Source organism: Mesocricetus auratus, unplaced genomic scaffold (assembly GCF_017639785.1).
Source record: "Mesocricetus auratus isolate SY011 unplaced genomic scaffold, BCM_Maur_2.0 Super-Scaffold_100018, whole genome shotgun sequence".
NCBI classification, from domain to species: Eukaryota; Metazoa; Chordata; class Mammalia; order Rodentia; family Cricetidae; genus Mesocricetus; species Mesocricetus auratus.
Window position 1 is genome coordinate 12,914,529 of NW_024429199.1, and position 288,358 is coordinate 13,202,886.

At 39.7% G+C, this 288,358-nt stretch overlaps 3 protein-coding genes and 1 long non-coding RNA gene across 5 annotated transcripts; 3 read left to right on the forward strand and 1 right to left on the reverse strand.

Moving 5' to 3' along the window:
- Positions 1–16,196: 16,196 nt before the first annotated feature.
- On the reverse strand, positions 16,197–218,613 carry Tbc1d32 (TBC1 domain family member 32). Its single transcript, XM_005073305.4, has 33 exons — positions 218,181–218,613; positions 215,155–215,316; positions 198,373–198,550; positions 187,728–187,796; positions 185,448–185,573; positions 183,781–183,859; positions 183,555–183,658; positions 183,404–183,465; positions 182,347–182,491; positions 179,716–179,775; positions 176,397–176,487; positions 159,147–159,287; positions 153,711–153,803; positions 147,432–147,574; positions 144,634–144,761; positions 137,443–137,644; positions 136,516–136,598; positions 130,472–130,610; positions 125,344–125,431; positions 122,595–122,713; positions 116,696–116,812; positions 106,814–106,902; positions 84,444–84,566; positions 83,345–83,453; positions 82,470–82,563; positions 68,191–68,316; positions 61,610–61,693; positions 47,439–47,508; positions 45,768–45,883; positions 45,285–45,439; positions 35,824–35,964; positions 30,711–30,899; positions 16,197–19,385 (listed from the first exon to the last, which is right to left on the reverse strand). The coding sequence occupies exons 1-33, from the start codon at positions 218,333–218,335 to the stop codon at positions 19,266–19,268; spliced, it is 3,900 nt and encodes a 1,299-aa protein (XP_005073362.1). The 5' UTR covers positions 218,336–218,613; the 3' UTR covers positions 16,197–19,265.
- LOC101824436 (male-specific lethal 3 homolog) lies at positions 95,355–100,711 on the forward strand. Of its 2 annotated transcripts, none has more exons than XM_040758317.1 (2): positions 95,355–95,505; positions 98,666–100,711. In XM_040758317.1, exon 2 carries the CDS (start codon positions 99,023–99,025, stop codon positions 100,136–100,138), a length of 1,116 nt encoding a protein of 371 aa, XP_040614251.1. In that variant the 5' UTR covers positions 95,355–95,505; positions 98,666–99,022; the 3' UTR covers positions 100,139–100,711. The 2 variants fall into 2 exon arrangements, with proteins under 2 accessions (XP_040614251.1, XP_040614252.1); XM_040758318.1 differs by having other exon boundaries at positions 95,362–95,505; positions 98,721–100,711.
- Positions 218,614–242,258: 23,645 nt separating the features above from the next.
- On the forward strand, positions 242,259–254,202 carry LOC121144461. The gene is made up of 3 exons (XR_005881817.1): positions 242,259–242,416; positions 253,272–253,562; positions 253,962–254,202. It is a non-coding gene; the product is annotated as an uncharacterized LOC121144461 (long non-coding RNA).
- A 30,395-nt stretch (positions 254,203–284,597) lies between these two features.
- Positions 284,598–285,821, forward strand: LOC101825141 (GTP-binding nuclear protein Ran-like). The gene has a single exon (XM_005073307.4). The coding sequence runs from the start codon at positions 284,679–284,681 to the stop codon at positions 285,426–285,428; it is 750 nt and encodes a 249-aa protein (XP_005073364.2). The 5' UTR covers positions 284,598–284,678; the 3' UTR covers positions 285,429–285,821.
- The last annotated feature ends 2,537 nt before the right edge of the window (positions 285,822–288,358 follow it).

Consider the following 288,358-nt stretch of genomic DNA (forward strand, 5'->3'; position numbering starts at 1 on the left):
TCTTGTGAATCTTCCTATGATCATCATCCTTCTTAAACTCTGGTGCTGGGAAACAAACATAGATCCTCAGGCATGCCCTGCAAATTCCTACCGAGTCCACCCACAGGCTCATAGTCGCCCTTGATAACGCTCAAGGTTTGCAAGTTCCAACTTGTACCCTTGGTTTCTGAGTCACATAAAATTGTATGATTTAAGAGCATATTATAAACTCTTTGGTGGTAGAGACCATCATATATTTGCTGCCTTATGTAACTAGATTTTTAAATACTCACTGGCCAATTAAAACTTGATTGTCATGGGATTCTACTATGCGTAAAGAGCATGTATCAAAAACTTTAAAATCCTGCTTCTAGAGTGTTTGTTCAGGATTCAAAAAAAAAAGGAACTACAAATAAGCAAAGGAAGTAAGATCTGAGGGAGGAAAAGGAATTGACTCACACACAATTGCTCTTCTGCATGATTTTTCTTCTTCTTCCTTTTCTCTGTCTGTTTCTTCTGTTTCCTCCCAGTTCTTGGGGGTACAAGTATATATAAGTATGCACTGTAATTATTTTACAGTACAATATGCAGCTTGAGTTTCTCAGGGTCAGCAGTGCAGATTAGAGCAATACAGACGGCAATAAACTAAAACTTGCTAGGAGAAAATTTTAGCATCAATGGCTTAGGGCTGTAGGTCAAAGAGAGGGTCTAAGTTTAATTTGCACAAGAAACAAGACCTGGTACCTTCCAGTGCTCTGGCCTCAGTGGTGACACAGGCCTTCAGGAAAGTTTGCTTTTACCTGAGGATGAGCAAATGGGCTGATTACCTTTGTAATCTTATCAGGCGAAACAGGAGGAAGCAGTAAATCTCTGAGCTAAAATCTTGAGTTAAGCCGGAGGTGGTGGCGCAAGCCTTTAATCCCAGCACTCGGGAGGCAGAGGCAGGCGGATCTCTGTGAGTTCGAGGCCAGGCTGGACCAACAGCCTCCAAAACAATACAGAGAAACCCTGTCTCATAAAAACCAAAAAAAAAATCTTGAGTTAATACAAGAAGTTTGAGAATCTCTTAGTGTGGGGTTAGTTTAGGTTATTGCTTCTCTATCTGCCAGTCAGGTAAAGCCAAGGGCATGCCTATATTTTTCTATCCATCTAGGCAGCTGTGAATCAACAACTTTGGACATGTAGTAATTCTATGTTCTTGGATATTTGGGGATGTCTTAGATTGGATGCTTTTATCTAAATACTGACCAAACGCCTGCCAATAAGGATAACTGCAGGAAGGCAGATGCCTGCAATTACAATGGAGAGGGGAACAAGGACCTGATAGTGGGAAACAGGCCTCACACACAGCTAAGGAACATAATCAGTAAACTAGGACCTGCTAATGGAGAACAGGTATTCACACACAGCTAGGGAGTGTAATCAGTGAAACTCCAAATGCATGGGAGAAATTTGTTCCCAGTAAATGATCAGATGGTGCTGAACTGTTGGAAGTAAATCCCAAGTTTGTTACAGAAAGGAATAAGCTACAGGAAGAATCTACAGCAAGAAATAGTCAGTTCATTCACAAGATTATAACTCCAAGTACAACTTTCACACTGGCTTAATACATCAGGAGAATTCTTAATTCTTCTGAGTAATCTAATGATATAATGGCTGTATAATTACTATGTGACCTTGTAGCTTGTAGCAAACATGCAGTTCTTATTAATAGCATATTTATAACTTTAAATGTTGATCAGTGTGTATTATAATATTAATGAAAAATAAGCAGAGAATTTAAAGCTATCTACAGAACAATTTGTCCTAACAAAACGATTAAATTTCAGTTTGTAAGGAATATTGGGTTGAATTTTTAAATGACCACTTCTGTGAGACTTGTGATTATAAAATGTACTTGCAGGTATACCCTGTGAGAACACTGTAAAATGCAGAGAATTTCTGATGAATTTTTCTAAATGATGCATCTTTTCAGTATCTCCAAGTTAAGATGCAGGCTATGCACTCGGCAGCTCCCCTTCCTCTCCTCCCTCTCACTTCTTTTATATATCCTCTGGGAAGAATCGAGGAGTTTTCAAGTACTGGTAAATTCAGGACTGAGCTTGCTTTCTTCATGCCCAGGTTTCCTCACCAGGACAACCTCAGTGATACGGCCGGAAATCCCCGAAAGTCTGTAATTGCTTCTTTAACTAGAGAACTATGAATGGCTTGAGCATGCTCTTTCTGATAATGATTGATGTCACAATAATACGTTAGTGGCAGTGAAAGCCACTGAGCTTTTATGAATCTTGGGTCATAGTTTGGGGAACAGCTGGCCAATCAGTTCCCATTGTTTTTGAGTTAGTGATGAGTAGAGAATATACAAAATGTGCTCCGGGTAATATGGCCATGTTGCTCCTGGTAAATAACTCTATCCTTGGATGAATAAACCAGGGTTCCTAGGTTTATTTCACATGTGCAAATGGAGGTGCCGGCGTGGTAATCCTTAGCCGAACTGAAATATTCCTTTTCTATTTGTGCATCAAAGTTTTTTCTAATTCACATGGAGTGTGTGTGTGTGTGTGTGTGTGTTTGTTTGTTTGTTACTAAGAATTGAATTAGGAGACTGCAGACATGGCTCAGAGGTTAAGAGCACTGACTGCTCTTCCAATGGTCCTGAGTCCAATTCTCAGCAACCTCTTGATGGTTTGTAACCATCTGTAATGGGATCTGTCACCCTCTTCTGGCTGGCAGGCATACATGCAGACAGAATACTGTACACATAGTAAATAAATCTTTAAAAATAAGAATTAAATTAGGACATCTCACTATAGGCAAAGAACTTCTAGCACTAGCCACATCTTTACCTCTCTTTGTTTTTTTGTTTTGTTTTGTTTGTTTTGAGAATAGTTCTTACTAAATTTCGTAGGCCAGCTTTTCTGTAGTTCAGGAAGGCTTTGGATTTGTAACCCTCCTGACTCAGCCTCATAAGTAGCTGAGATTACAGGCCTGCACCACTAGACTAACAATATTTTCTTTCCATATAAAATACTGGGGAGTTCTTTTTATAGTATACAAGTGAACCTTAGTGTTCAAATTTTAAAAGACAGAGAAGTTTTGTATTGTATAGGACATGTGAAATACAATATTGTGACCAATACGAGTTCTAGTAGGGACAAGTCAACGTGGGCTAGCCAGGGGGGAGACAAATGGGAGACAGGAGACACAAGGAATGGGAGGAAGACAACATGGCTGATCAAGCTCTGTTTTTTGAGGATTTCGTACAAGCTTATATACGGCAATGAGGTAGGGGGATGGGGCAGAGGAATGCAGGATATTGTTAAAGGCAGGAAGCTTTAAGAGATGAGTTATCTTGGTGCATAGCTTGACTGCAGGGGGTCACCTAAGAAATGGCTTTAGGCTGAGAAATGGAAACTTACTGAGACCTGGTAAAAGGGAATTTATTAAGGCCAGTACTTGTGCTTTGGCCTAAAGACTCAAGGTCCCCAACATATGAGTTTACTGGTACCATTAGAACATTAGCATAGTGTTTGCTCAGCTTTGATCTACAGGCACAGACTTCCTGACAGCACATGAATTTGTACTCAAAAAATGCTATCACACTCATAAAATTACTAATGGGTAAATATACCAATGAGACTTTCTGAGTTGAATTTGTACCTGATGGCCTTGTCTCACCCATGTACTTTTGAAACATCCATATGAAATTTAGTAAACACCATAAAATTAAAACCTTCGCTATTTGGACTCATGCAAGGCTACTTAGAAAAACAACAAGAGAAATAGGACAAAGTCAATGCTTAAGATCATAGTCACATTATGTAAAGCTTCTTTCTGGGCCTTTCATAAACTCAAGGACCCAGGTTCCAAGGGTACCCAGGAATAAGAAAAAAACTTACACACAGCTATCTCGGCTTGGCCCACCTCTTACCTTAGTGGAGTGGATTACCTGTGATATTCTTAACCTAGAAAGAGAAAACCACTTGATGACCAGGCTTTGCCACACCCATCATCTATTTCAGTGAAGGGTTTTGAGAATCAAAATGATTTCTTCTTACTAGCCAAAATATTAATCTGATGAATCTACTCAGAGGAAAACTGTTGGGAGCCCTGTGGCCTAGTTGTGGATCAGCATATGAATGTCTGTCCAAGGAGTGTCTGGAAACAAGACTCATAGAAATGGTCTCTCACTCAGTAAGAACCAGTGGACCCCAGGATACTGCAGAATAATGCTGGGACCAAGGGCCTGTGTGCTGTCTTCTTTCTCGGCAGTTTATAATTTCACTTTGTCAGTCATGCATGGGACAGGTATGATCATTCCAACAAACCCATTTTTTTTTCTCAAATATCTTCCCCTAAAATTCTTTGGGAACTGATGCCTCTCAGGTTTCTTATCTGGAAATACCAAATGTCATTCCAGACCCTGGGAAATTTTCTGATTCAGTGCTGACAGGATCAGAGGCAATAAAGATTAATGGGCACATTTAAGGGATCCCCTATGGAAGGCATCACCCTCCCTTGGGAACAGAGAGGGGATAGAATGGGGTATTGGTGGGTGGCATAGGAGGAGGGGAGGGAGAGGGAACTGGAATTGACATGCAAAACAAGCTTGTTTCTGATTTAAATTTTTAAAAAGAAAAAAATAAAAGAAAAAGAAAGCAACACAGGGAACATTAACTAAGTCTCCTAATCCTGAGGAAAAAACATTAAGATGGGAAAAGGAGTACCTTATCCAAGTTTTCCCTTTCTACAGAGGGTTGGACATGCAGCACCCTGTAGGACAAGGGAACAGTTGGAGAAATACAAGCTAACTGCATGCAAGCAGTTTATGGAAAATCACCCTATTTCTACAATTATGCTTTATTAAGTTTTAAATGATATCGTTGTTCTTGAGAATGTTTCTATGTTTATCACCTTCTAGTTTTGTAAGGACAGGATATGCCTGGCTCGATCCTTAGCCAAGCTAACAAAATGCTGAGCATTGGTTTTGATGTAAAAGTTGGGGGAAAAACATGTTTTATCCAGAGGTTAATGCTGGGGAAAACATGCTGTTTTTGAAGTATAAATAAAGATGGCTCAAGCTATTGGCGGTGGGGGGGGGGGGGGGGGCGGCCGATTCTGTGAAACTCATCTGGTGGTTGGACACCTCTTTCTTCATACCCCTTCCTGTCTCTGGACCTGAACACAGTTGCAGCAGGACTTCAGCAGAAAATGAGAAACTTGGGAAGTTAGGAAGGTATTTTGAACAAATATGATTTGGGTGATTATTATATGATTTATTTCCAATGAAACTACACTTAATTACATCTGCTGCTGTAAAATGAAGATTATAATTGAAAGACACTTGAAAAATGAACTTTGGCATTTTAGGAAAGGACTAAATATAAATGTGTTATTCAATTTAAAAAAAACAGCCTAGATGTATCCTAATAATAAATCCATTTTTAAATACTGGACTGGATGATCCAACTTTAACAGTCAACATTTTAATAACTGTCTCCCCCAATGTACCTCAAATATACTCTATTAGCAAACATGACAGTCCAATTATCTCCATGGCGCTTAACATTTCATGGTGGCCTATTGCCAACAACAGGATATAGGGTGGGAAACATGCCAAAGAAGCTAACTGATTTTAAAAGCTAAAATACTGCTAGTGCTGAAAATTCAGGGTTTATGTAATGCTACCTCCCTTGACCCTGTTTAAATTTATCACATAAACACATTAAATAAATAAGCACCTACTAAACAAATAACTCTCCTTTTATATTCTGCAAGGGGAAAATGGAACCCAATAGTTCAATTTTATTACAAAGAATACATTAGCAAAATTTATGTCACATACAAAAAAAATACTCATTCTCTTTATCAGTGGAGAGTATAAAACAATTAAAATGCCTTGATAATCCATTATGTATTGATCTAGTCTCTATCATTAAAGCTAGAATACAAATAAATTAGCAATATAAGAAGACAAACATGGGAAACAGGGAGGACCCTAAGAGAGATATGCATAGTACCCAGGAGAAGGGAAATGGGACAGGATCTCCTGAGCAGATTGGGAGCATGAGGGGAAGGGAAGGGAGAGGGAGCTGGGAGAAAGAGAGGGGGAGAAGAGGAGGGGAGAGGAAGACATGGGGGAGCAGAAAGGTTGAGTCAGAGAAAGAATAGAGGAGAGTAGGATGACAGATACCATAATAGATGGAGCCATGACAGGATTGAGGAGAAATCTAGCACTAGTGAGATTTCCAGAGATCTACAAGGATGACACTAACTGACAAACTAAGCAATAGTGGAAAGACTTCCTTAAATGCCCTTCCATGGCCGGGCGGTGGTGGCGCACACCTTTAATCCCAGCACGTGGGAGGCAGAGGCAAGCGGATCTCTGTGAGTTCGAGGCCGGGCTGGACCGACAGCCTCCAAAACAATACAGAGAAACCCTGTCTCGTAAAACCAAAAAAAAAAATGCCCTTCCACGATAATGAGATTGATGAGTACCTTATCTGTCATCCTAGAGCCTTCATCCAGTGGCTGATGGAAGCATGGAAGCAGAGACAGACACCCACAGATAAACACTGAACTGAACTGGAACCCAGTTGCAGAGAGGGAGGAATGATGAGCAAAGGAGTCAAGAACGGGCTGGTGAAATCCACCAGAAACTGTTGACCTGAACAAGGGGGAGTTCATTGACCCCAGACTGATGGCTGAGAGGTCAGCATGGAACTTATCCAGACTCCCTAAATCTGGGTGTCAGTGAGAAGGCCTCTGCAAACTATGGGGCCTCAGGTAGTAGATCAGTATTTATCCCTAGTGTACAAGTGGACTTTGACTCCCTAAATCTGGGTGTCAGTGAGAAGGCCTCTGCAAACTATGGGGCCTCAGGTAGTAGATCAGTATTTATCCCTAGTGTATAAGTGGACTTTGGGAGCCTATTCTACATGGAAGGATGCTCTCTCAGTCTGGACACATGGGGGAGGGCCTAGGCCCTGCCAGGGATGATATGACAGACTCTGGAGATTCCCCCATGGGAAAGGGAGCAAGAGATGGCGTGGGGGTTGAGGAGGCTGGTTGGCAGGGGTGGGGGAGGAGGGGAGGGAGAGGGAGCTGGGATTGACATGTGAAGCAAACTTGCTTCTTTTTTTCAAAATGAATGTGTTGTTTTTACTTAGTAATTGGAATTTTCAGAGATAAATATCCATAAATACAAATTGAAAAGTGAGTATTTCTGGGTACAGTGGTGGACACATGGAATCCTAACTCTCAGAAAGCTGAAGGAAGGGAAACATAGCTTTGTTTTCTATTAAATGCAATCTTGTTTCTAATTTCAATAAAAAAAGGGGGGGGGAAGAAGGATATGAGTAAATTGAATATCTACAAAAATAGGTGTCCAACCACAGGTCACACAGTAATTTATTTTGTGTCAGTTGAGAGCAAGAAAAAAAATCAGTTACTCCTGTAAAATTCAAAATGAGTTTAAACATTAGTGCAAATCTAACAATGTCCCATCGGTAGTAAGGACCTGATGAAAGTGAGTGTCTATATAAATGAATGAATGATATAAAAAGAAGAGGACTGAACTCAAAATCAGAAGAACTGAGTTTCAGGCTTTGTTATCCCCATCCCAGCACACAAGTTAGAATAAGCTATTCTTGATAATGCGCCTCCCAAAAGATGTTACCACTGTATCTACTAATGTTGTGCCCATTTTATACACAAGAAAACCAGCTCTTACTAACTTGCTGATGGCAGAGCTGAAACTCAAATTCAGATAAAGCTGGTTCCTTCAGGCTGCCCAGCACATTAGATATCATATATGTCTATGTGTGCATGTGTGCGTGTACGTGCGTGCGCGTGCGTGCGTGTGTGTGTGTGTGTGTGTGTGTGTGTGTGTGTGTGTGTAGTCTTGAGGTTTATTCTTCACTTCTGAATAGTATCTTCGACATTATAAAAATAGTGAGCTTGGACTGAATGTCCTATTTAGTCCCCTCTATTTCTATAGCTGTCATTAATTCTACATGAATTTGGATTTAAATATAAAATTAGTATTCTAAACCACATTGACCAATTTTCCTGTAAAGGACCAAGTGATGAATATTTTAATATTGGAAGCTGTCACAAATATTCAAATCAACTCTGCCATTGCCCAACAAAAGCAGACATGTTGAATATATAAACACTGGGTATCATGTTCAAATAAGACATTGACTTAGTCAGTGATTGTGTACCTTCGTACCATGTGGAAGCAACGCATAACACCACAATGAAAGCCATCCTTGGAGGAAAAAATAACAGTATCATCAAGAAAAGTTGTGCTGGGGCTTAAATGTTAGGCTGTAGTAAGTCCATTGTGTCCCAGTAATCACATATAATAACGGATACTTGGGCTAGCAAGAACAAATTTAAGAATCTGTAAAAATATTATGTTAGCAAAAATATCGAAACAATAGATGATCAAGTTTTCCATCATCACAACCAGTTCCTTTAGAATCTATGATTGGTTCTTTGGCACCCCATATGGGAAGAGTCTACACATATTCAAATCCTATATTGATCTCTGTCAGTTTCCATACAAGAGAAACACACATTTGCACACTTGCTGTATATCAAGAAGTCATATGATTTCCAAATCATGACTGGGTTTCCAGGCTAGACTGCAGTTTGTCGGATGCATGGTATACTCCAGATAATGTCAACATATGTGACACATACATACTACTCTTATACATGTTGTAGTTAATAAATGTGACTACATAGAATTGAATGTGCTGTTATTTATATTAGCAACATTTCTCATAATAAGTGAGTAAAAATATATTTGTCAAGAACATAGGTCAGTTCTTAAGGGACATTTATTTTTATTTATGTGTAGGTATACCACATGTGTACAGGGGTACCCCAGAAGAGGGCATGAAATCCCCTGGAGCTGGAGTTACAGATGGGTTTAAACCATTTCACATGAGTGTTGGGAACAGATCTCAGGTACTCTGCAAGAACATTAAGTCTCTGAACTGTTGAGTCATCCATTACAGACTGGTCTAATAGCTTAATACTTAATATTCCAATTGTGTTCGTTTTATAATTCAAAACTGTGTTGATGTTTTACTCATCATACTGTTGGAACCTCTGTGCATACTACTAAGCTAAAATTTTTGGAAAATAGGATTGAATAATTTTTGCTTGTGCTTGTAAATACTTATTTCAAGTATTTGTAAATTTACAAGTATTACAAAAATTAACTAAATTTTTGAGACATGATTTTTAAAAAGTGTTTACTAATAGCATACGTGAATAAACATTAAATAGCAATGTATACATTAAAACTACTAAAAGATAAATTTTAAAGCACAATCAACTTTCAATAAATTTGAACATTATTTTTTAAATGCAAAGAACATTATTTTTTAAAGATTATATTTACTTATTAATTTGTATGTATATGTGTATACAGGTGTCTGTGGAAGCCAAAAGAATGCCTTGGGGCTCATATAGTTGAAATTACAGGTGGCTATAGGCTGCCCAATGTTGGTGCTGGGAACTGAACTCAGGAAGGGCAACCACTCTTAACCACTGAGTTACCTATCACTGCTTTCTACAATTATACTAGAAAACAACTACAAAAATATTTCTGAGAAGTTAAAAATTATTTTGAAAACTAGATACCATGCTTTTAAATAACCTGTGGATCAATGAAAATATAAAAGGGTATGACAGAGTTTTAACCAAATGAGAAAGAAAGGTTTTTCTAAAGATGATTACCTGCATTTTATCTTACAATAAAACTTCTGAGTAAATTAAAACATTTTATTAAAATTCCAAGTCAAATTCATGCTTTGGGTTTGAATTTAACAAAGTTAAGAGTTAAAGAACTCAAGAAACAAGTCTCCAAAACACCAAAGGATCCAATTAAAAGGTGGGGTACAGAGCTAAATAGACAATTCTCAGTAGAGGAGGCTAAAATGGCCAAGAGACACTTAAGAAAGTGCTCAACATCTTTAGCCATCAGGGAAATGCAAATCAAGACAACTCTGAGATACCATCTTACTCCTGTCAGAATGGCTAGAATCAAAAACACCGAAGACAATTTATGCTGGAGAGGATGTGGAGAGAGAGGAACACTCCTCCACTGCTGGTGGGAATGCCGACTTATACAGCCTCTTTGGAAATCAGTATGGAGATTCCTCAGGAAAATGGGAATTAATCTACCACTAGACCCAGCAATTCCACTCTTAGGCATATATCCAAAAGAGGCAAATTCATACAACAAGGGCATCTGCTCCACTATGTTCATAGCAGCATTATTTGTAATAGCCAGAACCTGGAAGCAACCTAGATGCCCCTCAACTGGAGAGTGGATAGAGAAAATGTGGTACATTTACACAATGGAGTATTACTCAGCAGAAAAAAACAATGGAATCTTGAAATTCGCAGGGAAATGGATAGCACTGGAAGAAACCATCCTGAGTGAGATAACCCAGTCGCAAAAAGACAAACATGGTATGTACTCACTCATATATGGATTTTAGATATGGATCAGGATAGTGCCAGTCTGCACTTCCATGGATAGAGAGTCTGGGAAACAGGAAAGAACCTAAAAGATATGCATATATGCATAGTACCCAAGAGAAGAGCATGGAGACAAGATCCCCTGAATGGATGGGGAACACGGTGAGGGGTGGGGGGGGAGTGGGACCTGGGAAGAATAGAGGGGGTAAAGAGGAAAGGAGTTGGTCATGGGGGAACAGGAAGTTGAGGGGGTGGGGGTAGAATAGGGGGAAGAGGGAATCATAGGATCGAAGACAGATCAGGCACCAACCAGAGTGATCTCGAGTGATCTAAAGGTATAACATCAATTGGCAAGCTAAGCAATAGTGGAGGGACCACCTCGAATGCCCATTCCTGATAATGAACTTGATGTCTATAACCATCCGGGAGCCTTCATCCTGTGACTGATGGAAGCAGAGGCAAACACACAACTAATCACTGAACTGAACCCAAAGAACCCAGTGACAGAGAGAGAGGAGTGATGAGCAAATTGGCAAAGAATGGGCTGGCAAAACCAGCAGAGACAGCTGATCTGAACAGGGGAGTGCTCTTGGACCCCAGACCGACAGTGGGGAGGCCAGCATGGGACTGATCTGGATCCCCCAAATGTGAGTGTCAGTGAGAAGGCCTGGGCAACCTATGGGGCCCTGAGCTGTGGATCAGTGTCTATCCCTGGTATACAAACTGTCTTCATGTGCCTATAGCACAAAGAGAGATGCTCTCTCTGCCTGGACTCTTAGGGGAGTGCCTTGACCCTACCAAGAGTAAAATGACAGACTCTAGATATCCCCTATGTGGAAGGATTTGGCAATAGGGTGGGAGGGAGGGGGGGAAGGGGAGTGTGGGAAGAGGGGAGGGAGAGGGAACTGGGATTGACATGTAAAACAAGCTATTTAAAATTAAAATAAAAAAAAAAGAAATTCCAAATCTGTGGATGCAGCTAAGGCAAAAAACACAAGGAATTTCACAGCCTGAAATGCCTATGCTAGAAGAGAAAGACTTTAAATACATAAATTAAAGAACAAATTAAATGAATTGAAAATTTAAAGGAAACACCCAAGATCCCAATGTAGATCAATGGAACTGAAAGTAGGGAAATAAATAAAAGGTGGCCGACTAAAATCATCAAAATATCATAAACATCAGGCAAGCAAATTAGACAAAAGTAGTGACACCACTAAGTGGAATAATAAAGAACTCTCCTAAAATACCTGGTGCCAATAACTTGGGGCAATTTATTTATTTATGTTTTAATTAAAATTTTTGAGTTAAATTAAAATTATAAAACTTCCCCCTTCCTTTTACTCCCTCAAACCCCTCTCATGTTCCCCCGACTGCCTCTCAAATTGATGGCCTATTTTCCATTTTCAGTCATATATATGCAACCTGCTAAGTTGGTTAGCGTGGCTTTATATAGGGATGACCACTTTCCATTAGGTAACCAGATACAGGCAACATCTCTAGGTGAAGCTATTTCTCCCTCTCTCAGCAGTGATTTATTCTTTGTCTAGGAGTGGGACCTGGTGAATTTCCCTTTCCACATTAGCACTGAAAATTAATATGAAGTGGGCAAAACTCAGTGAAAGAACAGCTTACCAAAGTTCACTTTAAAAAAATCATTTGAATAGCCCTAAAGCTATTATACAAATTAAATTTTTAGTTAAAAACTTATAATAAAAATTATAGGCTTCTATGAAGAATTCTATTAATCATCTAGGGAAAATCATATTACTTCTATACAAGCTCTTAGAAAAAAAGGAGACTGGAACACTGCCCTACATATTACTCAAATATCCAAACCACAAAACTACAGATAAATATTCCTCATGCACATAGAAAATTATTCTAATTTAACATATCAGTCCTGGCAATACCTGAAACTAATAAAATATCATGATTAACTGATTCTAATCTCAAGAACACATCATTTAAAAATCCACAGACATTAATATATTCAGATGAAAAGCAAGGAGTTAAAGTCCTACATTCGTTCTCATTTAAAAGAGAGGGGAAAACTCCTTTGTGTGTGTGTGTGTGTGTGTGTGTGTGTGTGTGTGTGTGTGTGTGTGTAAGTGCATAATGTGTGCACAAGTACCTGTGGAGAACAGAAGAGGGTGTCAGAGCCCTTGGAACTGGAATTACAGTTTCCAGCTGCCTGAAGTGAAGTGTATGCTAGGAACCAAATCCAGGCCCTTTGCAGGAGTAATAAGTGTTGTCTCTCTAGCTCCAAGAACCATCTTCATAAGAAGCAATTGATTAAATCACTTTTCAATGCAGACAAGTGCTGACAAAAGTGGAGTAAACTGGAAGGAATCTGATGTGTCCATGGAAACCCTCAACTAAAGCGATAATGTTGAGATTCCATCATGTGACATTTTTGTCAGATTCTCTTTATAGTATGTTATTTTGATATAGTCAACTTTATTAAGGTGAAGTTTACTTGTTTTATGTATACATTTCAGTTTCTTTAAAAACACGTAGAGTATGCTAAAGTCTTTATGATAAAGGACCCCCGCAAGTTTCCATATAGCCTGTTCCCGCTCTTAATCTTCCACCCCAGTCCTTGAAAGCCACTAGCATCCATCCAGTCACTCCAGATCTCCTCTAGAGTTCATGAGTGGGATCACATGGCATGTTTTCTTCTGGCCTGTCTTTCTTTATTCACCATAATGGAGCTAGCTTTCTTCTTGAATTGTGTGGAAACCAAATAATGTCATCCATATCCTGAGTTAAAATTCAAATGACCATTTATCCATTCATTATGTGAAAGAAATCTGGGGTAATTTCCATCTTGTAACTATATGAGTAACACTGCTGCTGATGTGTACGTGTTTGCATTTCTTTTGGGGAACACCTGGAGGGGATATGACCTATCGCATCATTAGATACATGTTTAACTTCATTAAAGACAACAACATTTCAAAGGATAATTTCCAGTTATTGCAGCTTCCCAACAACAACAACAACAAAAAATCTGAGTTCCAGAGTTCCAGTTGCCACACAAGGTTCATAAACCTTGCAAGTCATTTTTTGTTGACATTCATGTTATGCATTTTGTTGTAGAAACTTCAGGGACTATGCAGTGCTTGTCTCTTGGATCTCAGGAACAGTTCCATTAAATTAATGATCATGAATATTTGAGTGTTACTTAAATATGTATTTTTGGTAATGTGTCTGTTCAAACGTATTTTATATCCGGATGGAGATATAGTTCAGTGGCAGAGAGCTTATCTAGCAGAAGTGGATTCCATTTCTAGCACTGAAAAATGTGTACAACACATTTATGTATGTATTTCCACTGCTTAGAATGGATATGTATATATGTGCACACACGGTTGTCTTATTTCTGTGTGGTAGTAGAAGCTCTATATAAGCTGATCAAAAAGGCTTTTACTAGAAATGCTTTGACCATCTATTTTCTTGATACTGAACTTTCATTAGAACTTTCATTAGAGAATGTCTTTTGCAATAGTTCATATTTTCCTAGTCAGAATGATCTATAGGGAAAACAAATAAAATAACAACAAGCCAATGCTGCTGAGTATGTGGGGAAAGGGAGTAAGTTTGCACTGCTCATGGGAATACACACTGGTACAGCCACTATGAAAATCAGTAGAAGCTTCCTTAAAAAGCTGAACATGTATCTACTGAGAGATCTATCTATGCCACTTTTGGGCATATACCTAAGGTCTCTATGCCTTACCACAGGGATATTGGCTTTTCCCTGTTCATTGTTGCTTTATTCATAATAGTCAGGAAATGGAAAAACAGAGATGGCCATCAACTGATGAATCATTAATTAAATTTGGTACAGTTATATAATGAAATAGTATTAGGGTGGTAGAGAAACGAAAAATCATAATATTTTCAAGTAAATGAGTGAACCTAGACATGATTATGCTGAATGAGGTAACCAGGCTCCAGAAAGACAGAAATGACATGTCTTCTCACATGTAAATGTTAGATTTCTCTTAAGTTTTAGTGAGAGCATTTTATTTGGAATACCCACACAGCTTAGGCAACTAGGAAAGGGCCATAGGGAAGAGGGGATCATTCAAGGAAGGGGAAATAAAATGCAGTGTTTTAAAGGGAGAAAGTAGAAAAACAGAATGGGAAGAATTAAATCCCCCCTTCCCCATCTTCACCCACTCCCTTCTTCATTTAATCCTGATTACTACCTATTCCTGGCACACTCCTACACAGAAAAGGGGAGGGGGACACACAGTTTTGCTAACTCATCTTTCAGCCATGGATTCCTAATTATGCTATTTTCCCCAGTTCACTTACTGTCCTTAACATTCATATCACATACGTTCATCATCTAACAATCCTGTATGGTATTTTCCACCCCAAATTGTTTCCTCTATGACTGTGAGAACAACAGCTTCTGAAAATGCCCACTACTGTGTTTGCTTACTGGCTTATGCTATTTGGAATAAAATGTCCAGCTCTCAGCAGATGCCAGCACTCCATACGTGCCCTAAGACTCATGGCATTCTCTTGTGCCTAAACACAGGACTCATTTTAGTTCATCCTGGGCCAAAATCATTAAGTCCTTTCTCCACTTCATGACCCTTACCTCAACATGAATGTACTTCTCCTACTATAAAAATAGAATGAAATTAAGCCGGGCGTTGGTGGTGCACGCCTTTAATCCCAGCACTTGGGAGGCAGAGGCAGGCAGATCTCTGTGAGTTCGAGGCCAGCCTGGTCTACAAGAGCTAGTTCCAGGACAGCCTCCAAAGCCACAGAGAAACCCTGTCTCGAAAAACCAAAAAAAAAAAAAAAAAAAAAGAATGAAATTAAAATAACTATGATTGAGACCATGTCTGTGATAACTACTACCTGTTTTCTTTTAGAGTAGTAATCCTGGAAAGAGCAGTTTCAAAATCTATTCTATGAAACCCAAGCCAATCATGCTGTATCTCTTATTACTTCATCAAACCTTCTTCTAAGTCCAGAGGGGAGAAATGCTCTTGTCATTTTTATATTTCCATGGTCTAAAATTAATTTATCTCATGAAGATGTTAAACTCTTAGTAGTGTCATAACTCACTTGTTTTACAAATTAAAACTTTTAGACTTATTTTCAAATTTTTATTATGTATGTGTGTTTTGTGTACATGTATGTATGTATGAGCACTGTGTGTATGCCTTCTGCCTGTGGTGGTCAGAATGTTCGGATCCTATAGAACTGGAGTTATAGATGGTTACAAGATACCAGATGGGTACTTGGAAATGAACCTGGGTCCTCTACAAGACCAAGTTCTCTTAATTGCTAATCTATTTCTCCCCTATCTTGGGCTTTTTTATTGTCACATATATTCATGTGCAGTGCTTAAGCTGCCTATGTCAACAAAAAATAAAACAGACTTCTTTAACACCTGGGAAACAGAGAATGGGTATGACTCAGGATGACTCACTTAGACTATTCTAATGAAGTGTAAATACTTCCTTGAGAGTTACTGTGTAATACCTTGACAGATAATTTAGATACGTATCACAAGACTCCTAACTACAAATGTTGTGTTTTGAAGTTCTGGAGATGGAGCCCATAGCCTTGTGTACACTGCAAAGCATTTAATCACTGAGCTATTATGTGTCTATGTACTAAACATAAAAATTTGGAAACAGATGGTCAAAGATTTACATACTAATAAAGTCCTTACAAGATAGTTTATATCATAAAATTTTATTTATAATTAAATACTGCAAAATATATGAGTTGGTTCTTCACAAATAAGAGACAAAGTCTGTCCCAAGAGCTCACACTTACTTACACAGTGGATGCAAGATAGTATTCATTCAGGCTATTATTCTTAAAATAAAGAGAAGCATGAATCACAAGGGTAGCCACACAAAATATATCTTATGTTTTCTTCCATGAAACTAATGTAAGTCATTCTAAGACATGTCTTACTTAATCTTAATCTTGTATTGTTTTTTTTTTTTGGTTTCTTGTTTTTTATTTTTTTTAATTACATTGTTTTGGTGGGGACAGGTGTGGAGGGCAGGGGGTAACTCGTGGGAGTTGGTGCTCTTCTGCTACCATGTAGGTCGTGGGGATCTAACTTGGGCTATTAGGTTTGACCTCAAGCACCTTTATCTGTTGAGACATCTTGCCCAACCTTATCATTTTTTAAACTTACTTATTTTATTTATTTATCTTAAGTTTTTGAGGTAGGATTTCAGAACGTGGGTCTAGTTGGTCTGAAAGTTGCATTGACAGTCTGCATCTTGTTTCTTGAGAAACAAGGGATCACAGGTGTGGACAACCTTCTGTTTCTACTTTGTCAAAGAAAAATCAAAACCACCTGGTTCCAGATGACATCACTGTTTGCCAAATGTAACTGTCATAATTTAGATATTACCTAAATTTCCAATAAGTTATCCATCGCCAATGATGTAATGATTTCTATCTGCAATGCAAGAGCTTTCCCATGAAAAGGGGTTCCAGCCTCTCAACCGTCAGAGCATCACCCAGGAACACACAGCAGCTGGAACCTTCAGCTTGCGTGCTGGCTCCACACAGGCCTTCAGCAGACAAAGCACGCCTTGGGGTCATCTTCTACTCTCCTCACTCACTCGGCGGGAGCCAAATGTGCAATGTTTCTAATTAACTTGCTCAATTTACCTGCCTCCAATTTACAATGCCCTTTAACAACACCATTACTGGAAAGCTACTGTTGGCATGGATGGTACAAAACCTGGTTTGGGAAGAAGCATATTTTAAAGGTCTAAATGTCCCTAGATTAAAAACTGTACAGCACCTGTTGCCTCAAATGCTGATGAAAATAAATTCGTGCATGACTGGTTTTGGTAGAAAATAGAAAATAGTAGTATTAGTTTAAAATGTATGGTCATGTAAGCAAAAAACACACTATAACCTATGTGATTTTTTAAAAAACTGAAATTGGTAAACTAGTAAAATACTTGAGCACTGGCTTTCAAACAGTAAATGGACAGTCATAAAAAAAAACCAGATCCTCACATCTTAATCCTACGTGCACAGAGACTTCTGTTTAAATAAAATGTAGTGTGAATCATTTCAACTTAGAAATCTATTCTTAATGTTTTCAAGTTCAGTACAAATCAAATCTATCACCAAGAAATAATAGCAAAATGCTTATCAGCATGAGGGAGACGATCTGTCTTCTAAATGTGCCATGTGAACGCTGTATTTCCAAGGAAAAGCTAGAAATTAATATCAGTATAACAAGCGCCTCCTAGAAAGACAATTGTGTCTGAGAACAATGTCCTGGTAGAACAATGTCCTTTGTGCCTCCACAGGGGAAATAAGCAACTGCACTGTTGTCTGTGTTTTTCCATATGTGTAGTAATAAAAAGGAAGAAAATAGGCTTTTGCCCATCTCTATGGACTCTTTACAGTACATGAACCTTTTGTCCATCCTTCCTTCTTTCCTTCCTTCCTTCCTCCCTCCCTCCTTCGTAAACAAAATTGCTTTTTTTCCCCTAAGATTAGTAGAAAGAATATTACCCCACAGTAGAGATGATGTAGGTTGGGACATTTCACTCTGTGCCACTCTGACTCTCCCAACAGACATGTGATACACTTTGACTCTATTTGTCTCACATGCATTTCTTTTCCTATTTTTGGCATATTTTACAGTTCCTGGCGCATCTACAGTGTGCACGTGGAGGTCAGAGCCTAGCTCCTGAGAGTCAGTTCTGTTCTTTCACAATGTGGGTATGAGGGGTTGAAATCAGGTGTCAGGCTTAGAGTTTTTCGTCACTGAGCCATGTCGGCGGCTCCTCATCCTGACACTAGTTTCTTATAATCCCCACGCCTTTCACCCTGCACATCCTCTTATTTTCATGCCCTACCCCCCAGCTTCCACAGAGGAGACAAAACATGTGATGCCTGTCTTTAGGGTCTGGCTTTTATCACCTAACATACTCTCCAATCCCAAAGTCCTGCAAATGCTTAATTTCACTCTTTATGGATGAGTAAAACTGTTGTGCACATATACTATGACTACCTTGACTGATTCCATAACCTGCTTATTTTGGATAGTGCATGATAAACATAGATGTGCCGGGATCTCCATGGTAATCTGACATACATTTATTTATTTATATTAGGTACATTGTATGGCTAAGTTAACCTAGGTAACCTGACATAAAGTTGTCTGGATGGACATTTTCCTGATGGATAAAGGCAGTGAGTTTTTATTGATCCATTCTCAGTTTTCATGTCTGCTCACTTCCTTGCCCCTTTGTTGACCAAAGTCTTTTTGTTCTTTTATTATTTCGTAGTTTATTTGGTTCAACATGTATTCTAAATATTAGCCCCTTATCATGTGAATAATTGGGACTATTTTCCCCGATTTGTATCCTGTCTTCCTTTTCTTTTACTTTACAAGTATGTGGTGCAATTTGTCTCTGCTTACCTATTGCAGATCAAATGTTTTCTGCTAGTAGTTTCAGATTCTTAGGTTTTACATTGAGGTCTTTGATCCTTTCGTAAGTCAAACATAAATAAAAACTAAAATCTAGGACTGCTCCTGAAAATGTAAAGAACACGGAACTTGCAAACATGAACTCACTTCATTGCACGAACTGCGCCAACAGCAACACGAATATATTCTGCTCAAAACCTCTCAGTACTGATTTACAATGCATGGACACAAAAAGCACATGTTATCGATGTAGACAGAACACAATCAAGTCGCCCTGTCTACCTTAAAAATGAATAAAACATTAAGTTGGAGCACCTCTCGTGGTCTATGTGCTCTGCACTCTGATGCTGCGCATGTCTCTTAGCAGCACTGGTCGGTAGTTTTGCTCCAAGGTCTCCATGTATTCAAAGTAGCTGCTCACTCGAAACCCACGCAGTGCTTCTTCCTGCCCGGGAAATATGAAGGGAGGTTCATTTACTTACAGAAAGATGCACAACTCCCAGTGAATAATGTTTAAGTAACTGAAGTATCATTTGTTTTCAGCTCTGGATGCTGGAGCAGTGTACATGGCTAGTAAATGTGGAATTGCTTTTCATTTGGGGAGCTGTGTCTGTATCTGTCAGCAATGAATCATGACCTTGTGGAGCAAGGTGATTTTAAAAAACAAGAATGCTTTACAGCTAGCAGTAGAAACTCTTCCTAAAATTTTACATCCAGTTAAATAGTTTAAATAGGCAACTAGTAAAGTCCCTGAATTCTATCTACCTAAGGATGCTGCTCACAAAGACCTCCATCAGCCTGTGGTTCACAATGCTGGCACTAGGCACACGAACAGTCATTTTTTTCTTTAATGGTTAATGTCCCAAATGAGACAGTCAAGAATAAATGCACGAATATCTATCCATTATTTTAATGCCTTTAGGGGAAGCAGTTGACTATGCTTTTCAGCACTCTCAAATATCATCTAACGTAGTATCTACCTGGAAGGTTTCTTAAAAATCTTCAGAATAGTTGTTCTCAACTCAACACAACTACAATAGCTTTGGAGGACTTAAAATTTTGGACAATTCATGCCTTTTACAAGTTTATAGTTTAAAGTTAAAAAATGAGTAACAAGGCCGGGTGGTGGTGGCGCACGCCTTTAATCCCAGCACTCGGGAGGCAGAGGCAGGCGGATCTCTGTGTGTTCAAGGCCGGGCTGGACCGATAACCTCCGAAACAATACAGAGAAACCCTGTCTCGTAAAACCAAAAAAAAAAAAAAAGAAAAAGAAAAAAAAAGAGTAACAAACACGACAGCAATCCAAAGGAATGAAAGGCCATGCATATTACATGCTAGTTTGTTAGTAGTGACAAAAGAGAGGTATCAACGTGAGGTAGCTAAAATGACATGCAAATTTTCACATAAACGATGATTTTTAAAGCTTTACACGTACTCATAGATATAATATATAACCTCATATATACTCATTTATGAGTAATAATTCATATCATGCAAATAGTTATGTAGAACTTTACTGTTAGTGTGCCATGTGTCAGTTAAAGTCCACAAAATTTGAAGGAAAGATGCAACCTAAAGTATATTACTGATCGCTAAGGTTGACAGATGCTGAAGAAGCTAAATGGTGTGTACTGATGGCATCCACCATTATCCCATCCACACAAACTCCCACACGACTTCCGCTTTTCACTTTAAGGGAAAAGACTCTGTCATCCACTCTCTCCCCGTTCACTCTTATGTTCTATTAGCACATGGTAAGTTCTTGGCTGTTCACACAAGACACAACAGTGACTGAGGTAAGGATTGCATCCTAGACTGTTAATAGCCAAGGTAAACCATGTCCTCCCATTAATAAACATGAAGCTTCTCTTAGAGATAGTATGCTGCAATGAAATACCACAACCAAAGCAACCTGAGGAAGAAAGTGTTTATTTGGCTTATTCTTCTCCTAAGTGAAGACAATCAGGACAGGAACTCAAACAGAGCAGAGGTAGGAGCTGATACCAGAGGTAGGAGCTGATACAGAGGCTATGGAGGAGAGCTGTTTATTGACTTGCTTCACATGGCTTGCTCTACAGAGTGAGTTCCAGGACAGCCTCCAAAACAATACAGAGAAACCCTGTCTCAAAAAAAAAAGAAGAAAATGCCTTGCATCTGGCATTTTCTCAACTGATGCTCCTTCCTCTTATGACTCTACCTAGTGCTAAACTGACATAAAACTATTCAGCACATAACTGAACCCAAGAGAAAATGTTCACATGGGTTCACTTTTGTTTTTATTTTTTGTTTTTTGTTTTTTGGTTTTACGAGACAGGGTTTCTCTGTATTGTTTTGGAGGCTGTCGGTCCAGCCCGGCCTCGAACTCACAGAGATCCGCCTGCCTCTGCCTCTGCCTCCCGAGTGCTGGGATTAAAGGCGTGTGCCACCACCGCCCGGCTGTTGCACCCACTTGTAATCCTTGTCCTTTATAGACTGTGGTAAAGGATAGTAGATTCCGTGCCACCTGGGGAACATAAAGAAGCCCTGTCTCAACAAAGAAAACAAAACAAATAGGTGTTCACTTGATTAATGGTAAAATATTGGGTCTTCATAAGTTTCTGTCTATCTAAAATATTTGTTTACAAGGGGGGAAAGGAACAAAGTGAAACCAGACTTACCGGACACCAATTCACTGTAAATAGTTATTGTTGCAATTATAGAACTCTTAAGAACTTATCCTTTTTCTTTAAATTTATATGTGACTTGGCTTTGATCATTTCCACTCTAAAAGTATCCCTAAGCTGGAAGGTAATTATAGTAACATCTTTCCTAACAGAGAAATTCCAGTGCTGTGAGAGCTGCTTCAGGATGCATGCATTCACGATTTTCAAAGAAAAGCTTATTATTCATTAAATGCAAATTACAATGAGACATAGCAGAACTTGAACAATAGGTCTAATTATACTTTCCTCGCCAAAAAATCATCAAAATCTATTTAACATCTTTTAATTATTGTTCTACTTTCACTTAAACATAAAAGTACATAGGGAAGTCACAGTTAATACTTGGCTTAAATATATTTCTTTTAAAAATATAGTATTTTCAAAAACTGGTTCCTCTTTTAGATATTAAGGTTAAATATTCTTGTACCTACACTGAAGAGATATCATAACACTAGTATAAAAGGGTACTGAGGTTGCATGTTATAAGGAAAAGACATAACTATACATTTTAAATTCAATTGTAAATGGTATTGTTCACTTTAAAATTTTGGCAGGCAATTTTATTTCTGAATAAAAAAATTTAAATTACCCAAGCTTCACTTTTAATCTTTCAAGTAGAATATTTTTCATCTCATCCTAGACATTCTCTAACCCTCTCCTCAGGGGATAGATAGTCTTACTTGTGATTATGACCATTTAGATTGTTAGGCTATCATTCAAGTTGTAACTAGCCATTTCCTCAGAGTATGGTTTCACTATAGTCTCATTTGCATATCTAAGTCTGTTTCAATCTCCCTGTCTATGAATATGGAAGCATGTGTATAGTTTTTTTTTAAACAGTTTTAACATTTTTTGTAACAATAGTGAAATAGTTGCTCAAGAAAACACTTTAATACTGCAATAATTTAAATTGGGTTACAATGTTCACTGAGAGAATGCTACATTTTGTATTATGTCTAGTTGCTATTCAGCTTGCTTTCAATGATTACTTTTCTCATTAACTATGGGTTTTAGCATTAGAATTTCACATTCCTAACCACAGAGCTGTGTGTGTTATTCCATGATACGACGCAAACACAGCTTCCTTCTTTCCTTTAGATAGAAATGTTAAATTCTAAGGGTTTTTTTTTTTTTTTTTGGAGAACATTTGATCAGGGTCCAGGGAATTTAGAATATTATTTAAAAGGTAACTATATTAGTTAACCAGGGACAATTTTAGTTAATAGGATTTTGATTCAGCCAAGAAAGGCTCAAACCTCTCCACACTAATTCTTAGCTTATGAACTTAGGTAAGCTTACTGACTGTAAATTTTGATTTTTCATGTGTCAATGGGGACCACAATACTGGGGCTGTTCTGTGGACTACATATTCTAAAATTTGAAGTCTTACCACAGACACTTCTATGGTCTCTGTCCCATCTCTTCCCACCCTTATATGCTCAACCTCTTCTGTCCACAATACTTCTCCTGATGCTGTAGGGCAGTGGTGTTTCAACCTGAGGGTCACAACCCCTTTGGGGTTGAATGACCCTTTCATGGGTTACCTATCAGATATCCTGCATATCAGATATTTACATTAGGATTTATAACAGTAGCAAAATTACATTTATAAGTGTCAACAAAAATAATTTAAAGGACGGGGGTCACCATTGCATGAGGAACTGCATTAGGAAGATTGAGAACCAGCTCTATGGGGATTCTTGCCTCTGAGCTTTGCAGCTGCCTCTCTATGCTTTTATGAAGGCTTTTCCCCCAGAGATGTTTATAATGCATTTCTTTTAAAGCGTTCATTGCCATTCTTATCCTTTTGAGTGGCCCAAACAATTTCTCTGGCTCCCTCACCATGTCACGGTGTCTTTCAGTCAGACATATAATGTCAGAAATATTATCTATTTGTACTGTTTCTCTCAGCAGAACTTAAGGACCATGTGGGGCACGGACATTCTATCATGCCACTACAACAGTGCTTGGGATACAGCTGTTACACAATAAGTACTGGAATAAGTCAGAGTGAGTAGACAATGCCTCTACAATCCTTTGTCCATGGCCTTGCATTCAGCAAACACTTAAAGTGTTAATGGTGGCTATAACAACATCAACAGACAGTCTTTATAAAGGCCGGGATACCCTCTTCTGAGCACACATCAGACACAGACAGGGAAAAGTGAGGGTGATACATCAAGGATTATTGACTTCAGCTTTTGCTCCTTAACTCCTTGTCAGGAATATAAGTTACTACCCACCACGGATACTCAGACATCACTGGCTTTTCTTACAAATCATCTGGGATAAGCCTATGAGAAAAGGCAAGTTATGTCTCCATTTCTAAAAATGTATGGGTTATGGTTTTCAAAGATACTAGAGACTTATGTGTCAAAAATGTTTTTCAGCACCCAAAAGTCCATTACGCTTAATATTTTGCTTTAGTTAAGTAGACACAAGGTATAGAAAGATCAGTGTGCTGACATGGCCACCCTCCTGGTTTTATGATTTTATGACTGAGTCTATTCAGTCCCAAACATCTGACTATTAATGTGTTTGCAAGATTATGGTAACTTTTCAAAAATTAATTTATAGAGAAAAAAATCTTGGGTGGGTTAAAATGGAAGAGAGGTAATTTACTAAAACTGTAAAATTTAGCAAAGACTACTTAAATGATTTGCATTAGTGTCAAATCTCATAAAAAGCACTCAAGAAGTGTTTTATTTGGTATAAATACTTATTATTAAAAATATACACCATGGGGCTAGGGAGATGGATCAGTGGGCAAAGGCACTTGCCACACAAATCTGGTGACCCAAGTTCAACCCCTGGAACCCATATAAACTGTGGGTATAGTGCCACACCTACAGTCCTAGTACTCCTACAACCACATGGGAGCCAGAGGCAAGAGAATCTGCAAAACGCTATCATCTGAGCACCCATGCCTGTGTTGTGTGTATTTCTTACAGGTCTATGTGGACAGGTCCAAACATATTGGCAAGCATATAACCCGATCCCTATGACCAGGTAGGTGAGGCAGTGTGTGGTTCTGGAGAGAATACAACACTATTAAAGGTTTAGGATAGGGCATGTGCTTCCTGGATATCTGAACTCATGATAAGAGAGATGTCCGTTCTAGGTGGGTCAATGAGGGAATCGCTCTGACTTGTTGAAACCTTAGAGTGTTTCTGACCAAGATGGGAAGATCATATCCACCTCAGGCAGTATTACTGTGATGTCATATGCTAAGATGACTCAAAATAAACAGGTAAAAAAATATCCATGGGACAAAAAGTAGATTAAAGGTTACCACAGACTTCAAAAAGTATTGTCTTCTTTATGGTAGATCTTCCTTAAACATCGTTTCAATAACAGACAAGCAGGTGGTGTAGAGATATAGAAATCTAATCATTAGTAATTCTTTCTGTGTGGGGAGCCGCCCCCACATTCTCCGTTACAAGATGGCGCCGACATTCGTTGTCAGTTGGAGTAAACAACCTTGGTGCGCACGTGCCTGCTACTTTTCCATCCCTTACTCTCTGCCTCTCCCGTGGGGTCATATGGGCTGACAAGCAGGAGCCAGTCAGGAGATGACACATCCAAGGCGGGGACTGCTGAGCTATATAAGGGTTGGACTTTTCGCTCCCGGGGTCTCCACTCTGTAAGCTTATGCTCTCCCTCTCAAGACGCATTAAAGCTGTTCTGCAGAAGGATCCTAAGTGTGCCGTGTCATTCTTGCTGGCGAGACGGTAGCACGGGACATTTCTGGAGTACTTGCTATGTCAATCAATGTTCTAGAAGTATTTTTGAGGTGTCTCTTTTAATTGCTCAATAACCCATGCACTAGTTACTGCCTCATCCCCAACTGCACAGATGAGGAACCTGAAGTATAAAAAGATTAAACAATGAGCACCCGCTAACACAATGAGGGAGGGGCAAAGCTAAGTCTTCAAGTGGCATAAGGCAATGCAGACAACATCTAAAAACACAGGTGATGCTGGATGAGGCACGCTTTACTTCTTCTCTGGGATAAGCTCCGATAATAATATGTACACTTTTGTCTCTTAAAGCTTAGTATTTAATCAGGTTTTCTCTGTCTAATCTCCATTTTTTACTCTGTCATTATGTTCCAATAACAGCAGCTGCAACAGCCATCAACAAAAATTCCTCTCAACAATTTACTGATTGGGTTGAAATCAATCTGATTTTTCTCATAATTATAAATTAATTTTCTGTAATATGCAGAATTCAGTGGAGGAATTTCAATTAAGCATTCTGAGTATTCACAGCCTGATTTCCAATGGATGACAGTCTTCCCCTTGCCTTGGCATTTTGGTGAAGTTTGCCCCTAGGGTGCACGGACAGATGAATGCTAACAATTCTTTCTAGCCTATGAGCATGTGAGGTGGGACAACATGTACAGCCAATTCCTGGCACACTCATCTTCTCCCAGGACCCTATAAACAAGGCTTCTAACAAATATATGTGTGTAGATATGCTTTTTAAAACACTCTTATTATATAGAAGTCCACTAATCAAAATTTTCTGAAAAGAGAAAATGGTCTACATTTTCTAGTTAGCTAAGAAATTTCAGAACATTAATTTTGTTAGATGTTTTTCTCCCTGGAATTGTAGAAGCCACATAATTTCAGTGGCTGTTGCAGATAAAAATATTTGAAATCCCTAGCATTCTCAAAGATAAAAATTAATAATGAATTAATAAATACATGAATAAATAAATATATAAGGAACACTGGGTTTCAGAACTAAGCTTGGGTGCTTCCTCATAGCTTCAAAAGGTGTCCCACTAAAGTGTGACAATAACACAATTGACTATTCTATTATCCAGCCCACATTTTGTTGTTATCTACAAGGATATTGTGAAAAACAAGAAGCCAGGTATGGTGGTGGCATGCTTTTAATCCCAGTGCTCAAGACCAGCCTGGTCTATATAGCCAGTTTGAGTTAGCCAGGACTAAGGAGTAATGCACTGTCTTAAAAACAGGAGTGATAAGCAAAGGGGTCATGACCATGCTGTAGAAACCCACAGAAACAGCTGACATGAGCAAATGGGAGCTCACAGACTTCATTCTGACAGCTTAGGAACCTGCATAAGACTGAACCAGGCTCCCTGAATGTGGGTGTCAGTTGGGGGACTTGGGAAGTCTGTGGGGCTGCTGGTAGTGGAACCAGTTTTTATCCAAAGTACACAAATGGGCTTTGGGAGCCCATTCCCTATGGAGGGATACTCTCTTAGCCTAGATACATGGAGGAGGGCCTAGGTCCTGCCCCAAATGATGTGACAGACTTTGATGATCCCCCATTGGAGACCTCACTCTCCCTGAGGAATGGATAGAGGGAGGGAGGAATGGGGAGATGGTAGGAGGGATGGGAAGACAAGAAAGAGAGGGAACTTGGATTGGTATGTAAAATAAGATTGTTTTTAATTTAAATAAAAATTCATTAAAAATAAATTATAAAACAAAATAAAATAACATAAAAAGCTAAAATCAAAACAAGAACAAAAACAGACTTCTATCAGTCCATATCCATGACATTTACTGACTCTGACAGCTTAGTGATATAATGAGAACTGGAAAATCCAACTCCATTCAACTGCACTCACCATCCAACCCCAGTGCTCCCACAGTGAACTAGGACTGACAATTAGTGGTGCTCCCCACTGTCTGGTCTGAGCCACCCCTCCTTGTTTTTTCAGTTTAGTGACTTAGAATCACTAAGAACTCTCCAGTGGGCTGTTAGATATGTGCAAGAAGTCTTGACTCTCAATGATCTGATTTAAAATTTTCAGCCTAATCTTTAAGGAATATGGATGGGCTATTATTTTCTCCATAGAACATATTTCACAGTTTCATTTAGCAAGGCTTTGTCATGCCATGTTCTTAGTTTCAATCAATATGAGAAACTTAAGTTGAGGAAAGAAGCACATATTTTCAACATTCAAGAGTCATCTACTTTTCTAGAGGTCTTGGGATAGATGGTAATAATTGAAGGATTAGTAAACATATCTGAGGTTCTCAGGGTTCTAAACACTAATTCACTTGTGCCTTAGTAACTGAAACTCTTACATTTTGAGCAGTCAAATGCTTGTTCTATTTATTTTTACACAGTTGAATCATCATCCTTTTATTCACTAAATTACATCTCTCTGTGTGTGTGTGTGTGTGTGTGTGTGTGTGTGTGTGTGTTTCTGGGTGCATGTGTACAACAGCACCTATGCAGAGGTCAGAGGACAATTGCTAAGAGTCAGTTCTCTCCTTATACCATCTGTGTTTCCTGGGATTGAACTTAGCATTTTGGGTGCCTTTACATACTGAGTCATTTCTTGGCTCCCTTATTATCTTTTAGAGATAAAATATGGTTTATTCACAAAATAAAACTTTAAAGTTGCTTTAGTTCCGCTTCTTTCCCCTGCCAACATGCTCTTAGTTGGGATTTAACCAACTCAATTCAAATTCTAGTAACTTAAATCAGAATTAGAAGATAACCTTTGTGACGACATTTCAAATCCTTTAGGTTAACCTGATATCACTGTGCCCAGCACACATTGATATCTGGCACACCCTTAAAATGGTCATCACTTTTTTCTTCTTTTTTTTATTTAAGATTTTTTTAATTTTAAATAGCTTGTTTTACATGTCAATCCCAGTTCCCTCTCCCTCCCCTCCTCACGCACCCCCCCCGCCATCCCCCCCATCCTCCCACCCTATTGCCAATTCCTTCCACATAGGGGATATCTAGAGTCTATCATTTCATTCAGGGTAGGGTCCAGGCACTTCCCTAAGAGTCCAGGCAGAGAGAGCAACCCTCTTTGTGTTATGGACACATGATGTCTGTTAGTATTCCAGGGATAAACACTGATCCACTACGCAGGACCCCATAGGTTGTCCAGGCCTCCTCACTGACTCTCACATTCAGGGGGTCTGGATCAGTCCCATGCTGGCCTCCCAGCTGTCGGTCTGTGGTCCAAGGGCTCTCCCCTGTTCGGATCAGCTACCCTACTGCAACTGTGCAGGGAAATATGACACTGCAGTAGGATCCAGCATTCACCAGACAAGGACATAAAGACATTCTTCCACTGAGGGTGACAGCAGGAAACATTTCAAAAATTAAACATTGTTGCTGCTCAATATAAATAAAGCTAGTCTGCTCACCTTTTATATTTACTTTCGCAACAAACACTTATTGAGAAAGGGTTGAAAATCTTTCACTATACTAGGTAGACCACAGCACAGTTCTTTGAAAGCTAAGATATAAATGGAAGAGGATGTACATAGAGTGATGCTCTCTCAGCCTAGACACACGGGAGAGGGCCTAGGCCCTGCCCAAACTGATGTGACAGACTCTGAAGATCCCCCATGGAAGGCCTCACCCTCCCTGGGGAGCAGAAAGAAAGGGGATGGGATAGGGAGTTAGTGGGGGGCAGGGGAGGAGAAGAGGGAGAGGGAACTCGGATGGACATTTAAATCAAGCTTGTTTCAAGCCAGGCCTTGCAGCATATGCCTTTAACCCCAGTACTCAAAACAAGTTTGTTTCTAATTTAAATTTTTTAAAAAAGTAGGCTAATAAGAACATAAAAAAAGGATGAACAGAAACGTCTTAGAAATGTATATAATCAACTAAACTCAAAGGAGTTTAGAGAATTATGTGTTAAGGGAAATTCAGGTGTTAAGAGTATAGACAAACAATATATCCTAAAATTCCAGTACCTGATCACCACAGCTGAAGAAATGTCCCAAATTGAGCATGTGAGCCCGAATTGTGTTCATCTTAATCCCTGTGTTTAAATGGCCTATTTACTGGATCACTTCAGACCATTCATTATTTGGGTTTCTGCTCAGTGTTCCTTCTAGATATGTACAACCATTTCTCTGTCAAGCATTTTCATTAATAATGACCCTAAGATTATAATTACAATAATGTTCATAGTTTAAGATATTCTGAATTCAAAATGTTTTAAACAGGAAATGATTGACTGGCCATCTTAAGTGATTAATGGCTTTATTTTAGAAATAACACTAAATGGAAACCTAATAGCAAAGAAAAAAACTAATTTACAAAAGCAATCCTTCACCTAGTAGAAGATACATTCACATTTTGGTAAGTGAATGTGTTTTGTGACTGTGAAATGAATGGTAGGATGAAAAGCAGGAAAATGCCAAATTCAATTGTGATTTCAGCATTAAACAGACAGTTGGATTCTTGCAATTCCAAGAGGAACTACGTATAGCAATGCATTTACCTTTCGTACCTGTTAATCTCCCAACCTTTAAATATATTACACTGTGATTCAGAAAGTAAACAATTTTTTAAAGATACTATCAAATATTCTACTCTTGTGAGTGTTATTAAAGAACAATATTTTATGTAAACATTTTATAAGAATGGAAAAGCTAGAAAAATATTCTGAAACACTAATTTTTTTTGTAAGTACCAACCTTTTGAACTAACAAAATAAACTGAAGATTCACTGATCAAATATGATGCAGCAATACCCTGGTTAACCTAACCCTTTGCATCCATCTCTACTCTAACTGTAAAGAATTTAGGCGACTTAAGTCCATGCCTCACTCTTCTCACTTCAAAAATAAAAACAATCAGATCTTCCACTCAGAGTTGATTTGGTGGTCAGAGTCTAGATAAGTATTTGACAGTTGTGGCGGTTTGAGTGAGAATGACTTGCATAGGCTCATACATTTAGATGGCTGGTCCCTAGTTGGCAGAAATGTTCGGGGAGGATTAGGGGGTGTGGCCTTGTTGATGGAGGTGTGTCATCATTCATTTCCAGTAGTTCTCTCTGCTTCCTGCTTGTTGATAAAGATGTAGGCTCTCAGCTACTGCCCTAGCACCAAGCCTGCCTGCCTGCTGCCATGCTCCCTGCCATGACAATCATGGACTCTAACCCTCCAGAAATGTGAACCCAAATTAAATACTTTCTTTTATAAGTTGTCTTGGTTATGGCATCTTATTGCAGCAGTGGAAAAAATGGCTAAGACAACAATAAAATGCCCCAAATTAGTGATTAATTTTAAACGACTTTTCCTCTTAGACATGGACATACTTACTTTGAGAAAGACTTGCAGATCTTGAGTCTGGGTGTGCTGGAGAATGTCTCGCTGCAGATGTTTGAGAATAGCTATGCAGACATACACTTGATAGTCAGGACCAAGGACAACACAAGTAGCAATATAATGGCATATTTCTGTCCAATCTAAGTAATTCCAAAAGCACTGAGTTATCCACTGTAGGCAAATCTTAAAGGAAAGAAAAAAAGGAAAAAGTTTATTTGGAAGGAGTAAAAAGCTGCACTTCGCACTTGCCTATTAAGAGGTAGTAACCAGTACCACAAGAAATTCATATTTTTTTTAAAAAAGCATTCTATCCAGTGGCCTTAAAATTCTGCTTGTTTAGCTAGTGGCCAAAAACATTCCTGTGTAAGAAAATTCATAGTCTCTGGATTCAGGAGCTAAGTACCTGATGATGTCTGCACTGCTCCCGCTCCTGCTAATTGCCTTTGTCTGACATATTGTCTTCATCTTACCCCAAAATGCCAGTGTACTCTGCTAACAAATTGGAAGAGAACACCTGGGTTCAGAGAAGTTCTTTTCCATCCCACCTGTAAACACAGGTGTATAATTATGCAAATGACAGATTGGAAAACCTTAAATGCAAATGGACTCTCCTTGAATCCGAGAACAATGGAAAGCAAACAGAATCAAGAACAGATAAACTGGGAGCTAACACAGAGAATAATTCAAAAATGAGGCTTTGGAAAAGGGCTTCCTTTTTTGCCGCTTTAATTGACATACTATTATTACGTATTAACCACCCCAACCTCCCCTCAAAAAAAGAAAATCAGCAAAGGCACCACCTCAGAATTTGACCTTTCTTGGGGGTAAGGTCATCATGAAGGAAGTCAAGTTCAAATGAGTATCAGGGTGAGCCCTGACCCAGTGTGCCTAATATTCTTATAGAAAGGGAATGTGTAAAAACCACAGACACGGCCCAAGGGAAGACGACACACACGCACAGAGAACAGCATGGTTGGATATAGGAAGGATCTGAGAGATTTGAGCTCCTCGGATGACCAGGGTTAAAAGAGGAAAAGGGAGCAGAAATGGTAGCTTATCTTAACTTCACATAGGTATTAAGGATACGGATATACTCATTCTTTTTGTTCTTTCCATTTGTCCTTCAAAACCTTTATTCTAAACCTAAAAGGTGCTTTTCTACCTCTTAGTCCACCTTTTAGCATGCTGAATTTGCTTTCCTATGGCCACCATGTATTAGCTTGCTAGGTTTTCCATAACAAAGAAGCAGAAACTAGGCAGTGGAAAGCAATTCAATTTCTTACTGTTCTAGAGAAGCAGACTTCTACTAACAGTGTTAGTGGGGCTAGTGTCTTCAGAGCCTTCTCTTCCACTGTGTAAATGCACAAGAGTCTTCTCCCTGTAACATGTATGGTCACCCTCTGGAGATATCTGGTCCACATCTCCCCTTACGAGTCACGCTGAACTAGGGTCCACTCTGATAATATGATTTTAACTTAGATACTTCTCAGGCACCTTATGGATAGTACAGGTGTTCTGTGAGGCAAAGAAGGTTCAGGCTCTATTTTGTCATTACTGGGGACACAAGTGCTTGACACCAGACCGCATTACTGAATTTTTGCTTTCTATGTATTATGATGTCAACTTCTGAACTTTGAATTCCAGTCATTAAGAGCACATTTTAAAAAATCTCATCCTATGATCATAATGCCTTTTTAAGTAATGCTAACCATATGGTATATGAAATTTTAAGTCTGTAATTATATTACCAGGTAGTCACATGTTTAAGTATCATTCAGGAGCATAAAGAGGTAAGATCACTCATATAATGTGCAAACTGTATTATAGTTTTCTAAAATTTTTGATTCAACCACACTTAAGTTTATGCCAAATGGCATTAACATGCAATACAATATTATTTTATATGAAGTCAATTATCTCTTCTGGTATCTAGATTGTAAGAAAAATAAAGGAATCAAAAACATTGAAGTCAAATCAATTGATTGCAGGTATCTATTGAAGTGAAAATAAGTATGATTTCTAAATGATCGGCTATTTTATTCAAAGACATTATGTTCTAGCAACTCTTCAGGCCTTGCATTATTTGTTTTCACTACACACAACAAAATTAGTAAAAAGGAAAAAATAGCTGAAGAATCAAAGTGGTCTTAAAGACAGACATGGTAACATCAAGCTAAAAATCTCAGCTGAGGTGGGAGGATTGCTTCAAGTTTAAGACTAGTCTGGATTACATAGGTAGACCTTCAATACAGTGAGCGCATTCATTCCAGCACTCCTGCATTACTCCATTAGTCACATGATGAAAGTTACACACACGTCCTCAAGCACAAACAATGACTACAAATATTACATGATTTTTGTTGTACATCTAAAGATCTGGTTTCACTGCACAATTTTACATTTCCAAAAAGTACTGTGTCATAAAACATGAGAGAGTTTTCTGGAGTCTTGTTTCCATAATGAAATTGGAAAGGAGCAAATGATGATGATGATGATGATGATGATTATGATGATGATGATGATGATAAACACCAAATGGAGTTTCATGCACTCTATGCAGTCAAGTTAGCCTGCTTTCTGACACAGTCCTGTGTAAAAAAATCAATGCTAAGCAGGATGGTGTCCCCAAGGAGTAAGAGATGCATCATGAAAGATACATGGTGCTTTATATACCCAAATGGGCAGAAAATGCAGTAAGATAAGTTTGGTAGCAAAGGGTAACCTGCTGGAGAGTTAACTGAAATGTGATTTTACATTGTTTGCTTAAAGAGAGAACGTAAATTCGCCTTTCTGTTTTCTTTCCAGTTGAAGTTACTCTTAAAAGAAATTCCGATCAGCAAATGCGCTTTTCTAACCCCATTTAGTTTGGTGTACTCTAGCTGAGTCTATTATATTTACTCTGGAGAACTGTGTGTTTCATTTAGCAACCTTCCCACAAATCCTTCACTAACTAGTCAACCCCCTTGTGCCTAAAAATACACAGCTTCAAACAGCACTGCTCCTAATTAGATCAAAATGAGTAAGCTTTGAAATACAAAATTGATACCCAAATAACGACTTAATCATGAATACCTATTAAGTTACTTACACCTGTTTTTATGTTTTATAATTAGCAATAAAGTGGTAAATAATCAGCAAACCAGTGATGGGCACTTAATTAGCTCCTATCCAGGGCTGCAGAAAAGCTTTCTATATTATTAAAAAGAATAATATCACTGATTAGAAATAATACCTTATTAAATAAATACTTCTTTTCTGGTTTTGTTTTGATTGCTTGTTTATTTCTGAGACAGGGTCTCAGATTGTAACCCAGACTGGCCTGGAGCTCACTATGTATCCCACAGGCTGATCTCAAACTCATGGCAACCCTGCTGCCTCACACTCTCAAAGGACTAGGATTGTGAATGTGAGCTTCCATGCTAGGGTGTTTGTAGTTTTATTCTGATGCACATATATCAGACTTAATAAATGATGAATGAATATTTTTCTTTTAAACATTAAATTGATAAATAGGGCCTGAGATATTATAAATGCCCTCACAATCTTAGGTTATTCATTTCTAAACTGAAGTACATATATTAGGGACTAAAAATGGTCAGATGCATTGAATAAACCCAGCCTACCAGTCAATAGTAGGTCAGTAACTCTTAGGAACATTGCCCTCAGCACAGACTTTTAGAAGATATGAAAGCATCAACTTATAAGTTATAGTAAATATATTGTGCTTTTTAGGCAACTTCCTACAAACAGAACTAAAATTACTGTAATTCAAAGTTAAAGCAAATGGTTACAAAGAATAATTCCTTCCCACTTATAGAAGTTTGGGTTATATTTAAATTTCTTAAGAACTTCACAAAACCTAACAGCAAGCAGAGTATCTCACATAAGTACATGAAATGAATGATGTGATTCTTCATCAAGGTTAAGTACAAAAGCATATATCACATCAAGAAGAGCTACTGTCAGCAGAAGCAGACACCCACAGCTAAACACTGATGGAAGCAGAGGCAGACACAGACACCACAGCTAAACACTGAACTGAACTCCTGGAATCCAGTTGCAGAGAGGGAAGAGTGATGAGCAAAGGGGTCAAGACCAGGCTAGAGAAATCCACAGAAACAGCTGACCTAAACAAGGTGGAGCTCATGGGTCGCAGACTGATAGCTGGGAAACCAGCATAGGACCACCTAGACCCCCTGAATGTCAGTTAGGAGGCCTGGGCAGTCTATGGGGCCTCTAGTAGTGGATCAGTATTTATCCCTAGTATATGCTTGGACTTTGGGAGCCCATTCCACATAGAGGGATACTCTCTCAGCCTAGACACATGGGAGAGGGTCTTGGCCCTGATCCAAATGATGTGGCAGACTTTAAAAATCCCCCATGGAAGGCCCCACCCTTCCTGGGGAGCAAAATGGGGATGGGGTGGGGGGGGCAGGGAAGGAGGGGAGGAAGAGGGAACTGGGATTGACATGTAAAACAAGCTTGTTTCTAATTTAAATAAAAAAAGAAAAGTGAAAAAAAAGAAGAGCTACTATCTAGTAAACACAAGGGAATGAAAGTGCAGTTTACAATGATAGAAGCTACCCATTTGCCAGAAGAAGGATCCAAATAAACCACTGATTAAGTTAATGCTTACCAAAAAGAAAGCTGGCATAATTTTACTTGGTTAACTTCAAATATGAGTCAAGAAATGAAAGTAAAGATAAGCCAAGAATAGAAAACTTTTTCAAAAGTGATAATGGTTAATCTTTGGCAATTATTACCTGATAAAATGTCTGAGCATTTTTTAAATATAAAATAATTCATAAAATACTAAAAACATATATATATGTATAATATATAATATAAAACAATTGCAATTTAGATTTAATATAATTAAATTATAATATAGACTTAGAATAACTGGATAATTTAATAAAAATGAAGAGATATAGAAGGTTAATTAAAAGTTGGGGAAAAGATTAATGTATATAAGTAAATATAATCTAATTAGTATAAGTAAATGACTTTATAAAATTTTAATATATTTCCTATATTCTAGGGGAAGTAATTTTCTGTAAAGTCAGAGATCTGGGAGTTGAAGAATTGGTGCTCCCCATTGGATTACCTGTGATGGAGCAAAACCAGACATGTGGAAAGCTGAAAACACAAGTGGCACCTCGGCCTTCAGTAGCATTTCAACGTAGTGTGCGCTGCAAAAATATACAGGATGGATGCCGGTCTCAATGGTATCAACAGGAAGGTACTTCTGCATGAAAGCAAAGTGGAAAACAGTAAACACATGGATGGTTTATAATAATCAAACATATCACTTAGCTGAGTCTTTCTGCTTAAGCCATGTTTTGCTGCTTTCAAATTTATATGACAGATACAAGTCAGCTGACAGCATGCTTGCCTCAAATGCACAAAACCCAGAGTTTGATAGCCAGCACAACATAAACCAGGTGAGAGGGATTCAAACCTGTAAATCAACAAGTATCAGAACTTTAAGGTTATCCTAGGATACACAGAGAGTTTGAAGTTAACCAAGGCTACATGAGACCCTGCCTCAAGAAAATGATTAATATTTGAAAACCAAATTTATGTGGTGATGTCACATACTACAACAATTACTATAAATATGTAATGTCAGAAAGTTTAACATTGTAGAGTAATAAACCTCAATAAGAGTAAGGTTATATATCTTTCCAAAACAGAGGAATAAGGAATAGCTTGTAATTCAGGAAACTTCAAAGCTTGTGGTTGCAAAGGGTTGCGTGAAAAAAATGAATAATACACATGTGAGTAGTAAGTTTCGCATATTAGCCATGCTAATATTCAGAATACATAATTAATAGTGCTGGTCTCCATCAATAAGCCCATGTTAAAAAGATTTAGTCAGCTCTTAAGATTGCTTGCCTAGTTTTATTTCCTTTGTTGACTTTAACTCATAGCTGGACTTGGATTAATTAGAACACAAACTGAGAATTCCACAATAAACTTACTTCTAAGCTCATTGAAGGGTATAATGTTTACACAAAGGTTTTCTATCACCAATTCTCATGAAATCATATATATATATATATACAAAATTGTGCATGAATATGTATATGTATATACATACACATACACACATTTCCATATATACACAAACAGGTTTTCAGCAGTGTGCTTACAAAGTTGAACATTCTACAAGTCTAGTTCTTAGGCTTGGGAATGTAATACAGAGTAGATCTCTGACCTAACACACAGAAAGAGTGAAGCTCAATTCTCAGCTTCGACTTAAAAAAATTAATTCTCAGGTGCAATTTATATTTATGAATGGTTGAGGATATTTCATTTGTTAAGATTATAAATTTAATATCAGCAAAGAATCATCATTTGTAGCAAAGAATACAAAACTCAAAGATGTAATGGTGCCAGGAAAACTATTTTCATAACAATTAGACCAAGTTGACACTCAGCCTAGAAGACTACATAATTAACAGCTAGTCCAAAAGTTATTTATTGTCTTAATTTTACCTTATATTTCAACTCTTTTTTCACAAAATCTTATCTAAATATTTAAAAATAAAATTCTTGCTTTTATAAAAAACTTCTAAGGATTTGGCAATATGGTGGGAGGGTGGGGGGGAAGGGGAGTGCGGGAGGAGGGGAGGGGGAGGGAACTGGGATTGACATGTAAAACAAGCTATTTAAAATTAAAATAAAAAATGATAAAAAAAACCTCCTAAAATTACATAAGGGTTAAAATATGTTGACACCACTTTGGACTTGTTATGATGTGAGCATTTAGTTAGGTTTATGTAATGAAGTTTCTGAAATCACTACATGGGTTTAACAGTGATTTTCATTTTTTATCACTTACCAGTCAAATTGCAGAAATTTATAGTTTCAGGGATAAATCAGTGTAAATATTGTGTGTTTTATCACAGGTTCTCTAGGAGATACTGTACATAAAAATGCTTAAATATTGATGAAGACATTATACTTTAAGTGGACAACTTAGGTCACTTTTATATAGAGAACAAGGAGAACGCTTTCTATTAGGTACTTCAATATAATGCACAGTATGAATTAATAGCCACTGATTTACTGCTTGTCAAACACAAAATGTGGTTCACTCACTATTTATATAATGAATAAATCTGGCAAACATTAAAAGCAAAAATTAACTTACACATTTATTTTTTCAATGTGAATCTACTAATGTTCTACAGTATGTACAGAGGCAATTTAAGAATAGAATGTACTGAACCTAATTTTTAAACAGCACTATTCTATGCTGTGGCAGAAATACCTTTAGAACAAGTCTATGAAGAGATAAAGACAGTAGACATTAATTATGCTGTCAAAGAAAACAAGCCATTATCATGTAATGGAATCCCAAAGATAAGGCAAGAGTTCCCCTATTCTCATAAATCAAAAGAACTTTTTCAAGTCACACTTTTGATGACCAATCAGTTCCTGAAACCAAACTTGCCACATGTAATATGAACAAAATAGCAAGAGTCTAATGACTATAGTTGTTATTACAGTAAACTCACTTTCCTTACAATTAACATCTTCTAGCTTGTCTGTTATTTGCATATCATCACTCTAATCTATAGTAAATGGTACTCATAAAGCCGAAGCAACAACAAACTATAATTTACACTTTTAGAATTTTATATATTTTGTTCAACTATAACACCCTGAAATAATATCAACACATTCATATTCAGAGCACACAAAGATTAATGTCATTTAATGTCATATAAGTATAGGAACTAGGCTAATTAACAAAATAAAGTCAGCAAACCAATGGCTTAGAAGATACTAGAATATGATAGGATATGAAACAAAGACCTTATAAAATAACTTTAGAATATTATATGCTGATGGGGGAAGTCCTGTGTATATGTCAATAAAGCACTGTTGGCCAATAGAGAAGCAAGATAGGTGGGACTAGGAGTCGAGGAGGACTCTGGGTAGGAGAAACACAAGTAAAGTCAAGATGTAGCCCGCCAGAGAAATAAGATGTCCGGAACTTTGCTCTGGTAAGAGAAATACTTAGATTAACAAATTATGGGGTAAATACTTAATTCAGAGCTAGCCAGTAAGAAGCAATCAAGGCCAACAGCTTCATAATTAATATAGCCTCCTGTGTGTTCATTTGGGACTGATGCGGCTTTGGAACAGGCTAGCCGGAAGGCTTCCCTTTACAATATGCTAGTGGTTAAAACAAAAGATAGACAATTAAAACTGGAGAGGAGCAGTCTGAGTTTTTGACTTTCACCTTAAGTATTTCTCATGAATCAATTTACTCCTGGAACTATGAAAAATTGAGTTTTGTGTTGCAATGGGAAGTACAAAGGCTGTACTAAAAGGGTTTGAAGCTTTCCAACCCAACACAGACTAATCCAATGCAGTTCCTTCCACTCCTTACCTGAGTCTCCACAGGTAGAGGTCAGCCAGGCTTTGCTGCAATACTGTCTGTTAATTTGCACGAAGTGGAAAATTTAAGGATTCCTCAAAACTTTGATGATATGATATCATAAAAAATAAACATGTCTCCTCTTAGGAGAATAGGAAGTGGAATCTTCAATTATGTAGAATATTGACATTAATATACATGCAAATGTGTTTTGTATGGCTTACTTTGGCAGTTGCCCCACAAATGGCTTATAGGTACATTCTCACAATATGCTTGGCATTGTAGATGTGTTTACGTTACATTAGCATTTTAACTTAACTTTTTTTCAACACTAAGTATTTAACAGGAACAAACGAAGCCCGTGTATAGTATACAGCTGCTGCCTACCACCTTCTGCTTGGACCGTACCACTTTATCTGAGGTAATGTTATATTATATAGCAGCTGTGCAGTATGTTCCTGCTGAACTGTACCACTTCATCTAAGTACTGCTTTAACATCAGTGGAGTTATGTTTGTAAATGCACATAAGTTAATACTTCTGATTCAGTTGATTTGTTGTCCTTCTCATAACTTCTATTAACAGAAGCAGCATGAATAATATTTAGCTTGTTTCCTAAGAAATTCCCCTAAGAATTATTTTATTATGATTTAAAGTTTTTCTTTTTTAAATTTTTTTTTACATATCAGTCCCCCCATCCCCTCACCCTCCCACCCTCCAATGTTCCCCACCAATTCCCCAACCCACCCACTCCCCTGGGATAGTGAGGCCCTCCACGGGGGATCATCAAAGTCCATCACATTATTTGGGGGAGGCGCCCAGGCCCTCCTTCCAGTATCTGGGATGCAATAGTATCCCTCCATAGGGAATGGGCTCCCAAAGTCCATTTGTGCACTAGGGATAATCACTGGCTCTACTGTCAGAGGTCCCATAGACTGCCTCGGCCTCCTAGCTGGCACCCACATTCAGAGGGCTTGGTTCAGTCCAATGCTAGTTCCCCAGCTTTACAACTAGGGTCTCCGTGCTCTAACTAGGTAAGGTCAACTGTTTCTGCTGGTTTCTCCAGCACTGTCTTGGCTTATAACACTGGAAGATAATTTAATCAATTAAAGGATTCTTCTAGTCTAAATAAGATCAAAGGCTAAAATTTTTAAAGTACTTTAAACTAATAACTAGTATAGTTACTCTTTATAAAATTCTGAGCGTTTACTAATGTTTTCATTGACAATTAAGTTTCATTTTTTATTTTGCTTATATTAGGCTTATTTTTTTAAAAACTTTTTTGTTTATAACATTTTTGTTTGTTTTTTTTTTCAGGGGGATTGAGATAGGTTTTCTCTGTGTAGCTCTGGCTGTCTTGGAACTTGGTTTGTAGACCAGGCTAGCCTGGAACTCACAGAGATTCACCTACCCCTGCCTTTCAAGTGCTGGAATTAAAGGTGTGTATCACCAAGCCTGGCTGTAACATTCTTAAGAAGGCAAGAAATCAGGAGGCAGAGGCAGGCGGATCTCTGTGAGTTTGAGGCCGGGCTGGACCGACAGCCTCCAAAACTACAGAGAAACCCTGTCTCGTAAAACCAAAAAAAAAAAAAAAAAAAAAAAAAAGAAGGCAAGAAATCAAACTTTTTATTCAGTAACTTTTTTTCAAAGTAACAAAAGCCCACTGTTCCAAACATGTTCCAATTTAAATATTAATTCACAATATGTTTATGGAGTAGTTTTCAAAGGCTCTAGTTTATGAACAATGGGGGCTATATCAGTGAACAAAACAGAAAACTGTCTTCCTAGGGCTAGTAACAAAGTATACAGATGAGGGATATAACATGAAGTAAATAATGTATTAGCAGGTGATAAACACTGTGGGAAAAAGTAAAAACTGGAATGTAGCAATGAGAGCAAAAGTGCAATTGGTGGAACAGGATGACAATTCTTTAGATCACAATATTTATTAAATAATTTCCTTGATGGTGTTATATGTACTGTGTGTGTTACTCTCGCCTTACATCCTTTCCTGTCTCCTCTCATAACTGTCAGCCCTGTTTTTCCTGTGAGTCCCTTTTCTATATTCACAACCTCATTTTGGTTTGTGACATACTGAATTTAAAACCAGGGCAGTCTGCGTGACCATGAGTTTGGAACCTGTGGACCTAATAATGCGCAAGCAACTGAAGACCATGATTGCCCCTTCCTTAGAATCCGTTCATAGCCAATAGCTTAGCTGGGAGAAGTAGTGGCCCGGAGAACTCCTCCCTGATCCACGGTTGACTGACCATCAGTCCATTCTTGTGCAGGCCCGGTAGAAAACAGCGCCATCTGTTGTGAGATCTGGCATCAATTACTGTCCTGGACAGAAGACTGTATGCCCTTCTTTTTGTCTCTTGGCTCTTCTGTTATTTCTACCTGCTGTAACATGAACTTTCCCAAGCCTCAGAGGGAAGTAGCACCAATGTCCTGCTTGGGGTTAACCACTCAGCCATCATTTATTCTCTGCACGATAAGCAGCCATGAGTCTCTTCACTAACCACCATTTATTGCAAAAAGGTGCACATACATGCAAACAGATACACACAGGTGAACACAATTTGAAATAAATAAAACGAAAAAAACAGTGATAGTTAGATGTAGCAAATAAAATGCAATTATTACTTTAAAATATGTGGTATAAAATACTGGAAGATGGCACAGCAGGCAAAATACTAGCCACATAAGCCTGTTGATACCCAGTCTGAGCCCTAGAATCCATGTTTCAAAAGCCAGATAATTGCATCCTAGTTCTAGCACTATTGAAATGAAAGAGGCAGACACTGAAAAATATCCCAGAACATCACAGGTGCTAGCCTGAAGTACTGAAGTATGCAGACAACAGTAGAAACAAGAGACCCTGCTTCAACAAGGTGGGAGACAAGAATTGACCTCTAAGAGCTGTCCGCTGTGTGCCCATGCACAGGTGTGTTCACACACAGGCTTGCTGGTCTCTCCTGCTCCCCCCAACTCTCTCTCCTCTCTCCCTTTCTCTCTCTCTCTCTCTCTCTCTCTCTCTCTCTCTCTCTCTCTCTCTCTCTCTCTCTCTCTCTCTCTGTGTCTCTGTCTCTCTGTCTCTCTCTCTCACACACACAGGTAAACATTTAAAATGTTTGACAAGAAAATAAATTATTGAATTCAAAAACCATTAACAGAATATTTTGGAAATTATATTTTGAAATAGAAGAGTAGAAATGTAAGATTTTAAAAATTTTCAATTATAATTTACAGGGACAGAGTTGCTCTAATAAATAGCAACAGTAAGAAAAGAGTTTCATAGACTGCAGTAAAAAAAGTAGATATTTATTATTTCCTACTGCTGTTGATGTGAATAAATTCTTATCATTGTGTAGAATACTAACTGCCTGACAATGTCTCAAGCAAACAAAATTTAAATTTCAGTATTCATTTCATAAGACTCTGATTTTATTTTCATTATTACACAGTGCATATATATGTGAGATCTGTATAGAGATGTACATAAATGAATACATAATTTACACATGTACATATGTAAAATACACGTACTCACACATAGTAAAAGACAATTAGTAAGTGCTTCCATCTAACTTCATAAGGATACCTCTTAGCTTGCCCTTGCTTGCATATTATTTCTTTATCACGATGTCATGAGAAATTACCAGGAAGTTTATCAGAATTGATGCCTATTTATTTTCTCCCAGTTGAAGATCTTAACAAAACACAATAAATAAACAAAAAACAGAGTAATGTGCTTCTCTAATGTAATCTCTGAGATCTCATAAGAATAGCAAGTTCTTTCAAAATGTAATACTTCAAAGGCCTGGGGATATTAATAGCTCAGTGGCAGAGTACTTTCCTGGTTTGCACATATCTAGAGTTAAAGCCCCAGTACCATAAAAAACGAATGACAATAATAATTATAATAATAACACTAAACATATCAGTAAGTCCTCAGTGTAGATTTCTAAAATGTATACATACAGGTTTTCTCTTCTACAAAATATGATTGTAATTTCTATTTAGGAAATGATTTTCTTATACTATAGCCTAACAATCAAGATCGTCTTACAAAGCAACACTAAAACATATTCAAAACCTTTATGTCCATTATTTATCACTAAACAATGAATAATAATTACTTAATTATTAGACTTAACTCACTGTCTTATTTCTATTTCATGAAAATTCTTCTATGATTAAATATCTCTCACTCTGTTACCATTTTGTAAGAGAAAAGGTCAAGTCTATACTTTCAAAAAGAAGCCATAGAAAAGCATTCAGGCCATCCATCCCAGGACTCTGTGGGCTCTTCCCCAGTATAGGCCTCCGACTCTGAACTACAACCCTCCTCTACCTATGCAGGGTCTCCATGTCCATATGTGGAAGCTCCACAACCCTCACATTTTGTTGGTAAGGCCTCTCATTCCTCCTCCTCCTTTGAGCAACCAAACTACACTACCTCCCGCACTGTCAATCAAGCCTTCTGCTTTCTCCTCATAGGGCATTCCAATCCCACCATCTGAAGACCTGCATCAATTACCTACTAGCTCTGCGGGGACAATTTAAGATCCCCTCAAATCATCAGCTTTCCCTCAGCCCCATCTCCATTTAGAGATATGTATTGGAGCATCTGCTTGCACCACATGAAGTGACTTTATAGATTTACTTATTGGTGCCTTAATCCTGCTCAATCAGGATACTTGCTGATTACCTACTCACCCCCAGGAGAACCTGCTGGTGACGTTGGAAGCGATGATCTTGCTGGATGAGAGTCACATTAGTAATTCCACACATGAGTCAGCACCAAGTGGCTATAAGTAGTTCCTAACTGTTCTAAAACCTTCCAAGACACAGTAACAGTCAATACAGATCAAATGCTTACTCCCCACAGGTGAGCCAGAAACTCATATCAAAAATACAACCAATAACCTAACTCCAGGCACAGGTCTCACGAAAACACAAACAGCATGAAGGCCAAGAGAGTGTATCCTTTCAAAATGTTACACCGTAAAGATGGTTCAAAATAAGAACAACTTAGTTGACATTTAAAACATAAAATTCAAAAGAACTAATAACACAAGAATGCTCAAGGACGTTGCTTTTCATATTCCGGGAAAGTGTTACGTGGGCTGCTGGAGGATAAAAGACATCTAGTCTTACCCATGCAGAAACTCTACAAAACCTAATACTAACCTGTCAGGCAAGATGTGCCCAAAGGGCCATAGTGGCACAACTGTTACAAGGGTAGCCAGTGATTCCCTGAGTGTGTTCAAGGCCTGCTCCGCTTGAGAGTATTCAAACCCGGTACTATCCCTAAGAGTAATTTACAACTACCGTTTAGTCAAATTTGTGCCAAACTGATTTCTAAATATTTATGTTTATGCCCATAAAAATATTATTGTTAATAGTATTTCAGCCTTAACCTGAGAATCTCTTCTTTGCAGTGGATGGTTAATAGAGATTTTATAGCTACTTACCACATAGAGAATTAAGTGATGACTGAGTGGTTAACGCTAAGAGAACACTTATCCTGTCCTCTCTAAAGTTCAGGCAGTATTACCGAAGACGGGGCTTAAAGAGCCAGAAACAGAGATGATGGCTGTAAAATGCTATTTTCTGTGTATGACACAGACACTGACATCAACATCTCACAGAATCTGTGATTGCCTTCATTAGGCCCATACAACACCAGGCCTATCAAAACTCAATCAAGGATAGGGAAGGGACTTACAGGCCCCTACCTGCCCATGCTGGACTACTGACTACTAATGGGTTCTAGGGAAAGACGGTTATTTTCCAATTGTATGAGCAATGAATAACTTCAAACCCATGGGCACACAGATGCCCCTAGCTAAACTAGCATGTCACAAAACAAAACAAGACTATGAATCTGGGGGAGGAACTTAAAGGAAAGAAGGGATGAGTTTACAGGGATGGAAGGAAGACATGAGATGGGAGGAGTTGAGAGCACTCATAATACATTATATACATGTGTGAGACTGTCAAAGAACAGAGCTGATAAAAGTCATATAATTATATTTAGGTAGGAAAGTGAATAAGAATTATTAAGGATATATATATACATATATATATAAGATAATACTCTAATAAAGTTAAATAAGGTGTTTCTTAAGTTCAAATCTCCTTTAAAAACAGATTTTTAAGTCTTACAGAAATGTGCAGCCTTGGTACCCAAAGGAAAGCAGAGGTCAGGAGCCTGGAGAAATGCTGGAGAAACTGGAACGTCTTCTCTCTATCCCCCAGCATTATGAGGAACAGAGAAGACACAAACCAGTCGTGGCCTGTGTAGTTCCCTTGCAGGCACACTGCAGAAGAGTTAAGGAACGTTCACATTATCTTAGAAGATAAACAGTTTCATAAATACTCACTTTTAGGGTCTCTATCTGGAAAGAGATATTAATTGTATATAGTAAATCACTTCACTCAGTATAAGATTGTCTGAGTACAACTGAGTCTAAGGATTATTTAATAAAATGTGTGTTCAAAACAAAGAATAAAATCCTATAGAGATACACTGTGAGAACTCACACACTAGCTATTGCTTATTGCAGATATGTTAACACTCTTACAGACAAACTATGGGAAATATAGGAAGGCAATTCAGTTCTGCATGAATCCACTCAGAAAGGATATGAAGAGAAGAAGTTACTGGTGACTGCTGTTGTTTCAGGAATCTTTCGCAGTGTTTTAAGACCAAGGCGAGATCATTTTCTGCACCATCTTTTAACAAGTTGAGAAACTTGCCATACCTATGTTGAAGGCCAAAACAAAAAACGACAACAACAAAACGCAGAGAATAAAAACTATCAGGATCTTCACTGCACATTCATCTTTACACATCCATCAAACTGTATTTCTCTTGAGATCTCAAGGTCTGATGCTTTCAAGACTCTACTTCTAGGATGACGACCCTAAGCAAGGCACTCAATATTCACTCTTGAGAGTTACAACACGTTTGCACCAGCAACATTAACTGTTAACGCTCTAGGATGGTGAAACAGTAATGAGATGAGAAGAAGAATGTAAGAAATTTGTCTGAAATTAATCAAAAACACAGATTACTGAGCTTAGGTTTATGGAATATTAAGTCAAGAAGTACCTGTGGAGGTCATCTACAAATACTGGATATCGAGAAGGGTTTGGACATTTGGGATTGTGACTAGGACACACCTGGACCATAACTTAAAATGGCTTGGCATTTACATGGATCAAACAGCTATTTCTAGTTAGGTGAAACTAATTTAGCTTTATCTAAGTTCCTATATTGTAGACACACTGAATATGTGTGTTGTAATCAAGGGAAAACAGTGCATTTGTTCAATTTCCTAAGACCTTACTTGGTCTAAGACTTAGGAAGTCTCCTGGTTAGTGGCAACCCTGCTAACGCATTTAGTGTTTTTGTTGCTGCTGCTATCTCAATGACTCAACAGGAGGGTAGCTGCACCATACCACAGTCTATCCAAACTCTACAGTATGAAGTATTTTCCATTTGCTTTCTATGAATAAGAAATTATATCAAGTTAAAATGTGTGACCAGACTGCATATGTACTCTATAGGTTCCATTTCATTGAAAATGGAGCATTACAGCATACTTTTATTAAAACATGAATACAGAGTCACATACCATAATCAGTACAGTTATTCTGGTAGAGGTGGATGATCTAGAATCTATGCCACAATTTTTATCACAATGGGCATTTTTATAAGACTCAAGTGTTTAATAGATCTCACATGTGCCTTCCTAGATATGATTCAAACGATGACCCTCTAATTAAAATGGGACTATTAAGAACCTCATATTGAAAGAAGTCTGTTAAGAACACAAAAAGAAGGTTATTATCCAGTTCATGATCTAGTGTACTCACTTCTTTTGAAAATTAATATATGAGTTCTAAAAACTCAAACTATGATAATTTTGGTTTATTAATATGAACTTCTCAATCTATCCTTAAGGTATATTTGTCTTTACTGGAATTTGACAACTAGAAAAAATCATGTTTTAGAATATGTACAATTATGCCATAACATACTGATTTTTGCAAAGCTGATTTTTGGGGTGGGGTGGGGAAAACCTGATAGTCATAGAGGAACACACTAATAAGCTTTTGGAATAATAATGAACTGTAACTGATTTATAGCCAGAGATAATTTAATCATGTGCCAATATCCTCAAAGATAATGTTATTATTTTCTGAGTGGTGAACTCTGCATTTAAAGTACACAAAATAGTTGTTAAATATTATTAAGCACACAGCAGGTAGATGAATTCAAGGAATGCATAGGAGAGACATTTTTCTACATACCTAACAGTCATTTTAATGCCAAGTTGCTGTACAGATGAGAGACTTTCATTCTTCACATTTGCATCATTAGCTAACAACAATAGAAAAGGGAGTTATAAAAATGTATAAAATCTGCATAATAATCACATGTTAATTGAAAATTGATGAAAGCAATATTTTTACATATTTTAATGTGAATTTTGAAAACACTGATGAATTTATTCTTTTAGGAGCTGTCACTTACATTTTCAAAGAAACTAACAGAAAACTTTTTACAGAAACTTTGATCCTATAAGAATTATTTAAAACCTGAGAGTGGTGGGGCACATACATAGCAGTATCAGGAAGGCAGAGGCAGGAGGATTAGGACTTGTTGTTTTTTTTGTTTTTGTTTTGTTTTGTTTTGTTTTGTTTTTTGAGACAGAGTTTCACTGTATTGCTTTGGAGTCTGTCCTGGAACCCACTCTGTAGATCAGGTTGGCCTCAAACTCACAGAGATCTGCCTGCCTCTGCCTCCCGAGTGCTGGGATTAAAGGTGGGTGCCAGCAATGCCCGGTCAAGGATTAGGATATCAAATTCATCTATGGATATAAATATCAAGTTCAAGGCCAGCCTAAGCTACATAAGATCCTGTCTCTGAAAGAAAATGAAACCAAGGAGTACACAAAATGATTCATTCTTTAGTGCAAAACAAGAAAAATGAACAAAACATAAAAAGCTATAAATCATTAAAACGTGTTCTAAAATATGATGTTTCATCATGCGATGCTTATATAAAATTCTAAATGATAAGTATATGTAATTATACTCTGTATTCCTTCCTGACATGCATGTTGAAATCTTTTGGTAAGCCCTGTATTATGTGCTGACTTCCAGACAGCATGGTTATTTATACACCATTTCACAGCAGCTGTGATTACTTGCACAAGACCTTCCCAAGATCAAAATTACAGCATGGATGGGGGAAGAAGCCCATCCTTAGTGGAGGAACTATTGACAGTAGATGGCTTCTGAGGAACAGTCACTCTTTTGTGGAAACATGGTGGCTGGTAGAGGGTCTCTATGCCTGAGCAGATACCCTCACACCCATGCACACACAGGCAGCACTGACTCGACTCAAGGGGTTATTGTTTGCAATAATAAAAAGAAGACATGATGTTGAGAAGGATAGGGGCACTTGAGAAAATTGGAGGGAGGAAGTGTAGATGGATAAGATGAAAATACATTCTATAGATGTATGAAGTTTTCAATTAATAAAGTTTTAAAGTCTTTAAGGGCTAAAATATAAATATCTCAGTGGTAGAATACTTGCTTCTGGGTCCAGTACTCAGTAACATACTTACAATCTTTCAGCAGACCATACTCAGCTTTTTACTGAATAACAGTACATTAGGGTTGAATGAATTGGTTTCCCTTTTTTCATAATTTATTTATTCTTCTAAATTTCATTTTACATTCCAACCACAGTTCTCCCTCCCAACCCTCCTCCCACCCCTCAGTCTACCCCCAGTTCACTTCTCCTCACAGGTAAGGGCTCCCATGAGGAGTCAACAAAGTCTGGAACAATAGGTTGGGGTAAGGCCAAGCCCATCCCCCACGCATTAAGACTGAGCATGGCATCCCACCATAGGGAGTGGGCTCCAAAAAGCCAGTTCACGTACCAGGTTTGTACTGTGATTCTACTGCCAGGGACCCCTCTGATAGTCCAAGCTTCACAACTATCTCCCACATACAGAGGGCCAAGTTTGTTCCCCTAGAGACTCCACAGCTATCAACAAAAGAGTTATCTTAATAGAGAGAGCCACTATGGGGTTAGGAAGAAACTTGCTATAGAGTAATTCCCAAGAATCCACAAGGATGATCCCAGCTAAGACTCCTAGCAATAGGAAAGGATGCCTGAACACACCTACCCTTGTAAAAAGGTTGGTGAATACCCCAACTATCATCATAGTGCCTTCATCCAGTTATTGATAGAACCAGATGCAGAGAACCACAACCAAGCACCAGGCCAAGCTCCAGGAATCCAGATGAAGAGAGGGAGGAGGCAACATGTGAGCAAGGCATGTTGAGATCATGATGGAGAAGTCTATAGAGACAGCTGAACAAAGCTTGTGGGAACTCATGGGTTTCCCTTTTCAGCTCAGATTTCCTTTGTGAAGTAAGAACTGTGAGTACCAGCCAAAAACAGAAAATGGGTCGCAAGGTATAGCAGACAAGAGAAAAGAAAAGTTTGAACTGGTTCTTAGACACACTGTATGAGAAAGTTAATGTGAATAAAAGCATAGTTAGGTACCACTTGGAAGTTAGCTGAAATTCTCTACTTCTACCTTAAGGAAGTATAGCATCCATACACAGAAATGAACACTATGAAAGGAATCATTCACAAATCACACAGTGGCAGAGAGGAAGAAAAGCTAGACTTTCTGAGTCCTATTATTAGTGTTTTCCAGGCATCGCATATTGGTATATCTCGTACTACTGATATAATCTGTTTCAACTGAAGATTCACAATCCCTTGTAATAAATCATCTCTGATAAAGTGAGGAAAACTATGAAGAAGTCATGGGAATAAATGATAAAATGAAATAGCATACACTGAAAGAACTTCCCATGTAATGTCAGAGATAAAATGTGTACACAGATAACAGATAAAGGTGTTTCAAAGCTCAAAGCGAAAGAAGAATGGTACAGATAAAACACTGTATGAGCCCTCCAAAAAGGAAGAGATCATGTCTCACTGCTTAAGAAGTGGCATTTAAGCTGAATCTTGAAATATGAGTAGACTTTAGATCTTCAGAGATGGGCAAGAACAAATGAAATGTCACTGACTGCTAGAGTACAGACTCAGTAGACCAGCAACAATTGATCTTCATTGTTCGCAGTGAAGGCAGCCAATACCCCCTGGTTTGTCTGTGCACTTCATGTGCTGAATCCCTGAAAGTTGCATGATACAGGAACCACTCTGCCCCTTGAAAACTAGACTGGATGTTCACCATGCCTGGATTGGCAATTTTCTTAGAGGGAAAAAAAAAGTATTATACTTAAAGGGGGGAAGCTGAGTTGAGACGGTTCAGCGGGTTACGGAACTCACAACACAAGCCAGAAAATCTGAGCTTGGAATCCCCAAGTCAGGAGAAGAAGGGAGAGCCCACTCCACAAAACTGTCTCCTGACCTCCATACATGTGCAGGAGAACATGTGCCCTCCATACCATAGTAACAGATACCACTTTTAAAATAAAATCACCTTTTCTAAGATGCTGGGTTAATTTCTTATAAACTATATCTGAGTCGTATCTATACTGGGATCCAGTCAGTCACACCAGTTTATTTTGTCTCTAATGACAGCAATTAGGCTTAGCATTTCTTGTTATTGACAATTCTCACTGAGTTGACTGATGCACTTTCTTTCACTGACAGAAAAGATGAGTTCTGCCCTTCCAGTAACAGATGACCAATCTGTGGCAACAACAACTCACAGCAAGGGAGCTATTCAATGTCATCTCCAAACCTTTCAAGCTGCTATATGTCATGAAACTGTAGGGTACCCTCAGGTCTCTGGGAGAAGGAAATGTACCTACTGTAAAAGGAAACAGTGCTAGGCTCAGCTCTGCTCTACTTGTAAGCTTATGTTTTGGTTCCTTTTCTGGCTTATTTGATACCAAGCACATACACACGCACACACACACACACACACACACACACACACGCACGCACGCACGCACGCACGCACGCACGCATGCACACACGAGTATCTACAGAAAGTTCAGCTTCAGATGTCAAGCTGGGCCAAAGAGCCATAGTCCCAGCACCTATGCTGGGCAGATCACAACTCCTGTACCTTCAGCGCCAGGAAATCCAATGCCCTCTTCTAGCCTATGTGGGAATATATTCATTCCGCATACATTCATACAGACATACTCACACACATGTAAGTAAAAATAACAAAAAGCTTGGAAAAAAACTAGAGAAGGAAACACACTGGCTTAGAAATATTTTCTGAAACCAAGAAATAGAAACTAAAACTCTCAAACCTACCTGAATCATATAGAGAAGGGATTGGCCAATGATGTTATGCTTAAGGACTTTTAGTTAACAATGAGTCAAACTCATGTCTTAGCTTCATATGAAAATTATTTAAAACATCCAACTGTTTTAATTATAAATATACTCTGAAAATAGAATAACTTGACAAAATGTACTTACTATGGACTGCAGTCTCTCATTATGGGAGTCATTCTCTTCTATTTTGGGTTTATGAAGCAATCACTTAGAGCTGGGGTAAAACAAAGGAAATCTCTTCTGCCTGGTACTTGGCTAACAGTGTGGAAATAAATAAATTTTCAGAAGAGTAAAGACTTTCTGCACTGAAGGACAAACCCAGGGTTGGAGGAACATTTACTGCATGGCTGCTTACTGAAGCCCTGCAGTATATAACCTAAAGTCCAAAAACTCACCACCCAAAGAGAGCAGCTCACAGCATGCCCTCTGCTCTCTCCTTCCTTCTCAGTTAGCCTGCAGGTTCGTTTGCTTCTTGTTCAAAATGCAGTTGAGCTTACTTCTCAGCCTACAATAAATACAGGACCTTGTGACCAAGCTACCACAAGCACCTTTAGTCCAAGCTTTTTAAAATAAAGGGTGTTACTGTTTCCACATGTTGCTTATACAATTACCCTTTTCTTTCAGCTCTGTTGCCTCAAGAACAGCTCACTCCTAGCCCTCTACCTGTTTCCTCTTTTCATCTTCCATGACAGCAGTCACCACCAGCTGTTCGCATGTCACTTTTACAACTTCTCAGTGATAACAACACATTTCAAATGTTAGTTTTAAAGGTGCTAGCATGGCACCTTAAATACAGGAGCAATACCCGGAAAATGTGAATTTCCATTACTTTTCACCTCACTGTGTGCTACAATTTATTTCATCATTTTAGGTGTGTGCTATAGAGCTTTCTATGAATGTAGCTTCATATGATATACATCCTTGAAAGTAGCAAACATTCCACAAGCATTAGGCAAAAGAAAAAGGTGTTGGCCTAAAGTTCAAACAAATATAAAAGACATGTATATGTATATATAAAATTAAAAGTGACATTTTGGGTGCTAGAAAGATGGTTCAGAAATTAAGATCACTGACTGCTGTTCTAGATGACCTGGATTCAATTCCAAGCACCCATGTGGTTGCTCACAATCATCTGCAACTCCAGTCACAGGGAATCCAATGTCTTCTCCTGGCCTCTGTGGGCACTACACACACATGGTGCACATGAATGATGCATGCAAACATACATACAGGCAAAATACCAATACACATTAAAATGTAGTAATAAAAACAAAAAAGACCCACATTTTAGGGGCTGGAGAGATGGTTCAGAGGTTAAGAGCACCAACTGCTCTTCTAGAGGACCTAGATTAGGATTCTCGGTACCCAAATGGCAGCTCCCAACGGCCTCATGCTCACTTCTGGCCTCTGTGAGTGCCAGGCATGCATGGGGTGCATATACACAGCACCTGTATCTATAAGATAAAATAAAAATAATTTTAAAGTTATATTTTAATAGTCAAAACTGGAGCCATGGGATCTTTCCGGTCTATAGATAAAATTGTACCAGTTTATCTATAGAGATTTTTATGAATCCACTCCTTTGTAAGGTATGTTTAGTATAACATTGCAAAGAAGCAATTAGAATACAAAAATATTTTGTTTGAGAGATGAGCTGACAAGAAATGAACATCTGTTAAGATTTGCAAAGATACCTGTATGCATTTAGCACTGACTGCATGTGTGCAGAACTTTTATCTGTTTGTCCGTTCTTCTTTCTTTGAGGGGATAAACAGCCAAACTAATTCGATTTCTCCAGATTTGCAGATTTTCCAGTGAGTTGAGATCCCAAGGGAACTAACAACAGATGGATAGTTGTGTTGTCCTAATTTCAGCTACCTTGGGGCTTAGAAAGCTGTCTTTTTTTAAAGACAATTGATTTTTCACTTTAAGAAACACAGAAAGGCATTGAATATGTCCTGAATTTGTTTTGAAGCATCTTTTATACTAAAGCAAAAGTCTTGAAAACTTGCAGTAATCAGAGGGAGATTTCACAAAAGCAAACACTGTCCTACCATCTCAAAACCACATGAGGATGAGGACCCATAGCAGCTCTCAAAGAAACCAGCACTAACTCACTGTATCACAATAATAAATAATCAACCACCAGTCAAAAGGATACCACTTTATTTTTGGCTTTACTATAAATCTGGTAAATAGCTGTTCAGCTGAACCCTTTAAGCTAAACTCACATTCAGGGCTTCTTTGCCTACAAAATACATTCAATGAATCCAACATCTGAGATCTCACTCAGCACGATTCAGAACTGTAAAAGATGATGGTAAACACACGCACATTAAGTAATCAATCTTGTTAGATATTTTGGTAAGAAAAACACATCATCTTGTTTTCATATTATTTGTAGAAAATATGACCCAGAAGAACAACATACCATAAAGAAGTGATGAGAATGGAGATTACCACCCGAGAGTGGAAGGTCTGTCCACTCTAGTCATAGGAGTCTACATGTTTAGAATCTGCTACTTACTTCCTGCTATGGGTGTCACTGCTAAACCCTGTGATGTTCTCAGGCAAGTTTTAAGGTGTATTCATAAAATTCTAATTTCCTTCCCAAATGTATTTCTTCAAAAATCTTCCAAATGTATGATTTCTCTCCTTTATGTCTCAGTTTCCTTGCTTTAAACATTAACAGTTTTCCCACTCAGAGAGCTGATAGAGGATGGTCCTGTGACACGATGCTCAGCACACATCTAGGCTAACTGGGAGCTCAGTGACTGTCAGCTCCCTGTATCTAACTTAATCTTTGCAGATCTCTATTCATTCTCTTATAGCTTCTTTTTACCTTTTTCTCTGTCATTAGATATAAGTAATCACTACAGAGTCATGTGTGTGTATATAAATAGCACTCTTTGGACTTGCTATGGAATTAAATTCATGAGACTAGAGACACTATTGTGTTGACTAGTTTTATGTCAACTTGAAACAAGCTACAGTCATCTGAGGGGAGGAACCTCAATTGAGAAATACTTCCATGAGACTGAGCCGTAGGCAAGTATGTAGGGTGTTTACTTAATGAATTGGGAGGGCCCAGCCAGTTTGGGTTGGGGACATCTTGGGCTGGTGGTCCTGGATGTTACATGAAAGCATGCTAAGAAAGCATTAAGTACAAGTCAGTCATTCCTCTAAGCATGCTGAGAAAGCCTTAAGTACAAGTCAGTCATTCCTCTAAGGCCTCTGCACCAGCTCCTGTCTCCAGGCTTCTTCTTGGTTTGGGTTCCTGCCTAAGGTTCCCTCAATAGACTGAGATTCAGGATATGTAAGCCAAATAAACTCTTCCTACCTCAAGTCGCTTTTTTGGTCATGGTATTTCATCATACCAGTAGAAACCCTAAGATACTTATATAACATCAAATACATTTAATCAAGTAATACCTGAGAGGTACAAAGGAGTGTGAGACCTAGAGAGAGATTTCATCTGAGGCAATAAAATAACCACCAAAACAGTAGTTTGAAGAACACACTGTAGCAGAGAGGAGGAACTTTTACTTAGGATTAAAGATAAAGTTAATACTTCACCCAAATTTAACAGGTGAGTTGGGCATTATCATGTAGGTGTTACTGTGTGGGAAATGTGCGTCCAGTAGAAATCATGAGGTGAAGGCAAGGATGTGTGGTATAGATGGGTAGTAATATGTAACATTTACATATTTTTTATGAAAAAGAACATTATTCTAGAATCAAAGGATACAATGACAGTAAAACACAGGAACTATGCATAGGAGACTGAAGAATCAGACACTGAGTCAGAACATGAGAAAGAAATGACAGTGAGCTGGGTTACTGATTTTAATGCCAAATTGGTGGCTTAATAATTTAGTCATTTTCTAGCATATCTTTCCTCTAAACTCCAGATTCCCAGTTTCAGTGTGTACAGAGTTGCTTATCTGCTTGAATATTAGTGAGTACCCAAGTCACAGTGTTGGGGAAGTCCTGTGTATATGTCAATAAAGCACTGTCTGGCCAATAGGAATCTAGATAGGTGGGACTAGGAGTCCAGGAGGACTCTGGGAAGGAGAAACACAGAGAGTCGAGATGTAACGCCATGGGGTAGGAAGCCCGGAAACTTCTCCAGTAAGAGACATACTTAGATTAACAATTGTGGGGTAATTACTTAAGTCAGAGCTAGCCAGTAAGAAACAAGCAAGGCCAACAGCTTCATAATTAATATAGCCTCCTGTGTGTTTATTTGGGACTGATGCGGCTCTGGAACCAGGCTGGCAGGAAGGCTTCTCTCAAGAAAAAAAGCTTCCCTTTACATAATGGTTGTCAGAAGCGGGATTGAATTTCCACACAAAATAACAAAAGCTTTAAAGGAATTTTAGAAACAGAAGAATGGAGAGAAGCACAGATTTTCCGTAGCAGCATTTTCTCAGGTGGGCTCTGTTTTGCTAGCGGCAAGCACAGACTCGCAGTTTGCTTAAGGCAGTCATCCTGACTCGGCATAAAAAAAAAAAAAAAAAACAGCAAGGTTCTTTTAAGAGGCTTTGCTAACGATTTAAAAGTTGTAAGTACAGCTGGAAGTGGTAGTGAACATGTCTCCAAGCCGGCAGCTGGAGTCACGCTTATGCCCGCCATCTTGAAAAAAACGTCAGTTTAAAACAGCCGCGGTTTTAACAGATAAGACACGTGGTCAGAAAAACGTAAAGATTTACAGTAAAGTCAGACTTGGATAAAGAAAAACCTCTAAAGGTTTACAGTGTATTTAAAAATATACGTGAGATTGAGAGACAAAATGAAACGGCCAAGTGTTAAATAAGTAGAGAAGCCGGCTGTTGTGGTGCACGCCCGTAGGATTTGCTGCAGAGGCAGAGGCAGGTGGATTTCCAAAGAGAAACCCTCAGAGAAAAATAAATATATCAAAGTAAAAGAAATAGAGTAATAATAACAGATAAATAAATAAGCCACATAAAGATGGAAAATACACAGAAAGTCTGGATACTGTACGCTATTGTGTTTTTCAGTTTTTTGATTGCTCAGGAAGGAACAACTGCTAAAATACACTTGATTATAAATGCTGCTGAATTAATCCAACTTCTATCTTTTGAAAATGCCTTGACTTCAAAATTTAAGTATAAGGATATGTTACTTGGGAAAGGAGATTCTGTTTATATTTCCACAGAAAATGAAAAGCTGAGGATTCCTTCCAGGCTTCTGTGGTTTGATAAACCAAGACCCCCGGAAGCAGTGGGCCAGGTGTTCCAACAATTGAGACAGCTAAGATGATGGAGCTTTACAGACCCTGAAACTAAGGACTTATACAGGTTTCTGAGTTTTGTCATGATCCCCATGGTATGAACAGCGCCCCCTTCCAGCACGAAGCAGTTTGGAATGAGCGACATCCCATCTTGTTTATAAACCTTTGTTTTCATTTAAATGGGTTGTTTATAATTGGCTAATGATCACAGCCAATCTCTTTTTAATGGTAAAAAGGGGAATTACGGTATGGGTATGGTTTTTCATTTATTGATACAAATTCAAGGTCAACTTTGTGATATGTATATTTCTCCTCTTGATTAAGTATTGTGCTTATACTGATCTTTTAAAACGCAATGCATAATTGAATACAGACTATAGATAGTTACTTATAATAGAATTTATAGTTAGGTAAGTTAGGTTTCTACATATACAGAAATATATTTGAGATAGATAAACAGTCTTCAAACCTCTCAAAGACCTTCAGAAAATGGCATTTAAAATGGTTTAGGGTTTTTCTTGACAATGAGAAATATCTGTTCCTGGCAGCACCAATTACGTCTGAGAGGAAGATGGGCATCGAAGAAACTTGTTATGGAGTTTGCTTTCAACATGGCAAGATTAGCCATTTGGGCAAGAAACTGCTCTTGCCTAGACTGTTTGACTGTTGCTGTATAAACTGGACATGCAGGACCCACAGGAAAGTGACAGCTGAACTCAAATAGTCCTTCAGGGTTCCTGATTCATGGAAGAGTCTAAGAGACTTTCTGCAGGACACAGAAAAATGGCTGACAGACTGCTGATGCAGATGGACAGTTTGAAATTTCCTGCTTTGCTGAGAAATCTTCTGGACACACTGTGGCCTATGGGCTGAAGATGGATGCCCCAACGTTACAAAAGAACTTCAGGTGACTGTCCAGGTAGCGAGATGTGTCTGTCAATCCTAGTATTTATATATTATCCTTCTGTGGTCTTTGATGGAGTTGAAGACAGATAGTTATAATTACAGTTTTCCTTAGTTATGATAAAAGATAAGCTACATATAGGACTTTGGACTCCCAAGAATGGGATGGATGATATTTTCTTTAAATCTTGCTAAATGTTGACAAAATATTGTAACTGTGTTCTTACTTGATAACGGTTCTGTTATATACAATTTGACCATGTTAAAGCTAAGACCTTTCTTTTTGTTTAGACAGAAAAGAGGAGATGTTGGGGAAGTCCTGTGTATATGTCATTAAAGAACTGCTGGCCAATAGGAATCTAGATAGGTGGGACTAGAAGTCCAGGAGGACTCTGAGAAGGAGAAACACAGAGAGTCAAGATGTAACACCATGGGGTAGGAAGCCAGGAAACTTCTCCGGTAAGAGACATACTTAGATTAACAATTATGGGGTAATTACTTAAGTCAGAGCTAGCCAGTAAGAAACAAGCAAGGCCAAAAACTTCATAATTAATACAGCGTCTTATGTGTTATTTGGGGACTATAATGCAGCAGAGCCCAGGCAACTGGCGGGTGATAAACCAAAGTGGCTAGCAAGGAAAAGCCTCTCTTTACAACACAGCATGAAAGGAGTGCTACTACAAATCTTCCCCTCACCTCAAACCTATTCCTACCATAGTCTTCATTTAAAAATATTTTTATTTCTTTGAAAATTTCATACAATGTATCATATTCACTTTCCCATACCTCCTCCAAGATCCACACTTACCACCCTATCATCCTTCAACTTTCTAGTTTTTTTTTATATTCAAAAACCCATCTGTTAAGAGAAGCTTTTTCTTTGCTAGCCGCTTTGGTTTATCCCCCGCCAGCCGCCTAGGCTCTGCCTCATTGCAGTCCCCAAATAAACACACAAGACGCTGTATTAATTACAAAGCTGTTGGCCTTGCTTGTCTCTTACTGGCTAGCCCTGACTTAAGTAATTACCCCATAATTGTTAATCTAAGTATGTCTCTTACCGGAGAATAGTTCCGGGCTCCTACCCCAATGGCGTTACATGTTGACTCTCTCTGTTTCTCCTTCCCAGAATCCTCCTGGACTCCTAGCCCCACCTATCTAGATTCCTATAGGCTCAACAGTACTTTATTGACAAATAACAGGCAAATAACAGGACTTCCCCAACATCCATCCACTCCAATTAAAGTTGTCCATTATTGTCTAACTATGGGACCATTCACTAGAATATGGTTCACCTACCAGGAGTCACACCCTTAAATAGAACTGACTGTACCTTATCTGGAAACCACCAACTGTCCATAGCTCCTCAATTAGGAAAGCAATTTCATGAGCACCTTCCTACTGGCTCGATCTTGTACAGGTCTTGTGAGGCACCCATAGTTGCTATAAGCACCCATACCTGCTATAAGCACAAGACAGAAGATCTTCTTCATTTTACTGTATAATCAGCTCATCCTCTCAACAGCTCAGAACAATGGAGAAAGTCCTCCTCTCTCTGACATCCTGCAGTCAACCTATTACTTGGTCTTGTTAGCCATATATTCACCATGTACTCAGAATCCAAATGCTTTTCCTACCTTCACTACTGGTGCCCTCATACGAGTCATTTTAATTTTTCATCTGGATCCTTCTGCTTTATCCCATTTTCCTCCATCAGTAGAAATCATAGTAAGCTTATAAAAATACAAACCATAATAAGGAATAACTAGAAAAGTGTTAATATACCTATATAACACGTGCTTGTTGAAAAATGAATATGCAGTTATGTGGAACAGGAGAAAGTTGGCAGTGGTGTTAACAGTGGTATTCAATTAAAAAAAGTGAGTCGTAGAGAGGAAGGGGTTATATAAGAGAAAATAAAAGAAGCAAAACAATGTAAGTGTATAGGTATCATAGGAAGTTTAGACTCTACTCAGTGATCAGGGGAAGGAGTAGAGAAATGAAAACATATAGATTTTCATGCCAAGGATCACTCTTACTGTGTGTAAAGAATATCATTTTGCTGGGTGTGCAGGTACAAAGCTCTTATGACTATAGTAGAGAAGCTGAGACAGGAGGAGAGCAAGTACAAAGCCAGCTTAAGTTGCATTGTGAAGTTCTGTCTCAAACAAATATAACCTCAGAAACAACAAGAATATATGTGTTAAACAACCAGGCTGAAAACTGAAAAGCATGCAAAGGCTCTTTGATACCCTAGGCAAGAGGCAATGCAGGCTTTAATAAACATAAAAAGAATAATGAGGGACAGAATGAAATAAGTCTTGAGATGTAGCAGAGGTACAGTAAGAACATAGGAGTAATATTGCAAGGCAAATATCAGTGCTGACTCCTCAGTTTTCCACTTAGATGCACCTCCTAAGACAGGACACCTAGAAAGACGGTGTATGTCAACAGGAGTAAAGCAGTCATTGCTGACACTTTGCAGTTAAAGAATGTCATGGTATCCAAGAATCTAGATAACTATTTAGTAACTAGAATTACGAAAATGAAGGTGACAAAAAAACAACAAAACTATGACTAGAAGATGCAAATTTTAAAATCATTAATTCATATGAGGTAGGTAAATGCTATTGTTTAATCTCATCTGGAACAAAGCTTGATGATTAATCCCTCATGAGAGCTTTAAAAAGCAGAAACTTAGAAGAGGTGGAAAGTTTATAGTGATGATGACAAGAAAACAGTGCTTTCCTAAAACACAGGGGAAATGGACATATGAGTTCAGACTGTGACAGCATACATGAGACCTGTACATGCTCAAGGCAGAGACAATCCCATCACAGAGGGAGGGTGATAAGCATAAAGCCCTACTCTTAGCTATGAAGCTATTGCCATTGGATAGCTGCTGAAAAAGAAAGGGTCGGACTCCTTTAGGGGTATGAACCCTTGTAGCTCAGTTCTTTTGGGAAGGCCCCCAACCCGAGTGTTTGGACAACACAAATTGGACTCAATGTATTAAAAAGGAGGGGTATGTGTATCTGGGAGTAGTCATGACTGAATATAATCAAAATATATTGTAGGAAATTCTCAAAGAATTAGAGTATTATTTTTAAAAGGGAAACTGAAGGGCTGGAGAAATGGCTCAGTGGTTAAGGGTTCTTCCTGTTCTTGCAGTGGGCTTGGATTGGTTCCTAGCACTCACATGGTGGCTTACACACATCCTTAACTCCAACTCCAGAGGACCTGGTGCCTCCTTCTGGTCTGTGTGGGCACCAGACAGACAGACAGACAGACAGACAGACAGACAGACAGACAAATAGACAGACAGACAGACACACACACACACACACTGCATACATGCATACATATATGCATGCATGCAGGAAGACAGGCAAATACACACATATGAAATAAAAATAATAATTATTTTTTAAAAGAAGCAAAAAGTTAATGTCACTGTGCCACTTTCAAGGTAGGGTCTGCAGAAGGCTATTAGGATTAGATGAGAGAAAGAACACACACACACACACACACACACACACACACACACACACACACACACACACACTGATTGGTGTTGACCAAATAATGTCATAGAGGGATACAGAAGCAAGAAGGCATCACCAGTTACATTTCTTTGATGTTGGGGAAGAATAATGAGTCAAAATAAACTTTCACTATAACTTTCCCAGTCTTATAGCCATGCAGCAGAAAGCAGACAAACATAATAGGATAGTTATGAGCTGATGAGACCAGGAAGAGGCATATGGCAAAATCAGAAGAGCAGGCAATGCTACCTAAGAAAAAAGTTTCTACTAGAGCCCAGGAACAAATGAAGGTCACAGCAACACAAGGTATGAAGTGAGAGAATTTTCAGATGGGAAAACTTGCACACATCAGTTCTCTAGAAACCTGGCACTATGAATTAGCACCTATTTACAAACCGACACGTTTCCAACATGACAATATTTTAAAATATACCTGTGTATTCCACTGAAGGGAAGCAGCATTCAGAGGGATTTTCGGTGAGATGAAGTACAAATTTTTCAAGTAGTTCTCCTAAAGCTGTAACAAACACAAGAGTAATTAGAATTTTAAAAGTCAAGAAGGGACAATGCGTGACAATGCATTTTAAGTCATAGACCAGCACATGAAAATTACCTGAGAAGGACTTGAGGGAGGAAAGGCTGCAGTCAGGATGTATTACATGAGAGAAGTTTTTTTTTAAAGGTCACCTGAACTCCACAGTTCTAAGGAGTTCAATTCGAAATGCAGACTTTTATTAATATTCACAATGTTTCTGATTTCAATTAAATTTTAATAACTTCTCTGTGAACTTATTCAGTATATAACTAATAAAGAATTATTTACTATATTTAGGTAACCTAATGATTACTTCAGAATTTGCCAAATGTTTTCAATGTACTCATTAGGTTATCATATTTTGTCATTTGTATACAGAAAAATAGTGAACTCTAAGACTCAGATTAATGCACAGCACATGTCACTTTCATTCTGTGACATATTATGCCTTTTATACTTTGTAGATGATGATATCTGTTCAAGGACCAGGTCAAACAAAGCATGCACTATCTGACTTAGAAGTGATAAAATGGTTCCTTTCTAGGCTGGTGTAATAACATCCCAGTGTTTGAATATATCCCACAAATGGATGCTCCGGGGATTATAATTAATATGCAACCCAGAGGAATTTCTTTATTTCTCTAAATAATTCTATCTGTACAGCAGCTGATTGCTTAACAACGAAGCAAGTAATCTTGAGCCACATTTTAAAATTGTGCCCTTCTCACATTTAGAATAGCAACCATGACCTTTATTAACTACATGGGTCCTACTTTACAGCCAAGTATATTTTAAGCATAAATTTCTTCAAAGAAAAATTAGTATTCAACATGTAAAAATCATATAATAAAAAAAGAATGGCGTGGCTTTCAGTAACTCTGGAGAACAAGCTATATAATATAGCATTTTGATGGCTAGAGATGAAAATGAAATGTTTTTATTCATTGAACTCTATTCGTTATATGATTTCAAAGTGAAATAAGCATTTAAAAACATGAAAATTCAATAGTCATGGCTTAAGAAATACCTGTGTGTACAGATCTGAGTTTGCAATTGCTTGGGCTGGTTCTATACTTTCAAACATTGGCACAAATTTATCAGATTTCTAAAATTGTTTCAAATGTCTTTCTTTTACGAATCCATATATAATATTCTCAGGTGACAAGTTTTAACAACTATGTCTATGAACTTTTTAGATAGATTTTGTAGAAGGACAATGTGATGAAGTTCACATATAATTATTCTTAATTTCATGGTTAAGACTAATAATCTAGCTGGATGGTGGTGGCGAATGCCTTTAATCCCAGCACTCAGGAGGTATAGGTAGGTGGATCTCTGTGAGTTCGTGGCCAGCCTGGTCTACAGAGCGAGTGCCAGGCAGGATAGGCTCCAAAGTTACACAGAGAAACCCTGTCTGGAACCCCCCCCCAAAAAAAGACTAATAATCTAAAGTGCAAGATACATAGTAACAAATATTATTCAGAAACATCATTTTAATGGAGATGTCCATTTAAACCTTCAATTATAATGTAGTTATCTTCATTGAGCTCAAGAATATTTGCTATGTGTCATTATTTAAGTATAACATTTGAAATAATGGGACAAATCAAAGCATATTGCTAAGCAATTACTGAGGTGAATTCTCTATTCAAACAAAGCATATTTTCTTCAAACACTAGGGGTTTGTTGCTGTTTTCGCACACAGGCTCATACTTCAATCTGCATGTTGCTGTGAACCTCACACCAGAAAACACAATACTTACCTATATGCGAGATACTGATACCTGCATGGGAGTTACTAGATTTGCTACTGACAGATGAGACTTGAGTAGGGACAGGATGGTTAAAGGGAGAGCTAGAGAAAAGCACAAGCCCATATCTCTTGCTACAGTGGAAACAAAGGGAGGGGTGGGGATTCTAATTTCTAATCCTCCAGCTACTAGGGAGCAATTGAAAAAATCTTATTTTGTTTTTTTGTATTTGTTTTTAGAGGCAACAAACTCAAAAAACCAGGAACATCTCCCAAAACCAAAAATGTATCAAAGGCCACCAACATCCTAGCCTTTTGGTGAAAGATTCTAAAACTTAGGGTGCAAGAAGCAATTCTTTTTTTTTTTTTAATATTTTTTTTATTTTCCATTTTAAATTTAGATAAGAAACAAGGTTGCTTCACAAGTCAGTACGAGGTCCCTCTCCCTTTCCCTCCCCTCCTCCCGTGCCCTCCCCCCCATCCCCCCCCCGTTATCCCCTCATTCCCCCAGGGAGGGTGAGGCCCTCCATGGGGGTGTCCATAGTCTGTCATTTCATATAGGGCAGGGCCTAGACCCTTCCCCAAGAGTTCAGGGTGAGAGTGCACCTCACATTGTTCTATGGGAGTCCAGAGACCGTGTGTATACTTGGGATGGGTACTGATCTGCTGTCCAAGGCTCAATAGATTACCTAGGCCTCCTCACTGACACCCATATTCAGGGAGTCTTGATCAGTCCCATGCTGGATTCCCAGGCTGATGCCTGGGATTCAAGAGTTAACCTTTGTCTGGTCAGCTGTTTCTGGGGGTTCAACCAGCCCAGTCTTAATCCCTTTGATCATCAGTCCTCCCTCTCTGTTACTGGCTTTCTTGAGTTCAGCTCAGTACTTAACCAGCCAGTAAATGAAGTTTCTGTTTCCCAGACTCTCTGGCAATAGGATTGTAGGCTGGCACTCCCCAGATCTATGTCTAAAATCCATATATGAGAGAGTACATGCCATGTTTCTCTTTTTGTGACTGGGTTACCTCACTCAGGATGGTTTCTTCTAGTGTCATCCATTTGGCTGCGAATCTCATGATTCCATTATTTTTTTCTGCTGAATAGTACTCCATTGTGTAGATGTACCACACTTTCTCTATCCATTCTTCGGGGGAGGGACATCTAGGTTGCTTCCAAGTTCTGGCTATTACAAATAAAGCTGCTATGAACATAGTGGAACAGACATCTTTGTTATATGAATGGGCATCTTTTGGATATATGCCTAAGAGTGCAGTTGCTGGGTCTTGTGGTAGGTTTATTCCCATTTTTCTGAGGAATCTCCATACTGCTTTCCAAAGTGGCTGAACCAGTTGGCACTCCCACCAGCAATGGAGGAGTGTCCCCCTTTCACCACATCCTCTCCAGCATAAATTGTCCTTGGTGTTTTTGATTTTAGCCATTCTGACAGGAGTGAGATGGTATCTCAGAGTTGCTTTGATTTGCATTTCCCGGATGGCTAAGGATGTTGAGCACTTTCTCAAGTGCCTCTCAGCCATTTTAGACTCCTCTATTGAAAACTCTCTATTTAGTTCTGCAGCCCACTTCTTAATTGGGTCCTTTGCTGTTTTGGAGACTTGCTTCTTGAGTTCTTTGTAAATTTTGGAGATCAACCCTCTGTCAGATGTGGGATTAGTGAATTTTTTTCCCATTCTGTGGGCTGCCTTTTTGTCTTGCTGACTGTGTCCTTTGCCTTACAGAAGCTTCTCAGTTTCAGTAGGTCCCATTTATTAATTGTTGATCTCACTGTCTGTGCTACTGGTGTTATGTTCAGGAAGCTGTCTCCTGTACCAATTCGTTCAAGGGTACCACCCACTTTCTCTTCTAAGAGGTTCAGTGTGGCTGGATTTATGTTGAGGTCTTTGATCCATTTGGACTTAAGTTTTGTGCATGGCGATAAACATGGATCGATCCGCATTCTTCTACATGCCAGTCTCCAGTTATGCCAGCACCATTTGTTGAAGATGCTTTCTTTATTCCATTGTATATTTTTAGCTTCTTTGTCAAAGATCAGATGTTCGTACGTGTGTGGGTTAATACCCGGATTTTCAATTCGATTCCATTGGTCTGCCTGTCTATTTTTGTGCCAATACCAAGCTGTTTTCAGGACTATAGCTCTATAATAGAGCTTGAGGTCAGGGATAGTGATGCCTCCGGACGTTGCCTTGTTGAACAGGGTTGTTTTGGCTATCCTGGGTCTTTTGTTTTTCCATACAAAATTGATTATTGTTCTTTCAAGGTCTGTGAAGAATTGTGCTGGGATTTTAATGGGGATAGCATTGAATCTGTAGATTGCTTTTGGCAGGATTGCCATTTTTACTACATTGATCCTACCTATCCAAGAGCATGGGAGATCTTTCCATTTTCTGAGGGCTTCTTTAATTTCTTTCTTTAAAGATTCAAAGTTCTTACGATACAGGTCTTTCACTTGTTTGGTTAGCGTTACCCCAAGGTATTTTATGTTGTTTGTGGCAATTGTAAAGGGTGATGTTTCTCTGATTTCTCTTTCAGCCCTTTTATCATCTGTATATAGTAGGGCTACTGACTTTCTTGAGTTGATCTTGTAACCTGCCACTTTGCTGAAGGTGTTAATCAGCTGTAAGAGTTCCCTGGTAGAGTTCTTTGGGTCATTGATGTAAACTATCATATCGTCTGCAAACAGTGAAAGTTTGACTTCTTCCTTCCCAATTTGTATCCCCTTGATCCCCCTTTGTTGTCGTATGGCTATAGCTAGAACTTCAAGTACCATGTTGAAAAGGTATGGAGAGAGTGGACAGCCTTGTTTTGTTCCTGATTTTAGAGGAATTGCGTTGAGTTTCTGTCCATTTAGTTTGATGTTGGCTGTTCGTTTACTGTATATGGCTTTTATTATGTTTAAGTATGTCCCTGTTATCCCAGATCTCTCCAAGACCTTTGTCATGAAGGGGTGTAGGATTTTGTCAAAGGCTTTTTCAGCATCTAGTGAGATGATCATGTGATTTTTGTTTTTCAGCTTGTTTATATGGTGGATTACGTTGATGGATTTTCGTATGTTGAACCATCCCTGCATCCCTGGGATGAAACCTACTTGATCGTGGTGAATGATTGTTTTGATGTGTTCTTGGATCCGATTTGCCAGTATTTTATTGAGTATTTTTGCATCAATGTTCATGAGGGATATTGGTCTTAAGTTCTCTTTCTTGGTTGTATCTTTGTGTGGCTTGGGGATCAAGGTTATTGAAGCCTCATAGAAAGAGTTTGGCAAAGACCCTTCTGCTTCTATTGTGTGGAACACTTTGAGAAGAATTGGTATAAGCTGTTCTTTGAATTTGTGGTAGAATTCTGCACTGAGGCCATCTGGACCTGGACTTTTTTTGGTTGGGAGACTTTTGATGACAGCTTCTATTTCCATAGGGGTTATAGGTCTATTTAAATTGCTTATCTGTTCTTGATTTAGTTTTGGCAAATGATAGCTGTCCAGGAAGTCATCCATTTCCTTTAAATTTTCGAATTTTGTGGAGTACAGGTTTTCAAAGTATGACCTAATGATTCTCTGGATTTCCTCAGAGTCTGTTGTTATGTCCCCCTTTTCATTTCTGATTTTGTTAATTTGCGTGTTCACTCTCTGCTGTTTGGTAAGTTTGGACAAAGGTTTGTCTATCTTGTTGATTTTCTCAAAGAACCAACTCTTCGTTGCATTGATTCTTTGTATTGTTTTCCTGGTTTCTACTTTGTTGATTTCAGCCCTCAATTTGATTATTTCCTGGCGTCTACTCCTCCTGGGGGAGTTTGCTTCTTTGTGTTCTAGAGCTTTTAGCTGTGATGTTAAATCTCTGGTATAACTGTTTTCCTGTTTCTTCATGTGAGCACTTAGTGCTATGAACTTCCCCCGTAGCACTGCTTTCAAAGTGTCCCATAGGTTTGGGTATGTTGTGTCTTCATTCTCATTGAATTCGAGGAAAAGAAGCAATTCTTAATGTTAAAAACAAATTAACTATAGAATACTGCCCTGAGATGTCTTTGAAGGATTTTAAATTATGGTTTTTCTACCTTTAATTATGCCTGGTCTCTGGGGTTGGAACACAGTTAAGAGACTAAGGTTATATTTATAGGTCTAAAAGAGCTCATGAGTTTTCTGTAGATGAAAAACTGAAGGCAGAAATTGAAAAAAAAGTGCCGTCTTCACTCATCTCTTGACCCACCTCAACCCTGATCCTACCATAATGTTAATACTTCCCCAATCTCATAAAAGATAATTACTCCCCACTGTTGTGGAATAATCTTTCTGTGCACTGTGAAGATGTGTCTTTGCCAAGGAGCCTTCTGATAGGTTTAAAAGAGCTGAATAGCCAGATAGGTAAGCAGACAACAAGCCTACACCAGTCACAGAATCTGCCTGAACCCCATCTGTCTTCCCAGCTTTCAAAACTGTGAGAAACAAATTCATATTTTAAAATTGTAACAAACCAGGTAAACTGTAGCCCCAGGAAAGGCAGGGGACCCTCCAAGCTGCTTGCCACAGACAGCTCAGTCCATAAAAAGGCTTAGGAGTGCTTTGACTACTGGTTCGCTCAGAATTACAAGTCTCTTGGGGGGCAGTGAACTTTTCCAGTTATCATTATGTTTCCTGCACACACAGGTGGAGATCTTCAGGAGCCACCGCTTCTGTTAAAATAACTGTATGCAGGCATTCCCAGTAGAAGACGCCACACTCACCACCTCCACTGACTGCATCGGGCCGGGACTTCATTGTCTTACAAAACTGTCTTCGGCAGTTTTCTATCCACTCAGTTTGTTTATCAGACATTTTGAAGCATGATAAAAGCTTTCCAATATCACTGTCTAGAAAGAAAAATAACATGTCAGAATATTACAAACTAGGTAGAGTCAAACATCCGTACTGAAGCTAACGGGGTTAAGGATAACACTAATAACAAAATAGAGCAATGATAATTTTTTACAAGAAAATAACAGCACTCAACTCTGCATATTAGAGCCATAAAATAATTGAGGGTTAACTGAACATTAGTACACCAAAATTGACAATTATCAGAGTGGCACTCAAGGACCAATGGGCAAACCACAAGCACAGCACATAAGTAGACAGGGAATGTTTCTCATCTAAGACAGGAAAAGTTGAGCCGGCAACAAAGAACCTCATCAGATTGCCTACAACATGTACAATTTTCAAATTATTATTTAGATTTGAGATTTCCTACTTAATAGTTTCAGACTTTGGTTGGCACTGGGTAACTGACCATGGAAGGTGAAGCTACAGGTAAGGATAAACTACTGCCTTCCTGTACATGTTCACACAGAGAGCACACACAGAGAGAGCAGTCTGACTGAGGTGCAGAAGGTTCATGATCTAAATTACAGTTTTAATTAGTCTTACAAGGCTGACACATATCATCCATCATCCCACAGTTATCACAGCCAGAATTGCGTTTGTATGCATAACTAATGATGGATAAGGATAGTGGAGTTACAAGGAAAGCTTCTTATGATCCCACTGTGGCACAGACTTTGTACTTGACATGTTCCTGCCTCAGACTCCAAAGTACTGGGATTTTAGGTGTGTGCCGCCATGCCCAGCTCCAAACAAGAATGACAGCCTTAGAAAATCAAGATGATGCACAAGTAACTCCCTGCCAAAAAGTACCCACTGTCATTTTAAAAAATTAAAAAACAAACTGCAATAATCATAAAATTAAAAATGTGTTCAATACCAAACAATATGAAAAAAGAACACTGTGATTTATAACTAGTAAATGAAGCAATTAATGAAAAAAGGTTCTCAAAAGGCTAAGATAAACATTAAACACAACTGGAGATTTAGAGAAACACAAAAAGGAAATGGTTAAACAGAGTATAGTTTATTATTAAATACTGTCCTCCCACTCAGTAAGAAAAAATGCAAATAGCACTTGTATAACCACATTTATAAGTCTTGAGTCATTACAATGAGCAAAAGGAAATATGTACAGAGGATGTATCCTATATGTTTCTGTTTGTGTGAAATGCTAGCACTGGAAGAATGATCTTACAGCAAGCAGTGGTTCTCAGGTGCATGCAGTCTTGTTCCCAAAGGCGCATTTGGCAATAGGAAGTGGATGAAGAGTTCTACTTGCATCTGAAGGGCGGAGGCCCAGAGATGTTGCTGAAAATCCCTACATGTCAAAGAGCACTCTGGCTCCCCGAAAAACCCAACTTTCCAAAATACTAATGGTGCTCAGGTTGAGTGGAGGTTGAGAAGCATTAATTCACAGGAATAAAAAAGACCAGAGACTACCTGTGACTAAGGAAGAAGAAAAGATGATGCTGAGTAAGAGAGGCTTGCTGTGAGGTCATGAGAAAACATTGTATTTCATTACGATGGTTATATGTCTAGAGATATTTGTCAAATTTCAAAATACTTTCTTTAAATGACAGTATTTTATTATATATAAAAACTATGTATCATGTGTATGTGAATGTTTATAGATAATTGAAAACCAATGACTAAGCAAATTAGAATGCCACTCAAACATGAGTAGTTCTAGGTCACAATTTGATGTAACATTTATATTGGACCTAACTAAACTTTTATTAAAGGAATGTGCTTATATATAAAGTTTTTGCTTATGAGAGTCCTAAGGGATTTGGAAGTGAAGCTCATGTTGATAATCCCAGTGTTACAGGGATGAGTAGCTTAGAAGCCACCGAGGAGGTACCTTTCCCCATTCTGACAACTGATATTATTTCCTTTCTGTTACAGTGAAGAGACAAATTTTTCATTTTTAGTAATTGGGGATATTAAATAATTTACCAAAATATATAATTAAAGGGTTATATTTATAAGATATAAACAATGGAGAAAACAGACTATATAATACAAAAAACCTTTAATTTAAAAAAGTAATAATGTAAGTTTAATATAAATACAAAGAAACCCTACTATTCACTTGAGAAATCAGCCTTCTTTTAGTTTCAGTATGTAATCATGAATCTCTATGTACAAAAATATTAAGAGATGCTATGGAAGGAAAAGATATATCAAGGTAACTATCAAGAGACTTACAGTCCACTTCATCTAGCCAGAACTGAAGCATAAACTTACTTGTAGAATTATTGATTTCCATTTGTATTTGTATTCCTTTCTTTCCAGTCATATTAACATGGTCATCATTTCATATTACCCTTGTTATCATAAGCAAGAGAAAGCACTAGAAGAGTCTTCCAGAAGCAAAGGGGATAAAGACAGACACCCAACTCTAAGTTTGGAAGAAATATATAATATTTCTTCTTTCAACATCATATAATTATTCAAGCAGCTTTTATCACAACATTTTCATATAACATACTGTGGAGTTTGAATAAGAATGTCCCCATACGCTCACAGATTTGAATGGCCACCAAGGAGTGGCATTATTAGGAGATGTGACCTTTTTGGAGGGAGTGTGTCACTGGGGGAGGGGTTTGACATTTCAGAAGTTCAAGCCAGGCCGAGTCTCTCTTGTTTCCTATGTGGTTGTAGAACTCTTAGCTACCTCTCCAGCACCATGTCTGCCTACGCTCTGTTCTGCCACACTTCTTGCCATGATGATACTGTAAACCAACCCCAATCAAATGTTTTCTTTTGAGTTGCCATGGTCACACTGTCACTTCACAGCAATAGAACACTGTTTAGAGCACGTACTTCGCTTATATTCACCTCCATTACCTTCCCTGGCCCCGACAGTTTCCTGTCTCTTCCAAATTTATCTCCTTCTTACTTTATTTTCCTTTTAATATAGAGTCCATATAGGAGAGATTTGTGACATTTGTCACAATGTGGCAAATATGTGACATTTATCATTTTTTAATCTAGCTTAGTTCACTTAACTTGATCTGCAGCTCCATCTGTTTCATTGTAAACAACCTAGCATCTAAAGTCTTCCTAGTCTTTGTTAAAGCAACTGCATTTCCTGAAGATAGGACAAGTTTAAAACAGAGTCCTCTTCTTCAATTTATCACTTCATTTTTCTATACTTGTTGGCTAAACATTTACTGAAGGAAATACCAACAAAGTTTTTAAAGATGGAGAATCTATTTGTTTTTATCATTTTACTCAACAAAAATAAGATATTAGCTATTTTAAGTAGATAAATTCATGGAAATAAAACCTCATTCTTCAAAAGAAAATGAGTATTTTTAAACTGGGTATTTTAACATCTGCAGCCCAGAAGAGAAATCATGATCTTAGTGGTACTAAGTTACCAGTCGCTTCACTTAATGAGTTGATGTCAAATAAGAGTCAGCTACTTTTATCTATTAGTAATAAATCAGAATTACAAGAATAAAAGTAATAAAGAAATAAAAAGAGAATGAAAACATGTATTATTTGACAAAAAGGACTAGGTAAGTATTTGAGATAAGGGACAGTTTATTGCTAAATATATTTATATATTTATATGTGTAAGATAGACTTCAAAGGACTTTTCTAACAAGAAAACTAATTTTCACCATCATGTTGCATGGCATTGTATTTGTACTATATTGTTCCTGAGTACTCATGTTTATTGCCCATAGGATTGCCAATTTCATTGTTGTTGTTGCTCTTAGGGTTGTAACCCGATATTTCGTATAAGTCATCAGAATGACTATATGGCAAAGCAATCTAGTCATTTGTTATTTAGGTACTTTCCATTCCTCTACTGAAATATTACTGCAAAGTTGGACATGGTAGTGTGCACTTGTAATTCCAACACTGGGGAGAATGAGGCAAGACCTTTAATTCAAGATCAGCCTGGGATACACAGTAGGACACTGAAACTAAGAAAGAAATAAAGAAAGCAAAAGAAAACAAGAGCTGCACCTACCATGCAACTCTTTCTCCTTCCCTTCCTTAAGAAAGCTTATTTCTACCCATTCTATCAGTGATAGTCTAATGCTGGACATATACTATTAGGATTGCTCAGTGCACTGTAATCCATTTGTAAATAAAAAAAAATTGGCAAAATACAACCCTATGGGAAAGGAGTTAAATATAGTAAGACATGACAGTTTGTTAAAGAAAATCAGTAGATAAATGAATACTGTCTTGTTAAATTAGCATCAAGTTTTATTGAGAAAATGGCAGGTATCTGTGATTCCACAGACTGAATTTCAACATTTTTCATGCAAATAAGTTAAATTACTAGCAAATCTTCAGCTATGAGGTATGGAGTTAGCCAAGGCAGGGGAAATGCTGTCATCATACACTAGCCTTAATACCTAGAAATTCCATGACTCCATAACATTAAGAGATATTAGTGAGTGACATAGAATGTCATGCTCTTATTTTAGCTCCATCTCTGCTTTAGAAATGTTATGTACTTTTACTATTTGTTTCCATTGTGACCCAAGAGAATGCAATAATGCTTAATTATTCCATCAATAGTATTCCACATTCTAAAATACTCAAACAATACAAACAAGAACTTTTTCCTCTAGTAACAACCTGTTATTTTACAGAATTAATATATGTTAATTGTGGCAAGGACCAGAAATCCCAGCACTTTGGAGGTGAAAGCAGAAGAATCAGGAGTTCAAAGTCATCCTCAGCCACATAATAAGTTTTGAGCCAGTGAGAGCTACATGCAACCCTATCTCAAAAGAATTCTTTTTTAGAAAAAAATCCTTTTCTTTCCCATAATATATAATTCACGATGTCTGCAGACTTATACTTCTCCTAATATTCTTGTCATAATGTCCCAAAACAATTTAGATAACATACATGTAGCATGGCAGAAAACTCATGTATTCACCTAAGACATGATATGGCTCCTGCATACAGAAATACATAGAAATTAAAGGTTCAAGCATTTATACTGAATTTATTCAGACCTCAAAACTTACATGCCAACAAGTTTGACATGAAATTCACTTTTATTTTGTATTATGCACTTTGTCCTTATCTCACTGAATTTGTAAAAAAAAAATCTCCATAGGCAAACTTAAGAGATATTGCCATTTATAGTTATGGGTTATAACTTAAGTCATTTTTTCATATGGGAAGACATCAGAAGGATTTATCTGTGCTTTAATATTGTAAGGCACATTGCATTAAGGAGTGATTATCAGTGAGGAAAGTGAGGAACTTGTTCTTTATATAGTAGTAAGAGGATGTTTTGCTAGGCAGAATATCAATGTTCCATCAGATAAGTAGAAATATGATGGAAGAAGCAGAAAAATAGAATACTGACACTATAAAAGGCTAAATTTGAAATAACTGTACAATGAAAGGTTGTTCATTTGGGGATTTTTTCTAATTATGGAAAAATGGGATAAAGCATTCAAAATGAATACTTTTATGTGTCATTAAAAATGACAGTGACATTTTGTAGATGACAGAGTAAGTATAATAAGAGTACCTAACTCTAGAAAGAGGTATACGGATGTCTACTGCAAGGAGCTGTCACCCACAAAGTATTGTGGGTGTTTAGTCAGATCTGAGGTTATTGCAGCTGAGAGTGAGAATTTCTAAAGTTACATTAATTTGTAAATAATTTCCAGTGTCCAATGATAAAAATCAGAAAGACAGCATTTTATGATGGGAAAATAAAAGGGGAAGAAACCTATTGTTGACTCCTCTAGACATTGACTGTGTGTGTATTTATTGCATACTACCTGTCTTACTTAGATGTTTGATGCTGTGACAAAACATCAAAAGGAATACAGATTTATTTGGCTCACAGTTTCAGACGCGTTAGTCCAAGATTGCTGATTTTATCACTTTGAAGCTTTGAATGAATATGTTCATGAATATACTAAAAATCAATAAATTATCTTCTTTAAATGGGTACATTAGTCCAGGCGTTGGTGGCACATGCATTTAATCCCAGCACTAGGGAGGCAGAGACAGGCGGATCTCTGTGAGTTTGAGACAAGCCTGGTCTACTGAGTTCCAGGACAGCCTCCAAAACAAAAAAGGTACTTGACATGGTATATTAATTATATCTCAACACAGCTACTAATGGTAGTGAAAATCAGTATTTATCCCGAGTATACACATGGACTTTGGACTCCCATCCAACAATGTGATATGCACTCTCACCCTGGACTCTCGGGAGAGGGTCTAGGCCCTGCCCTGGATGAAATGACAGACTATGGACACCCCCAAAGAGGGCCTCACCCTCCCTGGGGAAATGAGGGGATATTGGGGAGGGGGGTTGGGGGAGAGCACGGGAGGAGGGGAGGGAAACGGAAAGGGACCTGGAACTGACTTGTGAAGCAACCTTGTTTTTAATCTAAATTTAAATTTAAAAAGAAAAATAATAAAATAAATACATAAAAAAAGAAAAATACCTGTATGATTGGTCCAGAATGCAAAGGATAATTACTACAGGAAGAACAGAGGAAAGGGCAGGGGAGAAGTGTCCTTGTTTACACAGGTGGCTCACACTAGTTGTCACTCTATTTAGACACAAGAAAGTAAACCTTCTGGAAAGCCCTCTAGAAGAATTGACTAGCAAGGAGTGATTACCAAAGAGTTCCTGGGAGCATTAAAAACTTCCCTTCTGTGAGGAGTTACCAGGACACTTGTAGCTCTCCACAAATGGCCCACACACATTTCTAAGACCAAAGAAAGCTACCCTAAGGGTCTTGTTAATGGATTTAACAATATATAAGAAAAAGACGAACAGTATACTCTCTCTTTGAGGATGCCAGCACCCACTAAGTGAAATCCACATCAAAATAATATCACAATAAAAAAATAATTCCACCGTGTGATGATGTCCTGAGTGAATGTGTACTGTTTGTTGTGGCAGGTTTGCAGAACCCCAGAGACTAACCCAAGGAGTTGACACTTCTGATGCAAAAGCAAAAGGTTTCTTTAATTAAGCTGCAAGCTCGGATCTCACCCCGTGGCAGGGAGATGAGATGCCCACCAGCCAAAAAGAGAAGCTTTTAAAGGGAAAGGGGGGAGGGGGAGTCCTGAGTTTCACTTTCCAAGGTTACAGAGATTACTTAGCATACCAAAGGTTATCATGAGACAAGGGCCTTGAGAAGAGGGGAGTAGTAGTCCTGAGGTTGCAAGTCTCAGTAGGGTTCCCATAGTTACTGAGATTACTTAGCATAGCAAGTTTTTTATACAAAGTTATCGTAAGATGATAAGACAATGACTGCATTTGGTTATGTAGAATTAATCGACACATCTGTGCTCTGGGATTCCACGGTCGGAGCACATCCTGAGATTGTGGGCTAAGGGAGTAGCTGCTGGTGCTGTTGCAACTGCTTGTGGGTCTGAGCTTCTGATCATGTAACCCCCCTCACTTAGTTGGGGACTTTTTTTTTAAATTACGTTTCATCAGTTGACATGGGCATGGCCATGCCAAGGACCCTAAAGCTTCAGACCCAAGGGGAAATAGCCTTTTCCCCCAGAGTAAGGTTCACAGAGAAGGCAAAGTCTTCTTCCTGTCCATGGATGTTGATGGTGTAAGCAGAAAATGTCCACTATAGATTTCACTGCCTGGACATTTACATCCTGAAGACCAATCCCCTACAGAGATTGCTGTGGGGATACCTTGCTTGTACAAATAAAGCTTGTCTGAAGATCAGAGGATGGAGCTTGCCACTAGCTAGCCATAGAGGTCTGACGGTCTGTACAGACAGACAGGACAGAGAGAAGAAGTGAGATGGCTGGGGAGAGACAGGAAGTGAGATGACTGGGCAGAGAGAGGATGTAAGTGGGAAGAAACAGGAACTCACCCTCTTTTCTGTTGGGAAGCTAATGAGGTAAAAGTGACTTTGGCTTGTTCCTTCTTCTCTCTGATCTCTCAGCATTTTCCTCAACATCTGACTCCAGGTTTGTATTATTTAGACCAACTAAGAACTCCATTTAGAGATTGCTTCTACTCAGATTGGCTAAACCTGTCTCCTTGATCCAGTTGTATATCATAAGCCCTGCCTCCTTGTTTGTCTGTCTCTACTACCACTGCCTCTTTATCTAGCAGTATGCAATAATCTGCCTCTCTGATCAACAGTATATAGTAAACCTGCTGGAACTTCTCTGTAAGAGTCCAGATTACCCAATCCCAGCCTTGTCTGTACATCTGTCTGTCTGTGTGTTTGTCATCTCACTTCCTGTCTCTCCCCAGCCATCTCACTTCTTCTCTCTGTCCTGTCTGTGTGTACAGACCGTCAGACCTCTATGGTTAGCTAGTGGCAAGCTCCATCCTCTGATCTTCAGACAAGCTTTATTTGTACAAGCAAGGTATCCCCACAGCAAGCATCCCTTGCTGTCCAAGACAGGTCTGTCCCTGGAACCATGCTAGATGTGATGCCACAAAATCAAGATATGTAGGACATGAATATAATAGTTTGCTTATGTTGGTCATATAAAGGCAATGTATGTGTGTGTTGTCCCTCTGTGTGGCATATTGGTTGGTATGTACCTATGTGTCCAGGTGTGCTCAGATATGTGTGGCCAGATGTTGGTGTTTCAATGTCTTTTATTGTTTTTCCACTTTCTATTTAAGATGTGGTCTCTCACAGAACCTGGATCTTGTCATTTAGGCTAGACTGCCTGGCAAGTGAATCCATGGCATCTGGTTGTCTGTCTCCTCCAGCATGTGTGCCATTACACCAGCTGTAAGTGGTGGCTAAGGATCTGAACTGAAATCCCATACTTGCTTGGCACGTCCATTACTCACTAAGCTCTCTCCCCAGCTGGGATAAAAGTAATTTTAAAAAATAATAAAAGATTCCTGATACAGAAAAACAGAACATTTCTTGTTTTTCTGAGATATTTCTCTCTAACGCCTTCAGTGTCTGGAGTATGTTACTCAGTTCCTCAGACTATTTTTCAGTTTCAGCATGGGAAGTCTACATTTCCCTCACCTCTTACAAAAGAATAAGTTTTCATCCCAAACATGAGAAGAGAATAAAGCAGAGCAGACTGGCGAATAGGTCATACCAACTCCTCAGAGAATCTAGCTTACAGAATAAAAACAAGCAAGTCAGAATACCATCTTACAAGCATCCTGTGGCAAGCAGGAAGGGCACTATGAACTAGCTTCCAGCAGTTCCAGCTATGAGCTAGCCTCCAGCAGTTCCGGCTCAGCAATTCCAGCTGGCAGCTCCTAGCATGCTAACCTGCTCCTGCTTTGTGGCTATCACACAATCCCATTTGTGTCCTGCAAAGTGAGCAATATAAATTACACTAGAATAGTTCAGGAATATTCCAAGTATTAATTAGTGCTAACATATGCAATGTAATGCTTGCATTTGATGCTCTGTGCTCATATATAAGTAGTGTATACACAACATATACATGTGTACATGTACACATGGAAGTCATTCGTCAATAGCTTTTAAAAGGCCACTTAAATTTTAATAATGTTGCATGGAAATGTTTATAAAGAGAACTAGCTGAACTAGATAATGTCTCCAGACTTATATTTATAGAGATGAATCATCTTACAGCTCATACTGATGCCAAGGAACTAACAGGAGACAATTTAACCTATGAGGAGATGCTAACTGTAGCAAGGGGATAAATCTAGAAGCTGGGAGATAAATCAGGATCATTTTATCACATGCACATAACTGAAATGAATTTTTTTCAACAATGAAATCCTAAAAGTCTGTGTGCAAAAGATGACTAACATAACACCTGTCAGAATCAATGTATCATGCCTTCTGAATCAAAAAGCAAAGTACAAAATAAAGACTACTGCTATTAAAATAATGCCCATGTCTCAAAGTATTATTAGCTTGAGCAAACATTGCACAGTTAATGTTTACTTAATTGTTTCAACCACACTAGTTCTAACTTAAACCCTTTTGAACATGAACTTTGTTCCATTTTTCTCATTAAGTTCACAGAACTACAGTCATGTCTGAGAAAAACACCAGACATAATTTTCAGTTCCTCTGGCATTTTCTGTGTCCCTTCCTATAATCATGGCACAGACATTAGGAGTATTAGAATGATATAGAGAAATTATGAAGTTAATATATTTTTGCAAAACCTCTTTCTAAAGTATCTTCACATGATCACTGTTGCTTAGATCATTTTCTTCTTAATGAGAAGCATGATGAGCTCAGGATCAGTCTTCTTAGGATGGTATGCCAGCTACCATAGTTAAATTAGGACTAATGTCTGGTTCAAACATTTGTGGTTATTCACGACTGGGAACACAATACAAACAAGTTCCAATCATGTGGGAAGATAAGAGACTAACTAATGCTAGAATTGTACCACACTTCCTAAAACAAAGCATGTGCCAGCCAGGAGTGCTATGACAAAGGCACTATCCTTGTAAGCTATAAGAGGACTTTGCTTACAGGAGTAACCTGATCCAATGAGAGCTTCAGAAGCATCATTCTAGCTGCTGTGTGAGAACAGACTGAGTACAGCCAGTCTGGTGAGGCAGGAGAGGTTTATTTTAGATCTGTAGAGTCAAGAGGACTTCCTGTCAGATTACTTTCAGGGCTAAAGGAAGGGAAAACTCCAAAACAGCCTTTAGACTTATTGCCTGAAGAAATGGAGACACAAAAGTTGCCATTTCTGAAATGGGGAAGAATATCAAAGCAATAGATTTTCAGAGAGTGTCAGAAATTGATCGCAGTCGGGTTAAGTCTGACTCACTTACTAACCTTCCTAGAGAGATGTCACAAAAACAGATACAGGAGCCCAGAACTCAAAGTACAGATGAGAGCTGCAGATGTCATTCTGACAGCCACTGGCATACTGGGTTCAGTGACAAGCTAAGAATGTCACAACCGTAAATGGCCAGGAAAAGTGAAGGCTACTAAAGACTGAGCCACACTCCAAAGTTTTAGAGTTGGAGATTTGAAAGATAAATTAAAAAAAAAAAAGATACAAAGACATATTTACCATAAATTCAAGAGGAAAACTGAAGAACTGAATTTTCCAGAAGACAAGACAAGCAGAAAATGTTTCAAAAGAAGAAGGGGTGGGGGGCGTCGGTAGTGGAGGGAACAGAAGGGGGAAGGCTGCTCTTGCTAGGTCTAAATAGAACAAGGATTAGAATGAGGCTGACCCATCTACTGAGCTGGAGTGTTGGCAGAAAGCCTAATGATCAGCTCACAGGTGGGTTTAGCAGAAAACAGCATGAGATATAGACACAGATATGCACTGTCTGCAAAAAAAAAAAAAAAAAAAAAATGAAGGGTGGAAATGGAACTGCAAATTTAAATTTAAGAATGGGAGAATCGGGGTTTGGGGAAAAGCTCACTCAGTAAGACAATAACAAAGACCTGAGTGCAATCTGAAGAATCTACATTTCAAAAGCTGGGCATGGTGGCACACTTGTAATTCCAGCAACTAGGAGGCAAAGACAGTAGGATGCCTGGAGCTTTTAGGCTAGAGAGTGTAACCTACTCGGCAAGTCCCAGGCCTCATTGAGACCCTGCCTCCTTACCCCGCCCATGCACACACATACAGGGGCACACACAAGAATAGGAACACATGCCTGGGTGGTGGTGGCGCACGCCTATACTCCCAGCACTCAGGAGACAGAAGCAGGCAGATCTCTGTGAGTTTAAGGACAGCCTGGACTACAGAGTGAGTTTCAGGATAGCCAGGGCTGTTACACAAAGAAACCCTGTCTCAAAACAAACAAATAAACAACAACAATAGAATAGGAACACACACATACTAATTTAAACAAACAAACAAATAAATAAATAAATAGTATCCCTTTTGGCTTATGGGAAGGATGCAGTAGGGAGTTTAGGCTTTAAAAAGACCCATGTTCTGCCACTGTGACAACATGGGTCAGCCTCTAGGACTTATCTACTCTATGAAAGATAGCTACTGCCTGACCTCATTAATTTGTAAAATTTAAAGATTGGACTCTTAGAAGTAAACTGACAAATGATAGTTATGGAGACCTAAAAGACAAGCTCTGGAGATGTTGGTCAAGAGATACAAAATTTGAGTTACAGCAAAGATGCCCAAGAGATCTGTCTGTGACTTGGAAATCAGTAACAAAGGTGTATCCATGGAAGCAATCACCACTACAGCCAGGTAAGCAGATAAGGAATTTTCCCTCTCCCTCCCATCCTCCAATTCCAATCCCTCAGTCCTATCGCTAGCTTGGTAGCAGAGCACCTGCTGCATTCGCTCCTTCCTGTCTGGCCCCATTCCAAAGCAACTACACAGATCGTCTCCTACAGCTTTCCCTTTGTCCTACAAGCCTTCCTGTTTTACAAATTTGTCTCACCTGCTAACACTCACGGCAGTCTCTCTCCCTGGTAACCCACTTCCATGAGGACTGATTCATGGGTGTTAATGAATTATTTTCATCCTTGGGAAATCTCCACTTATAGCTTATTTTTAAATTTTCATTTCCCTTGTTCAAGTTTTCAAAATAGTTTGATGAAACAAATTAATGAAGACAGAAGTTAGCCAACAAAACTGACAATGAATCTGTTCTTCAGAAACATAGTAAAGAAACGCTTTTCTCCAAATGAAACTTAGCAACGGAAACAGTGTTGTAGTATGTCAAGGAAGACTGACCAAGAAAAGGGTTGAGGGGCTGGGAAAAAAAAAACAGACCTTGATATGTTATTTATAATTGATGTGTTATTTATAATTCCCAGGGAAGGTTCCTCTACTCAAGACTCATGAAACATGCATTAGGGAAGCAAGCATACAGGTTAACAAATGTTGAAATCTAAAGGATGAAAAAGATGAGAGACACATTGTCCACAGTCTGACAGAAAGACTCAGAGCAGACTAGGAAGATGAGAGCAAACACTTGAAAATGGCCTGGGTTCACTGAAGGGTGGGAGTGAGGACGAAAACATCCAAAGGGCACCATCACAAGAAGCTCCTCCTGAAAAATGTGTGATATTACTCCCAAGTCTCTGAAAAAGTAATAGACTTTGTCATGCAAGAGCGAAACCCAAAGCCACAATTTTAAAGTGCATTAAGTGAATGTGAGATAAATCTTTTACAGATGATTTCTTTTGGATGTCTGTTTGATGGCATTATAAAGGACAGGATGCTGATGAAAGAACTGACTTCTAAACCCAGTGAAAAGTTTGATCGTGGGCCCTCATAATTCACGTAGGAATTCCTTGTCTCAGGGACTCTTAGCGTAACCCTGGCAGTGTGTGGTGCTGTCCTGTGTCGAACGTGGCTCCTTTGTACCAGCCACACCTTCTCTCACTGTTGCTTTCACCTTCAAAATTCACACTGAGTTCAAACTCACAGTTCCCTGAATTGTAATTTGTTCCTTCCAGTTTTTGGGTGGCTTGAACATTGAATGTTCAAGTACTCAGAAGATGAATACCAAAGCCATATTTTTTACACAGGGTTTTGTTTGGTAAGGTAGTTTGATTATATACTATCCATTTCACTCACGTTACACTGAAGAGCTACACAACTATCTATTCATGATAATTCCTCCAAAGATGGATAAAATACTTCCCAGTATAAGTCAAATTTTAACTACATGGGGTTTATGTAAACACAACAGTCATTTAAAAACACTCTAATGAATAAAGAAAACTTCTACATAGGCAGAATTTAACTAATCAGGAGCTGCTGATTAAGTTTCCTAAAACAAAAAATTTTAAAGATGTATGTATTTCATGTGTATGGGTGTTTTGTGTTCATGTACTCTGGAAGCCAGCAGTGGGCGCCAGAGACCACAGAACTGTAATTACAGATGGTTGTGAACCACCATGTGGGTGCTGGAAATGGAACGAGGTTCCTCGGCAAGAGCAACAAATGCTCTTAACTTCTTTGCCATCTATACAGTCCCTACTAATTCAGGCTTTACCCCAAACATCTATTGCTACTGAACCTACTTGTTATACATTTGCTGTAAGTAATACTTGTTTGGCATCATACAAATACTAATTAGACAAACAACAGGAGTGAAATATAAAAACTAAGAGGGCAGCAATGAATTCCTGCACACATACTGAGTGGAAATCAACATTAAACTTCCTTATAGTTTCTTTCTCAAATTATAACAAGAACACTCGAATATCGTTTTGTACAAATGATTTACCTTGCTTTATATCAGTACTTCGTAGAACTTCTGAAAGGTAGCAATGTGGCAACGGATATGATGAAAACATTGGCCAAGGATATGGGTCATCCCCCTAAAGCACAGAACACAGGTAACTTTAGGGATGGGGTAGGATACTGAACTTCACACTTCCTAAAGTATCAGACATTTAAATTGACTTTTTTGTTCATGAAATTTTTGTTCAATTATCGAGTTATTTGCTACCATAATCCACTATCCCTAAAAGGCAATAAGGAAAATAACAGAAAATTTAAATAAGTTGGACTATGATAACTTATTCTTGTGACTTGAACTGATAATGATTAATTTTTTTCATGAAAGGGAAAACATAATCTTCAAAAGGTCTTAGATTCCCTCATTCCAAAGTTATTTTTATTTTGCCAATCATTTCTAGCTGATCTTTTCCAGGATGAAAGTCACAAAAAGGAAGTTCTTAACCACCCTCCATAAGGACCATACACTCCATACTGTAAAACATGAATAAATACAACAATTAGGAGTCATGAACAACCACCCTACATAAGAACCACACACACTCCATACTGCTAAATGTGAATAAATACAACAGTTAGAAGTCACAAAAGAGAAAGACTTCAAAATTCAAATACTTAAGGATACTCAGAAGAATGACAAGAATGTAATAAAACAATAATCTACTACTCTTGGACACTCATCAGTAACTCATGAGCTCTTGGAGACAACACTACTATTTTATTTTGAATGTGTTTACCTGTTTTGTGAAGTTTGTTAAGCAACAAAAATTGAACATTGGTATGCAGAAACGTGGAAAATGTTGCTCAGTGCCACTTCAGTTGGATACTTCACTTTAAAACCTGTCAAAATAATGCACTCACCTTCTCAAGCATCCTTGGAGGCAAAATCCGCTCCAAGGGCCCACCAATGAGATTAATCCTTACAAGAACATGATTTCTCTCTACCGACAGGCCGTCAATTATAAAGTCCCTGAAAGAGAGTACACATCTATTTTGCTGCCTCCTTACCTGAATATGGTTTGATTTTTAAATCACATCACTAAATTGCAAAGAGAAAAAAAAAAGACAACAAAACAAACAGAAACAAAAGGTATCTGCAAAACACACTGGTCATCACAATATTTACAATACAGAAGGCTGCATTCATTTTCTGTATAATTACTTCATTGCTATCAAAAAACATTATGACAAAGAGTATTTTCTTTATGAATGATCCTATATTTACAGAAATGAGACAGGACACTGTTTTATTTCTGAAGTAACTTAACCATCTTTAGGAAAACTACTCCTGGTCTTGGCCACTGAAGGCTAGGTTTACAGCCAAGGAGACACAGGTTCTCCAGGTTCTAGGGTCAGTGCCCAAGCCTTTCCCTTCTGTATATGAAAGTTTAGCATCAAATGAAATATCCTACGACTATCCATGGCCTGCAGAGGAGGGAGGCATGCGGCTGTGTTCTGAATTACAGACACGAGAGCAATGACAGCTGTTGAATGTGTATTCTATAAATGTCAGCCAAGCTGAGGTAATGGCAAGTGTGATTTATTAGCAGGAAAATAAAAATGATCAAAACCTCACTTGGAAAATCATCAGAATACATGATTACAAGCTGACATAATTAGGAAACCAGGGACAGAACAGCTCCAAGAGGGATGTAAAATCAAGCGTTTTACTCACGGGGTCATTGTACAAAGTGAATATAAAAGTGGTCTGACTTTGGGAAAACTAAGGAAAAAATACTAAGACAAAAGGACCAATGTTAAATATAGCACTCTCCAAAAACATGTATCATTATCTTCCCTTGATATTCATGCTTAAACAGCTTTTTATTCCATCATTTAAATGCAGTAATTCAGACAGTATAAAAATTATACAAATTTAGTTTCAAATCATTTGTAAGGCAAACTGCTAACAGTATTACCCGAATGCCACCATTTGTTTTGTTTTGTTTTGTTTCCTGACCTGTGGTTCTCAGAGGACTCGAAGGTATTTTCTTCCTGAGCATGTAGTAACATGTTGGATACTTGATACTGAGCCTCCAATAAGAGAAGAGCATTGAGATCACAGCATACCACACTTAATAACCTACATGAGAAGAAAAGTAACAGTCACGTGAAGTGCAGGGGGAACATTCTTAAGATTTTAAAGTAATACCTGAGCCTTGTAAGAATGTCTACATAGTTATTTCCAGCTTGTTTTTATTTCAGGCAGTCTCACTCCACAGCCCAGGTCAGCCTGGAACTCACTCTGCAGCATAAGCTGGTCTCAGACTTGCAGCAATCCTGCTTCAGCTTTGCAAGTGCTGGAATTATAGGCATGAGCTCCCACCCTGAACTCTCAGACTTATTTTTAAATATTCAGATTTGTAATAGCTGTTTCAGAAGTTATCCTTAATTTTTAATCCAGACTTTCCAAACGTTATCTGTAACATCATGAATATGAGAACATTTTTCTTAGTCAGGCTCATGGTGGGCACCTGTAATCCTAGCACTTGGGAGGCTGAGACAGGAAGACTGCCACAAATTCAAGGTCAGTTTGGAATATAGAAGATCCTGTCTCAAAAAAATAAAATAGCAATAACCACAAATACAGTTCATTCTTCTCAACTGTTACTTGAAGATTCATCAGGGAATATTAACAAATCCATTCAAACTACAAATTACCATAAGTTTCTTTTAATAATTAATTACAGAAGGAATGATGAAATAGTAACTTCGTCTCTAATCTAAGACACGCTCACTAAATAAAATCACAGTATTAAAGTGGCAGTATCAAATGGATTTTCTGGAAATGGAAAGCTTAGGGTAGGAAATGGAAACTTCAGAAATCGGTGCCTCGCGCAACCCCCATCAGAGAAGGATGCTCTTTCAGCAGATGGGAATTCACACAGAGACCCACAACTCAACCATGTGCAGAGAATGAAAGACTACCGAGTACTCAATTATAAATGGGATGTCTTCATCAAAGTCTTCCCTTCAAGGCCCAGGGATCTATGGAAAACAGGGGGCAGAAATACTGTAAGAGCCAGTGGTGATGGATGACTCCAAGGGAGCAGTGTCTTCTAGACACAACAGGACTGATGACAACACGTGAACTCAACAGAGACTGTGGCAGCATCCATAAAACCTATACAGATTCAAGCCAGACAGGGTTCCAGCACTGAGAGGGGGAAGTAGACATGGACTCCCACCCCAACCAAGTTATGTGCAATTGATACCCACTGGTAAATGGGCAATCAGTTTTCTTTGACGATGTGTCATTGGCTTTATCAACCACACTTCAAGGTAGGCCTCACACCCAGGAATAGTTGGCCAACACAAAATGCAATTGGACCCCATGTTTTCTTGTATGCTTTTTGTTTATTTGTTTTGTTTTGAGGTAGGAGTTGGGGTCTTGTGCTTTGGTTCATCTTTTTGTTTGTTTGCTTTGTCTTATTGGTTGTTTGTAGTTTAATTATTTTGGATCTTTGGATTTTTTTTTGAAAGAGAGGAAGAGATGGAGCATGTTGTGTAGAGAGGTAGAGGAGAGCTGGAAGGAGGTGGGAAGAAGGAAAAAATATATACCAGACTCCCATGAGCTTTTGGCCAGGCAGATCACCAAAGGCTCCCAAAATAATACAGAATACTGATGTATTATGACAGTATGGGGAGGTTCACTACACTGTCACTACCTTTTCATGTCTTTAGAAATCAAATGAATTTCAGATTCTGGCACAACTACATGTTTTTAACCTGTTCAAAGCATACATAAATAAATATTTTTATTAAAGATAGCCATTTGATGACATTGTCTTGAACCTGGCTACAACTATTCAGAGATATAAAACCAAAGCAAGATCCAACCCAACGATTTAGAAAAAATATTCCACCCAACTTACAGAAACCAAGAGATGAACTGCTGCTACTGTTGAGGCTCAATACAGATGAAGCAAAGGGAAGATGAGACATCTAGTCCAAAAACCAAAACCAAAACCGCAGAGAAAGGAGAAAAAGAGTACACAAAAGACAGTTTTAAACACAAAGCAAGCTCAAGATCAGCCAAAGGACATTAGAAAAAATAGTACCTAAACGGGTTAAAGAGATGTGCAATGGGGAAAAGGCTCTTCTCATGAGGACGTGAGTTGAACCCCCAGAGCCTACATAAAAACCAAAAACAAACAGAAAACAAAACACAAAAAAGACAGTTCAGTGTCGGTGTGACTACAACATGGTGAAGCCTGGAGAGAAAGAACTAGAATGGCATCCCTATAAAAACCTTGTGAGGAGCTCTATTAGGAGAGACAGTGCAAAGGGAGAGCTGCCATGGATAACACGACAGGAGGCCTGAAGATGATAGAGAACCTTTAGTGAACTCCCTCAAACTGTTTCCATAAGATGGTGGTAAGTTCTCCACCACGTGATTTGATCTGTCAGTCTTTGTGCCAAAAAGCTAGCTGCAGGCTAAGACCATAAATGTATCTTACACATGAAGGGGTTGGGGGAGGCTGGGTTTGTGTTCCCATCCCATCCATAAGCACTCACCTTCCCAGCAGAGGCCTGTCAACTGCAGAGGGGTGTGGTTAAGAGGCAGGGAGAAGAGGGTCTATAATCTAACATGGGAATTCCTACTGGATTGAAGATGCGGTGGAAAAGGAAGCATCAAGGATGATGGAAGATGCTTAGGTCAAACAAGCAAGAGAAACTTGTAACCAACACACACATGCGCGTGCACACACACACACACACACACACACACACACACACACCAAAATAAGAAGACTTGGGCAGAAACTAACCAACCTTTTTCTTCTTCCAGCATACTAAATCACTGACTTGATGATAAAAATGACTATCAATGGATCTCTAAATTAATATGGTGTGATTCATGTGAACTGGAGCAACTCTATTTATGAACAAATTCATAACTCTATAGATAATGGAGAATTAAGACAAACAGATGACATAAGATTTTCAAAATCATACAAACACCAGTAGTAGTTCAAAGTTTAAAAAATTAACTACACAATAAATCAAAAGGAAGTCATACCCGACCAAATACAGTTCATTATGAGGAGAAATGGCAAGTGTATTATTAAAGTCTGTCTTGATGTAATTCATGACACGAATACGTAACCGAGCAAAATCATGTCATCATTTGATAAGCTTCCCATTAGGGTCTCAAGAAGAGAAAACAATCCACCCTCTCCAATTTTTAAGAAAAGGAGGGACTTTAATCTTTTCAAAGGTCTCAGAATTTACAAGCAAGTACCTTTTGCTGTGAAACGTAGATGAGGTAATACTGGTGACCTAAGGCTCTAGTGCAGGCTCTGATAAACCAGACTACCTCAGTTCTGGCAAGATCTATCAACCTTCTGGCAAGTTCAGCTAATGGTGGAGAGGAAAATCTTGGGGAAGCCAAATGGGTATGAATATTCCCCACCATTTCCATTTAACACTAAAAAGTGGGAACATGCATTCACAAGACAGAAAATAAGGTTAAATGCAAATAAACTCAGGTCAGTGCATAGTTGCCCCTGTCCTTCCACCTACTACAAGGAACCTCATGGCTGGCTTCTAAAAAAAAGAAAAAACAGAGGCCATGTCTGATGCGCCCGTGGTGCTTTATTTTACTAATTCTATCTGACAGATAAATATCTAGAGAAGGGGCACAGGGTAGCTATGATGACCCAAGGACAAAATCGTAAGCTCCCTACGACATAAGTGTCTCATTGTGTCTATAATGTCTTTACTAAATTTCTGAGCATGAATTTTATAGATTCAAGTTCATGTCTAAGTATCATGTAAAGTAACCATCTGTATGTTCTGATTATTTGTGTGTGTGTGTGTATACACACATATATATATTTCTTGCTACACACACACACACACACACACACACACACATATATATAGTTTCAATTTTATAGTGGTGAGTGGTTTTCACTTGTGTGTTATCTTCCAGAACAAACGGACAAACTGACATCATCAGATGTTACATGTGCTTATGGTAATTTGGCAAATGAAACACAGAGATTATTAGTAATGTTTTAACTTCCCTACATAAACAATAGACATTTAATGTTATTTAGAAAAGACATAAGGATTCTTATGTGATTATAAAATTAAAGTAATGTAAGAAACTGCAACTCTAAGATACAGATAACTTTGGTTACAATTACAGAATATTCTGAAATTAGGCAGGGGCAGATGTATACAAATAACTTAGGATTGTATTATCATATTTAGATAAGAGTGGTTTAAAGTAGGATACTGAAAGGCTTAACTTAATGAAAGAGTATCTTTGTGGAAGACATACACAGGTCTCATGAATCCCATGCCACTCTTCAATTGAGTGCAGACTGTACCTTTAATCTTCCTCTATCCAGCTGAGTATGTTAGAGAGAGTTGGCTAGTGGTTCTGCATGGTATGTTGAGGTGCAGTGTTACATGACTTAGGACTTGTCCCCTGCACATGCTACCTGCCCATTAGTCATGCAGTAACTGCCCTGGTTGTTAGATCAATTGTTGGATATCACAGCGCCTGTCCTGAAGCAACATTTACGGAGTAGCTTAGCTGAGGTCATTCCCATTTCATCTCAGCAGATACGTATGATATCTAATCTTAAATTATTACAAGAAGAATGGTCAGGGAGGCACAATGGAGTACTTTCGATGAAAGATAATATTCAAATAAATCTTAGAGCATACAATCAGTACTCAATCTAACTACTATTAATCTCTTACACTTAATTTATAAATAAAATATTTATCATAGCATAGAAAAAGTATAACATATATAAGCTTTAGTATTATACAAAACTTAATGTATTCACTGCACATCCTGGCATGGAGTTTCTACGGTAAGAGGGAGGGAACCACAGTAGAAACCCCAAGGTCAATACATAAGCAACTAAAATATGATCCTGTCGTTCAGTTGATAAAAAGAAAGTAACTAGAAATTACAGGGGAAATGTTACACATACACATGGGTATGTGTGTACTTACATGTACATAAATGAGAATTATGTAGGGAAGCCAATAAGATAATACTTTGAAAATCCAATACATTTACTTATACTAGCAATGACCAATTGACCATTGCTATGAAAAAGAAAGCTTTCTAATAATAGTAAAGCATGTAATATCTTTTGAAATATGAATAGCATAGGATTTTTATGAAGATAGCTATTAGAATAAGATTGAAGAATGTAAGTATTAGAGTAAGTGGGCACAGATTCTACCTACATTCTAAATTTAGCAAAAATTTGAATTCAATTTAAATATAATCAAAACTACTTTCAATATAGCAATAGTTAATTAAAATAATTGAAAATAATTAATCAAATAATTTACATATTTTTGTAATTTAATAGATAATTCTCCCAATCAAGTGCTTACTACTTTCCAATACTGGGAGAGGTGTTAACACACTTCACTTAGTAGTTAACTCCACAAACACAGTCACTGTCAACATGTCACCCATCAGGAACCAGGAGCAAAGAGGTTGAAGATCCAGCATGTCACTTTTGCAATCAGTCACTGGTGGATGCAGTCACACACTGTAATATATATGCTACACAAAACACTGTAGGAAGAAAACAAGTCCCCCAAAGCTGCAAATCTTCTAAAAACCATAAAAATTTAATGTAAATAATTAAACAATATTTAATTAAATGGGGATATATCGTTTATAGATTAGAAAATTTGGTATTATAAAATTGTCAATTCATTCATTATTGATTACAGAATGAACACAATGATAATTATAATAACAGTAGTGAGGTTGGTATGACAAGCTGATTTTAAATTTTATGTGGCAAGAGAAGATCAGAAAGTAAACAGGATATTTTTTGAATAAACAAAGGTCTTTCTTTATCACTACTTGTAACTCAGTACAGAGGTACAACTCAAAAAGCTTGATACTTATACAAAGATAAACAAAAATGTCATTGAATAAAATAGGAAGTTTTAAAAGACCTTTGACTTGTCTGAGAATTATGTGACCACAGACAGACAGACACACACACATATGCATGCATACATGAATTAACAAGAGCTAAAATAGGAAAAATGTTAAATATACTTTTAATGAAAAAATATACAGCCAAAATATGGCACACTCACATAGTGGAATAGTATATGATAATTAAACTATAAATACATGTAATGTTAATTTTAATAACATAATGCTACACAGAAAAAGCCAGATATGACAGGGTATATAGTCTATGTTATCATTTACATAAAGTTCATAAAGCAACAAATTAAGATGTTCTTTAGGAATACATGTCTACATAATAAAATATTAAAAATATTTAAGTGTCATAAAAATCAAAATAATAGAATCATTGGGGGAATATAAGTAGCCATGAAAAAACAAAGTTTAATAGTACTAGCAAATCTTGCTTGATTAGTATTGCATGGGTAAGCTGTCTATAACAATTTGTTAAACTGCATTTTTAAATTTTATTTAATAATTATATTTTAATATTTCATTAAAAACAAGTGTTATGCTACAGTGGCTAATGAGGAAGAATATATCATTATAGCCATATGAAGCATAAATGCATATGTGACTTGTAAACAGATGCTGAATACTAATAGGGGAGTACATTTTAATAATGATGCATACAGATTCTTGCCAGACTTGATATCAGTTAATGCCATTTGCTCCTTAATTATGCATTCATCTAATAAACAAATCTTAATGGCTCACTAATTATACCAGCATATTTGTATAAAACAGCAGCTAGACTAAACATAGAAGGAAATAGCACTTGAGTAAAATAATATTATTTTTGTCAATGTGATATTAAATCTAAATTAACAAAGCAAATAAAATATGCATTATTTTAGTACTCTCTCCATTTAGCAAACCAGAAAAATGGCTAGTAAATACATTTCAAATCTTACATATGAGATTTATAAACAACAAACCATCAGGTTTGATTTTTGTCCAAACCAATTCAAATGGGGCAGGGTGCTTCCTTTACATTTAAAGCAACAAGGTTATATTCAGAAATATACTTTCAAGAATGAGATCCTTTCAAAACAACAACAAAACTATTACAAAGAAAATCACCTTTCTTAAATCCACAGTCACTGGTAAATCATAAAAATTTTCAGAACTTCTTAGAATTTCAGAAATAACACAAAAAAATAAAGTAAGTTTGCATAATGTTATCAACAGCGAATTAGACTTAAGTCTTAGGAGAGCGTACTTATGTGAGTAGTCCTGATATGACTAGAAAGAGGAATGGGAAGGGGAAGAAAGATGAAGGCCTAGGGATGAATAAGGTCAGAGCACATGACACACTTAAATCAAAACATCTTCATAAAACTCTTCAACAGGCCTGGTGGTGGTGGTGCACACTTTTAGGAGGCAGAGGCAGGTGGGTTTCTGAGAGTTCAAAGCCAGACTGGTCTACAGAGCAAGTTTCAGGATAACTAGAGCAGTTACATTGAGAAACCCTGTCTTGAAAAAAAAACAACAACAAAAAAACCAACTCATTAATAAATATGACAAATACACAAAGAAAAATTGGATTATTCTCAGGGAACCTGCTATTTACTTTTCCATTGATCTTCTTTTGTTTTTCATTTACTCTGTTATTTGACAATTTCTTATAGGTACATGATGTAATCCCATTACTTGCTCCGCAATATCCCCTCTTGCCTCACTCTCTTCCCTGCCAGTCCCTTTCCTAGACTCATGGCTTTTGTTTTGTGAATCATTGAGTATAGGCAGGTCCATCAGTGAATGAGTAGATACCGTACTTTAAGATTCCCCTCTTTGGAAATGCTCAACATCCTTAGTCATCAGGGAAATGCAAATCAAAACAACTCTGAGATACCATCTTAAACAGATCAAAATGGCTGAAATCAAAAATACCAATGACAGCTTATGCTGGAGAGGATGTGGAGTAAGGGGAACACTCCTTCATTGCTGGTGGGAGTACAAACTTGTATAGCTGCTGTGGAAATCAGTATGGTGATTTCTCAGAAAATTAGGACTTAACCTACTTTAAGACCCTGTAATACTACTTTTGGGCACATACTCAAAGGAGTCTCACTCATACCACAAGCATATTTGTTCAACTGTATTCATAACAACATTATTTTGTAATAGCCAGATCTTGGAAACAACCTAGATGCCCCTCAACCGAAGAATGGATAAGGAAATGTGATTCATTTACATAATGGAGTACTACTCAGTAGTAACAATGACATCCTAAAATCTGCAGGCAAATGGACAGAACTAGAAAAAAAACATCATGAGTGAGGTAACCCAGAACTAGAAAGACAAATGGAGTATGTACTCACTCATAAGTGGATACCAGACATAAAGCAAAAGATAACCAACCTACACTCCACAACCCCAGAGAAGCTAGAACTCTCTTCCAGAAAGAGACAGAAGCAGACACAGAAATCAATAACTAACCATTGGGCCAACCTCCTGGAGTACAATCAAAGTGAGGGAAGAGTGACAACATGAAGAAAGGAATCAAGACCATGAATGGGAAACCCACAGAATCAGCTAACCCAAGCTAGGGGGGATGTCACTGACTCCAGTCTGACAACTGGGGAACCTGCATACGACTGAACTAGACTCCCTGAATATAAGTGACAATGGTGTAGCTGGGACAATATATGAGGCCACTGGCAGTGGGTTCAAGATCTAATTCTAATGCACAAACTGACTTAGTGGCAGCCATTCTAAATGGAGAGATACCTTGCTTAGCCTAAACATGGGGGGGCGGGGTGTTGCCTTGGTCTTGTCTCAATGAGATGGTGGGACAGACTTAGAAGACCTGCTGGGGGAGGCCTTACCCTCTCCAAGGAGCAGATGGGGGGTGGAGTGGGGATAAGTAGGGGGAGTGGGAGAAGAGGAGGGAGGAGGAGTGGGGAATTGGAATGTAAAAAATAAATAGTTTAAAAATATATTAAAAACAAGGTTATCACCAAAAAAAAAAAAAAAAAAGAGACATTTCCCTCTTTGGTCAAAAGAGCAGCAGTTACAGTTGCAGGTGTAGCACACAGTACCATCTATGAGCCAGACTCAATTTTTTTTCTCTTGTAACTACAGAAAATTTCCCACAAACCACAGATTATGCTACACATGTAATTCATATATTCATAAAATCTACTGTGTTCTTAGGGTCAGTTTAACTTTATCCTTCAAAAGTGCCACTTTCTTTTGATAGCAGAGTTAATGTGTACAAATAATTGAAGACCTGATTATGCTTCTGGCAGGTTCTTTTTTTGTGCCAGCCTTCTCCGAGAAGAGAGTGGGCAGACAGCAAAGAGTATAAATAAGAAGTACTCTGTAAGCTCGGAATTAACAACCTTTAAATGGGATAAAGCCACTTAAAAAGGATCACCGTGAAAGATTGAACTAAAGAGGTTTGAACTCTCAGTAGCAGTGGGATGCTTGTTGAGAGCCATTACAGGGAGAAGTGTTAGAGCTCTAGAAGGGTCTATAGCTCAAAGTTCTCAGGAGGAGGAGGTGTCAGCTGAGAGCAACCCCTTGAAGAGCAAGTCTGCAAATCAGGGGTAGCAAAACACCTTGAAGCCTTGAGCTGTGGGATGAATCCAGGGGTGGGGCCATGGGTCTTGGAGGCTGGTAGCAGCTACAGAGACAAATGTCCTGCTATAGCTATGCTGGAAACCCCCATTGTGAAAATGTCTTCAGTAGACTGGTCTGAGGGCAAGCCTGCCAGGCATTTTTTTTATTGATGTTTGATGTGGGAGGGCCAAGGAGAACAACCCAGTAAGCAAGACCCCCCCCACCCCCGCCATGCTTCAGTTCCTGCCTCAGAGACTTTGATGTGGGAGTGTAAGGTAAATAAACCCTCTTCCCCAAGTTACTTTATGGTGGGGGGGGGGTTTATCACAGCTAATCAAGCTAACAGTCAGGAAGAGCCTGGAGATCAAGAATGAAACAGAAATTAGTCTCTCTATAGGATGGGTACTGGAGGCTAACTCCTAGTCCTCCCTGATGGAGGCAGAGACTTGAGTGTTAAGAGCTTTTCTTGAGTCTGTGCCTTGTGAGTGTTAAAGACAACCTTCGCTCTGTGATGAGCAATCTGGCCAGGATCAAGGTTCTGCAGGCTTCATTCAGGTCCCTCTGGGGCCCAGATCCCTGATGGAGCCAGGAGCTAACTCTGAAACCTTCCCTTCTCTTCTTCCATTGGCTCATGCAACAACTGACCCTGAGGCCCCAGTTCATCAAATTGATAGGGCTGCCAGGGTGCTAGCTTGCCTTGACTGGCTGACGTAAGTATGCAAATAAAATGAAGGGGGAAAAAAAAAAGAATTGATCTAGGCAGAGCTATCAAATGGTAGGGGGAGGGAAAGAACCCCAAGCCAGTCCTCCCCCCAACTAAAAGTGGCCAATCAGGTTCACCAGTCTCTGTCTCCCCGCAGGTACGAAAGAGCCTAAGAAAGTCACTGTCTGTTCTTGGTTGCTATGGTGACCTTGGCAGCCACCTGCTGCTTCTCCCACCCACCCACCAACACTGCTTTGTTCAGCCAGGGATTCAGTGCTGCAGACTCTTTTGTTTCTTTTTGTTTCTTTTTTTCTGAGGCTGATGCTGTACTGCAGCCTACCAGGAGAGGGCTCTGTGGCTCCTTTGCCCCTAAGGTTTGAGCCTCCTGGTCAGGAAGCTCCCTGGAGATTGGGGGTGACAATTCTCCCAACATAATTATGTTTTAATAAAATAATAACGCACAGGATCCTTCTACTAAAAATGGAACTCATTCTTTTCCTTGGCTGTCTGGCCCTTCGGGGGAGGATTTGATGAAGCAGTCCTGTAGCCAGCCATTTCCACCAAATTGAAACATTGCCTCCGTGGGGCGGGGTGGAGCGCTAGAGATTCAGGAAGTAAACCAGACAAATCCGGTGAAAACTGAAACTAAGATTTGCAAGGTCCCCACCCCACCTCCAAGGTCGCAAAAGCAGTCTGGTGAGAAGGGACTCCGATTGGCCAGGAGTGCTATGGGGAGCCGCTGAGGTGCAGATTTCCAGAATCCTCCTACAAATTGAGGTAGGCTTTTCAGAGAAGCAGCTGCCTTTGATCTTGGGTACTCCACTAATCATGCACTCCACAGGGTTCCTGCATTTACCTAGTTGGACTCTGGTGGACTTGAATGCTGCTCTGGTGTCAGTAGTCGATGTCAGCTAAAGTTTTCTAGAAAAGCTCACAGGACAGTCCTGAAGGGTATTCTAGAGTACCTCTCCCATATAGAGAAATGCAAAAGTTCTCCTTGTAACACTGAACCAACAGACCATATGGTAACTGTTTGCTGTAAGGAGAGACCACAGTTATCTAGGCCTTAAAGGGTAAAGGAGGAAAATGGCTAGGCTCTAGAGAACCCCTTAGCTACAGACACATTTAATGCGATTCAAACCACAAAACCCAGCTTTAAACACAGGACTGAAGGTTAAACAGAGGACCTAAACAGCCAAGTCTCTCTGAATAGGAAGCAAAAAGTAGATATAATGTAGGAAAGTAAAAAATACCAGATAAAACTTCAGAGTCCAAATCAGCTGTGACAACTGTACTAGTCATGCTTATCTCTGTAAAGTATTTCTACAGTAACCATCATCACAGGATGAGAAAATTAATGCAGTGTTGTGAGTGCTCATACATTCGTGTCTGCGTGCGTGCATGCATGCGTGTGTGCGTGTCTAGGATAATGTTAATGGGAACCTCAGCAATGCATGGGTTGGGCATTACAATCTCTGGAAGCAGTAAACTTAGACTCAAATTCCAGCTGTACAAATTAGTAATATCATCTGAATAGTTTACTTTCTCTGTGCCCTATTTGTGTCAACTATTTCTTAAAGGAGCTTGAAAATAACTACCTAAGGGAATTGTTCCAAAATGAAGTGACTTAAATTAGAACCAATGGCACGCGCCTAGGACTTTATGGCTTTGTGCAAGTGTGATAGTGTCAGGGAAGGAATGTTTCATATTTTGGGATAGTCTCAACATTCCTTCGTAGAAGATACATACAAAATAAGGCGAAATCATACAGGCATTAAAGAATAATACAGGTTGTATTATGCAGGGAGAATAATACACCCATATTGTACTGTTACTTAATCCATTGAGGAGTAATAGTTAGATAGCCATGGTAACATTAGGTGTCAAGGATGATGCAATCAAGAATGTAATAAAAACTATAGTGAGGGGAGCAGAGCAGAGGAAATCTAAATTCCAAGATCTGAGTTCCTAAGAAAGACTGAGGGCCTCAGATGCAAAAGGAGCCTACTAAACCAACAGGAACAGAGGAGATGTAAAACTACCACACATCACTCACTTAGCTCTCTCTTCTTGTAAAATAGTACCCACCACTAAGAGGAGGAGCCTACTAAACCAACAGGGACAGAGGAGATGTAAAACTACCACACATCACTCACTTAGCTCTCTCTTCTTGTAAAATAGTACCCACCACTAGGAGGAGGAGCCTACTAAACCAACAGGGACAGAGGAGATGTAAAACTACCACACATCACTCACTTAGCTCTCTCTTCTTGTAAAATAGTACCCACCACTAGGAGGAGGAGGCAGGTGCTTGTCTAGGGTAACAGGAGTGGTTCTGTGTGGTTTGGCCTTGCGTATCAATCACGTCCTCGACTTGGGCATGTTCCAAACACATTCTTAGTTCATCCCACCCCACAGTCACAAGCCCCTTCTCTCTCTGCTGCTTCCAACTGCTACAAATTCAGTGCTTTCAGGAAAGAAGTGCGCTTTATTTCTGGCAATAATTTACATATTTGCACACCACCATAATTTTTATATTCCTTTACAAATATAGAATGTATACATCACATAAAATATACGTTAGTATATTATGTGTACTTGGGTGTACGCATGTAGCTTACATTTCCTTGATACAGAAGTTTTCATCCCACAGCACTGGAGAAAACTTCCTACCTGCCTGACAATCAAAATCAAAACTGAGACAAGATTTGCGCAAACGGTAGCCACGCACACCAGCCACACACCCAAGTCTGAAGATCTGTAAAGAAGGGAGCAGAGTGGGTTTGTCAGTACTTCATTGGCATGGGAATGGGAATGTTGGGGTCTTTTCACCTACCTCTACTCACCAGATGCAGATCTGAATCACAGAACGGCTCTGGGATCTCCTGCAGCTGCACTTTAGTTTGGGCTTTTGTAAATATATAGCTTTAATAGATAGACAGATAATCTGAATGCTCAAAAGAAGCTGTGTTTGTGCTCAAAGAAATGCTCGAGCCTGGGTACAAGGACACAGGGTTATAAAGCACTGGTCATTAGCAGAAGTGGCACACATCTGTAATACCCAGCACTTGACAGTGAAGGCACAAGGTGGATAGCCTGGGCTAGGCTACTAGCAAGACTGCTATATCAGAAAAGAAACAAACATAAAAACAACAATTTTTTTTAAAGAAGCCTAAAACTGATCATTGAGATCACTGTAGAGAGAACTGATAGAGGACTAAAGATCTAACCTTACAGAAAAAAAAATCAGCAAATCAAAAGAAGACAAAAGACAGAGAGAGAGAGAGAGAGAGAGAGAGAGAAAGAGAGAGAGAGAGAGAGAGACTCTCCAATAATGATTGGTGGAAACTTAAATATTTCCTGAGCCAGTGTAAGAAATAAATTTCATTAAGACACACAAAGCTAAGAGGGTAAATAGAAATGTATGGACTGAAAGTGTGCCAACCCTTTGACATTGCCAACACCAGTTCTAAGTTTGTTATAAAGCAATTTGTCCATAAATTTATCTATGGCTTTAAAGTTTCCCAAATTCAAATTTTATACTGAAGAATCTACCTATACAATAAAACACTTACCCACTGATTAATCAATTAGCAACAGATGATTATTTAAATCAATATAAACAACAAAATGTACTGGATGTGTATATAAGGGTATGTGTGAATGTGTGCGGTACATAAATTTTTTAAATGAGGAATTTGCATTCAAGATTATATTCTAATTTCTGATACTAAAAATATGTTGCATAAGTTAATTTGGACTCTTTCTCATTACTAACGTAATGAGATTTAACTTTAGCAACTGGGTTACTGGGAATACATAATTAGGTGATTTGCTCTGATGGAATAGTAAATACTCAACCATGTTTATTATGTTAAAATAACCAATTGCTAGCTAAATGTATTTCTAAATTAGTATTTTGCTTCTTCTTCTAAAGACATATAGAGAGGTTGGTCTTTAAGATAAACCAACTGAATTTCAATTCCACCCAGAAAGTGCCTTCGCTTCCTGCTTGACCCCCGCCCGCCCGGACGCAAGTGCCGCGCCGCTCTAAGAACGTCATGTTGTTGCTGGGGAAAGACAAAACTGGCAGAAAGTTCCAGACTATCTGATCGTGTGCATGGCTGAGACAGGAGGTGGCAGTCTAAAAGCCCCGACTTGGTGGTACAGATGAAGTCTCAGGTTACAGTGTGAAGCAGCCAGAAAAGCCGCAGCCCGCCCGAGGAGCCCAGGCAGAAGGGGAAAGCGCCGCGGGTTGCCTGTCGGTGGGGACTGTCCCGGAAACGTGAGAAGGATGAGCACGCTCGGCGGTGGTCCTAAGGACGATGGTGAGGAGAAGGATGAGGAAGTGGGTGAGCACGCTGATACCGAGCAAAAGCCTAAAGGCAAAAAAGAATCGGAGCAGCACGCGAAAAGGGAACCGGACGAAAGGGCCGTCCGCATCCCCATCCCGGAAGTGCTCCAGCAGCGGCTGGCGGACGACTGTTACTACATCAACCGCAGGCGGCGGTTGGTGAGGCTGCCGTGCCAGACCAACGTGGGGGCCATCCTGGAGTGCTACGTGCGCCACTTCTGGGCGAGCGCGCTGGTCTCGGGGGATCGCCGGCCGCAGCCCCAGCGAGCGGCGCCCGAGAGGAGCGTGGGCCTCTGCAGGGAGATGGCGGACGGGCTGCGCATCACCTTCGACCACGCGCTCCCCTTGGTGCTGCTCTACCCGCAGGAACAGGCACAGTATGAAATGGTGACCTCCTCCACCTTTTTCTTTCCGACGGAGGAAAAAGCCACCGATACGGGCAGGAGCCAGGAGGCGCCCTGGCCGGGCCCATCCACCCCGCCGCCCTCCGAGAGCCAGCCCGTGGCGGGGCCCGCCGCCCCCAAGAGGCGCAAAGCGGAGGCGGAAACCCCGCGGGCTCCCAGGCGGTCCATGCGACACACCGCCCACGGCCACTGGCAGCCTGAGGACCGGGCCTCGCCTCAGGCCAAGCGCAGTGTGCCCAAGCTGTTCCCGCACTTGCAAAAGACACCTGTGCACGGCACCTCCCCCTCCCCCATTTCTCTGACCCCAGGGAAGGAAGGGAGTGCTATGTTTGCAGGTTTTGAAGGGTCCACTGAGGAAATGAATGAGGTCCTCTCCTGGAAGCTTGTGCCTGACAATTACCCGCCGGGACACCAGCCACCTCCCCCCTCATACATTTATGGCGCACAACATTTACTGCGATTGTTTGTAAAACTTCCTGAGATTCTTGGGAAGATGTCCTTTTCTGAGAAGAACCTGAAAGCGTTACTGAAGCACTTGGATCTCTTTCTGAGGTTTTTGGCAGAATACCAGGCTGACTTCTTCCTGGAGTCGGCTTATGTGTCAGCCTGTGAGGCCCACTATAGCAGCAAGAACCCCAGGACAATCTGTTAAGTTTTGATAGCTCTGTAAGCACAGCTGCCCCACCTGGCTAGGTGTTTTCCTTTCTAGGTGGGCCCATCCTGGGGGAGGAGGGGCTCAAGAGAGAGGGTTAGGCTTGGGTATTTGAGTTGTTCACATACTGTTGTAGAGGTTTTTTTGTTAAGAATTACTTCCTGAGCTATGTGGTTGTCATGCCTGTAGAGACATAAAGTTGCCTAATTAGTTAATTTAAAACAATACATGCTATTGCACAGGCTATTGTGTTCAGAGGGGACATTCATGAAAGTACATACTTTAGGCTGTTCTGATAGATATCACAGTAGGTTGTTGACAAGAACCACATTGTTTAGATATTAGCCCTAAAATGTGTTTGAAGACTCTTCTAATGTGATGAGACTAGAGAACTCTGTTCAGCACATGTGAGTTCATATTTGGACATACGATCATCTCAAAATAGTTTGGGGAAAAATCAACACTGACAGCAAAGGAGAACTTGCAACAACAGAATTTGTAACTGTTCCCTTTCTGTGAAACATTATTCTTGGTGATCTAAATAAAGCAATTTTTGTCTTGTTTGAAAAAAAAGTTATTCATAAAACTTCACTATTCTCATACAAAATTTACTATTGGTGGATAAGTGTAAAATCAAAAGAGAAAGCTGTTGCACAAAGTAGGTTCCTTAGTTTTGAAGAAAACTGACAATACAGTCTCAATGAGTGCAAAGGAAACAGAAGGCTTTGGAGAATTACATTTACATTTTAAACTATACTAAGTTTATATATTTAAGAATTACTATAGACGATGTAAACTCTCAAAAGCATACAGATTAAAACAATTTGTAATCTGATATAATGAACAGAGTTAATACTGAATGATGCTGTATTTTTGTTGTTGTTTGTTTTTTCAGACAGGGTTTCTCTGTGTAGCCCTGGCTATTCTGGAACTCACTCAGATCCACCTGCCTCTCTCCCTCTAGAGTGCTGGGATTAAAGGCATGTGTGTGGCCACTGCAAACAGATGCTGTAATTTTTTTTAATCCATGAAATAAGCAGTTTTTACGTTGAAATAAAACATCCTAAGAAAAATACATTTCTCTAAATACTTAGATGGCTAGGAAAACTAAACTGCTAAACTTTTGGAATGATTAAAGTATTCAAATAATTCTTTAAATTAACCAGTAGATTGTGCAAATAAATGTTAAATGCTTGACAATGGAGTAGACAAGAAAACTTGAGAATTACTCAGTGTGGGGAGCAACCATAAAGATAGAGGTCACAGGAAAGGTGCTCGGAAGCTGATGTGCATAAATGCCCAAGCTTTACCCTTCAGGACGGCCACACTATGTGTGTAGGGAAAGGATGACAGTGCTCAAAGCATTAGAAACCAGCACAGAGCCTGTAAGGAGCACTGTGCTTCCCAGAGATAAGGAGTGTGCCTTCCCCAGAGTCTTATAGCTCAACAAACATGAAATGATTGGCATACACAGGAAAAGGGGGTACAGACTGTAGGAAGCCCTCCAAAGGTGTCCAGCTCTGGTTTTCAACATGAGAAAAGGGAAGGGAGGCTTAATATCAATATTTCTTTTCTGAAATAATTATCTCACTATTTTCGTAACGTAAGAACCCTCCTCGGAAGACACTAGGGTTGGAGAGAGTAATTGCCACATCATAATTCCTCGTCAGTGGTTACCCTCTTGTGTCACACAGCTCTTAGGAATTGAATAACCTGGAGCAGGGTACACAAAGTGGTAGTTTTTTGACTATCTTATGTGTATGGATGTTTTGCCTGTATGTATGTCTCCGTACCATGTGCATGCCTGGTGCCCAAGACAGCATTGGGTTCCCAGGACCCAGAGATACAAATGGTTGTGATCTGTAATCTGCCATGTTGGTGCTGGGTACTGAACCCTGGTCCTACGGAAGGAAGAACAGCAAGTGCTCTTAACCAATTAGCTATATCTCTCCAGCCTCCAAAATGGAAATTTTGAAATTACAAATATTCACTCAGGAGACTGAGGCAGGTGGATCCCTGGTGAGTTTGGGACTAACTAGCCTGGTCTACATAGAGACACTCTGTCTCACCTTAACATATATAAAAGGCACTATACTGAGAAACTCAAAATCAGCTTATTGTCTCTCTTGGGGTAAAGAGGAGAGGATGGTGTCTGATTCATGATGACAGGTTCAGAATTAGGCAAAGCAGCTAACTTCTAACATAGACGTAGGCTAGAGGCTCACAGTAGGTGTGGTTTGAGTGCATTGCTCCAGAATTCATTTTGTAGACAGTCGATAAGTGGTAGAGCTTTTAACAGGTGGAGCCCAGAGTAAGGTGAAGAGGTCAATGGGATGTCACCTTCAAATCTGGGTTCCCTATGGGCCCATTTCAGTTCCCAATAAGGCCCTAGTTAGTTTTATTACAAGACCCTAACTGTAATAAGAAGAGGAAAACTGATTCAGGACCCACCCCCGCCCAGCTTCCCACCCTGCCAAATGAGCTCTGCCTTCTGGGCACAATGGGTCCTTTTCTGTTTCTCCTTCATCTTATAGCACGGTGAGGAGCTGTGGCTTGGACACCAACACCATACGGTTCAGACCTTCCAGCCATAAGAGTTATGAAGCAAATAGAGCACTTCATAATTACCCTGCCTCGGGGATTTTGTTATAACAACATAAAACAGACTAAGACCGACAGGGACAAGAGATGTGGGAGGCCAAAGGCAGCATTAATGTCTTCATCATTCACAGTAGAGTCAATCAAATCTGCCTGAAAATGAAATAGAATGCTCAAATCTCTTGAAGGGTTTTTACATAATTTTCCTTCTTAACCTTACAGGGATCCTGAGGAAAGTACTTACTGAAGTGAAAAAAAGAAAAGTTATTTGAAATTCAGCAATTCCTTCCATCTCACTAGGGTGTCTTTTCCTTCCTGTAGAATTCATTTAGAATTTAAAGTGGCACTCTTGACTCCATCTTCATAACTGAATTTATTTGTGTGTATGCATCCTACTGTCTGCACATACACAGTGATGTCTAGACTAATTTTCTTCAATGTTAATAATGACACTGTGAATTAAGAATAATTTCACTTAATTTATTATACTTAATTTCCCATCTTGCTTAATTTAGTCATAATAAGATAAATTACTGTTTGAAAAACAATGAAAAGATAAAATGACTTTCAGACATAAGCAACTAAGGAGATGGATGAGGCCCTTAACGAGACTGAAACCAGATTCGCTTTGTTTGTTTTTATGGGGGGAAGAAGGGATCCCAGAGTTCAATTTTGATATACTGAAGTTTTTGACACCTGAGAAATTGTGAAATGAGACTTCAAAGGGCCAAATGTGATACCAACTAAAAACAGAGTATCTGGGGTGGGGGTGGCAGTGGCATGGCCCAGGACCAAATCCACAGTATTACATTCAGAGAGTCTTCTCTGTGAAAGATGCTGAAGTTACAACTAAACAAGCATGCAGTGTCACAGAAACAAAATATATTCTTTGGTTTTGTTTTGTTTTGATTTTTGAGACAGAGTCTGAGATAGGTCACTCTAGCCTGGAACTCACTATGTAGCCAAGGATAACCTTAAACAACTCTTGATTCTCCTGCTACCCCTTCTCAAATGCTGAAGTTACAGACCTGAGTCAGCATGCCCAGCCACAAAGACAATTTTTTTCTACAGAAAGGAAAAGATATCCCACTGTTTCAAATGCTAATGAAAGTTACAACAGGATGAGACTCAGGCAAAAAAGGATACACTAGAATCATTAACACGGGAATTATCTTGGTCTTGAAACATGGGATACACAGCTCTGAGAGGCTGCAAACGCAAAGCCAACTAGAAGCTGACCAAAAAGAAAACAGAGTGCAGTGAGGTGGGGGATGAGAGAGCACGGCTTCAGGGAGAAGGGAGGGCCAGGGCAGCAGCTTTGACTGTTCAGTGTTGTCTCGGTGTGAGGTGGCATGTTTGGAGACATTTCCACTCTACTAAGAATGGTCCAGGATGACACAGTAGGCTGGAAGGAGCACCGACCGGGGCTAATCAAAGAAGCAATCTTCTTGAGTAAGAGAGAATTACAGTGTGAGATCTCTTAGGCTATCTTAGCAAATTAGACTTCAGAGTTCCAAGCAGCATTCGATGCTGTGGAAATGTGATAAGCCATAAGCCACATTTCACTAAGCCTCTTATTAGCCTCATGGAAGTGTTTAGACCCAAGTTCTTTCAAAATTACCAGTAATGCTATTCATAGAGTTCTCAAGCAGAGAAAAATAAAGGCACAGATAAGCAACACAAGTCAGACACACGTACGAGGCTGTATCCTGAAGAGGATGGCATGCCCTGATTGTAAGAAGGAAAGACCCAGGTAAAGTTCCAAAACCACCCAATGCGATGCTAGGATCTATTGCCGTGAGACCTCCTGAACAATAAATAGCAGACTGAAATGACTTCAATATTTCCATCAAAAGTTCAACAGAGTGAGGCAATGAGGAAACTTCAAAATACAATAAAAATTATTACTATGATGGTTAACATTCATTGTCAACTTGGCAGGCTCTAGAATCACTCAAGAGATGAGCCTCTGAGCATGTCTGGGAAGGGATTTCCTGACGAGGTTCATTGAGCTAGGAAGACTCCTCCTCAACGTGGGCAGCACCTTCCCATAGGCTGGAGGCCTTGGACTCCTTGGCTGTTTAGTTACACCCAAGGAGAAAACTAATGAGTAGAATTATGAGAAAACAAAACAAAACGAAACGGAAAACAGTGTCAAAAAGAGCTGGAGAGACGGCACAGTGCTGGAGAGCACTCAGTACCCTTGCAGAGGACCCACTCCCGGGTGCTCACATCACCTGAAGTGCCGGTTCCTAGGAATGTGACACTGTCACTTAGCCTCTGTAAGCAACTGCTCACGTGTGGTATACATAAATTCATGCAGGTGTGTGCACACAGGCACACACACAAATAATTTTAATGTTTAAAAAAGCGAAACACTAATCTTAAAAAAAACTGTCAAAAAGCCCAAAGTTAACATGCAGACTTTACTACGGAAAGTACTTTCCTCTGCAGTACGCAGAGTGATGTAAGTAGGAATGCAGCTCCACCACCTACAAGTACACAGTCCCAAGGGCCCAGGGTGCAAACTGTGAGAGGGTACCAACATACCTGTCAGCAGTGGGATGATAGTATAGCAAGATAGATAATTTTCTTTCTACAAGACAGATACTTCCATTTGTACAGTGTAAGAAATGACACAGAAAATACTTATTGTAGGCTTTTTTATATATTATTTTATATAACTTAACAAAATTATAGTCATTTTCCCTTAAGAACAGTTGAAAAAAATAAAATGCAAAAGAAATGTAAGGTGGCAGGAGAGGGAATGAGGAAAGACTGGGGGTATAGTTTAGCAGATGAAGTCTCTTGCCACCAAGCCTGATTATCTGAGTTCCATCCCCCAGAATCCATATGGTGAAAGAGAGCCAACTTATAGACATTGTACCCTGACCTGTACACATATGTTATAGTGTGTACGTGCACATACTAAATAAATAAATGTAAAAATTAAAAGGAATATACAAGGGAGAATTTACTTGTATATAACAATAAGAAAAAATCTACTTTCATTTATTCAAAAGTCAAAAGAAGAGAATTCTATTGAATTTTTTAAATCTATAATCCCCTGATGCTTCTTGCTATGTGGTATCTCTAATGTCATAAACTGATGATTGAAATTTAACGTGAAAGCACGTTTTGAGATAAAGGATATAATATCCAAAAAACTGTAATACTGACAGCTTAATCCAGTTGCCTTTCAAACCAGTGGTCTCTAGGTGGGAAAGCAAGCTACAAACGTTTCTACAGATGAGCAAAATCCTGAGAATTCCCTGCCAAACCTGCATTGTTCCCTATTTCAGCACACTAACTAAAATATCAAGGAACATGAACTCAACCAATCTTAAAACCCAAGAAAAGTAGGACAATTAATGATCAGTACCAAGAAGCAAAATCTAGGCTTTGAGATCAACCATCCATGTCTGGTCCTATTTCAAGGCTTTATAGGGTCTAATTATAAACCAGCCCAGAGAATCTTCATGAGACTTCAATGAAAGTAGTCCTCACTGTGCCCCTACACACTGAGCAAAGGAGACAGCTGCTACCCATGCAGAACATACATTCAAAGGCTACAGTATCACAACTTAAGCATCATAATTTTCTTTACTATAATGCTATAGAGTGACAGACTATCTTTAAATATTATTTTCACGTTAACCCATTTAAGCACTTTTTGGAAGTGTATAAGATAGGGCTGCACAGGCAACTCAGTGGACAGAGTACAAACATGAGGACTTGAGCGTGCTCCCAAGTACACACGTAAAAGTTACACACTCTTCTGTAACCGCAGTGCAGGCAGGCAGAGCTAGGCAGATTCCTCTGTGCTCACTGACCAAGCAGTATATCTCAACCTGTGAGCTCCTGGTTCACTGACATGCCCTGTCTCAAAACAATGAGAAAGCAACCGAGGAAGAAATCTGACATCAAACTCTGGCCTCCATGTGCACACATATTACCTTCCACACATGTGTGTGTATGTATGTATATATGTATATATTATATATTCACAGAAAATGTATATAGAACAATGCTTAATCTCAGTAGTTTGTAAAATATGCTTAAAACTTGGTAGCTTACCTTAGACCAAAGATGTGTGATTGCTCATAATTCAGTAAAGAACGAATCTTAGCTTCAGAGTTCAAAATGATAAGCCTATCGATTACATCCTAAAAATAACAAAGAAACAACTGAGACTCAACAGAAGCTATTACAATAAATTAGATAAATATTTATCTAAATGAGCCTAAGATTTGGATTCAGACTGGAATTGCTGGAAGCCATAAGATGTTGGGGGCAAAGATGTCTAGACCCACCCTAGAGTTTGTGAACTTACTGGTCTAGGTGAGGCCAGAGCGTTATGATTTGGGACGGTTTCTAAACTCAGTTCAATGTTCATCCCAAGTGGAGAACCAGAATATACACCTAACTGTCGGAAGCAGCAAGCAGGTTGTATGTACAATAAAATAAAGATAAAAGTGCCCAAGGTACAAACTACTCTTAAAAGCAAATATAAAATCTACAAATGTGAAGCAATAACAGTTGATATGAATATTTTTATCTAGTAACTACTTAAGGCTATGTTAATAGCCTTTCTAGTTTGTATGAATAAGTGGTTTAGAATCCTGGAAAAAATATTATCATCATCTAGGAAACGAAGACAGATGACTGACAAATACATGATTGATAGACAAAAGAGCAGACAAATAGACAAATTGCTCCACTTAAAAGCAATTAAGACAGTGTCAGGGTCCTCTGGCCATCAACCAGATACGGCTGCCTCATGTACTCATAAGAGAAGACATGACTCAACCCTCATACTGAGTATGTGACTCTGGACCACCCTGCTACCTCTGCTAAATTCCAGAAACAGACCTGTAGCTTAATTAGCAGTTAAAGATTAGCTCAACAGAAAGCCCCCAATTCCATTAGGGGAGGACATCGGAAAGATTGAGCTAGATAAGTAAGAACCTTTGGTCAGGTTACCTAGCAACATAGGATGTTCGACCCCCGACCTTTGCCCTGCGAATTAGGTTTCCAGGCAGCACAGAGGGTTACCTCTCCAACTGACCTTTGCTCCACCAGGCTCACTGCAGCTGCAGCACACCCCCATTCCCTCTCCTCCTCCCTTCACCTATATAAATCCCTTTGGGATGAAATACAGTTGTCGCCTTGATCAGACTCCTCCTATCTTGGTGTCCATTCTTGTATCCTCTGTCCTCCATCTTTCTCCTAGGTATCTACCAGATCCTCGTTGAATGTCCTTTGGGTCGGGACAAGACAATATGTCTACAGGTGAGATTCCAGCATTAATATTCTTCAAGTTCCTTTAGATTTCCCATTATGTAGTCATCTCTCACACTGGGAGCAACAAGCAGTCTCACGCACTGACAGCATTAGTTCACCACACAATTTTCTCTGTGTCAATAGAGCCATGTCTAAAAGCTTTTCTTTAAAGCCCTGCTTTTTGCCTGATGGCATGACCTATACTGCATAATCCTAGGACTCAAGAGGTAAAGGTTGAAAGGCTGCCTTGAGTTTGAGACCAATCTGGGCTACTGTGTGAGACTATATCTCAAAAAAAAAAACAAAAAAGAGCAAATAAGTGAAATGATTAAAAACAAAACAGAAAGCCCTGTTTTTTGTGTATAACTTGAGTACAAATCTAAAAACTTTCTTTCTATATAAATTCATCAATGGATTTCAAAAGAACATATTACTGTGGCGAATAGGGCAAAAGGTTTAGGTGAGGAACAAAGTCAAATAAAATATATTGATACTTTATGAATGATGACAAGAAACCAATTCCACCACATGAATAAGAGGTAAGGGAATGGATTTATAAGAGGAAGAAGTAATAAATAATTCAAAGTACATTTGAGAAATACTACTATGAACACAATAAAAATGGACAGAGTAAACTTATCCTAGACTGCATACACTGAGCTAGGGATGTAGCACAGTTGGTAGAGCATCTGCCTAGCATGCACATGGCCCTGGTTTGATTCTTAGCACAACAAAATCTAGGTATGGTGGCTCGTGCCTGTAATCCCTGCACTAAGGAGGTGGAGGTAAGAGGATCAGAAGTTCAAGGACATCCATGGCAAGTTGGAGACCAGTCTGGACTACATGAGAACCTACCTCATATATATGTCTATGTATATTATCTCATATATACTATATATATAAAACAAATATTCTATAGGAATGTGTAGTAACTAATACATAAGTTTAAATCAGAAATATGAATGAATAATACAGAGCAAAAAGACTCATTGTGATAAAGCTCTGTCACTGTAGTCATTTTAGCTGGGCACTCTGTTCCAATCATCATGTAAGTGTCTTCATCACTTAGCACAAATTTGCGCAGTGATCTAAATACAAAGCTAAGCATATTGATGGCTGGTGACACCTGGGAGATCTGAAGTTCTGGATCTGAATCTAAGAAGTAGGCTACATCGAATAAAATGATGGCAGGATATGGTATTGCCAACAGGCTGGTGGAAAGAGAGACTGAAATAATCCATCAGTGATAACATATTTTCAGAGAACAAATGCTGTAGCATCACGCAGGGAAGAAAGCAGAGCTCCCAGGACACCTGCTTCATGGAGGGAGAGCTCTGGTTTCTAAGCACCACAGTGCCTCCAGAAAGGAATCAACCTCTTAAAGCAGACTAAGCCAGCAACCAGCTGGGGAAGGGCTGGAGCTAGCAAACAGTCTGCAGAAATCCCATTTCAAAACAGACTGTCCGTGTTGAGAATATGTTCAGAAAGCTAGTGGTCAGCCTAAAGCCAGGGCTAGGTAACCAAAGAGAAATTCAGTATAAGTACTGTTGTAAAGTATCTTTTTAACTAGACATTTGTTTATGCTGCAGAATATTACTTTAACTGTGTAAAGGTGTGTTACATTTGTTTATGCTGTATTTGTTTAATGATGTAAGGATGTGTGTTTAATTATAAAAAGGTCTGTTGCATCTGTTTCGCCTTCCCTGTCTAAGGCACCTGATTGGTCTAAAAGGAGCTGAAAGGCCAGTGGTTAGGAAAGAGACGTATACGTGGAACTGCCAGACAAGAGACAGTAAATAGAAGAACTCTGGGCTCAGGAAGAATGAGAGGAGGAGGAAGAGAGACTGAGTGACACTCCTGGGGCAAGAAGCCAGCCAGCCAGCCATTGAAGCAGTAAAAGTAGAATATACAGAAGTAAGAAAGTTAATAAGCCCTAAGGCAAAAGGTAGATAAAGAGAAACAGGCTAATTCTAAGGCCAAGCATTCAAAACTAATAATAAGTCTCTGTGTCATGATTTGGGAGCTAATTGGTGGCCCAGAAGAAAAAGCATGGTAAAAAGTAGACACTCATCTGAGGGCCCACTCTATTCAAGTAGTTCAGTAGTCATACACATGCTATCTTGCTGCTTTTAGGAAATGAGAAGATACAGGGTAAGGAATATGTCAATAAACCCCTACAACTGTACCTTGCAAGAGTAAATTGCCTTCGTTAGCCTATGATGAAAATGAATCCAGTCAAGGTCCTTCCTTGGGACTTTTCATTAGGGGAACTAGAGAAAAAGGTCACTACCCTATACAATGAGTTAAATACCAACTTTCTAAAAGTCTTTCTGTGTCGTAATCCCCAGAACTTGGATGTCACCCTGTTTGAAAAAGGGGCCTTTAAAGCACGAAATAAATTAAAAATCTTAATCATCTTAGGTCATCCAGAAGGATCTTTTTTTTTTTTTTTTTTTTTTTTTTGGTTTTTCGAGACAGGGTTTCTCTGTGGCTTTGGAGGCTGTCCTGGAACTCGCTTTGTAGTCCAGGCTGGTCTCGAACTCACAGAGATCCGCCTGCCTCTGCCTCTCGAGTGCTGGGATTAAAGGCGTGCGCCACCAACGCCCGGCTCATCCAGAAGGATCTTTACAATCCAAGACAAATATCCTTACAAGAGAAACAGAGGAAGATTTCAGTCAGGAAGAGTTGATGGTCATGTAAAGATGATTAGGCATGTCAAGAATTGGAGTCAGACTGCAACCAGGCATGAAATACCTAAAATATATTTATATGATAGAGAGATGATAGACAGAAGATTAATAGATGACAGATACAGAGAGATGGATAGATAACAGTTAGATAGATGATGGAGGATAGATAAGTAGAAGATAGACAAATGTATAGATAATTTCAATAGAATTATGATACACGGGGTGATAATGTTTCTCCCCAAAGCCACTGACTATGTGACAAAACCCTAGTGCCAGGCACTGTAAACCATTCCTTTAGGTTGTTGGTCAGGTAGTCCAAGAGATCCCAAGAACAATGTAGGCTTTTGTAGTTGTCCTTAGTTGCCTCCCAGAATTTTAAGGTTAAGACCCTGACCACATGACATTCTTTGGACACGGGAGAGGGAGGAACTGAGCTGCCACTGATTTGTAAGTCTGTACCCTAAGGACATATATCGGAAAGAGCTATGCAAGCTGCCACGAGAGAAAAGAACCCCACAGTTCTCATTAGCTGTGTAGCCGATGAGCCACAACAAGGACTAGCCTGGCAAAAAATCCTCATTGGTGCAACAGTGGCACTTCTATCTTGTGAGTGGCCAACAACTGCCTAACTTGATGTAAGGCCTGCTTAACAGGGTGATATTCATGCCTGATACTGCAAATCTACCCAACTACTCTTGGCTGGAAATATCATAGACTGCATAAGAGAATCTGTAATTGTCAGTTTCCTATGCTAATATAATTTCTAACTGTATTCTAAATACTTGTCCTTATACCCACAGACAACTGTAGCTCTCACTCCATACTGAAGAAGCTTCTTTCTGAGCAGATGGTGACTATGGCAGAGTTCCATGACAGATCAAAATGCAGAGAACAATGCGAACCCTAGACCTAGGGCTCAAGGAAAAAGGCAGGAGAGGGGACAAAGATATTTCATAACCAGAGACCAAGGCTATCTTCTGGCCTCGATAGAGAAGTTGCACCCATGAAACTTCAACAATATGGTTGTGGAAACAAAACCTGAACAATGACACCACCAGTCAACAGGACAAAGTGGATGAGAAAAAATTTACAAGGACCCACTCCTAGGTGAAGAGTACTACAATCAATGGCTGCTGAAAGGGAGAGAGTCGGATTTCTCCAGGGAAATCTCCCTAATACATTATTGTGCTGGACAGTTTTAGGTCAACTTGCAAGTCCTCTGTGAGGAGGGAACCTCAATTAAGAAAATGCTTCCATAAGGCAGGGGTGTAGGCAAGCATGCAGGGCATTTTCTTAATTAGTGATTGATGAGGGAGGGGCCACCCATTGTGGGTGTGCCTCGGGTGGGGTTGTGATCCTGTAGCTTGTGCTATAAGAAAGCAGGCTGAGCAAACCACACAGAATGAGCAGCACCCATCCACGGCCTCTGAGCAGCTCCTGCAATACTAAATAGTCTCAGTGGTGTGTGTGTGTGTGTGTGTGTGTGTGTGTGTGTAACAGTAATAAAAAAGAGAGGGAGTGGGGGACATAGGAAAAGTCTAAAGAAGGAATAAGGTAAAAATAATGTGCATTTAGTAATGCTCAAATAAAAAAAAAACCCTAAATTAAAAAGTGCAAAAGTAAAAAAGTCAATGGCCGTCCTGCCTAGATCACTGAGAAGGGAGTTTGGTTTTGATGACACCTTTAGTTACTTCTGTCCACAAACCTCAAGTTTCTTCTTACCTTCTTTCTGAGTCTGAAAAAGACATTTAGCACACATTTGCTCTACTAAGAAATTTTAAGTATATAATACAGTATTATTCATTATAAGCATTATGTTATACAATAAATCTTTAGGATATTTTCCTGTGTAATCAAAACCTTGTCCATGTAACTAGGAGTTGGTTCTTTTGCCTTCTTGTCCCACCTCTGTCCTGATGACTAAAACCTTACTCTCTGATTCTAAACTACTAGGACTATTTTAGAGTCACCACATTAGTGTGTCACATAGTATTTGTGCTTCAGTATCTGTATAACCCTTAGCACAGTGCCCTCTTTTGGTAGACAAAATCAGTATCTAACCCATTCAAAGTCACTCACTAGTCAAGCAGCAGAATAAGAAAGCTAACTAACTATAAAGCACATAAGCAATGAGATAAAACTGAGCACAAGAAGATGGGATTGGAATAATTTAAGAAAATAAATGACTCCAGATTCTTCTTTTTTCAGTTGAGAAAGCTTTTATTTTTTTTAATTTAAAAATGCTTTTGAAAGCCAGGCAGTGGTGGTGCACACACCTTTAATCAGGCGGCAGAGGCAAGTGATCTCTGTGAGTTCGAGGCCAGCCTGGTTTAAAAGAATCAGTTCCAGGACAGCTAGGACTACACAGAGAAAACCTGCCTTGAAAAACAAAACAACAACAACAAAAAAAATGTTTTTGAAATAAGTTCTTGTTATGGAGCCTAGTCTGGCATCAAATTCTAGAACAGATTTTTTTTAATTTAATTTAAATTAGAAACAAGTTTGCTTCACATGTCAATCCTAGCTCCCTCTCCCTCCCCTCCTGACCCCCTTCAACCCTCTCCCCACCCCTCCCTAAGTCCCCACTCCACTCTCCAAGGAGGGTGAGGCCCTTCTTGGGGGATCTAGAAAGTCTGTCATATGATCTGGGGCAGGCCCTAGGCCCTCCCCCGATGTGTCCAGGCGAAGACAGCAAGCCTTCACAAGGAATGGACTCCCAAAGTCCATCTAGATGACAGGGCTAAATGCTGATTTATTGCCTGAGGCCCCAAAGGATGCTGAGGCCTCCTCACTGACCCCCACGTTCAGGGGGTCTAGATCAGTCTCATGCTGGCCTCTCAGCTATCAGTCTGGGGTCTATGGGCTCTCCCTTGTTCAGGTCAGCTGATTCTGTGGGTTTCACCCGCCAAGTCGTAACCCCTCTGCTCATCATTCCTCACTCTCTGCAACTGGGTTCCAGGGGTTCAGTTCAGTGTTTAGCTGTGGGTATCTGCCTCTGCTTCCTTCAGCCACTGGATGAAGGCTCTAGGATGGCACACAAGGAAGTCGTCAATCACGTTATAGGGAAGGGCATTTAAGGTGGCCTCTCCACTATTGGTTAGATTACTAGTTGGTGTCATCCTTATAGGCCTCTGGACATCTCACTAGTACCAGATCTCTCTTCAAACCTATAATGGCTCCTCCTATTATGGTATCTCTCATCCTTCTCTCCTCTATTCTTCCCCCTACTCAACTTAAGGGTTTAATGAGAGACATATCTATCTTTACATTTTACTTCAAAATAGTTCCCAAAACTTTCCCATGATAGAAAACAATTTTAAAATTCCAATGTTTGGAATTAACAAAGGTGAAAAGAATGCAAAAAGGACAAAGCCATTTCTAAAAACCAGTAATACCTAAGACAGACAGACAAGGAAAAATTAATGTTTAGAAATAGAATTTCGCTGGGTGTTGATGGCATATGCCTTTAATCCCAGGACTCGAGAGACAGAGGTAGGCAGATCTCTGTGAGTTCGAGACCAGCCTGGTCTATAAGAGCTAGTTACAGGACAGCCTCCAAAGTCACAGAAAAACCCTGTCTCGAAAAACCAAAAGAAAGAAAGAAATAGAATTTCAGTATTAAGTAATTCTTTATTAATCCTTGTGTATGTGTGTTCATGCACACATGTATATATTTGTGTTTAATACACTCAAAGATAATGAACTACATCCCCTTTAATTGTTAAATCAAATTAATAATATGAGCAATTTTGAATATAAATTAAGTTTCAAATTAAATAAATATGCAAATTCTGGCCTCATGGACATAATACATAATTCATCAGAACATAGGTTGAAAAAATACTGGATGCTTTAGATATAATTTATTCTTAATTATCCTAGTGTCCTGGAATATTAGTTTGGGGTGTGTTACATTTGTTTATACCACGGAACATTTGTTTAGTTGTCGGGCTCCAGTTCATATTGGCTCAAGGTCAGAGAGTTCAAAACTGTGCTTAGTTAAGTCATAAGACCTAAAGGTCTAAGGTATGGCTACTGTAGGATGTTTTAATCTTGGTAGAGGATGTCTTATCTAAATAACAACAAACTTGATCTGAGGTGTGGTTACTATTGAGTCTAAGGTGTGGTCAAATGTTTGGAGGATTAAGGGAAGAAAGTCTGTTTGTTTCATATAAATGATAATGGAAGTCTTCTGCCTTGTCCCCCTTTTGGTTGGGGTACTTAAGAAACGTTGGAGAAACTTGGGGGAATTCAGTATTCACTGGATTGCTCTCTGACTCTATCCTGTGTCTCTGTCTTTTTCCCAGCAGTTTAACCTGTCATTTCACAATCCACACTCCCCCTCTCAGGCACAAACACAGGTTAATACAGACTGGTGCCACAAAGACGGGTTAAGGCATTAATGATGTAAAAATGTGTTGCATTCTTTTATGTTGCATTTGTTTAACTCTGTGAAGCTGTGATACTTTGCCTGTCTAAAAACACCTGAATAAAGAGCTGAATGGTCAATAATGAGGCAGGATAGGCAGGGCTGGCAGGCAGGGAGAATAACTAGAAAAAAAAATTGGAGAAGGGAGAACAAGGAATGAAAAAGACGAAGGAGCAAGAGAAAAAGGAGGAGGACTCAAGGGGCCAGCCACACACCCAGACACAGAATAAGAAGGAAAGAAAAGATATACAGAAACAGAGAAAGACAAAAGCCCAGAGGCAAAAGATAGATGTGATAATTTAAGAAAAGATGGCTAACCGAACTCTTAGAATCCAGTTGTAGAGATGGAGGAGTGATGAGCAAAGGGGTCAAGAGCAGGTTGAGGAAACCCACAGAAACATCTGACTTGAACAAGGGGAGCAAATGGTCCCCAGATTGACAGCTGGGAAGCCAGCATAGGACAAAACCAGGCCCCCTGAATATGGGTGTCAGTTAGGAGGTCTGGGCAGTCTATGGGGCCTCTGGTAGTGGATCAGTATTTACCCCTTATGTACAAATGGACTTTGGGAGCCCATTCCACGTAGAGGGATACTCTCTCAGCCTACACACATGGGAGTGGACCTACCTCCCCAAATGATGTGACAGACTTTGATGATCCCCCATGGAGGGCCTCACTCCTCCCTGGGGAGCAGAAGGGGGATGGGTTGGGGAGGTTAGTAGGGGACATGGGAGGATGGGAGGGAGAGGGAACTGGGATCGATATGTAAAATAGGATTGTTTTTAATTTAAATTATAATTTAATTTAAATTAAAAAATATAGGGGAAAAAAGAACAGCAATGGAGCAAAAAAAAAAAAAAGAGATGGCAAATATTGATGGTGCACAACTTTAATCGCAGCACTTGGGAGACAGAGGCAGGAAGATCTCTGTGAGTTTGAGGACAGCCTGGTCTACAGAGCAAGTTCCAGGACATGCTCCAAAGCTACAGTGAAACCCTATCTAGAAAAAAAAAACAGAAAGAAAGGAAGAAAGAGGGAGGAAGGGAAAGAGGGAGGGGGAGGGAGAGAGACAGAGAAAGAAAGAAAGAAAGAAAGAAAGAAAGAAAGAAAGAAAGAAAGAAAGAAAGAAAGAAAGACAGAAAGACAGAAAGAAAGAAAGAGACAGAAAGAAAGAGGCTAAAAACAAGCCAAACTAAGGCAGGGTATTTATAAGTAATAAGACTCCATTCTATTTTGGAGCTGGGCAGCATATCCCCAAAACAATAAAAATCAACAAGTAATTAGTCATCTAGAACTAATTTATATAGAAGCTTCTTTACATGACAAATTGCTTTCCTGGTTGCACAGGGATTGCTTTGCATTCTGTTAGATAATGGTTGCATGACCTAGATAAAAGTTTCCATTCATAGATTACTCAAAATTTGCTAATTCAGGGATAAGTAATCAATCTTGACCTTACCAAGCATGGGGATTTTTGTGTATTGTTGTCAAATTATGTTTTTGCTACCATCTTAAACAGTAGACAACAAGTAAAAAGAATAATCAAGAAAGTAACTTACAATAATACATGTTGGAACCTCACGAAGAGAATATTCTGCCTTGTTGGGAAGTTCTTGATTGCCTGTTAGCTCATACACAGCAGGGTAGGACAGCAGGTTCACCAGCGCGAGGAAAGACTAGGGGAGAGGATGAGACATTGAAATAGCTTGTTTTTACTTTTAATGTTACACAGAGTCATTCATGTAAATGCTACAGCCCTCATGAATGTCTATGAGGGCTAGTTTCTTTAAACAATCTATTGTCGCTGGGCGGTGGTGGCGCACGCCTTTAATCCCAGCACTTGGGAGGCAGAGGCAGGCGGATCTCTGTGAGTTCGAGGCAGGGCTGGACCGACAGCCTCCAAAACAATACAGAGAAACCCTGTCTCGAAAAACCAAAAAACAAACAAACAAACAAAAAAACCAATCTATTGTCAGCATGAAATATCTACCATAATAGGTTTTAAAATGGCAGTGCTCTAAGAGTACTAATATAACAACTATTAAGCAGCACATGTAAGAGTTAGAAAACATTTCAAAATACTATGCAATTATGATGTTAGATTCTGATGATAAACGAAACAGTGCCCACTTTCTCATTCCTTACACTACTGCAACTAAGAAAAATCCAAGAAAGTAATACTCTAAGGCAAAATAATAAAATCTATATATTCTCAAGCTTAGTTGCAGATGGAAGTTACTATTCCGCCTAGTCCTGCCACCATTTAGACCCAAATAAACACACAGAGGCTTAGATTAATTATAAATTGTTTGGCCAATGGCTCAGGCTTCTTATTGGCTAACTCTTAATTGTTAACCCATAACTATTAATCTATATATTTCTATATAGCCTTATCTTACCCTAGAATTCCGGGTGTCCTGTTTTGCCAGCAGCTACATGGTGTCTCTCTGGCCATTCCTCTCTGTACTCCCACCCCAGAATTCTCATCTGGTAGCCCCACCTATACTTCCTGCCTGGCTACTAGCCAATCAGTATTTTATTAATCAGCCAATAAAAGAAACATATATAACTGCATATAGAAGGACATCTCCATCACTTAGTCCATAAGATTATCTTTTAATATTCTCAATGAAAATCAAAGAAACCTAGTTAATTTTCAATAGCCATGACCTTCCTAGGAAAATAGTTCCTTTGTCCTGGTCTGATCATACCAAGTTCACCTTTCCATGGCATTTGTAAGCCAAGTCCATCCTTTAGCTTCATCTACTTAACAGCAATTGGATATATTTCCCACACAACTCCATTCTTGCTCCTAGCTAAAAGGCATTCCATGGATATCCATCACTGGACAGCAAGGAAGTATAAATTTTTTAGATGACTCTCAGGGCACTTCACTCTCTTCTGCTGCATCTCCAAAGTCTCATTTCTCACCATTCTCCCATATGAAGTCATGTGGTCTCTTTCAACTGACTGCCACCTACAAACTTCTCTCGTCCTATTAATGGACCCCACCTGCCTTCACCTGCACTAACTTCAAAAGTTTGTCACATTCTTTTCAGTCGACTCTGTCTTCTTCCAGAAGTTCCACAACTTATTAGTTTATATAATATTTGTAGTTGTTTGTAAGCATTGTGTTCTGCTTAATAGTTTGATATTTTAAAAATTCAGTAGACTGAAAATTCATGAATCAGATTCTTCACTATGAGAAAAATAAAAATTTGAAAAAAGTAAAAAACTACTTGATTTGATTTTTCATTAATAGATAAGGAGACTTGAGGGCATGATAAAGACCTTGACTAATAGCATATTTGTATAAGAACTAAAATACATTTTCTTTTTCTAGCTAAGGTTTCTCTCTGCAAATGAAAAAATGGCTGTCAGGTACTATTTAACAGGAATAGCCACTGTCCAATCCTTGTTTGTGAACAGGAAGTAGAGTCCACTTCCCATGTCCTCCTTTTATACTCAATGGAGTGATACTTCACAAATTACAGTGGTCATATGGTGAACATATACAACATACGGTGTTTTCTGGATAAAAAAAATGAACATACATTAAGTTTAAGGTGTCTATATTCCCCCACCACATACAACCTCCTAAAAAAAGGATGAAATTTCTTACCAATCCTAACAATATAATCCAGAATTTAAACCTAATGTATATTAACATAACAGTAAAATTACCAAATAATAAGTGTAAAGGTTTAGTTAAAATTTACAGAGCATGCTTTGTTAAGAGAATACTAGTGAGGAGGCCTAGGTAATCTATGGGGCCTTGGGTAGTATTTATGCCTAGTGTACAAATAAACTTTGAGTGCCCATGCCACAATATGGGAGGCTCTCTCAGCCAGGACTCTTGGGGGAGGGCCTAGGCCCTGCGCTGGATGAAATGACAGTCACTGGAGAGCCACCATGGAGGGCCTCACACTCCCTGGGGATCAGAGTGGAGATTGGGTGGTGGACTGGGGGATCTGGTAGAGAGGGTGGGGGAGGAGGGGAGGGAGAGGGAGCTGGAATTGACATGTGAAACAAGATTGTTTCTAACCTAAATAAAAAAATTAATGATTATAAAAAAAAGAGAATAGTACGAAGGAATACTGTCACTCTAGATGAGTGTAGGAAGGAGTAGCGGGAAAAGACTGGTTATCAAGGAAAGCATGATAGAGGAAGGTGTCTCTAAATTACTACGAAAAGAACTATAAGGAACTAGAGGGTTCGTGACTACCAGCAAAACAATTACATAAACAAATTCATCACACAGGTATTAAGTAGAAGGATGATTTACAGATTTCAATATAACTTTCAAAAATTCATTATACTATCCAGAGAATATACCAAAGGTACAATAGAACTTCAAATGTTTTAAACATTTCATTATGTTAATCCAGTATTATTTTGATATAATAAGTGAATCTCTGCTTAATAGTAATGGATTACAAATGAAATTTATAAATTGAAGAGATGTCTACTTTCATAGGAAATAGATTTCTTTATCAAACATATAGCAATGTACTGAGGGTTTCTTACTATTTACACACAATAGCTCCACTCATGTTTATGGAATCTCCTGTCTAAGAAATAAAATAATTCTGTTGGAATATAACTGTAATAATTTCTGATATGCTACCTTCCCTAAGCAAATTAAGTAGCAATTCAGATGAAAATAATCCAATGATTGTATTTGAAAACAAATAACCTGCATGTAATTTTAAAGAGACTTGAAAAGATTTCAGTAGATTGCCACAAGAACAAACAAACCCATTTCTCACTCACTAGACATTTTTTAAAGGCACTTAGCATATTATAAAACTGTGATGGAACTGAAAATAGTTTCAATGCAATCATTAGCTCCCACAAAAGCACATTAAATGTGTTTGTGGTATCAGATATCATCCTAAAACTGAAACACCACAAAATATCTATTTACTCATCAGTGTTTGGGAATAACAAGGTTTTATGTAATAGTGCTAATGAAACTAGAAGGTTTAGTGGTTAATGAATTTTAATATTGGCATTTCAAGCTTAGAATTACTTAAAGTAACCAACTTCTTATGAACTAAAACTTACAGGTTCATAATGACTATTCACTCAAAATGTTTTAATGCCAGGTGCCAGAGCCAACTAAAACATGAATGAAACAATAGTCCCTACCCTGTAGGACAGGACAAACACTGTGAGATCATTCCATTCAGTAGATAGCCTGATGGTACTGTGCTCTGAAGAAAGGTTAGTGGTGATAAGGAGGATTACACTACAAGGAAGAATGAAGGGATATGGGGGTGTGGTTCAGAGAGAGCTGGCCTGAAAGGATGCAGTGAAGTGCTACCATAATAAGAACCATCCCCGGCCAGGCGTTGGTGGCGCATGCCTTTAATCCCAGCACTTGGGAGGCAGAGGCAGGTGGATCTCTGTGAGTTCGAGGCCGGGCTGGACCGATAGCCTCCAAAACAATACAGAGAAACCCTGTCTTGTAAAAAACAAAACAAAACAAACAAACAAAAAAAAACCATCCCCTACTTCAGGAAATGGGGGACAGTGCTTTCAGAAAATGAGTACAAATTATCCTTTATACTTCAGAAAGAAGGAAATAATTTGGAAAATAATTTGGGTGGTAGGCAGTATTAGGAAGTATGAAATTAATTTTGATTTTGAAGTTTCAAGAGACAGAGTTAGTTCTATTTTATCAGGACTCTTGGGAACAAATCAGAAAGTGACTCAAGAGGTAATAACATATGTGGAAATGTTGAGTCATAGTAGAGAAGACGCTTTTATGAACAACACCTTCTTCCAATGTCTCTCAACAGTCTCCTTCCTGTGAGTAGTACACAGGAGCCACATAAACCTTTCCCTCCCAGAGTTGCTGCTGGCCATGGTGCTTATCACAGCAATGGAAAAAAGCACTAACATGCTAACTAGGGCCATGCCACTCTTCTGATCTCTATAGTGTTCCTGCATGCCTTTTTCCAATCCTTTACACAAAATGTATCTGTCGACACCTTTACATAAGAGTGAATTTCACCAAGACAGCATATAGTTGGAACTTATTATTTTTACAGTTGCTTTTTTCATTTATTTTCTCAGTGTGTGTGTGTGTGTAGGGGGGTGTCCTTTTAATGGAATGCAATTGTAGTACCATGAATGCTCCAGGCTACTCTTGTCTTATCTGTTTTCCCTTACTGACCTTCAGTTCCTTTGGATCTTACTTCTCACCTCTTTCAGAATTTTTTGTTTTGCTAGGCTTTTATAGTTTTTAACATTATAGGCTATATCTCTCTGTACTGTTTTTTAAAGTTATTTCGTTATTTCTTTCTTTTCTTTTTTTTTTTTTTTGGTTTTTTTGGTTTTTCTAGACAGGGTTTCTCTGTATTGTTTTGGAAGCTGTCCTGGAACTCAACCAAGCTGGCCTCGAACTCACAGAGATCCTCCTGCCTCTTCCTCCCGAGTGCTGGGATTAACAGTGTGCGCCACCAACACCCAGCCATTTTTAAGTTATTTCCAATGTCCATGTTTTGTATGAGAGTGAATTAGCCTAATACCCCAGAGAAAAGGAACTTCTGAAATTGTAGGTAGAGGGGAGTACTTTTACATAATTTTGTGGCATTATTGTAATAAAAATTGTTCAGGCTTTCACTGCAGGGAATCATTACTTCAACTAAAAGAAGTTAGGAGACTACGTTACACATAGGAAAAGCCATTGCATTACAACAGGACACAGGGTAAGCACTTCTATAAAATGTTTGTTGCACTCCCCTAGCAACACCTTCTATCTGCCTGCTCTACTGTTCACTTCATCAGATTCAAATCCGAGGGCAAAAGCTTCCGGAACTTCTGTGGTGTCGGTTTCTCTTTGCTACAGGACACATTGTTTTTCATAACTTCCTAGTGTGTTATCACCCTTTACTAAGAAAGAAAAATACATAACAATCATAACATGAAAGAAAAGTATCCTTCCAATATATTTTCTAACAAGTATTGGTATGTTACAGCTCACTAAGTTTACTTTAATGAAAAATATTTTTAGGCATGAAATGAAAAAAGGTCCACATAAGAAAGTTAGTCAGAGCTGGGCTATGGTGGCACAAGCCTTTAATCCCAGCACTTGGGAGGAAGAGGCAGGCGGATCTCTGTGAGTTCGAGGCCAGCCTGGTCTACAGAGTGAGTTCCAAGACAGCCTCCAAAATACAAGAAACCCTGTCTCAGAAAACCAAAAAAGAAAAAAGAAAAAAGAAAGCCAGGAGGTGGTGGTGCATACCTTTATCCCAGCACTTGAGAGGCAGAGGCAGGAAGATCTGTGAACACAAGGCCAGTGTGGTCTACAGAGTGAGTTCCTGGATAGCAGGGCTACACAGAGAAAAATCCCAGTTGCTGCTTGTAAGTGACATGGGTCGGGTTTCCATGGAGTCATCTCTCTGCAATACACTGCAAATCTGTGCATTATTACATCACACATCTTCTTACCTTTTGACAGCTTCGGTCAATAGGATCCACTGGAGTAGCTCTGGGATGGGTTACCCTTACATCATCTCTTCCACACTCAAGATTGGACCATAACTCAGTTATAAGTGCACTAATGAAGCCTAGGAAGAAGTGTTACTATGTCATATTTATAGCATAATTTATGTTATAACATAAAATAGTATAGTCTGGTTTATGGAAAATAGGATTATTCTTATGAAAAGACTTATTTACTCTCATAGAGGAAAAATGCTTGCATCTTACAGAAACAATAGAGTAATATCTACTCTTGTTAGAAATGGTACTTGCCATTGTTACAAAATGTTTATGATATCCCATCACCCTGTAATGTTAAATAAATCATGGGAAAGTATTTCCCTGGAGACTGTAAAGAATATATTCAGGAGCTCGAGGAAGAGATAGGAGGCACCACCAAGTCAGGCAGGCATCAAAGGAATATGTTCACTTAATCTAGTATTCATAATTCCATATTGAAAACCATTCTGAACTTTGCCTCAATGCAGCCTTTAAATTCTCTTGAGTCATATACAATATGGCTAAATGAAAATGAATATTAAAGCTGATTATTAAATTCTTCAAATCATACACCACTTATAAAAATTTAACATCTAATCATAAAGAGCCTCAATTCCTGACCACATTCTAAATATCTCTCCTTATACCCACAGATAAGTGTGGTCTTCATTCCTGTATCAAAGAAACTTCTCTTTCCAATAGGTGTAGACTTTTTTGTTGTTGTTTTTTTGTTTGTTTGTTTTTTGTTTTTGTTTTTTTTCTAGACAGGGTTTCTCTGTATAGCTTTGGAGCCTATCTTGGTGCTTGCTCTGCAGACCAGGCTGGCCTCAAACTCACAGAGCTCTGCCTGCCTCTGCCTCCCAAGTCCTGGGATTAAAGGTATGCACCACCAACGCCTGGTCAGGTGGAGACTGTTACAGAAAGTCACAATCAATCAAAATGCCGAGTGGTGAAGCCCCATCCCAATAGATACATATACAACACAAATCCCACACCTAAGGCTCAGGAAACAGCAGAAGATGGGGTGCTGAGACTGTAAGAACCTGAGGTCAGGGAGTTCGCTGTTAGATTGTGTCTCCTAGTAACACCAGGAGTTATACCCATAAATATACCAACACAACTTCGTAAGCATGAGCGGAACAAGGACAATAAAAAATGACAAAGTGGACACTTGAGAAAGCTTATGGAAGCCTCAACCCTACAGGATACCAAGGAATGCTGAGAGCAGGAGAAATATTCTTCCTCAGAGAGGAGCACACCAACTTGTTACCCAATACCAAATGGTCAGCACTAAAAATATACAAGTAACATTATAGAGACTGAGCTGAGTGTATTTATATTTCTAGGGATTTATATGAATATACATATATGTATAGGAAGCAATGACAAAAACAGAGGCCATGAATTTTAAACAGAGCAAGGGGTATTTGAGAGGGCTTTCGGGAAGGAAAGGGAAGTGGGGATAGTGTAATTTTATTAAAATCTCAAAAAAACAAAATAAATTCAAGAAAAACCAATATGCTTATAACAAAATGAGAGAAGTGTTTTTCTGGCACAACTAAAAAAGTGTAGGCTCTATAACTAAGGATATTGGTGTCTAATTTAAGAGTTTATTAATTAGTTTGCATTCACAGGTGGAAGGTGATTCCTCATCTTCAGAGACCAGGGAATTTTGGTATCTGAGAATGGAAACTCCAGAGTTTCCACAGCATACAAATGGGACACTGCATGTATAGTGGCCAAGCAGTACCTGTAATGTAAGTTCAGGGATCGGTAGTCATCTGTAACCGGTGTAGGATTTCATTTAACCATCTCAAGAAGAGTTTGAGAGGATGAGGTTCAAAGGTTTAACTACTCAATGACAAGCAAATCTGGGATGAAATCTAATCTTCAAACGAATCTATTAATATATTCCTGTCTACAGTGCTACATATATTTAGCCAAAGTAGAAGAAAATGTGATTCAGTTTAGGGCTGGCTTTGTCAAGGCACATATGCAAAGAACCAAAATTGGTTAAGCATAATAATAATAATAAAATAAAATATTTTGGTTTAAGTAGTAAGCCAATAGTGATCACTGATACTGCTATGACAATCCAACATCTCCAACTGGAATTTCCTCTTATTTACCACAAATTATGTGTTGCTCAGTGCTTGACAAACTAATCATGGAGTATATTACAATCACGGTGGCTTACTTTCCTACCAATAAACCCAATTGATATAGGAGAATATATACAGATGGCAAACTTCAAAGAGTGTGTGAAGGCTACAGAGTGAGGGAAATGCTTTCTAGAGGAAAGAGGAATGATGGAAATAAGAAACTGGTACAGATATGAGACAACTGTGATACAGATGCATATCTACTAAACACTGGGCCATTCTGTCCAGGACAATTAATTATCCCAAGACAAATGACATTCTTTAGGTTTATAAGGTACAGAGGGATTCTTTAATGATTGAATAAGTTTTAGCACAGATCATCAGGTACCACTGTTCTAAAAACAAAAAGGTAAAATAAGAGTCTCTATATCTCATGGGATTAAATAATCACCAGTGTAATTTCATGGAAAGCAAAAATAATACTGAACACTTTCTTTTTCATGGTCACAAACTGGAAAGAAGAATTTTAGAGTTGAAATTATTCTGGGACATTATCAGGCTATTATTCATTTTACTAACAGTGATCTCATTTTATTTCTGAGGAAAAAACTTGCCTGAATTTTGTAGAGCTACTGCCCCGGCTGCTGTGGATGCCACCTGTACAACCAAAACTTCATAGTCAAACTTCTTTTGCCTGTTTATCTAACATAAAGAACCAAATGAGAAGAGAAGAACACACTGTGTTATTATAAGCAATACAAACTTACATGCACAGCTGCTTACCAGTCTAACAAATACAAGACTAGACATTTCTTTCAGGTGATAACAGCAGAAAAGCAAACAAACAACAGCAAATTAGTGAATTAGAACAAATGTGGTATTTTTAAGCATTTTATTTCTGATCTGAGTTTAGTCCTAGCTTTGACAAGTCATTTAGTAAGGTGCTGAAGTGATGAGTCCACAGTTAAAAGCACAAACTGCTTTTGCAGAGAACCCAAGTTCACTTCCCAGAATTCAGTTCGGTTCCCAGCATTCATATGTAGAAGCTCACAACCACCTATAACTCTAGCTCCATATGATCCAACACATTGGCCTCTGTGGACAGTTGAACTCACACACATAAATACACATAGTTAAAAATAAATATTTTTGAAAAGTCGCTTATTACTCCTGACCTACATTTTCTCATAAATATAGGGGCTTATTTCTCATAAAAGGGAACCTTAGGTCAAGTAAAACTAGGACAGCTTCTAGTTCTAAATTCTATCAAACCATCGTTACTAAGTTGTATCATCCTATTATTTCTATTGGGGCCACTTCTTCATTTATAAACTTTCATTGCCAGATTCTTAAATGGGTTTTTAAAAAATCAAAACAAAACGAAAACTCAAAAAACTACTTTCTCCTTAAGATAGCTACTTCTAGAGGATACATTTTCCCCCTAAACCTCAATATATCAGTTTCTGTGTAAAAGTCCTTCAGTATTTGACACTTTGTAAAGAATAAACCTTCACAGGGTGAGTACAGAAATGAGCCTATCACATCACATTGATCAGAATAAGGAGGTAAAGCGACATTATAACATCAGACCTTGCTAGTCTGTAAGATGCCCAACATCTGAACAGAGTTAACCATTCAGAATTGTTACTTAAGAACTTTTATTTAAAAACATCTGGTTTAATTTCAAGCTCTTCAAACATAAAGTGTAGCCTCAGTTCTAAGGAAAGAAAAAAACAACAACAAATACCTTTTAGCTAAAAAGGAGCTAAATGACCATGCTGAAAATTAGATTTATTCATCAACTTTTGATTGCTTATGTCTTTATAATTAGCCTTCCTTTTCAATCTTGTTAGTCTTATCTCTCATTTTCCTTGAGTTACACTCCACTGTTCTGCAGTGACACAGAAGTCCAGGAAGATAAACGCCTATCCTCCTTTCCCTGCTTCTTCCTGCCAAAGAGCACCACACTCTAAGGCCCGCCCACCAGACCTGAAAACTGGAGTATGGGCAGCCACATGGTTTGTCCAATTTCCACTTATTCTAAAAAGGACTAAAGTTATCATAAGTTGGACACTTTATTCAACAAGGTACGTCTTCATGCACATGATCAAACACTAAAAAAGAAGAAATCTGAGTTTCAGTCTGACCATCATAACTAGCCAGCTAACAGACACATAAAATGCATTTCATAACTAACCCGGGCTCCCACTCTCTCTTACACAAAATTAAGAAAACAGCCTAGCCTCCAGGCTTTCTTTTTTTTGAAAACTATCTGAGGATGTAACTGATGAAAATATCTGGAACTCAGGGCACATTAAAGTATTATGAATATGCTAATGAAGAACGACCATTGTAAATTTCCAGTGTCAAAGGGACAGTCTCTTCTAGGCAAGCTACTGGTAGGATGCAAAAACTATTAGGTTTTGAAATTTGCAAACATAAGAATGACATCTAATTCTAGATGTATTATGTAAAGCTATGCCTGCCTGATCTGAAGTGCCTGAATGAAAAAGAAAATGTGCCAATTTTCATAATGATAAACAGTATAAACAAAGCCTGAGCAGTTAATTAGTATACAAGGACAGCTCTAAACTCTGCTATGGGGGAACGCAAAATAAACGGAACATTTGTAAAAAGTGTGAGTGAGTGTGTGTGTGTGTGTGTGTGTGTGTGTGTGTGTGTGTAAGGATATTACATATAGTAAAATCCTAAATATGGGGTTGAGAAATGCACACAGGATGAAATGGAGCTAGCAATCTGGCATGACACTAGAATAAAATAAATAAAACAGAAGAGGAGCCTCACACAGATGGACAAGGCAAGCATGCCATAAAACGAGGAAGGGGAGAAACTATGTTTTCTGCACTTAGGGTCCACCTTCAATAAAGCAAGACAAAAAAATGTATCAGCACATATACACCTAACCTCACAAACTCATGAAAAAACAGAGACACATTTTCCTCATGCAAAGAATGTTAGGGGCCTGCCTCAGAAACTATTCTTCACAGGCAGAGGCAAGAAGAAAGCATTGTTTATTTTCTTATAGTTTTAAACAAAGGTAGGGGATTAGAATTTAAGAGCGTAAAAAGATTACGACTTGCCATGAGGCAACACAAAAACATCAAAGACAACAGATAACAGATGCTAGAGATTGGGGGGGGGCAAAAAACCACTGTGAAAGAACTGATACCAGGGACTGGGGACCTGGCTGTATCTGCAAGGTGCTTGCTGCATAAGCAGGAGGTCAATCTGCCTAAGCCAGCCTTTGGGGATGGAGGGAGGTAAGGGAGGCTGGGCTTGGTGGCACACACCTACAATTTCAGCACTTAGGGTGAAGAGACAACATTGCTGGCCATCCTTGGGGTCTGCTGGCCATCTAGCCTAGCCCTAAGTTACTAAGTTCCCAGCTAAGATCCTTTATCAAAAAATAAGATGGAGCTCTTTGCCATCTTGCAAGATGGTGGCAAAGAATGCTGATGAGCCTGACACAAAGGAGAAGAAACCTGCAGTCAAGAGGGCTGAGGTGTTGATCAAAGGGTAATGACAAGGCTAAGAAGCCAAAAGGGGAAGCTCCTCTGCAGCCTGGAGCCCGACCTGTTGGAGAACTGGGAACACTCCCTATCTGTTGTGGTCCCAGAAGGGTGCTGCAGAGGATAAGCACTCAGCTGCTAAACCCAAGGTTGAAGGAAAACCAAAAATTTAAAGCCATGGAAGGATCCTGCCACTGTCACAAAGCCAGTCAGTGGTGACAAGAACGGAGGTAACCACATAGTTAAGCTTTGCAAGACACCTAGGTGTTATCCTGCCGAAGTGCCACCAGGGAAGGGGCAAACTCAGGGCATGAAAGTCTTCCACGTCATGTGGGAAGCTGAGTATCACACCATGCCCAGTCTTGACCATCCTCAATGGACAGCCACGAAACAAGAGAGCTCTCCTGAAACAGCTTGGGCATTTGGTGCTTTGCTGCATGTGGCTGGACCTACTTCCCTCAATCTTCTCTGCACAGAACACACCAGAAACCAGCCACTGCCACCTCCACAAAAACTGCTATCAGTGATACTAAAGTCTCCAAACACCTCGCCGATGCCAACTTCAAGAACTGTAAACTGGGCAAGTGCAGGTGCCAGGGAGGCGGATCTCTGACAGAGAATAGAGGAAATACAAGATTACTGTGCAGGGCAAGGCTGATCAGAATGCTGTGGACTTGACAGTCTGCAAAAGGTCAAGCTATTCCTTAGCTCCAGGGACATGTGCAGTCCTTTTGGGCTCTAACAAATGGAATTTATCCTCACAAACCTGTGGTCTAAATTTCTTGACAAAAATCTAATTAAACAACTATATTAAGTATATAAAATATAACTACATATTTAAAAAAGAAAGTGGAGAGCAATTTAGGAAGACAGCTAACACTGACCTCTACATATACCCAAGTGCATGACCATGTACACACACACAGCACACACACACACGCACACACAGCACACCATACACACATATATATACACACAGCACACCACACACATACACACACACACACACGCATACACATACACACACCACACACATACACATACACACACATCACACACACGCACGCCACACACATACACATACACACATCACACACACACACACACAGCACACCACACATATACACATACACACATCACACACATACACACACACACAGCACACCACACATATACACATACACACACACATCACACACACACACGCACATACACACACACGCGCGCGCACATACACACACACAGCACACCACACATATACACATACACACATCACACACACACGCATACACACACACAGCCACCACACACACAGCACACCACACATATACACATACACACATCACACACACACACACATCACACACACACAGCACACCACCATATACACATACACACACATCACACACACACACATCACACACACACACAGCACATACACACCACCCCCACACACAGAGCATACACACCAAACACACACAGCACATACATACCATACCCCCAGAAATACACACATACATACAGCATGTACACGCAGCACACACACACACACACACACACACACACACATCACATAGCATGTACAGGCATGCCTTGATCCTGGTCAAAAGACCAAGGAGAGAGTGAGAGGGAGAGGGAGGGAGCGGGAGGGAGGGGGAGGGGAAGAGGGGAGAGAGAGAGAGAGAGATGAAAACCCTCAGAAACATACTTAAGATCTGAAAAATCCCAGGAATGCAAGGATCTTTCTTATTACAGGAAAAACACAAAGCTGATTATGAGTCATTTACTTCAGACTGCCTGACTAAATAAATTACCTTGTAAGTTTTATTTAACAGTAAAATATAATCTCTCTAAAGGGAAGTTTGTATCTTTTAAAACGCCCGAGGGCAAAGCCTTCATTGATACATACATTTAGCTTTAACAGGATTTTTTCCCCAGAAGTTCTTCCCAGCCTTGATACATATGGATGTATTATATCATGCTTATAAAACATCTGGAAAATCAACTGAAAATTCCAATTCCATCTGGCTGCTTGCAATTTCAAAATAACAGCCACAGATACCAATATCAACTTTCCTTTAAAAAAACAATCAAGTGGTACCACGTAACACGGTATTTTAAATGAATCTTAATAGTCCCATCACACACAAAGAGCAGACGGATGGTTTTACGACAACAAGTCCTTTTGCTTGGAACAGACGGTAACTCATACCTGTAGTTTCTTTGCATACTGGTTGAACATAAACGTCACACATTCGTTGATGGCACCTGTTCTCTGAAGAAGTAGTAACCCTTTGGGAGTGGCAGCAAAGTTGAGTAAGTCATCCAGCAAATTGTCTTCCCAAGCCACACTGGAACAGGGAGAGGGACTTTTAATATCCCCAAAACTGACAATACTTAAGGTCGGCATGGGTAAGAACTACAGTGACCGAGTATACCCTGACTGCAGGTTGTTCGGGACATGTTCTGAAATGAGATGGAAACGGTGAGCATTTTTCTCGCTTCCACTGACAGCTCCCACTGCTGAGCGAGTGGCCTTTTCATCTCAGGTGCAGCACCCCACGCCCTGATTTTCTCATCCACGCTCTAACTTACCAGGATAATTCTACTGCACTTGCATTCCCCGAACCTCAACTCTCCATTGTTTTCATGCATTCTTTTTATTAAAATATTTGTTTTCTCATGTTCTCCAGCATAGTATCCATATTTTCTCCTCTATTTTCATATGTTTTTATTTTATTTGGAAGTGAGTGACAACATTTTTCTCAAAACACATTTTTAAGACTGATAGCTTGGTCCAGAGGTTAAAAAAATTATAGAAACTGTTGTGCAACATTACTTCCATTATTTAATGATATGTTACATTTATCTATCCTGCATTTGCTGAGTTACATAAAGATATGATGTTTTTGTTTAATTATGTAAAATGTGTTGCTGTTTTACCTTGCCTGCCTAAGATACCTGATTGAGCTAATAAAAAGCTGAATGGTCAATAGGTAGGTCTCAGCATTTATATATAATTAAACTACCTAAGAACATATACATCAAACCCATATTGTATTTTAAAACACAAAAATACCTAATGAGTTTATACTACCTTTTTAAAGGACACTGTTAGAGCTGGGAGGCAGCCACGGAGCCCAGTGCATAGAGCATTGCACTTCTAGCTAGAGCCGGATATGGTGGCACATGCCTGTAATTCCAGCACCCAGAGGTGGAGCCAGAGGAATGCTGTGAGTTTGGGACAAACCTGGGCTAGAAAGAACTAGTGCTCCACAACCAAACCTTGTCTCAGAACAAAGAGAATAACGGACAGCTAACTAAACACACAAAATGTTCTTAAGGATAATGGTTCTCAAAGAGCAAACTGAGAAACAGCATAGGAAGGGGCTGGGGAGATGGCTCTCTGGGTAAGAGTATTTGCTGTGCAAGCATGAACTCCTACCATCCTGCCATGCAAAGGGGAGGATACTATGAAGTCTGTAGTATTATCTTTTTCTGAAAATAGCTCTTGCCTTTGGGGAGACTGAATTGTGGCCAGTCCTTGCATTCCAGTTAGCAGTATGCTCTGAGGTCTAGAGCTGGATACTCAGCCTCCTCCCTCAAGTTGAAAGTACCTTTAAAATAACAATGTAACCTATCTACTAGGACTTGCAGCTCCCAGTTAATTAGCTTTCACACTCTAAGCTAAATGCACAGCTTTAATCTTAAACTGGGTATTCTTTCACAGCCCTGACCCAGAAGTGTGTTTGTATGCTGTGGTAATCATTTGCTGAAAATAGCTAAGACACTGAAAAGAACCTTGAGGAAAACAAATATCCCGTAAATGTTAGAAGCAACATGGATATAGGATGATAATATCTGTGTGTGGTTTCAACTGCTCTTCTGAGTCTGCTGGAGTCAGTAAAGGAACTTCTTGTAAAAGTGTGGGAGGTTTCTATAAAAATGCATTCCGCATCCCTTTCTCATTCTGTTTTCTGTGATGTTAAATAAACTGAGAGCAAGCCCTTTGCTAGGGAGAAACACAGGTCCAGATCAGACACACACAACAGAGAATGTAGACTGTGATCAAAAACTACATACATGTGGCAGACAGGAAGAGAAGTGGAGAACTAAGTCTGGGCTTACTTCAGACCTAAACTTCTCTTTTTATAAAGTCTCTTTCTTATTTCTTAATGTGACGTTGATGCAAAGGCTTACCCCCGCCTGGAGGTTTATAGGCAGCTAATTGTGGTAGTAGTGGAAAAGACATTCTTTTCAATGGTGTAACCTCCAGTCAAGTGTCCATGCTCCAAACCCTCATCCTTGTTCCCATAAACAACCCTAATGCTCCTGACTGGGTTACCACCCAACCTTGAAAGCAGAAGGGAATTAGTTGAGGACAGAAGAGAATTAGCAGGATTGGAGTAGAAAAGGAATGAGAGAAGGTCAATATTATAGAAATACATTATATATTCATGAAAATGTCATAATTAAGACCAATGTTATGTACAACTAATATATTCTAATAAAACATTAAAAAATTTTAGAAAACTTAAACCAAGTCATTCAAACAGGAATATACATATGAAGTATTAGTCCTTAAAGAAGATAAAAATCAATTTTAAAAAGTTTCTACATTTAACACAAATGAAACAGAAAAAAAAATCATGTGAATGGCCCCATTACATGATGTAAGAATATAAGCCATTCTGGAAAGTAAGTGATGACATGCTTTAATAGTTCTTCTCTGGAACTATTTAACTGTCCTGTAAATTTTAATAAGGGGGACAGAAGATCTGGGCCATTGAGTTTTATTGCCCTTTCCCTTTGGAGAGGGGCAATGGCAAATGAAGTGACCTGCTCTCCAGTAGTGCTGTGGTATGAATAAGAATGGCCCCACAGGCTCAGGAATTGAATGCTTTGTCATCAGGGAACAGCACTACTTGAGGGCAATGAGGAGGGATGGTCCTACTGAAGCAGCCTTGCCTTTAAGGCTAGAGGAAGCCTGTCACTGGAAGTGGGCTTTGTGGTTTCAAAAGTCCATGCCATTCCCAGTGTCTCTCTCTCTCTCCTGCTGCCTGTGTATTTGGATGTAGAACCCTTAGCTACTTCTCCAGAACCACGTCTGCCTGTGTGCCACCATGTTTTCACCGTTATTATGCACTAAACCTCACAAACTGTGAGTGAGACCCAATTAGATACTTTCTTTTATGATAGTTGCCATGGTCACCATGTCTCTTCACAGCAAAAGAATACTGACTAAGACAAGTAGCAAGATACTGTCAATGGAAATACAGTCCCTGGTGATGAATTCCATGGTATCATGGCTGAGCTTTGCAGATCAAAGAATCCCTCTGTAATTTTGGCCTCCAATTTTGTAGTTTCCTTTGATGGCTGGATGGGGCCAATTTGACATCTTTTCTTTTTCTCTGTGATTATATTTTCTCTAAAATCACACAGTGGTAATTTCACATAGTGTGACAATACTTAGATCAGCCTATTAGAAATTTGGTGTTGTGAGGCAATGCCTAGATTAGAAAGAAGGACATGAATAGTCCACCACTGCTGAGCATCAGCTTCTCCATTCTCTAGCACTATAGGCACCACTGAATGGGAAGCTGGAGCAGGATCCTATGTTCCAAAAAAGTGAAAATAAATAAGCAAATAAATCAATAAAATGTAATTGCAAAATGCTTAACTTCAAGGCAAAAATGATTAATTTTTACAGATTGCTATTATTTTACTGTTTTCTAATTAAGCTAACTCTTACTCACAGTAACTTGAACTACAGAAAGACCCATTCACTAATCCCATCCTTCATTCACTCAAGAAATCAGGTACTGCTCCATCCTCTGGGCTCCACATCCTGGCCTACAACATCTGAAAAAGACGTCCGCTTTACCAGAGACCAGGGCAAATCTGGGGACCCCAGTTAAGACACAGACCACCACCCCATAATACTCCTTAAAGCCCGACCAACAGCCCCAGACTGCACCCTCCACTCTGCTACCCTGGCTCCATATCCCAGCCTACTATCTGGAAGAAGTGTTTGACTTCACCAGAGGCCAGGCAGGATCTAAGAATTACAGGTAAGAACAGCCCATTACCAGAAAACACTTGCTAAAGCCTGTCCAACAACCCCAGACCACACCCCCTCCCCTGGGCTCCACACTAGGGCCTACAGCTTTACTAGAGGCCAGAGTAGTCCCAGGGACTTCAGGGAAGACACCACCCACCAGTCCTTAAAAGAAACCAAAATTATACAGTGGAAAAAAAGAAAGCATCTGCATCAGATAGTGCTTGCATATCTGGATGCTGGCATGTAGAGGAATGCAAATTGATCCATATCTATCACCCTGTATAAAACTTAAATCAAAGTGGATCAAAGACCGCAACATAAAGCAGGATACACTGAACCTGACAGAAGAGAAAGTAGGAAGCAGCCTTGAGTTTATTGCCACAGGAAACAACTTCCTGGCCAGGACAAAAATAGCACAGGCACCAAGATTAACACTTAATAAATGGGATGTCAGGAAACTGAAAAATTTTTGTAAGGCAAAGGACACCATCAATAGAAAAAAACAGCAGTCTACAGAATGAGAAAAGATCTTCACCAACTCCATAGCTGAAGAGGACTGATTTCCAGAATATATAAACAGCTCAAGAAACCAGACATCAAGCCGGATGTTGGTGGAGCACGCCTTTAATCCCAGCATTTGGGAGGCAGAGGCAGGCGGATCTCTGTGAGTTCGAGGCCAGCCTGGTCTACAAGAGCTAGTTCAAGGACAGCCTTCAAAGCCATAGAGAAACCCTGTCTCGAAAAACCAAAAAAAAAAAAAAAAAAAAAAGAAACCAGATATCAATAAGTCAAATAATCCAACTAGAAAATGGGGTACAGATCTAAACAGAATTCTCAAATGGCCAAATGGCCAAGAAACACTTAAGGAGATGTTCAACATTCTTGGCTATCAGGGCAGAGCAAATCAAGATGACTCTGAGATTCCACCTAAGAGCTGTCAGAATGGCTAAAATCAACACAAGTGGCAGGTAATGCTGGAGAGGATATGGAACAAGGGGAACACCTCTCCATTGCTGGTGGGAGTGCAAACTTGCACGGCCACTTTGGAAGTAAATGTGGCAGTTTCTCAGAAAAGTGGGAATAAATCTACCACAAGACCCAGTAGTATCACTTTGGGGCATATACCCACAGGATGCTCAATCATACCACAAGGACACTTACTCAACTATGTTAATAGCAGCTTTATTCATAATAACCAGAACCTGGAAACAACCTAAATGTCCCTCAACCAAGGAATGAATAAAGAAAATGCAGTACATTTACAAATGAGTACTACTCAGCTGTTAAAAACAATGACATCAGGAAATTTGAAGGCAAATGGACGGTACTAGGAAAAATCATCTTGAGTAAGGTAACACATACAAAGAAAGACAAATATTCATAAGTGGATATTAGACATAAAGCAAAGGATAAGCAGACTACAGGCCACAACCCCAGAGAACCTAGGTAACAAAGAGGATCCTAAGAGAGACATATATGGATCCACATAGGAAGGGGAAAAAAGACAAGATCTCCTCAGTAAATTCTGAGTGTGGAAGGCAGAGGTGGAGGGCAAAAGGGGAGAGGGGAGGAGAGAATGGGAATGGGGAAAAAACGTACAGTACAATTTAAAAAATGGGAAAAAAGACTATCCCTACTATGTTTCATATTGTGCCAACACTCAACCATAAAACTAAAATAAAAACATGAGATCATGAAACTGTAGTTTAATATGTTCCTTGTTAACCTACCATCATATAGATTAATATTTATGTAAAAGCATAACTACACAGAAATATTAATTTACTTAGTTAATTAGTGCCAAACCTAATTACACTGCACTCTTACAATATTTTGAAAAGCAAGTAAAATGGATTTCACCAGCATTTGAAATCATTTTACCTCTACATGCAAATTAGTTTTCCAATTTTAGTATTTGATAATTTTCCAATTTTTCTATAAACTTTACAATACATCAAGCTTCCTAACACGAACTATAAATAAACAAGAGTAAAACCTATTTAATATTTCTATATTTGTTAATGGCTACAAGTATCACATAATCTATAAATAATAAAAAGTATAATTTTCCTCAAACCTATATGCATATAGTTTAACTTCCTGACAAATGTTTTACCAGAGTATTCAAATGATTTTCAGTTATGTCTAAATTATTCCAACAAACACAATAGAGAGATACTGAACATTATACTTACATGTTGGGAGATTCCTGGCTCAATAAGGAAACTGAGTCAGAGCCCTCTACTGGAGTGGGGATCCTTTCTGATAGCAAGCTTGTCTGAAAAAAAGAAAAAAGAAAAAACAGACTAGTTTGTTTCCCTGCTTTTCTAACTTACAGCACTATTCACAAGATCTCTAATACTGTAGTTTTACTTTTTTTTTTATCCTTAATGCATTTTAACACAATTGCTTTCAAAATTAAATTATCTGGCTCAATGAAGTTAAAAGGCTAAGCAATCCCCTGGACTACACATGGCTCCTGCTCTATTATGTTCTTGAAATCATAACCTCCACAGAAGACTGTGAATCTGTGCACAGAGAAACTCAGCTAAAGCTAGACCTACTAAAAGAGTAGGGTTTGAAGTCGTTCTGTGTCAAGATAAGAAGCAGGAATAGCTAATACAAATCCAAAAGAAGTCATCCTTAGCCTGGCATGGTGGCACACACCTTTAACACCGGCACTCGGGTGGCAGAGGAAGGTAGACCTCTGAAAATTCAAGGCCAGCATTGTCTATATAGTAAGTTCCAGACCAGTTAGAGCTAAATAGTGAGACCCTGTTTCAAATAAGAAAAGAAAGAGAGAGGGGGGGAGGAGGGAGGGAGGGAGGGAGGGAGGGAGGGAGGGAGAGAAAAAGAGAGAGATACATGTCCTATTAAAATATCCTGTCCATACCAGGTGGTGGTAGCATACACCTTTAATCACAGCACTAGGAAGGTAGAGGCAGGCAGATCTCTGAGTTCTGAGTTTGAGGCCAGCCTGGTTGACAAAGCAACACACAGAAAAACCAGTCTTGAAAAAACAAAACAAAACAAAACAAAATCCTGTGCACATTAAGGTATTATACAGTGATGCCAGTAACTGAAATAAAGACCTGCAGGGAGGAAAGGTTTATTATACCTACCTTCCTCCATGCCCTTGCTATAGATTCGTGTAGACCATAAGGAAGCAGCGCCTGCAAGCCTTCACATGTGCCATATATTTGGCGACACACAGAAATAAAAGCTCCTTTAACTATAGGCAACAGTTCCGATCCAGAGAAAACAGAAATATCTTCATCAAGAAGTTTCTTTGAAAACTTGGCTATTATATGAGCACCTGTAGGGCTAAGAAAGAGATCACAGATGTGATTACAAAGCCAAGCAGCCCTAGCTTCATGGAGCACCAGCAAAACAGCCCGTCTCAACGCAGCTCACTTGCTAGTTCTCTTTTAGATATCGCATAGATTTCTGAAAACAAGTCAATATGCCTGATGCACCAATGTGAGCATGACCGTTTCAGCGGATCACGAGAAAAGGTAATCAGACAGGGAGACAGCAAATCTGCACACACTTAGGAGAGACAGATGCCATGCATCCAGGGTCACACATGACTGTTCTTGCTTTTCCAGTGAGCACCTCTTATCGTTGCTACCTCCCTCGTCACAATAACAACACAGCCACCTTACCTCAAAGCTCAAGATTGCTTTCCTGGAAATAATAATGGCACAGACAAAATGCTCCCAATGAGCCAGGAGCTGGTGGTGCAGACCCTTAATCCCAGCACTCAGGAGGCAGGGACAGGTGGATCTCAGTGAGTCTGAGGCCACCCTGGTCTACAAAGCAAGTTCCAAGACAGGTTCCAAAGGCAGAGAGAAACCCTGTCTCAAAACACAAAACAAAAAAATGCTTCCAATGTGAAAGTTATTGTTTTAAGTATTTTAATGTGCTTATGTAGATTTTTCTATAATCCTTTGAAGTTTACAGTTCAGAAAATACATGCACGGTTACAAAAGTAACTTGCACAATATTACATATAATATTAAGAAAAAAACAAGATAACCTAGCCTAACTCCAGAGAAAAGCAATGTTAATACTTTTTCTAGGCTTGAAAAACAGATGGCAAAACAGAAACAAGCATTAAACTTAGAGAACACTCAAGTCTCCAGGTACCTTTGTCCAGTGGCATTACCAACATTTTACCATCCTTGTTCTGTACATGTAACCCAGTGTATGTCTCTAAATAACAAAATTTCCATTTCAAATGAATATATCCACATAAAAACTGTAATTTTTAGTGAGACAGCCCACATCAAACTTCTCTTTATTGTCTTAAAGATGCCATTTTATTTAGATAGCTTTGTGTAAATTATATTTCATACAAGTCCTATAGGTTGTGCTGGGTGATTGAAACTCCCTGCGTGGTTTTTTTTTTGTTTGTTTGTTTGTTTTTTTTTTGGGCCAGGTCATGATTCAGATAATTTTATATTTGTATGACCATTATCCCATAGTATCTTCCAACCCATTTTCTAGTTCCCCAAATGTTCTATAAGATTGTTAGATCTCAATGTTTACTATTTAGTTCTTTATCCCTCCTTGACAAAATAACTTCATTGATGGTGTGTGCCTCCTTCATGAAGCACTTATCTGATGACCCCAATTTAGGTTATACTAAAAATTCGTTTGGCAGATGGCACCAGTCTGACATTTCTAGTAAGAAAGGTTTTTCACCTGATGATTTCAGCCACTATTATGATGATTACCAAGATTTTATGAAGAAATACTACATGCATCTTTTCTGATTCGAGAATTTTGTATGTATTTACTAACTAGCGTTCTTCCACAAAGAACTTTTCCTGTGTAACTTGCTAAAAATACAATGTGGAAAGGAAAGTTGGAAAAATGATCTAATATTTATCAATTTGCAAAATAATAAATGTACTTGGTGTCACAGCAACCTCATTAAGAAACTATTCAGTCCATTTGTGCTTTACTTTTACCATTTTTATATTTTATTATTTTAATACTTCTTAAATCCATGTTTATAGACCTAATATTTTATACCTTATTGCACCCATTATTGTTTGATCCTCATCATCTTTAAAACATTAGAATATCCCTTGAGATACTTTTAGCCCTATCCTGATAGTTTTAAATAGTTTGATTTCTAGAAACAAAATTAGGCAAGGATGATTCTGTATACTTCTTATCCCTGACACAGAAACAGTCATTTCTTCAAGGCTTCATGTCTCCTCTTAGGAAAACAAACAAACAGACAAAAACAAAACAAAACAAAACAACCCACAGGATACAGAGATACCACAATGCAAGGTATCTGCTCACTGTCAATAATATCATTGCTTCTAAGCCTTTTCCATGGTGGTGATCTCAAAAAAAAAAAGTGTAGCTTTTTAAAAGAAAAAGTAAGTTCATAACTGCATTTCCAGTATGAACTGAATAGTCAAGATTTTACTTGTTCCTTTAATTTTATGCTTTTATATCTTACACTAAAAAAAATCTTAGTTAGCAATGCTATTAACTATTCATTCATTATCCATAACAATTTCAAAATAACGTCAATAATGCTTCTAAACATACCAAATGCAGTTGATATTGAAGATTAGCTCACTTACATTACACTCCACTACAAGTTCAATAATGAAGAAGTTACTTGAAGTAATTTTCTTTCTTCATGAATTTGTCACTAACATGACTGTTAAAGTTTACTTACTTGCTTTGTAGGTTTTAAAATTTCTGAGTTTTTTCTTTTTAATTTGTTTAACATTTAGAGCCTAAGCAGTTACTTAATTATAAAGTAAAACCTAAGTATGACCAGTGTATTGATCATTTGTCCACATACACTTTTGTTCTTATCTTCTGTTCCCTAGAAATAACTGTTTTCATTGCCTTTCAGGATGTCATCAATAATTCCCCCCCTAAGCAATAAACAAATGGATGACCCAACTGCCCTGTCTCTGCTTTCTCTTTCTCACTTAATAATATGTCATAAAGCCAACAGCATAAGCAGTCTATAAAAATGCACGCACACACACACACCAGACACACAACAACCTGGAGATCAGAGGACAATTGTAGGAATCAGCTGTCTGGGGTTCTGTCATGTGAGTGTATGAGTCCTTTGGGAAATAAACACAGGTCATCAGGCTTGGCAAGTGGCACGTTTCCCTGCTAAGCCATTTCTGGTCCCCCAATTCCCTTCTACAGCTAGCTAACTGCTCACTCCATTGTTGTAGGAGAAAGCCTGTATGCCGCCATTAACCATGTGACTTACTAGAGGCGCATATGGATGAGGTAATAAAAGGGCGGTTTACCACACCACTAACCACACCCATTTTAGGCATGACTAAAGACGTATATGGCCGGACGTAAAGACGTATACGTACATAGGCGGTGAACTACGTCACTAGCCAGGCCCACTTGTGGGCATGGCTAGGGGGTGTTACGGGGGAAGGCATAAAAGACAGCACACAGGAAGTCTTGGTCTCTTTTCCGGGAGTTCGGCTTCCGGTTCGGCAGCGGGAAAACTACTTGGCTCATCTGGGTTACTTGTTTGGTATCTTGTGAGTAATTTCTACAATAAATACTTAGTTTTACTTTCAGTAAGTGTGTCGCTTATCGTTACAGCATCCTTTGGAGCCTCACATTGTGAAGAAAAAAAAAGAGCCAGACTCTTGTTAATTGCATTTGCAAATATTCCAGTCTTTCTCCTAAGGAAACAATGGGTAAGAACTTTACATAGTGATGATTCGGGGTCACTTCTATTAATTATATCGTGTTTGTCTAACTTCAAAGAGAAAGCCTTTCTTTAAAACAAAACCACTCCCAACACTCAGGAGGGAAGTAGAGAGACATGAGTATCTCTGTGAATTCGAGGCCAGCCTGGTCTACAACGCAAGTTCCAGGACAGAATCCAAAGCTACACAGAGAAATCCTGTCTGAAAAAACAAAAAACAAAAAACCCACATTATACATCAAAACCCTGATTTCATCCAAGTTAACAATATTCATATAGAAACAGAAAAACTAAGTTTTTATATTATTAGTGCCAAGCATACTCACATTCATTTTGTTTTTCTAGTAACTTTATTTTTTTAATTTATAAAAGTATAAAACTTTATTACAAAAACATGCAAATAAATAAAAACATTACACAACAAGATTAACCAGGCTCAAGTCCATTCGTGTTAATGGATTTACTACATGCAGTTACAACTGACTAGCTGAGGGGATCAAGGCTGCTTTCTGGTATCAGTAAGATCTTATTTTTAAAAATGAAAAAAACTACATTTCTAAAGGATTAAGTAATAGATTAAGGAGATCTTAGAATTCATGACAAAATAAAAATCTTCCTCATTAAAAAAAATCATTATGTACTCAGCATCTCCAGCTAAAAAGGACAAATTGAATGCATAACAACTATCTGTTACCTCCATAAACACTAAAATGCATGAGTAAATGTGTAGGAATCCTCAAGGACAAAGAAAAGGGAAAGGATAAAGAGGAAACTTTGGAACCTGGAATACAGAAGAGCACAGTAAACCAGGACTTAGAAAACATCAATCACCAGCCATATACAAAAGTCAGAAATCATCTAATTAACTTCTAAAACATTAGTGGGGGGGGGACAGTAATGATGACTTAAATATCTCTGGAAAAAAAACCAGGACTGAAAGTAAGACCTGCTTGGAAGTAAGTTTAAGGAAAAGCGTTATCCTTCAGATTCCACTTAAAATCGCTAGCCCAGGTACTTCTTGGAAGGCACAGAGAGCAAGTAACACAGGAGGACCTGGTGGAGGTGGCATACTTTTAATCTCAGCACTCAAGAGGCAGAGGCAGGTAGATCTCTGAGGCCAGCATGGTCTACAGAGCTAATTCTAGAATAGCCAGGGATTTATAAAGAAACCCTGTCTTGGGAAAGAAAAAAAAAAGGAAGAGAGGGGGAGGGAAGGAGAGGGGGAGGGGAGGAGAAGGGAAGAGGGGGAGAAAGAAAGAGAGAGGGGAGAGAGAGGTAGGGAAGAAGAGAGGATAGAGGGATAGAGAGAAGGAAGGAAGAGAGAGAGAGAGAGAGAGAGAGAGAGAGAGAGAGAGAGAGAGAGAGAGAGAAGGAAAGACAGACAAACAGGAGGGAAGATGACATCAAAATGGACACACTGATGTTTGAGATCCAGCACAGCTTCCACTCCATCTCTGCTGAGGTGGTTGTGTTTTTCAGGCAGGTAATTGCAAAAGGCTTCATTAGGGCATTCCCAGAAAAATGCTAAGGCACTTTCAATACAATATAAAGACCACAAGTGACAACTGCCCTTGTAACAGTTACAACAGCGTTTTGAAACATCTAAGGAGTAATAAAAGAAACCAAAGGAACAAATAAAGAATAAATGGAAGAACTGAGAAAATACAGGATGACAACTTCATTATCCATGGAAGTGAAAAAAATTTACTGTGCTCCAATAGGAATAAGATGTTCTGCTTAAGCACACACACACACATACACACACACACACACACACACACACACACACACACACACACACACACACACAGAGGCCAGCAAGATTCCTCAGCATGTAAAAGCAATTGCAATAGCCTGAGTTTGATTCCCTGAAACCTATATCAACGCATAAGAACAAAACAAACTCCACAGTGTTGTCCTTTGATACCCACATGTATCTACACATGTATATGCCTATGAACACATGTATGTGCACACACAATCAACAAGATCAAGAACTGACCTTCTGGAAAAAGCCATAAACTTGGTAAGTTTCAAGTTAGCCCTAATAATAATAACAACGAAGTAAAAATGACTAGTACCAGAATGAGAGCAGAGATTTTTCACTGCTGATACCACAGCACTAACAAGATACCCAGAACACATTACTGGCAACTCTTAACCATTAATAAATAACGGCAACATTTCTTTGACAGACACAACCTGCTAAATTTCACACCAAATGAAGTAATTCTGAACAGGTCTATACACCTAACAAAGAAATTAAGTAATTAAACAAACGCCACTTATTGTCTCACTGATGAATTCTGCCAAATACTTACAGAAGTTATAACAGTTCTCTACAATTCCTTTCAAAAGACAGAAACAGGAGGTATCATTTCTAACTTACGAAACCAGCTTTGTATTAATATCAAACAACAAAGATATTCTGGGTTTCAGCGGCTGATATTATGTGTCAGCATGGCAAAGATCCTCTGTACCCACAAGAAACTCAACGCCACAGTGGGGAAGAGGAATATTCCCAACCAAGCATGATTTACTCCCTGAGTAAGACTGCTTGGCACTTAAAAAACCAATTAATGTCAGGCCTGGAAAGATGGCTCAGTGGCTGCTCTTCTAGAGGTCCTGAGTTCAATTCTCAGCAATTACATGGTGGCTCACAACCATCTATAATAGTATCTGATGCACTCTTCTGTCATGCAGGCATACATGCCAATAGGGCACTCATATACAAAGATGAATAAATCTTTAAAGAAAATAAAGCAGAATTCTCCAAAAACTTAACATAATTCATCATATCAATAGGCTAAAGAGAACGGAGACTGCCTGTGGCAATGTCATTTATAGAGACAGGAACTAGAGCACAACTAGCTATCTACCAACAAGGGGGAGGGGCAGTCTGAATAAATCACAGCAAAGTAAGTAAGAATATACAGCTACAATACAATGATGCTTCATTCTGTACAACCACAAGAAAACATCCATGTGGTAGTTAAGAACTGAGATTTAGGGTAAAGGATATGGTGTCATTTTTACAAACCAGAGTAGACACATTTATAGGTTCACAGGTTTGCCCAAGTATCACACCATCAGAAGTGCAGACCCCTGGGCTACCAGTGGCAAAGGAGGAGCTAGGACTGAGTGACAGCAGAGGAGGGAAGGGGGGTGTGGCTTCTCCTCTGAATCTGTCTGACTGACACCACAGATCTGAGGCTTCAAAAGTCTGTAAGAGGGTCTTGGGGAGCAGGTAAGAAAGTGTGGATTCCCATCCGGAAAGCTGCCTGCTACATAATAGTGAGCTAAGATTGTGTAGTAATCCTTGCAATTACTATAAGTAACTACTACAGTAATTACCATAAGTAACTCTACTTTCAGGGTACCCAACACCCTCTTCTGCCCTCCAGGGGATGTGCATGCACATGGCGCACCCAAACTCATGCAGGCACTCACACCTGTATACTCATAAAAACAATAGATAAATATTTTAAAAGATTATATCAACGCTGACTTAATATGTCACTAGTACCGGCTTGGGAAACCTAACCATACATAAATAGTTACACAGATTAACATGTCCACGCACCTTACTTCTTCAGAAGAGTTCATATTTTCTCCGTAAAGAAGTAAAATAAGTCCTTCTTCCACAGAAGCAATTCTTGCCAAAATATCAGCTATGTGAATTAAAGCTGTTTCGGAATAATCTGGAGCAGCCTGCACATTAAAAAAAAAAAAAAAAAGACAAGACAAGTCATATAGTTTTATGATGCGGCAGGGGAGGTACATAGTCTAATAAAGTTATACGGTTGCCACAACAACAGAGACCTTAATGACTTCTGCTTGTGAAACAATATGTCTGAGTCAAATGTGTCATTAGACTCTATGTTTTTACCAGCGGAGCTGATGAGGCAAATAAATCCATGATTTTCACCTAAGCCAGCTACTGTGAATCACTGCCTCTATTACAGCTTCATGGATCATCCTGGATACCAAATGCTATGGCTCCCTTCCCACCTGCAGTGTCTTTTCTTTTCAGTTAGGACATTCCTAAAGATTTATCATGATACATATGGTGTCTAATGCACTATGATTTTGTCATATTGGTATAATCCCCTTATATAACTAACTAGGTAAAGATTGACTACTCAGCATAGACTGTATATGGAAACTCTGTCCCAAGGGGGAAAAATCATATGTATGTGAGTATGTGTGTGTATGTGTGTGTGTGTGTACACGTGTGTGTTTGTATATACATATGTATGTATGCATGTATGTGTGTATATGAGTGTGTTTATGGATGTATATATGTGTGTGTATTGTGTGTATATATGCACACAGAAAATATAGAGATGTAGACACACACACACACACACACATACACACACACACACACACACACACACACCGGACTACCCAGCCAACTGTTATAGGTAATCTATTTTCATATAAACTACTTTTCTTTAAACTTCTACATAGAACGTGTTCCTTCTCTCATATATATTAATGTAATGTTATATCTGTGCCCAAATATTCTGTCATGCATACAGTTTTGCTTTAGAAGTTTCTGTTGCTCATGTTAAATATCTGCTGTTTAGACAGTGATGAGAGCAGTCTTCTTACAGGCATGCCTTACTGTCTTCTGGATTGGTAATAACCAAAACTTAGCACTGCCAGAGCAGGGGCTCAATGTCTTAACTTAGGTACTAGATGTCTAACTTTGTATCAGTGGCCTAGTCTACACTCAAGAAAGACAACTCAAAACCAGCAAGATGGCACACAGGGTAAGAGCGTTTGCCATCGAGCCTGATGACCTGAGATCAAATCCCTGGGTCCCATGTAGTGGAAAAAGAAAAGGGTTGCACAAGTGGTCACCTGATCTCTACATGTGAACATAGCATGTGAATTCACTCCCAAATGAACAGACGGAAGGACGGATGGATGCATGGATAAATGTAGTACCAAAAAATGCAAATAATCATTTCAACACAAGGACAACTATAGAAGAACATAACACAGGAATGCAGAGAAGAGAAGAAAACACCTTAGTCTGCACAGGAGGCATGTATTCAAGCACAGCAGGTTTCATTCAGGGAGGGGACACTTGAAAAAACAGAATGAGCATACCATAACTTTGTTTAGAAAATGTAAACAATATACATACACAGACAATTTGGTAAATGCAAAGTTAAAACCAGTGACATTTATACAGCAAGCAACAATCAATGAAGTATTTTATAACCCAATGAAGTGTGGCCCAGGAGGGCAAAGAAACAGGTAAAGATCCTGCAAAGCAGATAATAGACATGAACCTCCTCGTGTACTCTAAGTCACCGACAAGAAGTCTAAGTCAGAGAAGTGTAGAGCTTTGTTGGACACAGGGCTATCCTGGTGAGGACACCAGCTTCACCAGGTATTGGGTGTCCGGCATGGGCAGGTGCTTCCCACAGCCTCAGTTTACTCTTTGGTGAAATTCTCTAGCATAAGGAAGTACACAGTGTGAGCTGTGAAGACAGCGTGGTTGTTCTCATCAGCTCTGAGAGCACACAGTGTGAGCTGTGAAGACAGCGTGAGGAGCACACAGTGTGACTGTGAAGACAGTGTGGCTGTTCTCATCAGCTCTGAGAGCTCACAGTGTGACTGTGAAGACAGCGTGAGAGCACACAGTGTGAGCTGTGAAGACAGCGTGGCTGTTCTCATCAGCTCTCAGAGCACACAGTGTGAACCATGAAGACAGCGTGGCTGTGGCTGTTCTCATCATCTCTGAGAGCACACAGTGTGACTGTGAAGACAGCGTGAGAGCACACAGTGTGACTGTGAAGACAGCGTGAGAGCACACAGTGTGACCGTGAAGACAGTGTGAACTGTTCTCATCAGCTCTGAGAGCACACAGTGTGACTGTGAAGACAGCGTGAGAGCACACAGTGTGAACCGTGAAGACAGTGTGAACTGTTTAGCCCTTGGGCTACACACGCCTTCTTTCTCACACTAGTTCTTCCTACTTTGCAGACTTGGCTCTTCGGGAAAATAATCATATTTCCAAAAGCTATAAAACTGTCGTTAAAATACTTAAGACATTCACAAGATTTATTACAGTCACAAGGCAAATAGCTTCTTAATAGAATAACTTTTTCCTAAGTTTTTCACATCAACAGATCTAAGTTTGATTGGAAAAAAAAATAAGATGTAGTAGTATGTGCAATCCCGCCTCCTGTCATAACTAATACATCAAATAACTGTACAAACTATGATTTAACAAATAAGGATCCATATGAGCAAAACAATTCATATAATAAAACATCTCCACCACGTCAGAAATAAAGATCCACCGAATATGAACCTATACTAGTCATTGAAGAGGTTCCTTTCCTTGTTGGTGACACCCACCGCAGTTCCTTTCATCAAGTTGTGAATGGGCTGGAGAAGTGCCTCTGTCACTGTGCTGTTGTATAAGCACTCAACAGCACACTCTTTCTGGTCACAGAGGATCCGCAAGATGTCAGTCACCATACTTGCAGGAGAATAATTCTCTGAGAAACAGAAAAAAAAAAAAAAGGTGAACGTCAAAACACTGCCTTAGAACTGCTTTTCACTGTGTATGATCTACCATTCCACAAAGTTCACAGGAAATCTAGTTGACCTAAAAATCATACATGGAAAGCTCAGAAGATGACAACTACAGCCTGAAACTTAAACTTACCATCTCAATCAGCTTACTATCTCTTCAGTCTAATACAAAAAAAGATGACAAAAGACAATATAACATTCTTCAGTTAGACACTAAATGAAACATTGATACTGAAGAAGATATGGCTGAAAGAAGAATCAACTTTTTGCTTCCAAGAAAACAAATTCACTATATTCACTTTTGTTCATTTTTGTGATGCACTCAGGTATATGAGCTTAGCAGGAAATTAAAGCATGTAGATAAAACTATGAGCAGAAAGAAGCCAAACAGAACTGACACTTCCAGAAGGCACTATTCCAAAGGGCAGGGAAAACAGGGAGTTCCTCCTTGAAAACCGACCTAGAAAGCCAAAAGTGTGCAAACTGTGACATGGTTGGAATGGCCACTGAAATAAATGGGATGTTTTAATATTAGAGGGTTAATCAAACCTCCTCACATGAATGTGATATGAGTGGCCTAGAAAGAAACAGTACAAAACTATCAGGGTTTTTAATTCATGTTACAGTAGTCTTCATTCCATAAGCATGCTAAGTTCATAAGTGAACCTCAACAAAAAGGATTTAGCAATTTCTTTTTAAATCAGTTCCAGATGAGAAACCCTGTTTCCAATGGCAAACACTATCTACTAGCACATAGCTTATTCACATGATCAAGTAAATGCCTACTGAACAACGCACCAAGCATTGCAGTGTGAGAAGACAGATAGTCAACTAAACACTAAGCCAAACTACTGATTGTTTTTTAACAAGGAAAGATCATTTTGATTATAAGTGATGCTGTGCAAGCATATAGCAGGGGACTTCAGCTAGCATACCATTTGTGTAGATGCTGTAAAAACAAAAGAGGGTCTTGGAGCCCAATTAAGAGCAGTAAACTATGATAACCACACAGACAGAAAATACCTACTGGCTAATACAAATATTCTCTGACTAATATGTAGGCCAACCCATTTTTTGTCTTACTTACTCCAGTTGTTCTCAGAATTTGTTCTAGCATTTCCAACCTATTTCCCAATTTTAGAAGACCATGGTCTAGATTTTTATTTCTGCTATTGTGTTTCACCTTGAAGATTTTTATTGATATACAAAGGAAAGTAGAAGTTATTTTAAATAGTAATAATTTGACCATTTTTACAAGTTGGTCAATATACAATTTTGCAATATACAATATTGTAAATGGCAATTTACAATAAAACATGAAGGGTTTTTCTTTTTCTTTACATTTAACAAAAAAAATCCTGGAATGACTTAAATTTAGATTTGAGCCATGTGATTGTGCCTTAATTCTTCCCTCATGAAGTAAGAAAGCATTTCATTTATTTTTGACTTGAAAGGAGTCCATAGTTGAGTGACTCGGAATTTTGAAAGATTTGGGATTTTAAAAGACATCCACTATATTAAGACTGAATATTTTAAATTTTTAAACTTTCTTTGTATTTATTCTTTGTGTCTTCACATCATTCATCTCAATCCCATTCATTCCCCATCCCTTTGTACCTACCCTCTGCCCTTGCAAGCCCCCAAAAATAAAATAAAGTTTAAGATGAAAAAAGAAGAACAAAGGGGGAAATATCTCATCACAGACAGTGCAGCATGACATAAATGAGTCACACAGTAAACCCTTTTATCCATGTATCTTAAAGTGCAAGCATTCATTGCAAACAGTCATTGGTCTGCTTCCAGGACTCTGGTTTCTCCTACACTATAGATGTTGAGCACCCAATGGGGTTCCTCTCGGATATTCTACTGTTGCCCTGTGTCATGGACATCCTGCAGCTTTGGGTCTGTAGGACAAGACATTCTGCATGCTCCAGCAGATTGTAGATGAGGTGGATGTTGGGGTGGATCAACTCATAACCCTGGTTCTGGGCCAAGATAGTTACAGTGTTGTTCAGTCTGCCAGATCCCCCCCCCAACCCACCCAATCATCCCCCAAAACTACCGGGTGAGTTCTCCAGCACTACCCTGGCTAGTTCACCCTTGCAGGGATGAGCAAGATGTGGGGCGAGTTTTCCTTTTTCATGTCCTCAGGGTTGGCTTTCCCACACCTACATCTTTAGGGCTACCTCTACTGTGTTGCCCAGGCCAGGTGTAGGGGCCACTCTCCCAAGTGCTGCATGATGAGGGAAGCGACTGAATTTTTAAGTGTCTGAATTTTTAAAGACAGTGGGACTTTTAAAATTTGGAATATTATATACTGTGATATTCCTACTAATGTTAGATCTTGGGGATGAATGAGAAAGGAAAGGTTGTAGTTTAATAGTGATGTGTTTGTGTGTCAAGTAGACAAAGGGTCAGTTGTGCTAGCTGGGTTTATATCAACTTGACACAAGCTAGAGTTACTTGAGAAGAGGGAACCTTAACTGGGGAAATGCTTCAAGAAGATCAGCCTATAGAGAGGACTATAGACCATTTTCTAATTCAATTGATGTGGGAAGGTCCAGGCAATTGTGGGTGGGGCCAGCACTGGGCAGATGGTTCTGGGTTCTATAAGAAAGTAGGCTGTCTGAGACCCCACCTTCTGGAATGCCCAGCTTCAGGTGAGCTCCAGTCCTTCTGGGACCCCTCCCACACCCATCTCATACTCCCTCAATCTTCCAGGCTGGCCTGCACCTGGCATGGAGAGCACCCACCCACACAGGAAAGGCATCAGTCCTTCCACACCCTACCCCCAGAAAGCCCAACTTCAGGTGAACTTAGGTCCTCTTAGGGACCCCTTCCCTGTCCATCACCCACTCCCACAATCTTCCAGAGGCTTCTCCAGGCATTGAGAAGACCTGCCCACACAAGAAAGACATCAGTCCTCAAGGACCCAACCCGCAGCTCTCCCCACACCTGCACGCCCAGTCCCAGGAGACCTTGGGTCCTCCTGGGACTCCTCCCTGGACCACCACCCACTCCTTCAATCTTCTGGGCTGCTCCTGGCATCAAGAAGACCCGCCCACACAGGAAAGTCATAAGCCATTCCAGACCCTACCCTCCAACGTGCCCAGCTTCAGGATAGATGTCAGTCCTTCCAGACCCCACCCTCCAGTTTGCACAGCTTCAGCTTCGGGAAAGGAGACCAGAGAAGAAGGAAAGACCCCACCTGCACAACCTGGAAGAAGAGACGGGAAGAAGACTGAATAGGATTAAGAACTCATTCAGCAATAGAAAGACTAACATGAATCCACCAGAATCTAGAGACCCCACACCAGCAAGACCTGAAAAGCACAACTTAGATGAAGCAGAAGAGACAGACCTTAAAAATTATTTTCTGAAGATGATAGAGAGCCTCAAAGAGGAAATGAGGAAATTCCTTAAAGAAATGGAAAAAAAAATACATGAAATGGAGGAAAAGACGAACCAAAAAATTCAAGAAATGAACAAATCTCTTAAAGAATCTAAAGAGTACCAAGAAAAAACGACCAAACAAATGAAGGAAACAACTCAAACAGTTGAAGCTAAAATAGAAACAATAAAGAAAATACAGGATGAGGGGATGCTGGAAACAAAAAAGCTAGGTAAACGATCAGGAACTACAAATGCAAGCAGCACCAACAGAATACAAGAGATGGAAGAGAGAATCTCAGGTGTTGAAGAGAAGCTTCTGTAAGGCAAAGGACACAGTCAACAAGACAAAAAGGCAGTCCACAGAATGGGAAAAAATATTCACTAACCCCACATCTGACAGAGGGCTAATCTCCAAAATTTACAAACAACTCAAGAAGCAAGTCTCCAAAACACCAAATGATGCAATTAAAAAGTGGGGTACAGAACTAAATAGAGAATTCTCAATAGTGAAGTCTAAAATGACTGAGAGACACTTGAGAAAGAGCTCAACATCCTTAGCCATCAAGGAAATGCAAATCAAAACAAGTCTGAGATACCATCTTACTCCTGTCAGAATGGCTAAAATAAACAACACCAATGACAGTTTATGCTGGAGAGGATGTGGAGAAAGGGGAACACTACTCCACTGCCGGTGGGAGTGGCAACTCTTACAGCCACTTAGGAAATCAGTATCGAGATTCTTCAGCAAAATGGGAATCAATCTACCACAAGATTCAGCAATTCCACTCTTAGGCATATATCCAAAAGATGCAAATTCATACAACAAGGATGTCTGTTCCACTATGTTCATAGCAGCATTATTTGTAATAGCCAGAACCTGGAAGCAACCTAGATGCCCCTCAGGTAAAGAGTGGATAAAGGAAAGGTGGTACATTTACACAATGGAGTACTACTCAGTGGAAAAAAACACTGGAATCTTGAAATTTGCAGGCAAATGGATGGCACTAGAAGAAACCATCCTGAGTGAGGTAACCCAGTCACAAAAAGACAAACATGGTATACTCACTCATATATGGATTTTAGACATGGATCAGGGGAGTACCAGTCTGTAATTCCACTGACAGAAATTCCATTGCAATTCTACTGGGAAACAGGAAAGAACCTAAGAGAGATATGCATAGTACCCCAGAGAAGAAGAATGAGGCAGGATCTCCTGAACAATTTGGGAACATGGCAGGGGGTGGGGAAAAGTTGGAGCTGGGAAGAAGAGAGAAGAGGAGATAGTAGGTCATGGGGGAACAGGAAGGTTGAGTTGGGGGTAGAATAGGGGGAGAGCAGGATGAGAAATACCATAATAGAAGGAGTCACAGGTTTTAAGAGAGATCTGGCACCAGTGAGACCTCTAGTGATCTACAAGGATGACCCAACTGGGAAGCTAAGCAATAGTGGAGAGACTACCATAAATGCCCATTCCTGATAATTAACTTGACCCTATATGTCATCCTAGAACCTTCATCCAGTGACTGATGGAAGCAGAGGCGAATACCCACAACTAAACACTGAACTGAACCCCTGGGACCCAGTGACAGAGAGAGAGGAGCGATGAGCAAATGAGCTAAGAATGGGCTGGCGAAACCAGCAGAGACAGCTGACCTGAATAAGCGGGAGCTCTTGGATCCCATACCGACAGCTGGTGGGCCAGCATGAGACTGATCCAGACCCCTGAGTGTGAGAATCAGTAAGGAGACCTGGGCAACCTATGGGGCCCTGGGCAGTAGATCAGTATTTATCCCTGGCATACAAATGGACTTTGTGTGACCATAACACAAAGAGGCATGCTCTCTCAGCCTGGATGTTTGGGGGAGGATCTGGACCCTGCCCTGAGCGAAATGACAGACTCTGGATATCCCCTATGCGGAAGGAAGTGGGAATAGGGTGGGAGGCTGAGCGGGTGGTAGGGGAGTGCAGGAGGAGGGGAGAGAGAGGGAACTGGGATTGACATGTGAAGCAAGATCTTTTCTAAAAAAAAAGTAATAAAAATATTTTTAAAATTTAAAAAAATAATGAAAGGAGAAAAAAAAAAGACAGCAGGCTGAGCAAGCCAGTAAGCAGCACCCCTCCACGGCCTCTGCATCAGCTCCTGCCTCCAGGTTCCTGTTTGAGTTCCTGTCCTGACTTCCTTTGATGATGAACATTGACATGAAAGTGTAAGCCAAACAAACTCTTCCCGCCACAAATTGCTTTGGTCATAGTGTTTCATCACCAAAAAAGCAACCTGAAGTAAGACAAACCAAAACAGACAAGGCAAAGAAAACATCTTGAAAGCACAAAGAGCATAAAATAACAAAATGGGAATACATCTATCAATCAAATTTCTCTTGATATCACTTTGAGAATATTGATATTAAGAAAACAATAAAATTCTCAGTCAAACCGACTCTAAATTAAAACATTAACACATTATAACTATCTTAAAACATCTATGAAGAAAATCAAATTCCACGGCTTACTTCAGAACCAATGCAATGTCTTACATGTGTAAGGAATCTTAATAAACCTATTTACCAAAATTGATAAGTAACTCAAAAAGAGAACTTTCTAATGTTTTGAATGTTTCTTTCCCTCTATTTAAAAGAGATGCATCATTTCCAGTACTAATTAATCAATCAGTCAATCTGATTGATTTAGGGAGGGGGGGGCATTTACCTGAATATGCAACTGATGTCATCTTTGGACAGCTTGGTGAATAATAGATGAGTTGAGTAAACAAAACCAGCAGATTTGTGACAGACACGGACTCTTTACAAAAGAAAAAAAGAAGTGATTTGTAAAATGCTTACAACCTAAAAAACATTTACCTACATCCACTCTCCTGAAAGATTGCATCACAGTTTCTATGTGAACCCAGGCAGAAGAGAGCTATGATCCCACACACATTACTCCAGAATAGAATGCAGTCAGAAGAGCTCCTGCCCCACTGTCTTGCTTTGCTAAACACAGTTCTGACATCTGTTTGGAGATGATCATTGAAATCCACAACAGATGCACGAGTCTCACCATTGGCTATTTGAGTTAATTCAACTATGATAAGTAAAATTCAGCTTAATATGTTGGTTCAGCTAACTTTTTTAGCACAGTAGAACAAGGTCAGCATTTTTTTCCATGAAATTCTTCCTTGAAGTTGTTACAACAACTTCAGCTTTGTGTCCAAATCCTCTCAATCACAAGCACTCAAGTTGACTACTGTAGCATGCGGTGGCCATACACAATCAACAAATAAATGAATAGTGTAAGCCATGAGTACTGAGAATTCATATTTTCCACAAGCCACAAAATAGTCTATTTTTTAATAGTTAAAAGACATTCCTGGCTCACAAGCATGCAGAGCAGATGGCAGGCCAGGTTTGGCCCACAGGCTACAGTTTACCGAGACCTGCTATAGAAGCTTTCATTAAAACATTCTGGGAAAAAAAAAACTATGTAATTTAAAGTTGATTGCTGGTCTCTGTTATTCTCAAACTCAGTTTTGAAATGAGCTGGGATTCTTGATAGAGAGAAATATAATCATTAAAAGAACATAAACTGCTAAATTTATAATAGTTGAGAAGCATGTAAAGCTAAGTTGAATACCTACAAAAATATCAAGGATAGTCACTAGTTTTTCTAGTTCTGTAAAAGCCAGCAATATCATATGAAATACTCCTTCTGTAATTTAAGAGCTCATATTGTCCCCACACTATTTTAAACTATATGACATAGCCTTGAACATTGTATGAGAAGTACATAATGCCCTGTCTGTTCTCAAAGAGCTCAAATAGATTAGGGCAAATAAAACAACTGGACAAGAGGTTTCATGACAAATAGACTCTGTAACAGCATCAATAAACTAGAGTTCGCATGACCAGATTCTGTAAGGTTAACAAGCTAAGGATGGATTTTCCACTATTAAAATGCGTCAGGGGTCCCAAAAACCACATTCAGATTTGATTGAGTTGTTAGACCCACAGACCCCAAACAATCATGTTCACATGACACATTACAATAAAACTATGCAAAGCAAAATCAAAAAGAAATTCAGAGCAAACCAGGCACAACCTTGTGAGGGTCTCTCCCAGGGGAACCATGCAGAATGCATTTAATCCCTCCAGAAAACCTCACTAGGGATGCAGTGATGCAGGTTCTTATGGGGAGGAGGGTGAGCACATATACACCCTCTGCCTGTACATGTCAATAATTCAAACTCCCAAAAGCAAACCTGGTGTTCAGCATAAACAGCAATGCTGTACAAAGAGTTTAGGTGCCGGGGGTAGTATACAAACAATTTAAGCACCCTCACCAGTGCTGGGTGGGACTAGCATGAGTCCAACTCCCCATATGCCTTGCATGCCTTGCAAACAAGCCATTCTAAGGAAAGCAGTCAGGGGCATACTGTGCTAACTTTCTTGCATGACCAGAAACACACCATATTATCCACCAAGGCCATAATATTTACTGTCACTTTTCAGAAGGTTAGCTGAACTCTGCTCTATACTGTGTTCCTAATACAGACAGAATGTCTTAGAGGAATTGAAGATAACTGATCTCAATTTGCTAAATTAAACGAGACAGAGTAAAAACAATATAATAATATATGATATGCTACTCTCCCCAACACCATCTTATGTTCTGGCTGTTCTGTGTCAATTTGATACAAGCTAGAAAATCATTTGAGAGGACAGAAACGTGGGTGAGAAAATGCCCTTCATATGATCAGGCTGTAGGCAAGAGTATAAGGCATTTTCTTAATTAGTGATCAATGCAGGAGGGCCCAACCCATTGCGAGTGGGGCCATCCCTGAATTGGTGATCCTGGGTTCCCTAAGAAAGCAGGTTGAGCAAGCCAGGAGAGCAAGCCAGTAAGCAGCATCCCTCCATGGCCTCTGCATCAGCTCCTGCCTCCAGGATGCTGCCCTGAGTTCCTGCCATGGTTTCCTCAGTGATGGACTTAGACGCTGTAAAATGAAATAAACCCTTTCCTCCCTAAGTTGCTTTTGGTCATGGTATTTTATCACAGCAACAGAAAACTGAACTAAGTCAGAAATTCCCAAGTTGTCATATTAATATCTCAGTATAAAGCTTAATGTAACTTTTAGAGTTCCACAGATTTTAAAAATTCAAAAAGTTTAAAAGTTTAGTCTCTTTAAGATATGCAACATTCCTAAAATATCCAGTCTCTCTATAATATCTGCTGTCCCTCTAAAATGTCCAATATCTCTGTAAAATTCCTAAGTCTAAAATTCAAAAGTCTCTCTACTGTAGACTCCTATTGTAAGGATTCAGGCATTATGCTGGCCTGCCCCTGTCACCTGGCAGAATACACTCAGGCAGTACCCTGGTCAGTCCAGGTGCAAAGGACCCCTACAAAAAAAAAGACCCCCGCCCACTTATGCTCTCTTTCCCGCTGTTCTCCTGGGGAAGACAGGACTTTTCCTGTCTCCCTCTTCTCTTCTGTCCTCTCTCTGTCTCTGTGTCTCTTTACCTCTTTTCTCTTTCCTTCCCCCTCCCTCCCCTTTCTAATAAAACTTCTCACAAAGCTCTGTCTGGCATGTTTGTTCCCCTGCCTCGGTCACCCTCGCCTGCCATGGAATCCGCCGAGGTTCCCCTTGAGCTTTATCATACCACCTATAAAATGTGTCATACTTTCTTACTGAGGACACAGTGACAGTCAAATCAAAGCACAACAAACGTTCAGTGGTGTAAAAATTTCGGTGTTTGATGCAGGGGACCCAGTCACAGTCCTCTGACTCCAAGGGGCTCCATTTGGCCAGCTCTGCTATGCACATCACAAAAAGCTTGTCTTGGAGGCTCAGAATGGCTCACTCCACAGCTGCTGCTATCCTTGGTGGTAGCACCCTGGTACTAGTCTCTCAAAATACTAGTCTCTCCTGCGACTTTGACCCTGCCATTTGGTGATACCCACCATCTTAGGGCTTCTACTATAATTAACGCGCATCTTCACCAATGGCTTCTCCTATACTCTCACATGCCAAGCCTTGCTTGCTCTCCATGACCTGGTCTTGCCCTGAAAACCTGTCAGTACCCAGCTAACTCCTCCTCATTACCAAGTTCGGCTGCCAGCACACGGAACAGCTTTGGCCACGTCTGGACCACAGCTTCTGTGTGCTGACCCTGAGGAAACACTTCCTCAGAAGATTTTGCCTCACTGCTTCTGTTGTCTTCTAAATGCAGCTGATTCTTCAGTCCTAGGTGACCAGCAGAGCAAAGGTTTCTCTTTAATGATTGTTAATTCACGCTATCAGTCAAACTGCCCCAGTAGAATCATTAAGGAATTCTGCAACATCCCTCTGAAACTTTACAAGCTAGGCCTCCATTATCTGTTCTCAACATTCTTAACATCTAAATACCCACAGAAGAGCCCACAGAGCTTTGAGCATTCAATGGCCTTTCAAGCCCAAAGTCAGTCCACAATCCTCATGCAAACAATATGGCCAGGTCTGTCACAGCAATACTCCACAATCTAGTACCAATTTCTGGCTCAGTCTGGTTTTCTGTTGCTGTAATGAAACACCATAAATCAAAAGCAACTTGGGGAGGAAAGGGTTTATTTCATTTTAAAGCGTCTAAGTCCATCACTGAGGAAACCATGGCAGGAACTCAGGGCAGCATCCTGGAGGCAGGAGCTGATGCAGAGGCCATGGAGGGATGCTGCTTACTGGCTTGCTCTCCTGGCTGGCTCAACCTGCTTTCTTACAGACAAGAGCACCAGGCTTGCTCCTCACACAACCATCACTAATTAAGAAAATGCCTTACAGGCTTGTCTGCAGTCTGCTCTTACAGAGGCATTCGCTCAGCTGAGGTTCTCTCCTCTCAGATGACTCTATCTTGTGTCAAGGTGACACGAGAGAAGGGGGGGAGGAAAGAGAGAAACTATTGAGCACATTCACGTCCTAGCATCACAAAATTTCATCATCATTGATATAATGACTCAATTTTTACAAGCTGAAAAAAAAGCACAAGATGAGAGGTTTCCCCAAAATGTCACAATCTGTAGGCTAGCCAGAATTTTTTAAAAGACCTTCTAGTTTTATATTCAGAATTGAATTACCAAGTATGTCTAGCCTAGGGTTCTCAAAAGAGAAATATGAAAATAATTAAATACATATACAGTAATAAGCATACACTGAAACTGAAAAAACAAATAAAGACAGAAAGAAAAAATTCTCAACAGTACATATGGCTAAAAGGTATGTAGCTAACTGCCTATGCTGGTGAGTTTCTTTTGTAGACATAATACAATCTAGAACCACCTGGGAGTCTCTGCCAGATTGCCTATGTGAAAGCCTATAGCATATTTTATTACTTAATGATTGATGGGGGAGGACACAGGCCACTGTGGGTGGTGCCACTCCTGGGGAAGCAGTCCTGGGGTGTATAAGAAAGCAGAATGAACAAGCCACGGGACACAAAGCCAGTTAAGTGGCACTCCTCCGTGGCCTCTGCTTTAGGTTTCCTTATTGAATTCTCCAGGTCTCTATACTGAACTCCTTGTCTAATTTCCCTTCGTCGTAGAGTATAAAAGGTAAGATGAAATAAAGCCTCTCCCCCTCACGCTGCTTTTGGTCACAGTTATTTTATCACATCAATGAAGAGCCATATGATGCCAAGCAGGTACTAGGGTGGTTTGAATAAGCATCGCCCCATGGTCTCATAGATCTAATGCCTAGTCATCAAGGAATGAATGGCTCTACTTGAGAAAGATTAGGAGGTGTGGCCTTGTTGGAATGGGTGTGGCCTTGTGGGAGGAAGGGTGTCACCAGGGCTGGGTTTTGAGATTTTAAAAGTCTGATCCAGCCAAGCCCGTTGTCTCTCTCTTCCTGCTGCCTATTTGGATGCTTCTCCAGCATGATGTCTGGCTGCATGTCACCATGCCCCCAGCCATGATGATAATGAACTAAACCTCTGAAACTTTAGCAATCTCCAATTAAATGCTTTCTTGTATAAGAGTTGCTGTGGCCATGGTGTCTCTCTTCACAGCAATAGAACAATGACTATGACAAATACTAAGTCAAATTTATAAATAGGAATCTGTGTACTGTAAATTGTATTATACCTTTACCTACTCATTTATCCTAATCACACTTACCTTTTCTACTCTTCAGCTTTATGGGAAATAATTTTCTGCCTTGTGTATAGATCAACAATCTCCCCAAAAGGCACAGTGAGTGAATGAAATAAATATATTGCAGCTCTTGTCCTGAGTAGTAGAAATTTTTTTGCTTGTTTCCTTAAAAGAGAAGCAAAAAAAATTATCACTTATTTTAATAACATTTTATTTTACAATACTTGTCTTCAACCCCTCCTGACATGGTATCATCTATATTGGAGAAACTGTTGATATAAACTTGTAATATTTATTTCCTTAATATTTGAAATAGCCTTTTACAGTAGATCTGAGGGGGAGTAGTCATTATAAAATTAGTAACCACTGTTGCTGGTGTTCAATCTAAAAATACCATCATACTGCCAAAGTTACTCATCACCAAAGACAGACTTTAAAAATAAAGAGGGATGGAAAAAGAAGTCAATAAAAAATTACTTAATTTTTACCACTATTTTGGTCTTAACTGTCAACTTAACACAACCTAGAAACCCTTAGGCAGAGAGTCTTAATGAGAAATATCTAGATCAGGTTGGCATGCGGGCATGTCCGTGGGAAATCATTTGGATTGCTAATTGATATACAAAAACTCTAGTCATAGTAGGTGGTAGGATTCTCTAGGCAGGGGTCCAGAACAATAGAAAAAGAGTGAGCTGAGAGCAAGTGAGCATAGATATGTTTTTATTCTATCTCTGTTATTAACTGTGGATGTGATGTTTTAAGTTCTTGCCTTGATGTACCCCATAATTGTGGACTGCAAGCTGGACTTGTCAGCCAAATAAACTTTCTTCCCATCTGCTGCTTTTCATCCCAGTTACAGAAATAAAACTGGTGCAACCACATAAAAAGGCAACACAGATAAAGTCTATGGACATGTTCCAATATTCAATAAACACTAAAGTTCATTTAGCATAGTTCGGGTTCCAAGCATTTTGGATAAGGGATATTCAGCTTGTACTATATACAGTAGGCCATACTGATTACAACCATGTTTGCAGTTAAAATTAGAATATCTAAAATAGCCATTCATTCATTTATCCATCACTCATGTTCAAGGTATATTGAGAAGCAATTTTACAAGATCCTAATCCATTCACTGATATTTAGAACTGTTCAGAAGGGGTAGGGAGATAGCTTAGTCAATGACTGCTTACCTTGAAAGAACAAGGACTTGAATTTCATCCCCAGAATACATTAAAAACATATCAAAAAGCATAGTGGCACATGCTTATAATCCAAGCTCAGAGAAAGTGAAGACAGTATGCTCTTGAGGCTCTTGGTCCAGCAAGTTGCAAATTAGTAAGAGGCCCTGCCATAAGAAAGGCAGGTAGTGCCGGGCAGTGGTGGCGCACGCCTTTAATCCCAGCACTCGGGAGGCAGAGGCAGGCGGATCTCTGTGAGTTGGAGGCCAGGCTGGACCGATAGCCTCCAAAACAACACAGAGAAACCCTGTCTCATAAAAACCAAAAAAAAAAAAAAAAAAAAAAGGCAGGTAGTTTCCAAGGAATGACACATGCACATCACCCTCACACATGTATACCCACACCAAGTCACATAAACATGCATACATGTACACATATATACATATATGCATATACATATATATGTGTGTGTGTATATATATATACACAAACCAAACAGACTCTTGATGGGTAATAGTCTTCTGTGTATATGTTTGTCTTATTGGTTGATGAATAAAGCACTGTTGACAAATAGGGAAGCAAGACAGGTGGGACTAGGAGAGGTGGAGGATTCTGGGAAACGAAGACACAGTCAGTCACCATGTAGGATGCAAGAGGAGTAAGAGGTCTGGCTCCTTTCTCCGGTAAGAGAAGACCACGTGGAAACACTCAGCAGTTACGTGTTGATTATTAAGTGAGAGCTAGCCAACAAGAAACCATAGTGAATGACCAACAGCTTCATAATTAATATAGCATCCCGAGTGTTCATTTGGCACTGACGCAGCTCTGGGATGAGGCTGGCGGGAAGAATGCTCATTACAGACACATACACAGACACACATACACACCTACATACAAACACCCTGTAAACTACTGTACGTAGAATGAAACTTGCTTTTCCATTCAGTGTTTGATAACAGCAGTGTACAATAAGAGCACCAGAGGACAAGTGGGAGAGCTATGAAGATAAAAGTAATAGTTCATAGCGGAGTTAGGCTCAGAAGGAATTTTAACTCTATGACAGAGGCCATGAGGAAGGTATTAGAAAGATTTTAGGAAGACAGATGCAATCAAGCATGAATTGTCAAGAATGGACTTTGATGACAGTACGGGCAAAGTTGCTGAAACAAGGTCAACTCTGACATAAGAAACTCCATTTCAAACTTATGAACTAGAGGCTAAAGAAATGACTCAGTGGTTAAGGGCACATATTATTCTTACAAGTTCAGTTGCCAGCACCCATGTTAGGAGACTCACAACCGCCTGTATTCCAGGCCCACAGGACCAGATGACCTCTTCTGGCCTCCACAGGCAACTGCACTAACATGCACATACCCCCATAAAAACACATAAGGGTTCTCTCTAGGAGCTCCTGGCCTGGGGACTGCAGTCAGGGCAAATGGCCCCAGATGACCAAGCAACCAGGAGCCTGCAGAGAGAGCCAGTCTATTCTGGCCCACACTAAGGGCAGAGGGCATAGGTGAGCTTCAGCCCCCATCTTAGATCCGAATTCCTCCCACTCACCCTCTCACGAATCTCCTGGCCTATGGACTCCAGCCAGGTCTTCTCTCCACCCCCCACCGACTACCAAGTGACCAGGAACCTGCAGAGAGAAGAGATCTGGTCTACTCCTGCACCCACTCAGGGAAAAGAGCAGAAGACAGAGAGCAGAGGATAGAGAATATTGGAGTTACTTATACCCACGGAAAGGGAGCACTGGTCACCTACCCACCAGGAGAGGAAGAGGCTCTTTCTACATACACTGGAAGAAGAGATGGGAAAGAGACAATATAATAACACACTCAGCAAAAGAAAAACAAATATGATACCACCAGAGTCTAGAGATTCAACACCAGCAAGACCTGAAAACCCCAATGCAGACAAAGCAGAAGGGAATGACCTTAAAAACACCGTCATGAAAATGATGGAAGCCCTCAAAAAGGATATGAGAAAAATCCCTTAAAGAAAAGGAAGAAAAAAAAAACCAAACAACCCAACAACTGCAAGAAATGGAGGAAAACACAGAGCAAAAATTACAAGTAACAATTCAAACAAAGCAAGGGTTGAAAGCTGAAATAGAGACAATAAAAAAACCACAGTCTAAAGAAAAACTGTGGAAATGGTCAGGTACTACAGATACAAGCATAACCAACAGAATACAAGAGATGGAAGACAGAATCTCAGGTGTTGAAGACACACTAGGAGGAAGAGATTCATTGACCAAAGAAAATATTGAGTCCAAAAAATCCCTAACACAAAATATCCAGAAAATATGGGACACCATGAAAAGACCAAACCTAAGAGTAATAGGTATAGAAGAAGGTAAAGAAACCCATCTCAAGGATGCAGAAAACATATTCAACAAAATCATAGAAGAAAACTTTCCTAACCTAAAGAAAGACATGCCAATGAAAGTACAGGAAGCTTGCAGAACACCAAATAGAGTGAACCACAAAAAAAGTCCCCTTGCTGCATAATAATCAAGACCCCAAGCATACAGAATAAAGAAAGAATACTTAGAGCAGCTAAGATAGAAGGTCAAATAACATATAAGGGCAAAACTATCAGAATTATACCTGACTTCTACATGAAAACTCTGAAAGCCAGAAGGTCCTGGATAGATATTCTATCATCACTAAGAGACCACAGATGCCAGTCCAGACAACTATACCCAGAAAAGCTTTCAATCAATATAGATGGAGAAAACAACATATTCCATGACAAACCCAGATTTAAACAATACATATCCACTAACCCATCCCTACAAAAAGTTTTGGAAGCAAAACACCAATCCAAGGAAGTTAACAACAACCAGAAAAACATAGGCAGTAGATAATCCCACATTGCCAACAGCCAAAAGAGAAAAGGGGTGGAAAACCACATACAATTCCACCAACAATAACCATTCCAAAACAAACAAGAATGAGCAATGAATGGCCATTAATATCCCTCAATATTAATGGTCTTAACTCACCCATAACAAGGCACAGGCTAACAGAATGGATGAGAAGACAGATTCCATCCTTCTGCTGCATAGAAGAAAAGCAACTCAGCTTCAAAGATAGACATTACCTCAGAGTTAAGGGTTGGGAAAAGATTTTCCAATCAAATGGAGCCAAGAAACAAGCAGGAGTAGCAATCCTAATATCTAACAAACTACACTTTAAACTGAAATCAATCAAAAGAAATGAAGGAGGTGATCTCATACTCATCACAGGAGAAATTCACCAAGATGAAGTCTCGATTCTGAACATCTATGCCCCAAACACAAAGGCATCTACATTCGTAAAAGAAACATTACTAAAACTCAAACCACACATAAAACCTCACACACTTATAATGGGAGACTTCAACACCCTCCTCTCACCACTAGACAGGACTACCACACAGAAACGTAACAAAGTAACAAAGAAACTGGGCTGGAGAGACAGCTCAGAAGTTAAGAACACTGACTGTTCTTCCAGAGGTCCTGAGTTCAATTCCCGGCAGACACATGGTGGCTCACAACCACCTTGAATGAGATCTGGTGCCCTCTGCTGGCATGCAGGCAGAAGGCTGTATACACAATAAATAAATAAAATATTAAAAAAAAGTAGTGGTATTGTTTAAAGAAAAAAAGAAATTGTTTAAAAAAAACAAATAAACTAATAGAAGTTATAACCCAACTGTGTTTGACAGACATCTACAGAACATTCCATCCAAACACAAAAGAATATACCTTCTTCTCAGTGCCACATGGAACCTTCCCAAAAATCTACCACATTCTTCGCAACATAGCAAACCTCAACAGGTACAAAAAAATTGGAATGACTCCATGTATCTTATCAGAGCACCATTCTTTAAAGTTATAATTCAACAACAACACAATTTGCAGAAACCCTACAAACTCATGGAAATTGAACAATGCGCAACTGCACGCACCACTGCTGGATCAAAGAATAAATAAAAAAAATTAAAGACTTCCTAGAATTCAATGAGAATGAAGACACAACATACTCAAACTTGTGGGACACTCTGAAAGCAGTGCTAAGAGGAAAGTGCATAGCACTAAGCACCCACATGAAGAAACTGGAGAATAGCCACACTAGAGAATTAACAGCACAACTGAAAGCTCTAGAACAAAAAGAAACAAACTCCCCCAGGAGCAGTAGATGCCTGGAAATAATCAAATTGAAGGCTGAACTCAATAAAGTAGAAACTAGGAAAACAATACAAAGAATGAATGTAATGAAGAGTTGGTTCTTGAGAAAATCAACAAGATAGACAAACCTTTATCCAAACTTACCAAAAGGCAGAATGTGAACATGCAAATTAACAAAATCAGAAATGAAAAAGGGGGGACATAACAACGGACACTGAGGAAATCCAAAGAAACATTAGGTCATACTTTGAAAATCTGTACTCCACAAAATTTGAAGATTTAAAGGAAATGGACAATTTTCTGGATAGATATAACATGCCAAAATTAAATCAAGAAAACATAAGCAATTAAAAATAAACCTGTAACCCTTAAGGAAATAGAAACAGTCATCAAAAGTCTCCCAACCAAAAAAGCCCAGGTCCAGATGACCTCAGTGCAGAATTCTACCAGAAATTCAAAGATCAGCTTATACCAATTCTCCTCAAAGTATTCCATGCAATAGAATCAGAAGGGTCTTTGCCAAACTCTCTCTATGAGGCTTCAATAACATTGATACCCAAGCCACACAAAGTCACAACTAAGAAAGAGAAATTCAGACCATTATCACTCATGAATATTGATGCAAAAATACTCAATAAAATACTGGCAAATCGGATCCAAGAAAACATCAGAAACATCATCCACCATGATAAAGTAGGTTTCGTCCCAGGGACACGAGGGGTGGGTCAACATAGAAAAATCCATCAGTGTAATCCACCATATAAACAAGTTGAGAAACAAAAATCACATGATCATCTCACTAGATGCTGAAAGAGCCTTTGACAAAAATCCAACACCCCTTCATGATAAAGGTCTTGGAGAGATCTGGGATAACAGGAACATACCTAAACATAATAAAAGCTATATACAGCAAACCAACAGCCAACATCAAACTAAATGGAGAGAAACTCAAAGCAATTCCTCTAAAATCAGGGACAAGACAAGGCTGTCCACTCTTTCCATACCTCTTCAATATTGTCCTTGAAGTTCTAGCCAGAGCATTAAGGCAACAAAAGGAGATCAAGGGGATAGAAATTGGAAAGGAATAGGTTAAACTTTCACTATTTGCAGATGATATGATAGTTTACATAAGTGACCCAAAAAACTCTACTAGGAATCTCCTAAAGCTGATAAATACCTTCAGCAAAGTGTCAGGATAAAAGATCAACTCAAGAAAATATAGCCCTATTATATACAGATGACAAAAGCGCTGAGAAATAAATCAGAAACATACCCTTTACAATTGCCACAAACAACATAAAATACCTTGGGGTAACCCTAACCAAACAAGGGAAAGACCTGTATCGCAAAAACTTTGAGTCTTTTTTTTTTTTTTTTTTTGGTTTTACGAGACAGGGTTTCTCTGTTTTGGAGGCTGTCGGTCCAGCCTGGCCTCGAACTCACAGAGATCCGCCTGCCTCTGCCTCCCGAGTGCTGGGATTAAAGGCGTGCGCCACCAACGCCCGGCAACTTTGAGTCTTTAAAGAAACAAATTTAAAAAGACACCAGAAAATGGAAAGATCTCCCATGCTCTTGGGTAGATAGGATCAACATAGTAAAAATGGCAGTCTTGCCAAAAGCAATCTACAGATTCAATACAATCCCCATCAAAATCTCAACACAATTCTTCACAGACCTTGAAAGAACAATTCTCAACTTTATATGGAAAAACAAAAGACCCAGGATAGCCAAAACAGCCCTGTTCAACAAAGCAAAGTCCGGAGGCATCACCATCCCTGATTTTAAGCTCTATGATAGAGATATCATCCGGAAAATAGCTTGGCATTAACACAAAAATAGACAGGTAGACCAATGGAATCAAATTGAAATCCCTGATATTAACCCACACACATATGAACACTTGGTTTTTGACAAAGATTCTAAGATTATAGAAAAAAGAAGGCATCTTCAACAAATAGTGCTGGCATACCTGGATGCTGACATGTAGAAGACTGTAGATAAACCCATGCCTATCACCATGCACAAAACTTAAGTCCAACAAGGATGTCTGTTCCACTATGTTTATAGCAGCACTATTTGCAATAGGCAGAACCTGGAAGCAACCTACATGTCCCCCAACTGAAGAGTAGATAGAGAAAATGTGTTGCACTTACACAATGTAGTACTATACAGCAGGGGGAAAAAACAATGGAATCTTGAAATTTGCAACCATATGGATAGCACTAGAAGAAACCATCCTGAGTGAGGTAACCCAGTCGCAAAAAGACAAACAAGGTATGTACTCACTCATATATGGATTTTAGACATGAATCAGGGGAGCACCAGCCTACAATCCCACTGCCAGAGAGTCTGGGAAAAAGGAAGGACCCTAACAGAGATATGCATGGTTCTCCAGATAAGGTGGAATGAGGCAAGATCTCCTGAGCAGATTGGGAGCATGGGGGGATGAGGGGAGAGGGAGCCAGGAAAAAGAGAGGGGGAGAAGAGGAGGGGAGAAGAGGACATGGGGGAGCAGGAAGGTTGAGTTGGGGGAAGAAAGAGGAGAGCAGGATGAGAGATACCATAATAGAGGGAATCATTTTAGGTTTGAGGGGCGATCTGGCACTAGTGAGATTTCCAGAGATCTTCAAGGATGACACCAACTGGCAAACTAAGCAATAGTGGAGAAACTTTAAATGCCCCTCCCTAATAATGATTTTTGACGACTATCTTACATACCATCCTAGAACCTCCATCCAGTGATAGACGGAAGCAGAGGCAGACACCCACAGCTAAACACTGAACTGAACTCCTGGAACCCAGTGACAGAGAGGGAGGACTGATGAGCAAAGGGGTCAAGGCTGGGCTGGTGAAACCCAGAGAAACAGCTGACCTGAACAAGGAGGAGATCTTGGATCCCAGACTGATGGCTGAGTAGCCAGCATGGGACTGATGCAGACTCCCTGAATCTGGGTGTCAGTGAGGAGGCCTAGGCAATCTATGGCGCTTTGGGTAGTAGATCAGTAATTATCCCTGGCACACAAATGGACTTTGGGCACTCATCCCACAATGAGGGATGCTCTCTCAGTCTGAACATTTTGGGGCGGGTCTAGGCCCTCCCAGCAACAAAATGACAGATTCTAGAGATCCCCCCACAGAGGGCTTTACCTTCACTGGAAAATGGAGTAGGGATTGGGTTGGGGGGGCTGGGAGGCCTGGTGGGGGGGAGTGGACGTGCAGGGGAGGGAGAGGGAGCTAGGACTGACATGGGAAGCAAGGTTGTTTCTAATTTAAATATATAATTAAAAAAATTGTGTCAAAAAACACATAAGGATGCAGTGCACATAACTAAAAATAAAAATAGATCCTTTACAAATATATAAACAAAGGCATTAGCAAAATAAAGAGGAAACAGACAAAAATACATGTTTAAGAAAATTAAATCAATACAACTTAGCAGTAATTACACAATGACATCAAAAGAATGACAAAAGTTCCCCAGACTGATAGCTGGGAAGCCAGCATAGGACTGACCCAAACCTCCTGAACGTGAGTGTCAGTTAGGAGGCCTGGGCAATCTATAGGTCCTCTGGTAGTGGATCAGTATTTTTCCCTAGTATCCGAATGAACTTTAGGGGCCCACTCCACATAGAGGGATTCTCTCTCAGCCTAGACACACAGGGGAGGGTCTAGGCCCTGTTCCAAATGATATGACTTTGAAGATCCCCCTTGGAAGGCCTCAGCCTCCCTGAAGAACAGAAAGAGATGGGATAAGGGGTCTGTGGGGGGCAGGGAAGGTGGGAAGAGAATGGGAACTGGGAGTGACATGTAAAACAAGACCGTTTCTAATTTATATTAAAAAGAGAAAGGAGCCAGTTGTGCATGCCTTTAATCCCAGCACTCAGGAGGCAGAGGCAGGCGGATTTCTGTGAGTTCAAAGCCAGCCTGGTCTACAGAGCTAGTTCCAGAACAGCTTCCAAAACAATACAGAGAAACCCTGTCTCAAAAAAAAAAAAAAAAAAAAAAAAAAAGAGAAAGGAAAGAAATGGAAACACAGCATACCAAAACCAAAACCTACGGAATGCAATTAAATCAGTTATAAGAGGATGTAATGTGCCTACATTAAAAAAAATAGCAAAAGTTGAGAAAATTCAAGTTGTTAGCTTTGTGATGAATTTCTTCTTATACTTTTAAGTAATTCATATAAAGAAAACAATAGGTATAGTGAACAGGAAGAGAAATTTGGGTCTTTGGTGTTATAGCTTCACAAGTGCCAATGTAACATCCCAGCAGTGACATTAAGTAAGATACAGTGTGAAGTTCAGGAAAACTATGTGCACTTGAAGATTTCAGTTAACATTTACATTGCATAAAAATACATAATACATAAAATCATGAAAGTCGATGGGCTCTCCCAAGAGAACACGCAGAGTGTGTGTGGCGGGGCTCGCGGGAAAGCAACAGGCAGAGTGTCTCAAAATGAATAAAGAAAAGAGAAGCACGTCTCAGGTGAACAGGAACAGCATGTCCCATGAGGAGGAAGCAATCCACAAAAGAGGGACAGTGCCATGTAAAGGGAGAAGAATCACAGGGGTTTAACCTGTGAAGGGGGCAGGTAAGCGAAGACTTGGTAATGGGGGCTCTTAGTGTACTAAAGGAGGAAGCCTCATCTCTGCAGATGAAAATGGACATCAAATGGCGAGCTGGAACCTGAAGTGAACAGAACACTTATATTAGAGTCCTTCCAGATTAGAAGGCAAGCAGAGAAGTCACTGATACATGCAGCACAACACTGGCTTTGTTTTGGTTTGGATTTTCATGAAAACTTCACAGGCAGGGGAGTGATGCAGAGAAAGGTAGCAAAAGATAGTCAACATGGCAGCCCCTGGGGTATAACTCAATGGGAGAGATGGTACATGGACAATGCTCTGGGTTTCATTCTGAGGGTTAGGGGCCACAGCGGAGCAACTGCGGATTCTGTTTGTCAAATCACTCACAGAGACTGTAAGAGGATCAAGAGGACTATCTAAAATACAATACTTGTCCTGGTTAGCTTTTTTATCAACTGGACACAAGTTAGAGATACCTGAGAAGAGGGCACTGGGATTGAGAAAACACTTCCCTGTTAGGCAAGCCTGGGGAGCATTTTCCTGACTGATGTGGGAGGTCCCAGCCTACTGTGAGAGGTACCACCCCTGGGCAGTCAGTCTTGGGTTTAAAACAAAGCCAGTTGGGCGAGCCACAAGGAGCAAGCCAGGGAGCAGCATTCTTCTATGGCCTCTGCTTCAGCTCCTGCTTCCAGCATCCTGTGGTGAGTTCATGCCCTGTCGATGAACTGTGGTGTGGAATTGCAAACTGAAATAAACCCTTTCCTCAACAAGTTGCTGGTAGTCATGGTGTCTTACCACACCAATTGAAATCCAACTACAACACGTGTGTATTACAGGCTGGAGAAAAGGAATGCTGGCATAGGCATACTAACATGCATCTGTACACACAGACAGATGCAGGGTATTTGGAGGGTTCATATATGTAACCTTCATTTTCCTAGCAAGGACTCTTCTTGAGACAAAATAGGCAAGAACAAGGAAAAGAAGTTGATGAGACTGGCAAGGATCAGCAACTGCTAGGGGACATGAGACAAAGAAACATCTGTATTAGTCACCTTCCTCATCACTGTGACATAGCTGACAGACGTAACTTCAGCGAGCCGCAGAATTTATTGCAGCTCACAGTTTGATAGGGTGCAGTCTATCATAGCAGAGCAAATAAAACGAAGTCCATGGGGTTCCATGTGCCTCACATCTCAAGCAGAAAGTAGAAAGTACTCAGGTCAGAACTGAGATCAGGCTATAGCCCTCAAGACCCAGCCCCTGGTCACCTAGCCCTCCAGCCAAGATGGCATTTCTTACAGGTTCCACAAACTCTAAAAATAGCACCAACAGATGGGAACCAAGTCTTAAAACACACGAGTCTCTGTGGGGACACCAGACCTTGTTCAGAGACCCACTTCCCCATCAGCCTGGGAGTAGGCAGCTGTAAGACAGACAATGTTTACTAAAAACATGTTTACTAAAAACAATACAATGCCCGGGGCAATAAGTTCCTGAAAATGGCTGCCAATGGGAACCACTCTGACCTCGACCTTGTCCAAAGACTAACCACCTCTTCTGACACACCCAGATCAGTTTTTGGTGTCAGAGCAGAACCAGCCAGGGGTAGAGAGAGAGAACAGAAGCTTTTCTGGAGGGAGACCTTTCTTGGGAAGTTTTCTTGAGCCTTTTTGGGGCCTGCTTAAAGTTTTATTTACACCGTTGAACGAGTCTCTGTGTTGTCAATCCCCGACACCCTCCGCACATTCTCGGACACAGGCTGCACAGCTGACGCGGCAAGTCTAGGGGTTGGGGGGTATTTTATATCCAAACCATAAATTCACCACCTGCCCCACAGCAGCTTGCTGCCACCTCAGAATGCAAAATGCGCCCACTATTCAGTGCAATTTAAAAAACTTCCAGTCTTTAATAATTTCAGCATTGTTCAAAAGATCAAGGTCTCTTCAACCCCAAGAAAAAAAAAACCACAGCTGTGGTGGCACACACCTTTGATCACAGGACTCAACAGGACTCAAGAGGCAGAGACAGGCAGATCTCTGTGAACTGGGCCTCAAAAAGAAAAAAAAAAGATTACAGACTTCCAATAAATAATATACAGAGTGAACACACCCTTTCCAAGCAGTAGACTATGATGGCAAGAAGGAAAGGCCTAGCTACACAAGACCAAAACTCCTCAGAGCAAGGGCTGGTTCTTGCATTGCAATTCCATACTGGAAATCGCAGCTCATGGTGGCAACTTCTGTGCTCCAGTAGGCTTGGGTAGCCTCGCATGACCCTGCTGATTGCATCACAAGTGGCCTCTCACTTGAGCTGGCTCCACTTGGTGCCTAAAGCTTTCCTAGACATATGTCCCCCATTCCTGGCATCTTCAACATACTGAGCTCTCCCACAATATATGTCTTCACAATATATATCTTCACTTTTACTTCACAGATCGGCCTCTTAGGGCCACTTGCTAGACCTTTCTCTACACACTACATGGTCTCCACAACTTTCTAGAATCTTGCAACATACTTCCAAGACCCCAAAACACTTGCAATCCTGCAAGCCTGATTAAGCAACACCACACAGATACACACAGATGCAAAATTCTGCTGTAAACTCAAGATGCAACTGGATCCCTCTGAACCCTGGCTAGCATGGCTACCTTGGCTATCTTCCCTGGTAGCTAAACCTAGGGAAACATTTCACTAAGCAAATCTATTGGAGCAGGGTGCCACGGAGGTGCTATCTTTTCAAGCACTCGATTTTCACACACTTGCTTTTCAAATACATTTGCACTGCTACACCCTAGAGTTTTTAATGGGCAGTATCTTGCCCTCTAGCAAACATTCACATCATTCAAATACAAAGTGTAAGGTTTCTCGTTCATGACACTAGTCCCTAAGATTCACCACTCCATGGTCTGTAGCTGCTATGTCAATTCTCCATAAGGACACAGCTTCTTTCCTTAGCACACTGCACATTTTTCACGTCTTTCCATTCTATTCTATCTTCTGGTCTCTCACTCTGACTGTAGCCAGAAGGAGTTAGTAATAACCATGTATAGCCTGAACATGACTCTCACTTCCTTGTACGATGGATGTGCTCTTCTGAGGCTCTCCTTTGAGTACCAGTGCTTTGTTTGTTTATTTCTCCAATGGTCGCCTTACCCACAACGACTGCAGTAGTGGATATTGGTTATAAAGTAGTGAACTTTATCTTAGATGGTCAACAATTTACTGTGCATCATCTGTTTTTCAGATGTTAGTTGATGGTAGAGGGAAAAGGACAATACATTATTACAGTTAGAACATTACAATCAAATATATAGTGAAGAGATGCACAGAACAAGTATGGCTACATATTCATTTCAAAGAAAATACATATGTTTCTAAAAGTCACTGTAGCACATGGTTTAGATTTAATTTATCTTCCCATGATACCAGCAATAAACAAATAAGTCATTACTAAAACATAAGAATGTAATAGCTACAGTGCACAACAAGTGTAGGGAACGTAGAGCTATAGATGCCAACATTAGCAAGCCAGACAGACATCAGACAAATAATGACACAGCTTAGTAAAAACAAGAACAGGTAAAATTAAAAATCGGTAAGCAAAAAGGAAAAATTATGATCAGCACAGAAACTAATGACATGGAAGTGAAAAACAAATACAATTCAACAAGACATAGAGTAATAAGTTGATTCTTATTTTACTTTTTAAATTTTATTTGTGTGTGTGTGTGTGTGTGTGTGTGTGTGTGTGTGTGTGTGTGTGTGTGTGTGTTAAGCAAAAATGCCGGCACATCACTTGTGCAGAGGTCTGAAAACTACAACTTACAAGAGTGGGTCCTCTCCTTTCACCAGGTCACTGTGGTTTGCATGAGCAGTAATTTTATCCCTCTGAGCCATTTCATCAGCCCCAAGTTAATATTTGAAAAAGATAAACAAGATTGGCAAAGACATAGCCAAGTTAATCAAAAGACTGAGAAAAGCCAAGTTAATAAAAACAAGGATTAAAGAGAAAATATTGTAATACAACAGATACCAAGAAAATTCGAAATATCATTTAAAAACAAACACAATCTAAAAGAAACAAATGAATTTCAAGACAGATATGACTTACCAAAATTAAACTAATAGAAGATACACAAATTTAAAGATGTATTTTTTTACATGTATGGGTGTTTTGCCTGCACATCTGTTTAGTGACTACCTGGTGCTCTTGGATGCTATAAGGGCATCAAATTCCCTAAAACTGGAAGAACAAATGGCTGGGAACTACCATGTGGGTTCTGGGAATTAAACCAGGGTCCTCTGAAGATCATCCGGTGCTCTTACTCTGACTAAGAGTAAGAGACCTAGAGCAAGCAATGAGTTTGAAGCAGAGGAAAACAAAATCTCCCAGCTAAAACAAGTCCATGCTACATGAATTCACTATTGGCTCTCCCAGATCTTTATAGAGGAGCTAACACCTGGACTTTTCTAACTACTCTATACAGTAGAAAAAGAAGGAAACTCTTTGTACAAAGTTACTATTACCCTGCTGCCCAGGTCAAATAAAGACACAACAATAAAAAAAAAGAATTATGGACCAATCACCCTGATGAACACTACATGTAAACATTCTCAATTAAATGCTTCCAAACTGAACTCAAAAACACAAATTGATCATTAATCATGACAAAGCTGACTCCCTCCAGAGATACAGGAATGGTTTAACACATATAACCCAAAAATTACACTCCACTACATAAATGAACTTGAGAGAAATCACAAAATCATCTCAGAGAAACCACAAAATCAACTCAATAAATATATCTGAGGCTTTTGACAAATTCCACCATCCTTTCATGACAAAAGTCCTCAAGAGACTAGGAATAGAAGGAGCATATCTCAACATAACAAAGACCTTGAGCCATCAACTATACTAAGTGGGATAAAATACAAAAGTATTTCCACCAAGATTGGGAACAAAGACAAGGGTGTCACCCAGTTTCCCCAACTGCTACATAGTAGACTATTAGCTACAATAACAAGACAAGAGAAATAAAAAAGTCAATGCATCTTTCTATACAAAAATTATTCTACATATAAAATACTCTAATGACATCATAAGAAAACTCTTAACTCTGATGAACACTTTCAGCAGTGTGACAGGACACAAAATTAACATACAAAAACCAACATAAAAAATCAGCAACCTTCATATTTAAGAGAAACAAGCATGCTAAGAATAAAACCAGGAAAACAATTTCACTCCTAACGGTCTCAAAAAAATTCCTTGTTATAAATTGAACCAAAGAAGTGACTGACCTCTACAAAGAAAATTTAGATACTGAAGCTATTAAATACAAAATGAAAATGATTGTACTACCAAAAGCAACCTACAGGTTCAATCCAATTTCCATCAAAATTTTAGTGTCATTTGTCACAAAAACATTTAAAGCAATCTCAAAATTCACATGGAAGTACTACAGACTCTAGGGAGTCAAAGAAACCCTTACCAAAGAGGGTTAGTCTAGAGGACCTGATTTCAGCTTATCTAGTAAAGTCACAGTAACAGAACCTCACGGTACCAACACAATTCAAATAAAAACTCTCACCTCATTTTTTACACAGGGGTCAAAAATACACACTAGAGAAGATAGCCCCTTCACTACATAGTGCAGGGACAATTTGTATCTCCATATAGAGTGTGAAACTATATCTTTATATTTCAACCTGAACAAATAATCTCAAAATGGATGCAAAACCTCAAAATGGTACCCAAAGCTTGAAAATTTCCAGATCCAAAATTAGGAAGACACTTCAAGATAGTTTTCACTAAAACTTTGTTGCTTAGAAAATAAAGCCAACAATCAACAAATGGAACTTTACATCAAAAACATCTGTACAACAAAGCGAGCAGTGATTTGGATGCTAACAGTGGAAAATCTGTGCTAGCCACACATCAGAGAGAAAATTAATATCTAGAATATACAAGTAACTCCAAAAACAAAAGATCAGGAGATCAAACACCCCAATCAACAAGTGAATTAAATGAATGACAGTTCTCAAAAGATGAAATTGAACTGATAGAACAATGTATGAAAATTCAGCCTCGCTAGTCATCATTGAAATGCAAACTAAAATACACCAGGATTCCATCTCACACCAATCAGAATAGCAGTCATTAAGGAAACAAGCTATGAATAGTCTAGAGATGGCTCAGTAGTTAAGAGCACTTGCTCTTCCAGATGACCTGGGCTCAATTCCCACCACTCCATATGGTAGCTCACAACCATCTGTAACTCTAATTCCAGGGAATCCAGTGCCTTTTCATGCCTCCACAAATGTGGTGCAGACATATATACAAGCAAACACACATAACATAAAACTAACAAAAAGATAACAAGTAGTAAAAGTACTACCTCAGATGAGGATGTGAATAAAAGGGAACCTTAAGATTGTTGCTAGAAATGTATATTAGCCTAGTGGAAATCAGTACGGAGGTTTCTCAGGAAATTCAAAACAAGAATATCATATGATCCAGATACATTCCTAGGTGTTTGCACAAAGAACTCTCAGTCAGTGTATCACAAACATGTCTACACAACAATGTTATCACAACAGCTAAATTACAGAACCAACCAAGGTATCTAACAACAAGGGAATGGAGATATACTATATTTGAATTGGGGATGGTAATGAATAGTGTTTTCAGACACAAAGAAAAAGGAAGTTATGTCACTTTCAGGAAAATAGATTCAACTAGAGATTAAGAAATTAAGTCAGGCCGGGTGTTGGTGGTGCATGCCTTTAATCCCAGCACTCGGGAGGCAGAGGTGGGCAGATCTCTGTGAGTTCGAGGCCAGCCTGGTTTACAGCTTGAGTTCCAGGATGGCCTCCAAAGCTACAGAGAAACCATGTCTTGTAAAAAAAAAAAAAAAAAAAAGAACAAAAGAAAAGAAAAAGAAATTAAGTCTTAGACAAATACATTTTCTCTCATTTTAGTTCCTACATTTCATACACATAAAATTATATATACACATTACTTATAAATCATGTATATACAAATACACACATAGACATACACACACACCATATTAGAGCAGAGAGCAAACTGTCTAGGAGAATAAAGGGGACTGGGGACAGGAAGTAAGAAAGGGGAAGGTAGAGGGATATGGCAGGGGTGAAATGCACTCACCACATATATTAAAAGCAATATAGTACCGCATACAATGAATACAATAATTTTTAAAATAAGACTTTTAAGAAATGTAAGCCATTACTGAACTGTTTTTAATAATAAAGTTAGCCATTTTAGTATACAAAATAAAGAAAACAATACTTACCACAATGCTTTGAATGTCCCAAAATTCCATCAGCTTTCATGGCCTCACACAATTCCAAGTACTGAACACACTGATGAACTGCTGTAGTTATCTAATTAAAATCATCATAATAATAATAGTCATAAATTGGTTTCAGAAATACATAGCCACTGTGTCCAAAAATTCAATTGCAGAAAATTAATCTAAAAAATTCAAATTTCAGAGAACAAAGATACAATAAAAAATGATGTGCACTCCTGTTGTCCCCAAAAGTCTTGATTATCATATCTCGATTCTCCATGGCAGAAATTTCCAACCTTCTTCTTCACAGACATACTGTTATTTTTATTTTATTTATTTCTATTACTTATGTGTATGTGCCTGTGTGAGTTTCTGTGCACCAAGAGCATGCATCTGCCCTGAGAGGTCAGGAGAGAAGTTACAATGGAGTTATAGGATTGTGAGCTGTCATGTGGGTGCTGGGAAGCGATCCTGGGTCTTCTGCGGGAGCAAAAAATGCCTTTAACCGCTGAGCCATTTCTCCTGTACCACAGACATATTACTTACAGATGACTTTTAATTCTAATTTCTGGTAAGATAAGAACTGGTGAGAGTTGGCTTAGGTGATATAAAACTTCTGGAGACCAGTCTCAAGAGAGGGTGGGGGAAGCTAGAGTATAATAAAGGATAAGAACTGAAAATGCAAAGGTACCTAGTCAAAGTGCGATGTCTTTCTGTGTGCTGCGAATATGTGTTGCTTTTATTGGTTGATGAATAAAGCTGTTTTGGCCAGGGGCCAGGCAGAACATAACTAGGTGGGAAATGCAAGCAAAGATGTGGCGAGAGAGACATAAGCTGGCCTGGGGGAACTCACTGGGGAGAAGACGGGTAGAAACTTACCCTTCCATTAGGCATCTCAATATATCTTTTCTTTTTATTTTGCTCCTTTTCCTTTTAAAACATGGCAGCCTAGGTTTTGAGAATCCTCCCAGAAAATCATCAAATCCACAGCTTTCTTAAGAATCTTTCTCCACTTCCAGCTTACCTAAACCAAACTTCAGAGGTCTAGATCTACGCCTGGTGAGGTCTGCGTTTCAAACTCATTACATCCAAACCTACTACATCTAAGCATCATCATCTTTCTCAGAAAATGTCCTACTATGTTACTTACCTCGGCTAAAGGCATTAATCATTCATTCCTTTATCCAAGGCTTCACGAATTGCCCCTTCAAAAGCCAGTCTCTAAATCCTACCTCCTAAATATGGCATTCCTGAATCTTCTTTTTATACAAATCATCTGTCACAGATTCAAGTCATACTTCCATCACCTGTTTCTTATCTTACTGCTCAGTCTTTTAATTGTCACTCTTTAACACTCATCTATAGTACTCACAACCCATTTTCCAAAAATGTGTCTACCACCTAGAGTAACTTACAATAAGTTGCTTGAAATCATGAAATCCATGGCTAAATGGGTAGAACTAGAAAACAAATCATCCTGAATGAGGTAACCCAGACCCCAGAATACAAATTAAGTATTTGTTCACTTAAATGTGGATGTTATTCAATCTGTATTACCTGTTAAGGCTACAAATTGTATAACCACAGAGCATAAAGTTAGGTACTGGGGTGGGGGTGGGGAGATCTCCCTAGGAGAGGGAAATAGAATACCTATGGATGGATGGGGGAAAGGGGACTGGAATGGGAGAATCAGATAAGAAAGGGGAGAGAAGAAACTAAGGGAAGAAATATTGGGAGGGGGAATCATAAGGAAACTCACTACAGTAGAAACTTCTTAAACTATATACAAAGATGATGGGGCTGGAGAGATGGCTCAGCTGTTCAGAGCACTGACTACTCTTCCAGAAGACCTGGTTCAATTCCCAGAACTCACATAACAGTTTACAACTGCCTGTAATTCTACCTCCAGGATATCTGACACCCTCATACAGACAGATATGTAGGCAAAACACCAATTGTATGTATGTATGTATTTATGTATGTATGTATGTGATATACATATATATGTATATATACACAGAGAGAGAGACACATACACAGAGAAGAAATCTAAATGGAATAACCACATATCATGAGAGACAAAGCCTTAAATATTTCTCAGCACCAAGTGAAACTCCTGGTGGCAGGAATGGTTACATCTAATTGAATCATTGGTCAAAGGAGTGCTATGGAAAACGACCCAAGATATTGCCAAGACTATTGATTGCTCTCTACAAACTGATGGTAAGGATTGCTAAAGAAAACATCTACATAACTCACCGAACATGGAGAAGTCAAACTGGTACCTACCTAGAGCCTTCACCCCAACTGACTAGTATTCCTAGTACTACTGGAAGGTATTCTGCACATGACCAAAGGAGGAGGTAAACACCAGGCCAGCTACAGATCCCTTGATCTACAATAGTGACCTGCCTACGAGAGATGTATTTATGTATTTATGGCAACAAATCTCCCTTTCAATGGAAATTGCATAGAGACAATATATAAAAGAATCAATTTCAATTGTTCTACACATTTTCTAGGACCACTGGCCTCAACAAATAAATTTCCCTGCCATTAGTCAATGTTCCTCTCTCCTTCTCCTTCCAGGTTTCTGTGTCAAACACAAAACCAAGTTTTCCCTTGTCCACTTTTTGCTCCATTACTCAAATCCAAAAATCCACAATTCCAATAATCCTACCTATAGCTTCTAGACTCAAGGTTCTGCCTGTTTTTTTTTAATTACATGTTTTCATGTTTGTCAATTATTATCTATTTTACTGATTTCTTTTCAATTTCTTTCCATATCGTTTTCATGTTTGTCAGTCATTATCAGTTTTATTGATTTCTTTTCAATTATACATTGCTACATAATAGCAATGAACATGGGTATTTTGGGTAAGACATTAATGGTATCTAGCTATATTTAATATAATTCAAATTAATTTTTGAAAACACAAAAGCATTTCTCACTGAGTCTTTTTAATACCACTTTCATGCAGTGTGTCAGTAGATTTTATAGAAGTAATTCCTTTGTTAACAGCTAACCTGAGCCAAATTACATGTGAATACTTAAAAATATGGCTTCTCTCCAGCCAGTCTATCATTTATGGCAGCCCAATTTGCCACATACTTGCCTATTTCCTGTTTCCCTTATTGTACTTTAAGACTCAACTTTTATCTTTTTACGTTTCATAAAAGAGGAGTTTAAGGTCACATTAAAAGGGAGTGCTTCATTACCCAATATTAATCACTGCCACTCAACTTTGCATACTTAAGGCACTATATCACATCCCTTTTGTGATATTACTTCTCAGCATAAAAACAGACATGTGCTTACCAGAGATTTATATTTCTTTTCAAGCAGTCTTAACACTGTAGTTCTGCTGTAATACGCATGCTAAAATTAAAGAGAAAAGCATTTAATGTTAAAGGTATGTCATTTAAAATCCATTTCCTCCATCGTTTACAATATCAAAAACTACACCATAACTAAGGTTTAAAATATTATAATCAATGTCAAGCTGGTTTTACCTATGTGCAATGAACTACAAGTATAGTAATCACAAGAATGCAAATTACATAAAAATAGTGTAGATAATTTAGTGACAGATTAGAGATGAAGGCAACAATTCATTAGTTACGTCCATTTTCTATGCTAACCTAGTTTTTAAAAAAAATACCTCCAAAGTAGTATGCCCAGCTACCAGCGTATGATCCAAAGTGGGAAACGTGTAAATCAGAGGGAAACAGGACCACTAATTGTACACTGACCACATGCACAGAAATTTGCAAAGGTGAGATACTCCAACAAGATAACATTTTTGTCACTTTATACCAATATTATTTTTAAATAAATGGCTATGCCCAAAATGGCTTTATTTCCTTAGGACAAATATTAGATGGAATTAAAGCACATACATATATAACATAGTAGGAAGTCAAAGAAAATTATAAGTATTTTAGCTAAAATTATAATAGTTTAAATATCTTTAATGTTTAAATTTGTTCCTTCAATTTATTAAACACAATAACATAATTAAAACATCACTAAAAACTTCATCAGAATTCTGATGGTAGAATTTTTAATTCATTAGACAGTACTTTTATTCAAAGTTCACCAAAACCCTGTATGATTTAGCCCTCTGGCTAAAATGTTTTAAAAAACTATTAATGCCTCTCAGTATTACTAAAGAAAATATGCTGGTATATAAATGAAACTACTTTTAGCATTATCCTGTTCCTCCAGGCATGGTTACTGACATCTATAATCCCCAGCACTTAGGAGATGGAGACATGAGAATCAGGAGTTCAAGTCCATTTCAACTACATAGTGAGTTCAAGATCAACCTGGTTTAGAAACAGAAAGTTCTGAAAAAGAAACCTTACTACATCTTTATCAGAAAGGTCAGCAAACTATGTCCCTAAAGCTAGACATACCTATTATGCATTTGTGTAATTTTATTAGAGCACTCTGGAGCAGTTATCATTTAGACTGAAAAGCTGCAAAAACTATCCAGTGCCCAAAGTTAGAAACACTTACTGCCTGGCCCTTTAAATTAAATGTCTGCTAATCCTTACCTTAGACAAAGGGATAATAACTAATTTAATAATTTTCTCATGTTTAATTTTTGTGATCTGCCTCAGTCACTTATCAAAAATGTTAAATAAAAAGGCTTTACAAGCAGTTATCAGAATATAATTTAATTTTTGTTTGAAACAGAATTAGCCATATTAATAAATGTTATGTAAATATGAATCTATATACACATGACTTAATGGTTATCCCTGTATTATATAGGGTTTCCTTTAATGCGCTTTTATATTTTTTGCATATTGTCTTCAATAAACTAGTTTCATCTTTGAGAAAACAAAGAAAAAGTATCAGATGTAGGGTACAAAAGATTCAGGCTAATTAAGTAAATTGGTGTAATTATAATAATGAACTTAAAAGACTATCAAGCACATAGGCCATGTAAGGACTGGCACTACAGAGTTGAGTTCTAATAAACTGGGCATACATATATTCTAGGCTTCCAACATCTAAAAACAAAGTCAGTAGGCAGCAGGCAAACTGCTCTACTGAGTAAGTGCTGAGTGGCAAGGTCATTGCTTGCGTGGCAAGTCCCTGTCTGTCCCCTGACTCTGCTCCAGCAGGATAAATACCTAGTGCTGGGTAGACAGGGTGAGAAAGACAAAGACATAAGCACAGAAGTCAGTGTTGCCGCTCCTACTGTTCTGCTACAAGATAGGGCTCTGTTACTCCACATCGGCTGACAGGTGACAGTATAAGGATTGCTTTAACATGACTTGCAGTATGGGGCTGTCATAAGCTTCGCTGGAAACTGCCAGATTCTGGCATCAAACATATCCCCAAATGCAGGTGCGGGAAGCAACAAGCAAAACAGATTCTAGGCATTAAACTCTAAACCAGTAGTTCTCAATGTGTGGGTTGAGTCCCCTTTAGGAGCCACATATCAGATATTTACTTTATGACTCATAACAATAGCAAAATTACAGTTATGAGGCATCAGTAAAAACAACTGTATGGTTGGGGGTCACCACAGCATAAGGAACTGTATTAATGGGTCTCGGCATTAGGAAGATTGAGAAACAATGCTCTAAACCCAACAAAAATGAGCCCTGAATCCTTATGCTCTACCATGGCTATTTAAATTTTTCAAAGGTTTAGATGGATAAAAATTAAGATCCTTGACAGATCATTCATCTTAAACAGACTCAAATGGATTGACACTTAAATTCCTGCCCTGACTTTCACTAGGCAAAGCAGCTTCCCCATACCTTAGATCTGACAGTCCCCAAACAGGGCACCGGCACCTGCCACCACATCCGTGTACAGGTTAAAGGCATTAACATGTGCAAAAAACAATTAGAACTCAGCATACACCGAGCACATAAAACTGGCTAGTCTCTAAAATGATAGAGAAAAAAAAAAGCAACTTTTCCTTACCATCCATTTTTTGAACCACACAGCTTTAGTATCAACTAATGCAAAAAAATAGATGGGATCCAAAATCTTCTGTGAGACAAGATGGCTTTGATCATGTTTGACTGATAACAGGGACAAAGTACTCTCCACAATTTCTTCCATATACCTTAGATTTTGGGAAAGAAGTAATTTTAAAAAATAAACAAACAGTGGTTAGTGGGTGTGAGATCAGTGATGTCCTTGTCCTTATAGAATAACAATATGGGATGTAATCTTCAGAATTTCTTTTGTGTTTTCTATAAAAGGTAGACGTTAAGAGCCACAGTCAGTTTTTCTGTTCTAAAAACCTAGGTTGTTTCTACTTTAACACTCAAGTCTCCAAATGTAACTTTTACTTTTAGACACACAGATGCTCTTATAATCGTATCCGAATTTTTTAAGACTTCTCCAAAGTAGCAAACATCACTAAGAACCCAAGACCTCAACATCCTACTTTCACAGAGTTGTGGGGGACATGAAACAATACTTGGGTGGAGCTATTTCCACATCTAGGTACACACACATAGCAAAGAGAAACTATCAATACTCTCTCTCCTAGTGTGCTTCTATGTTGCTGTGATAAACACCATGACCACAAAGCAACTTGAAGAGGAAAGGGTCACTTTGTTTATAAGTTACACTCCATCATCAAGGGAGGCCAGGACAGGACTCTAAGACAGAGCTTCAGGCAGAAACCATGGAGGCGCTGTACTCGCTTGCCTCCTCAAGCCTGCTTCCTGTTTCTCACTAAACCCTTTTCTCACTCAGCCCAGGCCATGCGCCTACAGAAGGCACCGTCCACAGGCGGCCCTGATGCATCAATGTGAAGTTAAGAAAATGCCCCCAAAGGCCAGTGTGATGAAGGCAATTCCTCCATCGAGGACTTCCTTTCCTGGGTGATTCTATTTTGTGTCGAGCTGACAAAACCTAAGCAGCACATTGAACCATATAAGTCCCCAAAGACCACTGTTTCCTTCTCTGTTGGAAATATCTGAAGGGCATAGCCCATGCCTTATATCACCTGAGTTGAGAGACTTACTTCTCTGGGTGACGAATCCAAAAAGATGGAACCTCTTTCTGATATTCATTCAGAAGGCGAACCTGTAAGCAGCGTACAAAATCTCTCAAGACAGTGTAATTCTGAAATAACAGACCTACTTTACATAATGTACATTGCAGTAAATGGATACCTTTTTCAGTAAGCGGATCACATTAGGACTGGTTATATCTACTCCAGCTGAAAGAGTAGGAATGTGATTTTCTCTAGAAAGAAAGTATAACTCCAGATATTTAGCTGAAAGCAAAAATGAAAATATATAACCATTATACTACACAATGCTTCTGGAAAAAGTCATTTCTTATGCATTTTTAAGTACATATAAAAGAAAAACATTTGAAGTGATAGAATAAACATACCTAGACTTGTATAAATTTCCTTGGTCATGTGTAACGGTGACAGTGTAAAAGTCTGTGCATAGAACTTTAAAATCCGGTCCTACAGAAAAGAGACAGAACATCCTCATCTAAGCTTCTCACAATAGCACAAAGGAAACACTTTACACATTTAAACAGAAAGTAAATACAAAATACACTATCCAAAACCAGATGAAGGGTATGTCTTCTTTAAAAGGCATATTCTTGCCCAGGCAAAAGTAAAATTGCCCACAACTAATAGTAAAACAGATGACAAAAGGCATTGCTGTGGAATCTTGTAAGAGCAGGTAATGGGAGCAGAAAACACAGGAAAGGAGGGTCAGGGGTGCTGTGCAATGAGGCTGGAGGCTTGCATGGAGGGTCTACAGTCCTTATTTAAAGGCGTCATTCAGCAGTGGACCCACAGGCAACACTGTATTTCAAGACCTCTCCTTCCCAAGTCCAGAATTCTTTCCTATATTTAACTTAAGCAAAAACACTTGGGGGTCTTTCTCGGGACGGTGCCTATTCACTAGAAAAAAAATACTACATAAAAGTTTTAATTTTAAATTTATCAAAACTTACAGAGCAAATATCACAAAGTAAACTGAATAAGAACTAAATGTAGTTAAAATGTGCCTGACACTAGTAAGACTTAAAATGGTGCCTGTCCCTTTATTTTCTTTCAAACCACCTGAATATTGTGAGAAGAGTAATTCTACTAGTGAAATACAAGTTGCCATTAAATAAAACCAATTTTGCCTCACATTTTCTAATCTACAGGAACAAAATTAAGAACCTTGTTTATATCACCTAGGCTAATATCTTCACAGGAAATAAGTCCCCGGATGATTAATGATATCTTCCAATGACTCTTAAGACAGTCCCACTGCACAAAGCCTGTGAAGTGTTTGAAGTCCATGCTAATAGTTGCAGCAACTCACCGCCACAGGCTTCAGCCAGTTGCACATAGCAGTTGTATAGAACAATAATGATGTAGCTAGCGATTTAGATGCAGCACCTGCTTAAAATAAAAGGGTGCCATACTTGTCCAAAATGATTTGATCCTATCTCCAGTTTTCTTTATAACAATTGTTTGTGATTTGTAAACTCCAGTAATGAGCTGAATCTTGCTGCACGGTAATGTACAATAGCTAAAGTAAGTTGCAATGGCCCATTAGAAACTTCTAACATCTTTATAAAGTTACCATTTTTAAAATATATTCAAACATGACTCTCTTCCATCAGATACTGACAAAATGACAACTGTATTTCTTCTTAGCTGTGAAATGCTAAAGGTGACCCTAAGATTATCTTTTTTACACCCCCTTGAAGTCCTCATATCAAAGATTTGATACAAGTGTAGACTATTTCCTAGAGTTTGTAACTTTGAATTGCATCCAAGTATTAGGCAAGCTTCTTTTTCTTTTGATCTAACTAACAAAAGTGTTTCCCAAATCATTTCTTCACCCCCCCCACCAGTTTAATACTATCGCCACTGATAGACAAGTATGATTTAAAACAGATAACTGTATCTGGAGATCCGGTTTTCCCATGACCATCTGCCTCCTGTCTCTCTTGTAATCTAAAACCCTAAACTGAAGTTCCACAGCTGAGCTACTAAGGAAACTGTTGGGATCCCAATAATGGATTCATGGCTGTCTCCTTACAGTGAACATAGGATCTGGATCAGACAGGGATGTGGTCAGTTTTTCACAGAGAGTGGTCCAGTTTTCACAGTTGAGAACATCAGATGGAGGAGCTGAGCACAGCGTTTGTAAGGCTTCATATCTCACCTACGGATTTTAAAATCACAACGTCATTAATGCTACAATTTCATATCTCACCTACGGATTTTAAAATCACAACGTCATTAATGCTACAATTTCATATCTCACCTACAGATTTTAAAATCACAACATCATTAATGCTACAATCTCAATCCTCCAGGATATTTAACAACCTACCAAAAGAAGAACCAGAGAAGCTATGTTTTAATGAGTCACTTCTGAGAATCAGATGTCCTTTTGTAAAATGACTTTTATGTGAACTAAGTGCTAAATAGAGAAAACAAAAACAGGCTGGGCTGTCTTTTGTAACGGAATCTGAAACAGTAAGTGTACTATGACTGTGTCTCAGTTAAGAGAAATGGATGGTGACTGCACTGGACTCGCCAAACAGCATTTTCCAGGAGCCTCATCCTAGACACCCCCACTCTCATAAGCCTCCCGCTAGAGATGCTGCAGACTGCCGGATTTAATTCCAGCACACTGCCCACAGAGCCACTGGGAAAGCATTCCCACCCCAGTGAACAACTCCCAGGGAATAGTCTGATCAAGCGTTTTCATTTTTCCGCTGGACCACGTTTTCTGCCTTCTAGCCACTGAAGCTGAAACCTAATTCAGGGGTGAAATGCAAAACTGAATCTCTGCCTTCCCCCAGAAGGGCTGCTTCCTAATCATCACAGAATCCAATCAGAATTCCCCCAAACACTACGGCCCAAGGGACCCAAGTGGACAAGGCTCCACTTCAGTAGAGCAAGGCTTCATGTGCGCTCTCACAACTGTTAAAAAGCAACACAGCAAGGCCAAGCTTCTACTCAAAGTCCGGTAACGTGGAACCAATCAAACGCGGGGAGTGACAGTGAGACAGCAGAAACCTCCATCACAGACTGTTTCAGATGAGAGGGAAATGCAGGATGCTACAGAGTCCCATCGAGGAACAATGCTTAAACACACCCATGTGACAGGCATTAGCAAGGTTAGAAAGAGGGTTTGGAAAATCAAAGACTTTCCAATATTAAGTAATTTCACATTTACAGGTAACTTGTAGAACAAAATCCCATTAAGAATTTACTACTTGTAATATACCCAGAAGAAAGATTTCTAAACAAGAACATATTTACAAGTAATCAATTTAAAAAAATTTTTTTTGGTTTTTTACAAGACAGGGTTTCTGTATTGTTTTTTTGGAGGCTGACGGTTCAGCCTGGCCTCGAACTCACAGAGATCCGCCTGCCTCTGCCTCCCGAGTGCTGTGATTAAAGACGTGCGCTGCCACCACCACCCGGCTGTAATCAATTTAAATTTAAGACCAAGCTTTTAATATATAAAAGTAGTTTAAATGGTCTCATATCCAATTTAGCATTTTCTACTAGTAATCAAGAAACCTCAGTGCTTGTTTTGTGTTGATATCATGCTGTCTATTAAAAATTACCTTTAATAGATGCTCACATTTTATAAACACAAAACAAGCACTGAGGTTTCTTAACAATTAGAAAGGGATAACTATGTAAACAACCACACACAGCTTTATCCCTTTCAAACTGAAGCTAGGAGAAAACAAATGGATATGTATATTCCTCAAACCAAAATAAATCTCTAGAGAAATTCTCCCTGGGCGAACATGGGACCTAAGTTCACATCCCCGCCCCACATAAAAAGCCAGGCACAGTTGTAACTCTAACACTGGGCGTCAGAGGGCAGCAATGGAGGAAACTAGCTCATAAGCCAGCCAGTTCAGACAACCAGTGAGCACCAGGTTCAGTAAAAGACCCTGTCTCAAAACAGATAAACAAGACGGTAAACAACAAAGGATGACAAGTGATGTTGACTTCTAGATTTCACACACACACATATACATGAACCCACATGCCCTGTAGACACATGGGAAGAAAAGAAAAGAAGGAATGAAAGGAGAGAGGGACGGAGGGAGGGAAAGGGGGAGGGAAGAAGGGAGGGAGGGAACACGATGTGAGAGAAAAACTAATCATGGTAACCAACCCAAGACTGCTTATAATAATAAAGGCCTAGCATCTAAAAAAAACAAAAAAACAAAACAAAATCAAGCAACAAACACCACCACAACAACAAACATCCAGCTACTACTGAATGCAGTCCAGACAAGGGCATGGTATCCTACTGAACAAAACAGCTCTCCTTTAAACTTACCTCTTTAGGTTGCCCAGGGTCCAACTGATCTAAAATCAGCTGTAGTTTTCCTTGACAAAATTTGTAACTCTGTAAATAGAGTAAACAGAACATAGAATTATTTAGTAGACTTCTGGGAGAACCACCATAAATGACAGTGTTAACACAGCTACCGGTACACTATGAGTCTAAACAAGAAGATGATCTACTTTGCCTTGGAGAACTTGTAACTTTTGTTTCCCATGGCTTTGTAGTCAGAACTGAAGTTTCCCAACAGAATATTCGACTTTCATGCACATGAAACTGTTTGCTGAGCCACCATAATATAAGGCTCAAAAGAAATTCAAAACACACACACACACACACACACACAACTTACATCCAGAAATGTGATGTGAATAAAACAAAATTACCAAACTGCTCACCCCAGTGTCACAGTCACACTGCTGCTCACCCTGATGTCACAGCCTCACTGCTGCTCACCCTGATGTCACAGCCTCACTGCTGCTCACCCTGATGTCACAGCCTCACTGCTGCTCACCCTGATGTCACAGCCTCACTGCTGCTCACCCTGATGTCACAGCCTCACTGCTGCTCACCCTGATGTCACAGCCTCACTGCTGCTCACCCTGATGTCACAGTCACACTGCTGCTCACTCTGATGTCACAGCCACACTGCTGCTCACCCTGATGTCACAGTCACACTGACTGCTGCTCACCCCAGTGTCACAGCCTCACTGCTGCTCACCCTGATGTCACAGCCTCACTGCTGCTCACCCCCAGTGTCACAGTCACACTGCTGCTCACCCCCAGTGTCACAGCCACACTGACTGCTGCTCACCCCAGTGTCACAGCCGCACTGCTGCTCACCCTTCATTGTCACAGCCTCACTGCTGCTCACCCCCAGTGTCACAGTCACACTGACTGCTGCTCACCCCCAGTGTCACAGTCACACTGACTGCTGCTCACCCCCAGTGTCACAGCCGCACTGACTGCTGCTCACCCTGATGTCACAGTCTCACTGCTGCTCACCCTGATGTCACAGCCACACTGCTGCTCACCCTTCATTGTCACAGCTGCACTACTGATCACCCTCACGTGTCTGTGTAGCATTTTCTGATCACAGATGGATGTGGGAGAGCTCAGCTAAGCAAGCCATGAAGAGTGAGGCAGGCAGCATGGTTTCTCCATGGTTCCTGCCTCTGCTCCTGCTTGGGTTCCTACCCTGACTTTCCACAATGACACACTCATTATGATTGGGACATGTTAGCCAAATTGACCTTTTTCTCCCCAAATTGCTTGTGGTGAGAAAGCAAAAAAGGGAGGGAGCTGGGATTAACATGTGAAACAAGATTGTTTCTAACCTAAATAAAAAATAATTATTATTTTAAAAAAAGAAAGCAAACAAGGGCAAACAATGTCAAGGATGCAGGATAGATGTCATGTTCAGAGTTCTAAACCCTAACTCCCTGCTCTAGCCATGTTACCCTTGACTTCCACTGCCCATCCTGAGTCCTCCTGACATCAAACACAGCCTCACTCCACCTGTGGGATAACAGAGGGCTTTGCTTTATCATTATTCAAATTTTCAAATAAATTTTACATTTCTGCTATCTACATAAGAAAATGAAGTAACTGCTTTCCACCTATAACAGCCTATTTAGGAAGAAATCTGAAGAGAGAATTCACGGATTCCCACATTAATCCACTCTTAGCTGTAATACAGTTACTAGTTCCATAAGAGCTGTGACAAATGGTGAGTGAGCAATTACTCCAACATTCTGTTACAGTTGCTGAGACAAGCAGTATTATGCTAAGTAGCAGTCAATTAAAAAGATAATCCTTAGTTCTTAACAGAATTCATCTTTTAAGTGGTCACTGTAACAAAGACTTCATGTTTTAGTCCCTTTATGTGCAATATCCCAGCCACTGAAATCTCTAATATTTTATAAAACTGTCTCCCAACATCCTTCCTCCTTTTCCAACACTATTGTCTGGTCAATTGTTAACCATCAAATGTGATGGTCTGACTGGAGGAATGGTCCCCAGCTGGTGGAACTGTTTGGAAAGGGTTTGGGTGTGGCCTTGTTGGAGGAGGTGTGTCACTGGGAGAGGACTCTTGAGGTTTCAAAAGCTCAGACCACTCTCAGTTTTCTCCTCTGCCTTGTGGTTGTATGTCAAAACATGAGCTCTGAGGTGCTAACTGCTACAGGGTCATGACTACCTGCCAGCTACCATGCTTCCAGTCACGATCCCCAAACTGAAAGACTTCATCATGGTGTCTTATCACAGCAACAGATAAGTAACTAAGACATCAAATCTCAAGATCTTTCATTTTTGCTTCTTTAAGAAAGGTTCCATAGTTCAGGCAGCACTTAACTGAACTCACTGCTTAGAAAAGGCTGGCCTTTAGAACTCCTGATCTTCCTGCATCTGCTTCCAAGGTACAGGGACCACAGGCATGTGCCTGGGTCTCATCTTCTTTAACTTCCTGTGGTCATTCATGATAGCTAATTAATCCTCTTTCCTTCCGTGAGATTTACCCAACCTCAAGTCCCTAATGAGCAAAGTGGCACACGCCTGTAATCGCAGCAATGCGGGACTGATGGAGCAGGATCAGGAGTTCAAGGCTAGCTACATGACAAAATCCTGACTAGAAATTTCAAAGTTAATTGAGAAAGTCAGTAAAACGTAGCAATAAAAACAAAACACCAAAGTCCCCATTATCTCCTCTGACAAATCATTTTGCCTCTACTGACACTGAAAACATGAGCCACCTCGGGTGTCACCAACTTGCTATCTCCAGTCACATTTCACAGGTGATTTCGTACTGCATTAGCTCCAACACAAACTTTTCTATCATGAGAATCTGGCTTGTACTGCTACTTGTCATACTAGTAGCATCTGATCTGAGAGACCTGACTTTACCATGTATCCATACCTGACTCTCCTCACTAATCCCAAGCACCAACTTCAAGACACCACCATCTCCGAAGCCATCTGAGCTAAACACCATTGCTACAACTTCAGCTCTGATACAATTTGCACCAACTTTCAGACTCTGCCATTCAAGTTTATGGATCCTACTTCTGCAACAATTATGACATCACTTCTTTTCCCTTGATACTACAAGCCACCTCAGCTCTCTTATTTCGATACCTCCTTAGTCTCCACAAGGAAACAATGCATGTTATTAATATTTACAATTGGCAGTGACTTAAGCACCACAATATACATAGTAGGTGCAGAATACACATCTTTTTTAAGTACATTCTACATATTATCCTGAGAATCACTGTTTTTTTCATTCTTGTTGGTCATTTTGTCCTAAGAAAGCATTTTTATTTACGTATTATTTATTTATTTATTTTACATCTTGCCGGAAACTTCACCTCCCTCCTCTCCTCCCAGTCCCGCTCCCTCCCCCATTTCTGTTCAGAAAAGGGCAGGCCTCCCATGGATAGCAACAAAACATGGAATGTCAAGTTTCAGTAACACTAAGCACCTTGCCTTGCATTAAGGCTGGGCAAGGAGACCCAGTATGAGAAATAGGATCCCAAATGTCAGTAAAAGAGTCAGAGACAGCCCCTGCTCCCACTGTTAGGAGTTTTACAAGAAGACCAACCTACACAACTGTCCCATATAGGCAGAGGGCCTGCGTCAGTCCCATTCAGACTCCCTGATGGCCCATTCTGACACTGTGAGCTCCTATGAGCCCAGGTTAGTTGATTCTGTGTGTTTTCTTGTGATATCCTTGAATCCTTTGGCTCCTACAATCCTTCCTCCCTCTCTTCACCAGGATTCCCCGAGCTCAGCCTAATGTCTGGCTGAGGGTCTCTGTTTCTGTTTCCATCAGCTGCTGGATGAAGCCTCTTAATGACTGGTCTAGCCTAAGACACATGCCCTAAGAGTAAGGCCACCACTGACACTGCCTGGATTGCCAGGAATCATGAGCCGGATGATGCAGAGACCTAGGATACACCCAAACATGACTGAAGAAAAGAAATAAGGTAAATGTAATGATGCCTAATGATACTGGGCTATACTCATAGACTGGTGTCTAGCCCAATACACATGTCTTAAATGAGATTTCCACACCCAAACAATGAATTCTACTGTATTTGTCCCTCTCAATTTTACAGTATTTGTCTTCTTTTCCCACTGTGCAAGGTGTATTAGAAAAATATAACCTTGGGCTAGAAGCAAAGGTCAGCAGCACAGCAGTTTCCTAGCATGTGAAAGACTCTGGATTGAGTCTCTAACACTGCACATGAGTGTGCACACACACACAAGCACATACGCATACACAAAAGCATACAAGGAAAAAAGAAAGAAAAAGCATAACATCAATCTGTTTTCAACTCTAAAAAATTCCTTTGTCTTAATAAACACAGCCATGTTTCTCCTGAAAAATGCTTTTAAACATTCTACAACTCTTTGTTATACGGTTGAGAATCAGCCTGCTGCCTGACTTAAAGCTGAACTGCACCATATTAAGATCTGTTTTTTGTATTATTGCTTAGCATAGGATAGACATAAGTAGCCACAGCAACGACCTAGGACATGCTTAACTAGAGCATGTGAAGTGCCTGCTACAGCAGGTAAGTGCTGGATTTTCAGTGGTTCTAAATACTTCCTGGATGGGAAACTCCTGAAGGTGTTAAGTAGTATCTATGGATTCATCTGCAAAGCACCACATGGATCTGTTGGTAACAGATGTGACCATGACAACATAAGAAGTTTCCAAGAGGAATTAGGACATAGCTTCTTTTAAAACAGAAACTGAACAAATCACTTCTGAGCACAGCATAAAAAAGAAAAGCAAAAGCAAAATATGGTTAAAACTGTTGGTCTAAAAGACCAACAGTGTTTAGTCTTTGTCCTAGTTTTTCTTGTCAACTTGGCACAACCAGGTTGAGAGTCATCTGAGAAGAGGGATCTGAGAGACTGCCTCCATTAGATTGGCCTACAAGCATGCCTATGCCATATTTTCTTGATTGCTCATTGGTAGGAGAGAACCCAGCCCACCAGCATCACCTGAAACTTTTTTTTTGAGTACCTCTAAAATTTCTGAATTGTGCATCAACTTGTAATTAAACTTGAAATACAGAATAAGGTAATTTCAAAACAAAGAAAAAGCGTTTTAATATTCTCAAATGTAAAGCTTCTTCTAAAATTTCCTAGATGTTTAAGTTACACTGATCAAAACAAAAAACAATTGCACTTTCCTTTAAAGGTGCCACATTTAAAAAAGACAAAGTCTGTTAATATTTTAAGTTATGAGGAAGCACTTAAGTATCATAAAAACTATATTAACATGGTTAACCAAAATAATTACTTTTCTGGTGTCAACTGTCTCCTCGAGGGAATAATACCAAAACAAGCAAAGACGCAAACCTGCCCTACCTAGATTTTCTCCCAAACTTATCAATTTTTCTCCAGCTGGGCAATACTACTACTCTCATTCTTAAGACTCTCACCCACCTTGCCTTTCACCTCTGTATTTTTAAGACTCAAGGCTCCTGCTTTTCTCTACTTATCCAAGCAATCAGGAAAACATGAACTCATCACCCAGAGCAGCCAAAGATGGAGGCATCTGCCACATGTTAGTTGTGTCACCGCCAACCTTACTGTTTTGATGAGGCTGAAAACTGCAGTCCCCATGTCACCATGGAACCCTCACCAGAACACTGCAAAGTCTGGAGGATTTCAGAAGGGGCCAGAAAATGGGTTAAGCTCCAGACATTAAAATTTTGAGGAGTCATGGCAAAATAATATATTAGGATAACTGGAAGTTCACATTCTGAAAATCATTCTTAAAAATGCTATATACACAGTACAGGAAAAAGGAACTCAACAAAATTCTAACTGGAAGAACTCAAATCCTAGCAATAAATGAAGCTTGAGATGTTCCCAGAAAAAAAAAAGAATCCATTTCCTTGCCTTTTTCTACTTCTAGAGCTTGTCTGAGTTTCCTGGCTGTGTCCTACTTCATCTTCAAGCCAGCAGTCACATTAGTCCAACATTTCTGGCAGCCTGTACATTGAGCCCCTGGAGCTTGAAAACCCTTAACTTGATATCAGTAAAGGAGCTAGAGAGAGAGCTCAGTGGTTAAGAGCACAGGCTGTTCTTCCTAAGGACCCAGGTTCAATTCCCAGCACCCACATGGCAGTTCACACCTGTTTGTAACTCCATTTCCAGGAGATCTGGCATCTTCACACAGACACACATGCAATGCACATTAAAAAATAAATTAATATATAAATATATGCATATATATGCATATATATATTCAGTAAAGTTCTATTTTATTTGACCCAGATCCCATGTTCACAGGTTCTAAGGATTAGAGGGGGCATTTATTCTGTCCTCCACATATAGCAAGGGATGACTCATCATAAAGAGAAATTTCTAATAAAGCAAAGAAGAAGTTAACACCTTAAACAGGTAACAATATAAGAGCAAGAGGTGACAATCACTATGAAGCACCTTCTTCATACATAGTACACCTCCTAAGACTGGTTTCCTTTGGAATATAGGAAAACAGCTAGCATATTACAAAGCAATATAACACTGTTCTGTACTGTGCTAAACAGTGTGGAGGGATGGCAGAACAGAAAGAACACTGTAAAATCTTAGTGTCATGGGGGGACCATTCCAATTTCCCAGCAGAAAATGGCCCAACAGCAAACGCTATCATTGCTTTGCTCAAAAGTATGGTTTTAAACTATTATCCCTTCTTTCCTCTTCAATCTCTCCAAGTCTAGATATACTAACAATACTCTATAGCTTTTCAATAATAGATTAAAAGTCCAGATGCAATCAAGTTAAAATATTCCAAATAATGACAAAATAAGAACTATTCCATTCTCAAAAATGCAGCATAAAAATTATAGTGCAATCACCAGTATGAATAGGTGACCTATAGAATGTGAAACAATCTTTGCCATTTATACATTAGGCAGGGGATTAACGCCTAAAATTAATTTAACTGAAAAATTAAGCACACACAAAATCACCCAATCAATAAATTGAGTTAATAAAACAAATAGACAGTTCTCAATAAAAGAAATATAAATGGCCAATAAGCATTTGAGACAATGTTCAATATCCTTAACTGTCAGAGAAATGCAATTTAAAATGGCTGTGTGCCAGAGTCTGGCCAACATCAGTCAGAATGGTTACCTTCAAGAACACAAAGGCTGCTGGGGTTGTGGGGAAAAGAAATCCTTTACACAGCTGGGAGAAATGTAAATGAACACAGTCACTGTGAAAATCAACATGGATTTGGTTTGAGGTTCCTCAAAAACCTCAAAATAGAACTATAATATGTCCCAAGTATACCATTCCTAGGCATATGATACATTCAAGAACTTTAAGGTAACACACCACAAAGATACTTTGCATCTTTGTGCATACATATTTATTGTTGCTCTATTTCAATAACTAAGAAATGTTATCACCTTGGGTGTCTATCAAAAGATGAATGGATAAAAGAAAGGAGTGTACACAACAGAATTTTATTCAGTAATAAAGAATAAATAAATGATGATACTGAAGGAAAATGCATAGATCTGAAGGTCAGTGTGTTAAGAGAGATAAACCAGACTCAGAATGACAAATATCACACTTTCTTTCATTTGCAAAATCGAGATGCAAATTTGTCAGGTCATGAAAGTAGGAGGGAAAGTAGCGGAAAAACTATTTGAGAGAATAAGAATTGAGGGACTAGCAAGAGAAAGGCAGGGAGGATGGGGGGGTGGGAGATGGGGGTAAAAAGAACAAAGTATAATGACCTATGTATATGAAAATGTCATAACGAAGCCTATTACTTTGCATGGTAACTTTGAAGTTTAATTATAGGAAAGAAAAATCCAGATACATTGTTTTCAGCCCAGAGCAAGTGATGATTTTGAAGGCATGGATGAGAAAGAATGTTGGTGTTTAATAAAACTGTAGAGAATCCAGGGTCCAGCAGCAAGCAGTGAGTGCTGACAAGAACAACTCAATTACGGTGAGCTAGCTGATGGGAAGGCACAGGGCCATCTAGTCCTAAAGGGCTATTTTTCTTGGAAGCTGAACTAAGGTGGCCTATATGGGAGACTGATGACTTCAGATTGGAAAATAACTTCTCACAGACAGAGGTGTGTGGTCAAATGATGAACCTCTCACCCTAGTCCCTAAGAAAGAGATACTTCTCAGTTGTGCAAGTGTCAGTAGCAAAGACCATCATTTCCTTGGCCTATCCTTGTCGCTGATTGGTTTGTCAACATGGAGTCCCTAGCATATATGTATTGGATAGACTAGAGGAGTGAGCTACCTGGAGATCATCCCATTGGTCATCAACCTCAGAGTCATGAAAGTCACTGCAGCTGGTCATTGGGGAAGATTAGGGTCAGGACCTTTTCAGAGTAATTCAGTCATACCTTGACCAGCTACCTCTTCAAGTAACTCTTTGCTAAGCAAAGGCATAGCCACACACCTCTCCGAGCTCACAACTCTGAAAGAGTGAGCTGGGGTGTTCTAACATTCATATATTTGTTTCAGAAAGTTCAGACATCCCACAGTGTCCTTATAGACATAGTTCACTTTCAACACAATTCGTCTCTTCTGAAACAGTCATACTCATAGGGTAGATACTAGAAGGTTCAAGTATTGCCTGTGGGCATCCCAAAGGAAGCCACAGATCTGAAGGCATGGTTTCTTCTGAAGAATCCAAACAAAACAAAATTAAGAACCAAGGATATTTTAAATTATGACTCGTTCTGTCAAAACCTGAAAGACTTATTATTCTAGTCACTAGAAATAACAGCATTTGGGTATAGCAACTGATGAACTCCTTGCTACTCGATTAAGCTTAGTTATACCTTAATACTTTCATTTTGGAGATGTATTAACAATGATTCATTTTTTTTCTTCTCTTGTGTTTCAGTGTATTAAAAGGGTTCGCTAACCAAGTAATATCATTCAATAGTGAGCTCCTGAGTCCTAAAATAAAGGTTTCTGTCTTTTAATTTCTGAAGAAGGTTGGTCAAGCAATTAAGCCAACCCCAGAATGCAGTTACGTCATCTTCTTCCCAAGAGCTCATCAACAAGAAATTATCACAGGCTATAAGGTGGAAAACCCCCCATCTCCATCACATCCTTTGTCACATCGCATCATCAGACTGGCTTGTAAACTTCACAGCTCGACACAATCTCCCTGATCAGTGACACAAAGGCAACTGAGCATAGCACCTGCAAGTCGGCTTAGACTACTTCCAGTCCCTCTCTGTTCAATGGTGCAGTACTAACGGCGGCCACTGTGCATCTATTCTGATGTTTTATCCAAACTACTGGAATCAATTTTGAAACAATTATGATAAACGTTCTAATTATGCCCTTTATTTACATGCAGCACTAGAGATCAAGCTCAGGCCCTGAGACACGTAGGGAAGCAGTCTCTATCCACTGCAGAGCGGCAGGAGCCTTCTCACAGTGGGAGGCTTATGGCAAATGATGCGCAGCTGACCCTAAAGGCCTAGACTTGCTTTTCCGTTCTGCAAATCTCAAAAACAAAATCATTACAGAGTTTAGCCTCGAAGCGTGTCATGTGCTCCTGGCACATAGCTAGCTGGTTTCCTTGTCTTCTATTCAGACTAATCTGCCTTAAGCCTATCTTTTTCCAATTCTACTGTAGTCAAATGACAAGTATTCCTACTTCAATCCTGGTTAGAGGAAACTGAAGACCTCTGTCCCACTTTCCATTGATAGGACAAAATATCCAGAAATAAAGAAAGAGGGGAAAGTACTTCAAACTTACAATCACAGGTTACAGCCCATCATGGACGGGAAGCCACAGAAGCAGGACGCTGTGCAGGTAGTCACATCACACACACACACACACACACACACACACACACACACACACACAGTCGAGGGCAGAAAGGACTAAGTATGCATGTTTGCCTGTGTTCAGATCTGTGCTTTCTCTGCACTCATACAATACAGGATCCTCTGTGTGCAGAATGGTAGGGACCACACCCAGTGGGATGGATATTCTGGTATCAACTAACATTAGCATCCAAGACAATTCTCCAGAGACATACCCACAAGCCAAACTCATTTAGACAACCACAGGTGACTTGGGGTTGTGTTAAGTAGACAGTTAAAACTAACCCTCACAGCCTCGAACTTTTTAGCTGTTTGTTTGTTTGTTTTACATATCAAGACCCTCCTAGGACAGGGTCTTAATATGTAAGGCAGGTGGCCGCAAACTCATGATCCCCTGCTTCAGTCACGCAGGGCTACACCAGACTAACTAACCTCAAATGGTTTTACATTGGAAAACTTTTATTGTTTGAAACTGATATATATTTTATCTACAACTCAGCTATAGGTTAGCTAAACTTTGGTAAAAATTCACAATGAACTGTTTCAACAATCATCACCATCATTATTTTAATTGAAAACATAATATTTCACTTAAGTATTACCTGAGATATATTTATTCATTAAACAAACAATTCTGTAAACTAGTACCTCATGGACCAAATCATCCTAATAGAGCATTTTATTGTCTTATTTTTTCTGAATCTTTAAACTGGAAAACAGAAAAAAGTGTTTGAGAAAGCACCGACTTAAGCTAGTGATGATCAGGTTTAGGACTGGGAGAAGAGGCGCGCACCTGATTGAAGGAGGAGTCGCTGTCGGAGCAATTGTCTGTGCAGCAGCTGCCTGGCTTCTCCTTCTGCAGTTTCCGCTGCTGGTCCTGACTCCTCGTCTCATCCTCTTCAGACTTGTTCATCATCGACTCTACCACCACCATCATGATGCTCTTCAGGGAGTGCATCATTTCCTTGTACCTTTAAATTCAATGGACACTCAGTAAAAGAACGCCACACTCAAGTACGTTTTGGGTTTTTGGGGGTTTTTTTCTACGAAAAAGAAAATTCTTCAAAAGCATAATGCTGACAAGGAAAATCTGCGTTTCAGTTTCATAAAAAGGGCAAAATAGGCTGAATGCAAATAAAGAATCCCGAAAGCACATTGTTTTTTACAATTTTTCATCTGGAAATATGAAGTAATTGATAAAATCAACTTAATTGTAAGCCAAGCTGTTACCAGCAACGCGATCAAATGTTCACGACACACTGCCAAAACCCAGATCACGTCTGTCCTTCACCTCATCTCTATCCCTTTTCTCCACCTTCCTTTCTTCTTCCTTCCTATCTATGACAACCCTATGCTTTCTCAGTATGTAAGCAGGAGCTAAGCAGTCAGTATGTGCTTTCAAAGAAAAGCCACAGAACAATTGTCCGGAGTGGCAGGACACAGATCCCTAAGTAAGACTTCAAACTGGAAATGTAATTCCCTCAGCTCTACAAGTCTAAATGCCCGCAAGAGAGAAAACTTATAATTTTTTTTTAGTTTTTTGAGACAGGGTTTCTGTGTGTAGCCCTTGATGTCCTGGAAATAGCTCTGTAGATCAGGCTAGCCATTTTAAGAAATATAAGTTTGTTTTTACATTATTATTTTATGTGTATGGGTGTCTTGTCTGCATATGCTTCTGTACAACATGTTGGTGCAACACCTCCAAGATGGAAGAGGGGGGTGGGTCCCCTGGAACCAGCCTGTGTTACTTAGTGAGTTCAAAGTCACCCTGAGGTGCACAGAATATCCTATCAGAAGGAAGGTGGGAGGGAGGGAGGGAGGGAGGGAGGGAGGGAGGGAGGGAGGGAGGATGGAGAGTGCTCTGATAGACACAAAGATCTGTCCATCAAAAGCTGTATCTGGCCAGCCATAGAGACACATCTCTTTAATCCCAGCATCCAAGCAGAGAGAAGTAAATGTCTCTGTAAATTCACTGACAGCCTGGCCTACAAAGCAATTTCCAGGACAGCCAGTGCTACATATTGAGACTATGTCTGGAACAAGCAAGCAAAAAGCTGTTCTCTCACAGTAATTGGAGAGTAGCTAACCTATGCTCTCAGCATCCTTTGTAGTGAGGTATGTTCACATGCACATCATGATTCTCTATCCCTTTAAAATTTACAGAAGAAAAAGAAGAAGAAACAGCAGCAGGAAAGGAAAGGAAAGGAAGGGAAGGGAAGGGAAGGGAAGGGAAGGGAAGGGAAGGGAAGGGAAGGGAAGGGAAGGGAAGGGAAGGGAAGGGAAGGAAGACAATTTGGTAACTTAATGAATTATGAAATTAAAGTATGAAAAGTAACACATGAAAATCATTTAATTCATTAAATATCTGAAGTTTCCACTTGGACATAAATGCTTCTAACAGGCATTTTTTGACACCACTATACTTTTATTATATTTTGTAGATACTATGTATACAAATGAACAGAGATATTTTCCATTACCACTGTATTCACTTATTCACTACTGTATGTATCAGTAAAATATAGATTCTATCTACTGGAGATATTCTCCAATAATATATAAGTAAGGTTAAAAAAAAAAGACAAATGGAGAAAGAGGGTGAAAGGAAAGGTACAAAACACAAAACCTTCCTTACCCTCATAGAAAGTCTTGGGCTCAAATGCTTTTCATGATGAGTCTTTTTTCTTTTTTTCCTCAATATATGTTTTTATTTAAATTAGAAACGTGAATGTTTCACATGTCAGTCCCAGATCCCTCTCCCACCCCTCCTCCCTTGTGCCTCCACCAGCCCCCCCCGAGCCCCCCACCCAATCCCCACATCATTCCCCAGAGAGAGTGAGGCCCTCCTTGGGGGGCAATCTCTAAAGTCTGTCATTTCATCCTGGGCAGGACCTAGGCCCTTCCCCATGTGTCCAGGCTGAGAGAGCATCCCTCTATTTGGAATGGGCTCCCAAAGCTCACTCATAAACCATGGTGAACACTGATCTACTACCCAAGGCCCCATTGATTTCTGAGCCCTCCTCCTTGGCACTACATTCATGGAGTCTGGATCAGTCCCCTGTTGGCCTCTCAGCCATCGGTCTGGGATTCAAGAGCTCCCCCTTATCCGGTCAGCTGTCTTCGTGGGCTTCATCATCATGGTCTTGACCCCTTTGCTCATCACTCCTCCATCTCTGTAACTAGGTTCCAGGAGTTCAGTGTTTAGCCTAACAGACATTTTTTTTTAAAGACTAGCATGAATTCTGTAAGAGCTACCATAAAAATGGTCAGAAGGGAAAATTAAGCGTGAGCAATGACCTTTTAAACACCTAAGTAGCTGATCATCAATATCAAGGGTTAAACTAACTGAAATGCAACAGCAGCCACTGTAGCTGTTAGAAAGAAAGGGAAGCAGATAAAGAATATAGATACCATCCATACATTCCTATAATGTCTCAAGAAATATTCAAATAAAGGCTCGGGAATGAAAAATCTCAAGGAAAGAAAAGCAGAAAAACAATGGAAATCTGCCTTTATGCTTCCAAATTCATTAAATAACTTGAGAGACCTAAAAGGAAGCTCTTCCATGTGCCAATATTAAATAAGCATCAAAATATTTAATTAGTGAGATGGCTTATAATCATTATGATAAAAATATACTGTTGCCACATGAGCTCTAAGTAACTTTTCAAGAACCACAAAAAAGTTATTTCTAAGAAAATAGTACTCTGTACAAGTTAAAGTCCATCACCCATAGTTCAAAAGTACAAGATGAACATTCATTAAGTCCTCTCAAGTCTTTGTGGTGTAGTTCTTACTGTTTTAAACTTTATTCATGAATGAACTAAAGGACAGCAAAGTTAACCAACTTACCCAGAGATTTTTTTAAATTTCCTAATAGGATCTATAAAACTGCACTTATTACCAAAGTGCTTCTATTATCTGATCAAGTTTAGTATTTGTTTTGGAATAAGCTGTTAGACACAGACTACTAGATATTAAAATATTGCCCAAAGAAGAACAGAACTTCTTTATTTTCCTATAAAATAAGAAATTAAGAATTCAAATCTTTGCCAAGGAATGGTGTTGCACGTCTTTAATTCCAGCACTTGGGAGGCAGAGGCAGGTGGATCTCTGTGAGTCTGAGGTCAGCCTGGTCTACAGAGAGAGTTCCAGAACAGCCAGCATTGTTACATAGAGAAACCTTAACTCAAAAAACCAGAAAGTAAAAGAATTTAAATTTATGAACTTTACTCTATATGCTAGTGGTTTTAAGTAGCTATTTATACTGACATTTCATTCCAATGAGTTGCCACAAGAGAAACAGAACTCCTGTCCAGACTAATTTTTAAAGCTTAGTTTAAAAATAAATTAGAATTAATGCTTTCTAGTGCAATAGATAATAAATACTCAAACATAAATTCCAAAATCTCTGATACTGGGGTTGGCAGAATATTACCTGTGTTGAATTAAAACAGAATGCTCCCAGGGGCTCATATATTTGAGTCCTTGGTCCCTAGTTGGTGGAATTTTTCACAGCAATAGAAAAGTACTTAAGATATTATTTTATTGACCTAAATGGCTTTCCACTAAATAAAATTTTATTGAAACACATGCACATTCTTTCTATATTATTTATGGTGGTTCACATATTGATAAAATATATAGTTAGTTTTCATATTGTTAAAATATATAGTCAATAAAACCTAAAGGGCTTATGGTATGTCCCTTTATAAGAAACATTTGCCAACCCCTGCCATAAGGGATGATGGAGTAACCCAATGAAAGAAACCTGTGACCCTGGATGGGAACCGTGAACAAATCTACCCACCCATTCATCGCTTGTGTGCTCCTGGGGAAAGTTAATTTCTTTGAAGCTTGTATTTTTATGCTTCCTTGTTGTAGCCATTCATTACATATCTGGCCTAATATGTCTCTTCCTTTATATTTCCATACAACCTTTTGTATACATAATACCTTTAACACAATGAATTGAAACTGTTTCATTTCCATTTCAAAGCGGTGTCAAACTCCTCTCTTTACACTATGGATCAGTGAAGGGCAGAAAACATCTCATTCCTCTTTACAGTACACCATACTGTAGTTACTTGCTCAATGTATGAAGAGTATTTGATACATAAAAGGAAAAAGGAAATGGAGTTACTGCTAAAGACACAGTCCCTTTCAGCATAGGTCTGCTTTCTTTTGCTGAAACGAAACGAGCCTGTGTATATTAATGAGCAAAGGGAGGATATCACAAGGTTGTACCAGTTTCTGGCCAATCCTGGTCCAGACCTCGTGGTAAAGAGCATACAAATAATAAGACTGCTTGATAAAGAGATAATATGACAAGACCAGAAAACACTGGGTAGGGAGGGGACTGTTGCTTTTTATAACATCTCTGTCTCTTTCTCTTAGCAAGTATGCATACTTGCTCACTCACTCACTAGAACTAACTAGGGTTAAGAACTACCTTAATCCCCTCTGAGACTCCATCTTCAATGACCTAATTTTCTTGTATTTAGCCTCTCAGGGATCTATCACCTCCTAATTCTGCCACATTGGAGACCAATCTCCTGACACTGTTTGAGAATAAACAACATTTACAGTATTGTAATTTGTAACATAAAACTGATTATAGTGGCAAATAAAACACTTTAGTTTCATTAGCAAGTATCTACTAAGCATCTATAATGTACAAGGCATATTCAAGGCATTAAGATACAGAAATAGAAAAAACTTAGATAAGATCAACCATCCTATTAAGGAAACAATGAAATAAGCAAAAGATAGATACAGATTTATCCTTTACTAATGACAAAAGAGCTGAAAGGAAAATAAAGTCAAATAAGGAAATAAGAGGAAAGAGGGAAAGGTTATTAGCTTATATAGAACAAAATGCCTTGAAGACAGTGAACTAGGATGCTGCCACACTTAATGTTAAGTCATATCATGTAAAGAAAGGGCACTCTACAGAAAGCCAACTTGAGGACATTCCTGGGAGATGTGCCTACTTGACTGTTTAATAAAAAGCAAGACAGCGCAGTGGGAGAAGTCTGGGAAAGAAGGTGGTAAGTAAGATAGGAGGGTTTGCAGACAGTGCAGGTCCAGCCTTGTGAACTAACCCTAACCCTGAACTACCCAAAGCGCTCTGTGTTTGCTCTATAGAATGTGTGGGACATGGCTTAGGGGTACTCTAAAGAAATCCTAGTGAAGCATTATTGTGCAAAGAGCAGCAGAGCCTGGAGGGAAGTGTACTGCTCACATACACCCAGCCTGCACAAGCTGGGATCCAAGGGAACTACCAAAAAATGACTTAGAACCTCCTCTTCCCCCACAGGGCGGAACACTAAAACTGCAGAGACCAAGGGGTCCAACTCCCTTTCTCCACAAAGCACCACATGGAAGCTGCTTTAGCAGGGGTCTGAGAGCTCCACCCTTTAAATCAATGCAAATCAATGGGGGCGAGCCAGCGATTCATTCCTTTTATTTCTTCTTTTGTGCTATGTAACATAAAGACAGACACAGTCACCTAGGGTGAAAGGATAGGAAAAGCTGTATAAGGGAATGGGCCCAAGAAACAAGCAGACGTCATTGCTGTCTGACAAAGCAGACATCAAACCAAAACTAATGAGAAGGTTAAGTATCTCACTTCATACTGATTAAGGGCACAATCCATTAGAGAGCACTATAATTTTAAACATCCATTCCTGGAACAGAGATGCACTTAGTTTCATAAATACTTTTAGATGTAAAGTCACAGATTGACCCTAGTATAATAGTAACAGGTGACTTCAACAACCCACTCTCACCAAAGGACACATCTTCCAGATAGCAACAACAACAAAAACAGAAACAGACAAATAAGATGCCATCGCAGATCAAATGGAGTTAACAGATATCTTCAGACACTCAATCCAAATGCTACAGAACATACGATTCTTCTCAGAAGGCAGCAGAACTTGTCCCAAAATAGATCGTATGATAGGACGCAAAACAAATCTTAACAAACACAGGAAAACGGAAAGCATTTGTCACAATGGAAAATGATTAACTAGCCAGCGGGGTCCTCAAGGCCCTGGCTGGTAGGAAGACACCCATGGCACTAGAAAGGTGGGCCTAACTAATTATGATGAGCAAATATGTGGTGGACAAAGGAGAGAGAAAGTGGAATGGTTCATGTGCTGTGGAAAGATGCAGAAAGGAAGACAGTGTGGGCAGATGTTGGGGGCCTGCTTATCACCTGGGGCCATGTTGATGTCCTTGGCAGTCTGCTGCCAAGGGCCATGTCTGGATCCCTGATCCTACAGTAGCCAGGGTTGGTGTTGATGTCCATGGCTCCTGTTGCCATCAAGTGTCACGCTGATTCCAGTGGTCCACCTCCTGGGACCATTTTTGGGTCTAGGGACCACACTGCCAATCTGGGCAGTCTTCACTGTCATCTGGGGGCCATGGTGACAACCAGACCTAGGCTGCTGCCAAGGGCTATGTCTCGGTCCATGAAAGGTCTATAATGATGTCATGGCCGACAGTGTCGCCAAAAGCCACATGAAGCCTGAGATGTGGGCTGCAATCTGTGGCCTTGTTGTTATCCAGGGTCCATGCTGCTTCCAGATCCAAACTGATCTGAGTGGCCAGGGCTACCAACTGGAACCAAGTCAAGGTGCTACCTGAGGCCTTGCCTGGGTCTGTGGCAAAGCAGCAGTTGGGGTCTGCACTGATGTTTGTGGCCCATGCCACCTCAGGAGGCATTAGGTAACATGCGAGATGAAATCAGAGGGCAATGCAAAGCTGGCCCCAGCCTTCGATGGCCCTGGGAAAGCTGGTCTTGCCTCTCACTGGACACTATAGCAAGAAGGCTAGGCCCTGCACTCAGGAGAGATGGTCCCACTCCTCACCACAGGTGAGAGTGAATGGAACCTGAGAGCATGAATGTAGGGGAACTGACTCTGCCCCCTCATCTGAGGCAGGTGGCCACAGTAGCCCTGACTGACCAGGTCAGCTACCACCTAGGCCCACAGCCCAGCCTTGAGTAGGACCACCCTAGCATCTACCCTATCTAGGACCTGGTGGAGTTCAGGAAGGGACTGGTCTTGTGGAAGGATACCCACAGGACCTCGAGGATTCTGGGTGGCAACAGGATATCCCAGAGGAGTTCTGCTGAGGATCCAGTGATGATAGTTTGCCAGAAACTAGAGGTTTTGAGCCAGACCAATGATGCATTGCAATGAACATTTGCTATCAAAGCTGATGGGACAAAAGGGTGCTGTGTGACACACAGATGCCCCCACTGCCACCAGGATGACTGAAGAGGTGGTGGTTGGGCAGGAAAGGAGAATCAATGAGGGGTTTTTGCTGATTTTGTTTTTGGTCTTTTTGGTTTTGTTGTTGTTTTTGTTTATTTGCTTGCTTGCTTATTTTGTTTTGTTTTGTTTTCTATGGAGCAGTGCTGCAGGGGTGAGGGGAGGATATGGGGGGACTCGGAAGGTGAGCAGAATTAGGGTACATGAAGTAAAACTCCCAAAGACTCAATAAAGAATTTTTTAAAAACTGGAATATGCTGCCGATGCCCTACTGGAGCTTCCTAAGGCCTGGGTATTGTGCACTTGGGAAGCCATTCCGGCGGACTAGCCCATCCACAGTCTGTCCCCCTGCTAGTATGGCCTCCACCCATGGGAAGAGGAGAGCCATCAGGGTACTGAACCTACTTGCAAGCCCCAGAAGAGAACCTTGGACCTGTACCCACAAGGTGAGGAAAAGAATCCACCTGCACCCACTGGAAGAAGGGATGGAAGAAGACAATATAAAAACACATTCAACAACAGAAAAACCAGTATGATACAACCAGAATCTAGGTACTCTACACCAGCAAAGCCTGAACATCCCAACACAGATGAAGCAGAAGAGAATGACCTAAAAAACAACTTCATGAAAATGATTGAAGCACTCAAAGAGGATATGAGAAAATTGCTTAAAGAAGTGGAAGAAAAAACAGACCAAGAAATCCATACGTTTCTTAAAGAAAGCCAAGGAAAAGCAATCAAACAGATGAAGGAAACAATTCAAACAGTTCAAGATCTGAAAACTGGAATATAGACCATAAAGAAAACACAAACTAAGGGAATGCTGAAAATAGAAAAGCTGGATAAATGATCAGGAACTACAGATACAAGCATAACCAATAGAATAAAAGAGACAGAAGAGGGAATCTCAGGTGTTGAAGATACACTGGGAAAAATAGATTCATGGACCAAAGAAAATCTTAAGTCCAACAATCCCCTAACACAAAATATCCAGGAAATATGGGACACTGAGAAAAGACTAAATCTAAGAATAATAGGTATAGAAGACGGTGAAGAAACCAAACTCAAAGGTGCAGAAAATATATTCAACAAAATCAAAGAAGAAAACTTTCCCAACCTAAAGAAAAGACATGCTAATGAAAGTACAAGAAGTTTACACAATGCCAAATAGAGTGGACCACAAAATAATGTTCCCTCACCACATAATAATCAAAACCCCAAACATACAGTATAAAGAAAGAATATTAAGAGCAGCAACAGAAAAGGGTCAAGTAACATACAAGGCAAACCTATCAGAATTACAACTGACTTCTCCATGGAAACTCTGAAAATCAGAAGGTCTGGATATATATTCTACTAACACTAAGAGACCAAGGATGCCATCCCAGACTGCTATACCCAGCAAAGCTTTCAATCACTATAGATGCATAAAACAAGATATTCCATGGCAAAACCAGATTTAAACAATACATATCACTAATCCAGCCCTACAGAAAGTACTGTAAGGAAAACTCCAAACCAAGGAAGGTAACTATACCCACAAAAACATAGGCAATAGATAATCCCACTTTATCAACAGCCAAAAGAAAAAAAACAAATCCAAAACAAATAAGAATGAGTAATCAATGGTCATTAATATCCCTCAATATTAATGTTCTTAATTTGCCCATGAAAAGAAACAGGGAAACAGAATGGACAAAATCCATCCTTCTGCTGCATACAAGAAACACACCTCAACTTCAAAGCCAGATGGTACCTCAGAGTTAAGGGTTGGGAAAAGATTTTCCAATCAAATGGACCCAAGAAACAAGTGGGTATAGTAATTATAATATGCAACAAATCATATTTTAAACTAAAGTCAATCAAAAGGGATGAAGGAAGTCATTTAATATTCATCAGAGGAGAAATCCATCAAGATGAAGTATTAATTATGAACATCAATGCCCTAAATACAAAGGCATCCACATTCATAACAGAAACATTACTAAAACTCAAATCATACATAAAACCTCACACATTTATAATGAGAGACTTCAAACCTTACTCTCACCACTAGACAGGACCACCAGAAAGAAATTTACCAAAGAAACAAAGGGACTAATATAAGTTATGACCCAATTGGTTTTAACAGACATCTGTAGAACATTCCATTCAAACACAAAAGAATATACCTTCTTCTCACCACCACATAGAACCTTCTCCAAAATTGACCACATACTCAGCAACATAGCAAATCTTAACAGGTACCAAAAAATGGAATAACCCACCCCCATCTTATCAGACAACCATGGTTAAAAGTTAGAATTCAAGGCCGGGCGGTAGTGGTGCACGCCTTTAATCCCAGCACTCGGGAGGCAGAGGCAGGCGGATCTCTGTGAGTTCAAGGCCGGGCTGGACCGACAGCCTCCAAAACAATACAGAGAAACCCTGTCTCGTAAAACCAAAAAAAAAAAAAAAAAGTTAGAATTCAAAAACAACACAAATTGCAGAAACCCTACAACCTCATGGAAACTGAACAATGCACAATTGCACCATTCCTGGTTCAAGCAAGAAATTAAAGACTTCCTAGAATTCAATGAGAATGAAGACACAACATACCAAAACTTATGGGACACTTTGAAAGCAGTGCTAAGAGGAACGTTCATAATACTAAGTGCCCACATGAAGAAACTGGAGAATAGTCACACCAGAGAATTAACAGCACAACTGAAAGCTCTAAAACAAAAAGAAGCAAACTCACCCCAGAGGGGTAGATGGCAGGAAACAATCAAATTGAGGGCTGAAATTAATAAAGTACAAACAAGGAAAATAATACTAAGAATCAATGAAATGAAGAATTAGTTCTTTGAGAAAATCAACAAGATAGACAAACTTGTATCCAAACTTACCAAAAGATAGACAGAGAACATGCAAATAAGAAAATCAAAATGAAAAGGGGGACATAATAACAGCCACTGAAGAAATCCATAGAATCATCAGGTAATACTTTGAAAAACTGTACTCCACAAAATTTGAAATCTAAAAGAAATGAACAATTTTCAAGATAGTTATTACTTACCATAATTAAATCAAGAACAGATAAGCAATTTAAATACACGTATAACCCTTATTGAAATAGAAGCAGTTATCAAAAGTCTCCCAACTAAAAAAAAAGCCCAGGGTCAAATGGTTTCCATGCAGAATTCTACCAGAAATTCACAGAACAGCTAATGCCAATTCTCTTCAAAGTATTCCACACAATAAAAACAGAAGGGTCATTTCCAAACTCTTTTTATCTTGGTACCCAAGCCACACAAAGACACAACTAAGAAAGATAACTACAGACCAATATTACTCATGATATTGATACAAAAGTACTCAATAAACTACCTCGAATGCCCATTCCTGATAATGAACTTGAGGTCTATAACCATCTGGGAGCCTTCATCCAGTAACTGATGGAGGCAGAGGCAAACACCCACAGTTAAACACTGAACTGAAGCCAAGGAACCCAGTGACAGAGAGGAGCGATGAGCAAATTGGCAAAGAATGGGCTGGCAAAACCAGCAGAGACAGCTGATCTGAACAGGGGAGAACTCTTGGACCCCAGACCGACAGCGGGGAGGTCAGCATGGGACTGATCCGGACCCCCCCGAATGTGAGTGTCAGTGAGGAGGCCTGGGCAACCTATGGGGCCCTGAGCAGTGGATCAGTGTTTATCCCTGGAATACAAACAGACATTGTGTGTCCATAGCATAAAGAGGGATGCTCTCTCAGCCTGGACTCTTAGGGGGAGTGCCTGGACCCTACCCTGAGTGAAATAACAGACTCTAGATATCCCCTATGTGGAAGGAATTGGCAATAGGGTGGGAGGCTGGGAGGGGATGGGGAGTACGGGAGGAGGGGAGGGAGAGGGAACTGGGATTGATATGTTAAACAAGCTACTTAAAATTAAAATTAATAAAAAATTAATAAAAAATTAAAAATTAAACTAGAAAAATACTCAATAAAATACTGGCAAATTGGATCCAAGAACACATCAGATAAATCATCCACCATGATCAAGTAGGCTTCATCCCAGGGATGCAGGGATGGTTCAATATGGGAAATTCTATCAATGTAATCAACCCTATAAACAAACTGAAAAAGAAAAACCACATGATCATCTCATGCTGAAAAAGCCTTTGACAAAATCCAACACCCCTTCATGATAAAGATCTTGGAGAGAATAGGGATAACAGAAACATATCTAAATATAATAAAAGCAATATACAGCAAACCAACAGCCAACATCAAAATAAATGGAGAGAAACTCAATGGATTCCTCTAAAATCAGGAACAAGACAAAGCTATCGGCTCTCTCCATACCTCTTCAATATTGTACTTGAAGTTCTAGCTAAAACAATAAGACAACAGGAGGAAGTGAAGGGATACAAATTGGAAAAGAAGAAGTCAAACTTTCACTACTTGCAGATGATATGATATTTACATAAGTGATATGAAAAATTCTAGCAGGGAACTCCTACAGCTGATAAACACCTTCAGCAAAGTGGCAGGATACAAGATTAACTCAAAAAAAATCAGTAGCCCTACTATATACAGAAGATAAATGGGCTCAAAAAGAAATCAAAGAAACATCACCCTTTACAATTGCCAGAAGAACTTTGAGTCTTTAAAGAAAGAAATTAAAGAAGATACCAGAAAATGGAAAGATCTCCCATGCTCTTGGATAGATAGGATCAAAATAGTAAAAATTGCAATCTTGCCAAAAACAATCTACAGATTCAATGCAATCCCCATCAAAATCCCAGAACAATTCTTCACAGACCTTGAAAGAACAATACTCAACTATAGATGGAAAAACAAAAGATCAGAATAGCCGAAACAACGCTGTACAATAAAGGAACTTCTGGAGGCATCACCATCCCGGACTTCAAGCTTTATTATACAGCTATAGTCCTGAAAACAGCAAAAATAGACAGGTAGACCAATGGAATCAAACTGAAAACCCTGATATGGAACCATACGCCTACAAACACCTGATTTTTGACAAAGAAGCTAAAATTATACAATGGAAAAAAGAAAGCATCTTCAACAAATGGTGCTGGCATAACTGGATGCTGACATGTAGAAGACTGCAAATAGATCCATATCTATCACCATGCACAAAACTTATGTCCAAATGGATCAAAGACCTCAACATAAATCCAGTCACACTGAACCTCTTAGAAGAGAAAGTGGTAGGTACCCTCGAAAGAACTGGTACAGGAGACACCTTCCTGAACATAACACCAGTAGCATAGACAATGAGATTGACAATTAACAAATGGGACCTTCTGAAACTGTGAAGCTTCTGTAAGGCAAAGGACACAGTCAACAAGACAAAAAGGCAGCCCACAGAATGGGAAAAGATATTCACCAACCCCACATCTGACAGAGGACTGATTTACAAAATATACAATGAACTCAAGAAGCTAGTCATCAAAACACCAAACAATCCAATTAAAAAGTGGGGCACAGAACTAAATAGAGAATTCTCAATAGAGGAATCCAAAATGGCTGAAAGACACTTGAGAAAGTGCTCAACATCTAGCCATTAGGGAAATGCAAATCAAAACAACTCTGAGATACCATCTTACTCCTGTCAGAATTGCTAAAATCAAAAACGCCAACGAAAGTTTATGCTGGATAGGATGTGAAGAAAGGGGGACACTCCTCCACTGCTGGTGGGAGTGCAAACTCATACAGCCACTCTGGAGATCAGTATGGCGGTTCCGCAGGAAAATGGGAATCAGTCTACCACAAGATTGAGCAATTCCTCTCTTAGGCATATATCCAAAAGATGCGCATTCACACAACAAGGAAATCTGTTCAACCATGTTCATAGAAGTATTATTTGTAATAGCCAGAACCTGGAAGAAACCTAGATGCCCCTGAACCAAAGAATGGATAAAGAAAATGTGGTATATTTACACAATGGAGTACTACTCAGCGGGGAAAAAAAATGGAAACTTGAAATTTGCAGGCAAATGGATGGAACTAGAAGAAACCAACCTGAGTGAGGTTAATCCAGTCACAAAAAGACAAACATGGTATGTACTCACTGATATATGGATTTTAGACATAGAGTAAAGGATTACCAGCCTATAGTACACACTGCCAGAGAGGCTAGGAAACAAGGAGGACCCTAAGAGAGGAGAAAGGCACAAGATCCCCTGAGCTAATTGGGAGCATGGGGGCAGGGAAGTTAGGAGAAAGAGAAGGGGAGAAGAGGAGGGGAAGACATGAGGAAGAATAGAGGAGAGTAAGAAAAGAGATACCATAATAGAGGGAGCCATTATAGATTTAAAGAGAAATCTGGCACTAGGGACATGTTCAGAGATCTACAAGGATGACCCCAACTAACAATCTAGGCAATAGTGGAGAGGTTACCTTGAATGCCCTTCCCTAATAATGAGATTGATATGTGTGTGTGTGTGTGTGTGTGTGTGTGTGTGTGTGTGTGTGTGTGTGTGTATGCCATCCTAGAGCCTTCAGCCAGTAGCTGATGGAAGCAGAAGCGCACATCCACAGCTAAACACTGAGTCGTGCTCCTGGAAACCAGTTGCAGAGAGGGAGGAATAATGAACAAAGGGGTCAAGACCAGGCTGTAAAAATCCACAGAAACAGCTGACCTGAACAAGGGGGATCTCATGGACCCCAGACTGATACCTGGGAAACCATAATAGGACTGACCCAGACCCCCTGAACATGGGTGTTAGTTAGGAGGCCTGGGCAATCTATGGGGCCTCTGGTAGTGGATCAATATTTATGCCTAGTATAGGAATGGACTTTGGGAGCCCATTCCACATAGAGGGATACTCTCTCAGTCTAGACACATGGGGGAGAGCCTAGGCCCTGCTCCAAAGGATATGACAGACTTTGAAGATCCCCATGGAAGGCTTCACCCTCACTGGGGAACAGAAAGGGGATGGGATAGGAAATCAGTGGGGTGCAGGGGAGAAAGGGAGGGAGAGGGAACTGGGATTGACATGTACACAAATTCATGGTGATTAAACAATACACCACATAATAATGAATGGAAATTAAAGAAATCAAGAAGGAAATGAAACTTCCTAGAATCAAATAAAAACTGAATATACAGCACAAAAAAGTCTATTTGATACAATTAAAGCAGTCCTAAGACATTATATAGTTCCAAATACTGAAATTAATAAATCAGAGAGATCACAAACAAATAATTATGTACCTCATTAAAAAAAAGAAGAACAAGCCATACCTAAAATCAGTAGATGAAAATAAATAATTAAGAGCATAGGAGAGAGGTGCTCACTACTCCTAAATGTAGCTAAACAGCTGCTGACAACTCATGGCTTCTGGGAGAAAAACAGTTTTCTTTAAAGCTGTGACCACAGGTAGGTCCACCATGCTCCAGGAGATGGCCCCACACCCATATGGGTAGCACTAATTGTACTCAACGGGGTCGTAAAGCAAACAACAGAAAAAGAAGTTGGAAGGCTGAAAAGATGAGGGGGTGGATCTAGGAGGAGTTATGCACAGGAGTGGGGGTAAGTCTGATCAAAATACATTATTTGCATGTATGAAATGCTCAGGCAGTTAACAATAACATATTTTTAATAGACAAGGGCAGAAATTAGTGAAGTTACAAGACTAACAAACCCTTGACAAAACTAGAAACAGAAGACCCAAATTATTAGGTCTTACCTTGAAATCATCATTTACTAAGATCTACAAAGAGTGGATAAGTTTCTAAATGAATGTGACTACAAAATTAGACCAAGATAAAGTAAATAATTGACAGAGCTCTACAATAAGCAGTGGGGTTGAAATGATACTTTAAAATGTCCCAACTAAAAAAAAAGTTCAATCCCAGCTGGTCTGAGTCACTGATGAATCTCATAAAACCTTTGAAGAACACCATTGCTTCTCAAACTATTCCACAATATAGAAAAGGCAGGAACACTACCAAACTTTTTTTTTTCACAAAGCTTACACACGAGAGAAAACACTGCATCTTCAAATTGGGGCTGGAAAATAGCTTCTCCATTTAGAAGAAACGAAAACCTTATTAACCTCTCTGCACAAAAGTCAACTACAAATAGATCAAGGACCTCAACATAAGACCGGATTCTCTAAAACAGCTACAGGGGCGTGCACCTCAAGGCATAGGCAGAGGCAAAGGTTTTCTGAATAGGACCTGAATCACTCAGAAAATGAGTAGTATCTACAAATGAGATTTTGTGAAATGTAACGTACAGGAAACTGCCAATTAAGTGAAGAGACAACCTACATGATAGGAGAAAAATCTTTGTCAGATATACAACCTACAGAGGATTAGTATCTAGCATATACAAAGAATTCAAAAAACTAAACACCAAAACAAACAGCAAGTCCGAAGAAATAAATTAGCCATGAACCCAAACAGAGAATTCTCAAAAGAAAAAAAATCAATGTCTAATAATCACTTTTAAAGTGTTTAACATTGCCGTCGATGGTGGCACACACCTTTAATCCCAGCACTCGGGAGGCAGAGGCAGGCAGATGTCTGTGACTTAGAGATCAGCCAGATCTACAAGAGCTAGTTCCAGGACAGCCTCCAAAACCACAGAGAAACCCTGCCTTGAAATACCCCCCCCAAAAAAAGTGTTCAACATTGCTAGCTATTAGGGAAAATGTAAAGTAATGCTACTTTGAAATTCCATCTCACCCCTTTCAAAATGGCTACCACCAAGAAAGCAAAAATCTCCATCCACCATTAGCAGGAATGTAAACTGGTGCATCCACTATGGAAATCAGTGTAGAAAATCTTCAAAAAGCTAAAACTAGAACTGCCATATGCTTCAGCCATGCAACTTCTGGGCATACACCCAAAAGACTCTATATTCCATTACAGAGATATCTGCACATCTATATTCACTGCTGCTGTATCCACAACAGCTAGGAAATGGAATCAGCCTCGATGTCTACCAATTGATGAATGGATAATGAAATTGTGACACCTATGTACAATGGAATCTTATTCATCTACAAAGAAAAATAGAATTTTCAGGAAAACGGAACTGGGAAATACTACAATAAATGACGTATCATATAGACCAGCAAAAAAAACTCCACACGTTCTCTCTCATATGTGGATCCTAGGTTTTCATTTTTACATCTGAGATTTGATTTTGGAGTATCTGCAGAGGTCAGCAAGATAGAAAGAGTCCAGGAGAAGGGGAAGTTAGAGGGCTTGCAGGGTGACGAGGTATACGTATTATAAACTATAAACATAATTATTATGTCATACTCACTCCTTGGATTCCTGGGTTCTCTTGGTAACATGCTGTACAACAGTGTCATAACCAGATTCCTCTCCCTGGTTCTGATCAGATGTGCATTTTTCCATTTCTTCTTCAATCATAGACCCCAGCGTGTTACATATGTGCTGTCTAAGGTATTTCACAAATTCATAGCTGAAACAAAAGAAAAAATAAAACATAGTAAATATCAGTCTCACTTATTAACCAGATCCAAGGAATTTAGCACACAAAGGCCGGCAATATTCAGAGACTTCTTGCCTTGTCATTATGAAAATAAATAACAAATGCTTATAAGAGATCTCCAGCCACTAAATCTATATTTATTGGAGAATTAAGACAGGGGAGCAGGGATTCTCTATGTAACTCAGGCTGGCCTCAAACTCAAATTTCCTTCCACATCAGCCTCCTCCATCCTGGGATTACAGGTTGATATCACCAGGCCAGCAAGTTCTGAATCTTAGACTCACCAATCTTCCTACTTAGGTAAAATACCTGATCAACTGACCTTGGTACAGTCCAGCCACATTACTGAATGGAAGTGAGAATCCTAGTGTAGAAACAGTTTACTACATAGTATTTCCCTGTTTTTGTATTTTTTTCTTGAAAAATGAGTCCTATACATGCATATATATATGTGTGTGTGTGTGTATATATATATATTGTATATACACACACATATAGCTATTTTAAAAATAAATTGAAAAAAGTTTAAAACTTTCTTTCAGTGACACAAGAAACTATTTTTTCACATATTCTCCTACAGCTTAATGTAGAGCACAGTGTTAAAGACAAAAAAGGAAGGTAAAGAAATTAAAAATGTCCTCAAAGATGCACATTTGAATCTCATGCAATTTTTTTGCTCACAAGGAAGGACAAGTGGAAATAATCACATCCCTAAGCAACACCACCATAATAAGCCTCGGTGTTTCCTCCATTAATGAAAACCTTTGTATTTACATAGGAAAATGCTACTAAATTAAGGACATTCACATTTCCAGTTCTTCTCCAGTGTTATTACCTATATTTCCCAAGAAAACCCAATGATTGTTTTTCCATGGCAAACTTGTGACTTTCTCAGAATATTGATACAAAACTACAGAAAACCAAGAACTACATTTTATAAGGTCACATATATGTCATATATGTTATATATCACATATGGACCTAAAACATGTATTCACTCCCTCTCCCCTTCTAGAGGCCTCAAGTATTTTCTGCCATATTAAAGGAATGGAAGAGAAATGGATGGTCTATCAAAGTATAGACAGCTTGGAGAGAGAAACAGAAGCTGCTGCTGAAGTAAGAGACAGGCTACGTGACAAGTCTCTGGGATGGTATTGCCTGTATCAGTTTCTCCTCCAATGACCACAGTCTCCCACTTTGGTTTATTATACCTGAAATTATATTATTTACTGACTCAATTGTCTCCAACGCCATCCTCTTATAAAAATGTTAATAACCAAGAAACTCAGTATATCAAACAAGCTTTTCTTAAATGTGGAATGACAAAAAGGAAGATATAATTGCAAACCTTAGAAATATTAAGGTAATGTGATGTTAATGAAAATCTTTCTATAAGTTAGTTTGAAAATCTAGATAAAATGGAAAAATTCCCAAAACACAATACTGAAAATACTTATTTACTACTTTTAAAGTACAAATGTGTCAGGTGTGGTGGTGTGCACCTATCATCTCCGCACTCCAGAAGCAAAGGCAAGTGGATCTCTGTTAGTTCTAGGCCAGGCCTGTCTACACAGCAAGTTCCAGGCCAGTCAGAGCTACACAATGAGATCCTATCACAAACGAAAACCAAGCAAATGGATATTTAATAAATCCCACTTTTATTTGAGAAGTTGCCCAATTTCTATACTGTGCTTTTCAAATAAACTTATGATTAAAACTGACTGCAAGGGTATCTAAAGAAGTTATTGTTCAATAATTGAAATTAGCAGTGACATAATACAGAAACAAGCAAAGATAAAGGAAGGCAAAAGCATAACCATAAATTTAAGAAAATCAAGCTGGGTGGGGTTTTCAGCATCACTTGGGATATTGAAATAGAATAGCAACTTTCAGGCTAGCCTGGTCAACACATCAAGCAGGTTTCAAAACTTAGTATGAAATTAGAAACTCTACAGTGATTCTATACATTTTTTTAAAAATTCCCTTGGGAACCTGAGGAAATTGTAAAGGACACCCCATAGACAACAAGTAAACAACTTTTTACACAGAACATTAAAGGCCTGAAGGAACGAACCTCTAACACCCATTTCAGAAAAACTGAACTTCAAGTTATCCAAAAGTCAATAAAACCACCATAAAATGCCTCCTATCATATAGGAGACCCTGGAACCCATCCCGGGCACCAGAATGAATAAGTAAATTATCAGACAAAAATGACATCTCAAAAAAAATGTGAGACCAAAGGAAATGCAAGCACTGGATTTTTAAAAGTTACAACCTATCATAAGCTGGGAGCCTGGAGATAGACTTTGTTACTGAGAGGCTTAACTCGGTATATGAACATACTCCAAACAAACGCACAGATCTGTAAAGATCTTTAAGTCTAAGGAGCGTTTATATTCTCAGGGCCATTCTGCCAGCACCTGACAACTTCACTTCTCCGTTTCTCCTCGTCGCTGGGCAGGCCTCTTGTCAACGGGTACGGGGCATGCATGGGCGCCCTGCCCCTACACGGGCACCCAGACCTGCTTCAGCCTTGCAGTGTTGAGTGGCTAACTACAGCAGGTAGTGAAGTAACAGATCCGCACACAGGGATCTTGGGGGTCACTACTTCTAGAAAAAGTGACGGGGATCCAAGTAGGCGGAAGAGGCTCTGGAAAACCAGTTTTTAAAAAGTGAAGAAAAAACAAATCGGGCACTGGGACAAATGATAGAACCACGGGACCACCAATTAGCTATTTTAACAAAAATCAAGTGAATCTCTGTGTCCGAATCCTTTTCACCTTTCCTGGACCAGAGGTCTGTTTGCTTAAAAACTTAAAACTCGACTTTACTTGTGGAAATTTTCGTCAGTTTCCTCCAGCCGCAAGAGGATCTCCTCTGCGCACTCCAAGGACGGAGCGCCGGTGATTTTCTCCTTCACGCTCTGGAACAGCTGCCTGAGCATCGCCTGCAGCATCACCTCATCGTCGCTGGAGAAATGGGCCATCCTGTGCAGCTAGCAAACCCGGCACCCACGGCGGGTCGCCACCAACACAGACCACTGCGCACGCGCGGCCTGGTCCAATCGCGGCCGGCGCGCAGCGTCGTTCCCTAGGAAACCACCTCCAGCGCCCGGGGGCGGGGCCGCGGCTGGCTGGCTTCGTGCAGGATAACGAGGCTCTGGGCTTGGAGACCAGGAGCCAGCTGAGATCGGCGTTTGATGCCTGACATTCGGCAGTACCAGCAAAACCCAGGCAGGCCTCCGACCTGAACGACAGACACTTCAGGCTCTGGGGCGAGCCTGACGGGAACGCCCCGGCTGCGCCTGACGTCAGCTCGCCGACGCGGCGGTGGGAGGGGCGAATCCAGGAGGAGACCCATACCTCTCTGAACCTAGACCTCGGAGAGTAAAGGGGACAAAGTGTTAAAAGGCTGTCAATAAAGGCAGAACAAGGGAAGCCAGACTGAAAGCAGGTTGACAAGTGTCAACTGGATGGAATTTTTAGAAACTGTTCTCTTACAGCAACTAACATCTGTTGAGCGCCTGCAGCCTTCCTAGCACTGCCTGCCTGTAGAGATGGCCCTTCATAACGTGACAGAACACAAATTAACAATTCACTACAGGGCGGTCAAGTGCCTTACTGAGGAAATGCCACGTGACAGGCTGGAAGCAGCTCCCGAACCCTCATCCCTAGCTAAGGAGCTGTGGACAAATGGCTTCTGGGAGCTGGAAAGTCAATTTCATTAGGGGTGTAGCCATGCTCCAGAGGATAGCTCAACATGCACCCGTGAAACTATAGACCGCAAAAAGTAGACTCCGTTTTTTCTGTTCTTTGTTTTGATATTTTAGACCTGGAGATGGGAGTTGGTGGAGGAGGACCTAGGTTCAGTTTCCAATGCCTGCATGGTGGCTCACAACCTGCTTTAAGTTCAGTTCCGCGAGATCTGATGTCCTGTGTCCCCTCCGTGGCACTGCACATCTGTGGTTCACAGACACGCATGCATGCAAACAATATACGTATAAAATAATTTTTAAATCAACATTTTTAAAGGAAGGGAGTGGGGAGATGGAGTATTGGGGGTGAATATGATCTAATGTATTGTATACATGAAATTACAAAACTATATCTCTATAAAACAAAGGAATGGTGGTGGTAGTTGCTGTGGAAACCTAGGATTTTGTTCATAATCCAGTAGGACGCTTAAAAGAAACAACAGATTGGACATGAAAAATATGGGAGCTTGAGCATATACAATATTCAGACGCCAGGCTACAAAACAGCCCCCAAACCACTGATGAATGGTTTGTTGTCTATAAACTCCCCAAATCATACTTTCTATCTTCATATCAGATACACTTCTCAGGTTAGCTAGATTCGGTAATTCCCCTGCCCACGCTAGTGCTTCCAGGAACATAGACATTTCTTTCCAGCTTTGGCAGCTTATTTGTTCAGAAAATAGGTTGTTTGCTTTTTAGTATAAAAATTAACTTTCTTTTTTTTAATCTTTAACAATTTCCTACATGTACACACTGGCTTTCATCCCCCTTTCCCTTATCTGTTGTTCTCCCCCACTGAAACCCTTCCTCCTATTTTGATGACTTTTGGTTTCCTATTGACCCACTCAGTTTATTTTTGGGGGGAGGGGTTGATTACTGAAATATGGGTGATTTGTCAGTGACTACGCCACTAAAGAAAATTACACCATCCCCTTCAGCACCCATTTACAGCACATAGAAACCCCCATTAAGGGGTAGGGCTTCATGAGCTCCTAGGCTATGCAGGATAAAACCAGCAGAAGGCCAGTTTTGTGCAGATCTTGTGCAAATGATCACAGTTTTAGTGAGTTCCTGAGTGCGAGGGCTATGCCATGTCCAGGAGATGCTATCTTGAAGAAATCCTCTCCAACCTGCAGCTCCTATACTCTTTTTCACCCACCTCTCCTGAGATATTTCCTGAGGCTTAGAACAGGAAGTGATACGGATGCCCCATTTAAAGCCAAGAACTCCATATTGACCAGTTGTGAGCCTCTGCATTAATGATTGCATACTGTAAAAAGCAGCTTCTCTGCTACAGGCTGACAGCAGCCCTCATCTATGAGTGTGAGCATAAGTAGTTAGAAGGCAGCTCAATGATTCATCCATTTAGCAAAATGACAGTAATAGGTTCTCAGCGAGAGCCGATGACTTTGCCATCCACAGATGCTCTTGTCAGATTTACATGAGTCCCTTCCTGTAAAGCTGACTTCAAATCCAATCAGAAAAAAGTTGTTTTCCCCATAACATCAGGTCATTATTACACCAGTGGGTATATCTTTAGAGGAAGCTCAGAGTGCCTCATCAAATCCATAGCTAGAGACGACTGTTGAGGACATTTCTCCTCAGGAGCTTTCATAACACCCTTTGGCACTATGAAAGCTGGCCAACATGGAGAAAATTATCCAGCACAGACTCGGTGTGATTTCTTTTTAATGTCCTGCAACCAAGTTAGGGAGTCATAAAATATGTTCTTAATCTTAAAATTGTGTCACCTATTACAACAATTAATAAAAACAACTTGGCAGACTAGCTACAGGACCTTATTACTGGGTGATGCTATAAACTCAGTACATATACATGACCAGCAGGGAGATAGATACATATTCATACTAACACAGAATATGTTGTATTTGCAGCTCAACACACCATGGTGAAACAATCATTAGTGAGTTTCTCATAATTTAGATTCAGAATGTCACCCAAAGACACACAAATAAAGGCTTGCTCCTCAACTCATGGAATTCTTGAGGGGGGGGGTAGTGAAATCTTCAGGAGATATGGTCTAGCAATAGGGATTTATCTCTTAGTCTAGTTTCAGTCCGTATTGGGACAAGATTCTGACCAAAGCAACTTGAAGAGGAACGGGTTCGTCTGGCTTACACTTTTGAAGGACACAATACATTACATTACTGAGAGAAGTCAGAACAGAAACATGAAACGTGGAGACGAGAACGGTCGAAGAATGCTTCTGGTTGGCATGCTGTCAGGGTCACACTTAGCTAACTTCCTTTTCTTTTTAACTGAGGGCTGAAATCAATAAAACAGAAACAGAACAATACAAGAATTAATGAAACTAACTGTTGCTTTTCTGAGAAAATCAAAAAATAGATAAACCCTTATCCAAACAAAATAAAAGGCAGAGAGAGAATACCCAAGTCGACAAAGTCAGGAATGAAAAGGGGGATATAACAAAACAGACTCACAGTAAATCCAGAGAATCATTAGGTCATACTTCAAAAACCTGTACTCCACAACATTGGAAAATCTAAAAGAAATGGACAGATTTCCTGATAGATACCAGATACCAAAATTAAGAATATTTCAGGCATTTCGTACTTAGCTTGTTGTTTCTAGTTAACGAGAAGGATAATCAAGTGCTCCCTGTATGACAAAACCTCTTAAGAGAGCCTAATCCAAAATTTTTATGATTTTGTTTTGTTTTGTTCTTTCAGTTTTCTCTGGCCCTATTTTGATATTTGGGCCCACATTGGAATGCCAAATTTAGCAGGCTTTCTCTCTGGGCCTCCAATCAACTCCCAAATAAAGATACAGACGCCGGGCGTTGGTGGTGCACGCCTTTAATCCCAGCACTCGGGAAGCAGAGGCAGGCGGATCTCTGTAAGTTTGAGATCAGCCTGGACTACCAAGCGAGTTCCAGGACAGCCTCCAAAGCCATAGAGAAACCCTGTCTCGAAAAAAAACCAAAAAAAAAAAAAAAAGATACAGACACTTACTAGTAGGTATGAATGTTCAGCCTTGTCTTATGCTTGTCCCACTAGTTCTTATAACTTAAATTCTCCTGTTTCTCTTCATCTACATTTTCCTCTGGGCGTTTTACCTTTCATTCTGTATGTCTGCTCTGTTTCTGGTTGGCTGGTGGCTGTCTTTCTCCATCATTCTCTTTTCTCTTTCAAACCTAGATTATCTCTCCTACTTATTCTCTCTGCCCACCAGCCCTGTATATCCCTCTATTGACTAGTTATTGGCCATTCAGCTTTTTATCAAACCAATTATGTGCCTTAGGCAAGCAAAGCAACACATCTTTACTGGTTAAACAAATGCAGCCTAATTAAGTAAATATCCCAACAGAGCATCTCCTAGGATGCTGAAAAGTCCTTAGAAAATAATCCCAACATCCCTTCATGATAAAAGTCTTGGAGAGATCATGGATACAAGGGACAAACTTGTACAACCACTTTGGAAGTTGGTGTGGTGGTATCTCAGAAAACTGTGAATCAATCTGTCAACAAGACCCAACTATGCCACTGTTGGGCATATACCCAAATGATGCTTAATAATACCACAAAGACACTTGCTCAACTATGTTCATAGCAACTTTTCTGTAATAGTCAGAACCTGGAAACAATCAAGATGTCCCTTGACCAAGGAAAGGATAAGGGAAACGTGGTACATTTATGAATCGGCTGTTATAAACAAGGACACCAGGAAATTTGAAGGCAAATGCATGGCACTAGGAAAAAAGTCTTCCTGAGTGAGGTAACCCAGACCAAGAAAGACAACATGGTATGTACTCACTTATAAAGGATAATTATGCTACAATCCACAGACTTAGAGAGTCTAGTTAACAAGGAGGGATTATGGGAGGATACCAGAATTGCCCTGGAAGGGGAAATAGAAGAGACTTTGTGAGTGGACTGAGGGAGGGTAGGGATGGGAAGATGAGTGGTCAGGTTGTGGGGAAGATGGAGGGGCAGAGTACTGAAAGAGACTACTGGAAAATGGGGTGCATTTCGGGATCAGGTAAAAACCTGGTACGAGGGAATCTACAAGGATGACCACAGCTAAGCAGCAATAGAAGATACATAGCCTTCACTAGCCATCCCCTGTGACCAGATTGGTACCTAGCTCAATTGTCATCAGAGAGGCTTCATCCAGCAACTAATGGAAACAGAAGCAGACCCACAGCCAAGCATAAGGCCAAGTTCGGGGAATCCTGCAGAAGAGGGAGAGAAAGGATTATAGGAGCCAGAGGAGTCAAGGACATCACAAGAAAACTCACAGAATCAACTAACCTATGCATGGGACTGACCTAGGCACTCTGCATATATGTTAGTTATGCAGCCTAGCCCTCTTGTGGGGCTACTAACAGTGGGAACAGGGGCTGTCTCTAACTCTCTTACTGGCTTTGGGGACCCTACTGCCCACACTGAGTCTCCTGGCCCAGCCTTAATACCTGGGGAGGTGCTTAGTCTTACTACAATTTGATATACCATGTTGTGTTGATACTCATGGGAGACCTGCCCTTTCCTGAACAGAAACTGAGGAGGAGTGGACTGAGGGTGGGAACTGAGGGGTGTGTCAGGGATCAACTGGGAGGAAAGGTGAGAGGGGAAACTGCGACTGGGAAGTAAAATAAATACAGTTTTTTTTGTGTGTTTTTTGTTTTATGCTTTTATGAGACAGGGTTTCTCTGTATTGTTTTGGAGGCTGTCGGACCAGTCCAGCCTCAAACTCACAGAGATCCGCCTGCCTCTGCCTCCTCTGCTGGGATTAAAGGCATGCGCCACCACCACCGGGCTACAGTTATTTTTAAAAAGGGTAAAATAAATAATTTTTTGTTTTTATTTTATACCCCGACTACAGTTTCCCCTGCCTCCTCTCCTTCCATTTCCTCCTCCCACCACCCTTCCACCACCCCCACCATCCACCAATCCTCTCTTCTGTTCAGAAGAGAGCAGACAAGCACTTAGAGTGGGGGGGGAAACAGAGGCAGGCAGATTTCTGTGAGTTTGAGGCCAGCCTGGTTTGTAGAGTGAGTTCTAGTACAGCCAGTACTGTTTCACAGAAAACCCTGTCTAAGAAAAACAAAACAAAACAAATCCCAAATCTAGAAGCCTCTGTGGCAGTGGTTCTCAACATGTGGGTCACAACCCCTTTGTGGAGTCAAATGACAGTTCCACATGTGTGGCATATCAGATATTTACATTACAATTCAAAAGTAGCTAGGTTACAGTTATGAAGTAACAACAAAATACTTTTTTGGTTAGGAGTCACCACAACATGAGGAACTGTATTAAAGGATCTCGGCACTAGAAAGGTTGACAACCACTACTCTATGGCCAGGAAAAGTCCCCACCAAATCCCTTGTAGTTATTTGTAGGGTGCTGAAATAAGACAACCATTTTGCTGGGATTATTTCCTTTCTTAAGAAGCTGGATATATATATATACATATATATATAGTCTTATCTCCAGCATGTGTGTGTGTGTGTGTGTGTGTGTGTTAAAGGAGTCACATTGTTTACCATGGCCTACGAATGAACTTTGGGAGCCCATTCACATGGAGGGATGCTCTCTCAGCCTGGACACATGGGGAAGAGCGTAGGTCCTGCCCTGGATGAAATGAAAGACTCTGGAAATCCCCCCAAGGAGGGCCTCATCCTCCCTAGGGAATGATGTAGGGATTGGGTGGGGGCTGGGGAGGGAATGGTGGAGAGACAAGGAAGGAGGGGTGGGAGAGGGAGCTGGGATTGACATGTGAAACATACATGTTTCTAATTTAAATAAAACCATATATTGAGGGGAAAAAATAAAATGAGTCACATTTCCATGATGTCAAGTCACTTTCAAAATATTTGTCTTAGATCAGTACTGTACTCATCCTTCATCCAAAAAGTTTCTTTTTCCAGCAGTTAACTCAGAGAGTCACAGTGATCAGAGTGCAGAGAATAAGTGACAGTGGAGTCCTTGGCCCTAAACAGACAGTTATATCACCTCCTCCAAGGCTCAGGGAATGACAAAGAGTGTAGAGGTTGCAAAGGAGTGCTATGAATAGGGTTTTCTGGACATGAAATGATTGTTGCACTCATGAGTGTTAGAGTCCTGGAGAAGTCCCACAAAAGACCACCATCCACGTATGCAATCAGCAAGAGCATTTATTATTCCAGCATGCTGGGTCCTGCCATCCCACACAAAGGTAAAATGTCTAAGACCCAGAGAGGGATGTGTGGGTTCCTTTTAAGCACATCAGAAGTGGTTACTTTAGATATGATTGGCTTAAGCAGGTGGCAATCATATTATTGCGTTGTGATTGGCCAGGGCTAGTAGGGGTGTGCTAAGGCTACAGTTTTTCCATTTTGGGCCAGGCCTGGAAAAGTCCCAGTCATTGTCTTCATTTGGTTACTATCTCAGACTGGCTTAGGCACGGGTATTGCAGTTCTCCCTGTCCTTACCAACAGGGATGTGGGAGACTGATTGTCCTCAGTCTCAGGACACTGAAATTGTGTGATCTCTGAGAGAAGAAGGAGCAGTCTGTTAGGGCATCTGCTCTGTCCTCTCGATGAGTATCATTTTTTCTGTGGTGTAGCCACTGCTAGGTTGTCTGTGTTTCAGTAATTAATCCCTCATAGTGCTCATGCAACAAACATAATTAACCTCAGTGGTATAAAAGATGATATCAAAATAGGAGGCTGTTTGATGAGAAGAGGGATTTCAACAGGAGAGAGGGTAATGAGAGAGGGTGTGAAAATGCCCCAAATAAATTTTTTATAGAAAAGAAAAAGTCATAGTTCCATGTCATGTTTGCCAGTATATATAGTCAAGAAAAGTTGAGGGCTTCTACATCATGAATTGTGCAAAACCAAGTCTGCATCCAGAACACTAGTTACAGGAGGCTCTGAAAATGCAGTGACAGGGCCCCAGCCCTTACACTACAGGACGACACAATGATGAGCCTAGGCTTGGAGATGATGTGGACAGTCTTCCATGCCCACCTCTGTGGCAAATGGGAAAATAAGATGACTGCCTGTGGACATAACCGAGGTAGAATGTAATTCATACTCTTCTAGCTGGCTGACTGAATTCTGTTTTCATTCCTGTGAATGCCATTTGAGCCAGTGAGCTCTCAGCTTGATCTCTAACAGTGATCCCTATATCTTCACATGTTTATAAACAGCCATTTAAAACTCACTCTGGAGTATGCTAAGTAAATTACAAGCTACATCATTCACAAATTACTGAGACTATTTTTATCTGTTTTTATGGTCAGCATATAATAATTTCATAGTCATAAATGCAGATAAGCTTGAAAAAATATTAGCTGGTAGAATAAGAGCTCTGTAGTGAAATGCCTTTCCTTTCTTAAAAAGCATTTCTTCACTAAACATAATCCTATCAGGAAAAGAGTTTCAGTTCAAAGCTAGAGCCAGACAATGGCCCAAGGAGTAAGAGCCCTTGTTTGCTAAGCCTAATGACCTAAGTTTAGTTCCCAGAGCCCACAGTGGAAGGAAAGAACCGACCACCACTGGTACACTATTACATACAAGCATCCTCACATATACACATATACATACCACCAAATAAATGTAAAAAAATAAATTTCAAAACTTAAACTCAAAACTAAACAAGATTACTATATAGTTCTATATATAGTCTTACATCAACAATTCTAATAAACTGTCACTTTGTCTTTTCTCACATTTTGACATATGCATACACCTAGAACAACATTGTTTAACTGAAGTCATAAATGAACTCATCATCCCAGAATGTTTTCTAGTGTCCAATGTAGATTTTCTTCTTCATCAATCACACATCTATTTCTTATAGCTGTAGACTTGTGCTGTCTAGTTTTAATATCTATTAATGCAATCTGTAGGTACTATGTATTCTTTTGTCTTATTTCTCCCTCTGTTTTGTAGATTTGGATTTATTACTGTTTATGTGTGTGATTATATGTCACATATGTGTGGGTACTTTGGGAGGCAGAAGAGGGTATCAGATCCCCTGGAGCTGGAGTTACAGGTGCTGATAAGACAGTTGCCCAACATGGATTCTGGGAACTGAAGTCAAGTCCTCCCCCAAGAGTAGCAAGTGCTCTTACAGAGCCATCTCTTGACACATGTATGTCCTCTTTCCTTCAGCATAATTGAGGTAAGATTCATCCATGATATACGTGGACAATAGTACTTTCTTCTTAGTAGTATTCCCTCCCATGAATGTAAGACAATACAATAGATACTCAACTTGAGGGTAAGATTCATGAATTTACCAATTAACCCAATTATTAGTGGGGAGTTGAGAAACAACTTCTAGGAGTATTTTCATAAACTGTCAGAAACTTATGATATCACTACTGAAGATCAATGTTACACATTGTAGGAAAAGGTTAAGACTTTGTCTTGAGGACAATACAATTGATATTCATTTTTATTGCAAGAATCCCACCCTGACACAGGTTTTAGGAGAATATGCAATTGTGCCTCCCTTTTCTGAAGACAAATGACAAGATTCTTCCTCTGAATGCTAGACAGAAGAGGCAGGCGATACAGCTGAGTCAATCACCTTTTACTAGGTGAAATGTTAGGTAATCTTTGATTGCCAAAATAAAGAAATGGGCAATTTTCTCTTTTACTTACTGCTCTTGATCACAATTTTGTTTTGTCTGTCTTTTTTAATCACAGAAGACCATATATATCACACCAGCTAAATGGCAAAAGTAGGTTAGATAAAGATGGGAATGAAGTAACTCAAAACAGTGATCATTAATCACTAAATATATAAGTAAAATAAACATGACCTTTAAATTTATCAAAATTATCTCAACCTGTATTACAAATTGTCAGTGATTTCTGTACCTATATTTTTTCCTATGTTACTCTCATAGCACTACTCCTACAGTGAATTATTGTTGAAATATATAATGTTTTACTAAAATTCCTCTATCCATTTATATATTTAAAAGCAAAATAAATGCAGGTAGTAACACAGGTAATTTCCCCTTCACAGTGAATTTTAAAAGGAATGCTAATCCTTAAATTTTCTGATCTTTGGGACTGGAGAGATAGCTCATCAGTTAAGAGCACTGGATGCTCTTTCAGAGGTCCTGAGTTCAATCCCCAGCAACCACCTGGTAGTTCACAACCATCTGTAATGAGATCTGATGCTCATTTCTGTCATGTAGGCATACCTACAGAGCAATCATAAAATATAAATAAATCTTAAAAAAGAAATTTCTTTTGAGATTTTTCAATGAGAGAATCACTAATAATGCATAAATAGAAAAGTAAAACAAAGTATTTGTTTGAATGATTAAAAGTTAATAAGTAGGAACTGGAGAGATGAATCAATGGCTAAGAAGACTTACTGCCTTCTCAGAGGACTAGGGTTCAGTTCCTAGTACCCACACAGATGTTCACAACTGTCTATAATCCCAGTTCCAGGGAATCCAACATCCTCTTCTGACCTCAACATACACAGAGAAAAAAATACATGAAATACAGATAAATCTTGTTTTAATTTTCAGAAGAATAAAATAACCAACCATGTAGTAAAAAAAGAGGAATTATCCAGGCAGTGGTGGTGCATGCCTTTAATTCCAGCACACGGGAGGCAGGGGTAGGCAATGTCTGTGAGTTCGAGGCCAGCCTGGGCTACAGAGTGAGTTCCAGGACAGCTACAGAGAAACCGTGTCTTGGGGGAAAAAGGAGAAAAATTCAACATTATATGATGATTAATAATGAATATGTGAGAAAAATCTTCAGCCACAATTACAGTCAATAAAACTCAAGCTAAGCCAGGCATGTAATGTTGGCACTTGGGAAGCTAAGACAGGAAGATCATGAACTGGAAACCAGCCTAGTTGGGTTAGTTTCCTTTCTGCTATTGTGATAAAATATCCTGATAGAAAGCTGCTTAGGGGAGAAAAGGTTTACTTTTGCTTACAATCCCAGAGAGACGGAGTCCAGTGAGTAGAAAAGACAGTACCACAGGGAGAGAAGGCATGGTAGCAGAAGCAAGAATCTTGATGACCGTATTTCTTCCACAAAGAAAGAAGAAAGAGAAGAAGATATGAGACTAGGCTCTGAAACTCCAAAGCCCACCCCCAATGGCATGCTTCCTCCAACAAGACTTCACCCTCTAAAGGGCCGATAACCTTTCCAAACAGTGGTATCACCTGGACACCAAGTGTGCCAATATGTTAGCATATGGGGGACATTTCATATTCAAACCAAGTACTAGCCTACATAGCATGGCCCTGTCTTAAAATAAGGGTTGTATTGCTCAACATCATAGCACAGGCCTTTAATTGTAGCACTCAGAAGGCAAAGGCAGGCAGATCTCTGTGAGTTTAAGGCCAGTCTGATATACATAGTGAGTTCCAGGACAGCTAGAGCTGCCATCTCAAAAAAAAATAAGGGGGAGCGTGTGTGTGTGTGTGTGTGTGTGTGTGTGTGTGTGTGTGTGTGTGTGTGTGTGATAACATAGATACATGGGTCTGCATGTGTGTCTGAAGATGGTGTCTGTGTGTATGTCTGAACATGGTGTCTGCGTGTATCTCTGTGGATGTCAGTAGCTCCTGAAACCATATAAGACCCTGCTGATGTCAAGGATCTGGGCTACCATATTGGTGTTTAAGGTCCATGCTGCCCCAGGGGCCATGCCAGTCCAAGTGACCTGCACTGACACCTAGGACCATGGTGATATCCAGGCCCAGGCTACTGCTGGTCCTAATACAGCCAGGGTCTGTCTTGATGTCTGTGGCCCATGTTGCCATCAAAGACCATATAAATGCCTAGGGCCATGAGGGTGTCAAAGGGCCATCCTGCCACCAGGGCCATGCTGGTCTGAGTGACCCAGGGTGATGGTGTCATTCAGGCCAGGGTTGCTGCAGAGGGCAATGTCTGGGTCCATGGCCATACAGCAGCCAGGGTCTGAGTTGATACGAGCCAGGCTCTAGTCAGCCACTTGAGACCTTGTCATTGTCCTAGGATCATGCTGGGGCCATACTTATCTGGGTGGCCTATACTTCCACCAGGGCAAGATGAGGTCTGTGCCCAAGCTGCTGCCAAGGGCCATGTCTGGGTCCTGCTGCAGCTGGAGTCTGTGAAGATGTCCATGGCCCATGTTAGCACAAGGGGTCATTGGAACCATGCGGTACTGAGCCAGCCCTGCCCTTCACTGACCATGGGATATCTGGCCCTGCTCCTCACTGGATACTACAGCAGGAAAATTGACGAGGCCCCATCCCTCATCACTGGCCTGTACCTCACCTGGGAGCACAGCAGAGCTTACCCTACAGTCAGAATGCAATGAGCTGACCCTGAGGGTATGAGAGCAATAGAGCTAACCCTGCCTCCCCTGACTAGCATTCGTTGGGATAGATGAGAGAAAGATGTCATCCCCCTTTGCCTTTGTTGCCTGTGGCAGGCAGATGAGAAAACTGGCCGCAGGGTCACTAGAGCGAGAGGATTAGTCATGCCCTGCACCAGCTACAGCACTCAGGAGAGTGGGCCCTGCACTCTGAGCAACACACTAGTGCTGACCCTGTTGTGTGTGGGGTGGGGGAGGGAGAGACAGCACAGGTGAGCCATCCCTGAGAGCAGGAGAAATGACACCACCACCTCCTCTTTTCCCTCCGACAGCGACCAGGAGAAAAAATGCCCTACACTTTGCCTGGGCAAAACCGGCAAAACCATAGAGCTGGCCCTGGTGATGTGAGTATGATGGCGGGGGTGACTCAAATCTGAGGACTTGAGAGGGCAGGAGAACTGGCCCTGCTCCTTGCTGCAGGCTGCATTGAACAAGCTAGCTGAGGCAGTGCTGGAGAGCTTGCCCAGGTAGTGACAATGAGGAAAAGCTGGAAGGTTGACCAGTGCAGCTACCACCCAAGGCCAGAACCAAGACTAGGAGTTGGCCAACCCCAACATCCACCAAATCTATAAACTATTGGAGCATGTGAAGGAAACTACAGATCCAAAACAGCAGGTTCTCCATGACACAGGACATCCAAGAGGTGTTGCAGAAACCAGGGCCCTCAAGTCAGACCAACGACTCATGGCAATGAACACTTGCAACTAATGATGAATGGACTAAAGGATAAGTTGTGATTCAATGGGCCACATGGCAGTTTCCACAATAATATTCCCCTCTCTCTCTCTCTCTCTCTCTCCCTCTCTCTCTCTCCCTCTCTCTCTCCCTCTCTCTCTCTCCCTCTTTATCTCCCTCTCTATCTCTCCCTCTCTCTCTTTCTCCCTTCCTCCCTCTCTCCCTCCCTCTCTCTGTCTCTCTCTGTGTCTGTCTCTCTCTGTCTCTCTGTCTCTCTGTCTCTCTCTCTCTCTCTCTCTCTCTCTCTCTTGCTTGCTCTTACTCTTCCTCTTTGTTTTTGTTTTTGGTTTGGTTTGTTTTTTCTTTAAAATTTGTTTTGATTTGGGGTAGAGGTTTCAAGGACAGAGGATGGATGAAAGAGGACAGGGTGATGAGTGGGATCAGAATGCATGGTGTAAAATCCATGAAGAATCAATATGAGTTAAAAACAAATGATAGCATAGATAAGCACTTTAAGACGACAAGATTAGCAACATTTTAGTTAGGGATCATTTGCAATTAAAAGATTAGTCTTTTCATATAATGCCTTTTATTATTTTATTAATTACATCATTTCCTCCTTCCCTTTCCTCTCTCTGAAAACTCCCATGTAGCTCCAATTGCTCTTTCTTAAAGTATCCTTTTCTTAAAGTATCCTCATTCATTTCTGTATATATGACTACATATGAATTATATATACTATATGAATATTCCTAAATATAGTATGTAAATGTAACCTACTCAGTCCATATAATGTTACTTGTGTATATGATTTTATGGATGACCACTTGGCATAAGTGTTAAGAGAAACTTTTTCTTTGAGAGAAGCCTTCCCGCCAGCCTAGTTCCAGAGCCACATCAGTCCCAAATAAACACACAGGAGGCTATATTAATTATGAAGCTGTTGGCCTTTGCTTGTTTCTTACTGGCTAGCTCTGACTTAAGTAATTACCCCATAATTGTTAATTTAAGTATTTCTCTTACCGGAGAATAGTTCCGGGCTTTCTACCCTATGGTGGTTACATCTCGAATCTCTTGTGTTTCTCCTTCCCAGAGTTCTTCTGGACTCCTAGTCCCACCTATCTAGATTCCCTATTGGCCAGATAGTGCTTTATTGACAAATGCATAGGACTTCCCCAACACATAGGTTAACCAACTGGGGATGATGGGTTCTTTGCCAACAAAGACTATTTCTCCTCTTAGCATTCCTTGGTTTTCTGGAGTTCTTTGGTTCTTAAGTCTCTTGAGCTTTCTCCCTTTTGTATCTGTCGGTGTCTCTGTCATTCAAGTATTGTTTTGGAAGTTTTATTGTAGAGATTGCATGGGTGTAACTTCTCTGACATTTTTAGAAGACACAATCTCACAAAAAAATGACCTCTGACTCACAAACCCCCACCCCACAATAATCCCTGAGTTGTGTCAAGTGGGAACTAGTCATCACACCATCTCTTGTTCTCTGTATTTTGAATGCCAGTGGTCTCCTGGAATGGTTCCCATCTATTGCAAAGAGAAGTTTGGGTTTTTTTTTTCGACTGAGAGTCAAGGACTATACTTACCGGTGGGTATAAATATAACTACTTAGAATGTAGTCAGAGATTATGCTGTCTTAGTAAGGTGATAATTGTAGGTTCTCTTCCAAAATCTATTACTTCACCGGCCCTAAGTATTTTGGCTGTGTCTCAATTACCAGTCATCATCCCTCACTTGTTGATCTTACCTTAACTCTAATTAGAGAGCTGTTGGTTACTATCAAGATATATGTGCTATGACTACACCCTTCCAGTTGTTGTGTTATGCTGGTCGTCATGGTTAGCAGGTGTCATAGTTGGGTATGACTTGGTTGCTTCCCTCCGTTGAAAGCATGCATGGAGACTTCTGGTACCATGAAAGCTAGTTCTAAGGAGAAAGGGCTTTCAGGTCAGATCTATGTCAGGTCCTCTAGGTCCTATGTCCACAGTTCGTGATGTCTTCTGCAATAGTTATTTATCTTCCTCCTCTGTGAGCAGAGTGGAGAAGCAAGGCGAATAGCAATAGCCTATAATGTTTGAGGAGTCTCTTAGATAACAGACCAACGATGCAAAAGAGGGCTTCTCATGACTGATGTTAGGGTTTTTGTTAAACAGTCAATGGCTCTTCGAGGGAGTGTTATCAATCAGAGGGAAATTTCATTTATCTATATATGTGAATTTATATATCAACACACATGTATTATATGTAGACTATGGTATATATGATTCCTTTTGACTTTTTAAATGATTATTCTTTTATGATAATCCTAGGAGTATTTTTTTAAATACAGAAAACATTCACAACATTTTCAATGGAAATTCTTGAGCTTGAAATTGTATACTTTTCTCTAATATGCTTATAGAATGTCTGCAAGGCACAACACATGATCGTACACCAAGCAATACGTACACATATCTGTGTGTCTTACCATTGGGGTGAAATTTACTTTGCCTTCAATTGTGAGGTTGTGTGTGTATAACAAGATCATAATAGAGGGATAGCATAAGCACAATAAATTCCCGCAGACAGTAGTAAAAATTCAATGAATTCTGTCTATGGCTGGCAAGTTAACAATGGCACAGTTGTACTGTATTTGTGAGAAAACTGCTAAATGGAACTTTTGAATATGGTTGTCTCTAAAATGTTGAAAATGAGTCCAGGAAAGAGTAATGTAGCAAAGGGCTTACTTTTCTGTATAAGATTCATCACACTTTAATATCTATAGATGTCTACCAGGACTCTCATATTATGAAGTTGACTTTTAGAAGGGGGTAAACTAAGAAAGACTAACATTCCTCTTTCCCATCCATGATCAAAACTATTGGAGAGTTACACATAGGATCTAGGTAGCTAAATATAAACTGGTTTCTTGAATGTTTAGTTGAGAGGGCAATAGATGGAGATGGTACCTGACCACTGAATTGGCCTGGACAGATCCATTCCCTTGCACAGCTGTAAAACAGGTTATCCTTACAGAGCCAGACCAAGCTCAGAAAAGAATTGTGCAGCTTGTACTGTGACTGCCTTTAAGAATCAAGAGGGAGAGAGTTGGCTTAAGTATATTCTGAGTAGTACTGGTCTAGAAATAAGGCTTCAGGCACTTGCTGCACAAGCATGAGGACCTGAGTTCCAGTCCTCAGGGTCCATGTAAAAAGAAGGATGTGACAGGCCATGAGTGATGCTCAGTTAAGAGAATTTTCTGTTCTTGCAGAGAATCTGGGTTCAGTTCTAAGCCCAGATGACACACACACACACACACACACACACACACACACACACACACACACACACACACACACACTACACACAGGTGCATGCACACATGCACACATGCACACACATAAATGAATAAGAGAAGGGGAAGGAGTGAAAAGAGTAGTGCTGATTCCCATTCACCTTGTCATAATCTAAGTAAAGATGTTGATTCTCTAAATTGTTTAACTCAGGCATATTCGCTTTCAGACTGTTACAATCTATTTCCGGGCATTTTCCTCACGTATAGATTATAAAAGGTCTTTGTATTTTGAAACATTTAGTCATTTCAGTGGCAGTTTTCAAAACAGTTTATGAGATGATAATCAAATTTTCTTTTTTAATTTCTTGTGGGAACAGAGTACAGTGGGTAGCCGCGGTGATGATGCAGGCTGCCCATGATCTCTCAACTGCCAGCCAGCTGCTGAATTCCACCAGGAGTGTGGGCAGGGCCCAGCTGCCTCGCAGGGTGAGATGGGAGGGGGAGGGGCTTGGGATGTGACCCAGGGTTTAGGGCCTAGAGATTGGGGCAGTTTAGCAAGGAGAACAGTCATCCACCTGCTTTTCCAGCTGGCGTAGGTGGTGCTTGTGCATCTCTCTTAATGTCGTAAAGGCCTTCTTGTACAATCATGAACCTGAAAAATCACACATCAACACCAGTAAGGAACTGAAAAGCCCTTTTTTCTGGACCGAAGACTCTAGTAAATAGAATTTGGTGACCGGAATTCTTCTAAGAAGTAAAAGCTGAGTTATCTTTCTTCCAAGACCTATATAAAATATAGCTCATGCATGCCTACAGTGCTCATATTATTCTGCTATATTATAGAATTATATAAAAGCATCAGTATTGTTAGACCAGTAAAAGTAAGCACCGAGTAATTTTTAAGGCTTTTTTTTTATCACTTTCAGAAATGTAGTTTGCTATTAAGAAAGGTCACCCACATAATACACATTTGTTATAACCAGAAAACTCATCTGTGGAACATTTTACTGGGATTCATGACATAATAAATATCTGGCCAGCTAAAAATGACAGTTTTAGCACATACATTCTTTTCTCTTCAGTGCAAATACAACATTAAAAGTATAAATAGCTATGAAACCCACAAGGGCAATGTGAATATAAAAGAAGATAGCCAAGAAGTTGGTTGTTAAATATGGATACTGTAAGTTGAGGCTTTGTCATATAGAAATATAGAAACATACTGGACCTCTGGGAAGCTTACTGAGGAGCCGTGGTTGAACACATGCCTCATCTTGTAAAAGGAAGCGTATCTTTGGCAGAATACATGGTTTCTACAGTTAGGAAGTTGTCAAAAATTGAGCTATGACATACAAGAAGACAGAGGCCTGTGACAGACTTGTATGTCCTGAGTGTAGGCCAGTTTCATTTCCAGTCACGGCACTTTATGTAATCCTTACTGTGTCAAAGAGAGCTCCCAAACCAGTCCTTATCAGACATAGGCGAACATACCATGTAAAAGCCATTGGCATGTAAGAAATCTAAGCGCAGGTTCACCAAAATGGCAAGGGCAAACTGAGAAAAGGACTCTTATTTAGCCGGAGGGTGGTGGCGCACGCCTTTAATCCCAGCACTCGGGAGGCAGAGGCAGGCTGATCTCTGTGAGTTCGAGGCTGGGCTGGACCGACAGCCTCCAAAACCTGTCTCATAAAAACCAAAAAAAAAAAAAAGGACTATTGTAGGAGGAAGTCTGTATGCTGCCATTAACCATATGACTTACTAGAGGGGCATACAGATGAGGTAATAAAAGGGCGGTTTACCACGCCGCTAACCACACCCACTTTAGGCATGACTAAAGACATATACGGCCCGACGTAAAGACATATACGTACGTAGGCAGTGAACTATGTCACTAGCTAGGCCCACTTTTGGGCATGGCTAGGGGGCGTTACGGGGGAAGGCATAAAAGACAGCACGCAGGAAGTCTCGGTCTCTTTCCCGGAGTCACGCTTACGCCCGCCATCTTGAAAAAAAGGCAGTTTAAACTGCCGCGGTTTTAACAGATAAGACACGTGGCCAGAAAAACATAAAGATTTACAGTAAAGTCAGACTTGGATGAACAAAACCTCTAAAGGTTTACAGTGTGTTTAAAAATATACGTGAGATTGAGAGAGAAAAATGAAACGGCAAAGTGGTATATAAATACAAAAGCCGGCGTTGTGGTGGCACAAGCCGGTAGGATTTACGGCAGAGGCAGAGGCAGGCGGATTTCCAAAGAGAAATCCTGTCTCAAAGAAAAATAAATAAAAGTAAAATAAATAAAGTAATAATACATAAATAAATAAGCCACATAAAGATGGGAAATACACAGAGACTCTGGATACTGTATGCTATTATGTTTTTCAGTTTTTTCATTGCTAAGGAAGGAACAACTAAAGTACACTTGATTATAAATGCTGCTAAATTAATTCAACTTCTATCTTTTGAAAATGCCTTGACTTCAAAATTTAAGTGTAAGGATATGTTACTTGGAAAAGGAGATTTTGCTTATGTTTCTATAGAAAATGAAAAGCTGAGGATTCCTTCCAGGCTTCTGTGGTTCGATGAACCAAGACCCTCGGAAGCAGTGGACCAGGTGTTTCAACTATTGAGACAGCTAAGATGATGCAGCTTTACAGACCCCGAAAATACGGACTTATACAGGTTTCTGAGTTTTGTCATGATCCCCATGGTATGAACAGCGCCCCCTTCCAGCAGGAAGCAGTTTGGAATGAGCGACGTCCTAATTCCCATCTTGTTTATAAATCTTTGTTTTCATTTAAATGGGGTTGTTTATAATTGGCTAATGATCACAGCCAATCTTTTTTAATGGTAAAAAAGGGAATTGTGGTATGGGTATTGTTTTTCATTTATTGATACAAATTCAAGGTCAATTTTGTGATATGTATATTTCTCCTCTTGATTAAGTATTGTGCTTATACTGATCTTTTAAAATGTAATGCGTAATTAAATAGAGATTATAGATAGTTACTTATAATAGTCAGAATTTATAGTTAGGTAAGTTAGGTTTTCTAGATATACAGAAATATATTTGACATAGACAGTCTTCAAACCTTTCAAAGACCTTCAGAAAATGGCATTTAAAATGGTTTAGGGTTTTTCTTGGCAATGAGAAATGTCTGCTCCTGGCAGCACCAATTATGAGAGGAAAATGGGCATCGAAGAAACTCGTTATGGAGTTTGCTTTCAACATGGCAAGATTAGCCATTTGGGCAAGAAACTGCCCTTGCCTAGAATGACTGTTGCTGTATAAACTGGACATGCAGGACCCACAGGAAAGTGACTACTGAACTCAGTCTTACAGGGTTCCTGCTTCATGGAAGAGTCCATGAGACTTTCTGCAGGACAAAGAAAAATGACTGACAGACTGCCAATGCAGATGGACAGTTTGAAATTTCCTGCTTTGATGAGAAATCTTCTGGACACATTGTGGCCTATGGGCTGAAGATGGATGCCCCAACGTTACAGAAGAATTTCGGGTGACTGTCCAGGCAGTAAGATGTCTCTTTGTCAATCCTAGTGATTATATATTATCCTTCTGTGGTCTTTGATCGAGTTGAAGACAGATAGTTGTAGTTATAGTTTTCCTTAGTTATGATAAAAGATAAGCTACATAGAACTTTAGACTCACAAGGATGGGATGGATGATATTTTCTTTAAATCTTGCTAAATGTTGATAGACAAAATATTGTAACTGTATTCTTACTTGATAACTGTTCTGTTATATATGATTTGACTATGTTAAAGTTAAGACCTTTCTTTTTGTTTAAACAGAAAAGAGGAGATGTTGGGGAAGTCCTGTGTATATGTCAATAAAGCACTGTCTGGCCAATAGGAATCTAGATAGGTGGGGCTAGGAATCCAGGAGGATTCTGGGAAGGAGAAACACAGGAGAGTTCGAGATGTAACGCCATGGGGTAGGAAGCCCGGAACTATTCTCCGGTAAGAGACATACTTAGATTAACAATTATGGGGTAATTACTTAAGTCAGAGCTAGCCAGTAAGAAACAAGCAAGGCCAACAGCTTCATAATTAACACAGCGTCTTGTGTGTTTATTTGGGGACTACAAAGTGGCAGAGCCCAGGCAACTGGCGGGAGATAAACCAAAGCGGCTAGCAAAGAAAAAGCTTCTCGTAACAGACACTTACTTAATGGGGAAAAAATAATGAGCTGGAGGCATAACTCATCAAAGTCAGATGGTCACACGCTACAAAGATTTAGAGGTCATGTCTTCAAAATACTGTAGACACCATTGTGCTGTGTACCTCTATGTAGATTTGACACAAGCTAAAGTCATCTGAGATGAGGAAATCTCAATTGATCAGGTTTGTAGACCAGACTGTAAGGCATTTTCTTAATTAGTGATTAATGGAGGAGGGCCCAGCCCACTGTGGGTAGTGCTAGCCCATGGTGGGTGGTACCATCCCTGGGCTGGTGGTTCTTGGTTCTATTAGAAAGTAGGCTGAGCAAGCCATGAGGAGCAAGCCAGTAAGCAGCATCCTCCATGCCCTCTGTATCAGTTCCTGTCTCCAGGTTCAACCCTTGCTTGAGTTCCTGTCCTGACTCCCTTTGAATCTGACCGGTCTCCTACCAGTCTTGTATTTTAATCATGATATTTCAGCACAGCAACAGAAACCCTAACTAAGGTAAACACTGTGAATGAGAAAAGAAAATCACTAGGTGAACAGAGAAAGGCCTTTATGGAACTCCTTCTATTAAGACATGAGCTTAATCATTTCATGAAATTCTTTTTTATCGAGTTATTTACTGAGCTCTTACAGGTCCTTGCAAACACTTTTCAACCCTCCTTTGAACATCTTAGGTTATGATTTGAGTGTGAAATGTCCCCATAGAAAGGTGTGTTGGAATACCTGATCCCCAGCCATGCTGCTACTTTGGGACATAGAACCTTGGCTCTGCAGGCGGGCCCCCATGCCTATCTTCTCTCTTATTCCTGTACTGCTGTGATATAAGTTTCTGATGCAATATTTTTTAAATTTTATTCATTATTATGTAATAACAACCTTTTTCTTTGTTTTACTTATTTATAGCACTAATGTAAAAGTTTTAATCATTCAAGGATGTAGTTTATATTTCACTTTTCTGTTTACTCATTCATGATTCTTTCATTAAAAAATCTCAAGGGAAAGAAATTTTAAGGATTAGCAATCATATAAAAAATTCACAGTGAAGTAAAAATTTACTGCATGGCTGCTTACATTCATTTTGCCTTTAAACATATACTGTTCGTAATGGGATTTCAATAATATGTTTTATGTATCAGCAATAATTTCCCATAGGAATAGTGCTACAAAAGTAGTATAGGAAAATAAAAACTACAGGGACAAAAGCTATTGAAATTTTGTAATGTTAAGTTAAGATCATGTCTGTAGATTAAAAGGCCAGTGGCAATGTTTCCTATAATTATTTACTGGTTAATGCTAAGTGTTTTTCAATTATTTCTTTCTCATGATTTATTTAATTAACCTCTATTTCCTCAACCTCCTTCTTGCCAGGTATTTGTTTATAGTGAAAAGCCACTAATTCCGGCCCCATTTTAGCCCAAGACATCAGAATTTCTCTTTTGTTATTGCTGACCATAGCAGTGATAACTTTGAGACATTATCTTACTATATACCCCTGTTTGGCCTGAAGTTGGCCTCTGAGTTTTAAATACTAGAATTACTGTAGGTGTGTGTTGTCTATGTCTGGCTGGCTTTTGGAATATCGTATGGAGACTATGTTCATTTCTCTGTGGAAACTTCCACCTTTACAGTATAGCAAAAGTATTCTATCTTACACTTCTCACTGGATCACTATCTCCATTAACAGGGATTACAACTCTTTCTTATTCATGTCTCTCCTATTTCTGTAGCATTGCTTGGTACACAATCTAGAATATTTGTTGACTGTATGAAAGAATGAGCACCAAAAGGATTTGGAGATGACCTTTATTGATTGTGACTTTGCCGAGATGTACCAGGTTCTGAGTTCAATCTCCAACATTGCAAAAAATTACTTAAGTTTCTCACCTCAGGAATATCACATCTAAATGATAAATAAGATAAAGCCAAAGACTGATGCTTAAAGGACAAGAATTTACGTTTCTAAAAGAAGGAGTTCCCAACATTTTTCCAATAAAAATCCAGTAGAGGGCTTGCCTAGATCATTGGTTCTCAAACTGCAGTTCATGACCCTGTTAGGGACAAAAGACAGATTCACAGGGGTTACAAAGTCCATCTACATATCAGGTATTTACATTATGATTCGTAACAGCAGCAAAATTACAGTTATGAAGTAGCAACAAAAATAATTTTATCATTGAGGATCACCATAACATGAGGAACTGTATTAAATGGTCACAGCATTGGGAAGATTGAAAACTACTGGCCTTATACACGGTTCTGAGTCCAATCTCCAACACTGCAAAAAAATTAATTAATTAAGTTGCTCACCTCAGTAAAATAACATCAAAAGGATAAAGAGAGATAAAGCCAAAAACTGATGCATGTCATTGGTCCTTGAAAACTACATATGTAATCAGGCTTCCATGTGTGTGGATTCCATTCCCATGAACTCAGTCAACCATGAAAATATCCAGTGGATATCCAGAAAAAAAAGTGTCTGAATAAGTAGACTTCTTTTTCATGGGTATATCCTAAAATACAACAAAAATACCATTTACATATTTTTCACATTGAGTCATGTCTGATACATAATATAGACATGATTTAAAGTATGCCAAGGGTTGTGTGTCAATTGTATACAAATGCTATGCCATTTTATGTAAAGAACTTGAGTATCTACATATTTTGATATCTACAAGAGATCCTGTAATCAATCTCACACATAAACTGAAGGATAATAGAATATTAACTTCAAAACCAAATATTTTATTTCAAATTATGGAAAGGCCACACAGTGATGTAAATATTACATGCGAAATTCACAACTTTCTAGGACAAAAATCTATAAGAGAAGGAACTCTCAATGCCCTTCCAGTAAAAATCATCAAGTTCAGCACTTCTACCTAACCATTTTCAGTATCCAGACTTTTACTGTATTTCTTCTTCTTTTACATCTTTGTACTAATAATGGTTATCTTCTAACCAGCACATTGTATAATGCTTCCTGTTTGGGCCCTAGATAATTAATTCCTCTGTCTATAGTATTCTATGATCTGCTCCATTTGTAACACACACACACACACACACACACACACACACACTTGTAAAATTCACCTAAGAGAATGTGTAGCTACCATTATTTGCTTTTCTACCAAAAGTTATTGTCAATATTTTTCAAAAATCTATTCTTGACTGGCATAAATGGTTTCATTTTGTCATTATAGTCAAAACTACTAAAGTTGTACAAAATCTGAAATTGCTTTTTGTACATTCAGCATTGTAAGTAGTTCATAATATTTTACTACTATTCCATTCAAATCATTTGCAAATTATGAATTTCTGCCTTCTTTTTCAGGCCAGATATGTTTTAACTATTTTCTTTCCTTGTGCTATTAGAATTGAACCTCAGAGGAAGAACTGTTGGGAGATTACCCTTCCCCAACAAGAAATTCTCAGCTCTCAGGAATAAAGGGAAAAAAATCTTTAATCAGCACATAGCTGTAGCTTCTATGTATTGCTTAAAGGGACCCAATGTGGTACTGTGAAAGAAAATGGCCCCTAATGGGAATGGCACTATTATGAGGTGTGGCCTTTATGGGGTAGGTGTGGCCTCGGTAGAAGAAATGTGTCACAATGGGGGTGAGTTTTGAGGTCTTCTTTGCACAACCTTCGCTCCTTGTGACACTCAGTTCACTTCCTGTTCCCTGATGATCAAGATGTATCTCCTTCTCAACTCTCAGCTCCTTCTCCAGCATCTAGTCTGCCTATATGCCACCATGTCTCACCATGGTGATGATGGACTAAACCTCTGAAACTGTAAGTGAGCCCAATTAGATGCTTTCCTTTATAAAAGTTGCTGTGGTCATGTTGTCTCTTCATAACTGAAATCCTAACTAAGACACCTAGCCATGATCAGAAATCGTTCACGGTTTATAGTTCATATAGGCTTAGACATCATCATAATCATTTTTCCCAGAGGTAAGCATGTGTTACAGAAGTTGAAATTTTCAGGTTTCTTTTTTTTTTTTTTTTTTTTTTTTTTTTTTTTGGTTTTTCGAGACAGGGTTTCTCTGTGGCTTTGGAGGCTGTCCTGGAACTCGCTCGGTAGTCCAGGCTGGTCTCGAACTCACAGAGATCCGCCTGCCTCTGCCTCCCGAGTGCTGGGATTAAAGGTGTGCGCCACCAACGCCCGGCTCGAAATTTTCAGGTTTCTAGTTAAGACAGTTTATCTTTATCAAACAAAAACATGCTGTCTAAGTGGATATTGGTGGTGGTGGAAGAGGCCCAGCAAGCAAGTGTGTAGCATCTGTGTTCCAGAGCAGAGATGGGGTTCCTTACTCTGTTTTTCTATTACTGTGTATTAGTAAATTCATTCTACTACTTTTCTCTTTCTTTTTTTTAAAGCTTGTTGTTATTATCTACCCCTTATCAGATTGAGACTCTCCAATGTGGATTTAGCTCACAGCACTCCTGGATAAGCAAGCTGGTTATCTTTGCCTTTTTCTGGGAAGAAGGGTGGAAGCAAGGGGCTAGCTCTAACTCACTCTTACACAATCCACTGGGGGAGGGGCATTCCCCTGAAAGACTCTACATTACAGATAGGTCTTAGGCCTTGTTTCTTGTTCTGATACCTGTTGAGGCCCTAAAGAAATGTGTTTGGAAAGGAAATCATTTCTGTTTCTCAATCCACTGTGGTGATATGTGATTTATGATTTATTAAAGCTTGCCTGAATATCAGAGAAGCAAAGCAGCCAGCCACTAGCTCTTACCTCTACCCAGGCTGAAGCAATCCTGCCCTGTATTGGATAGAGACTAAATCCCTAAAACTGACTTTGCTTTTTTTATACCTCTCAAATCCTGGGATTAAAGGTGTGTGATCCCAAGTGCTGAGATCACCTTTTGCGAGCTGTTATCCTTTAGGACTGGATCAATTTTGTGGCCTTGAACTAACAGAGATCCTGTCTTCTGAGTCCTGGGATTAAAGGTGTGTTCCACCACTGCCTAGCTCAATGGCTAGCTAGTATGGCTGCTGGGATTAAAAATATGTATCACCACTACCTGGCTTTGTGGCTTGTGGCTAGCTCTGCTTTCTGTACCCTTGGGCAAGCTTTATTAAATTATAAACAATGTATCACCGCAATGTGTCTTTCTAGTTTGCTTACTTCACTCAGAAAAGTGGCACAGGTTTATTATTTCTTTTGTCAGGTTATTGGTGTACTTAAGAAAATTCTGTTAAACATCTTTAGTTAAAAATGGTCACTTTCATAATAGCTTCTATCTAGGCTCTTAGTAAAACAGTCAAGTGAGTTTTATAACAAAATAATAGAGGCACATCACTCACTTTTCTGTATATGTTCTTGAAGTACAGCTAGTTTTCTAGAGATCTTTTTTGTTTTGCTTTTTTTTTTGTTTTGAGTCAGGGTCTCACTATGTAGCTAAGGCTGGCCTGGAACTCATGGAGATCTCCCTGCCTCTGCCTCTCAAGTGCTGGGATTAAAGGTGTATGCCACCCCAACCAGTTTTCTAAGACGTTTGTTTTAAGACAATATCTCATTGTGTAGCCCAGCCTTGCTTTGAATTCCTGATCCTACATGGTCTACAATCAATTAAGAAAATGTAGAAATTGGGGGGGATATGCATTACATGCTAAAAGTCATGTCTTAGTGAAAATCCATTTTTAATGAAAAAAATGACTTCTGTGATGACACATGTCACTTCAGTAAATTACACACAGGCTTCTTGTCTTCTTTCATTGTGGGCTTAGCTGTGATTTGATTTTAGTTTTGTTTCTTTGACAATCTTGCCAGAATAGGTTTGACCTCATAATTCTTCTTCTTCCACCTTCCAAGTGATGGAATTACAGGCTTGTGCCACCATACCTAGTTCACACATCAAAGTCTGAACCCAGAACACCTACACAAAGCTCATCATGGTTGGTTGTTACTTCTAAAATTACACAATGACGCTCCTCCTCTTCTCAGAGATTACATTTATTCTTTGGTAACCTGTTTTAGATTTAAGTTTCTAAAATGCAAAATAAGAAACCCATAGCTCTTTTCTGAAAAGATTTTTGTGCAAAGCAAAAGTGAGATCGTTCAGTTATATAATTTGGTTAATTGGAAAGGTGTTTACATATTTTTAGAACAATGAGATGTTTTTAAACTTTTATTTCTAACTTACTGTGTGACCATTTGTTGCTTATTTGCTTTTTTTCCTTAATTGAGTATTTGCTGAAGAAAATGAGGGTTTTTGATTCCTATTTATTTATGGATTAGCTTGGCTCACAAATTTATAAAAGTAGCATGGTTCTTAAATTAAATGACATCATAAATAATCTTAACTTCTGAATAGATTACATTGTCTTAAAACAAACAAAATATGTCAGTTTCCGCAAACAAGAATTCTTTTCTTATAGCCATGATGTCCAGAATTAACTAACATATGGGCAAAGCATAAAAGTAAGTAACAATTTAGAGAGATATCAAATAGATTTTCACAATCATATCAGGAGAGTGCTTTAGAGTTTAATATTTGTGTTTATATGTCAGCAACATCTACTGTTAGGCTTCTGTAAACAACAAATAAATTATTTCCTAATCTGAAAGTATAAACCAGTACCATTGGCCCTCTGTGTCTGGGTAGGATTAGATGGAGGGTCCTATGAACATCGAAATCTGAGGGTGCTCAAGCCCCTATATGTGATGGTGTGCCATTCTATATAACCTACTCACGCACCTATATACCTTAAATCATCTCCATATTTCTTCTAGTACCAAGTTATAAGAAAATTCTCTAGAAAGTAGGTATATTACTGAATTGTTTAAGGAATCACAAAAAAATCTGTAGAAATACCTAGTCCCTTGTTTTTTTTTTTAATATTTTTCAGTACTATAATAGCTTGAAAGATAAATGTCCCCCAGAGTTTCTGTCATTTGAATGTTTGGTTCCCAGTTGATGGCCCTGTTTGGAAAGGCTGAAAGAAGTGTATCACTCTCTCTGTTCCCTGTTTGGTAAATAACATCTTCTTGTCACAACTGTCCTTGTGGGCAACTGTTAGTAACAATTTTGAAATTCCCCTAGCCCTTACATCAGTGAATCCAAAGGTTACCTACTCTTACCCAATCCTGAACAGCCAAGGCATGTACCATCCTGCTTATGGTTTTTTCCTTTTAAAAAAAAATCCCTTACAATTGAGGCCAGGCACCCTTTTCCTGCAGCTGCTGTGCCAGTTTGCTGGACAGGGTCCCTGCTGAGGCTTGTAACACTAAACCTTATACATTTGCATCAGTGAGTCGGCTCCTTGGTGGTCTCTTTCGGGGTGTCACGAAGTTGGCATAACACTTTCAACTGACCCTGCCTCCATGGCCTGGTGCTTATTGCAATGCTCCCCATGTGATGGTGTTGGACTCTGACTCCATGGAACTATAAACCCAAAATAAACTCCTCCTTCTATTAGGTGTCTTCTATACTTTGTCATGATGTTCTATTACAGCAATAGAAAAGTACCCAAGAACTTGGATTGAATATTTTAAAAAAGAAAAGTAAGTGAGTGAAGTACAGACAACATTTTCCCCCAAATATTGTCAGGATGCAACGAGTCCTTGAAAGCTAGCCTAAGTTATGAAGTGCTGGATCTAATGCTTTCCCTTACAGGCTGTGCAGATTGAATGGTACATCAACAACTAGCACAGTGCCTGGCACAGAGCTGTTATTCAGGAACAGCTGAATTCTGAAACATACTTTGGGATTTACCACATTGGCAGTTACCGCTGAACACACTGTTACTGTGTGACTTCTAACATGGCTCTTCTTCACGATGGCACTTCCCACCTGGCTCTATTCTGCCTGACCATTGGCCAAAACAGTTTTATTCATCTACCAATAAAAGCAACACATATTCACAGTATACAGAAGGATGAATATTCCACATCACAGGGCAGGAACAGGATGTCTAGTGAGTCCCAGCGAAGGCCTAGTGTTGATGATGTAGCAGAGAACCAGGGCCTTGAACCTGACTAATGATTCTTTGCTATGAACGCCTGCATGTAAAAATGTGTGGATAAAGGGATTTAATGCATGACTCACTGTGTCAAACAGCAGCTTCCATGATGACATTTTCTTTTTCTCCCTTTTCTTCTTTTTTTTCCTGTTAAATTTTATTATGTTTTATTCTGGAGTGGGACATAGAGGGGACCAGGAGGCATGAAAGACACAAAACATAAATAAAAATAAAGTTTAAAAAAGAACTGTGCATAGCAAACAGGAGCAGTATATTTGCAAATGGTGTATAATAAATGCTGCACTGTGTATATAATAAAGGCCACACGATGTATATAACAAATGCTGCAGTGCACAGCTATTTCCTCCAAACTGAAACTTTTCTTCCTGGAGGGAGGAGGGAAGCTCATAAAACCCAGAAAGGTAACAAGCATCCCAGCCTCAGGATGCTCACAAAACTTACAAGGCCAGGAGCCTCAGGAAGTTACAAGACTAAGAGGTCCTGCCCCTCATTCATATAATCAGTGAAGCTCTGAGAGAGAGGAGACACTTCTGTGGAGCTGTCTGCGAGTTGTAAAGGGAGCCCCATCTATTCAACTTTTCTGAGTTGTCATGTGTGCTGATATAGGCTTTTTGGGGATGGCTGCCATTGAGGCACCCATGCTCAACTGGTTAGTTCACCAAGCTAGTCTTGAATAAAACTGCTTCCCTTGTCTGCTGTTGGTGCCCTAGCAGGGGTTATTAGATGTTTATGCAGGACTCCACAGAAAAATCCACCAACATGCACAGAGCACTAATAGATATAAAATACCGGCTTTACTCTTTCAAATGACAGCTTGCACTGTGTATAATCAAAGTGCACAGTAAGTTGGGTACCAAAGAAGTAACTACAGTTAGCATAGCCATCATTTTATGTGGTTACGGATAATTTTTGCCTTATTTTCTGGCAAGAGAAGTCAAAGTTTAGTAATTTATCATGGATCCCATACACAGTATGATCTTATTATAATCATATTCTCTGGAAGATTTTTAAGAGGATACAAAAATAGTTGTCTTTGTTACTCGCTGCAGTCACAAAGCCATAAGAATGTACTGACCAGTGCTAAAAAGTAAAACAACATTCTGAATAGAGGAGTATGACTAAAAATTAGAAATATGACTGAAATATTCTTTCAAGGTTTGAAACAGAACTTGTAGATGTTAACGTAGAATATTTCCTATGGCTTTCAACAAAACTACAAGGAATTTCACAATGGCTAAAAAAATTAAGGTTAAATGACAAAATCTAAGAGATATATATCTGACCAACAGAATTTTCAGGAACAGAAAAACTTATGAAAAAAATCTAAGACATAATTAAAGAAAAAATACAACAAAATGAAAAATATAAATATCCACATACAAAATGCCTGAAATAATGAATTGAAAACAAAAAATCATACAAAGCACAATGGAGTTTACCAAGGTGAAAAACTCTGAAGAGAAAGTAACTTTCAAGTTTGAAATATAAGCACAAACTATCAATTAACTGTAGGAGTAGAAAAAAAGACATTTTCATATAATTACATGCTCAAAATGTTTACTTTTTAGAAAGCAATGGAAGATGTTCTCTGCAAATTGAGGTAGCCAATCGTATAATATATAATTACATGAGGCATATACATGGCAAAAATGAAATAGAAAAATATATGCATATAGACACAATATATTATTTATTGGGTGTGTTATACATATGCTGCAGAAAAATTCAAGCCAAGCCAATTAACATCCATCACCTCATGGTTTTCTCTTTCCTGTTGTGCTCTAGACCTATGAAAGTTTCATATTATTCTATTTTAGTATCAACACAACTTCAATGATATTCCAAGCTTCATTATTTAGACTATTGTCTTCTAGCAATTTTTTGTTTTCTTTCTAATACGATCTAAAGAATTGTTGCCAGGAAAAGTGGTATACACCTGTAATCCCAGAAATTAGAAAATAGAGTCAGGAAGATCAAGGGTTCAAAGCCAGCCTCAGCTATATTGCAAGCTCAATGCTAGCCTGGACTGCCCAAAAAAAGGGGGGTCTGTGTTCTTAGATGTAGCATTTTTTTCTCTACAGACGAATCTGCATTTGTTACAGCACAGACTTCCCAAGGAGAATCCTGTATGTAACCCTTTCTAACTGGCTCTCTGCATGTGTGCCCCTTGGTTCATATTCCAAATACCGAGAATATGAATGGTGAATCCTGGACATAGACTGTCTAATTCATGTAGATGTGTCACATGGTAGAGAGTTTTTTTTTTCAGCTTCATCATGTCAGATGTGGTTTCTGTTGGAAGTCCTTTAGACAAAGCTGTTGTCTTATTCCACCAAACCAGTGGTTCTCAACCTTCCTGATGCTGTGACTCTTTAATACACTTCCTCATGTTGCGGTGGCCCCCAACCACGAAGTTATTTCATTGCTACCTCATAACTGAAATTTTGCTACTATTATGAATTGTAGTGTAAATATCTGATATGCAGTATATATAATATGCGACCACTGGCTGAGAACAACTGTACCATACGAACCTTTCCCAATACTTGACAAACTATTTCTTTCCAAAGCTTTATTGGGATTTAATAGTCATAAAATCTGCACACACTTAATGCAAGCATCTTGGTGAGTTTGGGTACACATAGTTTCATGGGACTAATCCTGTCATGTTGTACCTAGGATACTATCACATTAAATGATCATCAACTTCCCTTGATGCCTGCCTACTGAAGAAGCTCCTGGCCTTTGGAAGTTGTATTTCTTTGTATTAATTAATTAAGTGACTTCGACAATGTAAATAAAAAAATAAAACATAGAGAAAATTGGTCTCAAACCAAAACAGAGAGAAAGAGAACAAATACTTGCTGGGAAGTATGCACACAGACCAGAACGAGAGAACTACCTGTCTTTTCCAGTTTTGAGACTTGACTTTGTACCCTGAATGTCTTTCTATGAGATTCCCCTTTAGTCTGAAGATACATAATAGTTTTCCTTGATCTAGTTGGAGGGAAATGCTAGCTTTCAAATATGGTACTTTTGACAAAGGAATTGAAATTTTTAAAAGCCTGAAACCTACCAGATCCTACAGTGGTAGACTGTGGTAAATTCCCCCAACATAGTGCTTGTTCTGTAAGTTTGTTAGCAACTAGCTAATTTTAGCTAAATTTCCTTAATTGAATGTACATGGATCTGCATGTTCAAATATAAAACATCTCTTGTAAAAAGTCAATAGCACCTTTTATTTCTTTCATCACCTTGAACTGAACCTAGGATCTCAGACATGTTAGACAAATATCTACCACTGACATACATCCCTAGTCCTATTTTTACTTTTGAGATATTCTCATTAAATGGTACAAATTAAACGTGAACTTGAAAACTTCCTTCCTTAACTTCCTAAGTAGCAGAATTATAGGCCTGTGGCATCAGGCATGGCTCATTTCTACCTACATGAAGAAAACTATACAATGCCTGAAGATGTTCATTGAGAGTAACTATGAGAATGCAGTGACTTTTGCTTTGCCAATTGAATTTCACTCACTAATTCTAATGGTGGAATGAGTAAAGAAGTCTTAGAAGTTCAAAAATGATAATGGAAATGGTATGGGAGGAAGATGAAAAAATATGTTAAACCTCACACCATTAGGGCTGGCAAGGCGGCTCAGTGGGTAAAGGTACTTGCTGCAGAGACTGACAACTGAGTTAGACCCCCCCAGAAACCACATGGCAAGAGTCAACAAACTCCTGACAGATGTCCTCTGATCTCCATATGTGTGCCAGAGTTTACACACACACACATAAGACAGACAGCCAGACAGACGATAGATTAAAAAAGCTAGCACATAGCTGGGTTTGGTGGCCAACATACCTTTAATCCCAGCACTTGGTTGATATTAGATCTATCATATTGACTTTTGTTTCTTGCTTGTCTGCTTCTGTAGTGCTGGGGATGGAACCTAAGGCCTTGCTTGTGCTGCAGAAACACTCTGTCACTGAACAGGATGCCTGTGCTAGACATCTTTTTTGTTGTTGTTTGTGTGTTTGTTCGAGACTTGTATTGCTTTGGAACCTGTCCTAGAATTTGCTCTGTAGACCAGACTGGCCTCGAACTCACAGAGATCCACCTGTCTCTGCCTCCCAAGTGTTGGAATTAAAGATGTGTGCTACCACTGCCTGGCTTAATAAAATACTTTTAAATTAAATAAAATATCTGAGTTCAAATATTTTAAAAATAGTATAGGCATTTATTATTATAATTATGCTGTAATTATCATTAACTACAACAAATGCAAACATAGCTGTTTTAGCTAATGAAAAATAATTTATTCTGTCAATACTTCATTATTTTTTCTTAGCTTAATAAGTTGAGAAAGATGCTTGTAATTCATAATATATTTGACAATGTCGTTAATCCTCTGTAATTTTTATACTAATTAGTGATCTCAAAGTATGCCATTTTCCCAAATTGGTAATCAAATAATGTTTCATGTGAGGCTGGAGAGATTGTTCAATGTTAGGAGTACTAGCTCTGCAGTCGTGAGTACCAGAGTATGGATCCCAACATAAGCTTCCAAAGGGGCTGTGGCAGGAGCATCACCTGGGTGTGTTGGTTTTCAGTCTAGCTGAGAAGGTACAAGGCCTAGGTTCAGGAGGAGACCCTACCTTAAAAGAAGTGTCCAAGAGTGATAGAACATCCAATAATGTCTTCTGGCCTCGATACACAGATGTATGCACGTAGATATGTGCATGTAGAAAGACAGATGAGCTGAGCAATGGTGGCAGACGCCTTTATTCCCAGCACTCGGGAAACAGAGGCAGACAGATCTCTGTGAGTTTGAGGCTGGCCTAGTCTACAAGGTGAGTTTCAGGACAGCAAGAGCTACAGAATGAAGCCCTGTCTCAAAAACCAAAACAAAAAATGAGAGAAAGAAAAGAAAAAAGTCAGATGGATGAATTGATGGATAGATGATAGATCTTCACGAATGTTTTATATATACCTCTCTTACCAGTTAGCCTGCATCTATTAAACAGATCTGAAGAATGGAATAGAGATCTGAGGATGTAGCCCAGTTGGAAGAGTACCTGTTTAGCATGCATGAAGCCCTGAGTTTTTTCTCCAGCATTACATAAAACTAGATACAATGACTCGTGTTTGCAATACCAGCATTTGTGATACTGAGGCAGGAGGATTGGAAGTTTAAAGTAATCTTTGGTTACACAGTGAGCTTGAGACCATCCTGAGCTACATGATATCCTGTCTCAAAAAAAATTAAACAGTGAAAAAAATTGAATAAAATTCTCATCAAGAAAACACTTTGCCATCAATTACTTTGTTTCAGAAGAGAGCAGACAATCTCAAGGGCTTGTGATTAAAAATTAAATGACAACTAGGATTTTGCCCTTCTTGATTCAATATCTTGCTGTTTGGTTTCCTGCAGAACCAAAGCATATAATTAATCTTGATAGTTGAGAGCTTACAATTGCCTCTCTTTACTTTATGTTGGGCTCTTTCCTTTGAATAATGCAAATGAGTAATTTTATATGGATTTTAAAAAAACAGCCAATAGAGCAGAACCATAAATAAGCTTCTATGAACTTGTGTCCTGTGTGTAGTCGTTCCTACAGCAGTAGCCATGATTTATGATAGGACTGTATACTTTGCATAAGTCTTCAGAGGCTAGGTAACCACAGTGATGGGAATTAAAAAGGAGTCTGCAAGTCTTAACATTACTTGACAACCACTCTGAAGACTAACAGAAGTTTCTAAAATCCCTGCTAATTTCTAGTGGTGCTCACAAAGAATTTAACCTCCTGAATGACCTTCTAGGACAGCATTAATGTGAAACTTTTCTTACAATTAAACACAGTTACTATGTATACCCACCAGATGCTGTTATCAGACAGTTGTGATGGGAGGAGGAAAGTCCACAACTTGGAACTGGTTGGCTTTTTAAACCAAAGATTTAATCTTTATATTTACTTGAAACTGATTCTCGAGGAAAAAAATCCAAAAATTAAAATTCTGACACCTAATAGTTAGGCTTTGAATAGGAGAAAAATGTAATAATTTGCAGCTAATTGTTAAAGAGTTTAAAATTTTACTATTGAGTATGTACATTTTTATTTCAGAACATTGGGGAATTTCAGAAAAATATCTCCTGTGGTTAAGAATACCAGCATAAGTAATAACTTCCTTTTAAATAGCTAAATGAATGCCTAAAAAAGTTGAACTTGGCCCTTAATAATCTATTTGTAAATATAAACCCCCAAAGTATAACTTTCTTTCTTAGAATGTCTTTACTTTTTAATAGTAGGAATATAAACTTTCAATATTGATTTATTTTCATTTAACCCCCAAACAGTTGGTTTTTTTTTTTTTTTGGTTTTACGAGACAGGGTTTCTCTGTATTGTTTCGGAAGCTATCGGTCCAGCCCGGCCTCGAACTCACAGAGATCTGCCTGCCTCTGCCTCCCGAGTGCTGGGATTAAAGGCGTGCGCCACCACTGCCCGGCCAGTTTTTCATATAATTATATCAACTATAATTATGTTGACAATTATTCTTCACCTGAAAACACATTTGGGGGCTGTTCTCAAGGCAAGAAGATAACACTGCATCATCTGATAATTACATAATCACAGTGTATTTGCAGGGACACCAGAGGAACTGAAGTAACAAGCCGACTTCCAGAGCCCAGTGCTGGACAGCAGCCATGCTGTGACGATCACTTCTAGTTCATGATCCAGGGAAGCTTATACAGTACCGGAACCCTCCTGTTACAATTTTCTGAATCAACTAACTGCACATTCTCCCATTTTAAAGCAAGATAATTAATAAAGGGACCATCGCCTTTTAAAACCAAATATCAAAAAGAAAACTACATAAGTATTCTTTAAAAAAACCCACAAATATTAATGTAATTTTTGCAAGTTTTGGAAACAAGGTAACTACCTAAAACACATTGATTGGTTGTATTTACTATTAATATGTAACTGCTTCAAGGCATAACAGATAATGCTGTTCTGACCAGAACCAACTGGCCATCAGTTTCTTTCTAATTTTAGAATTAAGATTTCTCTGTATCTAGAGAAAGCATAAGTTGTAATTTCAGCTATGTTTTTTCTGTACTTATTTCTGTAGTTGAACAGTTAGGATTGAAAAAATAAGTAAATGCTAAATATTTCCATATTTGTCTCTATGTATTATCATGTATTCTGATTTTCCTATTTTATAGTTCCCCTTGCTGAAAAATGCCAACCCATTTTCATCCCTCTAATTTTCTTGACATGTTTGAATAAGTTGTCCTGTTTTTGCTTTTAAAAGTGTTGATTCTGTTGTGCAGTTCTTGGAAACAATGAGAGAAGAATTAGGAGAGAGATAAGCCAGATTGCCTTATATTGGAGATGACGAGGTCCTTTCCTGAAGAAGACTATGAATGCCAAAAGAATGGAGGGTCCAAAAGCTAAAGATGAATCCAGTCTTGCTTTGAAGAAGTTGAAGGGCAGTGGGAAGATAAGCACTTGGCATGCGTTTGCGCTGCTGTGTGATGCCAGCATTTAGGAGAGTGACAGGGAGGGTTTACAGAAAGCTTGCATGTTGGGACTGAAGGTCCTCCATGGTGTTTGTGAGAAATACTTGCAAATCAAACAACTTTCAAACCTCTAAAAATATTGTGGGGCCTTTTTGTTTGTCTGTACTCTGATTCCACAGTGCACTCAGGCTGACTTCCAAAGGAAAGCCACAAGGCCCAACTTGACATGGGTTGCAAAGCACATTACTGTTCATCATTCTGCAACTTCAGAGAAAATTAGTTCTCATTTTCAGATTCTTCCTCGATTTTCTGTGAGTGATTACGTAGTAAAACAAGCATAACATAATGCCAGTTTACCACTCTAGAGATGGTGGGTCCTGGGAGAAGGAGCCAATAAATAAGATGGACTAAAGTCTGGTGAAGCAGCCAACTTTAGCTTCGCACAATTTGTACTCTGAGGGCTAAGAAGAGTCATATGAGTAAAGTGTACCATCACAAAAACAGGCTGCCTTCAGCGAAAAGCATATTTTTACAAAGACGCCTATAAATAAATAAAGAATAGTTTGAAGTAAACTCACGCCTATCTGCAACACCTGGGAGGGCATGAATGCACATTCCAAGAACAGGTCCATGGTTTTTGAAGAAACTGAAGTCACAAGACTACTGTCTTGTTTTCTTGGAGCTTTCTCTCAAGCACCCAGAAAGCTCACATGACTCCATCGCAGACCTTGTTCCAACAACGCTACTGTGTAGCATAGGAAGCAGTTTGGATTTGGTCACAAGTATCCAACAGCTAGGCATTTAAAACCAAGTTGTGCTGCTGCGCAAATGCAAACAGACTGTGGTATGACTGGTGCTCTAAACGTATAATTTACATCTACTGAACCCATACTCTGTGCCAAGGCTTCTAAGCATCTGGCTTCATTAACTGTCTTGATAGATCCACCAGAACCTTATGATGTACAAGCACTCTCTGCAGTCTATTTCCAGAGGCTCAACAGTAGATAACATGCTCAGGGTTTTAAGCCACCAGCTGGTAGTCAAGGGATCTAGATTCAAAGGCAGGCACTGTGGTCCTTGCGCCTAAACCTTTCATTCTCTATATTGTCTGGTTTCCTAGATCAAGGTTTATGTTTAATTTACATTAAATTTTAAACAAATACTGTATTAGTTTACCAAATAGAAGCAGCTGCCTCAGTTTCCTTTCTATCACTGTGAGAAAACACCATGACCAAAGGAATTTCTGGAAGAAAGGGTTCATCTAGGGCTTTTGGTTAGAGTCCGTGACCATTATTGTGGGAAGGAGAGCAGCCAGCAGGCAGGCTTGGCCCCGGAGCAGTAGCTAACAGCCCACATGTCACCTACAAACATGAGATGGAGTTAAAGCTAACTAAGTTTTTAAACCTCAAAGCCATATACATCCAACAAGGCCATGTCTCCTAATCCTTCCAAGACAGTTTAATACAAGTTTAGGAAACCATTCTTCTATCAGCCACCATACCTGTCATCCCAGGATCTGGGAGGCAGAGACAGAAAGAGCACACGTTCAAAGATCTCCTGAACCACATAGCAAGGCCCCCGTTGATGTAATTAATATTGACAACGATAAGAATAAGCTAAAAATAATTATTTTTATATTGGAAATAGATATTTTTTCATGCACTATATTCTGATCACAGTTTCCCTTCCATCTCCTCCCAATTCCTCCCACCCCCTTACCCATTCAACTCCATTCCTTCTTTATCTCTCTTTAGAAAACAAGCAGGAAAACAAACAAACCAGAACATATATAGCCAAGCAAACAAAGAAAAGGAAAAGAAACAACAACAAAGTGAAAAACAAAGAAAAAACATGAGATGCACATGCACACACTGACACACACAGACATACATAGACATACACACACAGAAAATTCATAAAAACCCCAAATCAGAAACAATAATATCTAATCAAAAGACCAGTAATATAAGAAAAGAAAAATACCCAGACAAAGCATACTGAGTCAAAAAAAATAAAAAAGAAAAAATCCTCCCCAAATACCACTGAGTTCATTTTGAGTTGGCCATCTACTGCTGGGCATGGGTTGCCCTTGAGTGTGATTTGTAAACACATTGAGAAGCCATTTGAGAAAACCCACTTTTCCTTTGTGAGTGATTTTTAATTAGAAATAACTTCTTGGTAAGTGGTAGAAAACCAAGTCCACTTACCCCTCTCAGTACTGGAATCCCATCTGCCTTAGACCTATGAAGGTCCTGAGCATGAGACCACCATCTCTGAGTTCATACTGTCTTGGGTCCTATTGTGTCTAGAAGGCACTGCTTCCTTGGTGTCTCCTGTCCCTACTGACTTTTAATTGCAAAGGAAAACAGCTGAAAAGTAATGTTGATCCTACAACAGTGTGCTCTAGTGGGTGTCATGAATATGCTTCCCTGGTCTGCTGACTCACTTTGTTCTCTGAGCAGAAATACCTATGTTATCAATGGTGTGACCCACTATAGAAAACAGCAAAGTCAAAGGTATCAGTTGATATTGCTTCCCAAAAGAAGGAAGAAAGTAATGTGTTGGGATATTTCAGACTTAAAGGTAAGACTTGAGAGATTGCTTCTAGAAACATGGGTTTTCTGGCCATGCGTGGTATAAAAGATGAAGTCTGTCTTCAGAGAGCATTGATAAGGACAAATAGATGTACAAAGATGTAATAAATATTTAACATATGAATCTTATATTTAACATAAATCGCATGTATTTGGGGACACAGACTGATGACTCTGTTGCTTCTAGCGAAGCTTATTTCAGATATCTTTATTGATGCTCAGAAGCCATTTAAACACCCAAACACTGTGAATTCTAGGGACACATGAAGAATGACAACCTTTAAATAGAAACTGAATACAGTGAACCATGCCTGTGGCTCTGGTACTGGAATGGTTAAGGCAGGGGGCTTAGGATTTCAAGGCCAGTCTGGTCTGTATATTAAGGACCTACTTACAAAACCATTGTTTTCATAAAGAAAAATATACAGTATGGAAATGTAGAAATGATCCTGGGCACCAGTCTGTGAACAGACATAGCCAGTGATCACCATGGCAACAAGCCTGATGGGACTAGTCATGGTATTAAGAGAATTGTCCTGGAGTGACCAGGACTAAAGCTTTAGCAAGATTGTATCTGTGTTGGTGAATACAGGCAGTCACTTTTGTAGTAAATTGATTTTACTGTGGGAGAACCTAGGAAGTAAGTTCAAAGTGTAGTCATTTTAAGCGTGACCTAAAAGGTGTAAAAGCTTTGGGAGAATTCTAAGGTGTTCTTGTAATCACCTAAGCCAGGCTAACTTCCCAAACTGCTAACTGTAGCACTCTATAGTATGCCAGAAACGTGGAATGTAAGCTCCAAAATTTTGTCATGCATAGATGCATTAATCAGTCTGCAAAGCTCTTTGGTTTACTCTGAAAGTATTTTCTACTTGTTTTATGAGAATTTTTTTCAGTGTAGAAGTGGCTTTGTTAGGGAAGACCTTCAGAAAAAAAGATCCCACTTGGGGAGCTTGATGCCACCACCATATTCACGCCTGCAGTGAATAAATCCTCAGCGCAAAGTATATTTGTTATTCTACACACCCGCCTCGTTGGGGCTCTTTTGATGTTGTTGTTTTTATATTTCCGTGGAGAATAAGGGGAAACTTGACCTGTGTGTTCCAAATGAGGTAAGAGGATTGTGGATGGGACTCACTGAGGGCCCACAATTCCTTCCCAGAAGAGAGCAATCAAAGGGGCTGGAACAAATTCAGCGCCCTGATATTAGCAGAGCCCAACTGTGGAGACCATGCTGGTAGTGTAGCGCAAACCCGCACCTCTAAAACATCAAACCACTTCAAAAATTAATCTCACCTTCAAGCAGAGGGCAGGAACCGTAGAAGTCATATCAGGATATTGTTTGCCACCGTTTTTAAATAGAATAAAGACATCATGAAACTTTTCTCTGGTTTTTCTGTAACTCCAGAACTTCTCCCTCCTTAACGAGTTTCAGTAACCAGACTAGCTCAAGATAAGCAAAGTACCTATACCTTTGATGAAGCCTGGAGTAGTACCAGACCTACCCGACTTTTTATTAAAATGCTGCAAAGTGTGTCATCATTTATGTTTGGAAGTGTAGGGCTGAAACAACAGTGGTTGTTTAAAAAGCTCACTAATCATATGTAACTTTGGAAGGATGTAGAGTTTTCAAGCTAGAGGCAAAAAAGTCCATTATCACAGAACTCTACTTCAAGAAAGGAAGGAAGGAAGGAAAAAGAAAGGTCAGGTAGTGGTGCCATGTATGCCTTTAAACTAAGCACTCAGATTGTGGGAAGGGGCTCAGAGGCAGGTGGATCTGTGTGAGTTCAAGGCCAGCCTGGTCTGCAGAGCAAGTTCTCAGGACAGGCTCCAAAGCTACACAGAGAAACCCTACCTTTTTTTGTTTTGTTTTGTTTTTTGGTTTTTGATTTTTGGTTTTTGAGACAGGGTTTTTCTGTATTGTTTTGGAGGCTGTCCTGGAACTTGCTCTGTAGACCAGGCTGGCCTCAAACTCACAGAGATCCACCTGCCTCTGCCTCCCGAGTGCTGGGAGTAAAGGCGTGTACCACCACCACCCGGCAAGAAACCCTATCTTGAAAAAGCAAAAAAAAAAAAAAAAAAAGAAAGAAAGAAAGAATGAATGAATGAATAAAAAAGCTGTCCTGTTATTAATAATGTGGGCTTAGCATGGAACCTCTAAAAACTTTACTGTGTACCATCCTTTTATGCCTCAGAAACTTTTACATAATCTTGCATATGTAAATATGTAAAAAACGTACACAGATGAAACATTTGCTGCCATTAAATTATAGAGAAAGTTATTTTAAAACAGTTTGAGCATACATATAATTTTACATTTATTAAAGATAAGAACAAATTTACATATGAATAGAATGGTTATGCTTGCTCATTTTTACATAAAAATTGAATATTGCCCAAATGTCTGATGCCACAGGATGAACATTTTTGCCATTTTTATGGTTGATCAATATTTTGATTTTATAAACACCAGCGTTAAGAATGTGACTTTGTATAAATACATAGTACAACATAGCAGAAGTATATTTAAGCCTATTTCAGAAATATTTGGAAACCCTGTTCTCATTCTGAGCCAAAATTCACTTAAGCATTTTTTTCTGAAACTGGAGTCAGCCACTCAAACTGCAATTTTTAAAATCAAGCATTCTAACACAATGCCAAATCGTACATACTGATTTGCCACTAACCTGCTGAGAAAGTATGAAGTCTTTGTTTTCCTTAATTAAACCACCATGCTTCTGTAAGAGCAGAAAACTTTCGGCACGCAGTTTAAGAGAAACTAGAGGGATCACATACACTGATCTGCAGGACCAGAGGAGGCTGCCATGGAGTGCAGTCGCCCAGGGGAACTGCCAGAAGAGGACTTCCCTTCCTTCACTCACCAGAATCCCAGGAACACTGAGTCTGTAGAGAGACACCAACACTCTTAACAATTGACACGTCATTAAAAACGTACCTGAAAAGGTTATGCTCAAACAAATCTTAAAGCTAGGCATGGTGGTACACATTTGTGATCCTAGCACCAGGAGGCTAGAGTGGGAAGATAGTGAGTTCAAGGCCAACCTGGAATAGATAGATAGCCTGCCTGCCCCCATACACACACAGAATGTAAGACAAGTGTGTATAATATGACATGCTGGGTGGGTACCAAGAAGTCAACAGAGTAGTAGAAAAAACTTCAGACCTGAATGAAGACGGTATATTTTTATAGACCTTAATAATGTATACATGTTGGTTCATTAATTATATCAAAAGTGCCATACTGATATATGATATGAGCAATAAAGGAAACTAGCTGTATGTAAAGTATATTGTAACTTTCTAGGCTACCTTTGCTAATATTTTGTTAATATAATGCCCTTTCCAAAATAGTTCACTAGAAAAAACACATGTTACTATGTGTGTCTCATTCACTTCCCTACTTTTGTAGCAGCTATTTCTAAATTAATTTAGTTTTTTTCAACACTTTGTTAAATTAAGAGTTTAAATTTTAAGTAAATTTAATGATTTTAATTATGAAATGATTATGTAGCTGATGAAAATACAGAGGTATGTAACTATATAGTTCATTTCTTCCAGGTAGCTATCAACAGTCAGGAATATATCCTCCTACTCTCTATATATTTATAAAACATGTATAAATATAATGTATTTTAGTGGAGTGGAGTGCATACATTATGCAATTTTCATTTGTCACTTTATGTCACACTGTGAATGAGTACTTTTCTAATGGACCCAGGGCCCGGAGGCTGCCTGCCTCTGAGGAGACAACGACTCTCCTGTACTTTTCTAAATAAGTGCATAGTCTTCCCCTTCTAGATAACTTTAGAACATTCCATGGGTCTATGACCATGCATTCAACCATTTACGGATCCTATTCAGGTTGTGTCTTCCTTAGGGTTGCTATTGCTGTGATGAAACACCACAGCCAAGTGCAATTCAGAGAGAAAGGGGGTTATTTCAGTCACAGTTCCATATAGCAGCTCAAATCAAAAGCAGTGAGGGCAGGAGCTCACACTGGGCAGGAACCTGGAGGCAGGAGCTGATGCAGGGGCCAGGGATGGGTGCTGCTTCCGGCTTATTCCCTAGGGCTTGCTCAGCCTGCTTTCTTCTATATAGAAGCCAGGGCTACCACCTCAGGGTGGCCCCAACCACAATGGACTGGGCCCTCCCCAATCAATTACTAATTAGGCTTGCATTGCCTCTGATTTTGTGGAGGTAGTTTCTCAGTCAAGGTCTCCCCCTCTCAGATGACTAACTTGTGTCAAACTGACATAAAACTTTCCAGACAGGTTGCTTGCAGTTGAGGGGGCAGGAAGGGTCCCTTCAGCTAATTGCTATTGTAATTATCACTACTTGTATTCTCTCTCCAAAAGTTCTGCCTTTTGTGTTTATGTGGCATATGGTTTTCTATAAGAGCTGCATTTAATTTTGTGTAGGCTGTTTACATTTCCTTTCTGTGTCCTCAGTGCTTAGAAACTTTTTGTTTTAACATGGAAAAATCCTCCAGGGTAATCAGCTGTATAAATTGATTCCTATAATTGTATCTAGTAGTTCTATTGCTCTTATTTCAACATTTTCTTTCTTTTGTTTGTTTTGCTATATAGCCTAAGCTAGTCTCAACCTGCCATCCTCCAATCTCAGATTCCAGAGGGCTGGATTATAGGTATTTTCCACCGTGCCGATGTTAATATTTTGATTTGTAATCAATCCTGGATTTAGCCAAAGGTTTGAATTGGGATACAGGTTTTTTGTTTGTTTGTTTGTTTTAAGGCAGACAGTCCATTGCATTAACATTAATTATTAAATAAGCAATTATTTGCTCAAATAACCGACACTACTGTCGTAATACACTGCTTTTGTACATCCCTTCCCATCTGTATGTGAATACTTCATTCCGTTCCACTAACTCATTCTTCACATGACAATGCCTTCTGCAGTTACAGGCTTTCTATAGAAAATCTCAACACCTACTCATTTCTGCATCTAAATTCTTTTTCACATTTGGGATGTTTACTCCTTTCACTGGAAGTTTAAATGTTTGATGCCTTGTTTCATGTAGGTAATTTCCGGGGGAAAGAGGTGACTTCCACAACTGAGGGTGGTTTCTGTGTGTCTTTTCGGGGGCTGAGGCTAACGAGCAACAGCCTCATCTAGCATGGTCATCTCTTTCTCATCCTTCTATCTCTCCCTTACTCCTCTGTGTTCTTCAAAATAACTCTTGCTTTGGCTACCAAGACCTCCCCTCCCCTTTGGGTTTGACAAACTTTACTATTTTATTTAAAAAGCAAACAAAAAAATCAAAGAAAAAATGCTTCATTCTTTAACTTGCCCCATGGCAGCAGCTCTAACTGCTATGAAATGTCATAGATAATCTGGAAAGTTTAATTCCATCACTGGGAAGGTAAGACAGGAGGCTCCCTGGAGATCTCTGGCAGACTCAGTGACTAAGCTTTTTACAGTTGTAATTAGAGAATCTAGCCTCAAAAACATTTGTTTAAACATTTTTTTTGTTGTTTTTCTTTGTTTCTTCGAGACAAGGTTTCTCTGTGTGACTTTGGAGCCTATCCTGGCACTCACTCTGTAGACCAGGCTGGTCTTGAACTCACAGAGATCTGCCTGACTCTGCCTCCCGAGCGCTGGGATTAAAGGTGTGCACCACCAACATCTGGCTCTACTTTTTGTTTTTTACATAAAGCATATGATTAGTTTTTTACAAACATCCCACATATTTAAGACTAGAGTATGTAGGGCTGGTGATATGGCTCAGTCGGTAAGGTATTTACCATTCAAGTCTGGTGACCAGAGTCATAAAGGTGGATGGAGAGAAATGATTCCACAAAGTTGTCCATGATCTCCACACATATGTGCACGAACATGCTTTCACATGCATGTGTTCATACACATACAAATAATAATAATGTAATAATAATACTAATACAAAATTTTAACTAGTGTTTATAAAGTTCTTCCCTGGCAGGCATAAGGACCTGAATTTGGAACCTGAGTCTCTACATAAAAACAAAAGCAATCTGTGTTCAGTGGCATACATCTGTAAACCCATCACTGTGAAGGCAGAGACAGGAGGCTCCTTAGAGTTCTGTGGCCAGGGCTGGAGAGATGGCTCAGCTGTTAGAGGCTGGGCTCACAACCAAAAATGTAAGAGCTCTGTGGCCAGCCAGTCTAGCAGACTCATGAGCTCTAGGTTCAGTGAGAGATCTTGTCTAAGATGAAAAGGGGCAGTGCCTGAGGCAGTCAGCGTTGACCTATGGCTCCTTCACACACACGTGTAACCCTGTGGAATAAGAGAATCTGTTTCTAAATCTATCAAAGGAAGCTTGACACTATTTAAATCGTGCCTATATATAGTCAGTGTCTGCCTTATTTTATAAAATGCTACATTTATAATCATATTCTGATCACTGGCACATAGTCTCCCTGTGTATTTCACTGAAACATAGTGTGGAATACACATTTCTGTGCCAGCATTACACAACTTTACACAGTCAACATTGCACAGCCTGGAGTTTCCAACTCTTCAACCATTTGTCACCGTATGCTCCCTCTGGCTCCTCTTATGCCTGCTATGGTTTTGCCTTACCCTTTGCTGTCTTCTCTTCATCTTTCTGAAACATGTGGTACTAGAGTATTTCCCAGAGTGGAGAGTCCTGACTTCATTTCAAGAATCAGTATTTCGCACAGCTCCAAGTAAGGACGTTTTACAGTTGTGGCCTTTTTTATATTCACTAACTAACTAACTAACTAACTAACTAACCAACTTGCTTACTTTATTTATTTTGTTCACAGTTTCTTTCCATTTCTTTAGCATGAGCAATTATCTTTTCCTCCCGCATCTCTTCCTTCCTAATGGTAGCCTCTAAGTTGTTTGACCACATTTTACCTTCTTATTTCTAATGAACGTCATCAAACTATTTCCCTGTTATTACATCAGCACAAAATAACAGCATCACTTCCAAAAAGTTTGTTAAGATGCCCTCCGTGACAGGATAGCATTTCTAAAGTATTTTAATGGTAACTGCTCAAGGCCCTGCCTCTCACTTTGTCCAGTTTAATGAGAAGAACATCAGTGTTCCAGTTCCCTAGCTCAGCATCTGGCCCATCTGCATCCATCCCAATTACAGTTTGTACTTCCAGGTTTAACTACTAGTGAAGTTCCCCTTACAAGTTGTCTCTTCTGATTCAAAAGTCTCCTTAATTCTATATCAAAGGCATTAAGATCTTGACTGTATTTGTCTTATTGGAGTGAACCAATGATTTCAATTAGGATTGCCTCAGAAGCATGGTGAGAGGTCATTTAGAGTGGTTACATAAGTGTGGGTACATGGCCATTGTTTTGAGATCTTTAACACCCTGCATGAGACTCATTGCTTCCTGACACACTGATCAACACATGCCAGTAATTCTAGGACCCAGGAGGCTGAAGGTTCACCTTATTGCTATGTCAATTACATAGAGAGACCCTGTCTCAAAACAAAAACAACAACAATAATAATACTTACAAGTAAGAATAAAGTTGCTGCTTTTCCCCACCTCTGTCTCACAAAATACCAACAGGAAGCTCCCCTTGTTTTTTCCGTTCTCGGTGGCTGTACTATTTCTCGATATTTCTACAAACAAACGTCATTATTGTCCCCTGAAAATATCATTGTCATTACTGGCATTGTGCTAGTTTCTACTACTATAGATGAGAGGTCTGATACTGTTTTGGTAATTTGTGTTTTAGTTTATTTCTGGAGAGAGCCTTGTTTATTGCTGGATGCAGCGACGCCATCATATCACATCCTGTCTGGGGCAGGGATCAGTTAGCCTGTGATCTCTCATCAGCTGAGGAAATTTCCTTTTCCACTTAATTGATGCTTCTCTGCCTTGCATTTGGTAGTCTATATTTTGTCCGTTTGACTCAGAAACTGCTCAAGTCTTTTCTTTTCACCATGATTTCCATCCCTGTGTTCTGTTCTGTGCTGTTTGGTTCCTAATACGAGTTCTTTTTTTAGCTGAATCTCACAGACTACACCAAGGACACAGTCTCTCAATTAGTCTAATGAGGTTTATTTTTGAAAGCCATGCCTCATAGCCCCAGTCAGTCTTCCTGGACATGATCATATTACAGTGTTATCCAACAAGACCCACTGCTTTCTTTTCAAGGGTTTATTCTTCCTCTCCCATCACTTTTTGTCCCATGAGATACATCAGGCTTTAGCTTGGGTTTCCATTTTCTCATGGCAAAGCACCTAGTGACCAACCCTTTCCTTAGCTTGCTCACAGTTGCGCTGCCAGCTCTTGGGTTAGTGGGTGAGTCATACAAGCAAGCGTGGCAGTTGATGTCTTTCTTTTGTTGTTATCAGTTTTACATCATTCACCTGTTGTTATCAGTGTTATATTATTTTCCTGTTGTTACCAGTTTTATATTAATTGCCAATCCTTTCTCTTTATCTTGTATTTCTTAGTAGTTTATATTAGTTGTACACAACAGATTTCATTAATACATTTTCATACAGCTATAGTGCAATTTGATCACATGTACCCATCATCCTCTCCTCTCCCCTTCCCCCTCCCACTCATCCCTTCATTTTTCCCAACTCATCCTTCCTTTCACATCCTTTTTCCCCGCAATAATGGCCAAATTCATTCTGTTAGAGGAACCTGTCTGAAACAAGCCCTCTGATACCAGTGAGAGAGGAAGAAAGGAGATGTGACTGGTGGCCTGAAGCCAGGATAACTCCTACAAGACTTTGATGCTGGGCCATTTGGATTCTCATTTTGTTCTCTCTAAAGGTGGGGTAGGCAAGAGTTTTTACAGAAACAAAAGCAGCAGTCAGAAGGTGGTTCGGGGTCACAATCCAGTGTTTCAGCTATTTTTCTGGGTCATTCTGGTCCAGGGAGCAAGTCAGGCTTGGCAAATAGGCAGGGCATGCAGTGCTTTAAGTCAATCACAAAATAAATGAATAAGTCAGTATATAATAATTGGTCCTATCTCATCTTCACTCTGGTTACTGACTGGAGCTTGAGTGAAGGCTTGTATACAAAACAGGCTCCTCACCAATGACTCTTCCTCTCTAGGGACCATTAGCTGCCTATACATTCTTGGGGGGGAGGTGTGGCCTCTTGAGCTCCCTGTATTGTGTAGTATTCCCGCCAGCCACCTGGGTCTCATTGCCACTTTAGTCTCCAAATAGCACACAAGACACTATATTAATTATGAAGCTGTTGGCCATTTGCTTTGTTTCTTATTGACTAGCTCTGACTTAATTATTGGCCTATAATTACTAATATATATTTTTATAAGGACTTATCTTTTCAGGAATGCCCTTCTGAGGCGTCCTTTCCTCTTGGGAGATCACATGGCAATTCTCTTCACTACATTTCCCAGAATCATCTGTGACTCCTAGTCCCACCTATCTTGCTTCCCTATTGGCCAACAGTGCTTTATTCATCAACATATACACAGAAGGACTTCCCCCATCACCCACCCCCATGAGGGAAAAGTAAAGCCATCTCTACATTTTTGCCTCTTCAGGTATGAACAACAGCCCTGTTCCAACCTCAGAAACAGTGAACAGATTGCAGAGGTTCATTGCCACAGTGCCTGAGTTTGACACATCTGCTTCTAGGCTTCCGTCCTCTAAGGGGAGCCAGACTTGGTTTGGCTGCCTCATGACATGTTGGACTTCATTGTGACAGAGTGGACACAGGCTGCTTCCTCTCTTGCAGCTGCCTGGAAATGAATTCTCCTACCTGATTCCTTCGTACAGGCAGACCTGACCCTCCAAAGGCACAGGTATGGCTGCAGAAAGAACCTGCAGAGCATACAGTGGTCTCAGTGAGGCCCATGGTCAGGGCCTCATCAGTGTAACATACCTTGGGGACTGTGCACCAACCCAGCTCTTCATGGCCCACAGTCCTGATGCTCCTGCCTGGTTGCACTTTCCTGCTCCCCTCCATCTCTTTAGGTCTCTGATCAAACCTGACTTTTCTGAGCCTTCAGGTAAAGATGATGGGCTCTAGCAGACCCAACCTTGACAAACATGGTGCTAGCAGGATTCGCCATTTCCCCTTTCCTTTCCTTTGCTAAGCCTTTAGATCCCTAAAGCTAGCCACCAAAGTCTACTCCCTTATTTGGCCACTTTCTTATGCCTGACTCATTCCTGAAGATGATCACCAAGATCCGACTATCAAAACATCAAGATCCACTGATCAAAATTCATTATTTTGACCACTCTAATTAAGATATCCTATCAGAACTTCTAATTCATCCTAGCTCATTCTAACATAGCTTCCCCCGCCTTTTCCTCTTAAAATTAAGAGGAAAAGCTATTTGCTGCTGTTTCTACCCGACTCAGATTCAGCCATCTTGTCTCTTTATCTCAATAAAGGATCTCTTAGTGTTTTTGTTTGGAAATTGGTGTTTGAGTGTGTGGTTTGGCCTAATCCAGGGTGGAAAGGGAGGAGCACACCAATAGTATGTGGGTCCCTTCAAAAGATCATTAGTGGAGTGTATATGTAGGGTCCTGTGTTCAGAGCCAACCTCCCTTGTCTCACAGAAGTGTCTATCCTAATGTCTTGAAATCATTTCATATCTGTTCAAGATTTTTTGAATTTTTTTATTATTTTCTGATATTGGTATTTTGCCTGCATGTGTGTGTACGCAACACATGCATGTCTGGTGAGAGGTGCAGACAGCTGTGAGTTGCCATGTGTGTTCTGGGAACCAAACCCTGGCCCTGCAGAAGAGTAGCTAACCACTACATTAACTGCTAAACCATCTATTTGGCTCCTGCTCATCAAGATTTTTAGAACTTCATTTTTAATGTGTAATTAAATTTTAATGTGTAATTAAATGTTTAATGTGTAATTAAAATTGATATTTAAAGACCCAACAAGTATGACAGTGTGCACCTGTTACACTGGTCCTTTAGAGCCTGGGGCAGGAGGGTTGCTAGTTTGAAGCCAGCCTGGGCCACATAGCAAGTTTGGACTAGCCTAGTCAACATAGTGAGACCTGATACCTAAGAAGGAGAAGAAGAGGAAGATGAACATAGTCAACAAACTATCTATTAGCAAAGGTAGTAAATGATTTTTGTTAAGTAGTCTTCCAAAGAGACCTTTCCTGTTCATTCTACATAAAATAAGAAAACTCTACTTCTTTCTCCTCTGTCTGTTTTACTGTTTTATTAGAAGGCCTTGCTGATCAGAGGTGGCCTGGAAGCTCCCTCCAAAGCTCAACAACATGAGAGACTCCCTCCCCAGCAAGACTTCCTGCTCCCTACCTGCCCTATCTGGAGAATGTCTCTAGGCCAGAGGATAGACCTTATCTGGAAACTGTCTCTAACCCTGGATGCCTGGTTTATCTCCAGTGTAACCCTTGGCACAATTTCCTGCTGGAAGCTTTTCCCCTGCTTCACATATGGTAACTAAGACTTGTACTAGGAGCTTTGCCATAGGATCCTGCTGCCACATACGGCACTATATGATAGAAGTATGTCATTTAATGCAAACTAGGGTTTGTCCTCAGGTTCCCCAATCTTATATATTCCCTACACTCTGGTATAAAGTTGAGTCATCTCACTGAAGTCATCTCCCAGAGGTCTATCTCTGTCATACACACAACCATCCAAACCCACTCCCCTGTTTGGCTCCCTCCCTCCTCGTAGCCCAACATTTTCATAGGAAGAAGAAGACCCACACTTTTTCTTTATAGAAATTGCCTTACTTTTCTTACCATCTATTTCCATCTACTAGAACATAAACCCTACATGGTCAAAGTCTTCTGTATTTGTTTAATTACCTGAGCCAGTAGCTAAAACCTTAAAGTTGTTCAGACTGTGGCAGGTGAATTAAAAACTAAATGAGATTCTGGAATGACCTCTGACCTCAGATGCAGCTTCCTGACTCCAACAGCTTGCAAACTTGGATGTTTTACTATTTCATAGGCAGTGCTGAAAGTAAGAAAAAAAAGCCAAGTTGGATGCTTGGAACATTTCCTTTAGGAATAGTCCCACTATGGGTCATGCAAACATTTTAATAACCCAGTACCTTTTATTTCCAAAGGAATAAAAAGTTTGTGTGAACCCCCAAGCAAGGGCAGCATGTTGGATACAAGTACATATTTCTGTTTGCTTTTTAAGGGTCACAATAAAATGATGAAAAATAATTTTCCACATATAAACTAACAAAAAAGGAAGGATAGTGAATGCAGAATTCCTATAAAATTTTATAACCTAGAAAAATAGATAAACATAAAATTACTCAGAAAAACTAAGAATAAAATAACTTGAAAACAATAGAGGGAGAAGCCAAGAGCTAATGTGGCCAGGCATGGTGATGTTCACTGTAATCCCAGGGCTTGGGAGATTCAGACAGGCAAATCAGGGATTCAAGAGCAGCTCAAGATGAGCTTGGGTTACATGACACCTCATTTCAAAAATATTAAGCAGTGGTAGGTGGAAATTAACCTGGTTTATTTCACAGTACTGCCAAAATGCTCAAGAATTAGATATTTTAGATTTATTATCTATGTATATATGTATGTATGTATGTATGTATGTATGTATCTATCTATCTATCTATCTAATATCCTGACCACAGTTTCCTCTCTGTTCTCTCTTCCATCCCTTTCCCCTACGCAGTCTACACTTCCTCTGTTTCTGTTCAGAAAGGGCTGGGCCTCCAAGGGGCATCAACAAAACATCGTATATCAAGTTTCAGTAAGACTAAGCACCTCCCCTTGTATTAAGACTGGGCAAGGTGACCCAATATGAGGAATAGATTCCCAAGAGCCAGCAAAAGCATTAGGGATAGTCACTGTTGCCTCTGTTAGGAATTCCACAAGTAGACCAAGCTACAAAACTGTCACACATATGTAGAGGGCCTAGGTTGGTCCCATGCAGACTCTCTGGTTGTTGGTCCAGATTCTGTGAGTTCTTTTTTTATTTCATTTGCATTTTTGTTTTTGCTTACATACACATCTGTATAAGGACATAGGATACCCTGGAGCTAGAGTTACAGACAGTTGTGAGCTGCCATGTGAGTGATGGGAATCGAACCTGGGTCCTGTGGAAGAGCAGTTAGTGCTCTTGATCACTGAGCCATCTCTCCAGCCCCAACTCTGTGAGTTCTTATGAGCTAGGTTAATTGATTCTATGGGTTTTCTTGTGATGTCCTTGACCCCTCCTCCGTCTCCTACAATCCTCTCCATCTTTCTTCTGCAGGACTGCCTGAGATTGGCCTAATGTTTGGCTGTGGATTCCTGTATCTGTTCCCATCAGTTACTGGATGAATGCTCTTTGGTGGCAATTGGGGTAGTCACCAGTCTGATCACAAGAGATAGTCAACTATTAAAGTGTGTGAGTCCAGCTGCAGCTGATCAAAAGGCAAGCAGGTGTGTTCTCTGAAGCGGTCTCTCTGGAGTAACGCTGGACCAGAAAACTGTTCTCAAAGCATTGCTTTCTCGTCTCCTTAGAAACCACCACAGCAATGCAGAACTTCAGTCTCAGTGTGGACTACGAGTGTAGCCTGTCTTCTCTACAAACTTAAACAGTCTCCTACAGACAAACAGATAGAAATCCAACACTGTGTCAAAGGCTTTCTGCCTATGGTCCAGAGGCAGGGCTTTTGGAAAGTGACTGCATCACAAAGTCTCTGATGGACTCGGGATCTGCTGCTGTTGCTGAGAGGCAGTATAAACTAGGCGGGAAATCCTGGGAGGAAGAGCGCTGTGGGTCATGTCTGAAACTCCTTGCAGGCTCCGGTGCTTGCACTATCATCGGAATTGCTCTGACCAGTCCGTCATGGTGACTTGAATGGATATGGCACCCCATAGGCTCACACACATATATAAATGCTTCGTCCACAGTTGTTGGGGCTATATGGGAAGAATCCAAAGGTGTGACTTTGTTGGAAGAAGTGTGTCATTGGAGACTGGCTTTGACTTTTTGTTTGTTTGGTTTTTAAGACAGGGTTTCTCTGTGTTTTTGGAGCCTGTCCTGGAACTCGCTAGACCAGGCTGGCCTCAAACTCACATATATCCGCCTGTCTCTGCCTCCCAAGTGCTGAGATTAAAGGCGTGTGCCACTAACACCCAGTGAGATTTGACTTTCAAAAGCCCATGCCATTTCCAGATGGTGCTCCCTGCCTCCACTTTTCTCTGCCTTATACTTGTTAATAGGGATGGAAGCTCTCAGCTACTTCTCCAGTGACCCTGCCTGCTGCCTGCCTGCCTGCCTGCCTGCCTGCCTGCTGCCTGCCTGCCTGCCTGCCTGCTGCCTGCCTGCCTGCCTGCTGCCTGCTGCCTGCTGCCTGCCTGCCTGCCTGCCTGCTGCCTGCTGCCTGCCTGCTGCCTGCCTGCCTGCTGCCTGCCTGCTGCCTGCCTGCCTGCTGCCTGCCTGCCTGCTGCCTGCCTGCTGCCTGCCTGCCTGCTGCCTGGCTCTCAGACATGATGGTCATGATTCTAACCGGTGAGCCCTCACATTAAATTTTTTTAAATAAAGTTCCTTGGTCATGGAGAAATAGAAAAATAACTAAGACATCTAGGGATTCGTGTTGTTACTATTAAACATTTGTACTGGCCTGCCTTTGGAGTTCTGAGAAGATACACCGACAGCTGCAGCCACAAAGAGCACCACCTGTTAGTAATCACTATGTTCCCTTTTTAAAGAGCCCTGCCCACTCCCATCCTTCTTTCTCTCTGTCTGTTCCTCTCTCTCTCCCTCCCTCCTTCCCTCCCTCCCTCCCTCCCTCCCTCCCTCCCTCCCTCTCCCTCTCCCTCTCTATCTCTCCATCTCCCTTTTCCTCTCTTTCCTCTCTCCTACTGTCTCTGGAAGCCAGTCTCCCCACTCCCCTTTCCCTTTTTATAATTCTTTTTCCCTAGGAAAAAAATCCCTCAGCTTGAACTCTTGTTACCTGGTGTCTTTCTCTCTTGAGCCACTCTTGAGCCCCATTTTCCCTAATTCTTTTTTGTTAAGTATACTACTCTATATGCACGGATTGTAAGATGCCTATCAAAGGCTTGAAAGTTGATATCCACATATAAGAGAATACATACCATATTTGTCATTTTGTGTATGGGTTACCTCACTCAGGATTTTTTTCTTAGCTCCATACATTTACCTACAAATTTCATGATTTTTTAAAGAGTGGAATAAAGTACGGCACTTGTATTATCTATTAATCTGTTGATGGGCATCTAGACTGTTTCCAATTTCTGACTGTTATGAATGGACTATGAACTTGGATATTCAAGTGTCTCTGTTACAAGATATGAGAGCTTTTGTGTTATATACATGAGTAGTTTAGCTGGATCTTGAGATAGATCTACTCTGAGCTTCCTGAGAAACTGCCACACTGATTTCCATAATGAATATATAATCCTACACTCCACCAATAATGGATGTGTGGTCTTTTTTCCCCACTTCTTCATTAGCATGGACTATTGCTTGTTTCAATGATCATAGTCATTCTGACTGGTATAAGATGAAATCTCAAAGTAGTTTTGATTTGCATTTCCTTAATGGCTAAGATTGTTGAACACTTCTTTGTTTCTCAGTCATTTGGGTTTCTTCTTTTGAGAACTCTTTAGTTTTATAACCCATCTTTTTTTGTTTGCTTGTTTTGTTTTTCAAGACAGGCTTTGGAGCCTATCCTGGCACTCACTCTGCAGACCAGGCTGGCCTCAAACTCACAGAGATCCATCTGCCTCTGCCTCCCAAGTGCTGAGATTAAAGGTATAAACCACTACCATCTGGCTGGTAACCCAACTTTTAATTGGGTTGTTTTCCTGATGTCCAGGTTTTATAGTTCTGTATATATTTTAGATATCAGTATTTTATCTGATGTGTAATTGGTGAAATTCTTTTCCTAGTCTGTGGCCTGCCTCTCTATCCAAATGATGGCATCTTTCTATCACACAGAAGCTTTTCCGTTTTGTGAGACCCCACTTATTAATTGTTGCTCTTAGTGCCTGTGCTCTGTACAGAAAGCCTTTTCCTGTGGAAATAAGCTCAAGACTATTTCCCACTTTCTCTTTTATCAGATTCAGGGTCTTATGTTGAGGTCCTTGATTCGTTTGGAGTTAAATTGTGGTCAAGGTGATAAATATAGATCTACTTGTATTCTTCTACATGCAGACATCCAGTTTAACCAGCACAATTTGTTGGAGATGCTGTCTTTTTTCCCATCATATATTTGGCTTCTTTATCAAAAATCAGGTGCATATGTGGGTAGATTTCTGATGTGGTCATTGGAAGTCCCAAGTAGAGAGTATTTTTAACTATCAGTGGCTGAAACCAAGCGCCTTTTCCAAATTTCAGTCTTATTTTAATGAGACTTTGGATCATGTAGAACACAATGCATGAAAACACACACACTCACACACATACACACACCTATGTTCACCTATGTGCACATTCATGTATGAAAACCAGGTGATGGTGGTGCATGCCTTTAATTCCAGCACTCAGGAGGCAGAGACAGGTGGGTTTCTGTGAGTCTGAGGCCAGCCTGATCTACAGAGAGAGTTCCAGAACAGGATCCAAAGCTACATAGAGAAACCCTGTCTCAAAAAACAAAAACGAAAAAGGAAACTAGAGAATTTATGATGATATGATAATTGATATAAATACATACGACATGTCTCTGGCAGTTGAATATTACAAGAAGTTGCTAATAGTATTTGCTCCCCTGAGAATGGGAAACCAGTTGGCTGTTGGAAAAGAAATATGAGGGGCAAAAGTTATATTCTTTTTTGAATTACTCTTTTATTGCCTTTGGATTTTGCAGTGCATATATTAACTATTTTAAAATCTATTAAAAATCAATACAACAATCCCCAAACCCCAAGAGACTATCATTAGACTTTTAATAGCCAAATGGAAAACAGAAGGCTGTGAAATAATACCTTCATATTTCTGAAGGGAAATTATTAACACATGGAATTCCATACATAATGAAACTATCAAGAATCAGGCAGAATAAGAGTATTTAGATATTTATGATATTAAGTTTAAAATACACTCTCTGGTACGATTTCTCAGGAGTTTACTAGAAAATGTTTCAAATATGGGCCAGAAGAACATAAAAGCAGAGATGAAGGTATAGAAAATAGAAAACGGAGTCTAGGATAGGGAATGGAATCCTCCAAGGAAGGATTAACCGAAACCTAACAGGTGTCCAGTCCATGGTGAGCAGGCTAGAAGTCTTCTGCAAAACTTCTCCCCAAATGTGAAGTGAGTAGAACCCTCAGGGACATGCTAAAAAGCTGGTTTCTGCCACTCCTGGGCCGGCTTGCCCACAGAAGCATCCCTCATTGGTCTTCGGCTCTGCATTTTCAGTAGAAATGGGCCAGCAGATAGATTTTTCCCAGCATCCTCTGTAAGTACACTATGCCTGAAGGCTGCTGGTAGCAGTGTGGGGAGGGTTATAGCAAGGAAAATCAGCGATTTCTTTGTTTCTCTACCTTGGGTAGCTTCTTTAGGATTTTTATCACTCCCTTTTCTACTTCCAGCCATCCTTAGAGGTGGGCGGCATGGCTTTGGACCCTGGGGTACAGTGACACCACCTTTCTCCCCTGTCTCTCTAACCCTCATGGTGCTAGTCCTACCAAATTAACCACTTCATTGCCTCATATTAGCTTTGCTCACTGAGCTCCAGGTCTTTGCATTCAGTTCCCTTTCTTGTTAATTCTTGAAGTGGTTTCTGCTTCTCCTGATGAGAACTGGTATGCGTCTGAATTGTAGAAAAGTGACTAGGAATCTAAGATTAGCAACAAACCAAAATAATTTATAGCTGAAACCAAAATTTTGGCAAGAAAGAGCAGCTGTTCATATTTTACTCTGCAGATATCTAATTTTTGTTTAAATGATCAAAATCATATACATTGTTATTGATGTCATAAATATGAGTCAATGTAAGCCATCTATTAGTGTTGATCTGAAGAATATTAAACTCATCTGTCTACCCAAACCTGATGGCATGAGAGATCATAGAAATTCTCCCATAAATCAGGAGAGACTCCTTTCCCTTAAAATGCCAAGGCAAAGTTCCCAGCTGTCAACAGAGGTAGAGGAAGAGCATAAGACGGGGAGAAGGAAGCACAGGACATTGTGTCTGTCCTGCTGGATTTCTGAAGTCTCCTTTCCAAAGACAGTGGGGACAGTGAGGAGAGATCAGATGCAGGAGACCTAGCAATGACTCTGGGTTCCAACTGGGAGTTTATGGGGGATGGCAGTTGGAGAACTCTTGGGCTTTAAGCAGTTTTGATTTGATGGATAGAACACCCTGAATGGTCCAGACGGCTGTAAGAAAGACCACGGTAGAGCCAACTGAGTCCGAGATAGTGAGAACAAAGAGCCCAGGTCCGGCTGTGAGGTAACACAGACACTACCATGTTCAGCCCTAGCCCGGAGCCAAGGAAGTCCTGTTCTCAATTCCCTCGACAACCCGGTCTAGATTCCTTCCTCACGAAATACTAATGGAGGTTAAATAATCTCACCTCCTTGCAAACGCTGTTATACTGAAATGAACCCACTGAAATGAACCCAACTGGGAAGCAGAATCCTCAAATACCTTAAGTAAAACAAGATAAACCGTGGTCCTCCCACCCCAAGAGAAAAATTAACTTGCTGAATCCCGCTGCCTTAAACTGAATTGGGTTCAAACCAGTTTCTATATGTTTTCTTGTCCATTGGAGTTATGGTGAAGTCAATTTGCAACCTCACAACACGAAAGTTTTATTATAGAAGCACAGATCTTATCTTCAAGACGACTGAGGCATAGGGCACTTAAATGTCAGAGCGGAGGTTAGCACTGAAAATAGAAGGACAATTTTAACTACACTTGACCTTAGTGGAAATTTTGTGTCTACACAAGGCCTTGTCTCCCTGCATTTGGATTCTAGCTGCCACTCCCCCTCCCCAACTTTAAAGACTGCACTCTACAGAGGAGAGGTGAGGGGGCATGTTGGATGTGCTTTACAGACGCATATAGTTACTTCAGTTCAGATTATGCTTGCACTCACGAATGGCTAGGAAAAGGAGTTATTTCACATCAGTCCATCTGTAAAAACAAAGATCTCTAAATCCCCTGTGACCTCTGACTGGGTACATGTTGCACCTGTGGGACAGTTTTGGTTGCAAATTTCTAGTAAGATCAGTACAGCTTGTCTTGTTGAAGAATCATGACAATAAAACGCTAATGACATATGTCAGCCCACAAGAGAGTACTTTTGCTAGGTACAGTGAGGCATGCCTATAATCCCAGCACTTAGAAGGTGTGGGCAATATGAGTGCTATGAATTTGAGACCAACCTGGATGATTTAATAATCACCAGGCCAACAGGGATACATAGTGTGTTGTGGGGAGGGTGTTTTCTATAAGAATGACTCAGAATTCAGTACTTACTTGAATCTGTGGGTGGTCAACATAGATGCTGGACAGAAGGAATACTCTCACTCCCATGAGGGGGAGAGCTTCCTTTTATAATTCGAAGCAACCCTGCTTATCCAAGACCCAATTGTGTCAACAATAACCTTTTGTTTGTGTTTTAAAATAGTGAAATGGATTCCTATTCCTGTAGACCCTCAACAAAACTGTGGGGTCATGAAACTGTAGTACTTTGTAATCTACAGTTTTCCTTTGGATAGATTCCTCCCTGTCGTCCTCACAGTGCTCTGTGTGATCAATGACACAAATGAGAGGCTGTGCTTTGGAGACTTAGAGTGATCCTACAAAGTCCCAATACCGGAACACAAGATGCTGGGGTTCAAAACCAAGCCTTGCACCTGCAAATTCCTTTCCACTCCAATTCCTCCCTAGATTGATCTGATTTGCAATGGTTTTTTTAACCTTAACTGTGCCCCGACAAATTACTCATGCTTTTTCTTTATCGTTGAAAAGTAGTTTGCCATGAATCTCTGTCAAAAACCCTTAATCTGGTGGACTGCACTGCCCTCCTGAATTTAACTCTACCAAATTATGACAAACAGAGATGCCTTGATCTGCATGCTTTGCATGCTTGAGAGTCTAAAAAATTTTGGTAGTGTTTGGCAGACCTTTATGAACTCATAATATCAATGACATTGTTTCAAAGAAGCCTTGTGAATGAACAATGTCATGTGATTGATGGGATCAGATGTGACACGGGACAATCAAGCCTCAGTTTAAGGACACCTGATGCTCTCTGTGCTTCAATAAAACAAAGTCTCCATTGCTAATGATACACATGCAATTTATAGACTCCATTTTCCCACCAGGAAAGAGAAGAAACACAACACGTGGAAATAGTATGGTGTCTGCTCACCCACCACACAGGCAGAAAGCTCCTCTGAGTGTTTGAAATCGAATATTTCCATTGCATTCCAAAGCCAGCTCTAACCCAGCAGGCAGGATAAATAACGTGTTTTAGTATATAAAATATTTATCCTCACTATACACACAAATGAGGACATTATGAAAAATTCAATAGGATACATTAAGAAAAATAAAGGATTTTAATAAATGTGAGATATAAATTATATTCCCTGTATTAATAGTGTACAAATAATAGTTCTCAATATGACAGAAATGGTATTTTTGTTTGTTTTTCAAGACAGGGTTTCTCTGTGTAGCTTTGGAGCCTGCTCTGGCACTCGCTCTGTAGACTAGGCTGGCCTGGACCTCACCACTGACCAACAATAGTAATATTTTTGAAGGCATTTTAGATGGTGAATTTTCCAAAGTTGTTGCATAACAATAGCTGTTACAAAGATTGTGACTAGTTCTTTAAAAGGTCCTTTTATTGAGTTTTACCTCATCATGTAGGTCCACATTTATTGAGAATTAGAGTCCATTTCCTCTCAACTAGACTTCATTGCTGTGGTCCTTATGTCTGTGACCATGGTATCCCTAAGTGTCTGCCTATTAGCTTTACTTCAAAGATAATAAAACAAATTAACCTACCTACATCATACATATTTCAAATTGACAAACACCTTCTTAGTTTTTCATTATAAACTAACACCTTAATATTTAAGTAATTTGATAAAGAGAATAATAATTTACAGTCAACTTAATGTTTTGAAGATGGTTGTTTGGTTTGGGGTGTTTTATGTGTTTATGGTTTTAAATTTTTATTTATTATTGGGGGAGGGGAATGCATACCATGGTGCATATATAGATGTCAGAGGGCTGTTTTGTGGACCCATTCTCTTGTTCTACCTTCAAATGGGTTCTAGTAATGGAATTTGGCTCCTCGGGTTTGTGTTGCTAAGTGCTAACAATCACTGAGCCATCTTGTCAGCCATGTTGTTACTTTGTGTTGCTTTTGTTTTTGGAGACGAGGTCTCCCTACTTAGTCCCAGCTTCCAAGTTTAAATATTCCTGCCCTTACCTCTTAGTCTGGGATTATATGCAGGTGTCACCATGCCTAGCTCAACCCAGTGTTTATATATATATGTAAATATATATATATATATCCATTTTTCTTTCTGCCTGTGTGGTGGGTAAGCAGACATCACAATATTTCCACGTGTTGTGTATCTCCTCTTTCCCAGTGGGAAAATGGAGCCTGTAAGTTGCATGTATATAATTTTTATTATTATTATTAGCATTATCATTATTATATGATTGAACCCCAGAGAGCTGGGCAGTGGTGGCACATGCCTTCCACTTGGAGGCAGAGGCAGACAGATCTCAGTGACTGGTCTACAAATCGAGTTCTAGGATAGCCAGGATGGTCACACAGAGAAACCCTGTTGTCGCACCTGCTGTGCGGCCTGCATCCGAGAATGTAGCGAGGTGGTCGGGATAGATGACACAGAGACTGGTCGGTTGCTTTAAGAAAAACTTTATGCTTCCCAAGTCAGCTTAGGAGGAGACTCCAAGTCTGCTTAGGAGAGAGAAGTCTCTCAGGAGAAGTCTCTCCAAGAGAAAACGCTTCCCCTTTTTAAGGACTTCTGCCATCCATCTACATACAATTCTTTCCAGACTTCTCACGCTCCTGGCTGGTGGTGAATGGGGAGACACCGCAGGGGGGACAGGAAGAGGCATCTAGCCGTAGGGGGTGTGAAAGTCATGGTATCTCAGTGAGCGAGCCCTTATCTGAGCCCTATCAAGAGCTTTAAAGCACTGAATTGTTTTCAGTAAACATTACACAGCTGCCTGCTCCCAGGCCGAAGGGGAAGTGGGTTTCTGCTCAAGGTCTGGTGTCCCCACACCCTGTCTCAAAACCCACCCCCAAAAAATCATGTACAACATAAGAGGGACACTGGAAAAGGACCAGGCTGGGTTGCAAGAGCCTGCAATTGAGATGGCATGTGTATGTGTGAGTATATCAAAGTGTCCATCCACCAACTTACCTAGTTAAGATGAAAGTATCACCATTCTCTCCACAGTTGATCATGTTTTAATGGAAGCCTGATTTTTATTTTCCTGATTACTCTGAATTAATAGGTTGTTTCAGAAATAAACACTTGCCTGGGTATGGTGCCACACAGCTGTAATCCCAGCATTTTTGAGGAGTATGCTAGGTATGACTAATTGAAGGCCGTTATCTGCTACATAATGAATAGAGTGGACTACAGAAGGCCTTGTCTAAAACAAACAAAAAGAAAAATAACGAAGACTAAATAAATTCATGAATGAGTAGATAGACAAACAACCTAAACATATAAAACATAACAAAATAAAAGAAATACCCCCAAGTAAGAAACCTACTGTAGGATGCTTAAGTATGCCAACCTTGTTTCCCATCACTGGCAAACCCACTTCTTTCAGACAAAGAGACTCCTAGTTTCTGTTGACAAGGGGCACCTGAGTTTTATGCCCATTCCTACTAGGGGACAGCAGTGAAGAGCATCAAGTAGCCATAGTAACTTAGTTGCAACTTGCGGCAGCTCGCTGTGGTGTGCTCTCCCCCTCTAGTGGTACGTACTGGAACTGCAACTGGAAGGGCAGAGTCCTACTACTCAAGAAATCTACAAGTTAATTAACCCCTCCCTGATGCCTCTGACTCCAAGAGCAAAACTCTGCTAGAAATGTAATTGAACTTTGACAACAACACGAGGTAATCCTGAGAGAAATCTTAATTATACAGTAGCAGTTCACAGACGGTTTTTATTTTTGTAGTTTTTAGTTGAGCTCATCCAAAGTGATACATAAAAGCCTAAATATTGTACATATTAATGGGATAGCGTGTAAATTGCATGCATGTATAAATTGTACTGTATTTGAGTCACTGGAGGCCAGGTCAGCAGACTCAATGGAGTGACAGATACTGAAGACAGACAGGTTGCCCTCATATCTGGGCAAAGGAAAAGAAAATACAAAAACAAAAAAACAGAAAAATGAAAAAGAAACCAGGCATGGTATATCATGCCTATAGTCCCAACACTTGGGAAACTGAGGCAGGAGTGGGTTTAAAGCCAGCTGGAGCTATCTGTTAAGTTCCAGACAATTCTGCAGTGAAATTCTGTCCCTAAAACCAAACAGTACCAATTATTGTTAAATTGTCCAAAATAAAGAAGAAAAGGGGGGCCAGTATTCAGTGGGTACCACCGGCAATCTAAAGGGAGACCAGATGAGTGGCTGCTCCCCTCTGCCCTGACTCCTAGCCAGGAGGTCACGTGGATTGTCTAGATCTTGGTTTCCGATATGGGAACAGCTCACAAATCACCGACATGGAGGCAGCCATGAACCCTCCAGGCGGGTTTCTCTTCATGACCGTGTTCAATGCCATCCACCTTCGACTGCCTCTTTGTCACTCCAGAGGCCCAAGTACACATGGTGTAATTCAGAGCCCCTCTCTGTGGGGAGAGGGAGAGAGAGCGATGTCTGATGCTAACGTAGTAAACCCACACAGAAACCGTCTGCAGTCGCTGTAAAGGGAAAGGGAAGGGGACATGAAGATTTTGCTCGTCACTTCTTGCAGTCTCAGCACTGTGGAGGCGGAGGAGGACGTGGACTCGGAGGCCAAACTTAGTCACGTGGCAGGAGAAATGAAAGAGGGACAGTGAGATGACCCAGCGAGTAAGGCACTCGCCACCAAACTTGACCTGAGGGGGTCACAAGGTGAGGAGAGAGAGAACTGACTCCTGAAAGTTGTCCTCAGGCCTCAACATATGCAGCATGGTACACACAGAAACACACAGAGAGACGTACACACTCTTAAAGGGGGGAAAGGGAGGGTTTTGAATTTCTCATAATACAAACATTGATTTTTTTGTTGTTGTTGTTGTTGTTGTTGTTGTTTTTGCTTTTCGAGACAGGGTTTCTCTGTGGCTTTAGAGGCTGTGCTGGAACTAGCTCTTGTAGACCAGGCTGGTCTCGAACTCACAGAGATCCGCCTGCCTCTGCCTCCCCACTGCTGGGATTAAAGGCGTGCGCCACCAACGCCCGGCACCAACCATTGATTTTTTTTTAACTGCTTATTCAACTGTACCAATATGTTACATGATCTTTTCTGTATGCATATTTTATTCACAAATTAACAGTGTGCTTTACTGTTAACTTCCTTGATCTTACTCAGGACAATATAGCTGCAAGAAAAACTAACATGGGCCGGGCGTTGGTGGCGCACACCTTTAGACCCAGCACTTGGGAGGCAGAAGCAGGCGGATCTCTGTGAATTCGAGGCCACCCTGGTCTACAGAGCGAGTTCCAGAACAGCTTGCAAAACAATACAGAGGAACCCTGTCTCCAAAAACCAAAAAAAAAAAAAAAAAAGAAAAGAAAAGAAAAACATGGAAGCCACTATTGTATATAATTAATATGTGCACAAAAAGCTTAAATGTCAAGGATTGAGGAGTCTCTTAGACTCTGTGAGGAAGCAAGTTGAAATATTATGTTAATGAAATTGCTTATGTTCCGCTTTTTGTACACATCCAGAAATAATATACAATAGAACTTAGTCCTTAAAGGCACTGATGGTATGTCTCACTAATAGAGCATATTTTTCTTACCATGGGTAAGGGCCAGGGTTCAATGCCCAGCATCAGAAAAATAAATGCATTGCCATTTAAATCCAAAGCAAACACTCCAGTAAATAGATTTTTTAAAAGAAAGAAAAGACAAGCCTTGTTCATGTGTCTGTTGGCTCCTGTAGCCATCACCCTGATTGATACTGATTCGGTCAGCCGAGGTCACAGCCTGCAGGGGCCATGAAGGCCAGTCTGCATTCTTCCTTGGTAGTTTTAGAAGTGCTGGCATATGATTTTGACCTCAAGAGTCTCCTTCTTTTGACACACGAACACACAAATAATGTTCTTTCATCAGGCTGAAGTTTCAGAGGGTGACAGGCACAAATTCTCAGCACAGAATCCTTTATTCAAAAACCTTTTAACAGTTTATTCTACCTAAGCCAACAGATGAACTGAAAATTATTCTGAAGTATTAATTCACCATTGATAACACACTCATTTTATTAGTAAGACATAGCATTCTTGAAATTTTTTTTAATTTTTTAAATTTATTTTTCAGTTTAAATTTAGATAAGAAACAAGGTTGCTCCACAAGTCAGTTCCAGGTCCCTCTCCCTTTCCCTCCCCTCCTCCCAACCCCCCCCCATTATCCCCTCATTTCCCCAGGGAGGGTGAGGCCCTCCATGGGGGTGTCCATAGTCTGTCATTTCATATAGGGCAGGGCCTAGACCCTTCCCCAAGAGTTCAGGGTGAGAGTGCACCTCACATTGTTGGATGGGAGTCCAAAGTCCGTGTGTATACTCAGGATGGGTACTGATCTGCTACCCAAGGCTCAATAGATTACCTAGGCCTCCTCACTGACACATTCAGGGGGTCTTGATCAGTCCCATTCTGGATTCCCAGGCTAATGCCTGGGATTCAAGAGTTAACCTTTGTCAGGTCAGCTGTTTCTGGGGGTTAAACCAGCCCAGTCTTAATGCATTCTTGAAATTTTGCCATTGTAATTTTGTTTTGTTTTGTTTTTTGAGACAGAATTTCCCTGTGTAGCTTTTGCTGTCCCGGAACTCACTCTGTAGATCAGGCTGGCCTCGAACTCAGAGATCTGCCTGCCTCTGCTTCCCAAGTGCTGGGATCAAAGGCATGCACCACCATGCCCGGCTGTAATTCTTATGTTTTACAAAAGTTTATTACAACATACAGCAGGCTCCAAGACACCAACTTCCTTCTAGATATAGGTGGATGAAGATGTAAGAGCAAGGAACCCAGATATTTAAATCGGAATGGAAATGGTCGCCATCATATCAGATACAAGGGAAAGCTTGCTTTTCCCCAATGTGGTGATGCCTTGCTTGTCCAAATAAATCCTTTCTGAAGATCAGAGGATGGCGCTTGCCACTAGCTAACCATAGAGGTCTGGAGATCCGTGCAGACAGACAGGCAGTGAGATGGCCGCGTGGAAACAGGAAGTAAGATGGCTGAACTGGGAGAGGAAATAAACAAAGAAACAGGAACTGGCTCTCTTGTCTGCTGAGCCACAAAGAAGGGTTAATTCCAGTTGTGGTCAAGGCTGCTCTCCGAGGGCTTCATGCTTGTTTTCTCCCCAGCTCCTTGACCTAATTCCTGCTCTAGTTCAGGGATGTCTTGTCACCTTCACCTTCATGACCCAACCTAGCACCTGCAATACCTTCCCTAGACCTAAACCCAGATCCTGAGCCCTAAATTACTTTTCTGATTGCAATGTAATGCCACCTTGTGCAAGTGCAATTTCTTCTCTCGAAATGGTTCTGTCAGCGTAGGTGGCATCATACTGTAGCTCACCTACTTAAAACAAAGAATGACTGACATATCCCAATCACTGCTAAAGCCTTTCCACTAACCCATGCCAATTCCAAAGCTTTCTTACTTTCCTAATTTTCTCATTCCTTTGGGGTTTATTTTTTAATCCCTGCAACAAATCATGGGTGGTTGAATGAATGAACAAATGAATCACTATGTCAATCACAGCTGTTATTTATGGCTCCTATAGAAGAATAATATTCTTCAGAACAAATACAACCGAAAATGGATTTTATGAGATGCATACTGAGAGTGTTCCTTCAACTACTGTAAAATGATGCTTGAATCATGGTCAGGATTTACGAAGTTATTAGAATTTTAATTGGAATGTAGAGAATCTCTCAGCTGCCTATGATAAACATATGTAAAAATATGGAAATTATGAGGAAAATAATAGGATAAAACTCCAAAAATATTCACTTTATGAATATTTGAATTCCAGTACTTTTTGAACTAATCATTATTTTAATAGCTTTTCCTAGGTTTGTTTCCTGTGTTTTTAAACACACACACACCACAGAGAGAGTTTATATTACCTTATATTTTGTCTTCATGGTTTTGTATTATACAATATTCTGTCCTTATAAACACTAAAAGCTACTTTAAAACATTCATTTAATAGTCCCTTCATACATTTTATATTCCTCAGACTTACAGCTTTTGTATTGTTGGACCAGAGGATGACTCAAGTCGTTTTTGCTTTGTTTGGGCTTCTGAACAAAGCATCATAACTCAAGCAGTAATCAGCATTGGGATGTAAATCTTTGCACTTACTGTTTCTTAACGTTTCCTACGGGTGTTACCAAAGGGTCAGACTGCACAGTGCTGATGTGTATTTTCTGGCAGCCGTCACTTCCCTTTCTTGAGGTGACACCACCTCACCCCATAACTCAAGCTGGTTTGAGCAAGGCCAGGTCCGCGTCCCTCTCCAACGCTTGTAAGAGGACCTGAGTATGGGCATCGGCTAGTGCTGTGTGGTCTTCGTGCCGTGAGGCAATGAACCTCTCTCCTGGTCTTTTCCCTGAATGCTGTGGAAAATTCTCCCTTTGCACTAAGGGTGGCCACTTACTATGAAACTAGATCAACTCTCGAGCGGCCACAGAAGAGCGGCAGGCTTTCCGTGAAGTCGACACAGATGAGAGACCGAAGAAGTCCGTGGCGGAAGGAGTTGGATCCTAGTTAAGATTCTCTAATAAATGCCCCCTTTTAAAGCTAAGGGTGGGGCGCTTCCGCCGTCTTCCCAGCTTCAGTCGGACAGGCGCCGCCGCGGAGAGTCTTCTGGAAGGATCCGCGCGATGGCCGCCCAGGGAGAGCCGCAGGTCCAGTTCAAGCTCGTCCTGGTGGGCGACGGCGGCACCGGGAAGACGACGTTCGTGAAGCGCCACTTAACGGGCGAGTTCGAGAAGAAGTACGTAGCCACCCTGGGCGTGGAGGTGCACCCGCTGGTCTTCCATACCAACAGAGGGCTCGTCAAGTTCAACGTGTGGGACACGGCCGGCCAGGAGAAGTTCGGGGGCCTGCGCGACGGCTACTACATCCAAGCCCAGTGCGCCATCATCATGTTTGATGTAACATCGAGAGTCACTTACAAGAATGTCCCTAACTGGCACAGAGCTCTGGCACGGGTGTGTGAAAACATCCCCATTGTATTGTGTGGCAATAAAGTGGATATTAAGGACAGAAAAGACAAGGCGAAATCTATTATCTTCCACCGAAAGAAGCATCTTCAGTACTATGACATTTCTGCCAAAAGTAACTACAACTTTGAAAAGCCTTTCCTGTGGCTCGCCAGAAAGCTCATCGGAGACCCTAACTTGGAGTTTGTTGCCATGCCTGCTCTCGCCCCGCCTGAGGTGGTCATGGACCCAGCTTTGGCAGCGCAGTACCTGCACGATTTAGAGGTTGCTCAGACGACCGCCCTCCCGGATGAGGAAGACGACCTGTGAGAAAGCGAAGCTGGAGCCGCCCTGCGTCAGAAGTCTAGTTTCATAGGCAACTGTCCTGTGATGTCAGCGGTGCAGCGTGTGTGCCTCCTTAACTAGCTAAGCAGGTCGTGTGCTTCACTGGATGCTGAAGGAGACGAATGGGCTTCGGAGTGAAAGTGGCAGTTAAAACATACCTTCTTTGTTGAATGTGACAGTTAAAACATACCTTCATTTCTTTTTTTTTTTTTTTTGGACTTGCATATCTACCTGTTTGGAACACAGTTGTTTCCTTCCTGAATTTCAAAAACAAGACTGCAACAGTCACATCACACTATTCAGTCGGTGGTGACATCTTGTTTGTTACTGTCATTCCCATTCTTTTTGTTGAGAATCAGAATAAAGTTGTATTTCAAATAATCTAAAAAACTAAAAAGTAGAGTTAAGGGTGAGGGACTTGGTTCGATGGTTCACACCTTCAAGCTCAGTACTCAGGAGACAGAGACTGCCTGAGGCCAGCCTCATCTACACAGAGTTCCAGGCTAGCCAGAGCTACCTACTGAAGCCCTGTCTCTAAAATAAGATACAATATAGCAGTACAGTACAGTATGGTATAATGCATATAAAGGGCTGGAGGGTGACTCAACAATTAAAGGTGCTTGCTGCTGAGCTTTATCTGGGGAGCAACATTGTGTAAAGAAAGAACTAAAGAACTGACAACTGACTCCCCAAGTCTCTCTCTCTCTCTCTCTCTCTCTCTCTCTCTCTCTCTCTCTCTCTCTCTCTCTCTCCTATTTCTGATTTGAAAAGAAATCTTCTTAGTTTGTCTCCATTTAGTAAATTGATGGCTATAGGTTTGTTCCTTTATTATTTTGGCATATGTCTCATCTCTTCCTAATATCTTCAGGACTTTCATTATGAAGGGATGATCAACTTTGTCAAAGAATTTTCTACATCTAGGGAGATATTTATGAGACTTTCATCTTTAGGTTTGTTTGTGTTGTGTATTGAAAAGGGCCCTGCCAAACACCCATCTGCCTCTCTCCCTCTCTCTCTTTCTTTCTTTCTGCCTGTCTCTCCCTCTCTCTCCCTCTCCCTCTCTCTCTCTTTCTTTCTGCCTCTCTCTCTGTCTGTCCCTCTCTCTTTCTCTCCCTCCCTCTCTCTTCCTCACTCCCTCTCTTCTCCCCCTTCCTCTCTCTCCCCCTTTCTTCTCTCCACTTTCCTGCAGCTCTTTTTCTCTGGAGGCTGGTCTCTTCCCTTCCCTTTCTCCTTTTTATGATCCTTTTCCCTAATTTAAAAAAAAATCTTCTGCTTGAATCCTGTCCTATGGTGTCTTTCTCTCTTGTGACACTTTTCTTAAATTACCGCCATTTTAATATTCCTCTATAGTTTCTCTGAACTATGGGTTATTTGAAGGTGTGAACTAACATCTGATTTTCATGAAGGTTTTACTTTCTAAATTAACGGTTTCTGGCTCTTTTAGATCATATGTATGTGTTTACTTGTTTGGTGGTGGTCTCTGTGCTAGGATTGCATTTGGAGACTAGAGGACAGCCTGTGGGAGTCAGCTCTCTCCCTTCCACTACTCAGCTTCTCAGACTTGCCAATACACTACGCATTTCACCAGCCCCTGACTTCTGGGTTTTTGTCTGTTTTGTTTTGTCTTTTCATATTTTTATTTTTTTATTTTTTGGTTTTTGGTTTCTCTGTATTGTTTTAGAGGCTGTCGGTCCAGCCCAGCCTCGAACTCACAGAGATCCGCCTGCCTCTGCCTCCTGAGTGCTGGGATTAAAGGTGTGTGCCACCACCGCCCGGCCTTTTCATTTTTTTAAATTTAAATTAGATACAAGCTAGATTCACATGTCAATCCCAGCTCCCTTTCCCTCCCCTCCCCCCCCACCAGTCCTCCCAGCCCCCCACCCAATCCCCACTTGGATCCCCAGGGAAGGTGAGGCCCTCCCTGGAGGATCTCCAGTGTCTCTGATTTCTGGTTTTAATTTGCTGATTTCATTTCCTTTTTAGGGAAAAGAAAACATTTATAAGTCATAGTTTACATATATAGTAGATGCAAATAGATCATCACACCATTATCATTGTTATATTTTGCTATCTTAAATGTATTAGCTTTGTAGAAAAATTTTTTTTTCTGTAGTGCTAAGGATTAAACCCAAAGTCTCAAACTTGGTAGGTAGGCATTCCACCACTAGGCTACATCCCCAGCAGTTAAAGTCTATTTTTAAAAATCATTAATGTGGGCAGGACAGAGAGTTGGTTCAGTGGTTAGGAGCACTTATTACTCTTGCAGAAGACCAGAGTTCGATTCTTGGCATACACATGGCGGCTCCCAAACATCTGTTAGTCCAGTTCCAGAAGCCATTTTCTCATTTCTATAGTCACCAGGCAGAGACATAAGTACACACACGGTGCACATATATATATATATATATATATATATATATATATATATATATATATATAAAACGAAGGTGGGGATCCCCTGGAACTGAAGGTACAAAGAGCCGTGAGCTTGTGGGTGCTAAGAACCAAACTAGGGTCCTCTGCAGGAATAGCAAGTGCTCATAACCACTGAGCCATCTTTCCAGTCCCTTTACCTTTACTTTCTGTGTGCTATAAATCCATTGCTTGTCCTTCGTGTACAGAAGACTTTACCTGAAGGTATATTTCTCCAGTTTGGAATTGACGAAGATCTGAGAGCATGTCTTACAGATCTTATTTAACCTATTTACATAACTTTAGAGAACACTAAGCACTCCAGGTCCTTTTGCATGTTCTTGGTGTTGTTTCTAATAAAATAAACATTGCTGTTAAAAATATGAACACGACAATATAAATAGTTCCCATCCTTCATACTCTTTCTAGGAGTTTATCAAAAGCAATAATGGAATTCTCCGGGGAAGACATTTTAGATGATGAAAAGGCTATTAACACTGTTT

Coding starts and splice junctions, on each gene's coding strand:
- Tbc1d32 (XM_005073305.4), bottom strand. CDS start 218,335: ATGGCCCATTTCTCCAGCGACGATGAGGTGATGCTGCAGGCGATGCTC. Junction 183,466..183,554: donor TGATCCGCTTACTGAAAAAG/GTATCCATTTAC, acceptor CGCTGCTTACAG/GTTCGCCTTCTGAATGAATA. Junction 136,599..137,442: donor TAGCAAGGGCATGGAGGAAG/GTAGGTATAATA, acceptor TCTTTTTTTCAG/ACAAGCTTGCTATCAGAAAG.
- LOC101825141 (XM_005073307.4), top strand. CDS start 284,679: ATGCCCCCTTTTAAAGCTAAGGGTGGGGCGCTTCCGCCGTCTTCCCAG.
- LOC101824436 (XM_040758317.1), top strand. CDS start 99,023: ATGAGCACGCTCGGCGGTGGTCCTAAGGACGATGGTGAGGAGAAGGAT.